Source organism: Saimiri boliviensis, chromosome 11 (assembly GCF_048565385.1).
Source record: "Saimiri boliviensis isolate mSaiBol1 chromosome 11, mSaiBol1.pri, whole genome shotgun sequence".
Lineage (NCBI taxonomy): Eukaryota > Metazoa > Chordata > Mammalia > Primates > Cebidae > Saimiri > Saimiri boliviensis.
In genome coordinates, this window is record NC_133459.1 from 54,408,506 (window position 1) to 54,657,110 (window position 248,605).

At 38.8% G+C, this 248,605-nt stretch overlaps 1 long non-coding RNA gene and 1 pseudogene across 1 annotated transcript; both read right to left on the reverse strand.

Annotated features, from left to right (window-relative positions):
- Window positions 1–50,545: 50,545 nt before the first annotated feature.
- On the reverse strand, window positions 50,546–182,623 carry LOC141580402 (uncharacterized). Its single transcript, XR_012512605.1, has 4 exons — window positions 182,538–182,623; window positions 102,751–102,883; window positions 61,559–61,614; window positions 50,546–52,933 (listed from the first exon to the last, which is right to left on the reverse strand). It is a non-coding gene; the product is annotated as an uncharacterized LOC141580402 (long non-coding RNA).
- A 52,505-nt stretch (window positions 182,624–235,128) lies between these two features.
- LOC141580444 (small ribosomal subunit protein uS2 pseudogene) lies at window positions 235,129–241,987 on the reverse strand (annotated as a pseudogene).
- Window positions 241,988–248,605: the final 6,618 nt, after the last annotated feature.

Genomic DNA, 248,605 nt, shown 5'->3' on the forward strand with positions numbered 1-248,605 from the left:
CCCCTCTCCAAGAGCAGGCAAGTTTAGAAACAGGTTCTGGAAGCTGACATGTCTGGGTATAAGTCCCAGGTCTCTTCCTCCTGAACAATGCTCTTTTAAATATGGCTCCCAATCACCTTAGTGATTTGACAAAAAACACATTCAAGTCCCAATTGAAACTTACTAGATCAGAATCTCTGTCTGCAGAACCCTAGATACCGTTTATCAAGCACTCTAACCTATGGTTGTGCACAGTAAAACAGCTGAAGGACCTTAAGTAATTTATTTCTCTGAGCTGCAGTTTCCTCATCCATATAATGAGCATGACAATAGTGCCTGCCTCTTAAGGTTGTGGGGAGTATTAAATGAGGCAACTTTTGGTGGGACTTAGGGCAGTGCCTGGAAATTACCAGATACCCAATAAATAATAACTGTAATCAAGAAACTAAAATATAAGTTTGATTATGGTTAGTATTGCAACAGTGTAAAAGCAACAACAAAAAATGTAATGAAACATACATCTGAGGTGAAAGAATTTAGTTCTGAAATAAAAGGGGGTTGAACAGGTGTCACAGAAGGTTCCAATCTTTGTTCATGTTCCTCTTGCCCATGACAATATCCCTCTCTACTTTTGTACCGTGGATAACTTCTAATCTGGCACCAAACCCTGATACTTCCTTCTAGCAACATCTTCGCCCAGGCTGAGCAAGGTGCAACCTTCCTGAGCTTCTAAAGCACCTGCCATTGCATCACTCTGTGCTGTGGAGTCAGGATGGTACTTCTCTGCCACCTGGATAGGCTCTGCGCATGTCTCTCTATCTAGATCAGGCGTCCCCAAACTTTTTACACAGGGGGCCAGTTCACTGTCCCTCAGACCGTTGGAGGGCCACCACATACGGTGCTCCTCTCACTGACCACCAGTGAAAGAGGTGCCCCTTCCTGAAGTGCGGCGGGGGGCTAGATAAATGGCTTCAGGGGGACACATGCGGCCTGCGGGCCGTAGTTTGGGGACCCCGATCTAGATTGTACATATCTCTCAAGAAGGACCTGTCTCATTCTTTCATCTGATAAGCCGGATATTATTTAGGTGTTTTTTCTTTGTTTCTTTTTTAAAACAACAAAGACATTACTCTGTTTTTATTCATCAGAGAAAGCCCTGCTGCTGTTTGTCTGTGTGAACAATTTATTGAGGCTTGGAATCCCCAGAGCCCATCATACTGTTTGATACAAGCCTGGGCACTCCTTAAATATCTGTTGACCTGAACTGGGTTCAAACTTCATCACAGGCCTGTTGGTTACTTAGGTATCTAAAATGAAGAGATGGGTAATAGGACATTCCATAGAGGTTATAGCAATAAATGAGAAATGGGAGTGTATGTGGACAAAGTAGTGAAGAAAGATGATATCTTATATATTACATGTCCTCTCAGGCTACAGGAAATGTAAAAGGGGGAACTACAAGATAAGGGTGGGCAGAAATAATAATGAAGTTGGATGCTGTAGACCATGATCATCTATTGATGAGTTGGACTAAGAGGTGGTGCGAACAGAACCATGCTTTGAGAAAAATCTAGAAAATGGAGTTGGAGTATAAGTAGGGAGATGAGTTGTAGACAAATGACTCAAGCAGAAATAAGAAACTCCTGTTAAAGTTTGTCAACAGCCATCATATCTGGTACAAATGAACTTGCCCTAACTCAAAGTCTGTTGCAAGAGCAATAAATGAAGACTGAGAATGTTTCTTGGCGTCTCATTGATTCCATTCCATTCCATTAAGTTTTACAATTGTCACTGTTTATTTTCTTCTAAAATCAGACCATACAGGATGGATGAGACCATTGGAGTTCTCTCATTATGTTAAATAATTGTTTGCCATGCAATCTTGAGGCTACATCTGATAAGTTGGATATCACTTAGGTGTTTTTCTTTGTTTCTTTTTTTAAAACAGCAAAGACATTACTTTGTTTTTATTCATCAGAGAAAGCCCTGCTGCTATTTTTCTGTGTGAACAATTTATTGAGGCTTGGAATTCAGCACTCAGGGAACTGTTTAAATTATCTTGGGGCATCATATCCTCCCCTGGCATCTTGCCAAAGGAAAGAATTCAAGAAATATTTGTTAAAAGAGTAAGTGAATAATTCATTGCAGTAGTATCTTCTTGGAATTTGGCTTCACACTCCTCTTTTTCACAGTTTCAGTCCTACATGTTGGGATATATCATCCAGACCCTCTGGATTCTGATCCCCTACTGACCTTGAACCTGTCTCTTTTAGCTTTCTGTGCTGAGGCAGAAAAAAGCTGGACCACACCCAGCTAGGACTACACATGCAGGTAGTACACAGCAATTGGGAATGGGTGTTTGGGCTGGCAGCATTGATCTGTGTGGTTGGCAGGAGGAGGCACCATTCACATGTCAAAAGAATATATACCATATGAATCTGCTTTATAAAATGCAGAACAATAATCTTTATAGGGATCTCTCTGTAAGATGGTCCCACACACAGAGAATACTACTATTAAATTATTAGTGTATATCCACCCAATCTTTGTTCATTGCTTTATAAACATATACACTCACCTACTACATACCACATGCTACATACCCACACACCACAAAAATTTTAAATGCCTGGGATCATACTCTATATATTGTTTGTGACCTGCTTGTTTCACCTACAATAAATCATAAACAGGTTCTCATATTAAATAAAAACTGTAAATGATTTTATTGGCCACATCATGTTCTATCATATAGGATGGACCATATTTAACCAATTCTCTACTATTAAACATTTAATTGATTCAACTATTTTTTCATAGTAAGTAGCACTGAAATAATGCATATTCTTACAGTTAAATCTCTGCATCACTGTTCATTTCAATAGGATAAATTGCTGTCAACAGAATGGCTTTTTGAAGGGTATGACACTATAGACTACCATCAGCAATATGAGAGTGACAATGTCCCTAGGAGTCTTTCCAGATAATAATGTTCTATTTAATTTGTGTCAATTTAATAAGTAAAAAATGGCATCAGCCTGTTTCAATGTACTCTCCTTTTATTTCTAATTAGGTTGAAACTTTTCATATATGTATTTCTATTTCTTTTTTAATAGATAGCATGTGCATTTGTTCTGCCTATTTGTATATTTATCTTGCCTTTCTCCTGGGTAGAGTGTTTTTCAGAAATAATTTATGAAATGTATATGTATGTTTCCTGAAGTTATTGTGCAATAGATTCTTTTCCCTGCTTTGCATTTGACTGTGTTTCCATGCCAGGCAAACCATGTAACTATCACTAGTCTTATTCTTGTGCTGCTGTGTACCACGCCTTTTACGGTGATTCCTGAGATATTCCATATGCCTGGGGGGCACTACACCAAGCTTCTTTTTAATGCTGTAGGTTAGGGACTGGCAGACTCCAACAGGTCGGCCAAATCTTGCTTGCCACCTATTTTGGTATGGCTTGCAAGCTAAGAAAATATTTTAAATGGTTGGAAAAAAATCAAAAGAAGAACATTTTATGACACACAAAAATTGCATGAAATTCAAATTTCAGTCTCCATAAATAAAGTTGTATTGCAATGTAGCCATGCTCATTGTATCATCTAAGGCTGCTTTTATGCTAAAATGGCAAAGATGAATTGTTGCAACAGAGACCACATGGTCAGCAAAGCCCAAAGTATTTACTATCTGGCCCTTTACAGAAAAAGTTTGCTGATCCCTGCTATAGATTTATAGCTTAAAAAGAGATAACAAATGTCACACTTTATCTCTAATGTCTCTTCTCACCTTTAGTGCTCGTCTGTTAGGGCTCTTAGTGGGATTTTGCCAGAATCTCTTTCACTTACTACTATAATGCTGGGCATCTTTATCAGGAAGGAGGGATTTCAGCCATACCTTCTTACCACCAACTCTAAAAATTCCTTGAGGTATCTAAAATATGAATGGCATCTTTCTTTATTTTGGCTTTTATGCATTTTTTACCTATTTTAAATTCCTTTGACCATTTAAATGGCAGTTTTCACAGAGGGGAAACAGATCTTTACTCAACTTACCTTCTTACCCCAACTCATAGCTATTTATGGTGCAACTTAGAGGGGTTTTAAACCAGACTTTACACCTTCAAGGATTGGCATGGATCTCCTCTCATTCCATGGTACTATCTGCTAATGTATTTGGACATTGAAAACAATTTAGGTGGCAATGATTAAGTTTTAATGTAAGAGAAATATAGTTAATTTCTGATTATTTCTCCAAGTTTATCTTTCTAATATTTTTGCAAGGGAGACAGAACAGCATTTTTGAATCATTAACTACTAACATTATTACTTCATTGTTAAAGCCAATATTTAAACAGGATAACAAATAACACATTATATCTCTAATAGATGTCTTTTCATCTTTAGCTCTAATATAGAGTCAAGAAAGAAATAATGTGTCCTTAGTCCATGATACTGACTTCCTCCCTGTTTAGTAAGGTGCAGGTCCTATAGATGTGATCATTGGTACGAGCAGACCAGGTGAAGGAGCAAGCCAGATTGTTACATGTACCGCCAGTTGGTGAGGAAGACTGAAATGAAACATCAGTAAGAAAGAAGATTGAGTAAACATTATCTAGGGCCAGGCGCAGTGGCTCACAACTGTAATCCCTGCACTTTGGGAGGCCGAGGCAGGCAGATCACCAGGTCAGCAGTTCGAGACCAGCCTGGTCAGCATGGTGAAAACTCATCTCTACTAAACATACAAAAAACTGGCTGAGTGTGGTGGTGCGTGCCTGTAATCCCAGCTACTCAGCAGGTTGAGGCAGGTGAATTGCTTGAACTCAAGAGGTGGAGGTTGCAGTGAACCAAGACTGCACCATTGCACTCCAGCCTGGGTGATGGGGTGAGACTCTGTCTCAAACAAACAGAACAACAACAAAAAAGCAAGGTAATCTGCTACAAGTTGTTTTCTGTTTATTCTATTGTTCCAAGCATAATTCCCTCTATTCCATCTGAAAACATTATCTACAAGAGTTTATCTCAAAGAAAGTACTACATGAGCCTGAACAGAATACACTGATAAATCGCTTGGGTCACTGTTGAGTAACAAAACATGGTAACTAAACTTCCTTCTAAGGATAGTGTTTTGCTAAGGGCTATTGTTTCACTAAAGGAACTATATGAATGAATAGCGGTGATCCTTTTCCTCAACCCTCTCCTTGAAGCTTTAAAAGATGTTTTTAAAATATGTATTTATATAAGTTTAAGATGGGCACCAACTTTTCAGCCTTCAAGTCATCCACATATCGTTCCAGTCCAGGGAAAGGAAATCCCCATGTAACTTTAAGAAATATCCATATTGGGATTATAACAAATTGGGGAAAGAAGCTTGATGTGCCTATCTGTGTATTATTTCCCTACTGCGCCCCATAGGAAAATGGTACAAAATATTTAAAAAGTAATATTAGTCCCAGGAGATAATTAAAAGTGTTACACGAGAAAAGTCATGACATGGTCCCATGGGAAATGGATTTTTATTTTCATCCCTTTTGCAAAACCAGTATCTTTAATAGCAAAGAGCTCAGTGGTAGGAAGGAAGAGTAACTGAGACAGATATACATTCAGAAAGACAGACAAAAAATGAATTCCTGGTATTAATATGTAAATCATGCGGTGAGCATTTTGCAAAGCATGCTGAAGTGTAATTAGAGACTATGCTTGGCTGGGCCTGGTGGCTCATGTGTGTAATTGCAGCAGTTTGAGAGACCAAGGAAGGCGGATTGCTTGAAATCATGAGTGCAAGACCAGCCTGGGCAATATGGTGAAATCCTGTCTCTACAAAAAATACAAAAATAGCCAGATATGGTGGCATATACCTGCAGTTCCAGCTACTCAGTAGGCTGAGGCATGAGAATCACTTGAACTTGGGAGACAGAGGTTGCAGTGAGCTAAGATTGTGCCACTGCACTGTAGCCTGTGGGATGGAGCCAGATTTTGTCCAGGAGGAGGAGGGGGAAGAAGGAGGAGGAGGAGGAGGAGGGGGAGGGATGAAGGAGAAGAGCAGGAGGAGGAGGGGGGAGGAAGAATAGGGAGGAGAGGAGGAAGAAAAGGAAGAAGAGGAAGAGAAAGAGGAAGAAGAGGAAGAGAAAGGAAGTAAAGATTATCCTTAAATTCAATCAAGTACTGATATAGGAAGTAAAAACTGCCATATGTATGTATGTATAGTAGATAGACATAAATATGAATATAATTATTCTACATGTATAGATAGGCATAAATATGAATATAATTACTGAATATACAATTAATGAATATGAATATAATCAATATATTTCATTAATTATGTGTGTATATACACACACACACACATATTAAGTAAAGACCAGAAACTGATTTGGAATTTTATTGAAAAGAGATCAATCTGGAGAAAAGGAGTTAAAGAGATACATTTAGATATAATTGAATGCATATTTTTAAAGATTTCATTCAAATTTGTTCAGTTACTTTTAAGAAATACTTTCAATATCCTTATTAAGTCTCAAGTTAAAAAATTCAATAGGAAACCACTTAAATGCCAATGAAAAGGTATTAGTTAAATAAAATTTGGTACATTGAGTCTATATTCTAAATATTTAAATATTGGATTCTTTTTAATATGCTGTCTTAGTATAATTTCTGGCTCGTTGTGCTACATATTTTATTATGATGTTACTGAGATTTAGCATCATATGTTCCATATAACCACTATGTACTTAGGGGAAAAACATTAATTTTCTTTTATTTCTCTTATGATTTACATCTTGGCTGACCTTAATCTTCTGTATCTTCTACCTACCTCTACCTTTCACCTCTAATTTAGGTTCCAATTTTCCACAGGTTCTAATAAGCTAGCATCTCTGTAAGCATCTTACATTTCCACATAAACCAACGTAACTGCGAAAATCTGTTTTACCTTGATTGTCTGGAACTTATTTTATACCTGAGGAACTTTCTGACTTACTGATATTGGGATAGTTTCTCATGACAGGAACACCGAATTCAGTGAAGATATCAGACTCTGGAATTTACACATCATAGAACACTGAGAAAATTATATTAATTAATATCATTAATAAAATTAGATTAAATATATAATTATATAATAATAATAGTTCACATCTTGAACTATGATTTCCCCATCTCCAAAATACATAGTTCAAAAGACTGTTGTGAGGATTAAATAAGATATTATATTTGTGATATCTACCACAGTGCCTACCTGGTTGCTGATACTCATTGGTAACATTCCCTAAAAAAATTTCCTTCTTTAAATTCTGGAAGTCAGGGTCCTGACATAGTCAAGTTCCTTCTGACTTTTAGTAGCACCTGCTTCCTGAAATCCCACATGGATTCCTGAGAAATCACTCAAATGAAAAAACATAATTTAATATGGAGGAGTAGAGAGGATTAAATTGATTGTCAAGTGTTTCCTCCCTACTAGACTGTAGTCTTCAGAATAAAGTCTATATCTATTCTTTTCTATATCCCTAGCAAGTGCCTCCTGCACACTGGTATTTTCTGAATAAATAAATATCATTTGTATTCTTTTTGATGAAAGTCCAAGGGGTCTTGATGCCTGTTGGGATTAACCATGCACTCATGCCTCTCTAAATGTTGAACATGGAATTACTGACCACTTTCTAAAAGATAAGCCCTAGAGCCAAATCAGTTTTCCAAAATTCACTCAATCCCTTCTCTAGCTAGTTCCATCTTCTTTTCTCTCCCTACTGACTCCGTGTTGTTAAGATCCTAGTACATCTTTTTTTTTTTTTTTTTTTTTTTTTGAGACAGAGTTTCGCTCTTGTTACCCAGGCTGGAGTGCAATGGCGCGATCTCGGCTCACCGCAACCTCCGCCTCCTGGGTTCAAGCAATTCTACTGCCTCAGCCTCCTGAGTAGCTGGGATTACAGGCACGCGCCACCATGCCCAGCTAATGTTTTGTATTTTTAGTAGAGACGGGGTTTCACCATGTTGACCAGGACGATCTCGATCTTGACCTTGTGATCCACCCGCCTTGGCCTCCCAAAGTGCTGGGATTACAGGCGTGAGCCACCGCGCCCAGCCCCATCCTAGTACATCTTTAAGCTGAGTTTATCTTAATGGCATGTCTTATGATCTTCACCATTTTCTACCAGGTAATATGGCATTTCTATCTGTATTTCATCTAAATATTAAATAGAAAGTTATATGAGCTTACTACTGGACACTCATTTAAAGCAGTTTTTAAATAAATAAATTATTAGATTTTGACATTTTTTGATTGAACCTTCTCCAGAAATGTCATTTTCTCAGAAGTCATCAATAGATTAGCTCTGACGTTAGGATTGAATAAGGAGGGGATTTAGGCCACATGTGGGTAGAAGGGAAGAAAAGAGGGTTTTTTCTTTATTTGTTTATTTGAGATGGAGTCTCGCTCTGTTGCCCAGGCTAGAGTGCAGTAGCATGATCTCGGCTCACTGAAACTCTTTGCCTCTTGGGTTCAAGCAATTCTCCTGGCTCAGCCTCCTCAGTAGCTGGGATTACAGGCATATGCCACCATACCTGGCTCACTTTTAGACTTTTAGTAGAGACAGGGTTTTGCCATGTTTATCTGGCTGGTCTCGAATTCCTGTCTATAGGTGATCCACCCACCTCACCCTCCCAAATTGCTGGGATTACACGGGTGGGCCACCACACCCAGCTGAAAAGGGTTTTAAGAAAAATTTCAAAAGCAGAAGAGGTGGATTTGCACAAGATGTAAAAAAATAAAAAGGCTTCTGAGGTAAAATAAAACACTAAGCTAAACAAAATAAATTCTTGCAGGACATTACAAATCCTTTATCATATTATAATGAATTGTGAAATACACAAGTTTTCCTAACATGATTTGGCCATGAAAAACTTTTTTTTTCTTGGAAAATCTAAAGGGATTCATGGAAAGGCTGCTCTGTATATCTATTTCACTCATAATGGCTTTCCTTTGTCTGTTGGGGAAGTCTTGAAAAAATCCGTTAGTTTCTTCCCAAAAAATTTTGTAATATCTCCTTTGACCCTTTGTTCTCTGAATTGATTGAGTGATCTTTGAAACTAATTAAATCTTTTTTTTTAAATTTTTTTTATTGCATTTTAGATTTTGGGGTACATGTGAAGAACATGCAAGATTGTTGCATAGGTCCACATGGCAGTGTGATTTGCTGCCTTCCTCCCCCTCACCTATATCTGGCATTTCTCCCCATGCTAATTAAATCTTAACTAAAGTCACTGATCTCATAGATTTTCCTTCACATGATTTGAATCAAATACCTGTCCCACAGTTGAGGTCTGTTAAACAGGAACAAAAAGATATTATTTTAAAAAACACAATATCCTTTCTTCATAAATGTGCTTCTTAAACTTTATTTAATCTAATTTTCCAAACTTTACCACAATGGGACAAAAAATTTCTAGCATATTACTGGAAGGACCCTAACATATTTTCTTTTTTCCTATTCATTTATCCAACAAGTATTCATTGAGGACCTACTATATGCCAAATACTAGTTAAGATTTTTGAGATATAGCAATGAACAAAGAATACTTTTTATAGAGTCTACACTCTAGCTGGAGGAGGAAAACAGACAATAAAAATAAATCATGTAAACAAATAAATAAGTCAGACAGTAAACGTGCTGTGGGGAAAATAAAAACAAACAAGAGGCAGAGGATAGGGTGAAATTTCAAATAAGGTGGTCTCATTGGGAAGGTGGAATCTGAGCAAAGTCTCTAAGGAATTGAAAGGTACAAATCTGGAGGAGACACATGTTTTTTCTCAACTGGAGAGAGAGACAAAGGCACAATTTTAGTATATTTTGGCAAGTGACTATACAAAGTTCAGGCTGCACTGGGAACGCAGGTCAGAGAAAAACTCTTCAATCTGGGAATTTAGAGAAGAGTTTTTAGAATAGATAATTTTTGCTATGATTTATAAAGGGTAAATACACATCAATATGAGGCTTATTTTCTCTGCTACCTAAATGATGAATTGGCAACTAGATGAACAGCCACTTTTGAAGCCTGGTTTTATGCAGAGCTGTATTAAACGTGACACCTTTCACTCAGCAGTGTGAAAAACCTCTAATCATTTACCACCTTAGAGCTTCCATTTTTTTCTATGTACTAAATGGAATCAAGAAAAATAAAAAATTCAAAAGTGCTTTGAAAGCATAATAAATAGAGGAGTTATAGGAGCCCACTTCTTCTGGATTGACCCATAAAGTTATTAGCAAGCAACATTTTCATTTATGGACCTGATAAGTTTTTGTAGGCTGTCCTTTCTCTGCAATTGAAAGAAGCTGCACCATTGTAGGAAAGGGATAAGGACCCAGAAGTGGAATTTCAGGCAGGTATCGCTGCAAAAGGAGGGTAAGGCGGGGAGGTGAGTCTCATAGTTTTCCATGTAGGTGGCCAGCTGGTTGGCCTCAGCGTGTCACCAGTCACAAGGCTGAAGCTAAATGCTTTGTCAGTGTCTGCCCCTCATGAGAGGACTGCTATGGAAACCACAGTGCCCACAGGCTTTGCTGAAAGGCATTTCAGTTTTGGTGGAAAGGAAGGCTGTACTTTGTCAAACAAAGTAGATCAAACAAAGTAGATCAAACAAAGAGAGATCAGCAGATGCTGATCTCTCTCCTCCAGGTGTGGCATCTATCCAAACCTCGGAGTTCCATTTTGCAGAGCGGAGGCCCGTTTTGTCCTGAAAGCCTAACCTTCAATTTGAAAATGTTCTGAAAGCTTTCCTCAAGATGAAAATATTTGTTCAAATCCTCAGAATGCAATAAGAAAATATCCTTCTAGCAAAAGCAATGACTTAGCATTTCGGGGTTGGCATAAAAGTAGGAAAACACAGCAAAGGGATTCACAGCCTGTCTGGCTATTGGCTGAGTCTTGCTTCTGAGGATTAAATCATCTTATGAACTTGGCTTACCTTCTTTCTTGATGGTTCTTGGATAGTATTCCCAAGACTTCATATTTTTATGTGCCCTAAACTTGGAGAATCTTAGAGAGACACACAATATCATAGGACAGACAATAACTTCTGCAATTCCCTCATTCTGATATGGGAACACTAAGGTCTGGAGAGGTTCTAGGATTTATGTAATAAGCCCCACAGTTAGTTAATGCCAGAGCTGGGGATAAAATCCAGTCTCCTGCCTCTTTCAACTGTTCCTTATCACCTCCAGTGCTCAGAAATTAATTTTCTTCCATTGTGCTTTTTATTCCCAGGTTATATGATAAAGTTTACGTTAATGTTAGCAATGTTCTTGGAGCTGGAGCTAAGTCTTTGAAAAGTATTCTCAAGTGTGTACCCTTTAGGGAAATGCAATCATGAATGAGAAACTAGGTGGTCTGGAAGAGGAATTATAAATGATGACACTTATTCCAAGTTCTCAGCCTCACAGAGCCATAGGAGCCAGCTTGCTTAATTTCTGTTTCCCTGTTTGTAAAATAAGGATTATCTGTGATTATCTGTTTCCATTTAGTGGTTGCTCTGTGAAATATTTGAAATAAATGTAATGGTGAGTGGATGATAGTGGTGAGAGGCGTTTGGGAACTAGGGAAAATAGAAGTGCCTGCCCCTTCTCTGTTTTGGTATTTAGTAGCTGTAACTGTGCAGATTCTTCCTCAGGTTGAAACTCTACTTCCCTTCCTTCCCTGCAGTTAGCCCCAGTTCTGCTTATGCAATATAAGAACATTCGTAACAATTTATTTTAATATATTTACTAACCAGGTCCCTTCACTGTGCAATATTTTGTATACTTAATTCAGTCCTTCAACAAATGTTTGCCTACTAGAACATTGTGTTAAGTGCTGAGGTCGCAAATGATTTCTTGTTTAACTTTCATTCAACAAATAACTGTATTTCATCCACATCTAACATGTCACATTTCCTGTGCTGGGTGCTGAGAATGCAAACTTAAGATAGAAACTTGACCTTGAGAAACATATGTCCAGTGAGAGATACAGGAGGAACAAATAGTATTTAAACCACATTTATGTTTATCATTATCTTATCATGGCTTTTTCCTAGAAAAAGTTATGTAAATGTTATTTGATGTTTCTGCTGAGTATATGAGCATGAAAAGCTGCCATATTTCCAAAATAAAGATAAGGAAGTTGTATAGTAGCCTGGGTGGTTTTGTGTTAATTCTCTTTCTGTAATATCTATAATACTGTAGAACATTCATGGGCCTCATTTCACTTTTGCAGATGCAGGTGAGGAATCACTGCTTTTTATTAAACTGCTGCCAGGACTCAAGCCCAACCTCTAACCCTATCCTCCTACCATCTGCAATTCGATGATATAATCTGCTAGCCTAGACTTCCAAATAACCCCTGGGTGCATTCCCAGTTCCTGGATTGTTAGTTTATCTTCTTTAGAGGATACATTTGAAACATCCTACTAGCTTGTTGGACACAGCGGCCATCACTGTGTTTTACAGATATCATGCTTCACCTGCCAGGCAGGATCCCTTTTATCTTGTCCCTTTGCAGTTAATGAGGTTGCATAGAATTGGATTTTAGGTTGTGATACAGACTCCAGAGATATGTGGACACAGGGAACAATATCATGAATACACTTCAGGGATATCACCTGACAGTTGCCTTTTAAGATTCAAATGTTTTTCTTCCCCATGGAAACATGTAGTTGAGCAATAATAGGAAAGAAGGAATATGAAAGAAGATATGGACCACTACATCTGGTGTTGTGCACTTTATAATTGTGCATTAAGAAACTTCTGATCCTAAAGACTAGATTTTAATGGAAAACAGATACTTCTGAGATTTTTATCTTCCAGGATCATGAGAAAATTCCCTACATAACAAGAGAAAGTGAGGTATTAGAGCGTGAGCAATGGACTGGGGTCAGTAACAGTGAAATGGCTTTAAGGCTTAGCAGGCCAGATTTTTCAAAATCAAGTGGGGATATGCATGAAGGCATTAGTGGCATGAAAACAGGAGAGAGAGCAAGAGCATTCAGGATGAATGTGCAGAAATGTCTCCAAAGCCAGTTTATGCAGTAGAAGAGCCAGAGATCACATAGTCTGCACTATTTTGTTTTAGTGAAGAACCTCACCCACACTGTTTTGCATGTTCTCTGCACAGAAACATTACGGAACCGCTACATCATTATGCTTTTTCATACTATGTGAATGAGACCCTACAATGAAAGCAATTGTTCTACGTGGGGTGAAGTTTAGATATGTCCTCGTGGAACAAGGTTTTACCTCGTGGTTAAACACAAAACCACGGCTCTTAGTCTTAGTTTTGGCTTTCCCAGAAGCAGAGCCTGAGATAAGGATTTGAGTACAAATGGATTATTTTGGTCATGCAGACGACAGTAGAAAAACAATAGAAGAAAAACAGAGGAAGGAAGACAGTCACTAAATGGTGTATTATTGAGTCAGCTACCTCAACATGGAGCTGCAGCTTAGTCCCTTGGTACTAGCCTAGCACACTGGACAATGTGATCTTCTGTGGTTCCAGAAAAAGAAAGAGATACAGAACTGGCAGCCAGGAGTCTGCTGAAGTAAAAGATACAGGTTATGTGTGAGGGGCACTCCCACATCTGCTGAAATTCCTGTCCAGAGGTTTAGAGAACTGCAGTTTGGTGCCCACAGTGGAAAGGAGGGTCTTCTCTTACATCTGACTCATCAGATCCAATGGTGAAACCCAAAGCACCCAGAAGTGCCCCAGACTCCCTTCTGAGATAGTCCTCTTCTACACCCAGTCCGCTTCTACTGTGAAGTTGCAAAGAATGTGATAGTGTTCTCAGTACGCCCTACTAGCCCTTCCCTTAAGGCACACCAACAGCAATCAGCAGCAAACAACAATTATAAACATGTATTAGAGAGGCTAATACATTAGGACTATCAAGAGTTCTGTTAAAGGCTTAGGGAATTTCTCCCCAGAGGCAGGGCTGACTTGATAACCCACAGCGTAGTGAACTGTGGTGTAAAGAGAATGGGCTTTCAAATCAGATGAGTCTGGTAATAATTATGTAAGTGATTCTGGCTCTCTGAGCCTCTATTTCCTCACTTGTCAAGTGAGGATCAGTGTGGTCAGCTATACTGTGGGGTTCTTGGTAGAATTTTGAGAGTCTGCATCTGTGAAGTGCCTATTTATAGAATGCCACAAAGACAAATCAAAAAACACAAACGACTTCAGAGCCTCTTGCAACTCTCCCAGGTGCTGAGCTGCACCCTGTTTGGGTCTTCTTATACAACCTTGCTTATACAAACCACCTTATCCAAACCTTGCTGGTTCAGGATGGTCTGACTTGGGGTCCAGTCCAGACCACTCTGCTCTCATGCAGGGAGCTTCTCTGATAGCCTCTGACAGAGCTCACAGGAAATTGCCTCAAATGCAATATCCTGTAAGGAAAACGGAGAGCAGCTTTGGACCCAGACAGATTTGGCTTTGTTATTTCCTATTCTGCAATGCAACAAATGTTTATTCAGTAGCTAGTGTATCCAAATCACTATATTAGGTGCTGTATGGCCTCAGAAAAATCCAGGAATTCTGCCAGAGGCAGGACATTTAGGGATGAAAAAGGAGCAAACACAAGCCTTGTCTCTTTCTGGAAAATGAGAAAGGCTCTTATTCCCCAATCCCTAGGCTAAACCCAGGTACCATACAGGGGGTCAGAAAAGGTATGACCTTCCGAAAAGGATTGTAGAGAGTTTAATAAAAAAAAAAAAGATGCCTGGAATCATCAGTAAATCACAGCCTACTGTGAAATAAAACAGCAGAAATACTAATTATAAACCCCACTCTATGAGGGGCAAAAGCAGTTGAAATATTGACAAGCCTCTGCAGCATGGGACTATCAACAGCTGGTTGATACTGGCATCTGTTCAACTTCCAGGGAGGTTTCAGGAAACTTGCAAACATGGCAGAAGGCAAAGGGAGAACAGGGATGTCACGTGGCCAGCACAAGAGCAGGAGAGCGAGTAGGGAAGAGCTACATACTTTTAAGTGACCAGAACTCACAATAACTCATTATCATGAAGACATTTCCAAGGGGTTAGTACTAAACCATTCATGAGAAATCTACCCCCATGATCCAATCACTCCCACTAGGCCCGCCGTCAACAATGGGGATTATACTTCAATATGAAATTTGAGTGGGACAACATCTAAACTATATCACCAGCCATAGTCTCTTGCTTCTAGGGTGTCTCTGCTTACTAAGTATCTGGTTTCAGGGTGCCAGTTAAATAGCTCAAGTTCAGCCACTCTCTGATGAAGGGAAATCCACATGTCCTTGCTGATGGCCTTTTGCCATTCAGCTCCCCAACTCTTTCCTATCTGTCTACAAATGCTGACACCCTGCTGACTCACTGTCTAAGCAACCCCAAGAGAAGCAGTCCCTAGCTTAGTGGCAGGGACACAAACTGAGCATCTCTAAAGTTTTTGAACACTTTCCTTTCCCCTGAACTGTAGGGAAAAGCAACACTTTTGTGACGTGAAGGGAAAATTTAGCACCTCCCTAAAAAGTGACAACCCTTCTTTCTCCCAGTCATCTTCTACTATGAAATCGGAAGGAAGGTGAGAGTGTACTTAGTAAGCCCACCTGGGAGGGTGTTTGGTCCCAAATTTGGCACTTTTCTGCCTTAAAATGTTGACATGAAATACTTAAAAGTGCTTTGTTCTCATCTTTATGTCTTGGTAGTAATTTTGCGAAAATTAAGAGAAGTCTCACTCAGTACGTAACATTCTATCGTTACATCAAATTTTGACATGCTCCTAACATGTGTTATTTCACTTGAGTGTCAAAATAACTGTAATATTTTAGGGTGGATTTGAGCCCCATTTTATAGAGGGAGAAACTAAGGTCTAAAGAAGTTAAGTGACTTTCATAAAACATTAATGAAACAATGTGGATTTGAAAATAGAAACTAGGTCTCTGGACTCTCTGCCTCCTGCTTTTTTCAGTCATCTGACTAGATTGCGGCTCCTTGACGGCCAAGACCATATGTTATTTATTTATTTATCCTTATACACCTGACAAAAATGGTATATAGTCTTCATATAATAACTAAATGAAAGAGAAAAGAAAGCAACTTATTTACGGATTTTCAATGGACTCCCAGAACCTCAGAATCAAAATGGACGTTAAAAACCATCGAATCCAATTCTCCACCTGATAGTTGAACTCTATTCACAAGACTGTTTTTCTTCCCAGTGTAGCTCTTTGGCCTTTTAAATCCTGTAATCATAAATTCTGTGCATGCTCTTCTCTCAGCCAAGTACCTTCAGTAAATTAATATAATGATTCCACAGGGACAAGGTCTTGAATCTTTTGTGGTCCAAAATCACCAGCAGGCCTTGCCAGACTCTTTCACACTTGTGTGCTAATTCCTTACTTACACTTTCTCTTACTTAATCCTCACAAAGAACCTATGGGGAAGGCGTTGTGACTATTATCTCTATTTTAAGACGACAACACTAAGGCTTAGATTAAACAACTTTTCCAGCTGGAAAACAATCGTGTCACATTTTGAACTCATGACTGTCTGACTCCAGAGCCTGAGGTTTCACACATGACAGCTCTCAGACATGATCCCTAGTTTGTGGTCTGACCAGGACAGTGTACATTGGCCAACCCCTTCATTCTAGAATACTACACTGAAGTCTGCCTACACCATCTAGGAAAACATTCTTGCCTGTAATGAAAAACAGATTATTGCTTCTCTGTACCGTCCTGAAAATATAGCTTTGTGGCATTTTCCATTTTCATGTGTTTTCTCTCCCAGGCACTCCCATTTCATGAAGCTGTTGGTTTTAAGAAACCCACATACATATGTCTCACTATTACAGTCTGATAAGGAGAGTGAAGCCTGAGTACATCGGGGCAATTGGCATGTCACTGCTGTCAATAAAGGAAAGCTGCTTGCTGTGAAGAGAACTCACGTCATCCTGACTGAAGCTGAAATGGGAGATTTTTCTGTGCCTTTTCCATTCCCCACAATTCTGTGCCCACAGATAAGTCTCCAGAGAAGTGCTATAATATTAGGAGACACTCTGAGATGTGTAGACATTCTGACTCCAGTATCATGGACTCACTAAATCATCCAGACTGACTTCCTCACCACACAGAAGACACAGAGACACAGAGGGAGATGGTCATCCACCCAATGTCATAGAGCAACTTATTGATAAGCATACCTCTTCTCATGCCCAGGTTTGAATTCTTACTATTTTATACTTCCTAAAGTAACAATCTGACAGATAAGTCTGACAAAATAGAGGATAGGTGAGAAGGCTGATTTATTGGACACTTACTTTAAGATACTCATTGTATATTTAATATTTAATTTTCATTGAGCATCAACACTACTTTAAAAGCTGATATTATCTGTCTTTTACAGATGAGGAAATTAAGGCTCAGGAATTTCAAATAATTTTTCCATATGTACATGGCAGGGAAGTGGCAGAACATACATTTAAAAGCAGATCTCTCCCATTCTTTCTGCCTAACCTTCCCCACCCTTCTTCTCTCTCTCCTTCTCTTTCTCTCTCTCTCTTTCCCATGTGTCCCTTTCCAAGTAAATAGAACCACCATCTACACAGTAACATAAACCTGAAACTGGCAGTCTTTCCTTTCTTTCAAAACTCACATTTAATTAAATTCAAGTTCTGTACATTCTAGCTCTTAAAAATTTACCTAGTTCCGGGCCAGGTGCAGTGGCTCACACATGTAATCCTAGCATTTTGGGAGGCTGAGGTGGATGCATTGCCTGAACTCAGGAGTTTGAGACCAGCCTGGGCAACATGGTGAAAGCCCACCTCTATTAAAAATACAAAAAATTAGCTGGATGTGGTGGCATGCACCTATAGTCTCAGCTACTAGGGAGGCTGAGGCAGAAGAATTGCTAGAACTTGGGAGGCAAAGGTTGCAGTGAGGCAAGATTGCACCACTGCACTCCAGCCTGGGGACAGAGCAAGACTCTAGCTCAAAAAAAAAAAAAAAAAAGAAAACAAACAAACAAAAAAACACACCTAGTTCTTTTCCTCCCCTACTTGTACTACCTTCATTTATGACATAATTTGCCGCCTGGATCACCTTAGAAGCTTTCTAATTTACTTTCTTGCCTTCACTCTTCTCATTGGTACTAGAGTGACTACTTTCTCTAATAGTTTCACTTATTTACCTAGAACTCATGGACGGCTTTCCATCACCTTTGGGACAAAGCCCAAAATCAGGGTTCATGAGTATCTTATTCTGTTTTCTTTTACTATAACTAAATACCACAGACTGGGTAATTTATGAAGAATAGAAGTTGATTTAGTCCATGCTTCTGGAAGCTGGGAAGTCCCAGAGCATGGCACTAGCATCTGGTGAGGGCCTTTTGCTATGGTTTAACATGGTGGAAAGCATTCGCAAGGTGAAAGTACAAACTGTGTCAGCTCAGGTCTCTTTTTCTCTTTTTATAAGGCTCCCAGTCTTATTCCAAGGTCCCCAGCCTGATGATGATGTCTAATCCTAATTACTTCCCAAAGACCCCATCTCAAAATGTCATCAACATACAGATTTGAGGATCAGGTTTCCAACATACAAAATTTGGGGGACACATTTAAACCATAGCAATAAGATCCTCTGAGAGCAGGTATCTGTCCTTTCCATTCAGGCTCCACTTTCTCCTTAATTCTCTAGGCTTTTCCCCAGCTTTTCCATGTGCTTAGAGGCATCTTTGCCTGACTAACACTCAGACTTCAGGTCCCAGCCTGAACTTAACTTAACCTGTGGAAATTTGCCTTCAGGGACCTCCTAAATCAGTTGAGCTCTCCCTTTTATACAGTTCCCTGACCCACTTTACTTAATTTTTGTCTCACTCAACAAACTTGGGTTTTTTTTTTTTTTTTTTTTTTTTTTTTTTTTTTTTTTTTGAGACGGAGTTTCGCTCTTGTGACCCAGGCTGGAGTGCAATGGCGCGATCTCGGCTCACTGCAACTTCCGCCTCCTGGGTTCAGGCAATTCTCCTGCCTCAGCCTCCTAAGTAGCTGGGATTACAGGCACGCGCCACCACGCCCAGCTAATTTTTTGTATTTTTAGTAGAGACGGGGTTTCACCGTGTTGACCAGGATGGTCTCGATCTCTTGACCTCGTGATCCACCTGCCTCGGCCTCCCAAAGTGCTGGGAATACAGGCTTGAGCCACCGCGCCCGGCAGCAAACTTGTAACATATCTTCCATAGCTATCTTCCCTAGCAGACTACAGGAGTGGGGTTTGAGTGTCTCATGTACTCTGGTATCCCCAGCACCAAGTCCAATCCCTAGCATGTGTTGGGCATGCAGTTAATACATGGTGAATGAATGAATGAATTAAAGGATGAGCTCTCCAACTGAGAAGATGAGAATTATGTAGAAGCTGAACACTTCTGCTACAAACCGCCTCTAATCTACCTTCTTATAGACTGCTACACTTGGGAAACACAGAATCTGGGTATTAAGTGTGGTTTGTTTTGTGCTATTTAATCCTTTTTTGTCTTCCCAAAATGAATGGTACCTTTGTAAACAAAAGATGATGGAGAGTGTGTTTTTGGATTCATTAACATTGGTAAACATGATGAATTTTATCATTTCATGCAACTTATTGGCCACATTTTATTCCTTTTTGTTGCCAAATATTAAAATGTATGTTGGCTTAACTTCCCCCAAATGGTCCTCCTTCAATGATAAATAACCATCAGGCCAGCACATGTGTCTGAGTGTTGGCAGCAATATTTATATATAAACACAATATGCCTAGATGTAGCAACTTAGACCAGCAGAGTGCTTGAAGGGACTCTGGGAATCATTAAACACAACCCTCTTATTTCACAGATGTGAACACTAGACTGACTTCCAGGTCAAAAGGGTAAACTAAGAACATGCTAGAATCATTCCCTCCACAGTTCAAACTCATAGAAATTCTGGATGAAACATTTTTTTAAAATACATAACCCAACTGCAAAGCAAGGAAGGGAAGTCTACACCAGAAATTTACAGAGAACCATTGTGGTAAATGGAAGCTGAGATTAATTGTTCCTGAGGGGATTAGGCCCAGTGAAAGCTTTAGGAACTAAAGTTTCAATACTACTGATGGTAGGGAATTGGATCCCAAGATTCAGATCACTGTAGGGAGCTGAAGTTAGGACTCCTGCTTAAACCTAGAAGTTGAAATAGTCTTTCCATCTTCAAAAGAGGATCTGATAATCTCTAATGATTAGCACCATGCCATGGCCTAAAGTAAGCCTATACATCTTGGCTAAGAATGGAAATACAGCGTGAAATGGAAATTCTAAAATTATTCCTTAGCAGATACAACTGACTTGTCTTATCAGTGTGGAAAATAAAAAATTTAGAAACTAGCATAGAAATCAATTTAGAGAGAATGAACTCCATAGTGCCTAAAGAGAACCATTAAAGCACCTCATAGGATTGAGACAGGAAACTAGATGCTACTTTAGGAAATGTAGAATTCTACATAGTCTTCGGAAGAATTTGGAAAACAACATCAGGAAGACCATTACTGGCTTTCAGAAGATCTACAAGTGCAGAAATAGCATGCACGTTGCCAGCCGTGAGTTCCATTGCCTGAAGGGCTGGAGTAAGTGACACTCTAAAGCAGGAGGCAGCAAGCTATGGCCAGTGGGTCCACAGTTTGTTATTGTGTGGCTGGCTACTCATGAATTAAAACAACAACAACAACAACAACAACAACAACAACAACAACAAACAAGCTCTTTATAAAGTGAAACAGAAATGAAAAAGGATAATATGTAACAGAGACATTAAATAGCCTGCAAAGGCTAGACTGTTTATCTAGTTCTTTATAGAAAATATTTGCTTGACTCTTGCCAGGAGGATCTTTAGAAGGCATCAGGACAACCATCCCTTTTCTACTGATGCTCTTGCATCTTCCTGCAGCACTATGGCTGGAGAGGTATGACTTCTTTCTCTTTCCTACTTTGCAAATCCTATGTGAGTCCTTCTCATTGTCAAAATCTACCTAAAGCATTCTGGGAAATGTAACTTTTACACTTCACTCTTAGATGTAGTAGAGAATGTAGAAAGGGCAGGGATGATACTGAGGTGACAATCCAGATAAAAATTCCATGACTTAGTGTGAACATGGAAGAAAAATTCTATAGAAGACAATTTATGCAGAAGATGAGCTCATAGAGCAAAAATCCAAAACATAAATACAAGTCAATGCATATCAAAAGGATCACAAATCCTCCAAATAGGAAAATTTATCTTTGAAGAACTAGAGTTAATATAATGACCAGAAAAGAAATATGATAGAGACATGTTTAAAATATTCAAATGATTAAAGAATGCCAACAATAAAACAAAGAGAGTTTGTTTTTAAGTGCGTATTTTTTAAAAACCAAGTAACCACGAAGATACCACCTTATACTCACTTTACTGTCTTTGGGACTTTGCTAGGGAAAAAAAGATGAATCTATTAGTAGTAGATGTAAGAAGTAAGTGTGAGAAAAGTAAAAACTGTCAAACTGGTAAATCTGAAAATGTATCGAATACAAATAATATAAAGACAACAAAAACAATTGTATTTATGTGTTTTAAATAAGCTGGAACTATAAAATTAGACAATAATAGCATGATGCTTCAGGTAGAATGTTAGCAGAGAGATGTTAAAACACGCTAAGGTCCACGCCTCTTTTGAACATAGGTTGTAGACACTAATTAATTTTAATATGTTAAAGTTAAACTCTTAAGGATAACTATTAAAAGAATAGGTTTGTAGAATTTCAAAATATAGTATCAAAAATATGAGGATCAAGGCCAACTTGTTATTCCAATAGAAGGCAAGAAAGGAGAAATTTCAAAGGACCCACGGGCTCAAAGAGGAGTCCTGGGGAAGCTAAAGTCATGCAGCCAGTTCATGAGTGGTCCAGGACTAAGCCCAGGGGACATGACTCCTAGCTCATTGCTGCATTATTTATACGAAGTTGTCTCTCTCCATATGACTTTTACAGAGAAACCATGTGAATTCCATTGCCAAATTTTTGTGCTTCCCTAACAAAAATGAATGGTATAGGAATAGGAAAAAAATGTTCTTTGTATTTAAATATACATGGCTTAAAATTCTAGCTATGCCATCTACTAGCTGTGTTATTGAATAAAGTATTTAGCTGCTCAACTTCAAATTAGTCATTTATTGAATTAAGTAGTAATAGCTATCTTACAGCATTAAGGTAAACATCAAGTCATTCAATATATATTAAATATACATAAAGCACCTGGCTTAATTCCTAATGCTTAGTACAAGTTTAGTAAATCCACATGGAATTAATGGGAGAGGAATTTTCAAAATAGGAAGAAGGATATCCATGATGGAGGGGCAATGTTGAACATCAGCTCCAAAAAATGAGGCAAAACTATTAACAATAAATAAATGACGACGAGGTGAGAAGTGAAGATCAGGATCAGGCTAGGAAGTACAAAATAAACAGTACAAAATGAATTAAGGAAAGGCCTCAGAATTGAATCTGAGGGTGATACAAGAGCTCTAGGGGCTCACCTGTGCAGTACCAGTTATAAGGCATGGAGACAGGTCTGATAGGTTAGCAGAAATTGGCCCTTAGGCCAATGCCTGTTTTTCTGAATATAATTTTCAGGGAACCCAGTTACAGTCATTTGTTTACATATTGTCTGTGGCTACTCTTGCACTACAATGGCAGGGTTTAGTCATTGCAACAGAAATCATGTTTTCAGCAAAGCTTAAAATATTTACTATTTGTCCCTTTCAGAAAAAGTTGGATCACCCCTGGCTTAAAGGCATATGCATTCCCAGATAATCCCTACCATCCTGTGAAAGGTGAAGCCAACTCTATACCTTTAAACCAGACCAGCCCATCATGTTAAGATGGGTCAGTTAAAATAAGCCCAAACTATTTCCAGCCTACTTATTACAAGTGCCTTCCATTCCCTTGCTTTGGTCCTGTCTAGTGGTGACTGATGAAAATACCTCTAGCTTTATCTCAAATTTCTGATCTGTGCTTACCTCTTGAAACTGATAGTTGAACCTAATTCCCTAGTTTAATCTTTGAAATACCTTCAAGATCTGAGTTGTGTTCCCTGTCTCTTCTTGCTCTGTCTGCTTTGCGTCAATGTTCTGCTTCACCTGGATCTAACTCCATGAGGCAAGAAGAGACCAGAATCTCTCTGAGAGCAGGAATTGTGTCTTACTGCTGCTTTTCTCACAGTTCCTGAAATATAATAAAACCCATGAAAAAGTCTGTTCAATAAATCAACCTTCTATGAAGAGAGGAAAATCCAGTCATTCATAGAAAACAAGCTGACCAAAAGAAAGGGGGTAAGAAGGAAGGAACGTATATACCCTGGTTTCCTAAGAGGGAGGGGGCGTTAGGAAACTGGTAGAAGGTGAAAGAAGAGTGGTAGGGAGGAGCCAGATCAAAGAGGGCTATGTACTCATGGTAAAATACTTGGCTTTGATTTTGAAGGCAATTGAATGATTTGCAGTTAGGGATGGGACAAATTTCTTAACTATATCATACTGTTTCAATATGTCATGATGTAAAGGTGAGGGCTAGAAAGTGGCAGGGACAGAGAAGAGGAAATGGGAGAGGAATTTTCAAAATAGGAAGAAGAATATTCATGATGGACAGGCAATGTGACCTCTCAAACTTAAATTTGAGGGTCATGTCTTCCATTTCCCACCCTGCTCAGCTTTGCAGGGCAGGAATTCTAGGCCCCTTTGCCCACTGGCTTCTAGTTCAGTTTGGCAATGGGAGGCATTGGCAGGAGGTTGGAAGGTGGAAGGAGGGAAGATGCTAGGGTGTTTCTTCCCTTATTTGGCCCATAAGGTGTCTTAAATGGTGTATGTCACTCTGTCACCATAGTGCTCTTCTTTCCTGGGTTCTGCTAACATTATCATTTTCCTTGGTTCCCACAGCCCTAGGCATGGAAGCAGTTTTCCCTCGGTTCCTAATCACTAGGTCTCCCCCAGTCCCTGTTTCCCTTTTCAGTTCTTCCATCAAATTTGTCACAATTTCAATGCTAAGTTAACTCCATTAAATTTCCTAGGTAAGTTCTGTGTTTCTGAATGGACTCAGATTGAAGCAGGAATGAAATAAGACAATTTATTTATCTATATTTAAAAAAATTCTCAGCATCCCTAGTAGTTAGCATTGACCTGACACAGAGCAAACACTCAGTAACTACTCATTTAATTAAATTTTGTAACAAAATTAAGTTTTACTTTTCTTTTCAACTCCTAGTAACAAAATGAATCCACATAGCAAGGAGAAAACTGATAATAAGGATAAGAAAGTGATATGAAAGTGTTTTTATGATCCCTAAAAGTGGCAGCATCACTGTCAGACAGGCTCACATGTCAGGGGCCACCATGTAAGCTGGGGCCACCAGAAACAACCTTCCCGTAGACTTGGTCTAGACAAGGTGGCTAGGATACAGGAGCCACTCTAATTTTCTAAGGAAGATCAAACTAAGATAAATTGCTGGAACTATAAAAGCCTTGAGGTTCAGGTCAGAAGATGTGACAGCAATTAACAGCTGCATGAGGCTTACCAGGAGGTCGGGAAGATCTAGGACCAGCAGATATGGGTTCATTCTCTCCAGTGTAGTATTCAGTTCCTAACCTCTAACCAATCCCTAGAATATATGTATGTATGTATATATATATATAGAAATATTTGGCCTTTCCAGGGCTCTATGTTTTGATCACACTTTCCCCAAGAGGCAGCAGGATTATGCATTGAAGTAAGGACAGACCTTGAAATCTGAGAACAAAATGCTACTTTGCTACTTAATGACCTTATAAGCCAAATATTTAACTCTAAATGTAAGCTGCATTTAAAAAATCAATAATATAGAGATAAAAGTGCCTATATCACAAGGGAATTGTGACCTCTAAATGAAGTGATCTAATATACTGGTAAAAAAAAAATAGAGCCATATGGTTAAAGGGGCATGCTATAAAGCCAGTTTTCAGTTGGAGCCTCTGTTCTACCCCTTATTCATCTCTGTAAACAATAGTTTCTTCACCCCAAAAATGAGGATAATAACTATTCAATAGTGTTGATGTAAAGACTAAGATAAATTGTGGTGAATTTGCTCAGCTTACAACTGGTACCTTGTAAGCTCTCGACACCATCAAAATCAATTTACTCTGTTTAGTGCTTGCAATACACGTTTATGAGCATTCTTTAATCCTCACAACACACCCTAAAGTGAGAATAGCTATTCACCCTAGTTAAAAGAAATTTATAGTGAAACTCAACTTGCCTAGGATAACTTAGGTCATCCTTGCTTAGGATTACATAGTTATTACACAGCCAGAACTGATTCTGACTATAAAACCCTTACTCAAAATTAATATGCATATTACCTATGAATTATTGGTTATTAATATAGTGATTGTTGTTATCACTATTGAATTATATATCAGGTGCCTGGTACAGATTAGTTATTTTTATATATTAGTTTTCTAGTTTTTAATATGTAAAGAAACATTTACCACCATCCATAATGTACTCCACAAAGAGTAATTTTCTTGAGTAAATAGTATATAGGGTTGTTTTTCATGCTGATAGACAAACTGGGATTTTATTTTACCTAGAGACAAATTTTTTTTTTCATTTGTAGTGCAGCATCTGATTCAAAGATGGTATATATTTTAGAGAGATTTTGACTAAAAGTAATATAATATCATGTGTATTTTTTTATAGTAAGCCACAGAAATAGTTTAGAAGGAGCAATGAACTTGGAGTTCAGTAACCAGCAGTTTAGCCTGTGACCTCTACATACCCCGAGACCTTTCTGGGCCTCAGTTTTCTCATCCATAAATATACTATTGAGTGATGCGACTTCTGACATGCATTCTTATCCTAAAAAAAAAATGATTGCTATTTTGTCCACAATGTCAATACCTTTTATGATTATGATGCTAATAGAAGAAATTCACTTAACTGGGCACCTAAAAGGCCTTCATTTGATAGCACTAATGTAGGCTCATATCCTCAACTGCTTGGCTTGCAGCAAAGTGTTAGTCTAAAATTACAGCTCCCTCAAATCACATTATTTCTACGTATTAAGCTGAACTCTAACACTTCAAGTTTGAAGTTTTTATGATTTTGGCCAGAGTAGACATCCTGTTTTCCAGGGAGAAAGGGATTTAAAATGCACTTCTCTGCAAATCTACTCTCAGAATCATATTTTGATGAGTTAAGGGCAAATGAATAAAAAACATCTGGATTTTATTTTCCTTGAAAGTCACATGGCTAAAAGTAAGGAAAGGAAAAAAAAGGTGAAGAGGAGAAAGAAGAGAGAAACTATATAATGGAAGAGAGGGATTCCATTGAACTAAAAGACCTGGCATCATTTTCTGGAACAACTTCCAAATAAGGGTTGTGGCACCAAATTCACCATCACTCTGATAGCTAAAGCTACTCTTGTATCCCCAAAGATTAGATTCCAAATGCAGCATGAGGAGGGGAAAAAACAATAGTGTTGGAATCAGACCACAGTTTGGACCATTTGCTGGTAGTGTTACTCTATGCAATTCAGTTATCCCAGGAGCTCCATTTCCACAAATGAGAATAATAATACTTATAACATATGGCTATAATGAGTCTTATTAACAATGTATATAAAGGTTTAATAACGTACTTGGAACATAGTAGGACCTAGTAATCTAGTGTTGCTTCTATAATATATCATTTGGCACCTAATCTACCTACCAGTGGAAAGGAGGATGGACTTCTGGTGGAAACATCTCAGTGTAGCATCTGTGAATGTACTCTATTAGCTTCCTTCCTCTTTTTATTTCTAAGTACTGTGCAAAGTCAACAACCTGTAAAAATGATTGTATGTGTGCTTTAGAACTACTGTGACTGCAAAAAAATATATATATACAAATATGCTACCTCTGCTGACATGGAAAACAAGGAAAGAGGAAAATCTTCATTTTCTCCTCAGTTTGTGGTTAGGGCAAGTTCCAAGCTTGTTTTTTTTGAGCTGTTCTTGGCTACCTCACATTTAGGCTTGCTCCCTATCTCTATTTGATTCCTACAGACGTATCTTTCTAGCTGTTCCCAAGGTTACCTTCCATTATCACTTCTCTCAAAGGCCTTTGGGGTTGGTTGGAAAAGAAATTAATTAATGCTACATCTCCTCCATCTCTCCTCTCAGACCTTGAGCCTAAAAATCCGTCCTTTTTATATTGATACTTAATCCCTGCACCTTCTCCTCACCCCTGCTCCCTCTAGAATAGGAGGAAGGAAAGAAAAACCTCTGCAATTAGTTCTGACAGGTTAAGTGGGATGAAGTTGAAAACTCATATATCCAAAGGATTATAAATCATTCTACTATAAGGACATGTGCACACAAATGTTCATTGCACCACTGTTTACAATAGCAAAGGTCTGGAACCAACCCAAATGCCCATCAATGATAGACTGGACAGGGAAAATGTGGCACATAATACACCATGGAATACTACGCAACCATAAAAAATGATGAGTTCGTGTCCTTTGTAGGGACATGGATGAACCTGGAAACCATCATTCTCAGCAAACTGACACAAGAGCAGAAAATCAAATACCGCATGTTCTCACTCATAGGTGGATATTGAACAGTGAAAACGCATGGACACAGGGAGGGGAGCACTACACACTGGGATATGTTGGGGGCAAATAGGGGAGGGACAGCAGGGGGTGGGGAGTTGGGGAGAGATAGCATGGGGAGAAATGCCAGATAGAGGTGATGGGGAAGAAGGCAGCAAATCACACTGCCATGAGTGTACCTATGCAACGATCTTGCATATTCTTCACATGTACCCCAAAACCTAAAATGCAATAAAATAAATAAATAACACCTGATACAAGAAATCTTAAGAGAAAATTAAAAAAAAAGAAAACATTCTTTAAAATATTCTAAACCTTAGACCAAAATTTTCTTTCAAAGGCTGATCTTGTCAGAGTTCTATGTCCTAAATGTTCACACATACTCTATGACTTGCTTTTCTTGTCTTTAAGCTGTGTTTAATAAATCATGTTTGCCTAAGTGCTAGGTGTCACACTTCTGACACCATTTCTTAGGGAGTTGGTGTGTAGAGACTTTGGATCTGTGACTTCTATGGAATTGCTAAGGATCAAGTGAAAACAACAAATGAGCTGTAAGTAGAAGATATACATATATATATATGTATATATGCACATACATATATACAAACCCTTATGCATTTTTCAACTTAGCCAAGAGAAAAGTTATTATGATTGAAGTTATAATAGAAATATGATGATGATAAAGACAATAAAAAATAATATCACCCACCCATTTCCTGAGCATCTACTCTGTACCAACACTGCAAAAAATGCTTTGCATGCATCAGCTTCCTCAATCCTCTCAGTAATTCTTAAACCATATGTTTTAACTTCATCTTACAATTGAGAAAATAGACTCTCAGAGAGGTGAAGCAACTTTCCCAAGGCCACACTGTCCATTCATGGCCACAACTGGATACCAGGCTTTTCAGACTTTGAAGTGCATACTCTCCACTGATGGAGGGAGGAGCAGTCCTTATTGGCTATCTATGGATGGGCCAGAATATAACTTTATTGGATTAGAAAGGCAGCGATGGAGGTAGGAGGTTCTTGCTGGAGACACCCAGGGCCTGAGCATTGGAAGCCAGGAGAAAATGAAGAATCAGCAGTGGGGAGGATTGCCAGCAATTGGGAAACTGAAGGGTGACCCTGAATGTAGGGCAATTTCAAGATTTATGCAAAATAGCATCTTTATTTAAGGCTGCCAAGTTGGGCCACTACCACATAAAGGTGTCTTTGTAAGCTCAGTTCTAAAACTAAAATGAACCCCAATGGCCAGGATAAATCAATGGCTCAGGGACTCCTGGCCAAGGGAAATCCCAACATCCTAAATTAATCTCCCCTGCTCACTTGTACAGTATCACAGTCAATGAAAAGTAAAAAACTTTTAAATTTTATTATTAATATCATTTATAATATAATACTGTTGTGACTATCATATATTGAGTTCCTCTACTAGGTGATGGGCAGGTCTCTAGACACTTTACATAAATTATTTCTCTCATAATAAATAAAATCAATATCATTATCCCTTCATAGGTTTAGGAGGCTGAAGCACTTAATCCAGATACTTGGTTAAGTAGCAGAATAAGGAAGAGGAGGAAGTCCTGAGGAGTACATTATATGAAACTGTGTATATAAGGAACTAGGTATCTTGTATAACTGAGAACAAATAACAACAACCAAAAAACCCAAGAAAACTTTTACCTTACTTCCTCCCCAAAGAGGAAAACTCCATTTAGTGATGTTAAATAATGAGGATTATACCTAGCTAAGAGTTTTCAGCATAGTAGTAACATTTCTAAGATTATTTTTGATTTTCTGAATCTAAAGCACTTAGACCCTAGTTTAGAGCATCTAAAAATCCAACTTTCTTTCATTATTTTATATCCATAAATGAAGCCAAGCAGGAGACAAGAAATGTAACTTTATTGGTCTCACCATGACTCAAGTGGATTTAAAGCACACTGCCATTGTTTAAACATCAACACCACTGCCCAACTTTGTCTCTCTCTGTATGGACTGGTCATCTTCTGCTCCATTCTTAAAACATACCTTACATTTCACTTTCTTGGGGAAGTCACATCCTCAGGGACAAATCACCCATTTCATTCCACCCCTCCTATACCTACTTATTGTCAATGTAATAACAACACCAAAGGCTCACTTGCCATAGTATCTGGCATGTTATTTGCATTATGTGTCTTCTACAGACTCTTCCCTCCTTGAGGAAAGGACCACCCCCTCCCTCCCTTCTTCCCTCCCTCCCTTCCTTCATTCCTTCCTTCTTTCCTTTCTCTTTCCTTTCTCTCTCTCACTGTACCTCAATGTATGGCTCACCTATCAATGAGTGATGGAATAAATTAATACATTCTTTATTAGTACTCGAACCTGTTTTCCCTATTATTCCAGAGCACTGCTTTACATTAAACAAACCCACATCCATACTTTAAAATTGTAATTTAGCCAAAACAAATAATGTGAAATTATGTTTCTATTCCTTAGGTTAAAAGTCACAACCCAAGGGTCTCCACAAGCATTCTAGTCAAGAACACATACTACAAAGGTGATGAGCCAGCATCATACCAAAGAAATTATACTCCTGAGGCAGCCACTAGAGCAATATTTTAAATTGATTCCAAGGCTTCATTATTTTTAGTAAAGTAAATGCCATAAGTGTTTCTAATTGGTGAAATTGATGGTTGGCTAACTAGCATGATGTCTGTTAGAAATGGCCTTTCACTGGTGAACAGCATTAAAATTGGCTAAACTATGAGAGATTTCCCCCCATTTTTACATTTATACTGTCTCCGCTCTGGCCTAATAGGATGTAATATTTCAGGAAGGCCTATAGTCTAAGAATGGTGCCAAAATGTTTAGCTCTAAATCTTCCTAAGCATTGGCTAAGTGAGATGACTCTGGATGGCTGGTGCTGACTTTTAAGGGTCAAAAACCCCTGCCTCTAGGAAGTTGTTATGTTTACCTCCAGGGAATCTTTTATTCAAAATGGTGTTTACAGCACCTGAAAAGGCAAAGATCTGAAACTTGATCAACTATAGAAAACACATGTATGACTTCTTTGGCGTCAGCTTGCCAATCATATATTTGCTTTTTATTTTTTTAAGGTTTATAGGTATGGAAAAATTTGGTCTGAGATTAGCTTTCAGGATAAACTGGTAGCCAGGTTAGGGGGCAGCAGCTAGTACTCTGCCACCTCAAACTTTAGACCTATTATTTTCTATCAGGAAGATTCCAAGATGTGCGTTTGACCCAACTGGCTTATTAGTTTCTAAAACATGACCTCACCATCTTGTTATAACTAATCAAGACAATTTGCACATATGAAGCAAATTTTCTGTAAGGAAAAATAAATGTTTATCCAAAGTGCATCAAGCAAATTAGTGCCCCCCACTGAAAATTGCCAGATTGTTTTAAACACAATCCAGTTCTGTCAGTTGAGGACGTTTACACTTGCTAATGCAAGGCTCCTTTGCCTTTATGAGCATCAGACTCAAGAGAATAGTGTTGGACTTCTCTCCAAAATTTGGTCCCATATTACATAAGTGGCCTTTTCTTCTCTGTTGTTTTACAAAAGAGCTTGTAAAAGTGTCACATACTAAAGTCCCCTCCCCTCTAAAAAGACTTCTGTGGTTATATAATCACAACTTTCAGTTGCAAAAACTAGAATCCATACTACCTAATTTGAAGGAAAAGTTTTAAAGAAATGATGTTAGATAACGATGTGAAATGTTAAAATGTAACTAGTGGAGATGTCTAGCCACACCATAGATCTGGCCCATAAGACTGTTCTAGTGCAATGCTTCTCAAACTTTAATATGCACACACATCTGCTGGGATATGGTTAATCCAGATTCCAATTCTGTAGGTCTGGCATGTGGCCTGAGCTTGTTCATTTCTAACAAGCCCTCAAGTGATGCTAATGCTACTGATTCGTCAGCTACAGGTTGGGTAGTCAGACTAGCAGATATCCCTACTGCCATCACAGCCACCTGCCAAGGGAACCTGTGGTGCTAAAACTGGACTCCAGATCTTCTGCCTCAGTTTCTCCAGAAGAATAGCATAGTTCTGCATTTTCCCTTTCCAGAAGATTCAATCACCCTATTTGGCTGCCTCCTCCCATTGCCTCTTTTTATTTTCTAGAATTTGTTTAAGAATGTTTGTCTGGCATAACCCAGGTGATACTCTGTCCCTTAGGTCAAGACTGTCTGGCAAATGTAGTTTTTAGATTTCCAGGCAGTATAGGAAGGCACCCTGGAGAGGGGTTGACAAGGATGTTTAGTAGGTCAATTTGCAGTATTTTCTAAAATTATTGATAATATTAACACTAAGAATAATTGTAGGGGGTGGTCGAAATGGCTGACTGGAAGCAGCTGGTATGCACTGATCTCATAGCAAGTAATGGAAAGGGCGAGTATATACAGCACCTCCAACCGAAATATCCAGGTACATGCACTGGAACTAATCAAGGAAACAACCTGACCCACAGAGAAAAGCATGGCAGGACAATGGTTCACCCAGGAGCGACATGGAACCAGAGGAACCGGCCCCGTCCAGACACCTGATGAGGGAATGTGTAATCCTGGGAACCCACACTTCTCCCACAGATCTTTGCAACCCACCCCCAACTGCACATCACCAGATAGGGAACCCTTGGCTTAGGCCCACAGCACAGACCCTCCATCCTGGGCTGAACATACTGAGCAATTGCTGACCTACATTTCTCTGGGGTGGAGCCCACAGGTGACAAGCAAAAGACCCTTGGAAACTACCACTACTGAGGTCCCCTTTTCTGCTGCCTCCAAGTTAGGGGAGGAACATAAACCCTGAGATTGCCCCAAAGTGCAGTGGGCAGCCTAGGAATGCCAAGCTGCAATCTACAGCCAGCACTCAATGTGAAGAGGAGCCTGCACTTTCCAAGCATTGAGAGGAAACACAGCTACAACTGTGAGGAAATACAGAGCCATACCATGAAGCAAGAGTCTACCAACTGACCAATAAGCCTAAATGCCACCTACAGGATCACATCCCAAAGCTTCCGCATTAAAAATACCTCACTAACGTTCCTCGTTACCCCCCATGAAACCAAAGACAAGATGTCAGCTTCAAATAAAGATCCTGCACAAAGCCTTGGCCTTGTGAAAACAACCATAAAAGAAGTCTATTAACTATACTCAATCTACACTGCAGTTAAAGTAACACCTACACACGGAGTTGAGAAGTAACCAATGCAAGAACTCTGATAACCCAAATGGCCAGAGTGTCCTCCACATGATCATACCAATTCTCCAGCAAGAGCTCTTAACCAGGCTGAGTTGGTGGAAATGACAGAAAAAGAATCCAGAATATGTATAGGAACAACGATCATCAAGATTCAGCAGAATAGCAAAACCCAGTCCAAGGAAACTAAAAATCACAATAAAATGATACAATAGCTGCAGGATGAAACAGCTGGTATAAAAAAAAGAACATAACAGATCTGACAGAGCTGAAAAATACAAGAATTTCACCATGCAATCACAAGTATTCACAGCAGAATACACAAAGCAGAGGCAAGTTTCTCAGAACTTAAAGATCGACTCTCTGAACTAGATAATCAGACAAAAATAAAGAGAAAAGAATGAAGAGGAATGAACAAAACCTCTGAAAAGCATGGAATTATGTCAAAAGGCCACATATATGAATCACTGGCATCCTTGAAAGGGAGGGTGAGAAAGCAAACAACTAGGAAAACATATTTCAGGATATTGTTCAATTTCCCCAACCTTGCCAGAGAGACCAATAGTCAAATTAAGGAAATATAAGAACCCCTGCAAGATTCTACACAAGAAGATTATCTGCAAGACACCTAATCATCAGATTTTCCAAGGTCAAAATAAAAGAAAGAATGTTAAAGGCAACTAAAAAGAGAGGACAAGTCACCTGCGAAGGGAACCCCATGCAGCTAACAGCAGCCCTCTTAGCTGAAACTCTACTAGCCAGAAGAGATAGGGTGCCTATATCTAATATTCTTACAGAAAAATACCTTCAAACAAGCATTACATATCCAGCCAAACTAAGCTTTCTAAGTGAAGAAAAAAGATTTTTTTCAGATAAGCAAATGTTGACGGAGGGAGTTTGTTCACCTGCCTTACAAGAGATATTGAAAGGAATACTAAGGGCTGGGTACAGTGGGTCATGCCTGTAATCTCAGCACTTTGGGAGGCCAAGATGGGCAGATCGCTTGATCAGTCTCAGGAGTTTGAGACTAGCCTGGTCAACATGGAGAAGCCCGACTCTACTAAAAGTGCAAAAACTAGCTGAGTGTTGTGGCACATGCCTATAATCCCAGCTACTTTGGAAGCTGAAGCAGGAGAATTGCTTGAACCTGGGAGGCAGAGTTTGCAGTGAGCTGAGATCACAACATTGCACTCTAGCCTGGGCAGCAGAGTGAGATTCTGTCCAAAAAAAAAAAAAAAAAAAAAAAGAAAGAAAGAAAGAAAAAAAAAAGGAGTACTAAATATAGAAAGGAAAGACCACTACCAGCTAATTCAAAAATTCACTTAAATACACAGACCAGTGACACTATAATGCAATCACACAAATAAGCCACCATAATAACCAGCTAATAACGCAATGACAGGATCCATTCCACACACATCAATACCAACCTTGAATGTAACAAGCTAAATGCCTCACTTAAAAGGCACAGAGTGGCAAGCTGGATAAAAGCAAGGACCAAAAGGTATACTGCCTTCAACAGACCTATCTCACATGAAATAACACCCTTAGACTCAAAATAAAGGGATGGAGGAAAATCTACCAAGCAAACAAAAAACAGAAAAAAATCAGGGGTTGTAATCCTAATTTCAAACAAAATGGACTTTAAACCAACAAAGATCAAAAAGACAAAGAAGAACATAATGGTAAAGTATTCAATTCAACAAGAAATATGCTAAATATATATGCACCCAACACAGGAGCACCCAGATTCATAAAACAAGCTCTTAGAGAACTGCAAAGAGACACAGACTCTCACAAAATAACAGTTGGAGACTTCAACACTTTATTGACAGTGTTAGATAATTGAGGCAGAAATTTAGCAAAGATATTCAGGACCTAAGCTCAGCACTGGACCAAATGGATCTTATGGACCTCCACAGAACTCTCTCCCCCAAAACAACAGAATATACATTCTTCTTATTGCCACATGGCACATACTCTAAAATAGAAAATATAGCTGGACATAAAACAATCCTCAGCAAATGCAAAAGAACCAAAATCATACCAAAAACATGGTTGGACCACAACACAATAACAAGGCTAAGAAAATCACACAAAACCATCTGGGTGCGGTGGCTCATGCCTGTAATCCCAGCACTTTGGGAGGCTGAGGTGGGTGGATCATGAGGTCAGGAGATCAAGATCATCCTGGCCAACATGGTGAAACCCCATCTCTACTAAAAATATAAAAATTAGCTGGGTGTGGTGGCACATGCCTGTAATCCCAGCTACTCAGGAGGCTGAGGCAGGAGAATTGCTTGAACCAGGGAGTTGGAGGTTGCAGTGAGCCAAGATCACACCACTGCACTCCAGCCTGGCAACAGAGCGAGACTCAGTCTGAAAACAGAAAATAAAGAAAATTACTCAAAACCATGCAATTACATAGAAATTAAGTAACATTCTCTTGAAAGATTTTTGGGTAAATAATAAAATTAAGGCAGAAATCAAGAAGTTATTTGAAACTAATGAGAACAAATATACAACATACCAGAATCTCTGCAACACAGCTAAGGCAATATTAAGAGGAAGATTCATAGCACTAAATGCCCACATCAAAAAGCTGGAAAGATCTCATATTTAACAACTTAACATCACAACTGAAAGAATTAGAGAAGCCAGGACAAATCAACCCCATATGTAGCAGAAGACAACAAACAACAGTCAGAGATGAACTTGAAGGAAATCAAGACACACACAAAAAAAGCATTTGAAGGATCAATGAATCTAGGAGTTTATTTTTTGGAAAAAAAAAAACAAACAAAAAACCAAAAAACTAAGGCCACTAACTAGATTAATAAGGAAGAAAAGAAAGAAAGATTAAAGTAAACACAATTAGAAATGACAAAAGGGATATTACCACTGACCTCATTGAAATAAAAATAACCATCAGAAACTACTACAAACACCTCTATGTACACAAACCAGAAAGCCTAGAAGTAATGGATAAATTCCTGGACCCTTACAGCATTCCAAGAGTGAACCAGGAAGAAATTAATTTCCTAAACAGACAAATAATGAGCTCTGAAATTGAATCAGTAATAAATAGCCTACCAACCATAAAAAGCCCAGAACCAGACAAATTCATAGCTGAATTTTACCAGATGTACAAAGAGCTGGTACCATTTCTACTGAAACTTTTCCAAAAAAATTGAGGAGGAGGGTTTTCTCCCTAACTCATTCTATGAGGCTAGCATCATACTGACACCAAAATCTGGGAGAAACATAGGAAAAAAAGAAAAGTTTAGGCCAATGTCCTTGGAGAACCTTGATGCAAAAATCCCCAAAGTACTTACAAACTGAATCCAGTGGCACACCAAAATTTCACCACAATCAAGTAGTCTTCATCCCCAGGATGCAAGGTTGTTTTAACATATGCAAATCAATAAATGTGATTTATTACATAAGCAGAACTAAAGACAAAATCCACATGATTACCTCAATAGATACAGAAAAGGCTTTTAATAAAATTCAACATTGCTTCATGTTAGGAAAAAAAAACCTCTTAAAAAACTAGGTACTGAAGGAGCATACCTCAAAATAATAAGAGCCATTTATGACAAACCCACAGCCAGCATCATACTGAATGGGCAAAAGCTGGAAGCATTCCACTTGAAAAGTGGTACAAGACAAGGATGGCCTCTCTCACCACTACTGTTCAACGTAGTATTGGAATTCCTAGCCAGGGAAATCCGGAAAGAGAAAAAAAATAATGGGAATCCAAATAGGAAAAGAGGAAGTGAAAATATCCCTGTTTGCATGCCACATGAATCTATATCTAGAAGACCCCAAAGTCTCAGCCCAAAAGCTGCTTCAGCTGATAAAAAAACTTCAGCAAAGTGTCAAGATAGAAAATCAATGTACAAAAGTTACTAGCATTCCTATATGTAAACAATAGCCACGCTGAGAGCCAAATCAGAAAGGCAATCTCATTCACAATTGCCACAAAAATAGTAAATACCCAGGAATACAGCTAACCAAGGAGGCAAAAGATCTCTACCATAAGAATTACAAAACACTGCTCAAGTACACAAACAAATGGAAGAACATTCCATGCTCATGGATAGGAAGAATCAATATTATTAAAATAGCCGTGCTGCCCAAAGCAATTTACAGATTCAATGCTATTCCTATCAAACTACAAATGATATTCTTCACAGATCTGGAAAAAAAAAACTATTTTAAAATTCATATGTAACCAAAAAACAGCCTGAATGACTATGGTAATCCTAAGCAAAAAGAACAAGGGTGGAGCCATCACCTTACTTAACTGCAAACCATACTACTGGGCTGCAGTAACCAAAACAGCATGGTATTGGTACAAAAACAGACATACAGACCAATGAAACAGAATACAGTGTCCAGAAACAAGTCTACGCCCCTATAACCATCTGATCTTTGACAAAGCTGACCAAAACAAGCAATGAGGAAAGGGTGTGGGGACAACTGGCTAGCCATGTGCAAAAGATTGAAGCTGGACCTCTTCCTTACATCATATACAAAAAATCAACTCAAGATGGATTAAAGACTTAAATATAAAACAAACAACTACAAAAACCCTGTAAAACAACTTAAACAGTACCATCCTGGACATAGGGACAGCACAAAATGAGCAATTATAATGAAAGCAAAAATTGACAAATGAGATCTAATGAAACTTGAGAGCATCTGCACAGCAAACGGAACTAGCAACAGCATAAACAGACAACCTACAGAATGGGAGAAAATATTTATGAAGTATGCATCTGGTAAATGTGTACTATCCAGCATCTACAGGAAACAGACAAATTTTAAAGAGAAAAATAACGCCATTGAAAAGGATATGAACAAACACTTTTCAAAATAAGATATACATGTGGCCAACAAACGTATAAAAAAAACCCTCAATATCATTGATCATTAGAGAGAGGTAAATCAAAATCACAGTGAGATGACATCTCAATCAGTCAGGATGACTATTACTAGAAAGTTAAAAAACAACAGATGTTGGAAAGGTTGCTGAGAAAAAGGAATGCATAGACACTGTTGGTGGGAAGTAAATCAGTTTAACCATTGGGGAAAACAGTATGGTGATTTCTCAAAAAGCTAAAAACAGAACTACCAATGTACCCTGTAGTCTCATTACTGGGAACATACCCAAAAGAATATAAATCATTCTACCATAAAGATACATGCGTGCAAATGTTCATTACATCATTATTTATAATAAGCAAGACATGGAATTAACCTAAGTGTCCATGAATGACAGATAGCACAAAGAAAATGTGGTACATATATACCATGGAATTCTATGCAGCCATAAAAAAGAACAAGATGATGTCTTTGCAGGAACATGGATGGAGATGGAGGCCATTATTCTTAGCAAACTAATGCAGAAACAGAAAACTAAATACCACATGTTCTCACTTAGAAGTGGGAGCTAAATGATTCAAATTCATGAATACAAAGAAAGTAATAACAGACAGTGGGGTCTATTTGAAGGTGAAGGGTAAGAGGAGGGAGAGGAGCGGAAAAAATAACTATTGAGTACTGGGCTTAATACCTGGGTGAAAAAATAATCTATACAATAAATCCCCATGACATGAGTTAACCTATATGACAAACCTTCACATCTACCTTGAACCTAAAATTTTAAAAATAATAATAACTGTAATGGCTAACATCTATTGCAAACTTACTTTATATCAGAAATTATGGTAAATTATTTACTTGCACTCACTATCTTATTTAATCTCCATGAAGTAGGAATTATTATTGTCTATTTACAGGTTAGGAAACTAAGAGACAGCTATTAGCTAATTGCCCAAGATCACAAAGTTAGTCAACGAAAGGGACAGAATTAGAGGTGGTCAGCCACTGAAGCCCACACTCACTACTCCATTCTTCTTCCTTATGTAAGACTGGGAAATCATATTCCCTTTCAGAATTGCGCAATACAGTACACTTCAAAACCCTGGAAAATTTCTGTAGAAAAGAAACTTGTTTTACCTTCCTTAGTGCAGTATTTCCCAAACATATCTGGACATGGAACTTTTTTTGTCAATTAATATTTATCAACATTGGGCAGAAAATGTTCCACAAAACCAACTTTGGAAAATGTAGTCTTAAATAATATCTTGGCTATAGGCAGACCACAGTTTAGGATTCTACGCCAGACAGACCTTGCACTGTCACTTGATACCCTTCAAGGGTATGCCTCAAACTTCGGTGTGAGTCAGAAGCCCCTGGATTTCTGATTCAGTAGGTCTGAAGAATTTTTCTTCCTAACAAGTTCCCCAGGGATGCTGATGGTGTTAATCCAAGGACCACACTTTGAGAACTACTGGCCTGGACATCAGGCAATTCACTGTCCATCTTGGAGCTTAGGTGTCCTTATTTGTAAAATAAGCATGATATTATCTCCTTTGTAGGGTCATCCATTCCTTTATTAGAAAATATTCATGAATGCCTACTATGTGCAACACATGATGCTTGGTGCAAGCATACAGTGAGGAATCAAGTAGAGAAGGCCCTGCCCTTATGGAGCTTACAGCCTGGCTCTGGTAGGGATAGGAGATAATGATGTGTGATATTTGTATCATCAGGCATGGTCCATAGGAGGTGTCCATTAAGCATTACTTCTCTGCTTTTCTTCCTTTTCACTCACCTCCAAATAAATATTGCCAATTCCTACATTCCTACCTGTATCCATAAACATAAGCTCCATGCTTCTCCCCCAACCTAATCGTATTAATCTTTTAAACCACAACTCAGAAACCATCTCTTTACTGATTTGTTCCTTAATTGCCCCATCTTGTGCTTACCTTTTATTATATGAAACTTCTGTAACACTTATAATTTACCTTATATATAGGACTTCAAATGCAATTATTATTTTCCATTTATATATTTACATCTATATGTAGATATAGATATAGCTAGATATATAGATATTCCCAGGAAAATTATAAAAATCCAGAGGGCTTCACATCTTATTCATGTTTCCAAGTATTCCTATGGTACCTGCTATGTGCAAGACACCAAAGTATATATTTTTTGCTTCCTTCACAGTGTGTTGTTCATCATAAATCCTCAGAAAATTGGCCCTGTATACTTTACACATTTAATAAAATTTACTGAGTCCCTATCATTTGATGCAAAGTGACAGAGATTCAGGGACAAATGCAGTCCCTTTTACATGAAATGCTCCCTGGAAGCAGGGAGAATGTTGATTTTACATCTGAATCCTGAATAGGCACACAGTATCTGGCACAGTGAAGGAATTGAGCACATTTTTCAAAAATATATAAATAAAAGGATGCTTTAGAATAGCTCACAGGCAAGTGACTATACTATACAGGGTCAAGAACAATATGATAGAAGTCCATCCAGAGCGCTACCGGATCCTGGAAGAGTGTCTCTTTCTGTGGAGTAGAAATATTCATAGGAAATAGGAAAGACATGTGAACCTGAGGTTGAAAAGTGAGAGAATGTATCCTATTAAAGAACGAAAGAGAAACCCATGAAGGATAAGGTCTTGTAGAATGAGTTTTTACCAATCATGGATACTAAAATAGCGACTGAAAGTTATTGCCAAGAGTGCCAAAATGAGAATATAGGCAGGCAAGTACCAGTTTGGAAAAGCAAGGATTATATGCAAAGAAATGTAGATTTTTATTCTAAGGTAAAGGTGGCACACTTGAAAGCATATGTTATATTTGCCAGGCCATACTTTAAATAATTTTAAAGGACTTGAAAATATTAAAAATAATATTTTTCATAATACAATCACTTTTTTTTTTTTTGCTTGTCTTGAAAAATTGGGAGATCTGACAATACTGGGCCCACATTCATCATGTGTTCACAGCTAGTGCTAAGTAGAATTTGACCCCTTCATTTGTGGTAAGCATCCCTCCGTGTTCCACACATGTTCTTTATTTTGTATCCATAAATTAATTAATTCTTCATTCATGAGATATTCTTGAGTATCTACCATGTGCCGAACACTTTTCTGGGTTTGGGTAAAAAGATACAGTCGTACATCACTTAATGATGGGGATATGTTCTGAGAAATGATTCCTTTATTGATTTTTCTCATGTGAATACTATAGAGTATGATTACATAAACCTAGATGGTATAGCCTCCTACACACCTAGGCTATATATATGGTACGGCCTGTGGTTCCTAGGCTACAAACCTGCATAGCATGTTATTGTACTGAATACTGTAAGTAATTGTAAAACAATATTATGTATTTGTATATCTAAACATATAAAAGGTACAATAAAAATACAATATAAAATTTTAAAAAACTGGTACACCTGTATATGTCACTCACCATGAATGGAGCTTGCAGGACTGGAAGCTGCTCTGGGTGAGTCAGTGAGTGAATGAGTGAATATGAAGGCCTATAGGTCATTATTGTATACTACTATAGATTTTATAAACACTTTGTGCTTAGGCTATTCTTCATTTTTTAAAAAAAGTCTTCCTTCAATAAGTAAATTAACCTGAGCTTACTGTAACTTTAAACTCTTTTCAGCTTTCTGATTCTTTTGTAATAACACTTAGCTGAAAATACAAACATATTGTTCAACTGTAGAAAAATGTATTCTTTCTTTATATACTTTATAAACTTTTAAATTTTTATTTGTTTTTATTTTTATTTTTGTTTAAAAATAAGGCACAAACACACATTAATTTAGGGTCAAGATCATCAATGTCACTGTCTTTCACCTTCATATCTTGTCCCACTAGAAGGTCTTCAGGGGCCATAATCACATGTGCAGCTGTCATAGGAGACAGCATCAACATAGGATGTCATAGGAAACAGCATCCATTCCAGCTGTCACAGCAGACAGCATTTCAACGTCTGTTCACATGTCTTACCTATTTCCTATGAAATTTCCTATGACAGCAATGTCTTCTTCTGGAATACTTCCTAAGGACCTGTCTGAGGCTGTTTCATGGTTGACTTTTTTTTTTTAAGTAGAGAATGTACACTCTAAAATAATGATAATTGTATCATAAATACATAGCCAGTAATACAGTTATTTATGGTCATTACCAAGTATTATGTACTGTACATAATTGCATGTACTATACTTTTATATGACTGGCAGTACAGTAGGTTTGTTCACTCCAGCATCACCACAAACATGTGGGTAATGTGCTGCCCTATGACATTATGAGGACTACAATGTCATAAGATGATAGGAATTTTCCAGCTTTGTTGTAATTTTATGGAACTATCATTGTATATGCAAGCGAAATGTCATTATGCAGTGCATGGCTATATATATGTGTGTCAAGGACTCACAGTTTAGTGAGGAAGATGAGTGTGTAAATAAGTTTACCAGAGTTACCAGAGCTTTGCTGGAACTTTCCACTGCTGTGGGGTGGAAGAATTCAGATGAACCTGGTAATGTTGTTGAAAGGCTTCATAGATTAGGTGAGATACAAGCATATTATTAAAATTTGAACAAATGAACCCCTCCTAAAAGGAAAAATGGGAAAATGAGTTTTCCAAAGAGGGTACAGATGAATAGGCCTGATAAAGAGAAGTAAGTGAAGAAATTCATTTTTGTGCTTCTGATAAAGACATACTCAAAACTGGGAACAAAAAGAGGTTCAGTTGGACTTACAGTTCCACATGGCTGGGGAGGCCTCACAATCGTGGTGAAGGGTGAATGCATGTTTCACAGGGTGGCAGAGAAGAGACAATGAGAAAGAAGCAGAAGTGGAAACCCCTGATAAACCCATCAGATCTCGTGAGGCTTATTCATTATTAGGAGAATAGCACAGGAAAGACTGGCCCGCAGATTCAATTATCTCCTCCAGGTCCCTCCTACAACATGTGGGAGTTCTGGAAGATACAATTCAAGTAGAGAGTTTGGTGGAGACACAGCCAAACCATATCATTCCACGCAGCCCCTCCAAATCTCATGTCATCACATTTCAAAACTAATCATGCCTTCCCAACAGTCCCTCAAAGTCTTAGCTCATTTCAGCATTCAAAACTAATCATGCCTTCCCAACAGTCCCTCAAAGTCTTAGCTCATTTCAAAAGTCCACAGTCCAACGTTTCATCTGAAACAAGGCAACTGTCTTCTGCCTATGAGCCTGTAAAATGAAAAGCAAGCTAGTTACCTCCTAGATATAATGTGGGCACAGGTTTTGGGTAAATACAGTCATTCCAAATGGGAGAAATTGGCCAAAACAAAGAAGTTATAGGTCTCATGCAAGTCCGGAATCCAGCAGGGCAGACATATTTTAAAGCTCCAAAATGATCTCCTTTGACTCCAGGTCTCACACCACATCACCCTGATGCAAGAGGTGGGATCCCATGGCCTTGGGCAACTCCGCCTCTGTAGCTTTGCAGGGTACAGCCTGCCTCTTGGCTGCCTTCACGGGCTGGCATTGAGTGTCTGGCTTTTCCAGGTGCACAGTGCAAGCTGTTGGTGGATCTACCATTCTGGGGTCTGGAGGACAGTGGCCCTCTTCTCTCCAGCAGGGACTCTGTGTGGGAGCTCTGGCCCCACATTTCCCTTCTGCACTGCCCTAGCAGAGGTTCTCCATGAGGGCCAAACCTTTGGAGCAAAGTTTTGCCTGGACAACCAGGCATTTCCATACATTTTCTGAAATCTAAGCAGAGGTTCCCAAACCTCAATTCTTAACTTCTGTGTACCCACAGGCTCAATACCACATGGAAGCTGCCAAGGCTTGGAGTTTCCACCCTCTGAAGCCATAGCCCAAGCTCTATGTTGGCCCCTTTCAGACATAGCTGGAGCAGCTGGGACACAGGGCACCAAGTCCCTTGGCTGCACACGGCACAGGGACCCTTGGCCTGGCCCACAAAACCAATTTTTCCTCTGGGCCTCTAGGCCTGTGATGGGAGGGGCTGCTATGAAGGTCTCTGACATGGCCTGGAGACATTTTCCCCATCATCTTGGGAATTAGCATTAGGCTTTTCGCTACTGGTGCAAAATTCTACAGCCAGCTTGAATTTCTCCTAAAAAAAAAATAAATAAAAAAATGGGTTTTTCTTTTCTACTGCATCACCAGGCTGCAAATTTTCTGAACTTTGATTCTCTGCTCCCCTTTTAAAATGGAAATGTTTTAAAAGCACCCAAGTCATCTTTCAAATGCTTTGCTGCTTAGATATTTTTTCTGCCAGATAACCTAAATCATCTCTCTCAAGTTTAAAGTTCCACAAATCTCTAGGGTAGGGGCAAAATGCCACTAGTCTTGCTAAAACATAACAGGAGTCACCTTTGCTCCAATTCCCAAAAAGTTTCTCATCTCCATCTGAGAACACCTCAGCCTGGACCTTACTGTTCATATCACTATCAGCATTTTTGTCAAAGCCATTCAACGTGCCTCTAGGAAGTTCCAAACTTTCCCACATTTTCCTGTCTTCTTCTGAGTCCTCCGAACTGTTCCAACCTCTGCCTGTTACCCAGTTCCAAAGTCAATTTTGGGTATCTTTTCAGCAGTACCCCACTCTACTGGTACCAATTCACTATGTCAGTCTGTTTTCATGCTGTTGATAAAGACATACCCAAAACTGGGAATAAAAAGAGGTTTAATTGGACTTACAGTTCCATGTGGCTGGGGAGGCCTCAGAAATCATGGTGAAAGGTGAAAGGCACATTTCACAGGGCAGCAGACAAGAGAAAATGAGAAAGAAGCTAAAGCAGAAACCCCTGATAAACCCATCATATCTCCTGAGACTGACTTACTATCAAGAGAATTGCCCGGGAATGACCAGCCCTTATAATTCAAATACCTCCCCCTGGGTGCCTCCCACAACATGTGGGAATTTGGGAGATAAAATTCGAGTTTAGATTTGGGTGAAGACACAGCCAAACCATATTTACAAGACTATATAAATACAGACATTTAGTGCACATCAATGGGGACTCTAAAAGCCTAAAAACTCTAAAATTTTTTGGCCTTAGCAAGATTTGTTTAGAAGTGAAGTAGGTCAAAACATTCTTCAGAATACCTTTTGAATAAATAAATGGATAAAATTGATAAAGCAGATAAACAGTATAATGTTACACAGTAAGTACAAGTAGGGCTGGCAATATTGTCTGGATCTGAGTCTCCACCCAAATCTGTTGGTTCAGTTGTCATCCCCAGTATTGGAGGTGGGGCCTTGTGGGAGATGACTGGATAATGGGGTGGATTCTCATGGTTTAACACCATCCGCCTTAGCGCTGCCACCATGATAGTGAGTTCTCATGAGATCTGGCTGTTTAAAAGTGTGTAGCACCTTCTCCCTCCCTCTCTTCCTTCTGTTCTGGCCATGTGAGATGTCTCTCTCCCCCTTTGCCTTCTGCCATGATTGAAAGCTTCCCGAGGCTTCCCCAGAAGCAGAAACTGCTATGCTTCCTGTACAGCCTGCAGAATTGAGCCAATCAAACCTCTTTTCTTTTTAAATTATCCAGTCTCAGGTATTTCTGTACAGTGGTGTGAGAATGGACTAATACAGCTGAGTCTACCACTGAGTTTTGTCCCTTGCTCAATCCAGGGCCTAGATGCAATCCCTCCTCTGCAGAACTTTTCTTACCGTGGTCAAGCTGCATTGCTGAGCCCTGTTTTCTGTAACTGCCCTTCTCAAATTACTTTTTACAAAAATTCCTGTTTCCAATGATTTTCATTAAAAAGATGGAATTGGGTGGCCCAGGAGTGAAAAGTTCTGGTTTAAAGACAACGTCAAATTGCTCTCAACTTTCTGATAGAAATCAACAAATTAAGGCACCATGCTCTTTGGGACAAGTCACAAATCAGAAAAGAAATTTTGTTAATTCCTTTTTTGGGTCATATTTGGAAACAGGGAATTGGGGGAGTTAGAGGTGAGGTGGGGAGGAGGAATTAATTATACTGGAATGAGTTGCAAATTATGCCTGCACAGTGGCTAGAATTAGGTCCCTTAATTTAAAGGCCTACAGGAAACATAAGCAGGCTGTCTGCCAGAACAAAACGCCTGGATGGAACGGTTTCTCTGCTTCTGCAACTGGCTTTTCTTACTCTTTCATTTTTTCCCATTCAGTGGCATTTGAGTGGATTATAGAGGAAAGTCTTATGCTAAAGGTTTTTGGGAAAAAGTGTTTAAAACAACCAAAAAAAAATTTTTTTTTGAGAAGGGGTATCTCTTTGTCACCTAGGCTGGAGTGCAGTGGTGCAATTTTGGCTCACTGCAACTTCTGCCTCCTGGCTCAAGCGGTTCTTCCACTTCAGCCTCCCCAGTAGCTGGAATTACAGGTGCCTGCCACCATGCCTGACCAATTTTTATATTTGTAGTAGTAATGGAGTTTCATCATTTTGGCCAGGCTGGTCTTAAACTCCTGACCTCAGGTGATCTGTCCACCTCAGCCTCCCAAATTACTGAGATTACAGGAATGAGCCATCATGCCCAGTCTAGAATAGCGACAGAATTTAACTGAGCAGGGAATCAGGAAACCTCCTGGTATCAATTCAAGTCACCTTCTTGGGAATCCTTTTTCTAGCAAGCCAACACCAGCAGAGTCTCATTATTTGTGGATTCCATGCTTGCAAATTCAGCCTCTTTCTAAAGTGTATTTATGACCCCAAAGTCAATACTTGAGGTTTTTTGTAATCATTCAAGAACATGCAGAGGGTGGTGAAAATTTTAAGACACCCAACACACACATCCCTGGGTGAGGGCTAACAAGGCAGTGTTCCGACTTCTTGTTTCAGCCTCATACTGTGAATAAGGGCCCTTCTTGCAGCCTATTTGTGCCACATTTTTACATTTTCATTCTTTCTGTTGGTGATTTCACTGTTTAAAATGTCTTCAACACAGCCCTGAAGTGCTGTCTGTTGTTCCTACATGGAAGAAGTCTCTGTGCCCAACAGAGAAAATGCATGCTAGGTAAGTTTCATTCAAGCATGAGTCAAATGTAGAAAATAATTGCAGCTGGAGAAAATATAATGGAGAAAGAATACTGAAAATGCAGGAGGTGTTTGAGGAAGAATAAACAATTCTTGTCTCTATCTGGGAAACCCTGACTGGCTTAAATACACGTACAGGTGGGATGGAGAAACAAGTCCTCACATTCTGTAAGCAAAGTCACTCAAGGACTGTCATTATCTGCTCCCGAAGCTTTCATAAATCTCTATCTCCTGCTTCCCTCACCTTCTGTCATTCTGAGATAGCCTCTGAGGTCTTGGTTCACCACCTTCGCAACTCCAGCACCAAGGTTTGTTTGATGTACTCCTTTTGATCTTTATGCATACGCTAAGTTCCAGGATTGTATCAAATACTCTCATATACAGTGTTTCATTTCTTCATCCTTTTTTTTCCAGATGAGAAAGTTGAGGCAGGTAGAGCCAGCGTTAAGAATCAATGACTTTGGACTGGAATCCATTGTTCCTTCCACCTACCATGCTGCTTTTGCCTGTGCTTGTCTATCCTTGTTCTAATTGGGTAGAATCTGAAAGGACATATTGGAAAGATGCAGAGATAGGATGTGGTCTGAAGGAAATTGGAAAGAGGTGATTGACGGATGTCAGCACACTATGCTGATCAGAGATACCACATTGAGGTTATAGACCAATGAGAATAGATGAAGAGTTCCCACTGTTGCAGGCAATGCTACATTGCATCACTACACCATATCTCATTTAAACATATCCTCATCGATGATTTGTTAAAATATCATTAATTGACCCCAGTGTGAGTGACTTCACATGTTGCCCTCTTCCTACCATTTAACAGTCTATTTGCTTTGTCAAACTCTTAATTCTGAAAACACAGTGCTCCAGATGAACATTCCATTCTGCTCATGGGAGAGTCTTGAAGTTTTAGGTTGAGACAATTTATTTCAAATGGTTCTTTTGTGTAGATACCTCCACCACTCCCAATTTTCAACTTGTTTTATAGCTGTCTTCTGATTCCACACATCTGCCTCCTGTTTTTATATGAGAACATCTGGCTTTCCAACTGGAATTCCTTCTCTACAAGCCAGTGAACCTAGATTGGACAGGAAATTGAGTTTCTTACCTCTAGTTCTCATGCTTGCCAGCTGCCCCCTATGTTTCCCCGTACAGCCTAGAGAATGTGCAAACACAGACCTTCTCTGGCCTTGTATGTGATCAACAACACTGCTACTTGTTGGTTGAACCTGAAGGCTAGTACTATAGAACTCTCTGCACATGTGTCTTCTACACATCCTGCTCTCTGGTTTCAGTAAACTAATTTATATTTCAGGCACAGTTTTTCTCATCTTGGTGCCTCTCTGTTCGTGCTAGCCCAGTTCATCTGTGACTTGCTAACTTCAAGTCCTCTTGCCCAAGGCTTTCTCACCTTTTAAAAACCCAGCTTGAATGCCACTCCCTCCAAGTAGGTTTCATCATCTTCTCCAGTGGATATTAATCTCTCCTACATATATCACTTTCAGTTGTGTACTTCTTATTAGAATCTTATATTATGTTATCACAATTGATAGAGGTATCTCAACTCCTTTATTTAAGTACTTGACTTCTCTACTCTCTGATGGTAGAAACTATATAGAATTAATTGTTGATTCACCACAAGATAGTGCCTTATATGTATTAGCTAAATATACTCATTCCAAATTAATGTTGTCATAATGTCTATAGTTAAGCATTTATTTTGAAGCAAGTATTTTTCACACATTATTACTATTCCCCATAACAACCCTGCCAGATATTTTTCATCATTCTCTTTGCTTATGTGAGAAAGACAAGACTAAGTCAGGTTAATGTTCCTCAAGGTCACTCAGACAATAGGTCAATAAAGTAAAGGAGCAAGAGCTCAAACTATGCTTCCAACATTTTTTGATCTTGACATTATAGTTTGGTAATACTGAAAAATAAACCGGATAAGTGAGTTTGCATACAATCAAAAATCTTTAAGCTTTAACCCCTCACATCCTTACCATCTGGAATAAAATTATAATGAGAATTATTATAATTTTTACACTTGTAATCCCAGAACTTTGGGAGGCTGAAATGGGAGAATCACTTGAGCTCAGGAGTTTTAGACCAGCCTGGGCAATCTCGTGAGACCCCCATCTCTACAAAAAGTAATAAAAAAAATATAGCCAGGCAAGGTGGTACATGCCTGTCCCAGTTACTTGGTAAGCTGAGGTGTGGTGATCACTTGAACTAGGGAGATTGAGGCTGCCATGAGCTGTGATCATATCACTGCACTCCAGCCTGGCCAACAGAGTGAGACCCTATTTCAAAACAAACAAACAAATAATTGGCATAGAATCTTTGTACAAAAGCCATTCATTTTGAGAAACAGCATAGTATACTACTTGTGAATGTAAATTCTGGAATCAGACTGCCTCGGATTGAAGGCTGGCCATGGCAATTGCTACCTGGGTATCGTTGCAAAATTATTGAACTTCTTTGTATCTAATTTCTTCATTTGTAAAATGGGCAACACTTTCATCCCTGCTTCCAAAGGTTTATTGTGAGAATTAAATGAGCCATATGAATAAGGCACTTAAAAATGTGCTCAAAAAGTTTAGTTTAGTTGTTGTTATTATTACTAGGCCATTTGGCTTGTAGGTAGGATTCCATCTGCGGATTATTTTAACTGTAATTGTTTCATGTGCTATATTTTAAAACAGTGATTTATTGCCAACATTTAACATTTTGCAGATTATACACATACCAAAAAATCCTGATTCTCAGCTTCCTTTTGGAAATCAGAAAGTCTAGCAACTGTAAGAATCTATTGCTGCCTGGCCACAATCCACTTGTACTGAGTAACAGCATTCCCCATTTAAAAAGGGCACATGCTTCCCACTGCATCATCCATGCCCAGATTTCCTGTTGCCTTACATTCAGCCACTTCTCTCATCTGTGTTTTGTGCTTTTGAACTAACGATCCCTGTGTTATGCCTTTCCTTAGAATGTTTTGAACTTTTATCTAATCTACCATATGCTTCAATAAGTTATCAACTTTTCCAGTCCAAACACAATTTTAAGCATCAAACTAGCGGTGCATTTATATTAACTAGCTGATTGGAAAGTGGATATTGAATAGATGTAGTTGACGATGAGGAGAAAGAAAAACCCAACAGCAGATATAGTGCCTTATCACAATAATGCACCACATTCAAAATAAAAATCAAAATGTAGTAACTCAAAGTACTATCGTGTTATACAAATGCTTGCTTATAAGGATGATCGTGTCCCCTGCCACCCACTTTAAGGCCTTAGTGAAATATTACATATCTTTATTAGATATTTTTAAATGTCTCAATTATACTCAGAAGGAATTTCTTACTTGCACATTTCACAAAGCACAATTTGAGAAATTCTGTTCTAATTCTTGTCTCAACCTCTTGTGAGACTGTAAATCCCTGGAGTACAGGGACACTATGGAATTTGCTTGTGTGACCTTTAGGGTGAAGCAAAGTGCCTTGTATTTATTGGACTAGTTTATATTTGAATAAATTTTATTAAGAGAATGTAAAAGTTCCAGCAAAGACAACTTAAAAGGAGTCTATGTGACTGATCACTATTCTTGCTACATTTTATCCAAGTAAACAGGCCAGGTATAAAGAGACTAAAATTTATTTTGCAAATAAATTAGTCCTATTATAATGTATTCTGATAAAAAATACAGAAACTAGATGAGAAAAAAATTTAGATTCTATCCCTGACCATTGTGTTAAGTTTTTATTATTTGCCTACATTTTCAGCTAAATCCTGAATCCTCGCCTGGCTGCAGGAAGTCTTTCTAAAAGAGCTGGGTTTTAATTTTCCTCATGCTCCTTAATGAATGCCATACAAATTTTTTTTTTGACCGTAATCTTTGTGTGCATTATAGATCTACTATTCAAATTATTAATGTTATTTATCTCTCATTGTTTTATTTCAGAGGAAACCGAAATCATAGTACTCTGAGGACTAAACATGATTCAGCAAAACCTGTGAATCTTCCCCAGAATCCCACTGGGCCTGGATCAGTTTCTGTTTTCAATACCAAGCACCCTTCCTAAACACCCAAGGACCATTATGAAAGAGAAGGGCGCATGAGATTGTAAGAGCCAGATTAGGGAGGTGGAATATGGAGGCTGAAGCAACTCCATCTTGAAAGCTGATGCGCCAAGTTGGCTTCTGATCTGCCACTGTTCCAGGAAGGCCTCTAAAATTTCTAGTTTATCTATTGTTTCTCGTGTAAGAGCAAGCATTTACCCTAACTCCTGCCCTTAGGTCAAACAATCTTGATGTTATCATACATACTTCAATTGTCCTACGTATCCTTTCTGAACTGCCCATTCCTTATGGAACATAAGCTCTGGGTCTGAGGCGTAATTGCACAGGGATCTATCAGCATGTCTTGTTGCTGCCCAAGACACAGACATGGCTTCTGTTGATAAGTTCCTATTAAATGTTTCTTTTAGAAAAAAAAAATGTGTATGAAGAGAATTTAGAGCCATCTAGTTCCTCTACTGCTTAAGTGAAAGGCATAAAATATAACTTTTTGCAAATATTTCAATGAAAAATAAAATGTTTTTAAAAAGTGTTAGGCACTTAAGTGAGTCAGTTCCTATTAGGAAAAAAAATGTGTTTGTGTTACTTTGACTTTGAAACCAAAGTCGGCTTCCGCTTTGTTTTTTGATGCCATGAGAGTTGCTTAAACTCTAAATCAATTTTCTTATTGTTAAAATGAGCATTTATATTTAACATCATGTCTTGCCTTGGACCTCACCTCCTATGAGAAGCCTTCCAGAACACCCAAGACTGGATTTAAGGGCTGTCCTATACACTCCCATATAACTTCATCTGCTACCATACTACCTAGAAATTGCCTAAAATGTAACTTCTGTGAAGGTAAAGATGATGACTATTTAATGTGTGATCCCTTGAGCAGATTAAATCCTCAGAAAATATTTATTGACAGAAAAAAAAATGGATAAGCAAAGCTACAACTACATGAGTATACTTCCAAGATGGTTATAAGAACCCAAAACTATTTGTAAAGAGCCAAAAAATTTCAGTTGTCATCAATGTTATACGCAACACTGAATATGGGGTGGCTGAGCTGAGAAATCTGCTTTGGCCATAAATGTGGCCTGTTGCTCCCATCTGTCGCTGTCCTGGCCCCGGCCCCTTTTCCCATTACACCCCCATGGAGCTTTCCTGAAGCTGACCCCATGCAGGCAGGGCTGGAGGGCTGTTTTCCAGCCTCACCAACCTAATTGTTCCTCATTTCCTGCCCATAAATGGTACAAGGTGTGGAGTTGCACTTCCCAGTGTCCCAATTTCAATCATTTGTCTACATTAATCGACACTAATGGCTTTTACAAATGTACGTCTTTAAGCTCCTGTAAGTTACATGTATTTGAGGGGGCCACTGAAAGAAGGCAAACTCATTGTTCCTGTAGCTTCCAGGGAAATGTTCTCCAAATATCCTGAAAGCAGGGGCAGGGCCCAGCATTCCAAAGCTCTGTGCCTTTGCTCGGCAATCTCTCAAGAGATTGGGATGTTATTATTAACAAAGTGTGACTTTTTCCAAATGAAAGAACAAAGCTCTGCGTGTTACCATTTGCATGGAAAAGACAGGCTCAATGACATTTGAATTACATCAGTTTACTTAACATTAAAAATTGTGTGTGTTTAACTTATTTATTTTTAATTTTTTAAAATGTAACAGCATTAGGTAGGATTTTCAAAATAGTTTTGTCCTTGAGCTCAAGACTAGAATACTGCAGTTATTAGCATCTTAGAAGAGTCACTATCAGTCTTTTTTTTGTAGTTATTGCTTTCAGTATAATACAGCTTGTCTTCTCTTTTTTATTTAATGCCATACCATAAATATGTTTTCGGTAATAATTGTAGTCTTAGGAACTAGTATTATTTATTTTGGTACATATAGTCCAATTCCCTTAACCATTCCCTATTTATTAATAATTTAAATATAAGACCAAGATTTTAAAAACACGCTAAAGTAGAAATTAAGCAACAGACTGAAAAAAAGTCTCACAGCAAATACGAGCAATTACTCACCCATCTGGGCACTAGACATTTCACTGGCATCCGTAGCCCTTTAAAAAAAAAACCCAAATGTCATTATTATGAGAACCAGAAATAGCAAGGCAAATACCATGTGTAACAATAAACAGCAAGAAAGAATTCAAGAAAAACACACTTTTGAAAACTACAAGTGCAGTAACAAATGTGAATAATTGAATATTCCATAATTAATAGGCAGTTTCCAAAACAAATAAATAAAAATCAAATGATATATTATTTACTGAAAATAGTATTGTTAGATTAATTACTTGTTGCAACCATAGACTTCATAGCTACATTGTCCCAAGATAGATTCCCCCGCAAAACAGACACTAAGCAGACTCTAAGACAAAGTCTTGTGTGCAGATAGTTCATTCTGGAAATGATTCCCAGAAGCAGGTGTGAGGAGCAGGGCAAATGCAAGACAGAAAGAAAACCAGTATGAGGATATATGATTGAGGTGGTCACTATTGTGGCAGAGTGATACTTGATGCTATGAGACCTTCTAAGGAACCTTCTAGAATGGATCTTAGAACCCTACTCCAAGGGTGGTGAAAGGAGGAAGAACTTATTAATTGGCTCTCAATTCTGCTGGTCAAGGAAATTAATGTATTCACACTTGGATCTTTCCTGGTTTTGTTGGTTAAAATAACACTGTGCTGAGAGGGTTTGAAGTGGTTCATAAAAGTCATCTAATATGGTCCATCCTTGGCCACACTCAGACTGCTTGTGCTTTTCATTAAGCTCACCTCCTCCAAGGAGGTACCTAGCTGCTGTTCTACAAGGGAAGCAAGCTAAATAGTCATAGCCACAGCTGTCCCAAGCCTTCATTAGCATTCATCTCCCTCCTCCAACATCCTTTAGAGATTTCCCTCACTCTAACCAATACTTCAGCTGGCCTAGGCTGCTTTCCTGTTGGATGCCTCAGAATTTCATCCCTAAAGACCTCTGCCCTTGGCTGCTCTTGTGTGCCTGGTTGCTTCAGTTGCCTGTTCACCATTACGACCATGTGCAAGGAAATATCAAGAATTATCCTATTGATTCAATTAAATTCCAGACATACTCAGCCCTACATCTATTTTATGGCATCAACCCTAGCTGCTCTACACATTCAGGGTCCATTATCTCCACCAGTCCAACAACTCTCTCTGCTTTTTTAACCACTGATAACGATGATGAGGAGTGCAGATGACCAGACGGAAACACAGTTTGAAGCTTAGTAGATATCTTAGTGTGTCTCCTGATATAAGTGTCCCCCAGCTTGGGAACTGGGGACTTTAATCCAACAGAATATAAGGAGCCTCAAGAAACTCATCCAGAAGGTCAGAATTCTAGGACCTCTTCTGCAACCAATTATCTTAACCTGCGTTTCCCCAAAGGCAGAATCTGAGACAAAGTCTTGTATGCAGGTAGTTTACATTAAGACGTGCATCTAGGAAGGAGGGGTGAGGAACAGGAGAAGAATAAAGAAGAAAGCCAACAGAAGGAAATATTTTTTATTGGGCCACTGCTATGGGTAGACAGGTGCTTAATACATGCATTTTGAAACTTTCACCCCAGGAGTCAAAGGGAAAAGTATTTGTACCAATGTGCGATTGAATTTTTCCTTTGCACAAAGCAAAGTCACTAATCGTTGCCAAAATCCTCTTTTTTGAAAACCCTGCATTCCCAACATGCAGTGCAGGCTAATTTTATGTTATTGTCCAGGTCAAAGACATTTTCCTGTATCAGATGTCATTTTCTATTTTTTTGCCCCAAATTTCTAAATTATTCTGCCTTGAAGCTCCAGTATTGGATTTCTCCTAAGTTCCAGGACTTCAACAGTCTTCCTCTCTGTTTAGTGTAACTTCCAGTCTTACAGTGGATCACATGGTGTCCCTATTTCCAAAGGGGCTCTGCTTACCCTTCCTCTTACTGCCCCCATTCCTCCTCGCCCCATGTATTATGGATGGATGTCACGCTTCACCATCCCCTTCAACCCATTAGTAGAGCAGAACATTTTGTGATAATAAAAATCTTTGCCAAAAATTCCTGGCTATGATCACATTGAGCCCTGAAAGAACACATTTTATTTTTCAGATAGAGTCAAATAAGTGGTAACTCCAAGTAGGTTTTAACTTCTTCCTTCTAAAGAAGAAGGATTTTTGGCTGAAGTCAGCATGGAAGACAGTCAGAAGACACAATTTCAGCCTGTGCTGCTTACCTGATATGAAACCTTCAGGAAACTGAATCTTAAAAGGAGTAACATCATTTGCCTGTAAGATGAATGTGATAGTCACATTCTGACTATCTGTAAAATGAATGTCAGAGTCACATGGCCTTTTCTATCTGGACAGGCACACACACACAAACACACAGAAAGAGAGAGAGATTGAATCTCTGGTGTTTCCTCCTCTTTTTATAAGGACATCAGACTAGGACCCCAGTCTATGCTTTCATTTAACCTTCATTGACTTCCTAAAGGCCTTATCTCCAAATATATGTTAAGGCTTCAACATATATATTTTGAGGAACACAAATCAGTCTATAACACTTCCTAAACTTACAGTATAAATAATCAAGGTAGAAAAAAGATTTTTCGTTTTCTTCTTTCTCTCTTCTCTCCCTTCCTTCCTTCCTTCCTTCCTTCCTTCCTTCCTTCCTTCCTTTCTCTTTCTCTTTCTTTCTTTTCCTTCTTTCTTCTCCTTCTCTCTTTCTGTCTTTCTTTCTTTCTTTCTTTCTTTTTCTTTTTTTTCCTCAGATTCATTCACAGGAAAGAACTCTCCAATTCATTCTTTAAAAGAGAGCTTCCGATGTATGGCCACACCATACATCACCCTAACTCCACCTCCATCTCCACTTAAATCCTCTTAGAAAGTCACTTGGATGTTGCTTTCCTTTTTCTTTTCTTCTTTTTTTTTTTTTAATTTTTACTTTGAGTTCTGGGATACATGTGCAGAATGTGCAGATTTGTTACATAGGTATACATCTGCCATGGTGGTTTGCTGTACCTATCAACCCATCCCCTAAGTTTTAAGCCCCATATGAATTAGGTATTTGTCCTAATGCTCTCTCTCCCTCACCCCCAATCCCTTGACAGTCCCTGGTATGTATTGTTCCCCTCCCTGTGTCCATGTGTTTTCATTGTTCAACTCCCACTTGACCTAGTAAAACTAAAGAGCTTCTGCACAGCAAAAGAAACTATCATCAGAGTAAATAGGCAACATACAGAATGGGAGAACATTTTTGCAATCTACCCATCTGACAAAGGGCTAATATCCAGAATCTACAAAGAACTTAAACAAATTTACGAGAAAAAAAAATGAAAAATCCTATCAAAGAGTGGGCAAAGGATATGAACAGACAATTCTCAAATGAAGACATTTATGTGGCCAACAAACATATGAAAAAAAGCTCAACATTATTGATCATTACAGAAATGCAAATCAAAACCATAGTGAGATACCATCTCATGCCAGTAAGGATGGCAATTATTAAAAAGTCAAGAAACAGTAGATGCTGGAGAGGATGTGGAGAAATAGGAACGCTTTTACACTGCTGGTGGGAACGTAAATTAGTTCACCCATTATGGAAGACAGTGTGGCAATTCTTTAAGATCTAAAACCAGAAATAACATTTGACCCAGCAATCCCATTACTAGGTATATACTCAGAGGAATATAAATCATTCTAGTATAATGACACATGAATGCATATGTTTATTGTTGCACTATTTACAATAGTAAAGACATGGAACCAACCTAAATGCCCATCAATAATAGACTGGATAAGGAAAATGTGGTACATACGTACCATGGAATACCATGCAGAAACAAAAAAGAATGAGATCATGTCCTTTGCAGGGATGTGGATGAAGCTGGAAGCCACCATCCTCAGCAAACCAACACAGGAACAGAAAACCAAACACTGCATGTTCTCATTCGTAAGTGGGAGTTGAACAATGAAAACACATGGCTGTTGCTTTTCTAGGATTTCCTATTGCAGACCTCCTGCCTTCTTCACTTCTGAGAACAAGTTACAGAGTCGCGCTGTATATGCCTCAGTCCAGGTACATAAGCACGCTCTTTCTTTAAGTTTCTGAATCTGCCTTTATATCTTATTTCAAGCTCTAAGTTTTCCTCTCCCTGGCTCCTCTTTTCTCTCCTTCCCCTTTTTCTCCTCTCTTCACTCTCTCTTTCTAAGGTGTCAGTATACTACAAAAATCCTGAAAATACTGGCCAGGCACAGTGGCTCACACCTGTAACCCCAGCACTTTGGGAGGCCAAAGTGGGAGGATTACCTGAGGTTGGGAGTTTGAGACCAGCCTGCCCAACATGGAGAAACTGCTTTTCTACTAAAAATACAAAATTAGCCAGGCGTGGTGGCACATGCCTGTAATCACAGGTACTTGGCACATGCCTGTAATCCCAGTTACTCAGGAGGCTCAGGCAGGAGAATCACTTGAACCCGGGAGCAGAGGTTGCAATGAGCCGAGATCATGCCATTGCACTCCAGCCTGGGCAACAAAAGTGAAACTCCATCTCAAAACAAAACAAAACAAAACAAAAAATCCTGAAAATCCAAAAAAAAAAAAAAAAAAAAGAAGTGTGTTTATTTGAGCTTTTCAGATTAAAAGCTGGCCTAATGTTTTAAATATGGAGTTACTTCATCTGAAAAAAATATCTGAGGTTAAAGAAAAGTAGATTGAACATACTACTTGAAAACTTAACTAGTATGCTATTTAAAAACCCTCTTATTTTCTGTCTTCTGACTTTTGGACATCCTGAAGGCATCTCCGCCTTCACCTTTCCTCTGTTTTTTTCTTGCTCCCTCCTCCTTTCTCCCCTGTCTCTGTATCTCATCCTTGTTTCAGTGCCTCTCTGTTCCTGTCTCTCGTCTCTCATGGGGTCTTTCATCATCTCTCTTCTCATTTCTCCATCATTATGCCGATTCTCCCCTCCCTAGCCGTGCCTCTCCTTGTGGCCCCCCTCCCTCCCACAGACGCCCTCCATCAGCAGCTGTATCTGGCTTTATAATTTCAGCACAGCATTTTTGGCACAAAGTCTTTTCCAATTTCCTGATGTAAAAACAATGAGGCTTAGAGGACAGTATGGTGAAAAGTCTCCTGTGGATGGAAGAGGTGCCAAATGAGCTGTCTCACTGATGGGGTTCAATAAATTGAGCCTTCTCATCATGGTCTTTAAATGGAGTGGTGTGTGTCTAGGCTGGTCATGTGGACCCAATTCCCAGCCAGATGGGAGACACATTGACTGAAGGCAGCCTGGCTCTTGCAAAGGGCTCTCAACCAAAGTCAGGAGCTCTGCATGAGAAGCACCCTCTGGCATTCATAGAATGCCTGATCTCCAAAGAGTCACTTGACCTCATTGGGCTTTAGTTTCCCCAACTCTAAAACAAGGGAATTGGACTAATAGTGTTGAGGAGCCTCTGGTTTTGCCTTTATGACTCTATGATTTCCCTTCATATACTGCACATACATACATACATACATACGTGTGTACCTGGTGCCAGTTTTTGTGTAGATAAAACACACATGCAAATATATGTGTGCATGCATATGCATATAAAGCACATACATGCATACACACACATTGTCTTAGTCTGCACTGCTATAACAAAATACTTTAGACAGAGTAATTCATAAACATTAGGAATTTGTTGGTCATAGTTCTGGAGGTTAGAAAGCCCAAGATCAAGGTGCCAACAGATTTGCTGTCTGGTGAGGGCTTGCTCTCTGCCTCCGTTTTGCTGTTCCCTCACATGGTGAAAAGAGACAAGGAAGTTTGCTCGAGCCTCTTTTATAAGGACAATGATCTCATTCATGAGGATGAAGCCCTCCTCACTTAATCACTTCCCAAAGGCTCCACTTCTTAATTTGGTCACACTGGGTATTAAGTTCTAACATACGAATTTTGGGGGGAACACAAACATTCAGACTATATCATTCCACCCTGGGCCCCCAATATCCATGTCTTTCTCATATGTGAAATACATTCGTTCCATCCCAAGAGCCCCAAATAATAGCTGGTGTTGTTCCAGCACCAACTCCAAAGTCTTAAATCCAGAGCCTCATCTAAATAACATCTAAATCAAATATAGATGACACTCAAGGTATGATTCATCCTGAAGAAAATTGCTCTCCAGCTGTGAGCCTATGAAATTAAGCATGTTACATGTTTCTAAAATAGAATAGTGGGACAGGCATTGAATAGTCACTCCCCCTTCAAAGGGAGAAATAGGAAAGAAGGAAGAGGTAATAGGTCCCTACCAAATCCAAAACTCAGTAAGACAAACATTAAATCTTAAGGCTCCAAACTAAACTTTTTTAAGAGTCAGGGTCCTATTCTAATGCCCAGGCTGGAGATCAGTAGCATGCTCATAGCTCACTGCAGTCTCTAACTCCTGGGCTCAAGTAATCCTCCCACTTTGGCCTCTCAAAGTGCTGGAATTGCAAGTGTGAGCCACTGTGCCTGGCCGGAATAAAGTTCTTTGATTCAAAGCTCCACCTCTGGATACAATGGAGTGGGAGGTTGGACCTCCAAGGCCCTAGGGGGCTCTATCCCATGGCGTTAACCCATACTGCAACTCTCACAGGTTGGAGTCTCATGCCTGTTGCTCTTCCAGGCTGAAATTGAATGCTGGTGGCTCTATTGGTCTCAGGTCTTGGGTGTGGACCTGCTCCCATGGCCTCACTGGGAATTGCCCTAGTGGGGCCCTCTGCAGTGGTCCTACCAGTGTGGCAGTTTTCTGCCTGGGCCTCAAGGTTCTTGGGGCATCCTTTGAAATATAGGTGGATGTAGCCACACTCAGGTGTTCTGTACCCTGAAATCTAGGTGGATGTAGCCACTGCTCATGCATTCTGCACCATGGTGAAAATGGCTTCATATGGACATTTGTCAAGGTTTACCATTTGTGTCTTTTGAAGAGGCAGCCCGAACTGCACCTAGGCCCACTTGACTGACAGCTGGGGTGGTCAAGGAACACCACTAAAATGTGGAGAGTGGAGCCTTGAAATCATTCTACTCTTAAGGCCTTAGCATTCTGGGCATGTGATAGACGGGAGAATGCTGAAGATCTCCAAAATGCCTTGGGAGTCATCCTTCCATTGTCTTGATTAATTGCACCAGCCTTCCACCCATACACAATAATTTTCTTATCATATGGGCAGTTGGACACATTCTTTGCATTCTCTCCTAAGCATGCTTTTTCATTCTTTACAACATGGCCATGCTAAGAATTTTTCAAACCTTTAAGTTCTGCTTCCCTTTTGACTATAAATTCCTTCTTTAATTCATTTATCTCTTCTCACATTTTACTATAAACAGTAAAGAGAAGACATGCTGTGTCCTCAATATTTTATTTAGATATTCCTTCTGCCAAATATTCTCTTGTATTGCTCAGATGTTCTAACCTGCTGCAAAGCACTGAGACACAAATGCAATTCAGTCAAGTTGTTTGCCATTTTATAACAAGAATTGCCTTTCCACCAGTTTCCAATACCTCGTTCCTCACTTCTATCTCAGACCTCATTGAATGGTCATTACCATCTATATTTCTATGAATGTTCTGATCATAACCACTTAGATAATTTCTAAGAAGGCTGAAGTGTTCTCTGAATGCCTCTTCTTCTGAACCCTTGCCAAAATTGCCCTTAAAAATACATACTTTTTCTAGTATGATCCTTCAAATTCTTCCAGCCTCTACCCATTTTCCATTTACAAAACCACCTCTGAATTTTTAGGTATTTCATACAGAAGTACCATGCTTCTTATAGGAATTTCTTCCTTAGTTCTTTTAGGCTACTAAAACAAAATACCTTAAGCTACATAATTTATAAATATAAATTTATTGCTCACAGCTCTGGAGGCTGGGGAGTCTAAGGTCAAGGTGCCAGCAGATTTGGTGTCTAATGAGGACCTGTTGTTCATATGTGGCACTTTTTATGTGTTCTCACATAGTGGAATGGTTAGGAAGCTAGCTTCAGCCTCTTTTGTAAAGACACTGATACCATTCATGAGGCTGGAGCCCTCACAATTCAATGATTTACAAAGGACTCCATTCTTTAATACTATCACATTGGGTACTCAGTCCCAACATGTAAATTTTGGGAAGGCACCAACATTCAGACCATAGCACATATGTTCTTTGGAAGAAATAGTCTGAAAAATCATCCTAGAACTTATTTCCCACAATATACAATGGGTCATAGGTGAGAGAAGCTTTACTCCTCCCTGCCATCACCCCCAACAACACTAAGAGTGAAGAAAAGGCTTGGAAAACATTACAGTGAAAGCAAAGTTAGGATATAGAATTATTCGACATGGTGTTTTAGGTGTTTTGTTTTATAAGAAAATACTGGTATTTCACTAAAAAAGTCTAAATAGATCATATATTTGAGTCCTAATTCACAAACATTTTAAATTAGATGTTTATTAAAATGCTAATAATCCATTGGGTTTGAAAAGTAAAATGAAATTAGCAAAATACATTAGTGAACAGTGATCGAAGAAATAAGTATATTCTATAAACTATTTTTCTCTTGGATCAAAAATGTACCCACATATGGATTGGCCACCTTGGATGTATAAAAATAGGTTTTCTGGGGCCCCAGGGAAGTAATGACATCATTAATCAATCAATTATTACATGGCTACCACTTACCTGAGTTTCAAAGAAGTCAGATATTGTCCTTCCCCTTCTAGAGATGTACAATAAACCTATAAAAATACACAAACAGTATTGTGATGCTATGACAGAAAAGAAAGGAGGTAGTGTGGTAACAAGTGTGGGTGACTGGAGTGGAGAGGATTTGTGGTATAAACACTAACAATCTGCTTATGGTGAAATGTGCTCCTGAATGCCTTCCTTCTCACCACCCCAAAGACACAGGAAGCATTGCTGTACACAGAGCCTGCTCACCAGTGGGAAGTGGGCACGGGTGATTGAAATTAAGCTAACATATTAAGCATATCACTCTTATCTGTTCTTTACAGAAGGAACAAGTTTTCATTTTTATTTTCCCAACCACCTCTCACAAAAGTATTGCCTTCATTTTATACAGAGGGGAGCTACAAAATCACACTCTGATTCAGATGTGCAAAGAAATACAGATTGCTTTCTCCTTAACTCTCATGAGTTTATTAATGTGTCTTCATTTACTCAGTAGTTACTTAGGGTGGTAGTTATAGGACAAGACTTTAATCCATTCAGCTATACTTATATCCTGTGAAATAATTTAAAGTCCTTTTGGATAACTGCTTGGCTTTTATTATGTAAGATGTACTGAGTCGCTCATATTTTGGCCCTCCTCTCTATCTTCTATAGATTGGTGTTGGAGAGGCAGGACAGAGGCAGCGGAGTAGAAATGCAGGCCCTCAGGTCACTAGTGCCCTCTTCTGTGGAGGGGCCATTGGGAGCTGCTATTTGGGCTGCCCATTGCCATTGTTACGGCAACTCCCCTATTCCTCAGCATTGCCTTGTTTCCTACTGCTCAGGCTGCAACTGGGTAACTCAGGTCTCTCTCTCCCCTTCTCTCTCTCCGGTATTTCTCCCTCATTTCCCCCACCCTCTTGGCTCTATGAGGGTCTGGGATGCTTACTAACTCAGTTTTCTCTCTGACATCTCAAGTGCTGCAGATGCCTCACCTCCAGTCTCTGTCCTATCCCTTTAGGTCACCCCTTGCTAGAGGGTCCTATGGAAACTTACTGCTTCTCAATTCAATGACTTTCCATGTTTCCTTGGAGTCATGTGGGAAATGCGGGACACCTCATCAAAGGATATAGAAGTGGCTTTGAAAAGCCAAATTCTGTTTCTCCTTCTGCCTCTCTACTCATCTGAGTTTGCTTTGCACCTTTTTTCAGAGGTGCAAATATAAAGCCAAGAAGAATGACTCTCCTTCAACATCACTCACCTAAGACCTATCAGCCCTTCCCATGCTGGGCTGAGGCACAGAGGGAGGTCAGGACACACTCCATTTGCCTCTCCTATCTCTGTCTCAGGTCTGCCTCCCAGAGTCTCTGAAGCCAGAAGAGATGGACTTTCAGGGTTCTCACTTCCTACACGTACACCCTTCTCCCTCAAGGCAGAATGCCTCTTGACTTAGCTGCCACAGGTGGAAAGAGTAATCATTTTACAATTATAAAAGAAACTCAATGAGCCAAGTTGTTCAGGTTTGTTTCTTAATATGATGTAGGAACTTAGAAAATCCCTGTGATTGCTGAACCAATATCCCCCTTTTCCTCACTAGAGATCCTCATTTTATTTAGAGTTACAATGTGCCCATTTCAAAGTGTTCCCCTTCTCCCTGACTCACAGGTTGCTAGAGCTGCTCATGTGACCAAGTCCTTGCCAAGGAGATATAAGTGGAAGTGGCTAAGTAGTGTTTTCCTTTTTAGAAAAACACAGATCTCATTGGTGTTCATTTTTTGGTTTACCCCCTTTTGCTTTCCCTTTACTTCTGCCAAGAATATAGGCACAATGCCTAGTGTTGTGGTATACACTTGCAAGCACTAAGTATAGTAACAGAGAAAGTTAAAAGGAATCTACATATCTATCAAGGTCTCACCATAGCAAAATCAGTGGGAAATGTTAGATAGATAGATTAGATAGCTAGATAGATAGATAGATAGATTAGATAGATAGACAGACAGACAGATAGATAGATAGATAGATAGATCAATTGATAGAGAGATAAGCAGATAATTAGACAGATTTATTCCAAGAGACTGGCTTATGCAATTGTGGGGGCTGTCTAGGCAAGTTGAAATCTGTAGGGCAGGCCATCAGGAATGGCAAGCTGGAACTCAGGGGCACAGGATAAAACTGTAGTCCACAGGTAGAATGAGCCTTCTTCAGCAAAGTCTCAGTTCTGCTCTTAAAACCTTTAGATGGCTTAAAATAGTCCCACCCAGCTTATCTAGGATAATTTCCTTCCTTAAGTCAACTGAATTCAATCATGTCTACAAAATACTTTCACAGCAACCTGGATTAGTGTCTGAATAACTGGGGTCTCTTGCCTACCCAGTGTGACACATAAAATTGACCATCACGGGGTCTCAATAGCCTCAAATTGCCACCACGGTAGCTCTGGACTACCTGCCTTTGTCTTTGTTAGGTGAGAAAAACAAACACTATTAAGTCATAGTAGCTAGGGTTCCATTACATACAACCAAATGCAAATCCTAATTAATATATTCTTTTGCTCAGTTTTAAGCCCTGAACATACTATAGATTCAAATAAATATCTAATTTTAGAGTCAAAATGAACAAGAGCTCTGTTCTTTTAGGAAGGTATTGTGCTTCTCCCCAAGCTCTGAAATTCATTGCTTCAAAGAGTAAGAAGGCCCACAGGCAACAGGATTTGTGAAATATGAATCTACAACTGAAAGTGTTTAACAAAAATATCTTTTTTATGTTACATATGTACAAAGTTCGTAATTTGATCAAGACTGGAACCCAGAACTGCCTGAAACTAAAACCTGCCCTCTTTTCTCCTACGCCAAGATAAGAGCAAAACTCTCCACTTGACTGCCTATGGGAAAGAGAACCATCAACAAAAGTAAATTTGTTTAGAGCCCAACATTCATAAAAATTATCAACATAAAAACTTCCGGAAATATTTATTCAATATTAATTTATTCTCACTAGTGCTATTGAAATGGAAAGTTTACCTTTATATCTTAGGCCGGTCTATGTCTGTGTGAGAAACAAGAGAAAGAAAATTAAAGCTGACCACTTCTCAATGTGAGCTGTCGAAAACCACAAAGATGTACTCTGAGTAAGTGGGACAGGACAGGGGCAAGTGGGTCAGCCAGTGCTTCAGTGTCTGTACTTGTTCTTGTCCAGAGAGTGTGTCAAGATGAGGCTATTAATTTGTATGTGTCAACTTGATTTTGAAAACTTTGGTGCTGACAGCATGTACTTTCCTTCCCTTCAAAGACCGCGGACAATAAAGATTCCTTGTGTTTTTCTAGCATCTTAGGAGAGCTTCCCTTTCTTTGCTCATTCAGTGCCACCAACATTTAGGAGGTGGACATGGTCAAACAATGATTTTTATCCTCATTTTATATAAGCAGCAGCAGCTTTAAAGACATGAAATGACTTGTTTGAATTTACATGACAAACAAACGACATCACTTTCCGCAATCCCCGAGGAAGGAATAGAGGAAAAAGCAGCATTTTAAAGTACTTAGAAAAATCTCTTAAAAATTGAGTGAAATTTGGGCCAGAATGTCTTACTTATGACAAGAGAACAAGAAGCATAGAAGAACACGGAGCTCCACCTCTTTTCTAACTGGAGGACTAAGACTCACAAAGTCTGCCCAGAGCAATGCACTATCCAGTATTTCAAATATTGATTTCTTTAATCGGCTGCAGTTTCTACATCAGCACGTGCCGTTTCACCTTGCACTCTTAGCTTGTAGAGATGGCTTCTTTCCTTCTTTCTTGTGGGGTTATTAGAGATGGTTTGAGGAGGCTGAGTTGGCCCACTTGGTTATTATTTTTAAAATGCCATTAAGTTCATTTCTGAATTGTTTTCAGGTCATGTGTATCTTCAGGCTCCATCACTTCTTGGGTCAAGTTGGGAGTGTGGTAAGTACTAACCAAGTCACTAATGAGGTCCCCTGTGGCTGGTCATGAATAGTGGGAAGAAGACTAAAAATTCACCCTTTTCATAGGCTAAAATAAAACCAGATCTACTTCAAACAGTTAAAAACATAAGCATAGCTTACTATGGTATGTCCTTCTGATTATGTCCTAGAAGTAAATAATAATTTCTAAGATTTGCATACCACTTTAAAAATTATAGAGTACTTTTAGAACCACAATTTTAATCAATAAAATAATCTGACCTTCTGTGAGGTCAAGGAAAACTTCTTTGAAGCAGCAACTTTTGAGCTTGGCCCTGAAGCTAAAACCCATTCCCTTTCTGCTATACCAAAATATTAGCAAAAGTCTCTGTTTGGCTGCCTATAGGAGAGGAATCATCAAACACAGGTTTGTTTAGAACACATTTCATAAGAGTAATCATATAAAAACTTACAATAATATTTATTTAAATTAGATTTATTTACTATTTATTTACTTGTTCATCTCCATTGAAATTAAAATCTCAGCCTATATAGCTTTATCAGAATGACAATTATAGGCTAATCTATGGCTGTGTGAAAAGCAAAAGCTGAAACAAATAAGGAAAAAAAAAAAAAGGTGTATGTTTTGAAAGATCAAGAGTATGGTGTCCAGGACGATGAGAGGAGACTCCAAAGGGAGTTTGGTCTGATTTTGAGGATATAGTAGGCACAGCAGATGCTTTGAGAATATACACAGGCATACCTCAGATATACTGTAGATTCAGATCCAGACCACTGCCATAAATACTGCAATAAAATGGGGAAACACATGGATTTTTTGGGTTTCCTAGCGCAGATAAGAGTTATATTTATACTATACTGTGGCCTATTAAGTGTACAAAAGTACCATGTGTAAAACAACAATATACATATCTTCATTTAAAAACATTTTATTTCTGAAAACTATTAGCCATCATCTGAGCCATCAGTGAGTCATATTTTTGCTGATGGAGAGTCTTGCCTTGATGTTGATGGCTTCTGACTAATCAAGGCGGTAGTGAATGAAAGTTGGGGTGGCAACCTCTTAAAATGAGACAATGAAGTTTGCTGCTACAAAAAATTTCTCTATAGCATGTAATGCTGTTTGATAGCATTTTACCCACAGTAGACCTTCTTTCAAAATTGAAGTCAGCCTGCTCAAATCCTTCCACTGCTTTGTTAACTAAGTTTGTGTAATACTCTAAATCATTTGTTGTCATTTCAATAGTGTTCACAGCTTCTTTATCAAGAAGCAACTCCTTGTCTGTTCAAGTTTTGCCATGAGATTACAGTCATTCAGTTACATCTTCATGCCTCACTTCTAATTCTTGTGATCTTTCTATTTCCACCAAGTCTGCAGTTACTTTCTTCATGGAAATCTTGAACCCCTCAAAGTCATCCATGACGGTTGGAGTGAATTGTTTGAAAACTGTTAATTATATTTTGACTTCCTCTCATGAATTGTGAATGTTCTTAATGGCATCTGGAATGACAAATCCTTCCCAGAGGTTTTCAATGGACTTCGCCCAGATCCAACAGAGGAATCACTATCTATATAAGCTATCACCTTATGAAATTTATTTCTTAAATAATAAGACTTGAAAGACAAAATTACTCCTTCATCATTGACTTCAGAGTGGATATTGTGTTAGCTGGCATGAAAACAACTTTAATCTCCTTGCACATTTTTATCAGAGTTCTTGAATGACCATGTGCATTGTCAATCAGTAGTAATATTTTAAAAGGGATCTTTTTACCTGAGCAGTAGGTCTCAAGAGTGGGCTTAAAATACTTATTGATTCATGCTTAAACAGATGTACTGTCATTTAGGCTTTGTTGTTCCTTTATAGGAACAACAAAGAGTAGATCTAGTGTGATTTTGAAGGGCCCTAAAATTTACTGAATGATAAGTGAGCATTGGCTTCAACTTAAAGTCACCAGCTACATTATTCCTTAACAAGAGAGTCAGCCTGCCCTTTGAAGCTTTGAAGCCCAGGATTGACTGCTCCTTTTTAGCTATAACAATCCTATATGGCATCTTCTTCCAATAGAAGGCTGTTTTATCTATGTTGAAAATCTGTTGTTTAATGTAGCCATCTTCATCAATGTTCCTAGCTAAATCTTCTGAATAACTTGCTACAGCTTCTACAGAAGTACTTCCTGCTTCACCTTCTACTTTTGTGTAATGGAAAGTGTTTGTTTCCTTAAATGTCATAGACTAATCTCTACTGGCTTCAAGCTTTCCTTCTGCAGTTTCCTCATTTTTCTCAGACTTCATAGAATTGAAGAAAGAGATTTGCTCTGGATTAGCCTTCAGCTGAAGGGAATGTTACAGCTGATTTGATCTTCATTCCAGACCACTGAAACTTCCTTCATATCAGCAATAAGGCTGTTTCAGTTTCTTATTATTCATGTGTTCACCGAAGTAGCACTTTCAATTTTCTTTCAGCCTGTTTTCTTTGCTTTCACAACTTGATTAACTATTTGGCACAAGAAGCCTAGCTTTCAGCCTTTCTCAGCTTTCAACATGGCTTCCTCATTAAGCTTAATCGTTTCTAGTTTTTGATTTACAGTGAGAGATGTGTGACTCTTCCTTTCACTTGAACACTTAGAGGCCATTGTAGAGTTATTAACTTGTCTAATGTCAATATTTTTATGTCTCAGGGAATATGGGGGCCTGAAGAGAAGGAAGAAAACAGAGGGACCATCGGTTTGCCGAGCAGTCAGAAAATATACGTTTATCAATTAAGTTTGTTTCCTGGCACTCCAAACAATTATAATAATAATATCAGGCTGGGTGCGGTGGCTCACACCTATAATCCCAGCACTTTGAGAGGCCGAGGTGGGTGGATCACGAAGTCAAGAGATCGAGACCATCCTGGTCAACATGGTGGAACCCTGTCTCTATAAAAAATACAAAAATTAGCTGGGCATGGTGGCGTATGCCAGTAGTCTCAGCTACTCAGGAGGCTGAGGCAGGAAAATTGCTTGAATTCAGGAGGTGGAGGTTGCAGTTAGCTGAGATCGCACCATTGCACCCCAGTCTGGGTAACAAGAGTGAAACTCCCTCTCAAAAAAAAATTAGTAATATCAAAGATCACTGATCACAGATTACTGAAACTGATATAGTAATAATAAAAGAGTTTGAAATATTGTAAGAATCACCAAAATGTAACAGAGACATGAAGCAACCACATGTTGTTGGAAAAAATGGCATCAATAGACTTGCTCAATGCAGGGTTGCCACAAACATTCCATTTGTAATATACAGTATCTGTGGAGTGCAATTAAATGAAGTGCAATAAAACCAGGTATGCCTGTGTATGTATACATTCACTTTGTGTGTGTGTGCATGCACACACACACACATGTATATATATATATACACATCAATTCAATTTGGATTCAATTGAATATAAACCAAAGTGGTTGTTGCTATTGTACATTGTAAATGTTTGTTAAAATATGTTTTAAAACTTATCTCCTATTTTAGTGTCATATGATATGCTTCTTTTGCTATTTCCATACTGAGCACAGACCTAAGCACATAGTAAGTAGTTTGATAAGAACTTGATCAACTAAACTGAATTGACCCCTTCAAATTTTGTTTCCTGAGTTCAAAGAGCTTTACTGTTAACACCACTTAGACAATCCAGGAGCTCACCTTCCCACTGCCGAAAGGGAGAAGGTAATATGATGCAGAAAGGTTCCCACTCTGACAAGTCTGTGGGAGGGTTTGGTTTCATGGTCGGAGACCTAGCAATCAATTAGAGAAAGGGAAATAGTTGCCATTGGAAACCCTGAGGTCCTGTAGCTGTCAGAGGGAGTGAAAGGCTGGAAGCTAATCAGGCATAATGAGCTTACAGTACCATAGATCATGTCAGCTAGCATTCTTATTAATTTCCTGCCCAACAGCCATGCACAGAAGACCAATTCATCTGTTGGTCCTTCTGCATCCTAGGATGTTAAATCTCTTGTCAAATCAGGAATGCAGTGATGAACATGCAGGAACTGACATAGAGGCAGGAATATCATTCATCATCCCTTAGATCCAACCCTTGGTGAGCATCTTACACATACTTCCTTCTGACTGGGAAGGACCAGACTCTGAGCATCTGAAACTGTCAAGGACCAGAAAAAACATCTAACTAAGTATGGCAATAAAGTTCACTGGTAGGAGGCATACCCTAAAGTGAGAAAGATTTTGCAATTATGTCCATAATAGAAAGAAGTAATCTACTTGCAATGTCTTTCAAGGACACAGAAAAGGGTCAGTGTGGCACATGTGCCATGTTTGTGCTATCTGATTTAATCCAACTTTTCTTTTTCATATTGGTAAGGTGGGGCCTAAACAGGGCAAGAAATTTTATTCTTTCATATATTTATTAACTCAATAAATACTAAGTAGGTATTTACTATATGCCAGTTCTTGAGTCAGGCTCAAAGAAAGAAAAGATAAATTAAGACACAGTCCCAGCTCTTAAAGAGAAAACAGTCTAGTAGGAAAGATTTACAAATAAGGAGATAATTATTTGAATTAATACCAGTGCTATGCATAGGCCAGGGCAGGAAAACAAAGGAAAGAGATTTTATCCAGCCTAGGGGTTCAAGAAACACTTTTTAAAGGGGATGATACTTGAGTTAATTCCTTTAAAATATATTCAAGGTCATACAGGTAAATAAGCAACAAAACCAAGGCTATATCCTCTGTGTCTTCCTATGTAGTCTAGTGAAACAGGAAATTAAATAGGAAAAGTTAGCATTTACATCCTATTTGTGACATAGCTTCTAAATACAGAAATGATACCATATGTGTCGGAGACAGCACAGTTTGGATATGATGTCTACTTACCTGGTGCGTGACCATAGGCAAGTTCTTCACTCTGATCCCGTGTCCTCAGAAATTAAGAAAATTTACTGAAAATGGTTGTTGTAAAAATTAAGGTACAGTATGTTCAAAGCTTCTGACCCTATGCCTGGAATGTACACATGAACAATGACTCTTAGCTCCCTCCCACATTATTTCACTTTCACCTTTTCAGAAATATTACAGAGTATTCGTTTTGCATCAAGCAATAGTCACAGCTCCAAATCAGAAGGTAACACAGGTTCTTGATCTGTTGTGCTATTATTGAGGAATGTTCAAAGAAGTGAGTGACCTACTGCCTTGTGGATGATTTGGGATGATTCACAGAAAAGATGACTTCTGAACAAGGCAAGAATTTTTCAGGTAACATTGAGGGGTAGGTTGGGATATGCTGGCAGAAGAAATATCTTAAGACAATACATAGAAAAAAGGAAGAAGTCATGTTTGAAGAACAGTGAGATTAAAGTAGCTGCACCATAGATAGCACTTGCAGAAAAGACAGGAACGAGAGAAAGAAAATAGAGTTGGTTTTGAAAGCTGATAAATCAGGTGGAGTGTGCCTATTTCTTTATTGGGAATGAGTCATCAAAAGAAAGTTTCAAGGTGACCTATCCAGCCTCTTTTAAAAATTGTCTACTCTTTTATTACACATTTTCTGGCTTCTGCAGTTGATCTCGCCACCTACCACAGTTTTTCTTCTTCCCAAGTCTAGGGGAAATCTATTGGGTTAGAGTGAGCAGGCATGAGTGCCTCTCATAGAGGATATTCCCAAGGATGAAAATCTGGGGTACACCTTGTCCTTTAAGGGGGAATTGAAGGAGCCAAATGATGGTCAGAAAGATAAAAGTTTAACTGGAGATCATTATTATTCAAAGAAATCAATACATATCGATGTCATGACCATGAGGCAAAACATCTGGGTGCAGTTTAGGGCTTAGGTTTTAAACACAAAGTATATAACCCAGGGGACCTTTATGTGTGTACAGACAGAACAGACATCTGGAGTACAATATGTCACTCAAGGAGGTGACACAACCCTGAGATATCAGGAAGTATTCGCCAATAAAGAGGAAACAGAAACAAGGAAGGGCATCTCGGGCAAACGGATTGCCACATGCAAAGGTGCAAAGGTTCTAGAGAGCAGTTCCTCAGTTTCAAAGTGATTTTGCTTTCACTTGGGTTACCTCAATTGGGGTGACAAGTGCTATGATCCTTATTTCAGAGTGAAAGAAGCAAAGGCTGAATCAAGTTAGGCAACTCACCCAAAGTCCCTCATCTGAGCTGCACTGAGAGGAAACCAAACTTGGACCCACTGATCAGGGATGAAGATGCTCTCCTCTAGGTTCACCACCTCTAACGGAAGAGTTGATTACATCCCTTTATTTCATCTTTGGGGAGAGCAGTCCTAATGAGTGAGAAACCAGGAGAGAAAACAACACCATATCAAGCTAATGATAAAGAATCACTAAGGATATGAGATCAGAGTTGGCAGGCAGCTTCTGAAATGGGGGGAAACATTTATGTTAAATTCAAACATGTTGACAATTTAATCCACCTTGATTCAGCCTCACTATTGCAAGACTCACAGCAGCCTGTGAGTAGCCATGGTAGAATGCAGAAGGGAAAAAGGGCCTAGGTAGTTGCTATCAGCTTATTTTAGTCAAAATCCATTGACTAAAATAAGACTACATACATGAGTCCCTACGGATCTAAGTAAGCAAATGGTGGGGAAGGGAAAGTTTTTCTTTATAGTAGAAAGCCAACTAATACAAGTAGAGAAAATATCATATTTAGAAGATCACCATCTGGCAATTGCAATACTCTCAATGTGTCCTCCAAAATTCATATGCTGAAATAAGTTTCAGCATACAAAACTATATGACTATATGAATACTATATGAGTACTATCACTACACCAATGTGATAGATAGTATTAAAAAGTGTGGCCTTCAGGAGGTGATTAGGCCAGGAGGGCTGTGCTCTTATAGGCTGGGTTAAGTGTCTTAAAGGGCTGATAGCAACTACCTAGGCCCTTTTTCCCTTCTGCATTCTACCATGTGAGGACACAATGGTCATCCTCTCTTGAGGACGTAGCAACAAGGCATCAGGCCCTCACCAGACACTGAATATGCTGGTGCCTTGATCTTAGAATTCCAAGACCTCCAGAGCTGTGAGAAATAAGTGTCTGTTATTTTATCAATTACTTAGTCTGTGTATTTTGCTATAGCAACACAAATAAACTAAGACAGCAGCCATGACAATAATAGATTGAGACAGAATTACTAACGGATACTGAAACTCCTGGATGAAAGTTTCAGGTGTAACACAATGTTTGTATAGTTTTAAGTTATCTCTTGAAAAATCACTTATTAATTACAAAGGTAAAAATATAAACTTTACAGTAGAGAAATCTGGAAGAAATATAAATTAATATCACCAGTAAGGGGACAATTTGACATCTTGTACCTCTTGACATAAAGCACTGAGAAGAACACATCTTTCTGTAACATTTTCCAAAAAAATAGCATAATATATATCTAGTCATGAGGAAACAGATGAAACCAAATTAAGGAACATCCCACTTTAAAAATGTCAATGCCATAAAAGACATAGAAAGACTGAACAAAATTGCCCTAGATTACATTTTTTAAATTATTCTAAAATAATTATTATTATATAAGAACGAGTAGCAGAACCTGTAAATATTTAGGGCAAGCTGAAACTCATGGTCATCTTCCTTAGAGCTGAAAGGTGCCTTGACCCATTCAGAGAGCCATCTGTACCTGTGCCACGTGCTGCTTGAACACCAGCAAATACAATATTTCATTTGATGATCACAACTCTGTGAGGTAGTATTTGTAATTCTTATTTTACAAATGAGAAAACTGAGGTTTAGAAAGGTCCAGGAACATACTATCTGCTTCCAAAGAGCATGTTTTTTCTTTTTTTTTTTTTTTTTTTGTTTCCAGCATACCCAGCTGAAAGGGCCCCTGGGATACATAAGCCAGTGACAGCTGAACTGAGCACACTCAGTAAAAACAAGAGCTGAATTAGTCATGAGCATCTAAGTTATATCCAGAGGCTGAAAAAGCCTAGCAGAAATTACATTTATATTACAAATAACAAAAAAAAATTCTATTGCAATGATTGCTGCTGAAATGATCACACTGCTTTGGTTTTGGCAGGAGTGCCATCAGTTTAATGAGTCATGCCACTTTGTTCATTCTTGTTAGAGGCTCTGAATGACAGCTGTGTATTTCTATGGTTATTAAAACTGAGAAAAACCAATTAATTAGGATAAATTTATTGAATCAGGTAGGAGAGGATAGATTACTCTATGATAGCAGATAACTCCCAGATCTCAGTGCCTGAAAACAGCAGAGATTTCTGTTGGCTTCTGCTGCATGTCTGCTGAATCAGCTGGGGGATCTGCTCTGCAATATTTCTTCACTCAAAGACCCAGGTCAACAAAGCAGCTTCTATCTAGAACATTGCCTTCTTCCTGCAGAGGAAAAAGACAACTCTTGAGGACCATGCACTGGTGATTAAATGTTTCTCTCACAGATCACTGCCCAGATTAAGTCCAGTGATCCAGCTTAGCCCTAGGGGGTCTGGCAGTGTGATCCCATCTGGTTCTTGGAAGGGGAAAGCATTTGAAATATTTAATGAAGACCCCTAATGACTACCAAGTTTATGGAGTTTTGTAGATTCTAGTATCTTCAGCAAATATTTAGCACAAAACAGTTTTGTGCTAGGTATGATACTAAGCACTGAAGATAAGATGTGATTCTCTTGTTTCATGAAACTTAGAAGTCCTCGAGATTAAAATTATACAAAATGATATATTTGGTGGTAGAAAAATCTTAAAAGTCTCAGCTCTAGGCCCCTTCTTCTTTTGGAGTAGGGAACACTAAAGCCCAGATGGAAGAAGCCTGGTTTCTATACCCAGGACTTTATTAAGGCAAGTGAGAGAAAGGAGGTTTAAAGGCATCTCTATGCTTATAAAGCTCTCTTAAAAGTTGCATAAATGGGCTAGGGCGTTCTATTTATACAGAAAAACTAAGGAATGTAGACAAAGAACCCACTTAGAGTATGGATATGACAGAGGTCAGAAAGGCCACGAACCCTAAAAAGGGCCAGGAAAGCTATATCAGCCACCCTGACCTGGCACCAGGCCACACATGATGCTCTCTCTAGACTCTCCTATGTTAATACTTAGCCATGTGAGATGGGAAATTCGTCAGTCTGAAGGAGTGCAGACTTCTCATGAAACAGAAACATGTACATTAAAAAGCACAAACAAAAACTCTTCATTCAAAGTGTACAAAAACAAGACTGACTTATGTATCAACTTACAGGATGCTATCTTTGTCCACAGTAAATATCTTGGGAATAGAGCAGTTGACTGGACATAGCTCATGTGCAGCACAGGTAGGCAAAAGAACTTTGGACTTTATCTGGTTTGCCTTTGAATCTCAGTTTTCTCAGTTACTTGCTAAGCAAGTAACATCTCCTTTCTCTGTTTTTTATCCCTCATCTGTTAAACAGAGATCATAATACCCAACCTCATGGGCTTCCAAGACAAATTATATGGGAAGAAAGCTGCAATGCACCTGCTGCTTGCCAAGTATTATGTCTGGCATTTAACACAAAAGTACTTTTAGTTTCCTCTACTCTTCACTTTGGTAGCTCAGCTGAATTAGTAGCTGTATTTTCATAGACAAAAGATTCTATTTGTTTACGTGTCCTACATTCCATTAGGATAAGCAATGGCAACAAAGAGAAGAAAACTTCAGTAGATTAATACAATTAAAATGTACTTCTTGCACACATAATACTTCTAGGTGGATGTTGTCAGGGTCACTCTCACCCATACTGATGGTAGCATGACACCTTTACTCTGTGGCTTCCAAGGTTACCCAAGGTGTTGACTGTACAGATTCAGTCAGGGTGCTGGGAAAAATTGTAGGATAAGGATATAAACCTTCTTGGAAAGCCAGAGGTTCTTGCAAAAGCCTTGGAATAGGATTTGGCTGAAGGCAGCCAGATTCTCTTATCTGGTGCCTGAAAGCTTAGGTTAGATAACAAGGGGATATAAAGAAACTGATCTAGATAATTTACTTAGGTCTCAGAACCTGGCCTTTAATCATCTGTAAGACTGCTTTCTCCAGGGAGGGCAACCGTGTTAATTATCCACAAGTGTGTTGACTCAAAGCCTCTGTCATTAAATCTATACTGAATAATGTCATTAAATCTATACTGAATAAATGCCCACAGTGCCAGATGGTCAGGGCTGTGGCTGCTGACTGTTTACAGCACCCTCCTCAGCATGTATAAGCTGCCTAGACCTCTAGCCTGCTCTTTCACTGCATATCTGTGTCTGAGTGCCTTTGTCCATCTGTCACTGGGTCAGGGTCTGCAGTTCGGACCCGACAGTCGACATTTCAGCAGACAAGGAGAGAGAATGAGCATAGAGAAGCATTTGGGGAGGGTGATGAGGGCTGAATGTGGAGATGGGATCATTACTCATGCTTCACACTGGCTCACAGAGAACTGAGTTATGTGGTCACACCTCATGTGAAGGAACCTAGGAGATCTCACCTAGCTGTATTTTTGCAAACAAAAATTAAAAGCTTAGTTTAGTTTCCCATGAAGAGGCAGTGTAAACATCTGGCAGAGAATAATGGAATTTTGTGGACAGCTAACAGTCTTGATTATTAATCAAGAGCAAACAGTGCTTCCCTTATAGCTTTTATCACCATCCCTCAAAAACACAAACACATAGAAAAAGCTGAGCTAGAGTAACCCTGGGCAAATCCAGGAGTAACTTTGATAAGACAAGGGTATATAAATAGAAAGAAAGCACTTGACTGCTATTGTAATCATCCTTGTAATCAATATTTGTTTCATTTTATTAGGTATCACATGGTGGGGATACAAAAATGGAAAGAGGAAGGCAATGTATGCTAGAAGGATAAGAAGACAAACATAGGTTAGCTGAGAGATCATGGTTTAACAACAACTGAAACCAGACTTGTCTAACAAATTTCTCATCAACAAACATTGTACAAAAATGCTGAACAAAAGTATTGCCTATGTTGTTTTTCACACCTGTGTATTTACTAGAATGGTTGAGAGGGCTGTACCATATATACAAATTTAAATCTTAGTTGATTTATTACCCTTAAAAAGAGTACTTCTTAGTGAAAGCAATTCTTATAGCTTTGTTTCCAACCAACTAAAAATGATACCACTCTTGTATATTGTCCTCCATATTCTGAGGTCTGAATTGTACTGTTTCCTGATTTGTATTTATGTCCTGAGACAGAGATTTTTGGAAAAAAAATAAACCTACAGTTAAAAGAAAAAATAAAACAATGAAAATAGAAGCTGAGTTTAGCTGAGGATATGAATAAAGAAAAGCAACCACTTTACCTCAAAACAACTCTAAGAAGTAGGTTATCATTCACTTTACAGGTAAATAATTTAGTAACAGATTAGAATGATAGCAAACTCTTTCCTAATGTTAACTAAACACCAAACATTGTCCTAAGTGATTATCTATCTATCTATCTATCTATCTATCTATCTATCTATCTATCTATCTATTCATCTGTCTACCTCTCTCTTTCTAATGTAATCCTTGTAGCAAATAATGAGAGTTGCCCACCCTAAATATGAGGAAGCTGAGGCAGACCAAGGTCATAACATGTTCAAGATCACGGAGTTAATAAGCAATAAAAGTAGGATTTGAAGTCAGACACTCAGGATCCATTTTCCATGCTCTTAAACATCATGCCATACTGACTAAATTATTTAAATTCATGCCCAAGGTCACACTTCGAGGCAGTAGCAGGAATATGATGGAACACTGGTGTGTGTGACTATGAAGCACTCACTTCCTCTTCTGCTCCATACTGTCTCTCAGTAGGTCTGGGACACAGAGTTAAGAGGGGAGAGGATGTTGTAGGTGAGGGGTTCAATGCAAGCAAGTACCGAGAGAAGACAGAAAAAGCCCCCAAAACATACGCTCTTGAATTTTCCAGTCTCCAGTGTCTAAATGCCAGTGGCTAATTTCATAACTTGCGGAAATTCTTCTTTGGTTACACAGGCCACAGCCTCTGGTCCAAGATACATACATACCGTCAACGTGTTTATTCACATGGAGGGAGGCTTCCCTCAAGTTGGCGCCTGAGTTGTCCCAGCAACATGAAAAGACAAGGCAAGCCTTGAGAAGATCCAGAGGCCAAAGAAAGGGTAGTTGGCTGTGAAAGCAGGCAGCCCAGAGCAATCCTGGCACCACTGTAGATTCCAAGAGCATTTGAGCTGAGATGCTGGAGGTGAAGGAACTGAGAACTTCAGGACAGTGCCAGGCACTCTGTTAAAGGCTTTCATGAAGTTATATCATTAATTTCTAACAACAACAACAAAAAAGAAATAATTCCCATTTAGAGATGAGGAAACTGAGGCTTCAAAGACAGGACATGGCTTACCTGGGGTAGAACTAGGATTCAAGCCCAGAAATGCCTAATTCCAGGGCCTATGTTCTGAGTGGCAAGGCCATTTTTCCTAAGGCTTGCAACCACTTGCAAACCACTACACAGCTATCTAATTGACAGCCAGAACCAGTGTCCTGTGCCCCCCGCCTTCCAAGGACCCCAGATTTCCCTGGCTATCAGGTAGCCAGACCATCACCTACATAGAGTTCAGTCATGTATTTCATCAGTACCTCTTAATATTCTGCCCTTCATTGCCCTGGAATGGGTCTTGTTCAAACTTCCCTTCCACAACTCAACAAATAAGCAAACAAAAATAAAAAGCTTAGCTTTCCACGAAAAGGCAGTATAAACATCTGGCAGGCTTCCTGGGTCTTGGCTTCCTCTGGCTGGGTTTAAGTACTCAACTTGAGTGTATTTGGGTTTCAACAGAGGAGGCTTTGCTAGACATTACTCACCCCCCTGCAAAAGCAAAAACTTAGTGATAGAAATGCAAGTGCTCTTGTTTGTTGACCAAAAGCTAAGCAAATCATTTGAGGTTTTGGGTTAAAAAAATCTTTAAAAAATGCAGTTCCCACATATTCAATTGGGATATGTGTAAGTGTATATGTGTGTTTGCTTAAATCTTGTCTGAAATAAGACAGGGTATAAATATAAATATGTGTAAATAATTTAAAATAAATAAATTTGAAAAATAAACGTATTTATTTCAGTTTTATGAATTAAAATGGTCCAAACTTAATCTCAAATGTTGGTCAGGCTTTGACAAAATCCTCCAGTTGGTTAACTGTTTCTATACCATCTGGGTAACTCTGGGAGTGAGTTAAGCTCTCTGAGCTCTAATTCCTCATCTAAAGTATGAGGATAATATTAGGATAACATAAAACTGGCTGTGGCAAGGATAGATTTAGAAAATTCTGTGAAAACCTGATAAACTCCAGAGTCCTTCATATAGACAAAAGTCTGCATTTACTGCTATTTTCCCTGGCAGGCACAGGTCTTATAATGGCACCTTCTCCTCCATGATTTACCAACTCTGTTGCTCTCATGCTGCTCCTTGGCTGCCCAAGGTCCCTAGGAGGCTCTTCTCCACTGGCAGACCCTTCTCCCCAACAAAAACCAAAGCTTTTATAAAAAAATAGATGTCAGATAGATTTGGTTGTGGACAGGAAGGAAAGAAAACTAAGATAGCCAGCTTAAAGAAAGCACAAGTTAAGTAGCCACTCATACACTAACCAGGTTAATCCCTCCCTCCAAGAGAGGACAAAAGAGGAAGTCCTTTCTAAGCAGGAGAGAAGAACACTCATCTTTCCAGAGGGGCATGGTAAGAGGAAGTACACAGTAGGCAGGTATATAACAGGCCTCACAGGTAGCACAAGCAGGAAGGAGGAGGGGTATGAGCAAGACTGAGAGAGGTTCACCAGTGCTGAATTTTCTAAGAGCCATGAATTAAACTCATGCTTAGGACATTGGAAAAGGAGGAATGGCTAATAAGTAATTTGATTTTATTTTTGAATTACATATGTGGGAGGAAAATCATGATGCTTTCAGTGCTGTGGACATATAAAGACCCTGATCCTGATATAGGAGGCACTTGGGTACTGAGTGTCAACAAGAGCCCCTAAGAGAAGATAGAGTCAGGCTGGTCGTGGTGGCTCACACCTGTAATCCCAGCACTTTGGGAGGCTGAGGCAGGTGGATCACAAGGTCAGTATATCGAGACCATCCTGGCCAACATGGTGAAACCCCATTTCTATTAAAAACACAAAAAAGTAGCTGGGCATGGTGGTACGAGCCTACTGTCCCAGCTACTTGGGAGGCTGAGGCAGGAGAATTGCTTGAACTGGGGAGGTGGAGGTTGCAGTGAGCCAAGATCGTGCCACTGCTCTCTAGCCGGGTGACAGATTGAGATTCTGTCTCAAAAAAAAGAAAGAAAAAAGATAGGGTAGATAGGGCCAAGCCCTCACAGCCCTGCCACCCGATGTGCCAACAGCAGAGAAGCACTGAGTGTGGGAAACAGCATACTTAGGAACGTGGGCAAAAAACAGTGGCGGGCAGCTTGACAGAGGGGATTAATACACAAATCACATAGCCAGACAGGGCTAGCAGGTACAGTATGCTCTTCTAGGAACCCTGAGAATCAAGAGCAAGAGGACATAAATGGCTCAGGAGCCTAGGTCTGAAAAGGCTGTAGCTCCAGAAATAACGCAGACAGAAAACTGGACCCAAAATATGGAGGAGAGGATCAGGAAGATATTCTGGACACAGAACTGGCAAGAAACAGGAATGGCAATGGCAAGCTTGGCTGGGATTAAAGATGGCATTTTCCCTATCCCTCCATGAAGCCCTGAGTGGGTAGAGAAACTCTTGTTATCTATGTCTCAGAGCCTCCAGTCAGGGAAACCAGGGCACTATTCTGCAGTATGGGTGTCCTTTGTTAATTGAACTTTGGAAGAGGGAGTGGCAGTTGCACAAAAGGGACGTGGAATAGGAAGGTCAGAACGTGAACACATGCCAGGTTCAAAGCCAGTGATAGAGACTGGAAGAACAGAAGACAGAGCCAGAGAGCCTAGTACTACCGTGATGCTGGGATGAACAGGGAAACAAGGTCAAAGGTAGGGGCAGAATAAGGGAGTTTTAAATGCTTTTTAATGGCACAGCTATTGGATGAGTTAAAAAGCCCAGATCTGTATGAATTCCAAGCAAAAATATAGCCTGGGCAAGTGCAGACCACCTAGATTTGGCTTCTGCCTGACAAAATTGTTGAAATTCTCCAAGGAATAGCCAAGTCGGAGTGTGATGAGGGGCAGAGGTGGGAATAGATAATAGATGAGAATGAAAAGTGTTAATGTCTTAACAGGTAGCACAGGAATTCCCCCTAGGGAGAATTTTCTTTGTTTATTAAAATTCCTTAAAGCAACATGAAATGAAATCATCACTTTGAGATATGCATTGGCATGAGCTAAGGTCATCAAAAGAGAGAAATAACGTACAATACATCCAAAATTAATAGGAGTTTGGGGGTACTCGAAAGAGAGAAGTTTGGAGAGAGGAAGGAGACATGAAGAACAATTAGTGAAATGGCATGAGACTAGGCCACTGTACAACATGAAGAGAAAAGTGAAAGCTCCTCACTGTCCAGCTTACCAAAAGACATTTAGGAACAATGAAGCTTTGTAACAGTGAGGTATTGCTGCATAACTAATGACCTCAAAACTCAAAACAACAATACGCAATTATTTCTTGCTCACGCATCTGTGGGTCAGCTGAAAGTTGGCTGGCCTTGGCTGGGTATGGCTCCAGGCCATGTGTCTGTTCCAGGTCTATGACACAAGGCTCTCATCCTTCTGGAGTGAATGGGCTACATACTGCACACTTTTTCTCTTGGGAATAACAGAATTATAAGAATAGGAGCCCTCCTCAAAAGCACATTTCAAGCCTTTGCCTATGTTCCTTCTGATAACAATCTTTGGTCAAAGCAACTCACATGACCAATGGAGTGAGCAAGTAAACTCCTCTAATGGAGGAGGGTGGGGGCTAAGAAACAATGATCTGATCTACCACAAGCCTTACGCTAAATTTGAAATTATCTGCATTGCTGCAATGTAAATTCCTTCTGACTGCTCTCTCAATCTTTAGTAAACGTACCACAAACACAAATTTTTTGAGCTGCCTTTGTAGAGAAATCAAGGCAGAGGATTGATATGATGCAAAACAGAGACAGTAGATGAAAATAAGTGATCCACAAGAAGGTGAAGTCAGAGGTGGCCATGAGTATCTAAGCCTCCAAAATTCATAAGCATATTAGGAAAAGCAGAGTGATAAGGGTCAGAACCAATCTTCTTTAGACCTCAAGGAGAGCTCATCTGCCAACTATGTTACTTAAGACTCTTGCTAATGGTCATTGGCAAGTGAGGCTAGACTACCTTGCCGTTGTCTGGCAGGAAGCTATGGCAGGGCAGGACAGGCCATAGAATCCTCAGAGTTCATTCTGAAGAGGAAGGAGGAGGAGGTCATCACCCAGGTCCAGAGAGGAGGCGTACTGCCATTGCAGAATTATCAGGTAGACTAACTTGAAGCATAGCCACTATACTCACTTAACTAGGCTACATCAAATTATTACTGAAGTAGAAATAATTGAGTATTGAATTTCTGAGTAAGGGAGACATAGAAATCAAGAATAACCATGTTGAAAACTTCCTCAATATCAGAAAGTACATACACTATTATTCGATTAATCCTCACAAGACCTCCTCTCCCAGAGGTAAGAATTATTATTCCCACTTTATCGATAAGAAAATGAGATCATAGCGGCTGGCCTTTTTCAATGTAAAAGGCAAAGCCAAACATAAAAGGTGGTGGTAATGAAATCACACAGCTGCAGCAAGAAGAGCAGCACAGTACAGAAGAATGGGCAGGTTCCTGCATATGACCCTTGTTGGACAGATTTATGAGGATTCTTGTCATGCTTGTCAATCCTAGATGAGTTTTTATGACTATGGCTCATGTGATGTTCTAGAACCTGAAAGCCTTTATAGTTGCAAAGCAGGTAATTTAATCTCTTTGGTTTGAATGAATAAAGCATACCTAAATTATCCATTAATCTCACCTTTCACCTATGTTTATAGATTCTTCAACCAGTCTATTTCTACATCCAGAAAAGGAGACAAGAGCTGGGGTAGGGTAGGGTAGGGAAGAAACATTTAATAAATGCTATGTTGTGCCATCTATCTATAAATCGGTAAATAAAAATGCTTGATAATAAAGAGTATATAAGCACCTCTATAGCATGACACTACTGCGGGTCAGTAGACTTGGAAGAAAGCTAGAGTCATAAGAAAATGATAGACATTCAGTTTTCTCCCTTGGACAATACTTTGACCACTTATAAATCTTAACTATTTCAGTGGATAAATATTGTGTTCACTTTCAAATGCATATTTGAGCCCCCTTCTTAAAGCCTTCTTGGAGATGGCTACCTTAGGAATGTCTTTCCTTTCTCTCCACTCATGAATATGAGTTCTGTCCCTTTCCTGTACTCCATGAAGCAGAACAAGTAGATCTTAGCTGGTATTTGTGTACAACTGAAAAACTGTGATTTTGAGGTGTTAGGGGGTGAGAGTGGCTGGGCTATGAACTAGTGAATAGTCCCCTCCTTCTTCTGTGATGTAGTTTTTGAAATGACGAAGCCACGTTAAATGGTGAGGCTGTATCAGAATGTCTACTACTCACTCTGCTTTATCGCTATCATTTACTTTACATTCTTTCTTAAAAATTCAGTCTCTCTGCCTACATTTCCCATCTGTTCTTGCATACTTCCATACTCTCTGCTGTATCTACTAGAGCCCCTAGCATGTTAGTCATAATTGTTTTAAATTCTCACTCTGATAAGTCCAACATTCCTGACATATTTGAGTCTTATCCTCATTCATTATTGGTTTGACAAACCTAACATAAAATCACCATAAAAGATAAAATGTGTGAAAGCAAAGAACACATAGGAGAGTCTCAACAAAACCATGTTTAATTGAATAACCTCCCAATCACCTTTACAGCAGACCACAAGATGAGAAGTTTGATTTGTTTGTGTCTTTTTCTATCAAGGAACCTATGTAAATGATCAAGATTATAGAAGATAGCTAAGAAAAGCTATCTTCTCTTAGAGTCTGAATTCCATAGTTCTCTACAGTGTCCTTTGCTTTACCTCTCAATTCATGTTTAAAAGGAAACACTCATACAACTCTGCAGGGCTTTGACACTTTGCAATGGATTTGAGGGCAGGGGAACCCATGGGCCGAGACCCTGTTTTTGAAGTAGGTTGGAGGATGGTGATGGGATTGGGTAATGGAAGCTGTTTATTTACCACCAGCTGCCTCCAGCTGTGACACCCTGCTAGGTTATGGAATAAAGCATAGTAAATAAACACCCCGAGGAGACACACTGAAGCACAGCACACATGGAAATCCATCTCCTCACAAATCCTACAAAAATATATACTCAGTGCTGAGCACATCCAAAATAAACCATCCCAAGTCAATGATTTGGAATGATTTCCACATTTCTGTCCTGGGAGTGATTCGGAGGAATAAACCAGGATGGCTAGGGTCATTGCTCTGAGCAGGTACATTGTCCTTCACCTCTCCTTGCAGGGCTAACTCCTATTCATCTTTCAAGTCTCGGCATAGGCATCACCTTTGTGGAGACATCTTCCCTGACATCTGCTGCCAAGTTGCTTCCCCAGAACTTCCAAAGCCTCTGGGCTTCCCCGTCACAGAACTCATCACATTATATTGAAATTACCACATATAGCATCTGTCTCTCCAACTAGACTGTAAGGTTCATTGGAGTCATGAATTATGTTCTAATTATCTTTATATCCTCAACACTTAGTACAATAACTGCTCGTAGCTGCTCCACCAATGTTTATTGAGCTGAGTTCCTTCTGCTTGCAAACTTCATTATTTGTTGGTTCTTAATTTACACAAAGAAGAAGGAGAAAGGGAAGACGAAGGAGAAGGAGAAGAGGAGAAAGATAAGTGCTGGAAACGACCTTAAGCATTAGCATGAGTCTATGGACCAAAGGCACAAAAATATCACTCCCTTTATCCTGCTTTTTCCTGTTTCTTAGCAAGAATGATTGTACTCGATTTTTCCCTTCTGTTTTTCTTTTCGTCTTCTCTCCCCTTGAATGCCATGATGAAAACATAAGCAATTTGGTGGCACACGGTTAGGAAACCCTAATCTCATCTCACCTGTTTGTTTAACAAATAAGGAAACTGAGTCTCAGGACATCATCATGAGTCCCACTTTTACATTTACTTCTCATTCTCTCTATCCATTTAATCCTTGTTTCTAAGCTCATTCTTACCCTTCACCCATGAAGAGCTCATTCCCACCTCTCACCTTCACCCTTAGCTCCATTCCATCCACAAAAAGGAATGTTGATCTAGATCTTGACATTCTAAATTATTGTGTTGGACACACTCATAAAGCTTTCAGAAAGGTCAAAATGTGAAATGCTTATGATTCTAATACTTCCTGGATTATGTCTTTTCCCTTGCATGGTATTAGTCAGATCTAAAGACAACTGCTCTTCCCATCACACCCTGACTGAAGTGATCAAAGTCAGTTTACAAGAAACATACACTTTCCAATAATGAGAAAATATTAATGAGAGTCATTTTTATTGAACACTGCTAAACTGTCTGCACTCAGCTAGATGTTTTGCATCTAGAATCTCATTTTATTACCACAAAAACTACAAGACAAATATATCCAATTTTATAGATGAGAAAGCTGAGGCTTAAAATTTCATACTTAGTACGTAGATGAGCCAAGGTTCAAACTCAGTTCCCTGCTATTCAAGGAAGTCATTTATGATATGCCATTGGATGGGGTCTAAAAAGAAAAAAACAAAAGAAATCAAAAACCCCCAAAATAAAGACATTTAATTGAAGGAAAGAGTCCTGTTTAGAGGCAGCATCTAATCTTTTCACCTCTTTCTGAAAGCTATCTTCTTCCCCTTCTGTATTCCTCCAGGATGTCTCTAGAAAAAGCTGTTTGCTATTCAGGGTGGTAGGACGCTCCAGACCACAGAAGCATAGAGCAGAAGTCATCATCAGAAAGCAGGAGGTTGGTCAAGGAATAAGATCCAGCAATATAGGCAGGAGTTATGAGAACACTGGGTCTAGCTTATTCTCTAAATGTAGCGTGTGTTCCTCCCACCTCCCAGCAGTCAGGAAAGCCTTCAATGAGCTTCCACAAAGCACTTCAGCAGTTGCCCAGCAGAATCTTAAAGGCACCACTAAACACTTGCCACAGTGCTCTCATCAGGCTTTGAAGGATTGCCCTGTGGGCTCCACAACTGTTACTGAAGCTGCAAGAACTCAGTTACTTCCTGGAAATTGCAGGTTCAGCCACAGTGAAGTAACCATTTTAGCCAAACCAAATAAATTCCCAAACAGTACTCCTACTAACCCCAAACAGCATTCTCACTGACCCAAAACTCTCCCGACTTTCAAGCAGAGAATAGAGACTCAGCAAGACCACTTTATGACTTCTCAGATACTTTCTTTTCAAGTCCAGACTCATGCTCTATTTTTATTCTTTGATTTCACTTTTTCAAAGCAATAAATTAGTGGTTTTAAATAGTGGTTCATTCTAAGACTAGAGGGCAGGGTTCAACAATGATTCAGCAGAGAGGGTTATTCTGACAACTTGGCACAGGAGTATTGTACCAGGTGATTTCTCATTTATTCCTTCATTTGTTGTCACAACACCCCCATTGGGTACAATTTCACTCTCATATTTTAGATGATAGTTTAATTACACCATCCAATGTCACACAGCTGAGAAGATGCTGTGTAGAATTCAATTTTTATTTATTTCACTAATTCACAACACTATTTCAACCTAAAGAAGGAGAACTACACACTAGCGGCCAGTTTCAGGATGCAACAAGATGCCTGTCACGGGTACTGAGATATGAAGCAGCAGAGGATCCATGAGTCAGTGCATTTAAACAAGAAATTTAGGAGTGAGTAATAGGAGAGGGATCTGGACAGGAAGTCAGGGCCAGATCACTGAAAATCATACTAAGGCAAGTTGCGCACTAGGCAGTGAGGAAATATTTGAATGGTTTTAAGTAAGTAAGTCATCATTTTTCAACAAATATTTTATGTAATACCAACTATATGTTAAGTCCTAGGGACAAAACTGTAAACAGAACAGACGTTTCTTGCCATCATAGGTGCCACAGTCCAACAGAAATGTCATTTCCACATAGTGTAAAAACTGCTCTGATGGGGTATGAATGGGGTGCTGGAAGAGTTTTAGGAGAACAAAGAAGGAAAGGATTCCCAAGGGAAGTCATGCCTAACCCAAGACTTGATGGAAGGTGAGTGTGGGAAAGGAGGTAGTGAAGGAGGTTGTTACATGCAGTGGAAAGAGCAGGAGTAAGGCCAGAGATGAAAGTATGGCTCTTAAGAATAATAGGACTTTGGGAGAGGGCTGGTGAGCTTGATGAGAGATGGCTGGAAGGGTAGCAGGGGCTAGATCAAGAAGCCAGGGAGTGCTATCAGTAGTTTTTGTTTTAGAAAATCACCGTGAATGCGGTGACAACTGAATACAAAAAGCCATCAACACAAATTTAAGACTCTCCATCTTTGAAAATATCATGAGTATATGGTTCAATTAATTGATGGAATCTCAGGAAGCAAATTTTGTCATAGCTCCCTATCAGTTAGGATGCTTTCGGCTGCAAGCAATAGAAACTCAGATTGGCTTAAAGAATAAGGACATGCAATCACTGGAGCTCTAGGGACACAGAAGGCATAGCACAATCAGAGGCTCAATAGTATAATCAAGCATTTTGGCTTTTTCCATCCCTGCATTCAGCCATCCGAAACACAAGCCTCTTCCTAAAACTGGTCCCCCTTGAGATTGTAACACGGACACCAATAGCAACTAGGGATAGATGCTTCTTTGTTGTCATCACTGAGAAAGAGAAGGAAAATTATTTCCTTCAGCATGGAATATAAGTCCTTTCCTTTATCTTTATCACAGGTCATTCCTAAATCACTGACTATGGGGGAAATGTTTATTGACTTAGATTTGACTTAGACTGTTTATCGACTTAGATTAATTAAGATCTATCTTTAGAACTAGGAATGGTATCAACCTTTCCTGTGTCTCCTTCCTAACACAATCATGGTTTTCTTCAGGTATCCATATCCTCCAAGATATAAAGGAAGAAGTTGAGGAATGGATGCGAAGTCTGCTATTCTCCACCATTACAAATTGGGCACCTTTGCTTTTGAATGAGTGACCACAGCCCTGGAACCTTATGTGCTTTGCTGATTGAGGAAAGATGAGCCTCAGATCAATCCCCCACCAATTATCCATTCAACAACAACAGAATGCTAACTCGTATGCCCTAATCAAATTAGTTTAATGATTTGGAAGTGATTTTGTGCCTAAACAATCCACATATTGGACATAAGCAACCCTGGATAAAATAAAAGTTTATTAAACTCATCTTCATATTTACATAAATTATTTTTTTAAAGACATCATCTAGGCCAAGACCATTTTTCTTTTTCCCTTCAAAGAATAATGTTGAGGATCAATTTCTCCAGCTTAATATCACCAGCCTTGGCAGCAGCTCATATTTGGAATAAAAATGATGTCATCTGGTTGGCCTTTTCCCATCACAAACAGTAAATCTCTAAATCTGGAGAGATCTTTTATTTGGTTACACATATTGTACAGCATCAAGGGGTTAGAACACATGTGCTGGAGATTATTAAAATCATCTGGAGGAGAATGGCTTATTATTGGAAAGCCCAGAACTTATGACCCTTACATGCCTGGTGTCACCATCAACTTTTTTTTCACTCCTACCTTTTCAAAGAAACACTTGTGGCCTATTGGCCCATGATTCTTTGCATACTAAGGTTTTTCTGGTGCACCATGCCTCTTCTCTGGAAAAAAGATATATCTAGCAGAGTATAGAGAAATGGAAAGAGGATTAGGAATCAGAAAGTCAGTCTCAGCAACATGCCAAAATATGACTTTGGGTAACACATTTAAACTCTTGAAACTCATTTAAACTTCTGTCTCTCATCTATAAAATGAAAATAATAATAACCAGCCTCACAGGATTTTTGAGATGAATAGTTAAAAAAAGTCATTGAATATTTTCTTATCACTTTATTGTTTGCCAAAATCTTTCAATTACATTAGCATTAGATTTATGTAGAGAAAGACACTCAATAGATAATTGTTGCATAACATGTAAATTGGGGGTATTATAGTTTGATGGATTCTAAGTCATTAAGGTGTATCACATCTCTGAACTTAGTTTTCTTTATAATGTGTATTCAATTTTGTCTCTTTTTAGAGTTGTTGTAAGAGATAAAGAAAATAACGCACATGAAGTATCAGTTTCTGGCACGTTGGTGTGCTTGAGAAAGAGGTTTCCTTTTCTATGATCACTTCTTTCAGGTTCATTGTTCTCATCCAACAGAATTGGTAATATTTAAAACATTCTACCATTTGAGGGAGATAGCTGTGGGTCAAAGAGAACAGGGAGGCCAAACTTTGGTCCTAACTTTCCAACTTCTCAGTTGTGTGAACTTTGACAATTTTGGGGAGTCTGTTTCCCTATTTGAAAGAGAAGGAGCTTGTTTAGATTTGAATCTCTCAAATTTTTGAAGGTTGTAGAGCAAACAAACACATAACAACAACAAAAAACAGTACCGACTGGCAGTCTAACATAACATGGTCAATTTTTTTGATCTGAGAAATATGTTTTTAAAAAATGACTGCCACTTACCGTTACAATCATTTCAAATAAAAGGACAAGGAAATTCAAAAAGAAAAAAAATTATGGAATATAAGACATCACTTTAATGAATATATTAACCTATGGGGGAAAATGCTGAATTGTCTTATTGTCCTTATTTTTTTTTTTTTTAATTTTTCCACAGACCTGGGAAAACTTGTTGTGAACCAACCTGGGTCTTCAGGGCAATACTTGGGAACCACTGGGATGCATGACCTAGAAGGGCTCTTCTAGCACTACATCTTGTGACTGTATCATAATTCCGCCATGGTGATAAGCTGGGATACTTAAACAACAGTGTTTAGATTAAATCAGTAAACCTATGAGCTGATTCAGCTAAGAAATGAATTCATGAAGTCATTTTGCTGAACTGAATGACTGGATCTAGATAGGAAATTCAATTTAGTCAAAACAATCTATATTGTTATATGTGGATTGACACATATGAATTGTTCCCTTAGGTCTTCAACATACTTCCTTGCCCCTAATGTTAATTGTGTTGACTCAGGCTTTGTTTCCTACCAATTATAAATTGATAATTATCACACTTGCACGTATCTACATAAAAATGGAAGATACATGTGAGTGAGTCAAACATATCCAAAGCATTCCTAATTTCAGCACTACGTGCTCACCCTGAGGTCAGCTTCTTTGATACCTTCCACTCTCTAATCTCAAGCCAAAATGCATCTCTGCACTCTACTGTGGTATTCTCAAAGTTCCTGTATGCATGCCTCGTATTTTATCACCAAGATTCTAAATAGAGACTCTCTGACTAGTAGTTATCACTCATTTCGATCAAACTTGATCATCTGAGGTTGACCAAATTAGAAACAGGCAAGCAAAATAGATGTAGGAGAAGCTATTAAGACAGGTCAGGAAGATATTAGTTTTGCTGGTTGCGGTGGCTCACACCTATAATCCCAAGACTTTGGGAGGCTGAGGAGGGCAAATCATTTAAGGTCAGGAGTTTGAGAACAGCCTGGCCAACATAGTGAAATTCCATCTCTACTAAAAATAAAAAAATTAGCCAGGCATGGTGGCAGGTGCCTATAATCTCAGCTACTTGGCAGGCTGAGACAGGAGAATCACTTGAACCTGGGAGGCGCAGGTTGACGTGAGCTGAGATCGCGCCACTGCACTCCACCCTGGGTGACAGAGTGAGACTCCATCTCAAATATAAATAAATAAACAAACAAAAATAGGTCAAGGGTTGTGGGTTGTGGCTGTGCTTGACTTCACCACAGAAAGAGAGAAAATCAAACAGAACCAACTCCAAGCTACTGAGGACAATCATAGATGTTCATATCTTTGGTTTTAAGTCATCAAGAAAAGTTTAAACTATATACAATGACCTTCTCAAGGAAGTAGATAATTCATTGAGATCGGTTCTTGGGGCTGGGAGTAAACCTCAGCTATCAGGAAATTCACCTCAAGTTAGTGATTACGAATTCTCCTATGATCTCAGGGAAATGAAGCAGTAATAGCAATAGAAACAACCACAATAATGGCTGGCTACTGCATTGTGCTCTGCCTCTTAGGAAGCACTTTTTACTTCCATTTTCTCATTTAATATTCACATCAGCCCCATGAGGAACAAATAATATTTTTTATTATCCACTGATTTCTCCAAGTGAGGAAATCAAAACCCAGCTTGGTTAAGTATCTTGCCGAGACAGCAGAGCTAGTCAGTGGCAAAGAATGCAAACCCTAGTCTTCTAACTTGAATCCCATTGCTTTTCCTACCTTCTGATCTTTTCTCATCCTTATAAACAGCCACAAGACTAAGAAGTTCAAAAAAAAAAAATCCTCCTGCTGGTTCTCAGGCCTATTATAAATGCCACTTGCCCTGGGTAGGAAAATAAAGCCCATGCTCTTTGCCGGCCCATGTGTTAAGTCATTGGCGCCCAGAAATAACCTCCTGGAGACTATGGGCCTTATATTTACTGCAAAGCAGTGAGTAAATAACTAGTTGGTGTTTGAGTGTTTTGTGGTCACTTAATCTGTTGTGTTGCTTCCCAAGGCTCTGAAAGTTTCCTTTTTCAGTTAATTCTTATTTACGTTTCTGAGGTCTGTGTTGTTTGGGGTTTGGTTCATTGGATGTTTTTCTTGGAATGTGTTGCCATTGGCTTCAGGATGTTCCTGCTCTGCTATTTCATGGAATTTTCCCCGAGTGTGGATTGCTATGTATTTCTTTGGGGCAGTGAGCCAAGGCAGTGCTGGTATGTAATCTGTTCCTCCAGCCAGAAGACTTCTTGTCACCCATCCACATGGTGCTTGGTTGTATTTCTCCACTGATAATTCCCCTCCATCTGTTAATGTGCAGGAACCTTGGCCTTCAGCCATCTTGTGTGTTGTGCATTATTGGCCCGGGATAAGATGAGCCCAGTTGCTTCTGACAGAGATTGTGTCAACTGATTCTACCAGTTTGTTCTATCAGCCCAGGGTTGGGGAAGAAGAAACATGCCAAGTGTCATAGAAAGGGTGGAGAAGGCTCATAGAATTAATGCTATAGACAAAGCAAGAGTGCGTGATTGAAAGCATCCAGCCCTTCACACAGCCCTGTGCCCCAGTAGGAGAAGAGCCAGGAATGCCAGGTGCATTGAAAACACCACATACTCCCATGGCTCTCAGCAAGCCTTTCTTCCTTTGTCCTTGACAAGCCCATACAAAGTATGTGCCAGATAAAAATAAGAATTTGTTCCATATCAGAAAATTTTGTTCTTTGGATATTTTCTTTGTGGGTAAAAAGAAAATATTAGAAAGGTCAAATAGTATTTTTTCATTAAGGTATGCTTCCCAAGGCTTTCAGCCTAATTAAGATGCAAAGCACACATTGAGGCAGAAAGTTGCCCTTGATAAATTCTTTCTTTGGCTATTTTGTTTATCATACTTCATGTCATTGTTTTGTGTGTTGTATATCTTACTCTTTCCATAAGGAATTTGGGATAGCTTACAAAAATGTGTCAATAAAAAATAAAATATCGCTAAATCACTGTAAGCTATTTGGGATAGCTTACAAAAATGTGTCAATAAAAAATAAAATATCTTTAAATCACTGGAATGGATATTATAGATATGAATAAGATTAGGATTTAGTATTTCGTAACAGATATCCTTGTAAAACTGTTAATAGTGATTCACCAAATTAACTAAAAAATTCTATTGTTCATCATTTGAAATGTGCTGCGGTTCTCTAATCTATAGGTAGTCAAACTGGGTGCATTTAAGAATCTGCACAGTTTGATTTTTAATTTGGAGGTGAAAGAAGCTAACTCCAATCCCCACACTGACTTCACATGCACTGGCACACATCTGAAGGCCAACAGTTTTCATATTTGCAAAGAGACAAAAGGAGAGCTAATACTTACAAGGTACCTAATACATATTAGGCATTGTACCAATAATTTGACATTTAATAACTCACTAATACTTTCAACCACTCTATGAGATAATAATTACCTCTACTGGACAGATAACATAGGCAAACCTGAGTAACTTGCTCAAGTTTACTTAACTAGTAGGGACAAAACTGAGATCAACATAGGTATATTTGACCTCAAAGCCAATGTCCTTCTCATTTTATTATACTGTGCCTGAGAGACAGGTAAGAGGATATGGAATATGCTTCCCCCAGTTGGTGAGTGTCGAAACTCAAATGTGGTTTATTCTGAGCTTGCCCTCAAGCTGTAGGTTGACCAGGAAGTAACTATAAGTTAAAAGCAGATCATGATGTTTAGAAGATCAACAGAAAAGAATATCTGGTTATGACACTAGGCACTACTGTTCAAATGTCCTCCAATCATTCCAGAGTGAACATACATATCTAAGTTCCTCAAATTAGAATACATTTATAAAAATAAAAGAAGAAGAAGCTATAGTCCTATATGGAGTGAGCAGTCATATTAATTAGAGAAAGAATGGCTATGGTGTTTTTTATATCTTCCAGTCAGAGCAAATCAATAACATTAGAAATCTTTGTGGTCTCCAAAATTATTGCCTCTCTGACCCCCTCTCAAGTATCATTCTCTTTATTTTTCCCTATTTTCTCTTCATAGCAAACTCCTACTTACTCCACAATTTCTCATATGTCATGTCTGCAATGACTTACTCTGTCTCTCACATGATCTTAAGGAGCTCTATTTTCTGTGCAGTTACTAAAGTTACGTACATCCACATCGTACAATTTCATTACTATAATTTTGTATGCTTCTCCCAGTTAGTATTAGATAGTAAACAAATATTATATATATATATATATATATATATATATATATATATTTCATCTTCTAATTTCTAGTTAGCACATTTAAGTTTTAAAACAATCTTTGGAAGTAGAAACTTCTACTATTCTCATTTTAGCGATGAGGAAAATGGGATATAAAGGTATAGAGTAACTTGCTCAGTTATAAAGCAAGTGTATAGCAGACTTGTACCCAAGAAGGATGGTTCCAGAACCCTTACTATAGAAATATCCTCATCAGACATGTCTGAAGGCCAGTCTCCAATTTCTTACTCTTCTTCCAGAGAAGGTTCTTCCAATCCTTTTCTCCCTGCATCCCTACCTCTTCTCTCATCACAACTTGATTTCTTCCTGCTACAAAGTAAGTTGACTCCCACCTAATTATGGAGATTAATATGGAGTTAGCTGGAGCCCTATCCTGGCTCCAGGGTTCAAGTGCTCCTCTTACAACCTTCAGGCTACTCAGTATACCAAGGGCCCTCCAGATATGAGGGCCCACCCATCATGGGAGGGACTGGAGGATTAAAAATAAAAATTATAACATTAATAAGCCATCTGCTTCAGGTTGAGTTCAAAAGAAACTATACTCTAAATTGAAGATTAGCATATAGGACTTTACTGGGGAGCTCTTACATACTTAATTGGGACGATACTTGTGAAAAGAGAAGAGAAAGATGCAGGGTGGGCATAGTGAGAAGCTCAGCTGTGATATATAGTCCCAACAAAGGCCTCAGCTGACCCCATGGGGAGTTCTGGTGTTGATATGGTCTTTCAGAATTATACCAATTTGTAATACAGTGCCCAGGCCATAGATCAGTCATGGGAGGCAGGCTGACCCTCAAGAGGAGGTGTGAAAAGAGGACTGAAACTGAGAGCTATCTTCAGCATCCCTTCCTGCAGCTGGGGAAGTTAAGTCCTCCATTCCTGAAAGACAGAGGGGTTCCATGTGGCCACAACAAGGCAATTAAGGCTTAGCAAGGTAACATAAATTGGCAGAAGTTGCATAGACAGTAGTAACTGAGTTGGTACTGGAACTCAAGCCTGGCTTACTGCAAAGCCCATGTTCCTTCTCCACATCAAGTTATCTCCCTCTGGCACATTATAAATTGTATGACAGCATGCATGTGGTAATCTTTTGAAGACCAGAAATACACATTCATAGAATTGATCTCTTTCCAGAATTGCACTCTTCCATCATCCCCCAAACAAGCAATTCCCTCTGAGCCCACACACCCTCTTGCTCTGATTTTCCACATGTTTACTTGGATGTAGTTACCAATTACATACTAGGCAGATGTCATCTGGAAAAGAAGCCATAGTCATTGTCAAAGAAAAGTGAGAACGGCTCTCAAATTGAACTTAATGTCTAATCTGGTCTACAGTTGAGGCTATTTTGCCTTTAAAAAAATATTAGCAATCTTTCCCAGAATGTGGTTCATGAATCCTTTGTGTAAAACTATAAGTACCTTAGCAGGAATCAAGGCAGTGACAATGAACTTTATTAGTAGTTATTGTATTATTTAATACATGTACTCAGAGTTAAGAAACAGAAATAAAAACAAGTCAATTTTACTTAAAAATGTCCTTAATGGAGCATTAAAAATAATAATTTTATTACTTGAAAGAGCAACTGACAAACCATGATTATTCATACTTGGGTATATGTCGCAAGTTTTCTCAAAAATGAATAAAAGAGCCTGCCCCTTGAAGGAAAACAACTCATGGCATTCTCTGCCAGTGATTAGGTTCATGATTTCAAGAAAAAAATTAAAATTTTGGAAAACTTGTATCTGCCTTCAGGAGCTTAGCATCATGCTAATACTTATAGACTTTTCTGATGACATAGATTTCTGGTGATATTAAGAAACGTAATTTTTTGATATTGTATAAAGAAATGAATCAACATTTTGGAGATCTATATAACTCAGTGAACTGATATTTTCCATATAGCCAGTGCATAATGTTAAATTAGGTGTAGGCAAAAACAATCCATTCAAATGAAAAGATACACTAATGTATTTCAATGTAGTAGAATACAAAAAGCTCATTGATATGGCTTGATATTTCACATTGCAAGTAATCTTTAAGTAATTACCACTTGCCAAGTTTTGGTGCAATATCAAATAATACCCATGATTATCTGAAAAGGTTTTTAAAATATTAATTTTGTATGTAACTATATATTTGGGTGAGGCTGTATTTTTAATAGACTTCAGACAATATATTGTACAGATTCTAACTGCAAAAGTAGATGTGAGAATCTGCTACCTTCTATTAAGTCAGACATTAAAGAAATTTGCAAAAATATAAAACAATGCTATCCTGTTCACTGTTTTTAAAGAAAATATAGTTATCTGTCATAACAAATATTATTTTGTAAGCATGTAATGATTATTGTTTTAAAATAAACTAACATTTAAAAATAATGCTTTTCAGTTTTAATTTCCAATATAAAAAGATATTACCTACATAAGCAAAAGTGCTTTTAATTCTGATATTACTAGATAGAATGTACATAAACAAAAACACTTTGGGTTCCTCAATAATTTTCAAGAGTGTAATGGGTTCTTGAGACAAAAAAAAAAAAAAAAAAAAAATTAGAAGCCACTAGTCCAAGACCACCCAGTCAACACCAACTAGAGGTAGGATTTTTTTTTTCCAAGTGAATTATTTAAAATACTGAATGGATAAGTAGAATAAATATTTTTAAGTAACATAAGGAAAATGGGAAAAAGAATGAAGTATTTGAGTAAGTATACAGGAAGAGTCCAACAGAGTATTGACTGAGCTTCACTGCATGAAGATGATGAATCTTAAATATGAAAATATAAAGTCTAGAAGATGCCTTAAGGACGACAGAATATGACTTACTCAGTATGTACCAGTGACAGGCACATGGTACCAGCCTATGAGTCTCACAATGGCTAGAAGAGCCAGATATTGTCATTCCCTTTTCACAAGGAAAGCACTGAGGAAAGTCCTGTGACAAAGAGTGCATGTGGCATAGCTGGGAGCTGATCCCTGATAGATCTGATTCCATGTTGTTCCTGTCTGTTCCCCCACACTGTGCTACTTCCCATCTGGTCCCCAACCCCTCCTCACTCCTTACTTTAAAAAAAAGGAAATGAAATTTACAGAGGAAAAATAACGTGTGGAAGCCACAGAAGGAATTAGTGGCAGAGTCAGACCCTGAAAGCACCTTTTGGGGCTCCCTGGACAGTGCTTTTTCCATTGCCCCATGTAGTGTCAGGCCACATCCCCTTGGAGTAGAAGAGATCTTTCAGGGGGGATTACATGGTCCCTGAACCTGAAAACTGGAGGTCCCAAGACACATTTAAGGAGGATTATATTCTGGGAAAGGAAGTTTGAACATCCATACAGTGAGGTGGATGACTCTTCCACAGCAGCTGAAAGAAAAAATGCAAGAAAAAGGCCAAAGTAAAGTTTTTAATCATAATGAACCATTCTTGCTCTTTCTCTGACTATAATTTCATTAAACAAACTTTTATGAAGCACCTTCCATAGGCTGGATATCGTGTTAGCTGGAACATCACGCTGGCTGTTGAAGTTTCAGGGAGAAATCACAGGTATTTCTGATACTAGAGAGTCTCATAGTCTTGTGGGGGACACTGAAGAAAGCAGAGTTCCAATGTGGAATATGCCATCGAAGCTCAGACAGGAAAAGCACAAGGCGGTAAGGAAATCTAGAAGATAAATCTAAGCCATTCTGGACTTGATAACATGGCATCTGAGCCCAGTCTCAAAGGACTCAGAATTAACTAGTAGAGGAAGGAGAGAAGGCAGAAGGAACAGTATGTGTCACACACCCAGGGTGTGACTTCCCGAAGAACTGAAAAATATTCCAGTATAATCATCAGAGGCAGAATGCAAGTTATAGCTTATAATGCCTTGTGAGCTGGCAACAGCCCCCACCTTTGGATTCCATATTTGGTCTTACTGAAATATTTTAAGTTCGGGTTTTAAATATTTTTCAGAACCCCATGAATTTATCATTGCTACCTTCTTGTACCTCTAAAAGTCTGAAGAGTCCTGGCTGGGGATCAGTGGGCCAGGAACTACAATTTTCTGAGTTTGCCCAAGGGAGCTATCACCACTCATATTGCTGCAGGTCATCTCACCGAGTGCCTGGCCCACAGTGGGTGCCCTGTAACTGTTTAATGAAGCAGTGAATGGTGTTTCTTCTCTACTTCTGTTTTTTTTTTTTTTTTTTTTTTTTTTTTTTTTTTTTTTTTTTTTTTTTTTTTCCTATTCTCTTTCTTCCAGCTGCTGTAGAAGAATAATCAGCACCCTATTCTAGGCATGCTCAAATTTTCCTTCCTTCAGACAGATTTATCTCTCTTTTTGTCTCAGTGTCCTCAGTTCTCAGGCCTGGGGATGGGACATAATTCACCTGCAAATTTGCTTCCACTTGTTGGGGAGGGGTCTCAGTTGTTGGTACATCACATGTTTTTACATCTCTACCCAACTTATCAACAATTCCTTGAGGACAAGGAATCTCTGAATTTTTCATCTCTGAATTTCTACCATAGACCAAAGAAGAGTTTATTTAACGAGGAAGAAAGAAAGGAAGGAAAAGAAATAAAGTTTTAGCTATAATAAAATCCTCCTGCTTTTTCTCTGCTGTAACTGCTACCCAGATGCTCTGCTAAAACTGCAGTGACATCTTTTCTTTCCCACATGGACAAGTTTGTCATGACTTTAGTGTTTATATTTCCCAACCCACTCTGATTCAGAGGAAAAAATAAAGAGGATTCCATAGGAAAGTGCAAAGCCCAAGCAGCAGAATACCGAGTGTGGGGAAGATGCTGAGTGTGGGAGTCAGCTTCTAGCCGCAACCAAATGCTGGATCCTTCTCTCCAGCTCTTCCTTGACTTCTTTTCCTCCCCACTGCAGCCAAGACACATCCTGAGCTGTGACAGCTGATAGAAACCGGGCAGAGGAACCCATGGAAAAGTCTGCAGAGACAGGATGAGTCTTAAGCCAGGTCTTTCCAAAACCCAAAATTAAGGTGACTGTGAGGGACTTCCAGCTGCCGCTAAGATGATAAAGTTACCACCATTTCCTCCAGTGTCTGGTTAAGTCTTCTCTGAAATCTTGCTTCATCAATCAACTCCTCTTTGAGCTCTAACCTTTCCTTTTCTTCTGTGGCATATAAATCTAATTAAATCTCTTTCAGCCAAAAGGAATATTTTTTAAAAATACTATCACCAACAACAAAAAATCAAAAATTAAAACCTCTGAATTTCCATTTATCTTTTATCAAATTTCTTTTCTTTCTTTCTCATCCAATTTTCTTTAAGGAGTTGTTTACAGTCTCTGGCTCTATTTCCTTATTCCTCATTGACTTTTCCATTCACTCTGCCTCTTCCTCTCTCCAAATCATCAATTCCAATTTGCACATTTCTGTCTTTAGCTCACTTGACATCTTGGCAACATTTGATGCTCTTGGCCATTTCCTCCTTTCCATTGTGCTACTTGGACTTTTCAGAAATGTTCTCTGCTAATTATTTCTCTCTCTGGCCAGTCTTTCTCAGAGCTTCTCACTGCTTTCCTTTCTCTCCCTTGAAATATTGATGTTTCTTATATTTATTTTTTCTTGGTCCAGTTTATTTCTTCTCTCTCCTCATTTAAGAAACATTTTTGAGTACTTTATACATGCCAAACATTGTTCTAGGTAACCGAGGATTAGCATATAAATTCACAGTCCTATGGACATTCTAGTGTAGAGGGACGCACAGGATTTCCCACTTAACCACTGTTACTAGAAAATTTAATCTTTATCCATCATTTCACCTGCCATCAATGTGCTCCTAACTTTATAATCTAGGTTTCAATTCCGAATTTAAGCCTATGTTCCAGACTCATACTGCCACCCACCCACCTTGTACATTATTTTCTTATTTAGAAATTGGATCAATTTTGTTTATTTAAATTAAATTAATTTCTTTCAGAAAGTCTATTTCATTTCCTATCTCTGTTAATGGCATCATCACCCAAACAACCATTTAAACCCTAAACTTTGGAGACATTTAAGAGTCTGCTGTTTACCCCCATCTTCATCCAAATCAATTTCCAAGTCATAGGGATATCACCTCCTAAATATTTCTTGCTTCTATACCTTCCCTTTGCAATGACTTTCTGAAAACCCTACTCAAGTTGCCATTGTTGCTTCCTTCACTTTTTAATAAGCACCTATTAGCCCTATATCAATTTATCCCTATACAGAATGAACTTTACAACAGAAAATATTGATAATGTTGCTGACCTGCTTAAAACCCTTTGTTTCTTGCTGCTCAAGTAAAGGCAAAACTATTACCAGCTAGTAATGTCTTCCATGTTCTAGAAGGCCGTGATCAAGGCCTTCCTAACATTTAGTCATATTTCTCCAACCCTTTCCTACAGAACCATATAACCCAATGCTACAATCAAACTGTGATTTTTAGAGTTATTCAAATGGAGGCATCTCATGCTTTTGTCTCAGTAATGTTTCAAACACTCTTCACTCTTCCTGAAACACGATACCTTTTCTTTCTTCTTTTAGACTGTTTTGTTGTTCATTATTCAACTCTTTGGCTAAAGTCTCTTCTTACTTCATCAAGCATAATCAATTTATTTCTTATAACATTTGCATATGTTTATTTTGTAGCAACAGTCATATTTTTAGAAACTATTTGCTTTGATTTTTAAGCTCATAAAAGTTATAAATTATATAGTTTTCCTGTTTTATTCTCTGCTCTGCAAATAGCACATATCATATCATTGATGCTAGAAAAATGTGTTTATATCATAAACCCTGAAAACCAAGCTCTTCCTTATGGATTCATTTTAATTTGCTAGGATTTTAATTCCACAGTGTCATTTTTATTTTGTCATCTGGAGGGCAATATTCTTCGAGTGCATATCATCAATGGATACAAAATGTTTTCACCAAAATTGAACCTGTCACTGGTGAATGCCCAGCCTGATAATGGCAGAGGTCATTGCTAAGCTCCTAATGTGGTGTTATTTCTTGGGGGTTGGTTGGCCATCTAGCAGCAGGTTGATTATCTTGAACCCACATCATCATAACGGGGACACTATTTGTTCTGATACGCAGAATGTATATTCTAGGTGAAGATTTTCCTTCCCTGCCTGCATACGTTTAACAGCTCTACTCTTTGTAGTATTATACAATGCCTTATGTATTGCTCTAATGTCCTACATAATTTTGCTTCCAACTAATGAAAATATTTTATAACAAAGAAAGCAAGATAGTGGGTTCCCACTCACAATATTCACTAGTCTTATCATATGCCCCATTGCTTAGATATAGCTGGCTTGACAGAATGATTGAATGGCCTAACAGGGGCTCACTTTTGGCACCAGGTAGAAGACAATATTCTATAGAAAATATTTTACTTGCCAAATCACCACCCTGGGCTCAGAAAGCTTGGGTTCCTACTGCCCCAAAGAAGAAATACTTCTACCAGAGAAAAAAAGCTCTATTTCTGTTGAAGGCAAAGCTGAGACTACTACCTTTCCCCTATGTGTTCAGGCTTCTTTTACTGCTGAACCAACAGACAGAGAAGAGTGTCATTGTTCCAGCAGGAGTATTCAATCCCAGTTACCAGAAGTAAATGAGGGTGCTACTACATTACAATGGTGGATAGGGCTGTCTGGAGTTCAGGGGATCCTTTGGGGCACTTCTTGCTCTCCCTTGGAGTTCTATTCAATGGAAAACTATACATCATTCAAAATAGGATATTCAAGGACTTAGATATTATAGGAATAATGATTTGGATTATTTCCATAAATAAAAAATGGCATCCAGCCGAAGGACTGGCAGTGGGTAAGGGAAATATGAAGGTGTAGTGGAAGAAAGTATCTATGGTTACTACCTCGGCCTCATGAACAGTTATAAGGAAGCTAAGGTCATACCTCATGTTTGTTTTTCAATTTTTTCTTATCCACTCCTCATTTCTACCCAGTATTTTGTATTAAGAACCTCAGTGATAGCATTTTAGGTTTTAGGTAGGAATAAAACCCACTTAAAATTGAGACCTTCATTTGATGTTATGGGATCTGGAGATATTTTTGTGTCATCTCTGTTGAGGAAATTCATCTTTTACCTGAGAAAAACAAGAGGGAATACTGAAGGGCAAAAGTGGTGGACAATGTCAAATTTTTTCCAAGTAGACCTTCATATTCCTCTTCACCACCCTCTCTATATGCTAGGTCCTGGCCTTTATAACTACATCAATGGGTTTCTATGTTCAATGGTCTCTTTGGATTCAGTCAAACAGAGGCAGGAGATTGGAAGACAGAAGGAGTGTAAAGCTGGGCATTTATCCTCTTGGCTCTCTTCCTTGAAAATCACCTCAGACAGGCTGTGTCCCTAATTTGAATGACACAGGTCCTTTCGGGTGCCTTCTACTAAGACTGTTCTCTCTGGGTTCTGGTAACCACCTCATCTCCTTAACCCTCCTAGCCTATGCCTGTAACCACTTCCTGTTTTGCAAGCCACAGGGTACTTCATCATCCTTTGTTCCCCTCATCCATGGCTACATCATTGTGAATAGTCCTTTTATAAAACTATCTTCAAGTCATCCAGTTTGAGTGATGTCTGTTTCTAGGTGGGATGCTGACTGATAGAGCTGGCATGCCTTACATCTTGAAAGGATGGGTTTGATTGCCTGCATGTCTTAAAATGACTTCTGTTACAGATTTATACTTTTCTGGAGGTCCCAGATTTCTGGATGAAATGCCTCTTGGGGAGACTTAAGAAACAGTCTTTTTTTTTTTTTTGATGGAACTGTTAATAGGGTTTTCCACCACCCCCTACACCCAAAGCAAGATATATGCCAGGCCAAATTAAATGGAGGTTTGGCTTCATTTAAATTTGCTCTGATGGTGAATTCTGTAGCTGTAGGCCTTGGACTAGGGTGGCTGTTGCGGAACTAAGGACCAACAGTGGCTATTCTTGGCTGGCTCAAAGGTCACAGGCAAACAGCTGGCCACGAGATAACAAAAAGAAGACAGTGTTCTCTCAAGCTTCTAAGGACATTTGCAATACAATAATTTTTTTCCATATAGTAACAAAAAGAACTTAATCATCTGTGAACTAGACTGAGAAATGGGTATTAACATGAAAGAAAAATATGTCAAGAAACAAACCCTTTTTCTCAACTCCTCCACAAACTTTTTGTTGCTTTCTCCATTCTATAACAATGTCCTTGTGAACTCTACTGTTTAACTTAGAAATTTAAAGACATTCTTTGCCTCTTCCTGTACTCACCTCAAGTTGAGGGACCCTGGCATACTGCAACAATCCAGACAGACAGACTTGAGTTCGAATCGTAACTCCAATACTTCAGAGGGTTGTGACCTTGGACAACATATGTTCCATTTCTTACTCTCAATTTCTTCATCTGTAAAATGGAAATAATGACACCTAATAACTCTTGATTGGAGACAATGTAAGACAAACTAATGTACTGAAGAGGCATGACTTATAGAACAATTAAAACACAACTTTATTTCCCATCATCCTTTTAAAATGTTTTAAGTGGATGGGATCTTTTCACTCTCCTTGATGAAAGAAAAGTGCATATCCCACAACTTTTAATTTTTTCAGTTTTGTCTTAGGTATTAGATGGTCCCACAGACAAATAGGATCTAATTAAACAAGAGCTTCTTTACAGCAAAATAAACAATCATTAGAGGAAACTGGCAACCAACAAATGGGAAAAAAATTTTTGAAATCTACCCATCTGACAAAGGGCAAATATCCAGAGTCTACAAAGAATTAAAACAGATGTACAAGAAACAAACCCATTCAAAAGTGGGCAAAGAATATGAACAGACACTTTTAAAAAGAAGACATTTATGTGGCCAAGAAACATATGAAAAAAAAAAAAAGCTCGTCATTACTGGTCATTAGAGAAATGCAAATCAAAACTACATTGAGGTACCAACCCATACCAGTTAGAATGGTGATCATTAAATCTGGAGACAGCAGATGCTAGAGAGGATGTGGAGAAATAGGAACACTTTTACACTGCTGGTGGGAGTGTAAATTAGTTCAACCATTATGGAAGACAGTGTGGTAATTCCTCAAGAATCTAGAAATAGAAATTCCATTTGACCCAGCAATCACATTACTGGGTATACCCAAAGGATTATTAATTATTCTATTTTAAAGACACATGCACATGTATGCTTATTGCAGCACTGTTTATGATAGCAAAGACCTGGAACCAACCCAAATGTCCATCAATGATAGACTGAATAAAGAAAATGTGGCACATATACACCATGGAATACTATGCAGCCATAAAAAACAATGAGTTTGTGCCCTTTGTAGGGACATGGATGAATCTGAAAACCATCATTCTCAGAAAACTGACACAAGAATAGAAAATCAAACACCATATGTTTTCACTCATAGGCGGGTGATGAACAATGAGAACACTTGGGCACAGGGAAGGGAATGAGACTATGCTAGGTGGAGGGGTGGAGGGGAGGGGAGGGGAGGGACAGCAGGGGGCAGGGAAGATGAGGAGGGATAACACTGGGAGAACTGCCTGATGTAGATGACAGGGCCAGGAAGGGGGGATGGAGACAGCAAACCACCATGGCATGTATGTACCTATGCAACAATCCTGCAGGATGCAGGATGTGCACATGTACCCCAGAGGCCAAAGTACAATTAAAAAAAAAAAAGTAAATTCTTATTCTATGTAACCTATGTTACATTATTAACATTATGTTAATTCTTACGTACCTCCAAAATACATAAAGCACTTATATGAAACAATAAGGCCAAATATCTACAAAATATAATTTACATGAAGACTTAAATTAATGAAGGGATACACCACATTCACAGAAAGAAAGATTTTTATAAATATGTTAATTCTCTCCATATTGATCTATACATTTATACATTTCCAATTAAAGTTCCATTATAGTGTTCTGAGAAAACTGATTCCCTAATTGTAAACTGTATATGGAAGAGCAAAGGTCAAATAATAACTAAGATGCTTTCAAAGTGGGAGAGTAACCTCTATTACTTATCAAAACTCATTATAAAGTTTATTAAGACAGTGTGGTATTGATGCAGACACAGATGAACCAACCATACATAGGATTACAATAGAGAATTCTAACAAAGACCTCCCCATATAGGAAAAATTGCTATCTTATAGAGAAGCACCACAGATTACTTGAGAAATGAGGATTTATTTATTAAATGGTTCTAGGCCAATTGAATATCCAAAAATGAAATATATATATATACCTTCAATTATATTGAATTTGAAGACTTTTATTCATAAAGAAACCATAAAGACAGTGAAAAAAAAAGCCAAAAACTGGAGGGAGGTATTTGTAACATTTTTAAGTGAAAAAGGATTAGTGTACATAATGTAAACTGTTATAAATCAATACAAAAAGTCACATTACTCAAAAAAAATAGAAAAAATATGAATTGTCATTTTACAAAAAATTACACACATATGGAAATTAAATATTTGAAAAGATGTTCAACTTAGTAGTCTGGGAAATGATAATGGGGATATGATTTTTTTATTCACCATATTAACAAAAAAATCATTAAGCCTGACATCTGTTGTTGAGGATGTGAAGGAAATGTAAGTAAGTACAATAATTAGTTGGCATTGTTTTATAAAGTTAAATATTTACATACTCTATGTCCCAGAATTTCCATTCCTAAAGATTTTTCTCCAGAGAAAGAATACAAATATGTATCGAGATACATACAAAAGAATTTTACAGCAACATTGCTTGTAATAGCAAAATAAATAAATAAGTAAAATTCCATTATGGCAACTTGAGAAAACTGACTCCATGATTCTAAAATGTATATGAAAGAACAAACGTGAAATAATAACTAAGATGCTTTCAAAGTGGGAGGATAATGGAATACTATGCAACCATTAAAAGAAACAAGATCATGTCTTTTGCAGGGACATGGGTGAATTTGGAAGCCATTATCCTAAGCAAACTAACACAGGAACATAAAATCAAACACTGAATGTTCTCACTCATAAGTGGGAGCCAAATGACGAGAACGCATGGACACATGGGGAAATCAACACACACTGGGGCCTTTCAGAGGCTGGGGAGGGAGAACAGAAGAAAAATAGCTAATGGATGCTGGGCTTAATACCTAAGTGATGGGATGATCTGTGCAGCAAACCACCCTGACACACATTTACCTATGTAATGAACATGCACAACTTGCACGTGTACCCCTGAACTTAAAATAAAAGTTGAAGAAAAAAGAAAAGCAGGAGAGTGGGAGTATACTCTCTATTAGTTATCAAGACTAACATGATATTTATAACACAATATTAATATCTAGGAAAGTGACATTTGAATCATGGTATAGTTACACATTTAAATAATATAGAACCATGAAAAATAATTAACTGTAGCTTTATATTACTGCATAGATGAATCTTAGTTGTAAAGCTAGTTTCCAGTTATTATATTCAGTATTATAACAAAACTAATTTTGAAATATGTAGTTTGAAGAATAAATACACAAGTGACAAAACTATGGAAAAAAGAATGATAAATATAAAAATCAAAAGGAGGCCAGGCACGGTGGCTCAAGCCTGTAATCCCAGCACTTTGTGAGGCCGAGGCGGGTGGATCACGAGGTCAAGAGATCGAGACCATCCTGGTCAACATGGTGAAACCCCATCTCTACTAAAAATACAAAAAAAAAAAAAAAAAAAAAAAAAAAAAAAATTAGCTGGGCATGGCGGTGCGTGCCTGTAATCCCAGCTACTCAGGAGTCTGAGGCAGAAGAATTGCCTGAACCCAGGAGGCGGAGGTTGTGGTGAGCCGAGATCGCGCCATTGCACTCCAGCCTGGGTAACAAGAGTGAAACTCCGTCTCAAAAAAAAAAAAAAAAAAAAAAATCAAAGGGGAGGTTGCCTGTGAGAAGAAGGCATGAGAATAAGGAGAAGTGAAAAACATAGAGGTAGCTAGAATATTAATAAACATTCTACTTTTTACATTTGGTAATTAGTTCCCAAGTATTCCATTTATTATTTTGCTTCATAGCTAGGTTACACATATTCTACTGAGGCTCTTTTTATTTTTATTTTTCAATCTTCTTTCCTCCCTGTGGTTATGCCTGAATAATTTCTATTGACCTGCCTTCAAATTCACTCACTCTTTCTTCTTTTCACCCTGTTTTGCTAGGGAGACCATAGAGTGAGTTATTTATTTCAGTTCTTAAATCTTTCAGTTCTAACATTTCAATTAGATTCTTTTCTATAATTTTCTATTTCTCTGCTGAAAACTTTCAACTTTTTATTTATTTCAATAGTATTCACAATTACCTTCTAGAGAATGGTTGTAGTAACTGCTTTAAGGTCTAGGTATGATAATTCCAACATCTAGGTTATCTCAGGGTTATCTATTGATTTTGTTTTCCCTTAAGAGGAAGGCATATTTTCTTGGTCCTTTGTATATAAAGCAATTTTTGATTACAACCTGAACATTTTGAATATCTTATTGAAAGGCCCTATGTTTTCTAACATGTTGATTTGTTGTTGTTACATTAGCAATTAATCAAATCAGGTTCCTATCACACATTTTATCTCACTTGCTGTGGATTAGTTCCAACATAAGTCAGATTTCAGACTTTATTTTACTTTATTTAGGTGTGTTCCATACACATGCATTTCAAGGGTAAGTTAGGGACAGTGTTAGTTCATGCACAGACTTAGAATATCCTTCCAAAAACTCTTCCTCCAAGATTACCTCATGTTTTGGTTCCCATGGGAACTAGAGAACTCCCTTTCTGAGTTCTCTGGCTAGAATCTCAGGATTCCTTTCAATATTTTATCTCCCATGTTGATAAAATATTATGTAATAATGGACCAGGTTTGGTGGCTCACACCTGTAATCCCACGACTTTAGGAGGCTGAGGCAGGTGGATTACCTGAGCTCAGGAGTTTGAGACCAGCCAGAGAAACATGGCAAACTCTGTTTCTACTAAAAATACACGCATTAGTAGGGCATGGTAGTGCTGCCTATAGTCCTAGCTACTCGGGAGAATGAAGTGGGAGGATTGCTTGAGCCTGGGAGGCAGAGGTTGAAGTGAGCTGAGCTCGTGCCACTGCTGTCTCAAAAAAAAAAAAAGAAAAAAAGAAAAGAAAAGAAAAGAAAAAAGAAATAAAGAAAAGAAAAAGAAAAAAAGAAAATTCATAGAAATGTATCTACCAGTGAGGCAAAGTACTATGAGAAAAGGGGATAGGCTGGGCATGGTCGCTCACAGCTTTCATCCCAGAACTTTGGGAGGCTGAGGCAGATGGATCACCTGAGGTCAGGAGTTCAAGATCAGCCTGGCCAACATGGGGAAACCCTGTTTCTACAGAAATACAAAAATTAGCCAGGCATGATGTTGGGCACCTGCAATCTCAGCTACTCGGGAGGCTGAGGCAGGAGAATCACCTGAACCTGGGAGGTGCAGTTTGCTGTGGGCAGAGATGATGTCATTGCACTCCTGCCTGGGTGACAAAGTGAGGCTCTGTCAAGAAAGAAAAGAAAAGAAAAGAGAAAAGAAGAGGAAGGAAGGAAGGAAATAAAGAAAGAAGAAAAGAAAGAGGATGGAGAAACAGTGATTTCCCCTACATTCTTCAGGCTGCAGAGGTCTTTTTCCCAGTTAATTAGGCCAGAGAAATAGGCTATCTCCTTGGGACTTAGATGCCCACACCACAGTCCTCTAAGTGCCATGCAGCTTCCCAAAGGGGTCTGACTCTGAGGAAATGCCAGGAAAAAAAATGAAGGAAAAACAAACAAACAAATGAACAACAGGGATTTCTTCTCATACTCTCTAGCTCATGGAAGTTCTCTATGCCCAGTCCTCTGTCTAGAAAGCAGGAGATCCCTTTCAGAGATTTTCCAAACTTAGCACATTTTAATTATTTCACATTTATTTAGAGTGACTTAAATCTGCCCTACTCCCTGGCTAATAAACCTCATGCAAGTGTGTGTGTGTGTTGTGTCACAATCGTGTCATCCCATACAGAAGGTAGTCAAGATGTATTTGCTGACAGATTGCATAGTATCTGGCTCTTAGTTGCTATACAAAGTGATCTGGGCCCTACCCATAACCATTTGTCTTTTACTTTAGTGCACACTAACCTGACCTCCAATTGCAAGCTTGTGAATTTCTCTGCCTGAGGTCTTTCTCAGGCAACTGAAGCATGCCTTGTCTGCCTCTGTAGCAGGTTAGTGCCAAAAAGTTAACATCTGCTGAAAAAAAGACCTCAACCAATGACTAAAGGAACTGGTTTATAAATATCCCAGCCCATTTCCCCTCAGGTAAGTTAATTCTGTGCACTAGGTCTCAGAATTTTTCCAGCAGGGCTTAGCTCCAGTTGTCTACAGTGATAGTGAGTCTGAAAATGCACAATTTGTTGGCTATTTCCCTTCTCTGACTCACTTCACCATTTTTATTTTGGTGGTTTCTTGATCCTCTTAAATAAACTACTTTTACCTAAATCCTTGTTTCAGGGGTCTACTTCTGGGGTGATCCAAACTAAGGCGTCTACATATTGCACATATCCATTAATGGGAGTTTTATTAAGATGTTTTCTTGTAGCTGGTAGATGGAGCACTGGACTTCAAGTCAGGAGGTCCTAGTTTATCCGTTTGTCAGCTACGTAACCTTGAACAAGCTCCTCAATTTTCCAAGGCATAGGTTTCTTCATTTGAATTATAGAGTTAATAAAATCTACCTCATAATGTTCTTGTGAGGATTAAATAAAATAATGCAATATATGAGAAAATACCTATTCTGGAGGCTGGCACATAGTGCATCCGTGTATGTTGGTTCAGTATATGCATAAAGAATTCTTTCTTGTGCTGTGAACGATCATGCCTATTTTATTTTTTTTCTGTTGAGGAGTGGGGGTTGAATTCACATGTCCTGTCAACATCAGGCATTGCTAACGGTGGGGAAATGTTGGAAAGACTGTATTGTTTCATCTTGAGGATCATGTTTCTAATTAGCAAGAGCCTGTTTTATTTCAACATTAATGGGCAATAGCTCAGCAGATGCTCCCTCTATTCCTGAGTCCCAGTGTGCTCCAGAGGAAATGTACAACAAACACTTTAGACTGAGTACATTGTTTTTTAAATTTATATGGAGTTCTCTTTTATTTGAAAATTATTTCATGAAGTTTTCATTACTTCACAGACTTTTAGGTCCATAAAGAGACCTTAGTGATCAGTAGGAATCAGACCCTGTTGTTTTGTTAGGAAATCAGAGGCTCTATTGCCTCCCCTCCCCAAAATCATTTCAAAAACAGTGACAACTATTTTCAACTATTTAAAAGATTAATAAATGACAGATCGATAAGTCTTACTAAACTGACTTCAGAAATTAATGAAAGTGGGGCATTTTAAATTCCGCTTAAATGGGAAGAGAGCTGTCCTACATCCAAGGAGATGGCTGATATGAAAAGTCTGCCATCACTAGATGTATGTGAGAGGACACTGACTCTATGCGGGGTGTTCTTGAAGGGATTCCTGCTCTGTCGGAGGGAAACTTAACTGGGCAGTAGAGTCCCTTGCTATAATTCTGATTTTCTTACGGCAAATACCTTGCAAAGTACAGAGTGCATAATACATGCACAGCAAAAACATGATGATTATTACCAAACATTCTGTGTCCCTAAAGTTGCCATAGAGATAATTAATTCTCTTGTTACTTCTATGGGTTTCTTCTTTCTTCATATTGACACTCCATTCATTTTATTTCTCTCTGCCTGCAGTAGCCCAGGGGATGTCAGAGCCCTGTTTCCAAGAATGCTGGAAACCCCTATGTTTGACACAAGTGGGGCTTCTAGGGGTTCAGGCTTGGCAATGGGGAAGAATATGGCTGTAGAAGCCATGGAAGGGTACCGCTTGGATCTTTCTTCAAGAAGGAACCCACCACAGATGCAAGGAGTACAGTGAGCTGACAGCTTCCAGATACTAGCTCTTTGAGGATTCATCTCGGCTTTCTTGCTGAGGTCTCAGAAGTCCCAGAGAACCCCTTGCTAATTACTGAGCACGGAAAAAGTACCAAGGCCTGGTCATTTCAGCATGAATTGGGACTCCTCTTTCAGGTTACCTTTGCTCTGTGGCTGGCTGTTGCACCAGTGACTTGATCAGATCTGCATTGTGATTTGAAGCTACTTCAACCCAACCTTGCCTCTTTCCTCTGTCTTTCCAAGGTATTGGATCTAAATCGTGGTCTAAAGGTGTTCCCTGCCCTATCCGGCTTCTTTCCCTGTTACCTTTCATAGATAGTACCCTCAGCAAAGCCCTGTAGTACCCCTAACTCCATCTCAACTTCTGCTGTCAGAAGGACCAACTGACTCCATGGCTGACCTGGTAGCTATGGAGCTCATAATAAAGGGAAAAAAGACCATGTCTCAAAAGTAGGAGAATTTGAATCATCAGCAAGACATAGAAAACAAGAAAGAGAATTGAACAACAGGATGTACAAGGAAAAGTCAGAAGGCAGCAGCATGGGGTTTGGAGGCAGGTTCCTTGAAGAAAATATTCTAGAATAGGAAGTCATTTCCATAAAGACTCCTGGCCACACACTAGGGTCAATGCTCCTCAGACAGAAGCCACTTAATAATGTTTTATCTGATGGGGACCAGGAAAAGGGAGATAAACTGCCTATGCTGTATCCATTGACACTGGCTGTTGCACAGCACGATACAGCAGCATCCCCAACAGCCTTTACACATGTGGAAGTGCCAGCTTTTATAAGGCAGATAATAATAATATCTAATATTTTATTAGGACCTGGTATGCATCAGGTCCTATTCACTACTGTAAGTTCATTTTTCATTTAAGTTTCTGAGGGTCAGAAATCTGAGAGTAGCTTGCTGGATTGGGATTTTTTTTGAGGTTGTAGATGAGCTGTCAGTCAGGGCTATAGTCATTTTAAAGCTTACCTCGGATGGAGGAACCAAACCCAGGTCACATGTAGTTATTGGCAGGCCTCAGTTCCTCACCATGTGGGCTTCTCCACAGGGCTGCCTGACATAGCAGCTGGCTTCCCACAAAGTGAGTAACTCAAGATAGAGACAATACTCAAGGCAGAAGCCACAATGTTTCCTAACTTCTCTCATCTCAGAAGTGGGATTCCCTCATTTGTGGCATATCCTGTTGTCGGAGACAAGCCCTGTTACAGTATGGGAGAGCCCTACACCAAGGTGTGAATACCAGGAGGCCAGGATCTTTGGGACCATCTTGGAGGCTGGCTACCACAACCTCTAAAGGTACAATATGAAGTAGACATTTTACCAAGGAGGAAAGTGAGACAGAGAAACTTCAGTACTAGTGGAAAGTCAAGGTTTGAACTGAGAGTCTATGTTCCTAACCACTGTGCATACTGTCTCTCCAAACAGAAGAATAGAAGATAGGGAAGAAAGAAGATGAATGCGGTTAAACTTGATCATTGTGGGTAGTTAAGCAAGGAATGGTGTAAGCAATGATAATTTGTATAGAAATGTACACCTTAACAGAACAATTCCTCATTATCAAGGATAATCTTTACATCAAACTTAGAAAGAAGGAATTATTTCCCTGTTTTCCAGATATAAAAACTCAGAAAAACTAACTGCTCCCCCATAGTTACACAATTAGTACACAGTGAAGTTAAATTCAGATCTTCATTTCTAAGTACTGGACTCTATGCTATATGTCAGCTGTTCTTTCTACTAAAAAACCAAGGACAAATTGATGTTTCTGATTCTCTAGGAATAGAAAATAAGGTAACAAAGTTGGGAGGAGCACCGAGAAATCTGTCAGTTCTACGTGAATTAGAGAAAGCCTGCACTGAAGCATGGAATTGGTTGGAATTTTTTCAGTGTTTCTTGAATATAATATACATACAGAAAAGCATACATATCACAAGCATTGTTGAACTTTTATAAATGAACAAGCCAAATGAAGAAATAGAAATTACCATTCACTCCAAAATCTCTTTCATTCCCACTTTTTGTCACTATCTGCCACTCAGTAATCACTATGCTGACTTCTAAAACCATAGATTAGTTTTGCCTGTTTTTGAAATTTATATAAATGGAATCCTACAAAAAGTATATGATTCCATTTATATAAATAGCTTCTTTCACTTAATTTCACTTGTCCATAAAATTCATCCATACTGTTGTGTACACTTGCTTTCTTTTCATTCTCAATGTTGTATAGTATTCCACTGTGTGAGTACAATTCATTTAGTGGCTATACAAAGTGTTAGCAAACTACGATCCATGGGCCAAATTTGGTCCACCTCATATTTCTGTGCAGCCTGAAAACTAAGAAAGTTTTCTACATTTTTCAATGCTTTAAAAAATCAAAAGAATAACATTTCATGGCACATAATAGTCATATGAAATTTAAATATCAGTGTCTATAAATAACTTTATGGACCATATCATGCTCACTCATTTTCATATTATCTGTGAACTTTCACATTATAATGGTAAAGTGAAGCAGTTACAACAGAGACCATATGTAGTACTATTGCTTTGCACTGTTGCTCCGGGCACCAGAAATATTAACGATGCACTTATAACTCAGTTTTGCCTCTTGGACTGCAAATTTACCATCTGGCTCTTTATAGAAAATGTTTGCTGATACCTGCCTTATGTTACTGATGGGCATTAGGACAGTTTCTAGGTGTATACTATTATGAATAGTGCTGCTTTGCATATTCTAGTTTATGTTTTTGGTTAACATATGTAAGCAGTTATTTTGGGTGCATATCTAGGAGTGGTATTGCTAAGTATTAGTATGTGTTCAGCTTAGTACTGCGAAAGTGGGTTGTGCCAATTCTACACTCTAACCAGCAATGTATGAGAACTTTGTTTGCTCCATATTCTCACCAGTGATACGTAGTTTATGTCTATTTTATTTAATCATCTAGTGAATGTGCAGTGGTAAAGTGGTAATACAAGAATGGTTTTGTAATAATTACAGCAACTTTTTTTCTAGACTCTGCTAACAGTTTCACTCACATTACTGCCTTATAGATTAGTCCATTTTATAGACATAAAAATAGTGAGCAGAGTGAAGGAATTTTTAGTCACACAGCTATTAAGTAGCAGGACAAATATTTGATTGACTTTATAGCCTATGTCTCTTCTATTATACCAAGCTGCCTCTCCGTATAACAATTTAAAGAAATATTACACCCTTGGAGAATATCAGCAACAGCAGTATGTTCAGCATCCAAATATTTATTAGAAGAAGGAGAGTGATGGGTAATGAAAAGTAGGTACAGGGTGAGCATACCCTCATTTCTGCTACTTCTGCTGCAGTGGCTCACTGTGCCTTCTGCCTCCCCCCTCAGTCCTCTGGCCGAATTTGTTTATTACATGTTCTGACAGTTGAGACCTATGGTGAAAAATGATAACAGATTTGTATTCTCAAGATCATCTCCAGATGCTGACTAGAAGCACCTCTGGATTCATGAAACATTTGTCTTTAGTATTTCTTGATGATTCACGACTGAAAAAAAAGTTCTAGGAGCACTTCAGCATAAATCATAGAGAATTCCTTTCTTTGGCAATATGGAATGTGTTTCTCTATTTCTTTAAGAAGAATAATGTGTGTATTAAAAATTTGGTTGGAATGGGGATTAAGCCAAGATGAGATGATCATGCAAATCATTATTGCTGGTTTCTCGTAGCCAAATAATCTGTTCCCTCAAACCTGGAATTTGTCATCTGTAGGTGAATGACTGCTGAAAGGCCATATCTGAGTCGCTTGCATGATTCCTCTCCTTCCAACTGCTACTTCTCCCAACCAGTTTTAAAATAGATTTTTTAGTCTAAATTGCAAAACTCTCATATCAGTTTTAACTTACTTTCCTGCTTCCTCACAAACAAATATTCAAATTGACCTAGAATTGTCCTGCTAATCTGTTTATGCTGTTGCCTTGAATAAATACTTCCATAAACTCATTATTGCCTATATCACTGCTGTACAATCATTTTTGATTCTATACTACTATCTATTAAAATTATATCTATGAATTTACATAAAAATTATAATGTATATATGAGGTATTTACTTATGAATGGTTATTTTTATAGAAAAATATGAAAATGTACAGTTTTAAAGGATGAGGGAACATATATCAGGGAACAGCAAACTTTTTCTTAAAAAAAAAAAAAGAAATGGTAAAGATTTTAGGCTTTTGTGGATGATAAGGCTTTATCACATAAGGCTCCTCAACTCTGCCATTATAGTGCAAAAGCAGCCACAGACACTTTGCAAACAAATAGGTATGACTGTGTTCTAATAAAACTATATTTAAAAATGAGCAAATTTAGTCTGCAGTCCATATTTTGTGGATACCTGATGTATATCTTTAGCTACTTCAGATGTGAACCAAGGTCAAATTGGACCCAAGAACTCAAATACTCCTGACTACTCCTGACTTTCTTCTTCATCCCTGCTGTGCATGTTTACCTTGTTCTCTCTGTAGCTGCAGCCTGGCTTCCTCTGCTCCATAGGCTACCACACAGTAAAAGCTGGCCAGCAGCAGATGTCGACTTTGATATTACAATCCAGGCACACACCAAGAGCCTTATTTCACTCTCTTGGTTCTAGAAGGAATTTCCCAGAAAAAAACTTGTTCACTCAACTTAGTGTGCCCTTACCATTTCATTAACATTATATCACATGGAGATTTTTACCACAACCACTCAAGTGGAGAGAAAGGAGGCAATTTCTCCAGAAGGCATGACAGGCAAACAACTTTCTCAGTATCTTCTACCATAAGGAGCAGCACAAAGAAAGAAGTAATTAATTATCACAATAGAAGCAATCATTTTCACAAAGAAAAGTAACTGTAGCTATAAAAAGAAAATGATAAATAAATTGTCTTATATTGCTAAGTACTTATTGTGCATAGAACTATGCAATAAATGGTAGGACTGTGTTCTATGCTGTAGTTTTTGAAAGACAATGAGTGGTTTTCAAATCACTTTTAGCATCCATAGAAAGAATGTGTTATGTTATGCTGTGGTAACAACTCTAAAATCTCAGTGGCTTCAGAAAGCAAAGATGAATTTCTTGTTCACACTACATGTCCATTACGAGTTGGCCAAGAGTTCTTCTTCCCTTTCTCCATCAGGAATACATGTAAACTGAACATCCCCCAACTGTCTCCCATAGCAGGAAGAAAAAAAAGGGGTGAATCAGGCAATAGTCTTTAAAAGTTTCTTCTTAAAAATGACATGTATTGTGTCCACTTATATTTAATTTGCCTAATCACTTAACTTTAAAAAGGTTAAATGAGCAATTAAGCTATGTCCTTGGATTGTATTATTGGTACCAATTACATGCTGTTATCCTACAAGAGGACTGTGTACCTTCGCCATACATTGTTATGTGACTGTGAAACAAGTACATGTTCCCATTTCATCAATATTAGGCTTGGCCATATGGCTTGCTTTGGCCGATTACATGTAATCAGAAGTGATATGTGTTACATTTGAGCAGAAAATGTAAAGCCACCATATGGTTCTGTTATTGTTCTTTTTCCTGATACAAAAATAATATGTCCCAAATAAGGGTTGTTCAGGCAGCCTCTGTTCTAGAATGAAGGTGATACATAAAGTGAAGCAATGTCTACCTACAATCAACATGCAAAATACATGAGAAATGAACTTTTGTTCTTATAAACCACTGAGAGTTTGGAGTCTTTTGTCATCGCAGTGTAACCCAGAAGAAGATGACTACTACAGAGAAGAACAAGAGATACCAATAAATAGCTCTACTGGCTAACGCTGCCAGCTTTTATAACGACAAATTTTTTACCCACTCGCCTCTGTGTACACATTATACACACATAGCCCTCTTCAAGGAGTCACCCAAAAGTCTGTCCAATTACTACATCAAGATATTGGCAGGATTGTAAATAGTTGTCTTTTCTCCCTTGTCTTTGTGTGGTATTCCCTCTGTGCCTATCTGTGTCCTAATCTTCTCTTCTTATGAGGACAACAGTCAAGATGAACTAGGGACCACCTATATGATACTATTTCACTTTAATTTCCCTTTTATTTAAAGGCCCTATATCCAAATACAGTCGCATTCTGACATACTGGGGATTAGGACTTCAACATATGATTTTTGGAGGGGGCACAATTCAGATCAAATACTGGGCTATATGGAGCAATCTTTTCATCAAGGTATTTGTGCAAAGTAATCTTTTTATCAGGTCCAGATGTGGCTTCTCTTGGTCTGAAGACCTTTGTACTAAAGAAACAAATCATCTGTTCCCTACACACCCAATATACAAGAGAACAGAAAAGCCACAATAAATAACTTCATTCAGAAGTGGAAACTGTAGGAGACATATAGCTGACATTGTTCCATAGTAAATCAGAAATCCTAACAGGCAGAAATCTTGAAGGTCTACTACTTAGGAGTAGAAAAGATGCCTAGGTAAAGCCTGACTCCACACTCAGGGAGTATCACCTTTCTACTTTTATCTCCATTATCCTTGGCTCTGGCCTCTGGAGATTGTACCTTTTTCATTACGGGCATACCACAGGGATGTTGCAGATTCAGTTCCAGACCAGCAAAGATATCAACAAAGTAGATGTCACAATAAAGCAAGTCACACAAAGGTTTTTGTTTATCAACGCATATAAAAGTTACGTTTATACTACACAGTAGTCTATCTAGTATACAATAACACTATGTCAAAAAAAGTACATGTGATAATTTTGAAAATTTTGCTGCTGAAAATTGTTAATCATCACTTGAGCCTTCAGCAAGTCCTAATCTTTTTGCTCATGGAAGGTTATGCCCACGTTGATGGCTGTTGGCTGATCAGGGTGTGGTTGCAGAAGGTTGGGATGGCTGTGGTAATTTCTTAAACTAGGACAATGAAGTTTGCTGCATTGCTTTACTTCCTTTCATGAAAGATTTGTCTGTAGCATGGAATGCTATTTGATAGCAAATTTTAAAATTTTTATTTATTTTCAATTGACATAAAATTTGTACATATTTATGGGGTACACAGTGATATTTTGATACATACAATATATAGTGGTCAGAACAGGGTAAATAGCACACCAATCAACTCAAACGTTTATCATTTCTCTGTATTGGGAACCCTCAATATTCTCTCTTCTTGCTATTTGAAAAATTAATGTGCCATTAACTATAGTAATCCTACAGTGCTATAGAACAACGAAATGCATTCCTCCTATCTAGCTGTAATTTGTTTCCTTTAACAAATCTGTTTCATCCCTTTTTCCTACCCTTCACAGCCTATAGTAATTTCTATTCTCTTTACTTCTATGCGGTTTTTATCTTCCCCACATGAAGGGGAACATGCAATGTTCAACTTTCTCCTTCTGGCTTATTTCACTTTACATAATGTCCTTCAGGTTCATCTATTTGCCACAAATGACAGAATTTCATTCCTTTTATGGCTAAATAGTATTCCATGCTGAATATACACCACATTTTCCTTATCCATTCATCTGTTATTGGACACTTGAGTTGATTCCATATCCTTACTATTGAGAATAGCACTGCAATAAACATGGGGGTGTAGAGTGTAGATTTCTCTGTGATATACTAGTTTCCTTTTTTTTTAGATATCTACCTGTTGGAATTGCTAGATCACATGGAAGTTCTATCTGTAGGTTTTTGAGGAACCTTTATGCTCTTCTCCATAGTGGCTGTATTCTTCTGCATTCCTACTAACAGCATGTAAGAGTGCCCTATTCTTCACAACCTCAACAGCAGCTTCCCAACCCCCATATATCCAAAGAATTACCTCATAAAGGAGAGCTCAGGCTGACATCTGGCAGGTATCCTTCCAGCACAGAGATAACAGAAGAAGAAATTGGCAGCAACCTTTACTGTTCTGCAGCCACTGAAGGTGATCCCAAGACAAACAGGTTCTGGAGTAGACCTCCAGCAGTCCTACAGCATAGGGGCCTGACTGTTAGAAGGAAAACTAAAAACCAGAAAGAAATAACTTCATCATCAATAAAAAGGACTTCCACTCAAGATGCCATCTGAAAGTCACCAACTACAAAGACCACAGGTAGCTAAATCCACAAAGATAGAAAGAAAGCAGCACAAAAAGGATGAAAACACCCAAAACTAGAACATTTCTCCTCCTCCAAGGGATCACAACTCCTCACCAAAAAGGGAACAAAGCTGGATGGAGAATGAGTCTGATGCATTGACAGAAACAGGCTTCAGAAGGTGGGTAATAACAAATTTCTTTGAGCTAAAAGAACATGTTCTAACCCAAGCAAAGAAACTAAGAACGTAGAAAAAAGGTTTGATGAAATGTTAACGAGAATAAACAGCTTAGAGAAGAATATAAATGAATTGATGGAGCTGAAAAGCATAGCAAGAGAACCTTGAGAAGCATACACAAGTTTCAATAGCTGAATCAACAAGGCAAGAGAAAGGATATCAGAGATTGAAGATCAACTCAATGAAATAAAATGCGAAGGTACGATTAGAAAAAAATGAACAAAGCCTCCAAGGAATATGGGATTATGTGAAAAGACCTAATCTACGTTTGATAGGTGTACCTGAATATGACGAAGAGAATGAATCCAAGCTGGAAAACACTCTTCAGGATATTATCCAGGAGAACTTCCCCAACCTAGCAAGGCAGGCCAATATTCAAGTCCAGGAAATACAGAGAACACCACAAAGATATTCTTCAAGAAGAGCAACCCCAAGGCACATAATCGTCAGAGTAAACAAGGTTGAAATGAAGGAAAAAATGCTAAGGGTAGCCAGAGAGAAAGGTCAGATTACCCACAAAGGGAAGCCCATCAGACTCACAGCAGATCTCTCAGCAAAAACCCTACAAGCCATAAGAGAGTGGGGGCCAATTCAACATCCTTAAAGAAAAGAACTTTCAACCTAGAATTTCATATCCAGCCAAACTAAGCTTCATCAGGGAAGGAGAAATAAAATCCTTTATGAACAAGCAATTGCTCAGAGATTTCATCACCACCAGGCCTGCCTTACAAGAGCTTCTGAAAGAAGCACTAAACGTAGAAAAGAACAACCAGTACCAGCCACTCCAAAAATATATCAAATGGAAAAGAGCATAGACACAATGAAGAAACTGTATCAACTAACGGGCAAAACAACCAGCTAGCATCAAATGGCAGGATCAAATTCATACACAACAATATTAACCTTAAATGTAAATGGGCTAAATGCCCCAATCAAAAGACACAGACTGTCAAATTGGATTAAAAAGTCAAGACCCATTGGTGTGCTGTATCCAGGAAACCCATCTCACATGCAAGAACACACATAGGCTCAAAACAAAGGGATGGAGGAAGATTTATCAAGCAAATGGAGAGTTAAAAGAAGCAGGAGTTGCAATCCTAGTCTCTGATAAGATAGACTTTAAACCAACAAAGATCAAAAGAGACAAAGAAGGGCATTACATAGTAGTAAAAAGATCAATGCAGCAAGAAGAGCTAATGATCCTAAATATATATGCACCCAATACAGGAGTACCCAGATAGATAAAGCAAGTTCTTAACAACCTACAAAGAGACTTAGACTCCCATACAGTAATGGTGGGAGACTTTAACCAACCACTGTCAACATTAGACAGATCAATGAGACAGAAAATAACAAGGATATCCAGGACTTGAACTCAGATCTGGACCAAGCAAACCTAACAGACAATTACAGAACTCTTCACCCAAATCCACAGAATATACATTCTTCTCAGTGCCACATCACACCTACTCTAAAAGTGACCACACAATTGGAAGTAAATCACTCCTCTGCAAATGCAAAAGAATGGAAATCACAACAGTGTCTCAAACAACAGTACAATCAAATTAGAACTCAGGATTCAGAAGCTAGCTCAGAACCACACAGCTTCATGGAAACTGAACAACTGGCTCCTGAATGTTGACTGGATGAACAATGAAATGAAGGCAGAAATAAAGATGTTATTTGAAACCAACAAGAACAAAGACACAACGTACCAGAATCTCTATGACACATTTAAAGCAGCATCTAGGAGGAACATTTACAACAATAAATGCCCACTTGAGAAGCAAGGAAAGTTCTAAAATCGTTATCCTATCATCAAAATTAGAGGAGCAAGATCAAAAAAACTCAAAAGCTAGCAGAAGACAAGAAATAACTAAGATCAGAGCAGAACTGAAGGAGATAGAGACACAAAAAATCCTTGAAAAAAATCAAAAAAATTCAGGAGCTAGTTTTTTGAAAAGACCAACAAAATAGACCACTAGCCAGATTAATAAACAAGAAAAGAGAGAAGAATCAAATAGATGCAATAAAAAAATGACAAAGGGGATATCACCACTGATTCCACAGAAATACAAACTACCATCAGAGTTTACTACAAACAGCTCTATGCACATAAACCAGTAAACCTGGAAGAAATGGATAAATTCCTGGACACTTGCACCCTCCCAAGCCTAAACCAGGAAGAAGTTGAAACCCTGAATAGACCAATAACAAGGGCTGAAGTTGAGGCAGCAATTAATAGCCTACCAACCAAAAAAAGTCCAGGTCCAGTGGGTTCACAGCTGAATTCTAACAGACATACAAAGAGGAGCTGATACCACTCCTTCTGATACAATTTAAAACAATCCAAAAAGTGGGAATCCTACTCAAATCATTTTATGAGACCATCATCATCCTGATACCAAAACCTGGCAGAGACTCAACAAGAAAAGAAAATGTCAGGCCAATATCCAGGATGAACATAGATGTAAAAATCTTCAAAAAAATACTGGCAAACTGAATCCAGCAGCACATCAACAAGCTTATCCATCATGATCAAATAGTCTTCATCCAGGGGATGCAAGGCTGGATCAACATACGCAAGTCTATAAATGTAATTCATCACATAAACAGAACCAAAGACAAAAACCACATGATTATCTCAATAGATGCAGAGAAGGCCTTCAACAAAATTCAACATCCATTTATGCTAAAAGCTATCAATAAACTAGGTATGGACAGAATGTATCTCAAAATAATAAAAGCTATTTATGACAAACCCATAGCCAGTATCATACTAAATGGGCAAAAACTGGAAGCATTCCCTTTGAAATTTGGCACTAGACAAGGATGCCCTCTCTCACCACTCCTATTCAATATAGTATTGGAAGTTCTAGCCAGAGCAATCAGGCAAGAAAAGAAATAAAAGTTATTCAACTAGGAAAGGAGGAAGTCAAATTGTCTCTTTTTTCAGATGACATGATTGTATATTTAGAAGACCCCATCTTCTCAGCCCAAAATCTCCTTAAATTGATAAGCAACTTCAGCAAAGTCTCAAGATACAAAACCAACGTGCAGAACTCACAAGCATTCCTATACACCAATAACAGACAAACAGAAAGCCAAATCAAGAGCAAACTCCCATTCACAATTGCTACAAAGAGAATAAAATACCTAGGAATACAACTAACAAAGGATGTAAAGGACCTCTTCAAGGAGAACTACAAACCACTGCTCAAGGAAATAAGAGAGGACACAAACAGATGGAAAAACATTCCATGTTCATGGTTAGAAAAAATCAACATTGTGAAAATGGCCATACTGCCCAAAGTAATTTATAGATTCAATGCTATCCCCATCAAGTTACCAATGACCTTCACAGAACTGGAAAAACCCACCTTAAACTTCATATGGAACCAAAAGGGAGCCAGCATAGCCAAAACAATCCTAAGCAAAAAGAGCAAAGCTGGAGGCATCACACTACCTGTCTTCAAACTATACTACAAGCCTACAGTAATCAAAACAGCATGGTACTGGTACCAAAACAGAGATACAGACCAATGGAACAGAACAGAGTCCTCAGAAACAATGCCACACATCTACAACCATCTGATCTTTGACAAACCTCACAAAAACAAACAATGGGGAAAGGATTCCCTGTTTAATAAATGGTGTTTGGAAAACTGGCTAGCCATGTGCAGATACCAGAAACTGGACCCCTTCCTGACACTTTACACTAAAGTTAACTCCAGATGGATTAAAGATTTAAACATAAGAACTAACACCATAAAAACCCTAGAAGAAAACCGAGGCAAAACCATTCAGGACATAGGCATAGGCAAGGACTTCATGACTAAAACACCAAAAGCATTGATAATAAAAGCCAAAATAGACAAATCGGATCTAATTTAACTCCAGAGCTTCTGTACAACAAAAGAAACAATCATTAGAGTGAACAGGCAACCCACAGAATGGGAAAAAATTTTTGAAATCTACCCATCTGACAAACAGCTGATATCCAGAATCTACAGAGAACTAAAATGGATTTACAAAAAAAAAAAAAAAAAAAAAAAAAAAAAAAAAAAAAAAAAAAAAAAAAAACCCATTCAAAAGTGGGCAAAGGACATGAACAGACACTTTTCAAAAGAAGATATATATGAACCCAACAAACATATGAAAAAATGCTTATCATTATTGGTCATTAGAGAAGTGCAAATAAAAACCACATTGAGATACTATCTCATGCCAGTTAGAATGGTGATCGCTAAAAAATCTGGAGACAACAGATGCTGTTGTGGAGAAATAGGAACACTTTTACACTGTTGGTGGGAGTGTAAATTAGTTCAACCATTGCGGAAGACAGTGTGATGATTCCCTAAGGACCTAGAAATAGAAATTTCATGTGACCTAGCAATCCTGTTACTGGGTATATATCCAAAGGATTATAAATCATGCTATTATAAAGACACATTGACACATATGTTCATTGCGGCACTGTTTATAATAGCAAAGACCTGGAACCAACCCAAATGCCCATTGATGATAGACTAGACAAGGAAAATGTGGCACATATACACCATGGAATACTATGCAGCCATAGAAAACGATGAATTTATGTCCTTTGTAGGGACATGAATGAATCTGCAAACCATCATTCTCAGCAAACTGACACAAGAACAGAAAATCAACACTGCATGTTCTCACTCATAGGTGGGTGTTGAACAATGAGAACATACGGACATAGGGAGGGGAGCATCACACACTGTGGTTTGTTGGTGGGGAACAGAGCAGGGTAGGGAGTTGGGGATGGATAACATGGGGAGAAATGCCAGTTACAGGTGACGGGGGGATGGAGGCAGTAAACCACCTTGCCATGTATGTACCTATGCAGCAATCCTGCATGTTCTGCACATGTATCCCAGAACCTAAAGTACAATTATATATATATATATATATATATATATATATATATATATATGAACAAGGTGCCAAGAAATTAGGGATTACGGTAAATGACCAAGCATAAGAATAATTGGTGTTTCTGAGGAAGAAGAGATATATAAAGCTTGGAAAACTTATTTGAGGGAATAATTGAGGAAAATTTCCTTGGTCTTACTAGAGATCTAGACATCCAAATATAAGGAGCCCAAAGAACACCTGGGAAATTCATCACAAAGAGATCATCACCTAGGCACATATTCATCAGGCTATCTAAAGTCAAGACGAAGGAAAGACTCTTAAGAGCTGAGAGGTAAAAGCATCAGGTAACCTATAACAGAACACCTATCAGAGTAAGAGCAAATTTCCCAACAGAAACCCTGTAAGATAGAAGGGATTGAGGTACTATTTTTACCCTCTTTAACAAAACAATTATCAGCCAAATATTTTGTGTCCAGTAAAACTAAGCTTCATAAATGAAGGAGAGATAAAGTCTTTTTCGGACAAGGAAATGCTGAGAGAATTTGCCACTACCAAGGAAGCACTACAAGTAATGCTAAAGAAATTTGCATCTAAATATGAAACAAAACTTCAAAATATACCAAAATAGAACCTCCTGAAAGCATAAATCTCACAGGGCCTATTAAACTATAACACACACACACACACACACACACACACACACACACACACACACACGCACACATCCCAAGGTGTTTAGGCAATGAATGTTCAGGCAATGAATTTACATATCCTAAATCAGGCGTCCCCAAACTATGGCCTGTGGGCTGCATGCGGCCCCCTGAGACCATTTATCCGGCCCCCCCACCACACTTCAGGAAAGGGCACCTCTTTCATTGGTGGTCAGTGAGAGGAGCACAGTATGTGGTGGCTCTCCAACCATCTGAGGTTCAGTGAACTGGCCCCCTGTGTAAAAAGTTTGGGTACGCCTGCCCTAAATGCTCCACTTAAAAGATACGGAATGGCAGAATAGATAAAAATCCACCAACCAAGTGTCTGCTGTCTTCAAGAGACTTACCTGACACGTAAGGACTCACATAAACTTCAGGTAAAAGGATAGAAAAAGATATTCCATGCAAATGTAAACCAAAAGCAAGCAGGAGTAGCTACTCTTACGTAAGACAAAACAGACTTTAAAGCACCAGTAGATAAAAAAAAAGACAGAGGAACGTTATATAATAATAAAAGGATTAGTTCAACAGAATAAAAATTATAATACATACACAACTAACACTGGAGCTCCCAAATTTATAAAAAATTACTTCTAGATCTCACAAATAAGATAGATTGCAACACAATAATAGTGGGGGACTTCAATGCTCTACTGACAGCACTAGATAGGTCATCAGGAGAGAAAGGCAACAGAGAAACAACGAACTTAAACTCTATCATAGAATAAATGGACTTAATAGACATTTATAGAACATCCTACCCAACAACTGCAGCATGTACAGTCTTTTCATCAACACATGGAACATTTTCCAAGATAGAACATATGATAGGCCACAAAAATAGTCTGAATAAGCTTTAAAAAATCAAAACTATATCAAGTACTGTCTCAAACCACAGTGGGATAAATATGGAAATTAACACCAGAAAGAACTCTCAAAACTGTACAAATACATGGAAATTTTAAAACTTGCTCCTGAATGATCTTTGGGTCAACAATAAAATTAAGATGGAGATTTAAAAATTCTTTAAACTGAAGTATAATAGTGATACAACCTATCAAAACCTCTGGGATTCAGCAAAAGCGGTGCTAAGAGGAAAGTTTATAGAATTTAATGCTTACATCAAAACGTCTGAAAGAGCACAAATAGAAAATCTAAGCTCATGGAAATAGAGAAACAAGAACAAACCAAACCCAAACCCAGCAGAAGAAAATAAATAAGATCAGAGCAGAACTAAATGAAATTGAAACAAAAAATACAAAAGATAAACGAAACAAAAAGCTGTTTCTTTGAAACGATAAAATTGATAGATAATTAGTGACATTAACGAAGAAAATAAGAGAGGAGATCCAAATAAGCTGAATTAAAAGGAAATGGCGGATATTATAACCAATAACACAGAAATACAAAAGATCATTCAAGGCTATTATGAACACCTTTCCGCACACAAACTAGAAAATCTAGAGGAGACAGATAAATTCCTGGAAATATACAACCTTCTTTGATTAAACCAGGAAGAAATAGAAAGGACATAACAACAACTATAACAACAACAAAAGCTACAGACCAATATCCCTGCTGAACATAGATGCAAAAATCCTCAACAAAAATACTAGCTAACTAAATTCAATAGCATATCAAAAAGGTAATACACCGTGATCAAATGAGTTTCATACCCAGGACGCAGGGTTGGTTTAACACATGCAAGTCAATAAATGTGATAACATCATATAAACAGAATTAAAAACAAAATCACATGATTATCTCAATAGAGACAGATAAAGCATTTGAACGAATTCAGCATCCCTCTGATGATTAAAACCCTCACCAAAACTGGCATAGAAGGGACATACCTTAACATAATAAAAGACATCTATGACAAACCCACAGCCAACATTATACTGAAGGGGTAAAAGTTGAAAGTATTTTTACTGAGAACTGGAATAAGACAAGGTTGCCCACTTTCACCACATCTATTCAGCACAGTACTGGAAGTCCTAGCCAGAGCAATCACACAAGAGAAAGATATAAAGGGCATCCAAATCAGTAAAGAGGAAGTCAATTGCTGCTGTTCACCAATAATATGATTGTATACCCAGAAAACCCCAAGGACTCATCCAAAAAGCTTCTAGATCTGATAAATGAATTCAGTAAAGTTTCAAGATACAAAATCAATGTACACAAATCAGTAGCACTACTATACGCCAACAGTGACCAAGCATCAAATTGAGAACTCAACCCCTTTTACAACTGCTTCAAAAAAAGAAAAAAAAAAATTAGAAATATACTTAAACAGACCAGCTGTGGTGGCTAATGCCTGTAATCCCAGCACTTTGGGAGGCTGAAGTGAGTGGATCACTTGAGGTCAGAAGTTTGAGACCAGACTGGCCAACATGGTGAAACCATGTCTCTACTAAAAATACAAAAATTAACCAGACGTGGTGGTACACGCCTGGAATCCCAGCTACCTGGGAGGCTGAGGCAGGAGAATCACTTGAACCTGGGAGGCAGAGGTTGCAGTGAGCTGAGATCATGCCACTGAACTCCAGTCTGGGTGACAGAGTGAGACTCTGTCTCAAAAAAAAAAAAAAAAAAAAAAAAAAAAAAAAAGGGAAAAAAGAAAAGAAATAAATACACCTAACCAAGGAGGTGAAATATGTCTACAAGGAAAACTACAAAACACTGCTTGAAAAAATCATAAATGACACAAACAAATGAAGACACATCCTATTGTCATTGATAGGTAGGTAGAATAAATATTGTAAAAATGACTATACTGCCAAAACCAATGGGCAAATTTAATGCAATTGTCATCAAAACACCATCATCATTCTTTATAGAACTAGAAGTAACAATCTTAAAATTCATCTGGAACCAAAAAAAAAAAAAAAAAAAAAGCTTGTATAGCCAAAGCCAGACTAAGCAAAAAGAACAAATCTGGAAGCATCACATTACCCAACTTCAAACTACACTACAAGGCTATAGTTAGCAAAACAGCATGATAGTGACATAAAAACAATCATGTAGACCAATGGAACAGAATAGCAAAATCAAAAATAAAGCCAAATACTCACAGCCAACTGATCTTTGACAAAGCAAACAAATACATAAAATGGGGAAAAGGACATCTTATTCAACAAATTCAAGTGCTGGGATAATTGGCAAATTACATGTAGAAGAATGAAACTCAATCCTCATCTCTCATGTTATACAAAAATCAACTCAAGATGGATCAATGACTTAAATATAAGATCTGAAACCATAAAAATTCTACAAGATAACGTTGAAAAAACTTTTCTAGACATTGGCCTAGGCAAAAAGTATATGACCAAGAACCCAAAAGCAAATGTAACAAAAACAAAGATAAATAGATAAAAATTAAATGTAAAAGTTTCTGCAGAGCAAAAAAAATATTCAGCAGAGTTAACAGGCAACCCACAGAGTGGGAGAATATCTTTGCAAATTATGCATCCAATAAATGACTAAATATCCAGAATTTATAAGAAACTCAAACAAATCAGCAAGAAAACAATAAATAATCGCATCAGAACGTGGGCTAAGGACATGAATAGATAATTCTCAAAAGAAGAAACACAAATGACCAACAAAAATATGAAAAAGTCTTAACATCACTAATCAGGGAAATCACGTTAAAACCACAATGGGATACCAGCTTACTCCTGCAAGAATGGCTATAATTAAAAAATCAAAAAATAATAGATATTGGCATGGATGTGGTGAAAAGGGAACACATTTACACTGCTGGTGGGAATGTAAACTGGTACAACCCGTATGGAAAACAGCATGAAGATTCCTTAAAAAACAAAAAGTAGGATACTACCATTTGATTTAGCAATTCCACTACTGGGGATCTACCTAGAGCAAAAGAAGTCATTATATGAAGAAGACACTTGCACATGCATGTTTATAGCAGCACAATTGGTAATTGCAAAAAATATGGAACCAGCAGAAATGCCCACTAATCAACGAGCGGATAAAGAATATGTAGTACACATACACACACACACACACACACACACACACACACACACACACTCACACACACAGACACATGAGACATACTACTGCTCAGCCACAAAAATGAAATAATGGCTTTGCAGAAATGTGGAGTTGGAGACTATTATTCTAAGTGAAGTAATTTAGGAATAGAAAACCAAACATTTTATGTTCTCACTTATAAGTGGGAGCAAAGCTATGAGGATGCAAAGGCTAAGAATGATATAATGGACTCTGGAGACTTGGCAGGGAGTAAGGGATAAAAGACTACACATTGGGTACAGTGTACACTGCTTGGGTGATGGGTGCACAAAAATCTCAGAAATCACCACTAAAGAACTTGTTCATGTAATCAAACACCACCTGTTCCCCATAAACTATTGAAATAAAAAATATATCTTCTAATAAACCAATAAAATAAAAAATAAATAACATGTATAATAATTAAAGATCATTGATCACAGATCACCTAATGAACAAGTTGGAAATATTGTGAGAATTACCAAAACGTGACACAGAGACACAAAGTGAGCCCACACTGTCAGAACAATAATGCTGACAGACTTGCTCAATGCAGAGTTGCCACAAATCAACTTGTAAAAAATGTTGTATCTGTTAAGTGTAATAAAGTGAAGTGCAATAAAACAAGGTGTGCCTGCATATGTACATACATTATAAATCACTGAAGTCAATATTATCTTTTTGCATCAGTCATATATATTTTAAAGATATTAAAAGAAAAAATAGATTTTATATTGACCTATATATTTACCAAGGCTATTTATCCCCTTCTAAGGATCTGAGCTTCCATGCAGTTCTATTTCCTTTCAACCTAAAGAACTTCCATTATCTTTTCTGGTTGTGCAGTTCTTGTGGCTGAAATTCTTTGTTTTTCTTTATCTGAAAATGTCTCTATTTAACCTTCAGGCTTAAAATATATTTCCTTCAGATATAAAATTCTGAGTTGACACTGTTTCCCCTTACCATTAGGAGATGTTTTCCACTGTCTTTAGGCCTCTTTTGATTGAACAAAAGGGCCAGAGCCATTCAAACCTCTGTTCTTTTTTATGTAGTGTGTTATTTTTCCTCTAGCTGTTTTGAAGATTATATCTTTGGATTATCTTTGGTTTTCAGAGGTTTGACTATAACAAGCCTAATTATGGTTATCATCAAATTTATACTATTTGTGATCTACTGAGTTTCTTTTTTTCTTTTCTTTCTTTCTTTTTTTTTTTTTTTTTTTTTTTTTTTTTTTTTTTTTTTTGCCACCCTGAGATGGAGTTTCGCTCTTGTAGCCCAGGCTAAAGTGCAATGGTGCGATCTCAGCTCACTGCAACCTCCACCTTCTGGGCTTAAGTGATTCTCCTGCCTCACCCTCCCAAGTAGCTAGGATTACAGGCATGCACCACCATGCCTGGCTAATTTTTGTATTTTTAGTAGAGATTGGGTTTCACCATGTTGGTCATGCTGGTCTCGAACTCCTGACCTCAAGTGTTCCACCCACCTTGGCCTCCCAAAGTGCTGGGATTACAGGCATGAGCCACTGTGCACGGCAAAACTTCTTGAATTTATTGTCTTCATACACTATGAGAAGTTTTTAGTCATTATTTTTTTAAATTCTTCTGTCTGATTTTCTCTCTCTTTTCCTTTTGAAACATCAATTATCCATCCATTAGACCTTTAAACATTTTGCACAGGAAGTTTCTCCCTTTTTCTGAGTAAATTGTTATTATCTTCAAAGTTACCATTTACTCTTTCATGTTCATTCTATAATTTTTATCTTCAGATTGTGTTTATTTCTAAAATTTCCTTTTATGTTTTCCATTTTATATTTCTTTGCTAGGAAGTCCTATCTTTATATTCATTATAATCATAGGTAACTTTATCTCACTCCACCATTATTTTTTTTTAACAGTACTTGTCTCATAGTTTGAAGATCTGGATTATCTCAGGGTTTGGCATCTCCTAATTATCTTTTCCTTTAAAGACAGACCTACATATTCTTAATATGTTTCCCTTAAAGATAGATCTACATGTTCTTAATATGTTGAGTAATTTTAGATTGTATTCTTGGCATTGTAAATGTTCTATTGTAGAGATTCTGAATTTTGTAAGTTGCTCCTATGAGTGTTTGTGGGGGTTTTTAATTTTGTTTTTGGTAGTTTTTTCCTTAAGCAGACTGAAAGTTATAGATTATCACACCTGTGATGGATGGAGACTCATATTTAAGGTCAGTTTAAAAAATTTTCACGTAACTCAATAAAATTTTCTGAAAAGACAAAACATTTTCCCTTCCATATAAAACACCAGTAACAAACACAACTGAATAATTATAAACACAGTGCTTCTAAATTCTCAAATGAAATTTACAAGACCTGAATATTTTTCTCCACTTAAATTTCATTTGGTTTTTGTTGTGATTGTTTTATAAATTCTGACTTTTTTTTTATAGATTAAAGGGTACACAAGTGGATGTGTTACATAGGTAAATTGCATGATAGTGAAGCTTGGGGTCTCAATGATCCAATCACCTAGGACGTAGGCATAGTTCCCAACATGTGGTTCTTTAGCTCATGCTCCCCACCACATTACCTGACTTCAAACTACACTGTAAGGTTACAGTAATAAATACAGCATGGTACTGGTACATGTACAAAAACAGATCAATAGAACAGAACTGTGAACCCAGAAATAAACTGGTACATGTACAACCAGCTGATCTTTGACAAAATAAACAAAAATAAGCAATGCAGAATGCACTTTCTATTCAATAAATGGTGCTGTGAAAATTGTTTAGTCATATGCAGAATAATGAAACTAGACCCCTACCTCTCACCATATATGAAAATTAACTCAGTATGGATTAAAGATTTAAATGTAAGACCTGCAACTATAAAAATCAGAGAAGAAAACCTAGTAAATACCCTTCCTGATGTTGGCTTTGGCAATACATTTATGGCTAAGTCACCAAAAGCAATTGCAACAAAAACAAAAATTGACAAATAGGACCTAATTAATCAAAAGAGTATCTGCACAACAAAAGAAATGATCAACAGAATAAACAGACAACCTACAGAATGGGAGGATATATTTGCTTACCATGGCTCTGAAGTCTAATATCCAGAATCTACAGGGAACTTAAACAAATCAACAAAGAAAAAACAAACAATTCAATTGAAAAATGGTGCAAAGGACATGAACAGACACTTCAAAAGATCAAGTATTTGACCCTTTGTTGCAAGCTGCTTTCAATTTCCTCACAAATTCATGGTTCAGAGGTTATTTGGAAATTTCAACTGAGTTTAAACATTGAATTAGGGACTCTCATCCTTTGATTCTTTCCTCCTCACTCTCTGGTGGCTGTGGTTGCCCCAGGTTTCCTTTATCTGCTTTATTTGGCCAAAAAATTGTCAGGGTTTTTAATCAAAATTACAGTTACACGGCACTGTCTACACTATGATTGTGGGTGCCTTTAAAATAAAGCTACAAAAAGCAGGAAACTTGCTCCATTTGGCTTCCTTATCTCATATTTCAACTTTCCTGCACAACTTCTGCTTTTTCTCAGTCTCCAGAGTTTTCAGGTAATTAATGCTTTGTATCTTTTTCCAAGTTCTGTTATTTGCAGTAGCTCACTACTCCATACTGGAGGTGAAATTTTAATTTCACTTTTTAAAATTTATCAATAAGTTCAATTTTTATAACTTCAAGCTTTTATGAAGTCATTAACTGAGATGAATAAGGTGCCAGGCTGGAGTGCAGTGGCGTGACCTCGGCTCACTGCAACTTCTGCCTCCTGGGTTCAAGCAATTCTCCTGCCCCAGCTTCCCAAGTAGCTGGGACTACAGGCGTGCGCCACCATGCCCAGCTAGTTTTTTTTGTATTTTTAGTAGAGATGGGGTTTCACCACATTGGCCAGGATGGTCTCTATCTCTTGACCTTGTGATCTGCCCACCTCGACCTCCCAAAGTGCTGGGATATAAAGATGTTTTACTAAACACATGAAGTTTGAAATTAAAGTTTATGATTACCAAGTTGCTATCTTATTTCAGCCTCAGCATCCAATTTCATTTTTTATTTTGTTTTGGTTACACAGTACTGAGAAAGCTTGATTTATATGAGTGTATAGTTGTAAAACAGAGTTAAAAAAAAAAAACAATTTATATGAGCATATCTGTCAATAAAACAGAAACTTTATTTTGAGGTTTGCCTAAAGAAAAGCCAAAGTGGCAACATGATCTTCTAATCCAAGAAACATTCCGTGAGAAGCTGACATCCATTGTCAAATGTATTTGAGAGAATTTGCCTAGTATACTTCACTAGAGAACCATAACAAAGTCTAGATCTTGAGGAGAAATCTTTTGAAACCAATTCAACTCATGTTTCCCAAAATTATTTATCATGTAATTCTTTTTTTTTATTTTTTATATTTTCTTATTTATTTATTTTTTATTTTTTTAATTTTTTTTAATTGCATTTTAGGTTTTGGGGTACATGTGATGAACATGCAAGATTGTTGCATAGGTACACACATGGCAGTGGTTTGCTGCCTTCGGTCCCCTCACCCGTATCTGTCATTTCTCCCCATGCTATCTCTTCCCACCTGCCCACTGCCCCGCCCCTCCCCCATTTCCCCCCAACGGACCCCAGTGTGTAGTGCTCCCCTCCCTGTGTCCATGTGTTCTCATTGTTCAACACCCGCCTATGAGTGAGAATATATGGTGTTTGATTTTCTGCTCTTGTGTCAGTTTGCTGAGAATGATGGTTTCCAGGTTCATCCATGTCCCTACAAAGGACGTGAACTCATCGTTTTTGATGGCTGCGTAATATTCCATGGTGTATATGTACCACATTTTCCCTATCCAGTCTATCATCGTAGGGCATTTGGGTTGGTTCCGGGTCTTTGCTATTGTAAACAGTGCTGCAATGAACATTCGTGTGCACGTGTCCTTGTAGTAGAATGATTTATAATCCTTTGGATATATACCCAGTAATGGGATTGCTGGGTCAAATGGGATTTCTATTTTTAGGTCCTTGAGGAATCGCCACACTGTCTTCCACAATGGTTGAATTAATTTACATGTAATTCTTATTTCAAAAAATACCTGGTAACAAATCACAGGATCAGTGTCTTAAAATTTGGAAAACAAAAAATTTATAATCCCAAAGGAAAGGAGAAAAAGAATAAGCACTCAATATAGTGCCTACTATATAGTAGGTACCTAATGGATGCTAACATACATTATTTTACTTACTCCTTACAATAACCATATGTGGAAGATTTTGTTTTCCTGTTCAGATGAGAAAACTGGGGCACAATAAGCTATCCTTTTAAACATCCAATATGCTATCTCATATCCCAAGGGACAGGTAGTATCCTTGCTCAGCCAAGCACTATTGCTTCAGTCCCACCCAAGTGTCAAAGTGAACTCAGTGGGGATAGAGCTGAACAGGGTCCAAGAGTCCAGGAAACCTCAGGGTAGTTGTCAGGGAGGCACCAGTATTGTTTTGGAGAATAGCCAAGGCAGTGGCCAGAAAAATGATGCTAAGAAACATCAATAAAAGAGCTGAGAAAATAAATAGGGGAATTTAGCAGAAATATGAATATATGGGGAGGTCAGGAATAATAATTACTTAAGAAGGCCAAAGTTAAAGGAGCAGCAATCCAAAACCAAGGTCATTTGACAAGGGGATTAGGATCTTGTTTAGCAAATGATTTAACTATTAAAAAGGATTGTTTAAGGAAATATACAGGTTAGTAAGAGATAATAAATTTTCAAATGAGCTTTAGAGAAAAAACGCTAATAGATGTCAGAGGAGGGGACAAAGGATACACACTAGTGCAGTCATGGAGGTTTCCTTGAAAAAATGGGTTATGAGTCAATATTAAAGTCAAGACAGAATTCATATGGCCTGGATCAGTTAAAAAAAATTTATATAATTGTCAAGAATTTTACTTCTAACTGTTATGTGGCAATGTGTATCCTTACCAATATAAAATGTCCAGGAAAATAATTTGTAAATTTCAAATTTTATTGAGGGCCTACTATGTGAAAATTATATTTTAAAAAAATAATTGGTGCTTCTGTATTTTAAAACATAATAATTCATTTTATTTTCTTATTTCAAGTAATTTTAACAAATAGTTCTTTTTTTATTATTCAGTTCCTTAGACTTTATGTTGTATGGTGGAAAAGAAATCAGCCAACTTCCTGGCTTTAGCACTACTTTCCACTCTAAAGTTATCTATGTAAGACAAGTGACAAAATTATCTCACTATAATTTTTTAAGTGAAAAACTTGATTTTTCCAAAGCATTTTGGCTTCTAGTAAAATGTTTTCCAGCCTAGACTTCTATAACTCATTATACTTTCAATCATCAATTATGTGCTAAAAATTTTTTAAAGTTCCTCAAAGGCAAAGCCATGTCCTATATATATTTATTTCACTTTAAAGTAAAAATAATTTTCCATTATAAAAATGCTTGCATTTTAAAAAATAGAGAAAATATCACATAGTTGTAATACCCAGAGATAACTTCTGTTAAGAGTTTGCTGTATTACTTTACAGTCTTTTGCTGCCACATGTATTTTCTAGATAATTGTGATCAGATCATATGTACAAAATATGATATGTAGAGTTAAAATATTATGTCTACATTTTCTGATTATAATATAATTACAGAATAATATTTAGAAATTTGTAATTTTAGAAGCATATAAAGAGAAAATATAAATGATGTAAAATTCATCTGTCCAGAGAAAAAATACATATTTTGGCTTATTTCTTTAGAATATTTTTTCCAAAGCTAATTAAATTTATAATATTTTGTAATGATTTTAAAGCATAATTAACACAAGTGACATTTTACAGAGAGATCTGGGTTGTGATGATTTAGAAAAAGGCTTAGTGACTAATGATATCTAGGACAAGCTGGTTTCTCAGTACTTTCCTATTTATTTATTTATTTATTAAGACAGAGTCTCACTGTGTCTCCCATACTGGAGTTCATTGGTGCAGTCTTGGCTCACTGCAACCTCCACCTCCTCGGTTCAAGTGATTCTCCTGCCTCAGCCTCCTGAGTAGCTGGGATTACAGGTGCCTGCCACCATGCCCAGCTAATTTTTGTATTTTTAGTAGAGACCAGATTTTGCCATGTTGGCCAGGCTGGTCTCAAACTCCTGGCCTCAAGCAATTTGCTTGCCTCAGCCTTTCCATGTGGTGGGATTATAGGCATGAGCCACCAGCTAGTATTTTCCAATTAAAAAAAAAAAAAAAAAAAAAAAAAAGACGAGAAAATTACAAAATGTTTCTGACAATAAATTAAGATATATAAGCGATATGGAACAGGATGAAGCCATTTAGTTGGTATTCTCCTGGTTTATATGGAGAAGGGAAACACGTCTCTTCTTCAGAAATTTTGTCATCTGAAACTACCTAACAAGCAACTATTGATCTGTAAACAGCAAATGCAGAGTTGCGCATCACCAGTGGCTTTTGTGCTCAATGTTTGTAGAAAATTCTACTGATTGTTTTCAATGAGTGAAGGTGAAGTGTGTAACATGAAAAATACAACTGTAATATTAGGTAATTACAACAACAATAATAACGACAATATGGTAATAATACCTACCACTTCAGAATGCTTACTATTTGCCAGGGACTGTTAACCACTTCATTTGTATCTATCACTTGTATTCATTCACATGAATAAATTTAATATATGTAAGCTACCTGCTAGTTGCTGGGAATGAAATAATGAGAAAAGAAACCAGTTTCAGAAGGATCTAAGTTTGCTGTCATGAACTTTAGAGATTAGTGAGGAAGACAGACTTGATCAACAATCATGCTAACAACCAAATAATTACAAGCTTTTCGAACACTCTGAAAGAAAGAGTCACTGTTTTGAGAGTATCTATAGCTCATAAACCTTCTGGAGACCAGAAATGTATGGAAAGTTACCCGAGGAATAAACTTTGACAAAGTTTGCATATTGACAGGCAGCTAATTCAGCAAAGGAAGAGGAGACTATTATCGGGAAACAAACACAGTAGTGTAAAATCAGGCTATAGACATAGGTAGATTCTAGATAAGGTAGGGGGTTTTTAAGCTCTGCAAAGATTTCTGCCTTTATCACAGAAACAATGGAAATTCACTGGGAAGCTTTCAAATATGGAATTAATATGTACATATCTTCATGTTTGATGATAACACTGGCTACATTGTGATGATGAAACTGAAGAAGGCCAGAGTGAATACAGAAAAGATGGAATGAGTAATAGAAGATATAATGAGCAGGTGCACGGGTTCAGGGAAATTCTGGAAGTAAATCTGACCGTTGTTGGGCTCTGTTTGGAATGGATACTAGGGGTGTGACAGGCAGGTGAAGCAGCAGCAGGAAGGGGGTGGCATTCAAAACAGAAGTGGAGGAATTGGCCTTCAATAGGCGTTAGAACAGATCCTCCAACTTCCCTTTGAGACATCTTTCCCTTTTGGATATTCAGCTCCTGGTTTAGGCCATGATTAGTGTAGGCCAATCAGCATAGCCTATCCCCAGACCACAGTAATTGGTCAGGAATGAAGGTGTAAGCCAATGAGATGCAAGAAGACATTCACAAGTGCTTTGGAGAAAATGAAGATTCCCTGAAAGCTCTCCCATTCCCTGCACAACATGGCTTGAAAATATGGACCTGGGAACTGCAGTCCGCAGTCATTACAGTGGGGGCACTCAGAGATGTCAGAGGCACTGCTGGCAGTGTCACCCAGGAAAGCAGAGGCAAGACAGAATGAAAGAAAACCAAAAGCAAAACAGAAAACAAATGGAATAAACTGTTATCTTAGTGACATTATTTAAGCCTTCAAAGATTTGTTGATGCCAGCCCTGCTTCTGGACTTTTTGGTTACATTAATCAGTAATTCCTCTTTTTGTTTAACCAAAATCAGAAGTCGCTTTGAGTTGAGTTTGAGTTTTCTGTGATTTCCCTGCAATGTCCTGAGAGAGATACAGGTTATCTCCATCAATTGACTTTCTCTAGCAGCACTCAGCTGCTCTGATGCAGACGAAGAGAAAGCAGATAGAGGGATTAACCTAGGGTTCAAATTTTGCCAAGTGGCTGTGATACAAGAGGAAAGGAAAGGAGTGTTGACAGGAGAGTTACGGAGATAATGGACTTAAGGAGTCTCATTCACGGGGAGTGAAGTTAAAAAAATTAAGAGCACTGACAGATTGGAACAATGAAGAATCAATTCATAGCATGTTCCAAAGAGGTTAAAAAACTGTTTGGACTAATAGCAAATTAACATACAGAAAAACTGGAAAGGCACAAAGTGATGGAGAGAAAGCAGGATGCTTGAACTAGTTATTTTAAATTTGAGGATATTTTGAATGATAACAAAGTAAAGTTGGAGTGATAGAGGGGATATCTGAAATGGAGTAAAGGAGAAAGGAGTATAGCAAATGAGAGGGCAGGGTATTGACTCCATCCCCATAAAGATTGGAAGATCACCTGGGATGAAGGAAGGAACTGGGATGGCTAGAGGGACTCATTTAGTATCCTAATGGGACACAGGCCTAATGGGAACAGAATTTTTGTAAGATGGTGAAGAAATAATGGGACATAAGGGACTCAACAAACCCACTCTAGTCCTGAGGTTCATGGAAGAAAATGGGAAGACATAAAAATATCCTGCTTGTGAGGGCTGCCTGGGAAGTAAAATCCAGTGGGGAAAAGCCAAGTCTCAGGTAAGGGAAGGAGCGAGTTGAACATTCTGAGAATGGACCAGGAGTAGAGAGGAATTTGCTGATTCCAGAGTGGCAATTCTGCAGGATAGAAAGGATGAATTTAAAAGGTTTCAGAGAAATAGAGAGACAGATTGAAGATGAGAGCTTTGCCTAGCCTTATGGTGAGGGTGGTACAGTTAAAGGCTATGGGGCAGCAGACAACCACCAAAGTAAGTTATATTTTGGGTGTAACAGTTAGAAACAGGGATAAGATTCAGGAGGCCAAGATGGGAGGATCACTTGAGGCCAGGAGTTCGCGATCAGCCTGGACAACGTGGCAAAACCCCATGTCTACTAAAAATACAAAAATTAACTGGGTGTGGTGGCACATGCCTGTAATCCCAGCTACTTGGGAGGCTGAGGCAGGAGAATCACTTAAGCCCCAGGGCAGAGGTTGTAGTGAACCAAGATCATGCCACTGCACTACAGCCTGGGGGACAGAGCGAGACTGTCTCAAATAAATAAATAATAAGTAAATAAATTTAATTAAAAAAAAGGGATGTGCACCCTAGTGGGGAGATGTGTTTGACAGAGTGGGTGCTGGGCCTCATGCAAGAGGGCATGACTCACATGAGCCAAGATAGTGAAAATCCCAGCAGCTTCAGTGACTGAACACCTTGGCCTGGCTTTGTTGCCATAGGAGGACTGGGATTCAGCTGTACCCAATTCCTAAAGCCTGGGGTAGAGTGAGTTCAGGAACCACACGCACAGAGGGAGCTTCTAGGATCCAATCCGTGCTAAGCACTACCAATACTAGCACAGAAGGGCCACTCAGGAAATGTTGGTCGTTGCTGCTGGTGTTGCTGTTTGTGTTGTTGACGTTACTATCTTTGAACCACAATCCCTTACCTGGAATTGGGTCTTGCCTATCTGTGTAAAAAGGGATTGGACTTGCTAATTTCTAAGGTCCTTCTCGGCTGGGAATGTCTATGATCCTACAGCCATAATATGTAAACATTCAGTAATGGAACTCATTTCCTAAGTAGCCACTTCCCCCACCTTGAAAAAACCTTCAGCCTAAAGGTTCAAATGTGTTTGGTCATTTCTTCATTCTTGCTCCTGGTTCTATAGTGACAAAACCCTATGTGTATTCAAAGGTTAAATACTATGTCTACTCAACCAAATATGCTATTACATATATATTATATAGCTCACATAAAACAGGATAGAGTTCCTTGGCAATTAAAAATATGGCATTTGTGGCATATAGGGAGGCTTTTTTTTTTAGGCTCTGCATGAAATGAGGCATCTGTTATATTGCCAAGTTGATCATTCTATATTCCCTGCTCTTCATATTAAGTTCCCTATTTTAAGAGGCTCTAGAGTCCTCCACATGACTCCAGATCCCTGCTTTTAATATTTAAACTTAGGGAGCTTTGTCTTTCAAAATTAGAAAAAAAAAATGTTTTAAGTGTTTGTCTTTTAAAATCTGACTACATTTCCCTTTATTTGCTTTCAGTTTTGATTAAATATGTTTATCTTTTTTTTCCAATGCTAAGATGGCTGTGGTTCCATGAAAGAAAGAATATACTTATTATAATTAATATTCTAATTTTAACTCTTATGATTCCTTCTTTATTGCAAAAAAAAATGCCTTTACCCCCTTTTTATTCAATCTTCATGCACACACACACACATATGCATACAGTTACTAAGATGTTGGTATTACTTCCATGATGCATGAGGACACAGAGGCTCTGAGAACTGAAGCAACACATCTGAGGTGACACAGACTATTGTGTTTCAGTATGACATCCCACAATCCCTGTGCTTCTCTGCCATGATCAGTGAGTTAGGCACCCCACAAGGTTGTGAATATCATGAGGATATAGGCGGGTATCTTATTTCCCCAAACTTAATACACATAATAACTTCTCAAAAAATATCTGCCAAGGAATGAGAGAAAGTTCTGCTTTTTATCAAGAATTGTTACAAATAATATTTCTTTAGATCAACATCAGTTATTTAACACTGCTATATAATCCTCTTGGTAGAAATGAAGAAATGAAAGAGCAAGAAACTAAGCAACGATTTCAAAATCTCACAGGAGGAAAGAGGTAATGAAAGGATATGAACAGGTCTATAGAATGATCAACTTGGCAATATAACAAGTCTTGTGGAACTTACTCCCGAGTTCTTCACAGTAAGCCACATTGAATTTTTCTAGCATAGTTGTACTTTAGATATGAACAAATACTCTGCCTACATTGCAGGCATGAGCCCAGAAATTCTCCTTACACAGATGAGGTGACACAGTGGTCCTGAGAGGGCTAAGGGAGCTGTAGGAACCCAAGGTAAGGACAAAGAGGCCACAGTGAGCTTGGACTTAGCAACTAAGTGGTCAAGACAGTACATTGCTACAGTGCTGTCTGAATGTTGCTCCCAAGAGCCAGAATGAACAAGTTGCACCTCAGTGATCAACATCCCAGAGGCAAGACAAAACCAACCACAAACCACACAGACCAGTGAGTAATCCTTTCCTGGGTTACCCTGGGCATGCTCTCATCTTTGCCTGGAGCACCAAAAGAGGAGAAGGGGAGTATAAGTTCTGGAAAACTAAACATTAAAAAAAAAAAAAAAAGACCAAATCACTCAAAAGAACTAAAACAAAGATAACTTTCACCATCTAGACACATTCCTCCTCCCACTCCTGTCTGTGAAGCAGAAGAGTGAGTTTCAAGAGCAATATTAGAGTCATTATAGAAAATAAAGAAGCTACATTTTCCTCTTTTCTCTAATTTTTATTTTAAGTTCAGGTGCAGGTTTGTGTAGGTTTGTTACATAAATAAACTTGGGACATGGGGGTTTGTTGTACTGATTATCTCATCACCAAGGTATTAAGCCTAGTATCCATCAGTTATTTTTTCTGATTCCCTTCCTGATCCAACTCTTTATCTTCAGGTAGGCCCCAGTGTGTGTTGTTCCCCTTTGTGTGTCTATGTCTTCTCATCATTTAGCTCCCACTTATAAGTGAGAACATGTGGTATTTGGTTTTCTGTTCTTGCGTTAGTTTGCTAAGGATAACGGTCTCCAACTCCATTTATGTCCCTGCAAAGGACATGACCTCATTCTTTTTTATGGCTGCATAGTATGCCATGGCATACGTATACCACATTTTCTTTATCTACACTACCAGCAATGAGCATTTAGGTTGATTCCATGTCTTTATTATTGTGAATAGTGTTGCAATGAACATACTCATACATGTGTCTTTATGACAGAATGATTTATATTCCTTTGGGTATGTACCCAGTAATAGGATTGCTGTTTGTTTTTAGGTCTTTGAGGAATCACCACACTGCTTTTGTCCGTGGTTGAACTCATTTATACTCCTACCAACAATGTTTACATGTTCCTTTTTCTCTATAACCTTGCCAGCACCTGTCATTTTTGACTTTTTAGTAATAGCCATTCTGACTGGTGTGAGATGGTATCTCACTGTGGTTTTGATTTGCATTTGTCTAATGACTGGTGATGTTGAGCTTTTATTCATATGCTTATGGGCCACATGTGTGTCTCCTTTTGAAAAGTATCTGTTAATGTCCTTTGCTCACTTCTTAATATAGTCATTCGTTTTTCTCTTATTAAGTTCCTTATAGATGCCAGATATTAGACCTTTGTCAGAGGCAGTTTGCAAACATTTTCTCACATTATGTAGGTTGTCTTTTAATTCAATTGATAAGTTCTTTTGCTATGCTGAAGCTCTTTAGCTTAATTAGATCACTTTTGTCATTTTTGCTTTTGTTGTGATTACTTTTGGTGTCTTTGTCATGAGACGTTTGCCCATGCCTATGTTCAGAATGATATTGGCTAGGCTGTCTTTCAGGATTTTTATAGTTTTTGATTTTACATTTAAGTCTTTAATCCATCTTAATTTTTGTATATCACGTGAGAAATGGGTTCAGTTTCAATCATCTACATATGGCTAGCCAGTTATTGCAGCGCCATTTATTGAAAAGGGAGTACTTTTCCCATTGCTTGTGTTTGTTGACTTCGTCAAAGATCAGATAGTTGTAAGTACACACCCTTTTTCCTAGGCTCTCTGTTCTGTTCCATTGGTTTATGTGTTTTGTACCAGTACCATGCTGTTTTGATTACTGTTGACCTGTAGCATATTTTGAAGTTGGGTAGCATGATGCCTCCAGCTTTCCTTTTGCTTAGAATTGCCTTGGCTGTTTGGGCTTTTTGCTGTTGTTGTTCCATATACATTTTAAAAGAGTTTTTTCTAGTTCTGTGAAGAATGTTATTTGTAGTTTGATAGAAATAGTATTGAATCTGTAAATTACTTTATGCAGTATTGCCATTTTTAACAATATTGATTCTGGGGTGTTCTTCCATTTGTTTGTGTAATCTCTGATTTCTTTGTGTTCTGTAGCTTTCCTTATAGAGATCTATCACCTCCCTGTTAGCTGTATTCCTAGGTATTTTATATTTCTGTGGCAGTTGTAAATGGAATTGTTTGTGATTTTGCTCTGAGTTTGACTCTTGTTGGTGTATAGGAATATTAGTGATTTTTGTATATTGATTTTGTATCCTGAGACTTTGCTGTAGTTTTTTATCAGGTGAAGGAGATTTTGGGCAGAGACTTTAGGATTTCCTAAATATGGCATCATGTCATCTGCAAACAGGGACAGTTTGGCTTCCTCTTTTCATATTTCAATGCCCTTTATTTCTTTCTTTTGCCCAGTTGTTCTGGTCAGGACTTCCAATACTATGTTGAATAGAAGTGGTGAGAGTGTCTTGTGCCAGTTTTCAAGGAGAATGCTTTCAGCTTTTCCTCGTTCAGTAAATGTTGGTTATGAGTTTGTCATAGATGGTTCTTTTGAAGTATTGAAGGTGTGTTTCTTCAATACTGATTTATTGAACTTTTAACATGAAGAGGTGCTGAATTTTATCAAAGCCTTTTCTACATCTGTTGTAATAATCATGTGATTTTTGTCTTTAGTTCTATGTGATGAATCACATTGATTGATTTGCATATGTTGAACCAACCTTGCATCCCAGGGATAAAGCCTACTTGATGGTGGTGAATAACCTTTTTAATGTACTGCTGGATTCAGTTTCCAAGTATTTTGTTGAGGATTATTGCATCGATGTTCATCAAGGATATTTGCCTAAAGTTTTCTTTTTTTGTTGTGCCTCGGTCAGTGTTAATATCAGGATGATGCTGGCCTCATGCAATGAGTTAGAAAGGATGAAACTACATTTTCTTACCACAATTGAGTCATTAAATATAGAGTTCAGACTTCTTGCATATTTACAGATGACATTTTCTAAAGCTCCTTTAGAATTTATTGGTTAATCCCTACTCTGAGAGGATAAAAAGAGAAAATAATTTCTGCAGAAGGTCTATAGATTTGTCTATTACAGATTATTGCATATTCATTCAAAGAATATTTTTGACTGTCTGCTCTAACTTAGACATTGGGCATAGAACAATGAGAAAAAAAAAAACAAAAAGTTTGTGAATTTACTGTGTACATTAAAGGCAAGAAGTTTGGTAACTGGTCCAAGGTCAAATAGTTAAACTGTAGAGCCAGAATTAAACTTGGCTAAATCTGACTCCAAAGCCCATAGTTTTTCTGTCTCACCATACTAGTTAAATATGAACTATAAAATCATAGAATTTTGGGTGTAGAGGTGTACTACTCTATTTTTAAGGCCAGATGTGCAACTTGTTTTATTTAATAAATCTCTAACCTCCCTTAAAGAAGTTTGCAGCCCTATGTCTGTGTATTTGTGTCAGCTAGCTAGTGATGAAGCTGACATTGTTTCAAGAAAACCAAACTGAGCCATAAGAAATTAAATACCACATTGGCATTTCTAAAGTATTGTCCCTGGACCAGCAGCATCAGCCTTACCTGGGGACTTGTTAGAAATAAGAATTATCAGACCACACCCCAAACCTACTGAATCAGAAACTCTGGGTATGCAACCCAGGAATCTGTGTTCTAATGAGCTTTCCAGATAATGAAGTTGCACACTACAGTTTGAGAGCCACTGTCCTACAGGCAATGGGGTTCCACTGTGCAAGTTCTCCTGAACCTCGATGTCCCTCAGGATCCTCCTCAACACAGAGATCCAAGAAGTCACGAACAGCATTTCTGAATCAGTGTTTATAAAGAGACCTATTTGCCAGTTATGGGTAGTTTAACCAACAATTTCACTGACAAAAAAATTAGTTGTAGAGAGCAAGAGTCGCATATACAAGCTCGCAGAGCAAATCAGTGGATAAAATTAAGTAGAATCCAGTTGGGTCCTTCCAAACACCACAGTGGTTGGCTAAACCAGTTTCCCGGTGAGCAGAAACAGAAAAACAGGAGAAGGGAAGGAGTTAATAACTTTCATAGCCAAGATGTGGGTTCTGGTTGAGAAACCAGTGCACAACCAGCGGTTGAGAGGGAATCTGACACCTAGGTTGGGACTAGAATAGGCTCATGTGGAGCAAGGGAGGCAAAAGAAATCTGAGCTGAAAATGGAAGGGCATTTCTCCCTCTTACTCTGTTTGGGAGGCCTCCAGCTTCCCCAGATCGTGCTCTGTTTTGCCATGTGGATGAATTACCTCGCTTTGTGCCTGCTTCCTGGACCCTCCTCTACCCACAGCTGCTGGATCTGATCTTCATCCATCTTCACCCATGCCAAGGGCCCCGGGGAGCTCTGGGGAGGCGCTAGTCCACAGTAGTAATGAGAAGCAGGACTTCCAGGAGCTCTGCTGCTGATGAGAGTCGGGGAACACGGTCACCTAATCGTGAAATTACCAGGTGTGGCTGAGCAGGTAAAGAATGTTTTGCTTGGCTGAGGATTGAGGATGAGGGAACCTCACGATTTTGAATCCACCAACTTTTTCAAAGGAGCAGTTATTGCCATACTGGTTTGTTTTTGTTTTGCCAAATCAATCCAGAATATTCATTCAGTGTATGTATAACAGTGCATTGTCTGAATTGGCAGAAATACATGGAGTCTTTTCACCTTTGAGTCAGATGCTAGTATTTCATCACAGTTGAAATTTCCATTATATAACCAGCCTGGTAAGACACTTAATATCTTCAAGTCTCAATTGTTTCATATGTAAAATTAAGATAATAATTAAGGTAATTCCTGCTCTATCTATATCATAGGATGAAGTCAAGTTAGATAATGGATATGAAAGTGACTTGCAATCTGTAAAATACCACACAGATGAAAACTATATGTTACTACAATCACTGAAAATTTCCTTGACCATGTTATATAGCCCAATTTAGTAACATATGTTATGGCTACATCTTAGAGCTTATAATTAAAGGGAAAAATTCTACCCCTAACATCCTAAACTCTAATATATAAATCTCTGCCTCTAACTTTCTATTAGTCCAATTTTCCCTTCCTTATGCCTACCACACATTATTATTATTTTTTGAGACAGAGTTTCCCTCTTGTCACCCAAGCTGGAGTGCAATTATGCAATCTTGGCTCACTGCAACCTCTGCCTCCTGGGTTCAAGCAATTCTCCTGCCTCAGCATCCCAGGTAGCTGGGACTATAGGTGCCCACCACCATGCCCAGATAATTTTTGTGTTTTTAGTAGAGATGGGGTTTCACCATGTTGGCCAAGCTGGTCTCAAACTCCTGACCTCAAGTAATCCTCCTGCCTCGGCTTCCCAAAGTGCTGGGATTACAGGCGTGAGCCATCATACCTGGCCACATATAATGTTTTAATCTCATTAGGATCCTCTAGTCTTTGACCTTTACTTTCTTTTTTCACTATCAGTTTCCTCCTGCCTAAACTTTCTTCTCTATCCACTGGAACTACACAGTCTATCACTTTAGTCATTTTATTGCTAATGCCATTTTTCTCCCACTCTTTTGTCCTCCTACTATATTGTCACTCAGATTCTCAGTCCTTTGTTAATGTGATCATCTACCACCTTCTCTTCTCCTCCCCCTAGTTGCTGAGCATGGTTGGAAGGATTGACAAAATTAAATGAATTTGTGCCACTCCAAATTTATGAACTTTAAATTCAGGTGGGCCTTACCACCAGAGCAAATATTTCAGATTGTACTCTGGTCAAACAACCTTCATAATTACTGCTCCCCCTTCTCTTGTCAGATAAACTGGTTGACTCTTCAGACAGAAAACTGAGACGATCAGGTAAGCACTTGAAAACTCTCCTTCCAGAATTGATAAAGGTCCATACTGCCCAAAACAAACTACATACTCAATGCTATTCCTATCAAATTACCAACATCATTTTTCACAGAATTAGAAAAAACTAAAATTAATATAGCATCAAAAAAATAGCTCAAATAGCCCAAGCAATCCTAGGTGAAAAAACAAACAAACAAACTGGAGCCATTGCATTAGCCAACTTCTAACTACACTTGAAGGCTACAGTAATATAAACAGTATGGTACCGGTGTAAAAATAGACACAGAGACCAGTGGAGTAGAATAGGGAGCCCAAAAATAAAAGCACACACCTACAACCAACTGATCTTTAACAAAGTTAGCAAAAATAAACAACAGGGAAAGGACTCCATACTCAATGAGTGGTTCTGGAAAAACTGACTATCCATATGCAAAGAATGAAATAGGACACCTACCTCTTACCATATATAAAAATTAACTCAAGATGAATTAAAGACTTAAATGTGTGACCTCAGGCTATAAAAATCTTCAAAGAAAAACCTGGGAAATACTCTTGTGGACATTGGCCTAGGCAAAGAATTTATGAGTAACTTCTCAAAGCAAATGCAACAAAAACAAAAATTGACAAATGGGAATCTAATTAAAGAGCCTCTGCACCGCAAAAGAAACTATCAGCAGAATAAACAGATAACCTAGAGAATGGAAGAGAAAATAATCCCAAACTATGCATCTGACAAAGGGCTAATATCCAGAATCTATAGAGAAGTTAAATAAGGCCAGGAGCAGTGGCTCATGCCTGTAATTCCAGCACTTTGGGAGGAAAAGGCAGGAAGATCACAAGGTCAGGAGTTTGAGATCAGCCTGACCAACATGGTGAAACCCTGTCTCTACTAAAAATACAAAAATTTGCTGGGCATGGTGGTGGGCGCCTGTAATCCCAGCTACTCAGGAAACTGAGGCAGGAAAATTTCTTGAATCCAGGAGGTGGAGGTTGCAGTAAGCCGAGATCACACCACTGCACTCCAGCGTGGGCCAGGCGAAAGAGTGAGACTCTGTCTCACACACACAAAAAGTTAAATCAACAAGAGAAAAACTACCCCATTAAAAAGTGAGCAAAGGGCTGGGAGCAGTGGCTCATCCCTGTAATCCCAGCACCTTGGGAGGCTGACACGGGTGGATCATGAGGTCAGGAGATTGAGGCCATCTTGGCCAACATGGTGAAACTGTGTCTACTAAAATATAAAAAATTAGCCGGGCCTGGTGGCGCACGCCTGTAGTCCTGGCTACTTGAGAGGCGGAGGCAGGGGAATCGTTTGAACCCAGGAGGCACAAGTAGCAGTGAGCCGAGATTAGGCCATTGTACTCCAGCCTCACGATAGAGTGAGAGACTCCATCTAAAAAAAGAGTGAGCAAAGAACATGAATAGACACTTCTCAAAAGAAAACCTACGAGTAGTCAACAATTAGGTTAAAAAAAATTGCTCAACATAGCTGATCATCAGAGAGAGGTCAATCATAAGCACGATGAAATACCATCTCACACCAGTCAAAATGGCTATTATTAAAAAAGTCAAAAAATAGCAGATTTTGGCAAAGTTGTGGAGCAAAGGGAATGTTTATACACTGTTAGTGGGAATGCAAATTTGTTCAGCCCCTGTGGAAAGCAGTTTGGAGATTTTTCAAAGAACGAAAAATGAACTACCATTCGACCCAGCAATCCCAATATTTGGTATATACTCAAAAGAAAATAAATCATTCTACCAAAAAGACATCTGCACTTGTATGTTCATTGCAGCACTATTCATAATAGCAAAGACATGGAATCAACTTTGGTGGCCATCAATGGTGGACTGGATATAGAAAATGTGGTACAAATAAACCACAGAATACTATGCAGCCAGAAAAGAAAATGAAATCTTGGCCTTTGCAACTACATGATTGCAGCTGGAGGCCATTATCCTAAGTGAATTAACACAGAAACAGAAAACCAAATACCATGTTTTCACTCACAAATGAAAGCTAAACACTGGGTATTTAAACACACAGACACACAGACAGGAACAAATAGACACTAGGAGCTACAAAAGAGGGACAAGAGCTGAAAAACTATCGAATATTGTGTTGACTATTTGGGTGACACGATCAACAGAAGCTCAAATTTCAGCATCAGGTAATATGTCCTTGGATTCTGTGCTAGACTAATAGACACGCTTCTCCTATTCAAGGCAAGTCTTTCCATCTCTTCTCCCAGTCAATTTTCACCTGATTCCTCCGGAGAGTCTTTCTTCCTGGACATTTAATTTCTAAAAGGTTGAAGGAAAGAAAGGAAGTCCGCCCTCATATCTTTTGCTAGCACCTGTGCCCATTTCTTTTTCTTCATATCAAATCCTCCCCAAGGAATAATTTATAATCACTGCCTTCACTTCCCCAGTTCCCACTCAGTCTCTAATCCATGAAAATCTCACACCTTCTACTGAATGAAAATTCAATTTCTACTGAAAAACGAGTCTTAGAAAAATTACCAAATCTATCTTAGTTTAATTTATGGATTATTTGCTAACTCAGCTGACCACTGTCACATCTCACAAATACTTAGGATTTGTCTCCTTCTTATAATTCTCTATCATTGACTTTTGAGATGTGAGTGCTCTCTGAGGCCCTTGACCGACTGTGACATTTCCTTCTTGAACTTTTAAAAAAATATATACTAGATTCTTCATCTCTTCCCCTGAAATGATGAGTTTTTCAAAACTAATTTGTCTTTGATTTTTTTTTTTTAGCTATTAATACTTTCTTGGTGATTTCATCTCTTCCAGGGGTTTTATGATGACAATTCTTTCACTGATGATAATTGTCAATTATGATACTCCAACATTAAGTGTGCAATCAACTAACTACTGGACATTTCCACCCTATCAATGTTTCCAAAAAGGAATTCAATGTCTTTACCCCAAATCCTGCTTTCCTCCTATGCTCTTTAACTTGGTGAATAGCATCACTAGATACCTAACACACTAGAGATAATTTAGACCTATCTTTCACTCTGACATTGAATTAGCTCTCAAGCCCTGTCCACATCTATCTTCTCTACTTCTGCTTAAATTCATGCTTTCACTCTTTCTCCTATGGATTTCTGTCATCATTTTCTATTTTATTTTCCTGCCTCTAATACTAGGTCTTTTAAAACATTTATCAGGTCAGAGTAATCATTCTAAAACAAAATATGTATTTCTATTATTTATTAAGAACTTATTATATGTCAGGTGTCATGTTAATTCTTTGCATTCATTGTTTCATTTGAGCCACACAACAACCCTATGGGGAAAATATTAATATTCACATTTTCAGGTGAAAAAAGCAAGTCTTAGAAAAATTATGTTATTTGTCTAATGCCACAAAACTACAAAATGGACAAATCAGTAATTAGTCTAAAGCCTGTTTGCTTTAAATCCATCCATTAATATGGGTTCTCTACGGCTCAAAGGATAAATCCCAAATCCAGAGTATGCCAACTTCCCAAACACACCTCACATTCCAGTTTCTCCCTGCCTCTACATGAAACTCTTACCCTTCTCACACCTGAAGAATTGCCTGTTCCTTCTCCTTTACCCCCAGTGAACTCTGTAGAGACCTCCATGAGAGCACTGGTATAATTTCATCATATTTGTTCATTTATTTTCCACCTGGGTGTGAGCTTCTTGAGATCATCAATTTGTCTCCAGGACCTGACACTGTATTTTGGCATACAGTACAGAAGTTGGCAAACTACAGCCTATAGCTGAAATCTGATTTGCCAGCTGTTTTTGTAAATAAAGTTTTATTGGAACAATACCACTTCTGGTCATCTACATATTATCTATGACTGCTTTTGTAGTAATCTTCCCTCATATACTTGTTATGAGGACTAAGCGAAATAATACATTTAAAGTGTGTAGCACAAGATCAGGCATGCTGTCTCATACCTATAATTCCAGTACTTTGAAAGACTGAGGCAGGAGAATCACTTAAGCCCAGGATTTTGAGACCAACATGGGCAAACATAAGGAGTCTCCAGCCCTAGAGTAGAATTTTTTTTAAGGCTTGGTGGTGCACATCTGTGGTCCTAGCTACTCAGGAAGCTAAGGTGGGAGGCTTGCTTGAACCCAGGAATTTAAAGCTGTAGTGATCCATCATGAGCCACTACTCTCCAGCCTGGGTGACAGAGCAAGACCCTGTCTCAAAAAATAATAACAATCACAAATAAAAATGACATTGTTAGGACAGACTCTGATACACAGATAATACTTGTTACAGACTGAATATTAGCTGCTGCCCCACCACATAAACTCATATGTTGAAGTCAGCATATCTGTATTTGGAAGTGGAGTCTTAAAGGAACTAATTAAGGTTAAATGAGGTAATAGGAAAAGAGGAAGTCAAATTGTCTCTGCAGATGACATGATTGTATGTTTATAAGGCCCCATCATCTCAGCCCAAAATCTCCTTAAATTGATAAGCAACTTCAGCAAAGTCTCAGGATACAAAATCAATGTGCAGAAATCACAAGCCTTCCTATACACCAATAACAGACAGAGAGCCAAATCAAGAGCAAACGCCCATTCACAATTGCTACAAAGAGAATAAAATACCTAGGAATACAACTAACAAAGGATGTAAGGGACCTCTTCAAGGAGAACTACAAGCCACTGCTCAAGGAAATAAGAGAGGACACAAACAGATGGAAAAACATTCCATGCTCATGGTTAGAAAGAATCAATGTCGTAAAAATGGCTATACTGCCCAAAGTAATTTATAGATTCAATGCTGTCTCCATCAAACTACCATTGACCTTCTTCATAGAACTGGAAAAAACCACCTTAAACTTCATATGGAACCAAAAGAGAGCCTTCATAGCCAAGATGATCCTCAGCAAAAAGAACAAAGCTGGAGGCATCACACTACCTGACTTCAAACTATACTACAAGGCTATTATAATCAATACAGCATGTACTGGTATCAAAACAGAGATATAGATCAATAGAACAGAACGGAGGCCTTGGAAGCAATGCCACACATCTATAACCATCTGATCTTTGACATACCTGACAAAAACAAGCAATGGGAAAAGGATTCCCTGTTTAATAAATGGTGTTGGGAAAACTGGATAGCCATGTGCAGAGAGCAGAAACTGGACCCCTTCCTGATGCCTTACACTAAAATTAACTCCAGATGGATTAAAGATTTAAACATAAGACCTAACACCATAAAAACCCTAGAAGAAAACCTAGGCAAAACCATTCAGGACATAGGCATAGGCAAGGACTTCATGACTAAAACACCAAAAGCATTGGCAACAAAAGCCAAAATAGACAAATGAAATCTAATTAAACTTAAGAGCTCCTGCACACCAAAAGAAAACAATCATTAGAGGATCCAGCAACCAACAGAATGGGAAAAAATTTTTGCAATCTACCCATCTGACAAAGGGCTTATATCCAGAATCTACAAAGAACTAAAACAAATTTACAAGAAACCAAACAAACCCATTCAAAAGTGGGTAAAGGATATGAACAGACATTTTTCAAAAGAAGACACATATGAGGCCAAAACAAACACGAAAAAATGCTCATCATCACTGGTCACTAGAGAAATGCACATCAAAACTACATTGAGATACCATCTCACACCAGTTAGAATGGTGATCATTAAAAAATCTGGAGACAACAGATGCTGGAGAGGATGTGGAGAAATAGGAACACTTTTATACTGTTGGTGGGAGTGTAAATTAGTTCAATCATTGTGGAAGACAGTGTGGCAAGTCCTCAAGGACCTAGAAATAGAAATTCCATTTGATCCAGCAATCACATTACTGTGTATATACCCAAATAATTATAAATCATCCTGTTATAAAGATACAGGCACACATATGTTCATTTTGGCACTGTTTACAATAGCAAAAACCTGGAACCAACCCAAATACCCATCAATGATAGGCTGGACAAAGAAAATGTGGCACATATACACCATGGAATACTATGCTGCCATAAAAAATGATGAGTTCGTGTCCTTTGTAGGGACATGGATGAATCTGGAAACCATCATTCTCAGCAAACTGACACAAGAACAGAATATCAAATACCACATGTTCTTACTCATAGACGGGTATTGAACAATGAGAACACATGGGTACAGGGAGGGAAACATCACACACTAGGGTATGTTGTGGGTGTGGTGTTAGAAAGGGATGGCAGGGGGGTGGGGAGGTTGAGGAGGGATAACACTGGGAGAAATGCCTGATGTTGCTGACAGGGGGATGGAGACAGCAAACCTCCATGGCATGTGTGTACCTATGCAACAATCCTGCATGATCTGCAATGTACCCCAGAACTTAAAGAACAATTTTTAAAAAATGAGGTAATAGTGATAAGACCTCGACCTGATCAGATGAATCTTCTTTTAAGCAAAAGCTCTTTCAGTGTATTCTCTTTCTCTCTCTCTCTCTCCCGTACCTCTCCTACCCTGAAAGGGCACCTTAAGAAGAGGTCATGCAAGGACGCAATGAGAAGACATCCATCTGCAACCCAAGGGAAGAGCCCTCATCAGAAACCAACCCTGCTGGCACCTTGACCTCAGACTTCTAGTCTCCATAACTCTGAAAAAATTAAATTCTGTTATTTAAGCCATTCAATCTATAATATTTTGTTATGGAAACCTAAGAAGACGAATACAAAACTCAACAAACATTATTTTTTAGATTATTATTGCTAACATTATCATCATCATAGGGTGTTTATTATCATTATTATTATTGACATAGTACAGTCTCTGACATTTTAGGCAGTTAGTACCTTTTATTATTATTAAAACTGATATTAAATTTAAAAAATATCTGGACTACTTAAACCAATAAACATTTTCTAAGTTTTGGGAAGTCGTCTGTATAGTTGAGAAAAATATGACCTTGTTTTAACCACAGCTCCCTGAGGTGAACAGAATAAATGGTATTTTTCCTGTTTTTCAGGAAAAAAGAATGAAAATAGAGGATAATGGAAGTAAAGGCATGTGCCTATGATCAACTATCTAGGTCTGGCTGAAGCCAGGATTTGAACTGTATCACTTAACTCTTAGACGAAAACAGAGGCCTCAACTATGTCATCATTACTGAATCTTTAACACAGAAGCAGATGTCAGAAGATGTGGACTTCAAATTCTGTCCGTTTCTAATCATGTGACTTTGACTTAGATATTTAACCTATTCATGCTTTGATTTCTCAGACCATCAACTGAGGTGGCAGTGGTCAAGGTCCTAGCAGGAAATTGATGGTGCACACAGATGGGATGAGTGAAGGCGGGTTAATGAATGGACTACTGCAAAGGTGTGGACAGGGTTGGGGAAAACCAATACAACATGGTGAACTATGTGAAGCACGGGGCAGTGAGCAACAGCAGGGAGCTATCCCCATTCCTAGGCCTCAAGGGATGAGAGATGTTCCTGAAGAGTAGAGCCTCCTAGAAGAAGCTGTGACCTTTGGAAGAGGTGTGCAAACAACCCAGAGTCTAACATTAACGGTTTCAAAGAAATAAATACCTGGACCTCACTTTCCTATTTTTCTCTAATTACCTGCTTGTGTTTCCCATTAATATTAACCAAACGAATGAGGAGCCAGAAGACATGGGAGCCCACTGTGTGCTAGAGATCAATCCCCTGGGGCACGAAGCAAGGTAGAGAAGAGTGAGAGTAGATCCAGAGGGCAAAAGAAAATATCCAACAAGAATGAGAATTACTCTGCCTTCTCCCGCAGAGTTATTGTGAATGTGCATTGGCGTTTGCCAAGTACTTAGGAAACATAAAGCATTGAGAGTGTTTCAGAAATGACAAAAGACTGTTCTTGTTAATTTTACCATTCTATCCATCTACAAGATAGAAATTTCCACTCTCTATTTTGCCAGAGAAGAAAAGCATAATTAATCTCAGAAAGGTTACCTTTTACCCAACTGATTGCTGTTCAAGTGCTTATCTCTACGGCTATAAAATCTTTGCCTATTTCCCTATTTCAGGCCCATTTTCCTATTTCTCTTTACATGTGAACCCATCAGTTGCAGCTCTAAGGAAACCTTTATTTCCAGAATATTTGGACTTTCTATACATCCCTTTATACCTGGCAGCACAATAGTATGTGCAGGCAGGTTTTACCAGGTGTTTTTGATGAGCTTTGATTCTTAAACTTATCCCTGCAGACCTCCCAGAGACAGGTGCTGAATTTGTTTTCCAAGCCCTCCCTGTGGCTGGCGCTAACTGGTCTATTTGGATACAGGGTGTGGAGGCTTCCCTAGCTGTATCACACCCACCTAGATAAGGAAGACAGGATGCCACACGACCTTCTAACATTTGTCAAAGAACAGACCAGTAGGGGAATCAAGACATCACGGGTGTGCCTAGTTAATCAGGCACCACAGACTAAACAAGCCTCCACATTTCCTTCCTCTGGGTTTTAATGAAAGTTCTTTCTAACCAAGAATGAAAACAGTCATTTGTTCATTCAGCATTCACTGAGCACCTGGCAGGCCTTGTGCTGGACACAAGAGATGAAGAGATACATGAAATACAATTCTTCTCCTCAAGGCAGGCAAGACAAACACATAAATAGACAATAAAACTACAAGGTGGTGAGTATGCTAACAACTTTGAACAGAGCTCTAAGAAAAAGCAAGGTCCTTTGCCTGGTACTTGGAGAAGCCTCACTAAGGAGCTAACACTGAAGCTGGGTTTTAAAGGAGAAGTAGGAAGTTATCCAAAAACGATAATAATTATAATAATAATTCTAGAAACTTACTGACTACATTTCATGAACTAAAATGTAGGCCTTTATCATTAACTCTCACTTCAATTATATTTTAGAAACAATTAAGCTGGTGCTCAGAGAAGAAACAGCATGTCCAGATTCACAAAGGTAGTAAATGGAAGAGCTCAGTCTCATGCCAGGTTTCCCTGGCTCTAAAAACTCTTTTATTTCAATACTGCTATTCTAAATGAAGATAAGAGAGGCAGAATAATACCTTCAGGGAAAAGTGAGGTTTTGAGACTAGCTGAAACATGCATTCCTGGGAGAAAGGCCTGGGAACAGAGACTGGAAGACGGCAGTGAAAGGCCTCACGTGTCACTCCATTTAGTTTTTTGTTTTTTGTTTTTGTAATTACTGGGAAGCCATAATCGTATTTCTGATTTATAAATATCATTCTAACAGAAGTGAAGAGAAAAATTGGAGGCATATGGAAGACAGGAAGACCAATCAAAAAGCTGTTGTCTTCTTCCAGGCCAGAAACATTTGAGACCTGCACGAAGAATACATTCAGTGAGCACAGAGATTGCAAAATCAGTAGGAGCTGAAGCAGTTCTGGAAAGGGTCCTCCCATAAAACATGACTGTGAGTTTCTAGGAAAGCTCTTTCAGATCATCTGCATTTTGTAGATGGAAAACTGAGGCCCAGAGAGGAGAAAAGGAAGGGCACAGAGAGTGTCAGCTCCAGCGCTCAATCCATCTCGACCCAGATGGGATCTGATACCCTTACCTGTCTTTCTGGCAGCCTCTCACAGGTGCTGTAATGCAGGCCCACACCACCACATTGCTGAAGGTTCCCTCCTGTGAGATACAGCCATTTCTCTTTGCCAGCAAGTCATTCTGGAATATCTCCCAGTACATGGACAAGATCCAGCCATTTAGGAAGGCTGATGGGAGGAAGCCCCTAACAATTAACAAATGTTCAGGGAAAACCCCCAGTGATTCCCCAAATGATCTGAAGCAAAGCAAACCTTCCGGAGCTCATGCTTCACTGAGCAGGCAGATTGTCTGAGCAGGACCAGGTGATGAGGAAAAGCAGGATGGTATAACTTGCAACTCCTAAGACAGACTTTGAAGCAGAAGTCCAAGTGTAGTCATTATAGAAATATCACTTACCTTCCTTTGTGTGCCAGCAGCCCATGAGGGGAAAGAAGGAACACTGTGCAGAGGTGCTCTCTAACTGGAGATCTGTGGCTTGTTTTTTGTTGTTTTTTGAGATAGAGTCTCACTCCATCGCCCAGGCTGGAGTTTAATGGCACAATCTTGGGTCCCTGCAACCTCTGCCTCACAGATTCAAGCAAGTCTCCTGTCTCAGCTTCCTGAGTAGCTGGGATTACAAGTTCCTGCCACCATGCCCAGCTAATTTTTGTATTTTTAGTAGAGACGGGGTTTCGCCACGTTGGCCAAGCTCGTTTCAAACTCCTGACTTCAGGTGATCCGCCCGCCTTGGCCTCCCAGAGTGCTGGGATTATAAGCGTGAGGCATCGTGCCCGGCCACCTGTGGCTTGTTAAAGATCTTACTCTGTATTAACAAAGACCACACAATTCCAACAGCCTGCACAGACTCATATTGACCTCCTTTGGCCACCTGTCCAGCATCCCAGGAGGCTCTGTTGGCTAGCTTGCATTTCCTCCTAGCTAACCCATTAACTCTCTGATCCTCAGCAGACAGAGGCCTGATATCATCCTTACCTCCCAGTTAGCTCCTCTCCTCTGATGGGGGAAGTCAGCAGCAGGGAGATCACAGTTTATGGGCCAATGCTAGGGCACCCTTTCCCAACTAGCCGGAGCCTTGATCCTGAAAATGTCTTCAGTCTGCTGGTAAGTGCAGCCTGGGGGTGATGCTATACCCATGTTCCCTAGCTTGTACGGTTACCTGACTGCCAACAGCCAGCATCCCATGGGCCTTGTCCTTCTCACAGGAGGGAGAGTGAGTCTCACCAGGTGGCCAAGTGAGTGGCAAAGAACAGAGAAAAAATGTGAAGCTACAATAAAAAGGGCCCAGACAACTTTGAAGACAGACAGGAAACAGGGCATCCGGAGGACTTTCAGACGCAAAGCCTAAGCACGTGCAGCAGATTAAAAGTATCGTCAGTGCCAGCTTATTCAGGTGAGGCAGTTTCTTCTCAAGAGGCTAAGAAAGGAAGACAGCTACCTTTCTTGTGTTCTCCCACACAGCTTGCCACCAAGAACCTTCTGGGGGAGCTGGCCTATTAAAAATGCTCTAGCCTGTTCTACCTCCCTGCCTTTGGTCATTTTCTTTTCCTGCCTGGCAGCCTCTCTGACCTTTCTCTTAACTCTTATTCACAGTTAACGTTCCAGCTCATTTCACACCTTTCCTATAAAGCTTTCTGCCTTAGTTTGAGTTACCCAGAAAACAAAAGCCTGAGTCAGAGACCTGGATGCTGGTCATTTACTGGAGAGCAATCTGAAGAAGCAGAAGTGAGAGTGTGATGAGTGGAATGGGAAAGGAAAAACCAATATAAGGTACATTGTCAAGTTCCCCATTGCTGGGACCTCCTGAGAAACGTAAGGCATGCCTTCCACAATTGTCCGTAATAATTATTGGATAGGAAACTGGAGTATTTCTTCATAGGCTTCTTCACTTTTTATTCCCCCTCCCTTGTTTCTGGATGAGGGTTGCCCCCACAGTACTGTCTTAGTTTATTTAGGTTGTCCTAGAAGCAGAGCCTGAGACAGGGATTTAAGTGAAAGTCATTTAAGGAGTGATGCAAGGAAGCACCTGTAGGAGAGTGGGAACTTGATAGTGTGAGGGAAGGAAGCCAATCAAGGGTGTGGGAGCAGAGAAGTTACCACTATAGGCAGCTGGAGCTGAATCCTGCTGGGGAGCTGCCAGTGTAGAAACATGCCTCAGATTTATCCCTCAGAGAGATTGGCTGGAGGGTCTTTATCCACCACTTTCATAAGTCATCACTTGAGGTTCACGCCATGGGTTGGGGTAGGAGTTTAATTTCCTGGCACTGCCTTCATTCCCGTCATAGACAGAGTGGGGTCTTGTTGTCAGAGAGAGGGTGCAGGCAAAGATTTATAGTTACTCACCCGATGAAAGTAAAGTATGTAGTCTTTACTCTCTACAAACTAGAGGACGTGGGTGTGACATCTCCCCCAGGCTGTGACCTCCAGCAGACTGAAGATGCTCCCAGTTCTAGAAGACCCCGAGGCAAGAAGCTGAAAGACAGGTACTGTGGCAGAGGGAAGTGATTCTGAGCTGTCTACCACAACTGTAGTTGAAGTTAGAGGTGGATCAGGAGCAAATGGAGCACAATGGTGTGTCTAACGCCATCGCTGACTATGCCAAGCCACAATCGTTGTTTCTATCCTTCCTCTGAGCACTTCTTTCCTTAGTAATTCTTAGACATGCTTAGGTTGTCCTATGGGCAGCCAAAAGGCCTGCATTCCATCTAGCTTGGCAAGGGACTCCATTCTGCATGATCGATTGTGTAAGCTGAGCATTTGAAAGTAGATTGCAAACTTTTGGGGTCAATGTCTGTGACTTAGCCTTTTTAGCACTTAGCACAAAGCTTTGTACCTAACTAGGACTGTCTACTTTTGCAAGAAAATTGAAGCATTCATACATGATCTCCCTCCCTTCCCTATCTATAAAGTTATCTTCATATTTAGAGAAGTTACATATATATGAAATTATCTTCATATATATGATATAAGTTATATATATACATATATATATATACATATATATATATATATATATATATATATATATATGTGAAGTTAGCTTCACATCTTACATCTGTTACTCCCATCTCGGAAATAACAAGAAAAAGGTTTTTCCTTTCCCTGATGAAGGTAAACCCATCTATCTGCTCATGTTTTTGATGCCATTGATTTCACTCTTCTTCTGGGAATCCTCACTCCTTATTTCTTCTCACAAACTGTCTGTGTAGCAGGTCCTTGGACCAGGTGGTGGTCCTGAAATCTGGAGCATCCTACTCCATTTCTTCTTTGCTTGAAGCCTCAGAGTAGCTGAAGAAACCCTTGGGATAAAACGTAGGATCTGTGGAGAGCAATCAGCTGCGGCTCAACCAGGGCAGCCAAAAGGCCTGCATTCCATCTAGCTTGGCAAGGGAATCCATTCTGCATGATCAATTGTGGAATATTAGCCTGGGAAGGGGGGCACCTGCTTTCTCCTTCCCTTCAGTCCTGACAGGGTGAGGACAAACAGTCAGAGCTTGCGGGGTTGGAATGAAGCGTGGAAATGCCCTAGTCATGCCCAACACACGTACTGCCCTCAGCTTCTCTCTCTAATTCCAAGGTCTGCCATTTCCTAATACCCAGCTTAGCTTTCAGAAAATAAACTGCTCCTTGTCAAAATCATTTGGATTTTTTGTACAATATAAAATGTTCCTGTTGACCTCCATAGAATAGAAAATTAAATGGCTCAAATATGTGGGACATGGATTTGAGAAGTACAATAGTCTTTTTGCTACGTTTTCTGCCTCCTGAAATCCTTTTGGGAACAAAGCTGCAATAAATAACCCTACATAACTTAAAAACAATTCACGCATGGTACTTTTCTTGCCCCATTTTATCTTTTCCCTCTCTCTGATTCCTAGTTTTCTTCTTGCCACAGGCTTTCATGTTAATGAGTTTGAAATATGTCCCTTAATATTCATGCTTACTTGTAAAATATGTAGTGTTGGCTTGGGTGTGTATATGTCTTTAACATATATAAATCATATGGTACTTTACATTTCATTCTGTGTCTTGTGCTACACAACACTAGAGATATGGGAGGTGAAATGGGGTGTTATTTGCTTTGTTTAATCTTTTTTTTTTTTTTTCATTTGAAACATCACACACATGAAAGAGTGCATGAACTTTAAAAACCTCCTATATGGCCTGATATTATCTCCCACTCCACACTAGAGGAATTCTTTAAGCTAAAGTTAATGTTAATCACGTTCTTTTTTGCTGTTTTGTCCATTTAGTCTTCCTGGTTTGGACCTTTATGTAGTGAATCATACAGAATGCACCCCTCTACGACTTGCCTTTTTGGTTTAACTTTTTTTTTTTTAAGATTTATCTGTGTTGCTAGTATAGCTGTGGTTTATTCATCTTTATTGCTGTAGAATATGTTGCTATATCCTACTTTATTTATCTGTCTACCACAGGTAGACATTTGGATTTGCTGTTGTTGTGGTTTTAGCTATTCTGAATATGCTGTTATAGACATATTGACCCTGTTTTTGTGTGCAGCCAGACAGAAATTTATCAGTGAAACATATCTAGAATTGGCTTTGCTGAGTCATGAGGTAGCACCACTCTTCTGTTCTAAGCAATGCCTAACTACTTTCTAAGGTAAGCATACTCACTCACACTCTCTCCCATGGAGTTCGATAATTTCCTTCTTCACATCCTTGGAGGTAGTGACGCTGTCAAACTTTTTATTGTTGTCAATCTAGTGGTCATGGAAAGGTATTCAATGTGTATCTCCTCAATGGCCAATAACCTTGAACATCTTCATAACTTTATGAAACACGTATGTTTTCTCTTATGAAAAATTCCTGTTTGTATTTTTTGCTTATTTGCCCTTTAAGTTGTTTATCTGTTTCTTAAGAACTTTTAGGGGTGTGTGTGTGTGTGTGTGTATGTGTGTGTGTGTGTATTCTGGATACTAATCCTTTGGCATGTATGTATTACAAATATCTTCTAGTTTTGGATTTTAATTTTAGCCCTGTTTATGATATCTTTAGTATATAGAAATCTCTAATTTCAATGTGGTAGGATTGATCAATTGTGTGTGTGCTGTGTTATGTATTAAAAATTCTTAGTCAGGCGTGGTGGCACATGCCTGTAATCCCAGCTACTCAGGAGGCTGAGTCAGGAGAATTGCTTGAACCTGGGAGGCAGAGGTTGCAGTGAGCCAAAATTGCACCACTGCACACCAGCCTGGGCAACAGAGAGAGATTCTGTCTCAAAAAAAAAAAACAAAAACAAAACAGGGGAGAGATCCAAGATGGCTGATCACTAGCTCTCGGGATTGTAGCTCCCAGTGAAAGTGCAAAGAACGAGAGGATGCCACACCTTCACATGAATTCTTGTTGATCAGGCACCAGGAGATTCCCAGTGGAGGAGCCCCATGGGTCACCAGCGCAACTCTTGTGACCAGCAAAGCGGTTTTGCCGGCGCCTCAGAGTGGCAGTTCTTGGTGCAGAGTCAGAAAAGCACCATCAATCTTAACGCCGCTGATTTAGTCAGCACAGTGGGTTGCTCAGATTTCGGCGCTGAGAATCAATAAGTTGGATGTCCACTCAGAAACCCAATTACAAAGACGGTAATTATAAAGACCACAGATGGATAAATCTACAATGAAGGGAAGAAAAGAGCCAAAAAAGGCTGAGAATACCCAAGATCAGAATGCCTCTCCCTCTACAGGGGATCACAGTTCCTCACCAGCAATGGAACAAGGCTTGATGGAGAACGAGTGTGTTCCAATTACAGAAGCAGGCTTCAAAATGTGAATAATAAGAAATTTCTGTGAATTAAAAGAACTTGTTCTAACCCAGTCCAAAGAAACTAAGAACTTTGAAGAAAGGTTTGATGAAATGTTAACAAGAATACACAATTTAGAGAGGAAAATAAGTGAATTGATGGAGCTGAAAAACACCATACGAGAACTACGTGAAGTATGCACAAGTTTTAACAGCCGAATTGATCAAGCAGAAGAAAGGATATCAGAGGTCAAAGACCAACTCAATGAAATAAAACAAGAAGACAAGATTAGAGAAAAAAGGATAAAAAGGAATGAGCAAAGTCTCCAAGAAATATGGGACTATGTGAAAAGACCTAATCTACGCTTGATAGGTGTACCTGAATGTGACGAAGAGAATGAATCCAAGCTGGAAAATACGCTTCAGGATATTATTCAGGTAAATTTTCCCAACTTAGTAAGGCAGAATAATATTCAACTCCAGGTAATACAGAGAACACCACAAAGATATTCCTCAAGAAGAGCAACTCCAAGGCACATGATCATCAGATTCACCAGGGTTGAAATGAAGGAGAAAATACTAAGGGCAGCCAGAGAGAAAGGTCAGGTTACCCACAAAGGGAAGCCTATCAGACTTACAGCAGATCTCTCAGCAGAAACCCTACAAGCCAGAAGAGAGTGGGGGCCAATATTCAACATCCTTAAAGAAAAGAACTTTCAACCAAGAATTTCACATCCAGCCAAACTAAGCTTCATAAGCGAAGGAAAAATAAAGTTTTTTGTGAACAAGCAAGCACTCAGAGATTTCATCACCACCAGGCCTGCTTTACAAGAGCTTCTGAAAGAACCACTACACATAGAAAGGAACAAACAGTATCAGCCTTTCTAAAAAATACCAAAAAGTAAAGAGCATCAATATAATGAAGAATTTACATCAACTAATGGGCAAAATAGCCAGCTAATATTAAATGGCAGTATTAAACTCACATATATCATTATTAATTCTAAATTTAAATTGACTAAATCCCCCAATCCAAAGACAGACAGGCAATTTGGATAAAAAACTAAAACTCATCAGTATGCTGCATCCAGACCCATCTCACATTCAAGGACACACAAAGACTCAAAACAAGGGATGGAGAAAGATTTACCAACCAAACAGAGAGCTAAAATAAATAACTAAAAAGCAGAAGTTACAATTTTTGCCTCTGATAATAGTCGTTAAAGCAACAAAGATCAAAAGAAGCAAAGAAGGACATTATATAATGATAAAAGGATCAGTGCAACAACAAGAAGAGCTAAAGATCCTAAATATATACACACCCAATACAGGAATACCCAGACATACAAGACTAATAAAGAGACTTAGACTCCCACACAATAATAGTGGGAGACTTCAACATTAATATTAGACAGATCAATGACACCGAAAATTAACAATGATATCCAGGACTTGAACTCAGATCTGGAACAAGTAAAGGTAATTAACATTTATAGAACTCTCCACTTTAAATACATAAAATATGCACTCTTATCAGTACCACATCATATCAACTTAGAAGTTTAAACGAAATGTTGGCTGGCTCCTTGTTTGTTATTCTCTTCCCTCATTTTCTTTCATGTCTCCATTATTAAGGACAATTATAGGCATACCCATATTTAGACTGCATTCTAGCCTGGGCAATAAAGCAATACCCTCATTCTCTCTCCCTCTTCCTCTTTCTCTTTCTTCCTCTTCTTTATTCTTTTTCTTATTATTCTTTTTTTCTTTCTCAAAAACAAAAACAAACAAACAAACAAAAAAAGCAAAAAAATTCTTTTTTTTCCTTGTGGTCCTTCAGATTTTTCTATGTAAATCGAATGCTAAAGTGGTACGTCATCTTGGCCTTATTCATGATATTTGCCTTCTCTGAAACTTGATTAGTAAAATATTTTCATCCCGAGGGTTTTGTGGGGGTTCCATGTAATAAGTGTCTATGAAAGAGCCTAACCAAGCACATCACACATAATTAGCACTCAGCATATGTTGATTCATCCATTGGAGCATAGTTCTAGTTCTGTATTTCGAGACTGTTAGATTTTTGCAAGTAACTTCATTTTTTTTTTCTTTTTTTTTTAGACAGAGTTTCGCTCTTGTTACCCAGGCTGGAGTGCAATGGCGCGATCTTGGCTCACCACAACCTCCGCCTCCTGGATTCAGGCAATTCTCCTGCCTCAGCCTCCTGAATAGCTGGGATTACAGGCACGTGCCACCATGCCCAGCTATTTTTTTGTGTTTTTAATAGAGATGGGGTTTCACCATGTTGACCAGGATGGTCTCGATCTCTTGACCTCGTGATCCACCCGCCTCGGCCTCCCAAAGTGCTGGGATTACAGGCATGAGCCACCGCACCCGGCCTGTAACTTCATTTTTAAACAGCAGATATTTAGTCCGTGTTGTTTATATGCTGGACATTTTATAAATTTTTTGTTCTTCACAAACGCTGAAGGTAAATAATATTATCATTACCATTGTACAGGTGAGGTAATTTGCACTCAGAAAGAATAAGGAATTTACCTTGGGTAACACAGACACTAAATGGCAGTACTATTATTATATTTTCTGTCTGCCTTTCTACCTAGACTGTGAAATATGTTATGGGAGCACCTATGTTCAGAGAATGGCAAGACTCCTATAGTGCTGGAAAATAAACTATATCTGTAGGGGTGTGGTATGAATTTGAGGATGTGGTAAAGGAGGAAAAGATAAAAGTGGTCTACTTACTGCTTTTCACTTTGCAGAGCATATAATATGATTTCCCATGCATCCTCCATTCATTCCCTCAGACCTGACTCAAAGTCTCCTAAAACCACCCATTCCCCTAAGTGTCTACCTTGAGCCCACTGCCTTTCTGATTTGCATTCTAAAGACAGTTGCCCATAATTTAACTAACCACATAGTTCCTCTCCAAGGAATTCCACATCCAGTGGAACATTGCTCCAGTCAGAAGGTAACTGGACTCCAGTCACTATCTTCCTGTCAGAACCCTGAGTCACCCAGGACATATGTGACAACAGGGTTTAAAGCTTTGTTTGCCTTCCCAGACAGATGTTGAAACAGAATCTCCCACCACCAGACTGTTCAGACAACCAAGCAACTCAGTGACCACTTACCAATGCTAACAGTCTTTTAGCATTCAGTTTCCCACCAGATAAATTATAGCATAGTGTATAGTGAGTTCATTTAAATCACTGAACGTTAGTTGTGGAGAACCTTAGTAATTACCTAGACACCATTCTGGCAGGAAGAGAACAAAATGCAAAGAATGAATGCACGGAAGTAAATTCCTTCACTTTAAATGTACATCATGGGTTGAAGGATCTCATTATTACTGAATTTCCTTCATCTATAAAAGTAAGATTTAAAATATTTACCATTCCTACATCACAGAATTGTTGTGAGAATCGAATCAAGTAATATCCATGCCTCTGTGATGATCTGCTTTAATCCAAGTATAAAGTTGTAGATGTAAGAGAAGAGCAAATACAAATGTGTTGGATTAGTCCAGAATTCTAAAAAATTCAATATTAAGTAAATCCCATAAGATGCATAACTAAATATTAGAGGTTTGGATGTTGCTATTGTTTGAATATGATTTGTCCCCACCAATACTCATGTTGAAACTTGGTCTCCAGTGTGGCTGTATTGAGAGGCAATACCTTTAGGAGGTGATTAGTTCATTAAGAGGGATTAGTGCCTTCCTTGTGGGAGTGAGTTTTCATCTCTCATCGGTTATCATCAGAAGCTGACCAGATGCCTGCCCCTGGATCTTGTTCCTCCCAGCCTCCAGAAATATGAGCTACATAAGCTTCTTTCCTTTATAAATTACCAAATTTCAGGTGTTCTGTTAAAACAACAGGCAATTGACTTAGACAGGTATGTGTTTTTTTGTGTTGGATAGATGTATGAAGCAAGTATACAGGGCGTGTGACTGATTCCACAAAAAAAGGAATGTCTTAAGTTGTGTCTATACAGAACATAAATGCCACTATTCTAAAATATTCCAAGATGTCATCAACAATAATTTCTTGAAATCAAGCTTTTAATATAATCGAGAAACAATGAGTTCAAGGCTATACTTTATATAAATTATTATAACAAAATTTGTTTTAATTGTCTTTTGCTGCTTAACTTACAACACCATAACGATAGCACCTAATTGTGTAGGTTGACTTGAAGGTTCCTCTGACACTGTGCCAAGGTTTGCTTGTATAGCTACACTCAGCTTAAGATCTGCCTGGGCTGGCAGTCGGCCTCATTCATAAGTCTGGAAGCTGCTGTTGGCTATCAGTTGGGGTACCTCGTTTCTTCTCCATGTGGCCTCTCCTCTTCTAGCAGACTGGACTGGCTTTCCTTAAGTCCCTCCTCAGGGCAGCAATCCAAGAGGACAAAGGAAGAAGCAGCAAAGCCTTGTGAGGCTTAGTTTCAGAAGTCACATAATGTTACTTCTGCCAATTCTATTTATAAAAGTAAGTCACTAGGATGCCCAGATTTGATAACATTTTTTTTTCTGAGGCAGAGTCTAGCTCTGTTGCTCAGGCTGGAGGGTAGTGGTACAATCTCAGCTCACTGCAACTTCTGCCTCCTGTTTCACTGATTCTCCTGCCTTAGCCTCCTGAATAGCAAGGATTACAGGTGCCTGCCACCACACCTGGCTAATTTTTATATTTTTTTATAGAGATGGAGTTTCACCATGTTGGCCAGGCTGGTCTTGAAATCCTGACCTCAAGTAATTCATCTGCTTGGACCTCCCAAAATGCTGGGATTACAGGTATGAGCCACCACGTCTGGCCTCAATAACATATATTTTTTTAAACAAAGGTCCATCTCTGGATGGGAGGACCAGCAATATTACATCGAAAAGGGAACATGCATGCATGCTGGGAGGAGAGGAATTCGTGATCATTAAACAATCTATAGATTCTGTCTTCTTGCCACAAATTATTCATATTCCTCCCTCATGTAAAGTACACTCACTTCCAAACTAAGACCTCCAAAAGTCTCATCCCAATTGTTTCGGTTACCTATTGCTGCATAACAAATAATCCCAAAATTGAGCTGCTGATGTTAAAATTTAACAACAATAAGCACGTATTATTTCTTACAGTTCTGTTGGTCAAAAATTCAGGAGGGGAGTGCTTTTCTCTTAGGGTGTCCCACGAACTTTCAGTCAAAATGTCATCCCTCATGACACTGACCTCCCCGTAAGACCGATTGAGTATTCCCATAATATGGAAGTGGGCTTTCCAAGGTGACTGATAGGAGAGAGAGCAAAGAAAAATCTAAAGTGTCATGTGTAGCCTTTTGAAAGACAGGCATAGTTTCTTCTGTAATACCTCATTAACTACCAAGACCAGCCCTATTCAGTATGGGAGGACACTATAAAACACCACAGGGGGCCATTTTGGAGGTTTGTTACCACATAGATTATGGCCTCAAGTTCAAAGACCAGAATTTTATGAACTCGTTCAGGTCTGTAGGTAAATGAAGTTTTCTAAGTGTGGGATTCAAGCACAGCAAACCTTGAACAGCAGCAACTTCAGAGCCCTGTAAATTAACAAGACAAGATATCTTCCCCAGGCACACCCAACATACAACATTGAGTTAGGGAAAAATGATCTACAAAAGACACTCCCGTTCATAGTGGAATAATGGGAGACACATAGAAGTCACTAACTCATAGCAATCTTGAAATCCAGATGTCACACTTGTCAGGCTTCCTGCATTGAGAGCAGAAAATGTTCCTCAATTGGGAACAGGTTCTTTACCCCTGGAGCGGGCTCATTCTTCTCGGATCTTCACCTTTCTCTCTGAGCTCTTTGTCCAGCTTTCTAAAAGGTCCTTCTTTTTCTGAAGGAAATGGCTCATGCTTGTATCTGAGTAGCTTTCTCTAGGAGCCTGTGTGTTCTGCTTCTCACAAGCCTCTTTTCATGTGAGCTGTCCATCCCTTTCAGTTCAAGGTACCAAAATTCAGGTTACCAATGCTATTAGCAATGAAATTCTCTTAAAATCTTTGTGGGTCTCCCCTTTCATCTTAACAACACTCACTCCATGTGCCCAAAAGCCAAATCCACAATTCTTTTTTTTTTTTTTTTTTTTTTTTTTTGAGACAGACCTCTATTCACGTTAGGAAAGCTAGGCTTCTTGTGAAACAGTGCCACTGAGATGATTAGAAGTTTCTTTTTTCTAGCTAAAAGGACTAGGCACCTTAAATCTTAAGAGATCTTAACAAAAGGTATTATACACCTTTGGTTTGATCTGATCTTTGCCCTGAAGCCATTTTTTTACTTTGATAATCTTTTGCCAGCTGGAGAGACATAAAATATAAAACAGCTTTATTTTCCAACCCAGCAAGTCCTTGTTCTCTTATATTTTCTCTTAATTTTGCTTGCAAATACGACAGTTCTCTAATTAGCTAATCTCTTTTCTCATACTGTATTATATGGAGTTAAAGTTAAGAATTTCGTATTTTTATCCAACTGCTTGCATCTTTCTTTAGACAGATCCTACAAGCTCAATCGGTACAGTTTTCATCTTCCAAATCACTATCCTTCTGCCAGTCTACACCAAGGTTGTCCCCCAGCTTCTTTCTGTCTTCAGTCACAGTTTCCTTTCTGCTCTTCTAACCTCTCTTCTCTCTTCTCTTTCTGGCCCCATCCATCATCTAGTTCCAAAGCCAGTATCATAGCTGAGGGTTTTTTTAAATACCATTATCATACTTCTAGTTACCAATTCATTTCAGTTTTCTACTGCTGTATAACAAGTCAACCAAGAGTTAGTAGCTTAAAATAGCAGTAATTCATGATTTCTCACAATTTTATGTTTTGGCTAGGTGGTTCTTCTGGTGGCTTTAGAGGGGCTCATTCATCCAGATGCATTCAGCAGGATTGCTGGGTGAGCTAGAAGGTCTAGGGTGGCCTTACTTACCTATACAGCATTTGGTGCTGGCTGTCAGCTAAACATAAGTCAGTTTTTATCAAATAGGAAAAATTATGCCTCCGTGGGACATTTGGCTGTGTATACACACATTTTTTATGACCATCACTGGGTCAGGTTATTTGTATCTAGTGGGTAGAGGCCAGAGATGGTAATATACAAGCTACAATGGCCAGGACAGTCCCCCACAAAAATAAGTTATCTGGCCCAAAATAGCAATAGTGCTAAGGTTGGGAAATGTTGTGATAAATGATTTTATATGTATTATCTTCTTTTTTTTTTTTTTTTTTTTTTTTTTTTTTTTTTTTTGAGATGGAGTTTCGCTCATGTTACCCAGGCTGTAGTGCAATGGTGCGATCTCGGCTCAGTGCAACCTCCGCCTCCTGGGTTCAGGCAATTCTCCTGCCTCAGCCTCCTGAGTAGCTGAGATTACAGGCATGCACCACCATGCCCAGCTAATTTTTTGTATTTTTAGTAGTTCACAATTACCATATTAGACAAGTTAGATTCTTAAATATCTTGAACAAGATCATACAACTAGTAAAAGGCAGAGTTGGGACTTAAACATTCTGAGCTTTTAACCAGCATATACTATATAGTGTCCTTTCCACCTGGATTATTAATCTTCATAGAAGATTGATTTTTTTAAATAACAAAACCACACCCAGGCAATATTCTTAACTCCCCACCATTTATTTCTTCTTTGATCTTTTCCTTTCTAGCTTAATTTGTTTTCCTAGAACAGAGCCTGAGGTAAGTAGTAAGTGCTAATGCTTTATTTAGGAGGTATGTTTCTATGGCTGCAAAACTGAGCAAAAAGGCAAGTGAGGTAGAGAAGTAAGAAAAGCAATGCAAGGTGCTGCATTTCATCAGGGGCATCTGTCCACCTATATGAGATATTTCCAAGTGGGCTGTTCAGGGAGGAAGATGCTCCTTGGTTCAGTCTATTGCATGGAGAAAGGGAAATGTAGCTGCCAGCTCCTTCGCATCTCCTAACTTCCATTGCTAAAAGTTTACCTTCCAGAGATTTAACTCCCCCAAAATCCTAAATTGCATCACTCAGCTCCTGTAGCAGCTGCTCAGGAAGCCAGATCTCATGCCTGCAGCTTGATCTTTGTCTGAATCTAGGGGTGTTGTGAGCCACTGTTGATTTCAGGAGTGGTGTTGGTTGGCCCAGGAAGTTTAACTCTTCAGTTATCACACAGTCAGACAGTGCAGCAGCTGGGGTAGAACAGGCAATCTGGGATTCAAAAGGCAGGTAAAACCAAGAGACTCTGAGGTGAGACATAAGATGTGTCTGATCCATTCTTCAGCATGCCTCACTCTTACCATGCACAGTCTGAAAGGAAACCTTTCTGGCTTGGAAGAACTGGGGTGTCAGCTGAGATGCATTAAGCGTAAAGAAGCAGAATACCTAAATTAAACTGGCTCAGATAATGAGGAAAGAAGGGAAGTAATTGGCTTACATGCCTAAAAATCCAGATCAGCAGGTTTCAGATTTGACAGCTCCGCTGTCCTGAAGTTCTTTTGACTCAGTCTTTCTCCACAGACCAACTTTCAGTTCAGGCTACCACTAAAATGGCTGCAGAAACTCTAGGTTGTTCATGCACACATGACCACATTCCCATATCCAGAGGAAGACATAAACTGTCTCTTCATTTGTTTTTTTCTTATGAATGAAGAAACTTTTCCTAAAGGGCCCCTCAGCCAATATCCCCTTGCAGTTCTCATTGCCCAAGCTGGGTGATACATTCATTCCTTAACAATTCTCACTACAGGGATTCTAAATACTTTGATTGGCTGGGGCCTGGGTTCCTGAACCAATCTTTGTGAAGAAGGATGAATCACTGTGACTGCTTAACCCAACTGGTCCCACCTCAAGCTGCACTGCAAGCACAAAATGCAAGGGGGTGGGGAGGTGGACTTGGTGTTAAACAGAAAACTACACTGTCAACAAGACTCTGACTTCAAAAGCATCTAGAGAAACAAAGACAAAGCTGCCATCATCATTTGTTAGTAGACAGTTGTCATGGAGTGGGGATTGACTCATTTCAGGCAAAGTAGGTTTCAGCCAGACTCTGTAGTTCTCCATGACTCTCACAGTTTCTTCCACTAGGACTCTCTATTACCCATCCCTGCCTTTAATAGCACATCTTATCCCTAAGCTTATTCCAAAAGCCTTTCTTGCTGTTTCACAGCCAGAAAACACAGGCTGCAGGAAATATAAAGGCTTTGGAATTAGCAGCAATTTTAGAAATCTAGATCAGGGTTTTTCAAACTGCCTGGCTCTGGAGAGCTCTCTCAGTTGTGAAAACTTGAAAAGCTGAAAAGAAGAGCTAAGTACTTGAGCTTCTAGGCCTTCTAAACCCCCCCAACCCAAGCAGCTCTGAATTTATTTATTTTGCATAGTTTTACAGCTTTATTCCAGATTAACTTTTCTTTAGGGGGTTAAAAATCAAACTCCCTTATTATAAAAGTGAGAAAACTGAAGCTCAGAGAGAGGGGTGGAAGTGTGTATTGAAAGTCATGGTGCTTATCTATACCTCCTCCTCAGGACACCTATGCTGACATTTGAAACATTTCACCCTGTGCCTCATGAGCCCTCTCTTCTCCAGAATCGGGAGCCCCAGCTTCTTCAAATCTCATTCCATTGAAGAGATTCCAAGCCATCTCACCAATTCGTTGCTCAACTCCTTGCTAAAATCACACTCCAAGTGTAATGCCAAGAAATGATCATGATGAGTCAGATGCCTCTGAGCAGCAGAGAGAAGAACAGGACCGCCCCACGTCCCATCAGAATGTTGCACTCCTAATAATATAGCCAAGGATCACATTAGTTAGTTGGCAGGCACAGAACACCATTGCCTCATACTGTCCATTAAAACTCTTAAGACTTTTTTACAAGCTGCTACAAAGACTTTTCTCCTAATCCTGTTCCTATCCTCTTGTTTACTTGGACTCAATTGCAGTGCTTAACATGTATTTCATTTATTCTAAATTTCCACAATTCTAACTGCCCACCATGTGCATTGCTGGGCATTCCATGAGCATATGGAGAATTCTAGGACAAGAGTAGCAGATTCAGCTACCTAAAGGAACCAGGCAGACAGGGACAGAAGTAATGTAAATAAGTGAAGATGGCCAGGTATAGTTCAGATTTGTGAGCTACAAAGTTTGGTTAAAGGAGAACTCAGCCCCATCTAAAGAAACATCTTTATTCAGCCTCAGCTAACCCTTGCCATGCCAGAATCAAGTCCAGAGTTTACAGATCTTATGATTTAAAAAAAAATCTGAAAATGTGGATGTTGATTGGAAATATCCAGTCTTTTAAATGTTGGCCACTAACTCTCAAAGTTCTAATATACTCTATTGGCCAAACAAAACACATCTGCAGGCTGAGTTCAGGCCATGAACTTCAAATTTACAAACTTTGCCCTATGAGGATGAGGGAGTTGGGCAGCACTCGTTAATGAGACAAAAATATGAAAATGCTCATGTTATCATGGATTTAATAGTACAACATTTATTTTTAATATTGCCCTATTAATCATAGGCTTGAGCTTTTTTAAGCTGGAAAGAATCTCTGGGATTCTATTGTTTAATCCTCTTGTTTTATAAAAAAGGAATCTATGATTCACAGAGAAGAAATGACTTGGATATTAATTAAATGACTCAAAATGAATTCATGAAATGGATTTAAAAAATCAGGTTTTCAGAAATTGAGCTAACTGATACATTAGCTCCTCAAACCTTAGTCCATGGTTTTACAGTCTAAGCATTATTGACATCTCTGATTGGATAATTTTTTGTTGTGTGTGTGGGTGGGATGGAGGAGGGAGAGTTGTTTTGTGCATTGTAGGATGTTTAGGCCTATCCTTGGGCTCTACCCACTACAAGTCAATAGCACACTCCTGCAAGTCATCAGTGGGAAATGAAGGCAAGAATGTTTTTAGATATTGCTAAGTGTCCCTGAGGGACAAAATTACCACTATGTCCGCTCCCAATCCCCTTGTCTTATAAATGAGGGAACTCAGAAAACTCAAGAGCTTTCCCTAAAGTCGCATGAGGAGTTGTTGGCATTGCTGGTACCAAGACCTGGACTGCATCTTAATTCCTCCTAGAGTGCTGTCTTAACCAAAGCCTGCAAATATGAATCACAATTTGATCAGTAAACTTTGTAAAACTTCATATTTTAAGTTAAGGGGCAGCGTTGCATAATGGTGAAAAGCATGGTTTCTGTGACTTAGCAATCTGCGCTTGGTTCTCAGCTCTTCTACTTACTAGCTTTGTGACATTGACCAAATTAACCTCTCTGAGTGTTTGTTTACCACCTCACTTGAAAAATGAGTGGTAAAATATATATAGTGTTTGCCACAAAATAGAGATTCATTAAATGGAAGTTGTTGTTATTATTATTATTAGTAGTAGTAGTATGAACTGGACCTGGAGTCAGTAAACTGTAGCCCACAAACCAAATTTGGCCTGCCAGCTTCTGAATAGCCTTTGAGCTAAGAAGAAGTTTTACATTTTTAAATCATTGAAAAAATTTAAAAGAACAATGCCATTTTGTGGTACATGACAATCATGTGAAATTCAAAGGTCAGAGCTCATAACCAAAGTCTCATTGGAATGCAGCCACGTATTCATATGCATGTAGTCCATGTCTGCTTTCATGTAACAACAGCAGAGTCAAGTTGTTGTAACAGACATCAAATGGTGAGCAGACTAAAATATTTACTTCCTAGCCCTTTACAGAAAGATTATCAGTCTCTTAACTAAACCTTGAATCTCCAAGTACAAAAGACAGGGAGTCATAATTTGTGCAGAGCCCTCTGGTGTGCAGGAGGTAACATAGCAAAAGAATTCATTTTTCTTTTCTGATGCCCTTAGCATCTATAACCATTGTATTTTACTCTGCTCACTTGAGACATTTCTTAGCATCCGTGTACATCCAATATTGTCAGAAAACATAGGTTCCCAAGTTCTCCAGGAAACATGAAAAAAATTTTTATGGATGTCCTCTCCTGAATAAGTCTCATTGTAGAATTGCTACTTGGAAGTGTTTTTTCAAAATCTGGAATATTTATCAAAAAGAGAGGAAATGGCTTTCTCAGTGTTAAGCCAACCACATATTTTAAGTGTTGTATGATTTGGACAGGACAATAAAAAGGGATATCCGGTAAAAAGGAAGAATAGATAAGAACTATCTGCCAAGACTAAAATTTAAGAGATGTTGTCATGTCACCTCCTTTTTTTAATATCTTGAATATCTTGGTTACAATTTAATCTTACTATAGCCTGAGGGTTTAAATACCAATACCTGTTTATAGCCCTAGCCCCGCCACTAAGTAGATTTGTGGCCTCCGGAATTCCTTTACAATTCAATACAATACATATATTGATTGTCTAATATATGCCAGGTGCTGCGATGGGCATTGGAAGTACAAAGATAAATTAAACATGGTTTTGCCCTGAAGTATTTCACTGAGGATCTGGTTAAGTCACTGAACTCCTTTGAGTGCCACCTTCTCATCTGTAAGAGTAGGGCACTGAAATAAATATATCATCTGCTCAAGAAACTTTTATTGAGCACCCCTGTCTTGCCATACACTCTATGAGATAATAAGGAATGAAAATAGGACTGTACCACTGTACCAATTCAGTTATAAAGTGTGCCTAATCTCTGCCCTTCGAAGTAGCTCACAGATAATACAACATAATAAATGCAAAATGAATGTGAGAAGCAAGTGAAAGGAAGCCACTAATTTTCCTTAAATAAGGAAGGACAGACTCCACAAAATAAGTAACATTAGGGTAAGTCTTCAATGATGTGTTCATTTATGAGGTGGCCTGTTGGGAGCTCCCATCACTAAAAGGGATAAAGGCAAACCAAAACAAATTTAGAAATTGGGAAAGAAGACTGTGACCAACAAAATCAGCCCCTCGCCCAATAGACCTGGAAATTCAAGATGAAATCAAGTGGAGATGGGCAAGATACAGTGTCATTTTAAGTTAAGTACCAGAGAGAATCTGATTCAAAGGAAAGAGGAAAGTCATGTTATTCAGGCTTCAGGGGATTTGCTGTCCTTGGTTCTGCAAGTAAACTAGAACTACTCGTTCTAAAGATGATGGAAGTCAGGCACAAGTTTCCACAAGAGAAAAAACAGATGAGTACTAGGAATGCGGCAGGCCAACAGCCAACTGCTCAGTTTTCAGGATTTCACTCTGGACCAGCAGGACAGAAAGAGGCAATTAGGATCAGGATCAAACGCAGCAGTACCACATGCTCACAAGTGTCTAGAAGAAGCTATACACACGTGAAATTACAGATTATTCCGAGTCCTCTTGTACACATAGCAAGAGAACTTTGTGCAGCTTGTCACTCCTGAGGAATCATCATCTTGCAAGCCTGGCTATCACAGCAGGAAGCTCAGGCACTGAAGGGGCAGATAGCATTGGTCACAAAGAGAAAGAAGGAGGAGAGGACTTTGTAAATGGAAGCACAATGTGCACAAGAGCACAGTGGTGCACTTCCACTCTCAAACACTCTACATCTCTTTCTTGCCCTCCAAGTTGCCATATGCAAATATTTCTGCAATGCCAAGGAGACAGCCCCATCATGACTCTCCATTTAGTGAGTCTTGAATAATTTGGCAAGAAAAGTAGGATGTCTATACATTGCTTTATGCTGTTCTGATTAAACTTAATTAAATCCCAAACTCTCAATCCCATTGCACAAGGAACAAAATAGAGCCAGACCTGCTTTCCTCTGAAAAAAAGAAAAAAAAAAACCCTTGACATTTAGACTTTTGAGGACTCTTCAAAAATTTTGGAAGCCTCTGCCTGACTCAGTGACCACAGCTTTTTCCCAATTTCCCATTACAACACCATTCTTCTCACTCCTTCATTTCCAAGAGTCCTCTATAAAGGTCTGTTCTACTGTGGCCAGTATGGAGCACACCTAGTCACAGCTAGTTAGTGACCCCTGATGTCAGGTTCACTCCACCACTTCTCAGGGTACCCAGGTTTTACTAAGTTCCCTGGTGTGCTGCACCAAAGCCTTCCTCCCTGCCCTCCACACACATCGCCTCCAATCCACTCCTAGGCCACACTGCAGTCAAGGGAAATTCAATCCATATGTTTCCTTTTCTTTCTAGAGATCACATCCAGCATTGTTTAAAGAGGGAGGCGACAGCCAAGAAGAGCTACGCGAGGCCCCTCTTGGCCTTCCAGTTCTTCGTTAGGGAGCGAGGAAAGGAGGATTTTGCCAAGAGCTAACCTGAAACATTCCTTTGGGTTCAGTTCAATTGCCTGCAAGTCTCGTTTCCACACAAACATGTCCCCAGGACTGAGGATGCAAGGCACTGGTCGGCATCTCTTGGATGAGAACATGGCAAACACCACCACCGTGCAGCTCTGTGATGTATATGAAGAGAATTCATTTGCAGGGGATCATTGTACATTATTACCCTCCAAAACTGACATATGCCTCTCTGAGAATACAAACTCCATAATTATGAGCACTCGTTTTCAGAAAACCAATGACTTTAGAATTTAAAAAAAACCAGAGATGTCTATCAGATGTCTCAATCACATCGTTTAAAAATAAGAAAGTTTAGGCTAAGAGAGAGCAAGGGATTTGTCTAAGATCAACGGGCTAATCAGAGTTTCATGTAGAACCAAGACTTGTGATTCCAAATTCAGCTGCTTTGACCTCTGTTCCTTATACCCTGAACTTACACAATTCTCAGTGCCTGACATAGATACATTTTCACACTTCAACCTTTCTGACTTATTCTTATTCCAATCCTTTTAAAAGTTTTCTTTATTCATCGTATCTGCTTTTCTTGCATTTTAAAAATAAACATAGTGGCAGTTGAAGATCCAAGATTCTGTCACTAAAATACAACTAGAAAATCTTAAGCATATCACATAGAATCTGAGAAATCATTAATAAGAATTATAGTAAAAATTCAATGTATGACATCAGCATAAGAATTTATTCATTATTTTTAAAAAGCAAGTTCCTTGTGTCCATCTTTAAAATATGTTTACTTAACACACATTTATTTGGCACCTTCTTAAGGTCTTCCAAGTGTTCGTGTGGAGTGCTAAAGATTTTACAAAAACCAACAACAGTCCTTATCTTCTGCCTTTACAAAGGTTCTTTCTGGTGGCCCCTTTCAGCCTTAAACCTCAGATGTCAAGGGAGGCCACTGCTGAGAGAGGCAGATAACAAGGATCCAAGAAGGATAAAGAAGGAGGATGCTGGAGGTTTTGAAAGTACGTAGACGACAGAAGTGAGGGAAAAAGGTAGAAGACAGAATGCAAGGAGCCCTACAGATAATACTGGGTATGGAACATGATGTCATAAAAGACCATGTCTGACCATGGACTTCAGAGTCAAGCCATGGAAGTCCAGATCCCAAATTCCCCACCACTAGTTACAGAAGTTAACTTTCAGCCATTCATCATTCTAAGCTCCTATCCCTTAATCTATAAAAGGAGGATAAGCACATGTTTCCCAGGATAAAATAAGATCACAGCAAATTTAAAGAGACTGACACAAATTCACCAAGAATCGTGAAATTCCCTCCTTTGTCTGTAAGACAAAACCTAGAAAGACAGACTGTTGCTCTGACCTTCTCTAGTCTATTTTGAGACGAGATGACCTTTGCCTCTTGAGAAGCGAGTTTTGGAGATTGGAACCACAAAAGAAGCAAATCCCATGGGCACAAGCTCCATTTGACTTTTACAAAAGGATATATCCCCTCCCTTCTCATCCAGTGAACCTAGTCTTATTCTTCCTATCCATACCTTACCTTGGGCAAAAGTGAAACAAACCCAGTTATCAAAATGTTAATGGGGTGAGGGTTGGGGAGGGAGTGGGGGAACATCATTCTCCTAGGGTTTTGGTCTATTTGCACAGCTGCAGTCAATTAGTTAAAATTGTAATTGTTTTATACTTTTGCTCAATGGTTAATCCTGGAGAAAGAATGGATGGTTGGTTTTCCTTTTTCATCTTGTTTTGTTTTTATTTCTTGTCATAATATTTAGATAGTATTTGTGTAAGGGAAGGCAATCGTAATGAAATGGATAATCAAACAGAGGGCTCTAAGGCACATTTACAAAAGCCATCACCTCAGAAATGCTTCATTTACCCAGACGGTGGGCAGCAGAGGGCATGGGAAAATCTGTTTCTAGGATAGGGAAATAATTTATGTCAATCACCTAGAGCGTCCCTCTTCCAAAACACTTTATATGTAAGACATAGCATAATAAATTGCCCCAAAAAGCAAACAGTCAGGATGCACCGCACACCTCGCAGGTGCTGGACCTACCTTAAGGACTAGAGGTGCCAAGATGAGTGAGACATGGGCCTTACAGCCAAGATGAGGATGAGGAGAGCAAGGCATTTTCCTCCAGAGCAAAATTTTAAGGGGTGTCAGCAAGATAAGTAAGATTGTAATACAATATTTTTAAAGAATCAAAATTAATGCATAAAAACCCCAGAGTGGACAAAATATCAAAACTTTAGTTTGCTTCTTCCTTTGATTATTAGTTAAATATGCATTTAGACTATGAAAAACTTTAAGAAAGCCACCAAAAGAGTGAAAAATGATGTCAACCTAATTGTAAAAGCAGGCTTACACTGAATGTAGAAGAAAAAATAAGTAGCAAAAGTTATATGAAACAAAACAATTACATAAATAACAATGTTTTAAATCTTTCCTTTTTAAATAGAAAACACTTTATTAATGTTTTTAATTTTTAAAAATAGACATTTAGGGATAATAGGTTTGCTTTAAAGAATGAGACTGATATTACCTTTTAAAATAGAATCCTTTGATTTGAAATTTAGGAATATGATTGAGAGTCAAAAAGTATTCATTTCCTTTGATCCAAAAATCATACTTTAGGAAACCTTACATAGGTATAACCAAAACATAAAAAAAGCATCATTTTTCACTTGAAAAAAAAATTAAAGCATCCCCAATAGCCCATTATCCAATAATTAAAATAACGTTGACAAAAACAAAGCAATGTTAAAAATAACTACTTAATAAAGTGAAAAAAGTAAGAAGCATAAATACAAATGTACAGTAACAACTACATAAAGATTGCATTGAAAAAGCTAAAAGTAAATACGCAAAAGTTATAATAATTTTATTTTGATGGTAGAAATCTGGCTTTCCTTCTTTTTTTCATTATTTCCTTTTTTCCTTTTTGGTTTTAGGAATCATATTATCTACTGTATTTTAGATTGCATATTGTATTGAACTATTATATTCTATTACTCAGGGTCCAGGCACCAAATGAACAGGTGGCATACTCAAATAATTCAAAAAGTATTTAATTACCAGACTGGTTTCAGAGCTGTGGCAGGGTTAAGGGAAGCAACAAGAGATGACGAAATACCTGGGTTCTAGCAACAGTTAGAAGATATTGAGCACTTAACTAATCTAACTACTTCCTATCTTTTAATTCAGTAAGTATTCTCAGAAGTTTTATGAAGTAGACATAAATATTATTCCCACTTTACAGATATGGCAACTGAGACAAAGATTAAGCAAATGCCTCTAAGTTGTACAGCCAGCAAGTAAAGAACTTGGGATTCACCTCCACCACCATCATCACCATGAACATGTATATAATAATTATATTAATAATGACAAACTACAGATCGACCCAGTTCTAGAGCATGGGCTTTTACACTTAATGTCCTCCAAGAAGGCTTCATGGTGGAGATGATGAAATTAGAATTGAGCCTAGAGGAATGGGTAGTAACACAAAAACCCTGGGAAGGCCATTCAAGGGCAAGGAAACAGTAAAAAGCAAAGGCCCACAGAAAAACCACAGAAGTAGTTTGAATGACCTTCTCAGAAATGTCCTTCAGAAAGATGATCTGGAACTTAAGTTGCAGGTGGAATGGAGGGAATCATGCTTGGAACAATGGAATAAACAGAAAACAAGTTGGAATAAATTAGCTTATTTTTTTTATTTTTATTTTTTTAGATGGCGTCTCACCCTGTCACCCCAGGCTGGAGTGCCATGGCCCGATCTCAGCTCACTGCAACCTCTGCCTCCTGAGTTCAAGTTCAAGCAGTTCTCCTGCCTCAGCCTCCTTACAGGCACACATCTCCATGCCCGGCTAATTTTTGTATTTTTAGTAGAGACGGGATTTCACCGTGTTGGCCAGGCTGATTTCTAATTCCTGACCTCATGATCCACCCACCTCAGCCTCCCAAAGTGCTGGGATTACAGGTGTGAGCCACTGTGCCTGGTCAATGACCTTACGTTCTGTAGGGTCTTTGGTGGATGTTCTGTTTGCTTCAGAGGGTCCCCTATCCTGGATTAACTCCAAAGGTGAGCGAATAATGGTGGTGTAGGGGGGTAGGCAGGGAGACACCTCTTCAGATTTGATGCTGTTTTGTCACAAGCCTGATCAGTGATCTTGGCAATCAAGATGCAAAAATGATTGACAGCAACAGCACTGTCCTATACATGGGAGGCTGTGTTGGCGTACGCAAAGGAAGTGTTGCACCAGGGAGCAGGAAGGAGCAACATGGGAGGGTCCCTCAAGCCCAGGCGGGAATTCAGCCCAGAGGCCTGGTGCAGCTTCACGGGAGAGCACAGCGGGACTCCAGCATAGGGCAAGTCTGGGAAATCTCTCTCCAGTTTCCTGTTTCCCAGCTGTATTTTATTAGCCAAGCCCACCTGCCCCAGCCCTGCCCTTTTCTAATACACAGAAAGTCACAGCAGCACCTCTGATTAGTTTCTGCTACATTAAACTGGCTGGAAAATGTGAAAATTCCCTTTATCTCAGGACAGCAAGATGAATGAGTACAGGGAAATTATTTTTAAATCTCCTCAAAATAAAAACGATGTCAGAGGTGGTCAGGAGAATGAAAGAAAAATAAATAAATAAATATCCCAGGCAGGGAAAGGCATGAGAAGAAAATACTGTATGTGTTTTTATTTGGCTTGGTTTCTTTCAAATAAAAATGGTGTTTGGCAAATATTCTGAGTGAGAATTTCTTTTCTGGCAGTCAGTTGGCTGTGTGGAGGCTCCCTTTGCAGATCGCAAGAGCACTTCAAACCCGGCACAGGATGTGAAGTGTGGTTACCTGTGGTAAGTTTCACTGTCAGCCTGGGCCAGGCATGTGGTTTGAATTTCTCCCCAACTTTTCTTGACTGGCCCATCTATCTTCTTTGACAGGTAGCCCTGAGACTGTGCTCTAGTTCAGCCAAGTCATTTCACTGTGGGCTTGCCTCAGTTTCCTTGTATATAAAATGGAGCTACAATGGTTTGCTCAGCAGCCTTCACCAGAGTGAAGGAAGCAGACCTCCCCTAGAGGGTGGGAGGTCAGAGAATGCAGGGATGGATGACTTACAGGGGCATGGGCAGGAGGTGGGGCGTTTTCAGATGGCTATTAGGTTAGGGAAACGCTGTCCTATATGTGGGAGGCCGTGTTGGTGTGGGCAAAGGAAGTCTTGCACCACAGGACATTCACAGCCTGCTGGCAAGGTGGCTCACACCTGTAATCCTAGCACTTTGAGAGGCCAAGGCAGGCAGATCACTTGAGGTCGGGAGTTCGAGAACAGCATGGCCAATATGGTGAACCCCTGTCTCTACTAAAAATACAAAAATTAGCCGGGCATGCTGGCAGGCACCTGCAGTCCCAGCTACTTGGGAGGGTAAGGCAGAGAATTGCTTGAACCAGGGAGGCGGAGGTTGCAATGAGCCAAGATCATGCCACTGCACTTCAGCCTGGGTGACAGAACGAGACTCCGTTTCAAAAAAAAAAAAAAAAAAAAAATGTAAAATTCCCAATCTTTCAGAACATTTGAGAGAATTAAATGAGATAATTTATATGGAAGTACCCAAAACCATGTCTTAGATTTTGTCGATGATGCTTACACCACTGTCACTGACCTGATCAACAACAAAGGTTGTACATGTAAATCTCATTCCTCTCCAGCCAAAGGAAAAGAAAATTCAAACAGACATCCCTGATTCTTCCTTATACACCTGAGAAATGTATATGAAATGATCAGTATTTGCTCACCTACAGGGTTGTTAACTGAAGCTAACAAAAAAGGGAATTGATTTGTAAGGCTGGCTGGTTTTATGCTTTGCATTTTAAAATTTTATTCCTTCAAGTTTAAAAGTTAAGGTCATTTTGAAAATTCCTGCTCTCTCCATTTGTCTCTGTACGTCCATCCCTCAGCAGCTTGCACAGGGTGTAGCACAAAGAGGTGTTCAACAAATATAACTAAACAAATATGTGTCAGTAGAGCACGTATACGGGTCTCCTATTTTCCAGGCACTATATTAGGTCAGGGTATGCAAAGATAATTAAAGCAAGATTTCTCTTCTCAAAGTCACAGACATAAATGTAAAGAAAAATACATGCATACATTTACATGTAGTGTGATAAATGTGTCCAAATGAATATATATAGTCTCTCTTTTGCTCCCCCTTGACAAAATTCAGAAGTTCACAGAATACAGCCAAACCAAAATATTTTTAAATTTATAAGCATTTGTAGCCTTGAAATCTCCAAAGCAGAGACTTGAGGGTATAAAAATCAGACTAAAGCACAGTGAGTGGAATTCCTTGAAGTTACCCATAAATATTCGTCAAACCTTTCTCCAGTCCTATACCTAGTCATAAATCCCATTTCATTTCAAGAACTTTTACATTTGATCAACGATACAGAGTGATGTTTAAACCAGGCCATTTGGAATATTCAATTTTCATACATAGTTTTAAGATTTTAATTTCCACTCGGCACGCCAGCTCAGATTTTCCCTGTCCTGAAATAAATCAGGATTTTCAAGACATGAAAGCAGGCTCCAAGTACAGAAGGGCTTTCTGAACGTTCAGCCTGGTTGCACTGCTCAGTCAAGTCATACTTACAAACAACTTACCTCTCACCTCATCTCAGCCCCAGGGGATGGCTGGAAAACTGGCAGCAAATGTAGTAAGAAAAAATGCCCAGCACTCAAGATCAATCTGTCAAAAAGAGGCAAGAGCCATTCATCAAAGGGGAGAGGGACAAACCCAGAGATGTTGTGAAACATTTACCCAGCCAGTCTGAAACTAATTGGCCTCTCCACTTAATCTCCTCTTTTCCGTGTCTTGCCAGTGGCCACAGAGCTATGAAGGCATAGCTAGCTCCTAGCAATACAATGGATGATGTATATAGGATATTGCTAATATATCATAGAATCAGAGCGTGTTAGAACTGAAAGCGTCTTTAGAATTCATTTAGCAAACTGCCTGGCATAGAGAGGAAGCACTGGGGGAGCAGAAAGAGCCCTGGACTTGGGGTCAGACCAGAACAGTTTTCTAGACTCTACTCTGTTATTTTCAAACTGCGTGACCTTAGAGATGTCACTTTAACCTGTCTGAAAATTGTATTCCTCATCTATCAAAAGAGAAACAAGTTTTATTTATTCATAGGGATTCCATTGAAGTATGATAATATAAGAAAATGCACCTTGAAAATTCCACTGAACGTATACATGGGTGAGAAAATATTATTATTGTAAAGAACCCAATAAATGCTGCCTGGATCCAATGAATAGTAGTGTAGATACTCTCTTACCTGAACTTTCACCTAACTGATCTGATTGAATATACACTAGCTTCCATTCATTTTGTAAAAAATTTAAAGTTATGTGTACAGAACAGAGGTGTCCAATGCTGCTGGGCTAGTCTCTAGCATGCTAGAATCTTATCTCCTACCAGTCCAGTGAGATGCTGAGCAAAAGTCAGTTGTATTTGTCCCCATAATCCTTCATTGTATTTTTTAATGTAGTAAGATTGAATGAAATACGTAAGCTAATAAAATGTGAGTTTTTACACTTGATCTTAGCCAAAGGCCAAGAAGTGACAAAATGTGAGTTTTTATAAAGAGATTTGCATTTATAGAATAAAGTTCATGCCACTCTCTCAACACAAATACTTAATGCAACTGTATCAAGACCACTAATTACAGTCAACTTGGTAAAAGACACTTGTTAAATTAATCATTAAAAAGACCATTGTAAAAGATTGAAGGAAAATTACAAAAATCTAAGAGGCCTAAACATTCAAATTTCCTCGAAGTGTCATTATAGTTTGCTTCACTTTAAAGAAACTTAAAATTGTAGAGGTTATGGGTACAATCACTCAAGACAGTTGACTGATACCCAGCCTTCAGAAAAGGAAACCCTGCAATATATAACAACATGGATAAACCCTGAGGATATTAAGCTAAGTGAAATAAGCCAGTCACAGAAGGACAAAGTCTGCATAATTTCACTTATATGAAGTATCTAAAATAGACTCATAGATCAGAGAGTGGAGTGGTGGTTGCCAGGGGTTGGGGGAAGCAGGAAATTGGGAGTTGCTAATCAATGAGCATAAAGTCCAAATATGCAAGATGAAGAAGTTTAGAGACCTGCTGTAAAACATTATCTCTATACAGCAATATACAGCGATACTGTATTGTACATTTAAAATTGTGTTAAGAGGGTAAATCTCATGTTACGGGTTCTTAACCACAATAAAATAAAATTTAACAAATTAAAGGAAAAAAGAATTAAAAAGAGAGAGAGAGTCAACTGGTCATTCCAATCAGTAGATCTACAGGCAAAGCGAAAGCCTTAGCCATACGTTGAAAGATTATTATATCAATTGCACATTAATATGATTCCCCTCCTAACTGAAGCTAATAAACAAAAGCTAATATTGTTATATCAGTTATACATTTACATGATTCCCCTCCTAACTAAAATTAAGCAGTGGTCAGTCCTGACTTGCAGGTAACTATTTGTTGACATTTATATACCCAGTTATCTGCTGATCTATAGAAGCCCTGAATATAAATCATATTTAATACCAGTCCCTTACCACTGAGGAACTCACAATGTAGTTAGACACTAATGAAATGTAAAATGCTTTATAGTTCAATTAACATTAAAGTTAGCTTACAACGCTCCTCCAAGTACAATAGTACCAAAGAGAAGACTAGATTTTTCAAAATAATTGTGAAACTGTTGTTTCTATTTTCTACCACGTTACTTCACCAGTTATCTCCTTATATTTCCTTATTATCAATTCACCTTCTTACCATAGAGAAGGTTCTCAGTTGGTATAAAAGATATGAAAGAAGGGCTTTGAAGGTAAGATTAAATAAGAGAGAAAAATCCAGGAGACAGAAAGAAATTGAATAAAAACCTGGGAGGTAGATAGGAGGGGAAAAAAGACCTGGATGCATTTGCTCTCATAAACATTTTTTTTTTCTCACATCTTGATTCTTTTTTTAAACTTTTATTTTAGATTCAGGATTACATGTGCAAGTTTATTATATAAGTAAATTGCATGTTATAGGGGTTTGTTATACAAATTATTTCATCACCCAGGTGTTAAATATGGTACCCGATATGTAGCTTTTCAATCCTCACCCTACTCTCACCCTCTACCCTCAAGTAGGCCCCGAAGTTTGTTGTTCCCATCTCTGCGTCTGTGTGTACTCTATGTTTGGCTCTCACTTGTAAGTGAGAACATGCAGTATTTGGTTTTCTGTTCCTGCATTAGTTTGCTTAGGATAATGGTCTCCAGCTCCATCCATGTCCCTGCAAAGGACATGATCTTTTTCTTTTTTATAGCAGTGTAGTATTCCATGGTATATATGTACCAAATTTTCTTTATCCAGTCTACTGTTGATGAGCATTTGATTCCATGTTTTTGCTTTTGTGAATAGTGCTGTAATGAACATATGCATGCATATGACTTTATGGCAGAAGATTTACATTGCTTTGGGTATATGCCCAATAATGGGACTGCTGGGTCAAATGGTAGTTCTATTTTAAGTTCTTTGATAAATTTCCAAATAGTTTTCTACAATGGCTGAACTAACTTATAGTCCCACCAACTTTGTTATAAGTATTTCCTTTTCTCCACAACCTCACCAGCATCTGTTATTTTTTAATCTTTTAACATTAGCCATTCTGATTGGTGTGTAATGGTGTTTCGTCATGGTTTTGATTTGGATTTCTTTAATTATTAGTGATGTTGAAATTTTTTTCATGTGTATTGGCTGTGTGTATATCTTCTTTTGAAAAGTGTCTATTCATGTTCTTTGCCCACTTTTTAATAGGATTGTTTGTTTTTTGCTTGTTATTTTAAGTTTTTTTTTTATAGATTCTAGATATTAGACCTTTGTCAGATGCATAGTTTGCAAATATTTTCTCCTATTCTGTAGGTTGTCTCTTTACTCTGTTGATGGCTTCTTTTGCTGTACAGAAGCTCATTAATTTAATTAAGTCCCAACTGTCAATTTTTCTTTGTGTTGCAATTGCTTTTTGCATCTTTGTCATAAGCCAGGGCTTATGTCCATAATAGTATTTCTTAGGATTTCTTCTAGGGTTTTTATACTTTTAGGTTTTACATGTAAGTGTTTAATCCATCTTGAGTTGGTTTTTGTATATGGTGAAAGGAAGAGGTCCAATTTCAATCTTCTGCATATGGCTAGGCAGTTATCTCAGCATCATTTGTTGAACAGGAAGTCTTTTCTCATTGCTTGTTTTTGCAAATGTTGTCAAAGATTAGATATAGGTGTGTAGCTTTATTTCTCGGCTCTCTATTCTTTGGTATTGGTCTTTGTGTCTGTTTTTGTACCAGTACCATGATGTTTTGATAACTGTAACTTTGTAATATGGTTTCAAATCAAGTAATGTGATGCCTTCAGTTTTGTTCTTTTTGTTTAAGATTATTTTCACTATTCAGGTTCTTTTTTGATTCCATATGAATTTGAGAATAGTTTTTTTTTTTCCTAATTCTGTGAAAAACGTCACTGGTAGTTTGCTAGAAATAGTATTGAATCTATAAATTGCTTTGGCAGTATGGACATTTTAACAATTTTGATTTTTACTGTATAAGCATGGAATATTTTTCCATTTGTTTGTGTCATCTCTGATTTCTTCAAGCAGCATTTTACAATCTTGTTATAGAGATCTTTCACCTTCCTAGCTAGCTGTATTCCTAGGTATTTTGTGTGTGTGACTGCTGTGAATGGGACTTCATTCTTGATTTGGGTCTCAGCTTGGATGTTGGTGTATAGAAATGCTACTGATTTTTGTACATTGATTTTGTATCCTGGGTGACATTTGTTAAAGTTGCTGTCATAAACAACTTCAAAAAAGGTTTTCAGGCACTATGCACCTTAACCTCTCTGTCAATGTGCCAAATCTAATCAACAGGATTGTTTAGCTCACACAGTGGGGATTTTTTTTTTTTTACTGGAACCAGTTGACATTATCTATCTATCTATCTATCTATCTATCTATCTATCTATCTGTCTATAGATAGTATCACCATTTATATAACAGACTTTATGTATAGACCAGCAGTTTCTCCTAAAATTTCAGAAAGTCTAGCAATACCAGCATTCCCACATGGCAACAATGAGCAGATACTTTCCTATATAGCAGCTCTTCTGTAGAGATTAGACAGGATCTCTCCCATATGTTAGGCTCAGCTCACTTCCTGGTTGCTGGTGGACCTGACTCAGTTACATCCCTGTGAGCGCATGTGGGCAGGTAAGGTTTGATCCTTTATTGACTATTTTCCTTGCAGTATTGTGATGCTGGGTCCCTGCGCTGAAGTGACTGCTGAAAAATAGGAAATGATCCAGGTGGCAGGTGAAACTCAACAAAGAAAGGGCCATGGGAAGGACAAAGAAATATATGCAACCCAGACGTCTTTCAAAAATATCATGGGAATCAGTGAAAGATTGTGTTAAGGGAAAGGAAAGGCAAGAGATTAAAGTACTTTCAGAACACCAAGAGAAAGGTGATGGGATAATTAGGGAGAAAAGCAGACAGGGATGGGGAAGGAGGAAGAAGAGAGGGAAGAAGACAGGATGGGAGGAAGAAAATATTTAAGTAGCTGTTCTGCCAAGCATTTTTATATGAGCAGGTTTTAGGGGAATATTGCAAGATAAATTTTGGACATAATGAGTTTTGAAGTTAGTGGACCTTCAAGAGATGGTGTTTAAAGGGCAACAGACAAAAAACAGGAGGATCATCTCTTCAACAATTCTTAATAATAAATGTAATAATCATTAAAACATCTAATCTATATTGAACATGTACTTCAAGCCAGTTGCCATGCTAAACATTTCCCATGTATGAACAATCTTATGTAATCTTCCCAACAATTGTAAGAGGTAACAACAACAACATCAATAATAAAGAAAAGTCAATACAAAGTACAGAGTTACTATGCCAGACATTGCTTTGAAAGTTCTACACTACTCACTTATTTAATTTTCACAACATCTTTATAAAATAGGTATTTTTTTTATTGTCTGTGTTTCACAGATGAAAACGTTAAAATCGAGAGGAATCAGTGACTTTCCCAATATCACTTAGTTAGTAAGTAATAACATTGGACTTCTCACTCAGGTCTTATTGAATTGTAGTTTAACCATTGAGCCATTACAGTCTACTAATAACTGTAAATGTGTAACTTCCACACATTTAATTCATGTTGACTATGCTGAATAAATTGTTGTACTCAATTAAAAGGCAAGCTGCTATTTTTATCTTTTTATATTCATATCCATGATCTACCTCTTTCCGTAGCAAATTTGAGGAGTCTGAAAAATCACCAAGTGAAATGCAGCATCTGATGACAAGGGACTTCTTACTAGAAGAACCACTCGCAGCACAAATCTGTCAAGTGAGACAGGTTCAAGTTGAAGATATCAAGAAACATCCTCTGCTTCCGCTCCGGACTCCAAGTTGTTGTCCTTTCCTTTCTCTGGTGAAACAAATGGTGAGAAAATGTCCAGTTTGCTCTGCTGCTAAATTGAGCCTTTCTCTGGGAAGAGGAAGAAATATTGAAGCCGGCAATGGGTTTTAAATAGAGTATGCACACCCTTTCCTGCAGACATTTGAAATTGCATATAAAAACATGTAAACAAATCAAAACTATAAATGAGGCAACACCTTATTCTTAAAACGGATAAACTCTAAGCCAAGGTGAAGCTCTCAAAAACAACTCTCTCTCTCATATGTGTGTGTGTGTGTGTGTGTGTGTGCACGCATGTGTGTGTGCATACACACAACTCTCTCTCTCACGTATATATGAGTACACATAATATATATATAATATATTATATATAAGTATACATTATATATAGAGAGAGCTCTCTATATATGAGAGTTTTGTATATATATGTACATATATATAGCTCTATATATGTGTATTTACATATAACAATTATATATATTATAAATATGTGTACATATATATAAACTCACAATTGTTCACAAAGCATTTTATTTTTCATCTCCTTAATTTCATTTAATTCTTGTATAATAGCCTACAAAAGACGCTGGGAAAGAATTATTAATTATCTCCCTTTTACAGATGAAAAGCCTGAAGTTTAGAGGTTAAAGTAACTTTTTGAAACTCATATAACTTTAGTTGTTAGTGGTAGACTTAGGTCTAAATATCCATTTTCCTAACTCTCATTTTAAGGAAAATGGGAATATGATAAAAATAGTAAGAGCTAACATTTAGAGTAGTTACTGTGTGTGTGTCAGACAATATGCTTTGTGCATAATGTGCATTGGCACATTGAATTCTAAATTGTGTATGATAGAAGCAGTGTAACTGTTCCCATTTTACTGATGAGGAAGCTGAAGCTGGAGATAGTGACTAGACCAAGATCATACAGACACTTATTGGAGGAATTGGGGTCAAACTCAGGCATTTGGTGTCAAATCTAGCTTTTAACCAAACATCTATTTAAATTCTGCCGTGGCTAGCTGTTGACTATATATATGTTCCTGGCCAAATTATTGCAATTTTGGAACTTCTGTTAGGTTTCATATATACAACCTAGTTTGGCATCCTGCTTAGTAGGCCACCGATAATTGTTAGTTTCCCTTCTTTCAACCACAATGCATTGTCAGTAGTAATTTTTATGACAGAAGTAATCATGTTAGTTAATCTAACATCCTAAAATGGCAACACTGTGTTGACAGTTGGAAAAAAAACCCAGGGATTACATCTTAAGCTCAGCTTCAAGTCTTATTTTACCGCTGTTCTCAAAGTTTGCTCCCTAGATTCTTAAGATAGAATTAAAATTTTCTGTTAAGAAGGAACAAAAACTACACATGTCCATAAAATTAATTATCTTGCCAACAAAAGCCCATTTGTGATGGAATTCCTAAATGGCCTAAGCATATTAAATCTGAGTTACTTAATAATATCATGGTTTAAATAAGTAAACTCTTGTTAATCAAAGATTGGTCCAGAAAATTATCCTCCAAACAATGCAGGCTTTAGAACTTTGAAAATGAGTCACTTGAATTTGAAACTATGCCATATCTGAAAGTCAGAGCTCTAGTAAAGTGGTTCTTCAACCCTTTCAGGTAAAAGTGCTTCTTTTTAAAAACAAAATATTATTTGTATCTACCCCCGTCACAAGAAGAAAAAATAATATTATTAGACTATGTTGATTTTTAAATTGCAGTTACCAAAAACAGCTGTGTATTCATTTATTTGTATTCCATAAATTTGTATTTTACTAATCCAAAAACTACCTTTATATACTTGTTTTAAAAAATAATAGTATTTCAAGAAACTACATTTTTTTTCAGTATACAAATTCTCATGCCTATAGGTATTTATGAATCCCTTCCAAAAAAAAAATCTCTAACATCCCACAATGATCCACAGGAGAGAAACCACTATTCAAAAATATTAGAACTAAAAGGGACATTCAAAGTTATATAAACCACCTTAGTACCTATTGAACATGTCCCAGCTTCAATTTGAATCCTAGGCACATGTTGTCTGTTTGAACAGACTTAAACACCTGAGGGTAGGGGGTAGCTGGACTTGGCATGGCCGAAGAGACAGGGGTGTGGTAAGTAACTTATGAGATATTAGGAAACACTTTAGAAGGAGCTTATATTTGCTCAAATCTCTCCTGTCCCAAATCGGTGAGAGTCTGATCAGGAAAATGCAAACTACAATTGTTACTTCAAGCAAGTGTTAGGAGAGAGGATTTAATACAGGCATTTGTTTCCAAAAGCATTTGAAAGCAAAGGAAGCCAAAAGGGGTTTGTAAATAATCCCAGAAATTAGTAACTTCTGGAAGCTGCTACCACCCATAGGGCTGGAGGCACAGAAGGATGAAGGTGGTGTTTGCAGAGCCTAGGAACGCTAACTGCCAACTCTGCTGCTGCGGGTTCTGACTGCAGCTACTCCTTCTGCTGCTATAATCACAACTGCCCGGTTTATTGATATCACTAAAGTCATGACCTCTGACCATCGCTAGCAACCACCACCAGATTTACTGCGGCTAGATCTTCTGAAGGTGGCTGGAGTACATAGCCACTCAGTTCTGCCAGTGGCAACAGCAAAAGCATAAAGAGAAAAGCAATGACCTTCCTCTCTACCTCTCTTTTTACCCTAGTTCTAGCTCTGCTTTGCAATCTGCTGTGATTACCTCCCACCAGCTAAATAGAAAGGGAAGCCCACCGTCAAGGGAGTTTGGGAAGTGTAGTTTGCAGAAGTCTAGTCCCCTGTGATACAGAACAGAGCATGGAAAACTTGGAAGAGAGCTGACAGCAAAAGGCAAATGATCAGCGCAGTCCAGCCCTGTAGTTACTCAGATTCTTTCTCACCCTTTTAGCCACATTGATAACAGAATCATGGCCCTGCATAATGTGATGTACTTCTTCCTCACACAAAAACCTTCATCATTTTCAAAAACTGAAAAGCATAAAGCCCCATCAGCCAACATATCCACAATTCACAGTTCTACATGGATATTCTATGACCTATAAAACAAAATTAAAAAGGCAACTACCACCAACACTGCTCATATAAAATATTAAGAGTAAGGGAAATAAAAAATAATAATTTGTATACACACACACACACACACATATATGTAAAATCAAGAAAGAACATGGATATAGTTGCTTTTTTTTTTCTATAATGGATCACTTATTCCATAGTTAATATACATCTACATTCCCTTGCCCTTGGCCAGTGTGCCAGCGAAGAGACCCAAAGCTCACCTATTGTTACTTCCTATCACGTTAGCCTTCCTAAATCTTGGTGCTGCTTGGAGGCAGCAGTACCATCCAGAACTAGCTCTGGAAAATGAGAATACTATGATGGGCAGCATCCTCAATTTAAATCAATTTAGACTTGGATAAGAGCTCTCCATTTTTGACATTCAGTGAATATATGACTTTATAAAATGTTGGCAATTTCAGTAAGTTTATTTGCTTTTAGAATATGGATATATTTTTACCATTTACCAATATGTTTGGTTTCCATCTACTACCTTGTTAGTTTTCTATTTGTCCTACCTGGTTTTCTGGTTTAAGTTTTCTACTTTTTCTGATTTTGTTTAGAAGAATGAGACAGGATCTGTGTTACATTTTATCTTTTCTAGTGGTTTATTAACAATTACATTTAGTTTTATTTATTTTGTAGTTTCGTTAGAATTTACAGTCTGCCTCTTTTACTTAACACAGACTACCACCAAATAATATTCATCAAATAACATATAATGTAAGAAACTTAAAAGAGTAAATTATCATTTCTGCCCCTTTTTGTGGTACTCATCATGTATTTCACCTCTGCATATGTTATTAATGACAAAATGTAGTTATTATTTTTATTTAAAGAATTAATTTGCCCTTAAAGATACTCTTTTAAAATGAGAAATAAGTGTTTTATATTTACTCGTATATTTACCATTTCCAATGATGTTTCATTTTGTAGATCCCAGTTTCCATTTGGTATCATTTACTTTCATACTGAAGAACTTCCTCTCCCATTTTTTATAACACAGATCTGTGGATGACACATTCTGTCACCTTTTGCTTGTTTGAAAATGTCTTTGTTTTGCCTTCATTTGTGCATATTGTTTACCTTTTCCATTGGAGTTGTGAGCATTTTAATCGTAGTTAATGTAAACAGATGGTCTGATCATTCAAAATTTCTGCCACATCTGAGCCCGATTCTAATGCATGATTTCTCTCTTCAGACAGAATTTTTGCATTTTCACGTCTTCTAATTTTTTGTTGATAGCCTGAGAGGATGTATCAATTAGAAGGAAATGAAGTAAAGAGGCCTTTTGTGTGAGGTTTAATGTTGATCTGGCTAGGATTTACATTGTGTTTGCCAGTTGCCATAGCTGTCCACATCAGAGGCTAAAATTTTCTCTGGGTGTCCTTGTTTTAGTCTTCTCTGTTATTTTTTTATTTCCCTGGAGACTCTTCCTTAAATAGGGTCTGAGGCTTATGGTTCTTTCGGCTGTAATGCCCTGTATTATACAGTAGCCCAGTTGATGTTATGGAATGTGGTACAGGTTCCAGCACCAAGCTTCTCCTCCAGGGCTGCTTCTTTCTTTGAGCTGTGATTCTTTGTAACCTCCTGTCTCTCCAGTATTCAAGGTAGTGGCTTGCTGTTACCTCAATTTTAAGAAGAGTTGTGGATTTCCAATTTTTTAAGCTTTTTTCTTATTATAAGAATGGGAGTGATAACCATAAATCAGAAATCTCATTGTCTTCCATTTTCAAAGAATATTTTTCCTGGATATAAAATTTAGTCTGACAATTTTATTTTTTTACTTTTTGCACATTAAAGCCGTTGTTCTATTGTCTTCTGTTTTGCATTGGTATGATGAGAATTCAGCAACCATTGTTTCCTTTTTAAATTTTGCACATAATGTATCTTTTGATCTTGCTACTTTTAAGGTTTTCTCCTCATTGCTGATTTTCAATAATTCATCTCGGATCTACCTTGATGTTTTCTTTGTGTTTATTCTGTTGAGATCCTTGGAAAATGGCACTGATTTCTTAAATAATTTTCCTTCCCTCCTTTTTCTAGGTCTCTAACTGCATAGATTTTACACTATTTATTATTTCCTCAAGATAATTGAGGCTCTGTTTATTTTTCATCTTATGCTTCTTTTATCCACAGATCTTCAGTTGGTCAGTTGCAAGTTTGATAATCTGTTGTTCTGTTGGTAAGTCCATTTGATGACCATAGTATTTCAGATACTACGTTTTTCATCTCTAGAATTTCCATTTGGTTATTTCTTGACACACTATGTTCATATTATTCTTTAGATACTCAGAAATATTTATAGAGCAATTTTAGAGTTCTTGTCATCCAATTACATCATCTCTGTAACTTCTGGATTCATTTCTGCTGACTGATTATTATTCCAGTTATAGGTGACATTTTCTGTTTCTCTGCATATCTAGTACTTTTTTATTGGATACTGGACATTGTAAGTTTACATTATTAAATATCTAGATTTTGCTGTCTTCCTTTAAATAATGTGACAGCCTGTTTTGTTCAACAGTTAAGTTGCCTGTGAATCAGCTTTGCTTTCACATATTGTTTTTAAACCTTGTTAGGGTAAGTCTAGGGTTAGACTATCCTTTACCCCACTACCATGGCATGAATCCTCTTGAATCTCTACAGAATGACCTAGAGGTTCAGCGAGGTTTCTGTATTCTGGTTGGTCAGAACTCCCAACCTTTTGCTGGCTCTAGGAATTATTTGGCTTGCACTTCCTTATTAGGAATTCTTTGCCAGATACTTGTTCTTCATTTGACCTCAGAGAGTCCCATTCTATACATTCACCAGAGAGTATTCAGCTAAAGGCTCACAGGGACTCCTATGAATATTTCTGGATCTCTTTGTGGGCTTACCTTCCTTTTCTCTGATACTCTGTTCTGCAGTTCAAGTTACTTAGGCCTTCCCAAACTCCTCTCTCTGTTTTCTCAACTCAGTGAAACTATTAAGCTTTGCCTGGGTTCTCCCTCCCTGTGCTACATTCCAGAAAGTGTCCCCAGACTTGAGCTGATCATAGGGCTCACCTCATTTGTTTGCTTTCTCTTATGGACCATGATCCTGCAGGTGTATCATATATACGTATTACCAATTTTTTCTAGTTGTTTATGGCTAGTGAGCAAGACCATTACCAGCTACCAATTATAGACACTTTTAGAATTTTACTATACAAAAAAAGGTATATAGGAGATCCCACATATGTAGTTATTCATTAATTTGGCAAACACCTATTAAATACCCAACTAGTTCCTGGCACTATGCCTCAAGACAAAGCAAAATGGTAGACTGGGAAAAGTCTAACATTTGGAGTCAAGCGATCTGGGTTTCAGTCTTGGTTCTCTGCTCACTTTGTAACAAGTCAACCTCTCCGAATTTCAGCTTCCTTACCATTAGACATGAGTAATAACATGCCTACTTTGCAGGATCATTGTTAGGATTAAATATATTGTCTGTAAAAACAACTAGCCAATTCCTGGCACATAGCCTGAGCCTGATTGATTGCAATTATTACTTTTATCAAATAATGCTATGGAAAAAATTGAAGGGACAATAAATCAGCAGATTGGGGTAAAAAAAAATGCCTCCATTGGAGGCTAGTAATAACCTTATGTCTGGTAGTAAAGGATGAAACTGGGAGAAATCCAAGAGAAAGAAAGAACAATGAAAACTGAGAGCTTAAAGAAATAAACCTTTCTCTCCTGATTAAGTAAGGGAAACTCTAACAGTATGAAATCTGAGAATTTCAGAATAAGTAATACAGTCACACTCAGGCACTGAAAGGCAGGCCAGCAGCTACTGATAGAGAAACTGGATTCCTTAAAAACAAAAGATGAAGCACCAGAACGACAGGCTTGATCTTTGTCAGGAGAATCACTGTGCACAGATAAAGACTGATGGAAATATGCTTCCCAGTGTCCTCTCCAAAAATCAGGTGGAGAATTCCAGCTAAATCTGAGATTTCATGACGTGCAGAAAGAAGACTTTGCCAGCTTTATGGAACAAACATGAAAATAAAAGTGTTTCAAGCTAATTAAACTTAGTAGCAAAAAATTGGTTAAGTATATTTTCTGTTTTTCAGAAATACGCAAGAGAGCTGCAAGAAAAGAAGATGGAGGTTGAAGGAGAAAGGTAAAAGATAACACATAATCCATGCTGCTTATTAACTGGGGGTGGGAGGGTTGAAATAAAATGAAAGAATGAATGATGTAGGTACAAATCTTTAAATTAAGCCATTTTCCAACTCTCTTCAAAATTCAGATTTTGTTCTTTCTGCTCTAACATCATTTATCAAAGCAACTTTACATTAATGTCTTAGAGTAAATGAATGTTGTGTTAATTTGCTGTGTTCAAATTTACTCCCCTTGTAGAATGCCAGCCTTAAATTCAGTCGATGACAACTTATTTTTCTTTATACCAATCAGCAAATACAATACCATATACATCATGGTGTAAAATGCATACCACATATTATAGAGACCCATAGTAGGTGCTCAATAAATATTTTAAGCATAAAAGTTGGAACGAATTAATGAATGGAAAGAAAATCAACTTTTCTGACAAAATTAACCAAAAACACACACACACACACACACACACAAAAAACCATAAGAGTTTCTTTTTCAAATGAAGCTGACCACTCTCCAATGATAACTCCAATGCTTATTAAAGCTGGAGCACACTTTTGTAGAAAGCTTTTAGACAAACCATCTCCCTCTCCCTCCTGCTGCCCAATTTAGCCATAGAAAATTCAAATAGTCACGGTTATTTTGAGAAGAATTCTCAGTGGCACTAACAACAGGAAATAAAACAGGGTGATTTGTGGGATGAGAATTTAGTGAAATTTGGGACATTTTATATAATATTATTATTTTGGTTGGTTTCTACTTTATTAAATTTAAATTCTTTAAAACTCAAGGCAATACAAACGAATGCAGACAGAAATAAGTCTTGTTAAACAACGTTCTGTAAGAGAAGCTGTTTGTGTGATTTGGTCTGCTACCTTTTTTAGAACAAACAAATATAATTTACTCATCAGTGACATTCTTGGTAATAATTCTTAAAATGGACCTTTTCGGAGTGGCCAAACCACACTATGGAATAAAACTACTTATTGTTTCTATATGGCTAATTTAAAAACAATTACACATAACTGTCCTACAAGTGATAGTGTCAATTGAATTTGTTTAAGAAATTAACAAGCCTAAGCAACATGGCATAACTCCATCTCTATAAAAAATACAAAAAAAATTAGCTGGGTGTGGTGGCATGCTCCTGTAGTCCAAGCTACTTGAGAGGCTGAGGTAGGAGAACTGATTGAGCCCAGGAGGTGGAGGCTGTAATGAACTGTGATCACCCCACTGCACTCCAGGCTGGGCAACAGAGTGAGACCTTGTCTCAGGATAGGGGAGGGGAGGGGAGGGCAGGGCAGGGGAGGGAGAAGGAGAGAAGGGGAGGGCAGGGCAGAGAAGAGAAGTGAAGGGAAGGGGAGGGGAGAGGAAGGGAGGGAAAGAAACAGATTTAGAGCAAAAAAAGAAGTATATTATCTAGCCTGTTCTGACTCCCTTTATATACATCATCCATGTTCTATGATGCTTCATCACACCAGGAAGTCCTTTTTGATATCAAAGGCTTAATTACTCTTTGAGCAGACTTTCAATTTCTATGGCCATCTATAATTGCTCAAAGTTTATTTTCCAAATCTGTAACAATTGTACTTTAGGAGATCAGGTGCCATACAGAGGCAGTTTCTAATACTTATTAGCTTAATAACATGTAATGAGTGGATAGAAAGTCACTTTGTCTATTTCCCCCGTCAGGCAGTATCACTAATATGTTCTAATATGTGTGATAAATTCTTTAAAATCCTTTTAATCTGAATAGTAACCTCTTAGCCAAATCTCAGCTTTAAACATTTGCATTTTCCCAGTTAGATAAAAATGAGCTTTTTAAAAGTTAGATTTACATTTAGTAAAATGTATAATATTAAGTATATGATGGCTTTGACAAATGTGTACATCTGTGTAATCAACACTTCTGACAAAATATAGAGCATTCCTATGCCCAGAAAATTTTCTCATGCCCCTTACCAGGCAATCTTACATATCAGAGATAGTCATTCCAAAATTTGTTTTCAATCATAAATTAGTTTTGCTTATTTGGGACCTCGCATTGACTCATATGGAATGTACTATTTTTTACCCAGTTTTTTGGGACTTAGCATAGTGTTTGAGAGATCTACTCATGAAATTCATGTATCTGAGCAGCATTAAAATGTTTGAATATATTTGTTTCTTCATTTGCCTTTTCCTGAGCAAAAAGGTTGTTTCCAGTTTGGGGCTGCTCCGGATATTCTTGTGTGTGTATTTGTATGACCAATTTTCTTCTGTTTCTCTTGGAAATATACCTAAGAATAGGCTTATAGGATCATAAGGTAAGTGTATGTTAGCTTTGTTAGATACTGCCAAACTTTTCCACAGAGGTTTAGTGAATGCTATAACATGCTGCCCAGATTCCCTCTTCCAGGGCTCAAGTACCCATTCCCTCATCTGCTAGAAATGGCAGCCAACAGTTCTTAACTAAATCCCTTTCTGAGATTCACCCTCAGGTAAAGAGAGTCACCTTACCAAGATAACACTCAGGATCAGGACAAGAGTGAGGGAAGATAGTTGCCTAGAATCCAAAATTTAAAGAGGCACAAGCTGAACGCGGTGGTTCACGCTTGTAATCTCAGCACTGTGGGAGGCCAAAGCAAGTGGGTCACTTGAGGCCGGGAGTTCAATACCAGCCTGGTCAACATGGTGAAACCCCGTCTCTACTAAAAATACAAAAATTAGCCAGGCATGGTGGTAGGTGCCTGTAAGGAGGCTGAGACGGCAGAATTGCTTGAACCTGGGAGGCAGACGTTGCAGTGAGTTGAGATTGCACTACTGCACTCCAGCCTGGGTGACAGAGGAAGACTGTCAAATAACTAAATACAATAAAGAGACGCTTGCTTTGAGGTTCAGGCAAGTGCAGTCTCTCTCTTTTTTTTTTTTTCTGCTGCCAACATATTTGTACACAATTTCAAAAATCTCTCTTCTCTACCACCCTTAAGAGCTAAGCCTATTATCGGATGAAAGGTTGCAACTTTCAACTTTTGCCATCAATAATGACTTTTTCTATCTGTAGAACATTATGCAATGCATAAAGCAATTTTATCTGTATATTCCTTTTTATCCTTGTATGCAGCTTAGCAGATAAAAAGAGACTTTACAGATAATGAGATTGGTTCAAGACATTAAGTGACATTGCCAATAAAAAAGCCAGAATTTAAGTTCAAGTCCTAACATATCTCAAGTACCAGCCTTATTCATTACTGCCTTCCCAATATCCTATGAGGTCTTTCCTGGCACTATGGTTATTTTTTTTTTAAGAGTTGAGTAAATGGAAAATGCATGGGCCATGATGGTATAAACTTTCCCTCTGCAAAAATACAAGCCAAGGAAGGCTCATACTGGCTCTGCATTAGCAAAATATCTCTGGAAGCTGGAAATTCTCTAACATGTGAAAATTACTTTTCTCATTATATGTGGTTCTGTTTCCTTACTTGGTACTAAACTATTAATCAGTAGATCTAGGATTGACTCCCATAGTTTAAATAATGGACTATGTCATTTTGGGGAATTCATATCACCTCTCTGAGTTTCATTTTCCCCATCTGTAAAACTAGATCCTAGAATTTGTGATTTCAGGGATTGCATGTGTGTATGAAAAAACAACCATGCTATTTTTCAATGTCTATTTGTCATTTTTATGAAAGAACAGAATAAAGGATAATTCTTTAAATTATATTCAGCTGATGAAAGCAATGAACATGCCATCATGACAAAACCCGAGCTGTGAACCAACCTTTGGGAACCACAGTCCTGGGTGATCACTAAGGTTTTTAATTCAAAGTTATGAGCCCTTTTGAAGGCAACCCAAGAGTGGTCGTATAAAAGCATGATCCCTTTAGGTAGCAGTTCATAATGGTTCTGATTTTCTGGGGAAATTTCATTAAGTGGCTTGCCACTGGGAGCTAGACACCAAAGAAGAGGCCTGGTCTAAGGAAAGCCAGTGATTAAAGATGTTGGATTGCCAGATTGCTTTGTATGAGAAACATTCACATCCAGCAGAGTGCTTGAAGTTTTGAGAGCCCCACAACCAGCATGCTATCCCACAGCATCACAAGCCCAGCAAGGTCAGCTTGGTCTGTAGCAGGTAATTACCCTTGCACTTGATGGTTGAAGCAGGAAGCCGGCCTTTCAGTCATAGCAGTCAGCTTTAAACCTGAAAAGTCCCCTCTGAAAAGAAAAAAATAACTAAAGAGAGCAAAATAATTCATCTTTACCCTTGCATTTGTTCCTTTTCCAACTTACTATTAAAAAGTGTAGAGTATAAACTGTTGCAATAATAAGTAAGGCTTATGCTAGGTTTCACAGTGGGTAAATAATATTCTTATATGATTTTTTCATTTAATCCTCATAGCAATCTATTAAAATGTACTCTACCTTCCCATCTCATACATGGAGATGCTGAGGCACAGATCAGGGAAACGAACTGTACAAAACCACATAGTCAGAAACTGGTGGCATCAGATTGTTTGCAAGGGTTAAAATCATGCTAGATTAAAACCTGTATTATGAGTAGCACCAAATCTACATCCACAAATCTGCTAGATCCCAGGGCCTAGCATATAAAAATAACTATTTTTTGAGTGAGTGAATGAACTGACTAAAGAACTAAAGTAGCAAATGTATTCTTTGTATGCATCTTTGGCTAGTCATTATGAATTTCCTGAGAGCTTCTGGAATTGCAAAAAAGGAGATGACAACTTTCCTTTTTTATTTATTTAATATGTTATTTGCTAACAACTGCCACATAAAAGGCAAGGTGTTAAATGCTAAGGCGAGCTTACAAGGATATATATAGACCTTACACATCTATATCTGGAAAACACAGTCATTATGAATACAGAAATCACAGTTTCCCTATACTCTTCCCACTTCTTCCTCTCACCTCATCTACTGCCTGCTTCCCACATCAATAAGGTTGGAAAATGCAAGCATTTGCCTATAGAAACAATGCTAAGATTTCCTGTTACTCGTCCCAGATTTCCATAACAGTAAGATAAACAAAGGGGCGCCAGTTTTTCCATCATGACTGTGTTACTGGTAAATTACCTATGTCTTACAAATCAAATGCTTTATGATACTGGCTTCCAGTAAAATTGGAGAATTTCATTTTCATTTATAGTCATCTTCAGTTAGTAAGAGTTCCTCACACAAAATCTTAAATTAATAGTTTTCAATCCTGAGCACACTCACCAAGGGAGTCTTAAAAACGTATAATGCAATTTCCTGACCTCATTCAAGATCCACTAAAACTGAATATCTTGGTTTCATTTTCAAATTGCTTTTCCAAAAAGAGAAAGTAAAGAACAAGTATACAGTTTTGCTATGTAGGGAGCAGAGAAATGGAGGAGTAGCTACTGGGGGATGTGGGTAAAATGAAGATTCTTTTTGAAGATGAAATATGTAACATCGTGCTTATATCCTGATGGAGGAGATATGGTAGAGAGAAAGGAGGAAATATATTAATAATTCAGGAGAGAATGCAATTGCTACAGGCAAATCTTTGAAAAGGTATAAGGAGATGGATCTGTGCACAAAGAGAGAGGTGGGCCTTTGAAAACACTGTAGATGTCCATCTAAATTAAAGGGAAAAAAGCAGAGTGTGATAGGTTGGGAGATATTACGGTGAGAATGTGCAGGAAGTTTTACTTTCTCCACGAAATGGAAAGCAAGTTCATGAAGGAAACGGTGGGGAGGGAGAAGAGAGAATTTGAGAAGGAAAGTGGAGATATAAAATTGTTACCCAGAAAAGTAGCACAGTGATTAAACCAGGAAAAAGGGGAGCATGTAAATACTACATCAACAAAACAAAGACCTGCCCTTATGAGATTTACATTCCAATGACAGAGAAAACAAATGAACAGGATAAAAACAAGGACAAGGACACTCTCTATAGAGTGGCTAAGGAAGACCTCCTGATTATATGACACTTGGAGATCTAAGTGAAATCCTGGAGTAAGATTGGAGAAGTGATTATTCCAAGCAAAGAGAACCCCAAGTGCCAAGTCTGTAAGGGAACATGCTTCATATATTCAAGTAGCAGCAAGTAACTGAGTGTGTCTGGAATGGAATGAGCAAGGCAAAGAATGGGAGGACACCAAGGCAGAGAAGAGACCAATGTGCTGACTGAGATGGGCAAAGGAAGGACTTTGAGTTTATTTTACATGTTTATGGAAGCCACTGGAGGAACTTGAACAGAAAATTAATCATCTGACTTCCTCTTTACAGAATCCCTCTGCTGGTCTACTAAGCATTTAAGGTGGCAAGTATGGAAACAGAAAGACCAGTTACAAATGGCTTCAATAGTTGAGGGGAGAAATGATGGTGGCTTGACAGTGGTAGTAGCAGAGTGCTGGGAAGTGGTCAGATTCAGAACATGTTTTGAAAATAGAACATAACAGGATGTGTTCATGGATGGATGCAAAGTGTGAAAGAGTGAAAGATGACTTCAAGTATTTTACCTAAGCAACGGAGCAACTGGCAATGCCATTTACCGAGATGGAGAGCATTAGAAGTTTATTCTATAAACTCATCTCCTATGAGTTTATAGAATAAAGCTAATTAAAGAGAAAAATAGGCAAAGGTGTTAGGTGTGCTCTCAATGAAGAGACCACCTAAACAGGCTTTGTGTGAGGAACAGGTCTGTTTATTCACCTGGGTGCCAGTGGGCTGAGTCCAAAAAGAGAGTTAGCAGAGGGAGGTGGGATAGGAGTTGGTTTTGTGGGTTTGAGGTAGGCAGTGGAAAGTTATAGAAGTTACAGTCCAGGGCATTTTTTGCAAGCTGGGAGGGTGTCACCGAGTTGTGGGGAGATGTCACAAGATCCAGTGTCCCAAGGTTGGCTTATCAGCTGAGACAGAAACAATTGAGGCAGGAACGGTGGCAAAATGTTGCAAAGTCAGTTAATCAGGCACTGCAGGAGCTAGTCATTCTTCTTCTTTTGTGGTTTTCCTGTTACCTCCAACTTTCTGGCTCTGGGAGGCCATCTGGAGGTATACATGTGGGTCACAGGGCTCGTCATGGCTTGACTATGGTGAGGTCCATGGTGCAGTCCGTTCAAAGAACTTTGCATTCCTGTCTCTTTATATTAATAATATAACGGTAAAGAAGTGAAAGCTAGAAAAGGGGGGGCAGTGAAATTACGGGGGTGGTACAGAGGGGTGATGGGCAACATTTCTCAGGGCTTCTTCAAGTGATTGGGGGTGGCATGGAAACTAAAAATGGGAGAGATTTTAGACTGCCGAGAGATTTTGGGGCAAGGGGCGATATTATGGGGTTGTTAGGAGGAGCATTTGCCGTATTGACTGACTGGTTATAGCTTGGATATGATTTTGCACAAATCGAGATACTAGCCAGAAAAGACAAGGTTCGAATAAGAGAAGGAGAAGGATAGATATTTGGGGCCTGCTAATGGAAGGAGCCATGATACCAGTTAGAGAGCGGCTCACTAGGTCCAGAATAATCATTTGCCTGATTAGCGTGCTTCTGGGCCCTATCTTTTTTAAGACTTTTGATGGTGTCATATACGAGGCCGGAGTGGTTTAGATAAAAGCAGCATTCCTCATTTAGGAATAGGTAGAGTCCTCCTTTCTCAGCAGTTAATAGTTTGAGGCCTCTGTGGTTTTGGAGGACAACTGCCACCAAGGAATTAACTTGGGCTTGAAGGGCAGATAGTGTTTGAGTTATGCCTGAAATCCTGGCAGAAAAATCATTAGAGAGATCGTGGAATGCGGTGATGGAAGTAGGAAGGCCTGCTATACCCAAACTGATTGCAGCACTGGAGACTCCTAATCCTACAAGCAAGGAGATTAATGGCATGACTCCTTTTTGTTGTGTAGGAGTTGTAAGGGGGACAGAGAGGTGTTTATTTCCTTTGGCAAACTGGATTTTGGGAGTAAGGAAAATTAAGGTACAGGTGCCTGTCCAGTGGTAGAAAGGCAGAGGTAGGTGGAAGAGCCACAAAGGAAAAAAGTTCTTGGCTGAGGCAGAACTGGAAGTGTAAACTGAAGAGATAAGAAAGTGTTCTGGGGGGCCTGGGGTCTTGTACCCAGATACCAAGAGAACCAGCAAGGGCCGTGACTGTTAAAAGTTGTAGGGGGGTTTGATAGGGTAACTGTGTGGAAGGAGAGGTCTTGTTTTCATGGTGTATGAGAAAGCGTTTGGTATGTATGAGTAACCATTCGCTTTCATTAACAAGGTTAGGTGTGAGCAGGCATGAGTTGGGGTCAAGAGCAGAGTCTGATGAACAAGGAGAGGGCAGCAAAGGATGGGGTGAGAAACGGGGTAAACACCTACCTAGGCAAAACTTGCTACTGACATTCAAGAGTGCTAGTGATGAGGGAGGGCCTTTCCGTAATGGAAGCTGATATGTCCCTCTTTCTTGGTTAACGTAGGTGACAGGGCCTTGGAGGTGAAGTGTAAAGGAGCACAAAGAGAGTGGCAGGTTTCCTAGAATTCCATTAGGTGATGGCCTGGAAATGCATAAGGGAGCAGCAATAGGGATAGTTGCTTGTGTGGTTAGTGGTCCAAACACGGGGGAGGAGTTGACATAAGGGGAAAGATTACATAGGTAGATGCAAAGAAGAGCAGCAGCCTGTTTGTATGAGACCTCTGCTAGGGTGTTTTTGTTGAATCTTTCTAGGATGTAGAAGAGTTCTTCTGGGGGGTACAGGTGGGGGTTGTTGAAGGAAGTCCAGAGGTGTAAAGAGACAAGAGAGTTTACTCAGTCCACTGGTAGCGTGGGGACAGCTGTGTAGGAGGAAGAAGAGAGGGATATGCATCACCAAAAATCACTGGCTAAGGAAGGGTTTGAAAGAGGAGAGAATGGGCGAGGTTGACAGTATGTTGGAGGTAATTAGGGAAGAGTAGAGGGTAGCAGGGGAATGGGAGCGAGGTTAAGCGTGAGCATAAAAGAAAAGAAGACGACATTATTGGGGTGGAAAAATTGGAGAGTTCCCTGCCACAGAAGGTCATTTATCCACTCTAAGAGAGATTAAGGGTGGCAGCTTGAGGGTAAAACCATGAAATGTCAGCTGTAATTGCTTGGAGGAAAAGTGAACACTGGCAATGTAAACAAGAGCAGGGCATGTAAAATAATAAGGACAGAAACCTTCCGAGGTGTGATTTAAGTAGTAGAGGCGACTACGTTCAATAGTGGTCTTAGGAAAAAGATGTCTAATGAAAGTAAAAGGTTTGTTAGGTTTATATAGGGTTATTCTTCCACTTCGGGGATACGGGTGACTTTAAGAGAAGTGGGGGAGAGTCTTGCAACTTCCAGGAGGAGGTGGAGGAATTAGACTGATTGTCTGATGGACACAGCTTTATCCTGGAATGATGAACCCACTGGGGAGGGTCTTGTAGACGGACAGCAGTTGGGGTGCTATAGAAGACCAGGAGGATTCCTGTTCACCAAGGTTGCAGAAACCGAGGCGTTAAGCTTTTAACTTGGACTGACCTTCTGGTGAGGCTGTCTTCATATGCCTGGGTATCTGGAGTGGGTAAGAGGAAATTAGCAGCTCAGCAGATTTCATGTCTGACCTGTTGGAGGACTGGAAGATAGTCACCAAGAAGCCTGGTATCTGGAATAAGGGTAGGCCCAAGCAGAAAGGTGCAGCCATTTAGGAGTTCCAAGGGGCTATACCCTGTGGGTTCTTTAAAAGTGGCTCAAATCCTGAGAAAAGCAAGGGGTAGAACTGTTCAGCTTCTTTTTTTAGTTAGAGGCTGAGTTTGGTGAGATGTTTTTCAAAGGTCATTGGCTCTTTTCCTGGGACTGAGGATGGTATGGGGCATGGAGATTCCACTGGATGCCAAGGGCCTGGGAGACTTCTTGGGTAATTTGCTTAATGAAGGCTGGTCCATTGTCAGATTGTATAGAAGTCGAAAGACTAAATTGGGGGATTATATCGGTTAGGAGAGAAGAGATAACTGCAGTAGCTTTTTCAGACCCGGTAGGGAAGGCTTCAACCCATCCAGTAAAGGTGTCAATCCAGAATAGAAGGTATTTAAATTTGCAGACAAGTGGCATATGAGTAAAATCTATGCCAGTCTTATGTGGGGGTAAATCCCCTGGCTTGATGTGTAGGAAAAGGAGGGGGTTTCAGGAAGCCTTGAGAAGAGTGGTGTAAAGGGATGGTGGAAAAGGTGTCTTTCAGGTCAGAAACAGAATGGTGAGTTGTGGAAGGAGGTATGGAAGACAGGAGGGTATAGGAGTTTAGTACAACTGGGTAGATGGGAAGTACAATCTGATTGATGAGGCAGAGGTCTTAGACTAGTTTGTAAGATTTGTCTGGTCTGGGGACAGGTAGGATAGGGGAATTGGAAGGAGAGTTTGTAGGAATTAAAAGGTCATGTTGTAATAGATGGGTGTAACAGACTTAAGCCTTTAAAAGCCTGTTGTGGAATGGGGTACTGGCATTGGGCGGGGTAAGGGTGGTTCAGTTTTAATGGGATGATAAGAGGTGTGTGGTTGGTTGCCAGGGATGGGGCTGATGTGTTCCATACTTTTGGGTTGAGGTAAGGAGATATGGGGTGGGGGATTGTGAGGGAGATTTTGAATTGAGTAGAAGGGTGGCAATGAGGTGTGGCTGTAGTCCAGGAATAGTTAAGGAGGCAGACAATTTTGGGCTAGGATCTTATGGCCTAACAGGGGAACTGGACAAGTGGGGATGATTAGGAAAGAATGTGGAAAGGAGTGGTGGCCTAATTGACACCAGACTTGGGGAGTTTTGAGAGGCCTGGAAGTCTTGCTGTCAATTCCCACAACAGTTATGGAGGTTAAGGAGACAGGTCCTTGAAAAGAAGGCAGCATAGAGTGGGTGGCCCCTATGCTGCTTAAGAAGAGGATGGACTTATCCTCTACCATAAGAGTTACCCAAAGCTCAACATCCGTGATGGTCCAGGGGGCCTCCATGATGTTCCGGCATCCGTCTTCAACCAGCAAGCCGAGGAGATCTGGAAAGGATCTGATCTGGGAGCCTGGGGTTGGAGTTCCAGGAGCTCTGGAAGCAGTGACGTGAGTTGGACAGTCTGACATTCAGTGGGGGCCCTACGTAGACTGGGACAGGGCTTAGGAGAAATCCCGGGCTGCGGGCATTCCTTGGCTCAGTGGTCAGGTTTTCAACACTTGAAGCAAGGTCAGGGAGAAGCGGCTGGACACTGTAGTCTGGGTGCTTTGAAGTCTTTGTGAGCTGGTGGTGTGGCTGGGGTTTGTTACATTGCAGAGGCAAGCATCTGTAGTTTTGAGATGCACTGCCGCCAGACAGCTTCTTCCCTATTCTCGAACACCTTGAAGGCAAAGTTGATTCATTCTTGTTGCAGGGTTTGAGGGCTAGATTCTAATTTCAGTAGCTTTTTTGTAATGTCAGGGGCTGACTGAGTGATAAAATATATATTTAACATTTTTTGGGGGTGAGTACAAGTAAGGATGACATTTAAGTTACTCCAGGTGAGATTATAAAACTGGGTTAAGTACTGAAATTTTTGTATATATTTGGTGGGGTCTGATGGAAAAGACAGAGCCTAGATGCTGACTTATTTGGGAGAAGTTAGAGAAAAAGGAACGTGTACCCAGACTACTTTTTCAGCTCCAGCCACTTCGTGAAGGGGAAATTGTTGGACAGAGGTTGGGGAGGTAGCCTGGGGACTAAACTGTAAGCCAGACTGGGTATGAGGTGGGGAGGTGATAGGAGGGTTATAAAGAGTTGGATTGTGAGCAGAGGAAGAGGAGGGAGGCTCTGGGGGGAGGGAGGTTAGGGCCTGGATTAGGGTCTGGTTTGGACAGGAAGGGAGGAGAAAGGTTGGAAGGGTTGATGAACAAGGAGGATTCTAAGTTACTGGCAGAGGCAGGAGGGGCAGATGGAAGGGAGAGAAGGAAAGTTTGGGATGGGTTGCATTGAGAGCAGAGATTAGAGAAGGATTAGAGTGTAAAAACAATGCCTTGGACATATGGCACTTCAGACCAATTTGCCCATTCATTGACAAAAATCATCTAGATCCTGCAGAATAGAAAAATTGAAAGTGGTGTTTTCTGGCTGCTGGGAACCATTGTCTAATGGAAGTGGTAAGGCCTGCTATACCTGTCCTGATTGCAGCAGTGGGGACGCCTAATCCTACAAGCACAGGGATTAATGGAATGACTCTTCTTTGTCATGTAGGAGTTATGCAGGGTACAGGGAGCTGTTCATTTCCTTTGGCAAACTGGATTTTGGGAGTAAGGAAAATTAAGGTACAGGTACCTGTCCACTCTAATTGTCTAATGGTTCCCAATGGAACCAGCCAGCCTGTATTACAGAAAAAATGAGACATTTAGGTTTCAGATTGGGTGAAGTTGAAGAGGTTTTAGGGTTTCTGGACTCAGGCTGGAAGCAAAGGCAGAGGAATGGAGGGAAGAATATTGCCCACGGGGAAGGAGATGAGTATTAGGGAGAGGAGTAGAGATGAGGAAAATGGGAGGAAAGCAGCTACCAGGGTTTTCAGGAGGCATTCCCGACTGAGTCCTGGGCTGTACTGTGTGTGAATGGTCAAGGCAGGCATCCCCGCTATTGACCAGTCACCAAGGGAAGACTGTCTTCCCAAGTCTGTGGCCAACATTAGCGTTTTTGAGTGTATGGATAGAGTGTCTCCTTTGTCTCTACTTAGAAGGAGAAGGATTTAAAGGAAGAAAGAGAAAGGGAGAGACTTGTCTCCTTTTTCTCTACTTAAAAGGAGAAGGAAAGGGGATGGGAAAAGACTCGTCTCCTCTGTCTCTACTTAGAAGGAAAAGTATTTAAAGGAAACAAGAGAAAGAGAGGGAGAGATTGCTTACTCGATCTGAAGGTGGCAAGAGGGTTGTCGGGCTGGTCTTATGCACTGAGGTCGCAGGCGGGTCTCTTCACAGAGGAAGAGTGGGGACAGGGGGCTGGTCTCCCAAAGGAGTACCCCTGTCCTGGGTTTCGGCAGCAAACGTTAGGTGTGATCTGAATGAAGAGATGACCTAAACAGGCTTTATGTGAGCAACAAGGCTATTTATTCACGTAGGTGTGGGTGGGCTGATCCAAAAAGAGAGTCAGTCAGTGAAGGGTTGTGGGAAAAGAATTGGTTTTATAGGTTTGAGGTAGGCAGTGGAAAGTTGCAGAAGTTACCATTCAGGGCAGTTTTTGCAAGCTGGGGGGGGTGTCACGGGTTGGGGGGGGGATGTCACAAGGTCCAAGATCCAGTGTCACAAGTTTTATGGGTTGAATTGTGGCACCCCAAATTTCATATGTTGAAGCCCTAACCCTCCAGTTCAGAATATGATTTTTTTGGAGATAGAGCCTTTAAAAAAGTGATTAAGTTAAAGTGAGACCACTAGGGTGGACCCTAATCCAATCTGACTGTTGTCCTTACAAGAAAAGGAAATGTGAGCAAATAAAGAGATACCAGGGGACACACGCACAAAGAAAAGACCATGTAAGTCCCCGCAGGAAGGTAGTCGTCGTCAAGCTAAGGAAAATGGCCTCAGAAGAAACCAGACCTTCTGAAAACTTGATTTTGGACTTCTGGCCTCTGTGACTGTGAGAAAATAAACTTCTTCTGTTTAAGCCATCCAGTCTGGGTTGGGGTTGTGGGGATGGTTATGGCAACCCCAGCAAATGAATACACTATTCTGTGCACTCTAGATGCACTACCTCCTTTAATCTTCACAACTACTCAATAATGTTGATATTATTGTTGTCATTTTTTATATAAGGACATGAAGGACCCAAAGATACTAGTCGAATTGATGTTGAGTATATCACAGTTTACAGTAGACTCAGATTTCAAACCCAGAATCTGATGACATGAGGACAGAGTTCATTCAGTTCCTTATATGACATTACAATGATATTATAGTTTTTAAAATTTGTTGTTGTTGTTGTTGTGGTGGTTTTGGTCCGAGTCTTGCTCTGTCACCCAGGTTGGAGTGCAGTAGCTTTATCTCAACTCACTGCAACCTCTGCCTCCCAGGTTCAAGCAATTCTCGAGCCTCTGCCTCCTGAGTATCTGAGATTACAGGCACCTGCCACCACGCCCAGCTAATTTTTGTAATTTTAGTAAAGATGGGGTTTTACCATGTTGACCAGGCTGGTCTTGAACTTCTGATCTCAAGAGATCTGCCTGCCTTGGCCTCCCAAAGTGCTGAGATTACAGGCGTGAGCCACTGCACCCGGCTTAAGTTCTTTAAAATTAATAAGCAAGATCAAAATATATCAACAGAGATAAATGACCAAAATATAATGTTGAATGCAAAAGATATCTAGCAAAAGAATACTTCCAATGTGATATTATTTATAATAATTTTTAAAGCACACATAACAGAAGTTACACCTTTGAAAAAGGAGGAGAATATTGTGCTTAACTGTTTCTTTCCTTTTTCTCTCTCTTTTTTAAGAGAAAGCTGAAACAAATATGGCATGATGTTAATGTCTGTTGAATTTTTTTCATATATGATAGATGTCTGCTAGATTATTTTCTATATATAGAAAACTATGTATGAAAGGGTCATAGTTTAAAAAATATTTTCTTTTTAAAAAGCAAAAATTATTGCTTTAAACATCTTTCTTGTGATTTACACAGTAAATTGCATGTCCATTAAAGGGCAGTTAATTCTTTCTGTGTTGAATGCAAACACTGAAGAAAACTTTTATTGTGTGTTTGTGTTTGTTTTTCAAATGACATATTAAATGGACATTTTAAAAACATATGTTCGGTGTCTTACAAGAGTCTGGACTCCTTTACAAGTCAGGTTGCTGAGTCGATCATACAGAAAAAGACTAAAGGAAGTGATTAGAAACAGATGTAATGCTTTAAAAGCCTCCGCTGTAAAAAACAGAAAAGAGTCAGAAACGGAGCCGGGCATAGTTGAAGTTATGTTGTATGTCCACAGGCATCCCCTACCCTTACTAAAGCCCATCGAAAATATATAGAGAAGAGAGTGTTCTCCATATGGACAAGACAGAACATTGATTCAGGAGCTGGTTGCACTGAGAAACAATTAAGAACCCGACCAGAATCAGTAGTTGGAATCTTATATTGCCTTGTTAGAAGGAAAAAAGCATAAATGTACAATTTCTATACTGGAAACCCTACAGAAGCTGAAATACAGTAGCAAATAAAATGAAGAGCCTTTAGAAACCAGAAGTCATTATAGAATTAACTAAACAGACTAATTTCTGTCCTTTTATGGAAAGCTGGTAAAAATACCTACAGGCCAATTTGCTGTTTTTCAAAGAAAGCATCAAACATTGCTCAGTGTTGTTGGGAGACAATTCTCCATGGTTCTCCCACTTCTGCACATCTTCTGAGCAAAGGCACTGACATCTTTTGTTTAGGGTTATGTTTTCAAGGATACTTATGTGATAAACAATCTCAGAAGACAGAGATAGTGTCTTCCTGTGAAGTAGACAGCAAGATTTTGGCTTCCCAATAAAAAGATAAAGATTTCCTAAGGTCAGGATTCCTCATGAGTGAAACAATCCCTCTATGCGGGCTACTCAGTGTTGCCCCGCATAGAGGGATTGAAAGACAAGGGTTACCAATGAGAATGAGAAGGTCATGCTGTTTGCTGTTTGGTGGGTAATAAAGTCCTTTGTCTCTGGTCCCAGAGTCTTGTGACTTTTGTCAGCATCCATGAAACTGACAGAGTAACCTGTATTACTTTGCAAGCAGGGAAAAATTTCAGATCCTTTACAATTCTTAAGTGTTACAACTAAGGTTAATGGTTGAATACGTTAAGATCAAATTTAACAAATGTAAATCAATCACAATATACCAGGCATTGTGCTTAAGTTCAAATTTAACAAATATGTATCAATCACTTACTATGTGCCAGGCACTGTGCTAAGTAAGTATTTGACATCTATTGTCTTATTTAAGCTTCACATTGGTTCTATGAGAAACTGAGGCATAACTAATAACATAAACTACTAAAAGACCCATAGTTAGTGAGTGACATTTTCATGCTTCCCAGCCCAGGTAGTCTGACCAGAGCATCTATTCTGACTTTCTATTTCTGCAGCAATATTTTCAATTGCTATTGCTGTCCCTGTTAAAAATAAGAAAATAAATTCCAAACTATAAGTGTTAAAATGTATTCAGGTGAAATTATGATGTTAACTCTATTATGAAATCAAAGGCAATATTTATTATTAAGTAAAGAAGTCGCTTTCAAATATTTTGCATTAAAATCTTGATTCTTACTATAATCGTTTAGTATATTCTATTCATTTTATAATTCTTTTTCTAAAAGCAATGAAAGCACAATGTTTCAGATAAGATCAAGGAAAAGATGCTAAAATGAGTAGACAAAAGTTTGAGGAGAAAAAAGATTTGCATAATTTCCAATTATCTTTTACAAGAAATTTATCAACTGCAAAGAAAAAATGGTAACGTTATAGCAGAGAAACCCAGCAGACACCAACTTAACCCGGTGATTAAAATACATTACCAGCAAAACAATTAGAAAAGAAGCAATAAAGAGAATATTCTGTATTTGAAGAAAAAATACATTACCAGCAGTAACACAAATCAATGGCATAAACTTCTAGATATAGAAGGGACACAACTTTTTTTTTTTTTTTTGGTATCGCTAAAATCATGTATAACCTCATTCCTATCATGAGAAAATACTAGACATACCCAAATTGAGAGGCATTCTATAGAATACCAAATCAGTATTTATTAAAACTGTCAAGGTCATGACAGCCAAGGAAAGCAGAACTGCCATAGACTGGAGGAAACAAAAGGAGAAATAACAGCTAGATGCAATCTGAGATCTTAGGTAAGATCCTGGAGCACACAGGGAAAAACGTTTGTGTTAAAATGGGTGAAGTCAGAAAAAGGTCTGTAGTTGAGTTAATCATATTGTACCAAATGTTACTTTTCATCACTTGATAATTGTACTATGGCTATTTAAGATATCAACATTAGGTGGAAAAGGTGTATGACAGAATTCTTTGTAATATTTTTTCAACTTGTCTGTTAGTCTAAAATTAGTTCAAAATAAAATGTTTCAAAAAATAAAATGATGCTGCTTCTATAAAACAATACTTTATGAAACGTAGTATAGTGGTTAAGAGCATGTTTTCTATATTCAAACCCTAGCTTTGTTACTTATAAACTGTGTAATTTGGGGCAAGTTACACTAATCACTCTGGGCTCCAATTTATCTCAGAAGGTAGTATCATAATACCTACACTGTCTTTGTTATGAAGATTAAATAAGGAAATCCTTGCTAAATACAGAGGTCAACACAGACTACACTCTTAATATATTTTCTCTTTTATTGTGGATATCCAGTAGTTCATTTATGTCAGGCAGTCGCTGGGTTTCATCTGCCAAAAGATGGCCTCATCGAAGACACCAATCACCTCTTGAGAATGAAAAGCAAGAGAATACAAGGAGAAAACATATGGCTTCATTAGGATGTGCTCTGAACCAGGGGTTGTCAGCTCAAATACACACAAGGACCAAGCCTATGACACTAGCTAGTGGAGTCGACCTGGGCAGGAATGTGGTGAGCTGGAGAGCCAGTGCCCTGTCCAAGGGGAACAGCTGTGCTCCTGCTGTCTCCATGATAAACTGTGGCCCAGTATTGCCAGTTCTGCCAATTCTGTAAGAATCTTGGCTTGTTGTAAGAAAACACCCAACTTCCAAATGTTGGTAAATAGTTCAAAAATGTATAACATCCTGTTTATAAGACTACAAAGGCCAAACCCCACAAGTAAGTGAGCCAGATGCAGCTGGTGGGTTACACTTTGATGGCCAACTTTTAGCAGGTACAGCTGGTACAGTAGGGAGTGGGTAGGGATTCTGTACCCAAAATACCTGGGTACAAATTCACTCTGTGGTTAATTAGTGTTACCTACACACACGTGGTTACACATGCACACACACACACACACATACAAGTCACCTCATCATATAAATTTGGGAAACAAAATTAAGCAAAATTAAACATAATTTTCTAAACTGCAAATTTGAGAACCTTTTATATACTCAGGTGCATTGTGAATCCTGATTAGAGACTATGTATGCCTTTTATTTTCTTCCAATGTCATCAGCCACCTGGGTATTTTCTGAGGAACTACTCATGGGACAAGTATGCTGTGAAAACATGTAGGGTACCCCTGGACTAGATGGTTTCTAATGCTCCTCCCAGCCCTGACCCTCCTTGTTCCTGAGCTCAACAACAAAAGGATCTTTCTTTTTCCACACCGTGCTTGGTGCATGGTATACCATTGGTAAATGCTTATGGAACTAATTGCCTCTTGCAAAGGAATCTGGGGCTCACAATAATGTGGGTTGTACTTCAGCTTAGGAGGAAAAAAAAAAAGAAATCAAGCCAGATACCACACTGGACTAAAACAAGCTCCCGGACTTTGCCAGTTGGTTTTGATTGTTTACAAAAGAAAAGCAAAACAAAGAAAGAGGTGGAATTTATTTCAATAAACAGCATCTTTCAAAGAGAAAGAACTCAGTCTTCTCTAAGAGAGGTGGCCTCACTGCTGTTACAATCAGAAAATGTTTGCAAACAACCACTTGGTTAAAGAAAACAACATGTTTAAACAGCAGAACTGTGGGTTTTCTTGGAGCATTTGGGGTGTGTGTGTGTGTGTGTACGCGTGTGTGTGTGTGTGAAGCAGGGTGGGAGGGATACGCGTGCATAGTCAACTTTACCTCTAAGAGTATTTGGTGTCTCAAGATAGGAGGAAAGTAACAGGTTTGTAAATGCAGTGCATTGAGGCTCTAAGGGATTGTATGCCCTATCTTGGCAAATATTCCTCAATCATCGGATAACACAAACAAGTCCCTGAGAGATTGAGTGGATTTCTTCAGGAACAGATTCCACCCGTTTCCTGTCTCCCCTACTCCTTTCTGCCTAGTGTTCTTTCCCCAATACTCTGCCTCTCAAACCATAGGGATAGTTTAAAAACTAGTTTATGAAGCCACAACTCTAAATACACAATACCAGCAACAGTGAAACAAACATGGGAAATAGCAGAAGAAATGGGAAGTGAAACAGAAGAGTTAAGTATTGGTCAAGGCGAGGAGTTAAAATCTAAAGCAAGACGATTGCATGCACACCTAAATCAAAAGGAAATTCGATCACATTGCCAGGAGATGTTATAAACTATGACAATAATGATAGCTCTGTCTAACAATGAGCATTCACTGAGCGTTCTCTTTGTGCCAAGCACTCTCCGGAATGCTTGTTCTCTCATTCAATCTCACAGTTACTGCTTCTGCAAGAAAGGTGGTACTGTCATGATGTTAACGGAGAATAGAAGTGAGGGTCAGGAGGCCCAGATAAGTAATTGCCCAGGGTTATACAGTGTAGATGTGGGTATGCTGGAATTTGGAATCAGATCTATCTGATTCCAAAGCCCTGAATAGTTCCATCACACCAAGGGCAGGAATGTTGGGAAGCCACTTACGGATTATGGTACATGTCAGTGTTTGCATATCTAAAGATGATGCTCACTTTATGTCTGCTATGTCCCCAGTGTGTGTCAGTCGCCATGGTCAGTCTGAGGATGAAGCAATGAGACCCTGCCTGGTCATTCAAGGTGGGATCAAGGGAGGGTGAGGGAGACAGGGTAAGTATTACAGTCTGTGTCATAAGAGAGCATATGGGGGTCTAGCACACCTAATACAAGGATCCTGAAAGGGTACTTGGAACTGATGGCATTGAAGATGATCCTTAAAAGAGGAACAGCATTCTTAAAGGAAAAGCAGGAAGAAAATTCTCTTTTAGACACAAAGAACTGGAGAATCAAAGACCCATGGCAGCAGGGGGTTGGGAGGTCAGAGAACAAGCACCCACTGGCACAGGGCTGGAGTATGAGATGTATCTCAAGAGGTGGAGGGAGACGGTTTTGAAAAACTGGAGGGATAGGGGTAGATTAAATTTAAGGCATGGGACCACAGAAATGACCTAATTGAAACAGGAATTAACCTGTGAGCAACATGAATTAAACAGGAATCTTCTTTAAGACTCAGACAGGCCCGTGTTAGAATTCCAGCTCTGCCAACCGCTAACTGTGTTGCCCTGGATAAGCTTCCCACCTTGCTGAGCCTCCTCTTCCTTATTTGTAAAATGGAATAATACTACTATCTAGCTCGTAAGATTGCTGTGAAGGTTAAAGAAATATCGACTGCAAAGCGCCTTTGCTAGTGCCTCACACATGTGAGTTATTATTCAGTGGTGGGTCCTGATTTCCATAATGTTTGGTTTGCCAGTGGTTTGGGGTAATCAATGCTGAGGTCGTTTTCCCTTCAAAGTTTGCACCGTGGCTGTGATTCGCAGTTTGTGGAAGGCAGGCTCAATTTCTGATTCTGCCCCCCACCGTCATTGGCAGGTCCTGCATAGAATGACTTCAGGCCAAATACAGTCTCTCTCAGGGATTTAGAGTCCTCTTTCAACACAGCGGGTGGCATAGAGTTGACGATCAGCAAATAGTGGTGTCCTTCTCTTCCTTTCTAAGTCTGGTATTGCCTGCGTGTCTAGAAACTCACTTAACTTCCCTGGGCCTCAGTTTTCTTGTTGAGAAAATGGGAATAATAATCTTCACTGGTTACTTTGTAGAATTATTCTGAAGCTCAAAGAGCAGTTGGGATAAGGCAGAGCAATGCTTTGTAAGCTGAATCACTTTACAGACAAACGGGATCATTATTATAAACCAAGCCAAGTTCAAACGGTTCCGCTGAAATTTTGAGTCCCTGAGGCTAAAAGGAGATAGTATTTGGAGTGGCCTTCTGAGCTTCAAGGAAGAATAACAATAAACTTTCATCTCCTGGACTAATAATAGTGAAAAACAGTTCACCTTTATGGGCCTATTCATTGCTACCCCATGAAAACAGAGCTAACTGCTGTAAAACAGGGCCAATTAAATCTACACAATTCTGTTTCCTGTCTCCCATCCGTTTCACCTATTCTCCTCCTCGCCCAAATAATAGCCTTTCTCCCCTCCCTTCTCTTCATGGTGAAGTCCTACATCTGTGAAGATTATAAAACACACGACAGCCATTGGGGGGAAAAAGTCACCCTGGTACACACACACACACACACACACACACACACACACACCCCACATCAGCACATCCCCCTCCCCCCAGCAGTGTCCTTAAGAAAAAAATAATTGGAAACAGCTGCATTGATGGACCCACTGAGCAGCTCTGGCAACATGGTCAAGGGCAATTCTTTTTTCTTTTTTTTTTAATTTGAGGCAGAGTCTTGCTCTGTCACCAGGCTGGAGTGCACTGCAATCTCGGTTCACTGCAACCTCCGCTTCCTAAGGTCAAGCGATTCCTCTGCCTTACCTCCCAAGTATCTGGGACTATAAGCATGCACCACCACACCCAGCTAATTTTTGTATTTTTAGTAGAGACAGGGTTTCACCATGTTGGCCAGGATGGTCTCGATCTCTTGACTTCATGATTCACCCACCTCAGCCTCCCACTTGACTCCTTTTCATGTGCTCTGCACACCAAGACACACAGGCTTAGCCTGAAATAAGCCCTGAGTGGACATTCAGAACTTAAATACCCTTTAATTCAAGCAAATATCATGGCATTTGTTCCACGAGTATGCAAGAGTTACTGACCAGAGGACTTCCTTGGGTTCCTTTTCCTGTTATAAGAAGTTGAAAATGTCACGTCACAGATCACCCATAGATGTTTAATGCCCTGATTTGGAAATACTGCATTTCTGTTTTTATTTTTAGTTTTACAACTTTGAGAACAGTGGAAAAGAGAAAGATCGAGGTTATAGTGGAATAAACACAGGACATAAAGTGAAACTATCAGAATTCAAATGCTTACTATGTTTCTTATAAGTTGTGTCACCTTGTATGAGTCACTTCTCATCTGTAATATGGGGAAACAATGCCCACTTCTCAAGTGTTGGGGAGCTCAATAGAAATATCCCAGAATTAAAAAGCCTTGCTGTACATTTCTACTGTTGAGTAAATATGAGTTGTGATCACTCAACAGGGCAACGAATTAGGATCAGGAGCCATAGGGCCTGAATCCTGGCTCTGCTCCTAACTAGTTGAGTGGACTTCACAAATCATCACACCGCTTGGAGGTTCATTTTTCTCACACCATTTGAGAAATATTTGCAAGACTTCTATCATGTGGCAGGTTCTGTGTATAATTCCATGAACTGTTAGTCAATAAAGGATAAATATGACATTTTTGACTACTGGTTAATGATATGAATTGTATAATTTCATTATTTCAGTGTTGTATCTTCCCTTATGATCTCCATCTCTAGCTTCTGTTGTTCTCTGTGATCTTAACCTTCTATTCTAATTTATATTTTTCTAAATTCTGGATATTAAATATTTTTAATTTCGACTTTACTATTTTAGTAGAGCCATATCGAGTAAGCTGCTATGAATACTTTGTAGGATGGAATCCAATACTGAAATTAACAAATAGCAGAGAAAAACATTCCCAGATCGAAATTTATTAATTTTGCCTAAGTAAATCCGATTGTCATTCTCCGATTACCCAACTCCAAACCTATCTTCATGTGAGGTTTCAAATAAAGATGCTCACTTTTACAAAATTAAAGAATAGTTAAGAACCAAGAAAAAAAGAAAGACACCTCTGAGAAGGTTACTATAATTCATACTTACTATAAAGGATAATAGCAGCAGTTTTCCTGACAACTAGTTTTGAAAATGGGAGGGAAGGGTTGAAATCAAAGAGTGTTTTCTTTGACACTATGAGGGTTGATGGCAAGGAAAGGAGTGGTGAGAGCAAGGCACAGCTGGCCGAAGTGGAGGGACCTAGCTTTGTGAGGGTCTCACAGCTGCTATGACACCTAAATCCTCACACATGCCTGTAAAGGAGATGGCACCATCCCCTCTTCACAACCTGCCCCAGGTCACAAGCCATGAATTCAGACTCAAATCTTTTTGACTAAATGTGTGCCATCTTTCCACTCCACCATGCTGATTTCTTCTGTACTCCTTCCTAATTTTGCTGAGTGTCAATACTCCCCCAGGTGACAGCCTCTGCCCGAGTCCCAGGATACTGCCAGAATGTTGGTGAGCCCAGTGGGGGAGCAGTACAGCCAACCCATTCCCTCTCCTCCCTTCCCCATGTGAGTCCTGGTCCATAGCTGTTCTACAGTGGCCACAGCAAGGACAAAGCAGACTTAATAAAAAATCAGCCTGAGTCTCCGGGTATACTCTACCCAGGGTGAGGAGAAAGTTTCTGGTTGTATTTAGGAGAAATTGCCTTCCTTTTTAGAGGCTTGCATTATGTGAGACAACTCAGGTTGGCATAATGGAAGGAGTACAGAATTTGTCATAACGGTAACAGTTGAAACTCAGGCTCTATAGCAGCACTGTACAGTAGAACTTTCTACAGTAATGGACATGGTCTCCAGCTGCACTTTTCAATAGGATAGCAATAGGCATGGGTGACAGCAGACTCTTGAAATGTAACTAGTGCAACTGAGCAACTGAGTTTTTAATTTTGTTTAGCGTTAACTAATCTAAATTTGCTTAGCCCCATGTGACTAGTGGCTACTGTGTTGGGTGGCATAGCTCTATTGCTTTCTAGCTGTGTGACCTTGAACAAGTCCCTTTATTTCTCAGAGCCTGAGATCACTCATCTGTAAAATGTGATCCTGTCACCTTGCAACTTCATTGGATTGATAAAGAGAGGGAAGAACCATGCAAGTGTTTAGCACAAAACTTTGCATTTAATAAGGACTCAGGAGACCTTAGTTGAATCTGAAAATTTGAATCTCCTTATAGTCCAAGAGAAATGCATGTTAAAAGTTTATGCGTGGATTTTTCCACAGAATTGATTCCTTATGGCTTATGGCTTTATTCATCTAAACTTCACTTGCCTGCCAAAAATGACCTCAGAGAAAACAGGGATAAAAAAAAGTCACACTAGTTGGAGGATGGTGGGTACCATCCCTACCCTCACCACCCTACTTCCCCTGGAGCTCTGAGATGTTGTTTTCTCCCATGATGGAAGTAGCTGAAAGCAGGGCAAAGTGTTTCACATATGATGCAGCCACAGCTCTTTGAGAGTTTTGCCAGAAGTTTTCTTCCTTCTCCTCCACTTTTAAACACATTGTTTTCAAAAAAAATTGTCCATCTGGTTCTGATTCATTTAAACTTAACTCATCAGAGTTAAGTTGCCATAGAGTTATGTTGCAATAGCAGACTGACTTGTAAAAAGTTCAAATTCATATATCTCCCAGACTCTTTCCTTAGAAATAGGGAAATGTTTAGCCAACAAATGGACAAAGCCTACTCAAGATGGAAGAGAGAGTACAAGACAGCAGTCTCACCTCTGCTACAGACTCTCTTTAAACCGTGAACATGTCCCAGATTTCTGGGGTCTAGGCCTCCCCCATTGTAGGAAATGAAGGTTTTGACTGACAACTCACTTCAATACAATACTGATAGTTAATATTAATATATTGACGGTATTAGTTCCTTCTCATGCTGCTAATAAAGACATACCCGAGACTGGGTAATTTATAAAGGAAAGAGATTTAATTGACTCTCAGTTCAGCATGGCTGGAAAGGCCTCGGGAAACTTATAATCATGGCAGAAGAGGAAGAAAACACATCCTTCTTCACACGGCAGCAGCAAGGAGAAGTGCTGAGCGAAAGAGGGGAAAGTCTCTTATAAAACCATCAGATATCATGAGAATTCATTCACTATCATGAGAATAGCAGCACGGGGGTAACCACCCCCATGATTCAGTTACCTCCCAGCAGGTCTTTCCCACAATATGTGAGGATTATGGGAACCATGATTCAAAATGAGATTTGAGTGGGGACACAGCCAAACTATAGCATTGATTATCAATAGTCCTTAAATATGAAAAAAAGCCTAGCATTTTTACAAAAGACACTGTTATTACTAAGAACTCACACAAAATTGAACAGTTTGATAGAGGAGGTCGAGATGTTTTGTAATCATCAAAAGAAAAAAGGGAATATGATTGCTAGAAGTTCATGTGAATTCAAGAAAATCAAACAATCCCAGATTAGTTTTGTCCTTTTGTTGATAGATCACTAAATTACTATATCAGACCTGATATTTTAATAGTTCTACATTGAACTAGTAAACTCTAGTTCAATACATTGCACTAGTAAACTCTAGTTCAATACATTGCACTAGTAAACTCTAGTTCAATATAGAGCTATTAAAAGATAGCTGTTAAAAGATAGGTAAAAGAGAGCAATGAGGATGAGACAGTAGTATGGGTTTAAAAGGCAAGTCCAGGGCTTAGATTTAGGGTGCTCCCTCTACATTACACTATGTCATCCAGCAATGGCTATAAGATCTCCGATGACTGGTGTTCAGTCTGAGACTGAAATGCTCTGTCGTGGATTATTGTATTGAGTAGGAATTGAGTTGGATGACCAAATGGTCCCTCTTGAATAGAGAATTAATGCTTATAGTTGCATCAAATAAATTGCAGGATTCTTTAAATAACCGCTTCAGCCAGAGTTTTTGTGATTCTACTCACCTCAAGTTCTAAAGAGTTATCTACAAAACTCATTGACTAACCACATGGCCACTGTTGGATGATTTCATCGGAGTTCTTGTTTTCAATGATTTCCCAAAGTTGAGAGTAACAACTCCCAAATTTTTATTTCCAAACTACATTTTCTTCTGACCTACTGCCTCATATACACAACTGTCATTTTTGCATCTCCACTGGATGTGCTATATCCATCTCAAGCTGTGTCCAAAATGGAGATTAACATTTTTCCCCACACATTTTTCCCTCCAATGTTCTCCACCTCCATAAAGAGCAATACCGTCTACCCAGTGGATCAAGAGACACTGTATCAAGAGACACCAAGTTCAGCCATTGTAAGTCCCTCAGCTTTTTATCGAACTCTCCCGGAACCCTGAGGGCTAGAAAATGTTGTCTTCTCATTTCTCTTACTAATTGAGCCTGCCAATAGTTAAAATTTTATCTTCCATGGGTTTTGGGTTGTTGATTCGAGTTCCTTCTAGAGCCAGGCGCAGTGACTCACACCTATAATCCCAGCACTTTAGGAGGCCGAGGTGAGAGGACCACTTGAACCCATGGCCCACGCCTGTGGTCCCAGCCACTCAGGAGGCCAAGGGGAGAGGATCATTTAAGCCTGGGAAGTCAAGGCTGCAGTAGGATGAGATCATGCCACTACACTCCAGTCTGGGTGACGGATTGAGACGCTCTCAGAAAAAATAAAAAACAAAAATAAAAGGCTCCTTTCAGAATGGCCGTTTTTTCATTAGACTGTGAGGTCTGGGAAAGGCAGGGACCATGTTTGTTCTATATTCCTAACACTAAATAGGTATGACAAAGTGAAAATTAGAGATTCTGTTCTCTAATTCCTTCCTGCCATTTCTACCTTTACTCTAGCATTATCACACATGCTATAATTATCTACATCTATCCTTCTTCATTAGACCGGGAAGCTTTGTCTTACTGATTTACCTTTGCTGTCTTAATACTAAGTTCCTAGCCTGACACTTAGGAAGTGTTTTTAAAAACATGGATGAATGAATAAAGAAATAATAGAATGAATTAGTGAATGAAAAATTTAAAAATGAAGCGATGAGGCACTCCATACATCAGGCAGCCCTGGCAGGCCCTGATTACGCTGCATCCAGGAGATGCCTAATCACATATACTTTCCTCCATGATACCACTCAGGCAGGAGGCAGGAAGACAGATGAGGAAGAGCTTAATGTTCAGTGGAAATTTCTTACCAGCAATCAACATCCACTCTTTTTAAATTATCTTTCTCTTCTCTCTCTTTCTCTCTCTCTTTCTCTGTCTCTGTTTCTCTCTCCTCTCTTCTCTCCTCTCTCTCTCTTTTTCTCTTGCTTTCTTTTTTTTTAAGTCAGTTGTGGTACCTTTTCCTCCTTCCACCTTACCCATTATTATGCTAATGACTTCAAACAGCCTGCATTGCTATTCAGGGCACTGTAAAAATGTGTTTTTCTCATCAGTCCCTATGAAATAGTTTCCACTGTCTGTTTCCCTTGCAGATAGCAATCAAAGTCTAGGCACAACAATAAAGAAAAAAAAAATCCCAACTCTTGTCCAACGTAGAATCTAAAACTTGTCCTTGGAGAGTGACCCCAGGGGAATTTAATCACAAACGTTCTTGACTTGGCCCAGCTTCTTGCTGTTGAATACAGAGTATCTAGAATGATCTGTTTCTGGGGGCTAATTTCCCTATTATTCCCCCTTAGCTCTCTCAGAAGGCCAAAGTAAGAGGGCTTTGAAGACAATTGCTCCTTAAGACCTCCAGTAGAGTCTCCAGGGTCTAACACTAGTTTTTAAATTCCACGGTCCACATCCTGTGGCTATAGCCTCCTAAGCTCTAATCACCCTGTTGCCTGGACTTGTTGTTCCCTCAGATTGGTTGACTTTGCATCACCAGGGCAATACCTGGTCCCATCTCTTAACTAGTTATGTGATCTTGGACAATTGTTTCACCTCCTGTCCTTAGTGTTCCCATTATAAAACAGGAGTACTAACTTGCGTCTCACAGGATAGTATATATAATAGAGCAGACACTAGATGGGAATTGGTCTTGAACTGGTTGGAGGACCACAGATTCCACCTCCTACTTGTCAGTATCTTCCTTCTCTAAGCTCTTGTAGTACTAGTACCATGCGAACATAGAATTCACAATTGCCTTTAGAGATTGTCAGTGGAAAAGTCCTATTTCAAATGTTCAAATGCTTAGTATACACACACACACACACAAATACATACACAAAACATACCATACTACACACATATCTATACACTGCACCACACACATACCATACTACACACATACACAACATACCACACACATACCACATGCACAATGCACATATACACACACGCAAAGCTGGGCATTTGGGCATTTGCCGTTTCAAATTCCAAGGATGGCTTGTCCCTAATGCCCTTTCTTCTCTCGGGATTTGGCCTTCATAGGTAGGAAAACAGTTCTGGTGCTCAGTCCAAAGGGGCTATGAGGAAATACTGTGTGAAACACAAAGAAAAGGAATGTGCTGTTCTAAAGGCTTTTTTCTTTGGTGAGCTTAGACCCTGTTTTCCATGTTCAATTGATGATAGTCATGAGTACTGTATGCAGAGCATTTATCGTGTCTGGGCACCATGCTGGTGCATTACTTGTAGGAAAAATTTAACCCTTAAAACATACCTGTATGTATGCACTATTAAGCAATCAGATTGCAGAGAAAACAGTCATCCCAGGCATTTTCTGTTGCCTGAGGTCCATTTGATGACTGGGGCTCCTTGTGCCACCTTTGCTCACTAGCAACTAAAAGAGCAATTGCACCTCAAGCTAGGAGTGACCAATGATTAACTGGCAGAGGAGCATTCTGAGTGTCATTCTTGCTGTGTTTCATTCATAAATGGTCCAAAGAAAGTAGCTGGTGGGCATCCAGAGATTAGGCCATGAATCTCTTTGCCATGTCATCACACTGCAAATATGGCTAATGTCTATGGTGCTAATGATTGACATCTCCCAGAAGCCTATAGTCATTTCAGAACCCATGTGATGCTTGGTGCTCTTTACTCCATACTAGTGCCAATTGCTTAGTTTTGTTACTCAAAATGCAAAGCAATTTCTGTAAAGAACAAGCCAGCTGTTCTCTGCCAGCCTATAATTGGCCATTGGGTCTACAGAAAGTTGTTGACTTTTGCTGGCAAAAGGGTGGCACAAACAATCCACCTATTTTCTGGGACTGGGATGCTTGTGTCTCCCCTGGTGTCACATGACACCGGGGGAGACACAAGCATCCCAGTCGCAGAGATTTACAGAGGTACTAGGTTCCAGTAAGCCAGGCAACTGGAATTTCAGTGATACCACTTAGAAAGAGGGCTGTCTCCTTTGGGATGAGTTGGCTGTATAGATAAAATTAAAAATAACTCTTACTGCTCTAAATAACATATGCGGAGCATGTGTATTCATAACATACATGTCCTAAGATGGCATAAAACTTTGAGAGAATTGGCTCTTGATAGGATCTGCATTTTCTGCTCCTTGTTCCATCTGAATATGCTGGATCAGACACCCCACAACCAACCTCCTCCCTTTAATTCATGTAGTTGGCAGTTTGCAAAATGCTTTTGTGTTCATTATTTCATTAGTCATTCACAATGATCCTGAAGCACTGTCATTTGTGTTTTACAGATGTGAAAATTATATGCCAACAACTGATTTGGTAAGAACGTATCAAATATCCCACAGCCCACAGTAGCAGAGGTAGATCTTGTTCAGTGTTCATGTCACTGCATTGTGCTGCCTCCAGCCAGTCCAAATTTATCTGCAACTTTGTATCAGCAGACTTTCTGGGGGATGCCCTGAGGCTCTCCATTCCGAGTGACTGCAAGAAGAACTTGGGCAAGTTACTTTCTAGGAGCCTCAGGCTTTTTAGTTGCTAAATAGAGGTAGTAATAGTACTTGCCTCTGCCTATTGTGAGGATTAAATAAGATGCTGTGCATAAAGGTGTCTTGCCTGGTCCCTGGCAATGAACCGAGGCTCCATATTTTTAATCTACTATTATATAAGAAAGTAATTTGTAGCAAAGTATGTAAGATTTTATCTTTTTAATATTTCTTGATTAGACAGTTTACAGTGTAATCAGGAAAAACAGTAAAGATGAAAAGCAGGTCTGACTCACAGCAAACAGAGCCTGCCCTTAGGTGCCCTGGTCTCTAGTGCAGCAGCTGTTGATGGTATTTCTAGGTATAGTCTAGGCCACAAATCTTTCCATATGCTGATCCCTACTGCTCTTTGATTCCAATTTATTTTTAAGTCTCAGATAAATGCCACTTTCTCCAGGTAGCCTTCCCTGATACCCTACCTAAGTGAGGGGTTCCACTGTTATCCGTCCCTGCAGCATCTTTTTTTTTTCTTATCTAATAATTCTCACCATACTTGCAATAACTTTTTCAATTGCTATTGTCTTTGCTTAGGTATAAGCTTCATGAGGGCAGGAACCATATTCAGCTAGAATAGTTCCTAGCATACATTAGGTACTTAACACATGTGTAGAATGAAAGAGCAAATTGTTCCCTCTCATAGGAAAGTCTGGACAAGTCCAGAGAATGTCAGCCCATCAACTAGAAGGAAACTTACCTGAGATAGCCAGAGGGTAAGTACAAAATATATTCAAGTAAAAGATCAGCAGCTGGTCAAATTACAGCAGCCATTTTTCAGGTCTAAACTGGGGTTAGAAGCCAGGAACAGAACTGAAGGCAAAGGAGCAGGAACTAAAGCCTTTTTTCCCCAGCATGATGGGTCACGCAAAACTGCCCTGTAGGGACCAAGGGAATGGCATCTCAGCAATAGGGCCAGGTAAACAAAGTTCACAGCTCTCTTTGGGGCTTTTTAGTTAAAACAGATGGCTCTGTATCTTGACAAATGCTTTCCTTCTTGTATGCCCAGACATTTTATATAGTAAGTGAAACAGAGCTATAGACAGATTCGGTGGTGAAATATCACAGTAGGAGCTGTGTTTAAGGAAGATTATTCACTTAGAATACAGAGAAAAACCACAAGAATTGGGACGACCAACCATGATATAAGCAGACAAGAGACAAGTCACGAGAACATGAATTAATATTGTGAAAGCTGAGCAGAATGAACAGAATTGAAATAAAGTACACTCTGTTGAGCTTAGTAACTATATATTTATAGACTATAAGATAGTGTCCTTTTTTGATTTGCTATCTGTTCACTAAGTGCTTTTGTAACTTTTACCCTGTTTTTTAAGCCTTATGAGGGGGCTGTGCGTTAAAGAGAGAAGAAAATAAGCTTAAGGGGGTATATGCCCCAGTCACAAGCTCTGAGCGGCTGGGCTGGGATGAGAGTGCAGTTCTCTTTGCCACCGGCTCCGAGCCCTAGACAATGTCAGGCTGTCATACAACTTGGAGTTTAGGTTACAGGAATGGGCTCACCTCACTCCCACCAGGATCAAGGTGTCTTTGATCTTGTTTATTTATTCATTTAATGAACATTTATAGCCACATATTTCCCAGAAGAGAGATCCAAGGATTCCCATCAGTTCTGGGAGCCTGACAATACCGTCAGCAGCTGCTGTGCTGGAGACCAGGGAGCCTCAGGGCAGGTTCTGCTTGCTGTGAGTCAGACCTGCTTTTCATCTTTACTGTTTTTCCTGATTACAATGTAAAATGTCCAAACAAGAAATATTAAAAAGATAAAATCCTATATACTTTGCTATAGCTTACTTTCTTATATAATAATAGATTAAAAATATGGAGCCTCGGTTAATTGCCAGGGACCAGGCAAGACACCTGTGTATAACAGCATCTTATTTAGTCCTCCCAATAGTCAGAGGCAAGTGCTATCACTACCTCTATTTAGCAGCTAAAAATCCTGAGGTTCCTAGAAAGTAACTTGCCCAAGTTCACAGCACTAGGAAGAAGCAGAGGCAGAATTCTAGCCAGGCCCTGTGATCCCATAGTCCACACACCTAACCACACTTTGTATCAGGGCTATCTTCCCAAAGGAGACATATTTAATCATATCTGTTTCTCGAAGAAAAAGCTGTTACCTTCTTCTATTCTCCAAAATGTTTCTAGAGTTTGTTAACCAGAGCAAAAGGACCAATCTGCGATGTACTAAAAAAATAACATTCTTCAAACAAGCTTAAATAAGTTCTCTCTTACCTACTTTCTGAGCCAGAAGTCCTCAGCAATTATACAGAGATAGCTGTGTCCCTCTATCTGTGGTAGACAAATACTTGACCAAAGTTAGAAGGCTTGACTCTTAGGGTAGGCCTTGATGATACTGCTAACTTACTGAGTGATTGTTGAGCACAATACCCTCTCTCCTGGCTTCCCAGTTTACAATCAAAAGTTTGCATGGTCTCTGAGGGCCCTTCCAGCTCTACCTGCTATAACATGGTGCCTCGCATCATGTCCTAAAATGCAGGTGGGCTTATTTTATAAAATCTTTTGTTAAAAATAAAATTTAGGGTGGGCATGGTGGCTCATGCCTGTAGTCCCAGCACTTTGGGAGGCTGAGGTGGAAGGATCACAAGGTCAGGAGTTCGAGACCAGCCTGGTCAACATGGTGAAATCCCATCTCTACTAAAGATACAAAAAATTAGCCAGGCATGGTGGCAAGCACTTGTAATTCCAGCTACTTGGGAGGTTGAGGCAGGAGAATTGCTTCAACCCAGGAAGCAGATGTTATAGTGAGCCGAGATTGCACCATTGCACTCCAGCCTGGGCAACAGGGCAAGACTCCATCTCAAAAAAAAAGAAAAAAAAAATTTAAACATTCTCAGTAATATTGAGAATGGAGGAATGCTTACGGAAAGAAGATAGAGGGTGTATTCATTTCCTATAGTTTCTGTAACAAATTATCACAGACTTAGTGATTTAAAACAACAGAAATTTATTCTCTCCATTTTGGAGGCCAGAGTTTGAAATCAAGGTGTTGGTAGGGCTGTGCTGCCTCCAGGTGCTCATAACAGGAACCCTTCCTTACCTCTTTCAGCCTCTAATAGCTACTGGCATTCCTGGCCTGTGTCTGAATCCTTCCAATTTAGTTCTAGTGTCCGCCATCACATTGCCTTCTCCTCTTGTTCTATGCTAAAACTCCCTCTGCTGCTGTCTTAGAAGACATCAGTGATCGTATTTAGGGCCCACCCAGGAAACCCATGACATCCCCATCTCCAGATCCTTTGTTTAATCAAATTGGCAATGACTGTTTTCCAAGTAAGGAAACATTTACAGATTCCAGGAATTAGGGCCTGTTATATTTGGGAGCTGTTATTTGGCCTATTAAAGAGGGGCATTGAAAACCCTACTTTACCCTGCTTCGTGACGCTATTCAAAGTGATCTCTGAAGGACATCATCATATATAAGAACGAAACATAAGTAGATACAATTATACTGTGGGCATTTGGTGGGGAAAGTGAGAAAGCAGAAATAAAGAGTCTAGAGAAGCTGATTGATGTGGGATTATTACATAATAGACGTAACACTTGCTACCTGAAACAACACACAACTGAATCATGCTGACTGGCTGAGAGCCTGCATTCCTGTAAACCAGGACGAGACCACCAAAGAGTCCTAGACTGGCCAACCGATGAGCGATTTTCTGACGTTAACCATTTGTTGTAAAATCAAACAACTTTTTGGTGCCAGAACTCTCCGTCTCAGAAACATTCAATTCCATGTAAAACATTTAATTATTTTATTTAAGGAAAAAATGAACCACAATTTTTATTCCATGAGTACTATGCATATGCTTCTTAGACTGGTGTGGGATTTCCCATGTTCTCTCGTTTGGAAAATTTACCAACTTCAGGAATGTTCTTAAAGATCAAGGCCCAAACAATAGTTTTGCAAACTTAAAGATTTTTACCTTGTTGGAAACTCCCTAGGAAATTTGGAGTCAAGACGACATTCTGCCGCTTGCCAGCTAGGTGCCTTCAGTTAAGTCATGCCTTGCTCAACCACTGAGACTTTGGTCCCTCCCAGCCAGTTAATCTCTCCCCTGATTTAGAATAATCTTTGTTAAAAGTCTTATCTCCATTTCTAAACTACGAGCTCTTAGATGGCAGAGCAAATGTCTTGAAGAAAATAACGACTGATTTATTGAGCCATGTGTTCCCTCCAGCACTCAGCCACGTCCCGATAAATCATGGAAATTATTTCTGTTTTACAGATAAGGAAACCGAATGTGTAGAGAAGTTAGCTGACTGTTTCAGAGCTGTCAGTCAGGATTCAAATAATCTGTAAATCCAAAATTCATACTCTCTTCCCCAAATCATTCCTCCTTCCTCATCTCTGGCACCTAGTACAGTATCTAGAACGTAGGAGACCCTGGGGGAAACGGTTGATGGATGAGAATAATTTAAAAAATGGAAAATGAAACAGAGACATGTTTACACTAAGCATGAACTTTAACACCTCCAGAATGCTAGAAATCATGAGTTGTGTGAGAGAGGGCAAGCAAAGGCAGATAGAGAGAGCAGTGGCATACATAATAAAGCCTTATGAACGAACAACTCTCCTCCATGCTCAAAGCAATTTTTGTAGATCATGTTGTATTTGATTCTCATAAGCTACCTGGGACATATGAAGTATAAGGAAGTGGATTCTCACTTTTAGTAATTGAAATGACAACTGAGATGTTAAGTGGCTACAGTTCCTAAGAGGTAGGGCCAGGATTCAAAGCCAGGTCATAAGAATCCTTGTCCAGAGCTTTTTCAACTAGGCAACACTGCTCTCTCTCCCCATAGACTTAGCCCCTTATTTACAGCCTGCTCAAGGGCTCTGAGGCCAGGCTCCTACCACACACATATGCATGTGCATGCACACACATACACACACATACATGTAGACTTTACTATATTTACAATGCCTTAGGAATGAAGAAAAAAGGGTGGGAGGCCTGGGGAATGGATATGGAATCTGTAAAGAACACAGGAGCCAGACTTAATGACATTGTCCTCACAGCTTTCCCAGATGTTCTTGAAAAATTTTTCCCCAATGGCCTTTATAAACAAACTATGTATGTACATATATTTGGGGGTGTGACTGATGCTTATACCATAAGAAAAGTTACAGATCGCCCAACATAGGCAAGATATTCTTGAAAAGCTTAAAAGCCAGTCCTGGGCAAACACCTAGCCCCCTATCCCACTGCAAGACATTGAGCCAATTTACCTCATTCCATGTGTTAAAGGGAACCACAGAATGACTTTAAGGATGAAGGTAGCCATCAGTACAATGTGTCTAGCACAGAACCAAGCAAATTATCAGTATTCAACATATTCAATTAACTAATTCTTATAGAAAGTGAATATATCTACATATTCATTCTTTGAAAATGTAACAACTTGGTTGCATCAGTTGAATAACTCTGGTAAGTCCCAGTTATGAGTAAATTAGATGTATCTTGTAAGTTCCATTATACTATAACCTCCATGAGGACAGAAATATTTTCTTACTTAACAATTTATTCCCAAAGTAAGATACAATATCTGATATACAGTAAATAGTCTATGAATAGTAGAGAATGCTCAAAGTAAACAATGCATTGGACTGAGTAAACATATCAATATAGGCAACTACAACTTTTACTCAGATATATGTAAAAAAGGCTTCAAAAGAAGCTCTTTGAATATATACTCTAATTTACAATTCACCTTCTGCTCCAACTGCAGAACACTTAAAAATCATAATACTTTTTTCTAACTCCAAAAAATCAAACTTACAGTTGTATGTTCAAATTTATAATTTCTAAATCATCATGTACTAGATCATATATGTTGTGGAAATTTGTTGTTTTACCTATTCTTCCCCTTTTTCCACATCCAAATGTGTCAGCCAAATTTTCTTTTGGGAATCCCCTTCCCCAATCTTGGTCTATGTCATTCAGGGGGATTGATCCTTCCCTCCAAGCTTCAGGGGTGAGTGTGAGACCCATATCCAACCAATAAGAGTACAAAAGCATTCTGGCCACCTGATTGGTCCAGGCATGAGCACATGACAAGCAATACCAGGATTAGAGCTTCATTGCTGGAACAGCAGATCTGTCTTCCAGCTGAAATTGTCACACTGGTAAGATAATATGGCTGAAAGTCAGCGGCCACCTTGCTGCCATGAGAATTTGCTTGAGAATGAAACTAGGCAGAGAAAACCCACCACAACAGAGAGAGGAAGTTTCCTGAAGCTATCTGAATGCAGCATTGGCTATAAAGTGTGCTAATAAATTCCCTCTTTTGTTTTCTTAAGCCGGTTTCAATGCATTTCTTTCTTAAACAGCCAAAAGAGTCATGTCTAGTAAAAATATTACATCAAATGCACCAACAGTTTTAAGAAAAAAAATGGCCAGGCCAGGTGACTCACACCTGTAATCCCAACACTTTGGGATGCCAAGGTGGGCAGGATCGCCTGAGGTTGGGAGTTCGAGACTAGCCTGGCCAACATGTAAAAATACAAAAATTAGCTGGGTTTGGTGGCACAGGTGCCTGTAATCTCAGCTACTTGGGAGGCTAAGGCAGGAGAATCACTTGAACCTGGGAGGCAAAAGTTGCAGTGAGCCATGATTGCACCATTGCACTCCAGCCTGGGCGACAAGAGTGAGACTCTATCTCAAACAAACAAATGAATGAGAAAAATATAAAATTGGGACAATTCTATCATTAATTTATTTTGCTATGTAGCACACTGTCATTCACTTTTCAAGAACAACTAATACTCATTGAGCAGAGTCAATGCTTATGCACCTATTATGTGCTGGGCACTGAGTGGGATTCTATCATGGACCACTGTTCTGGGCTAGCAATTGAATTTGAGGGTTGACACACTGAAAAGATGCCAGGGCGTGAAGATGAATGGGTTTACTTTTAAAGTGCCATTAAATTGGCTCTCCTTAGGTCTGTCATAAAGCATGCAAGTGACTCTGAATGCTTTTATTAAAAAGTGAATTAAAGGTAAGCAGTGAATTTCTCTTAATTTCCTGTCCTTGTGCCAAGAGAGTATGGATGTAAGGGGCAGGATTTGTTAAGTACCAGTTGAGGATCCATGTTGATTGGGAGAGCTATACCATGGGACCTGACCAGCTGAAACTGGAGGCTGAAGCTGTGAGAAAGAGTTCCACATCCCTGGTTGGGGGGAACACTTAATATTGTCAGGAAAAGGATACCGGTTGAAGGGATAATTTTAAAAAGCAAGACATCATTTAAGTTGATGAGGTGTAAGAATATCAAACAAATGCTCAGATTTTATTAAACACAAGAGACTGAAGACAAAGAAGAAAATTTTGATATTACATTCCATTTTGGGGTCTTATTCTATTATTATCTGTCTTTGAAACAAGCCCATGCCACTAGGCTCTCTTTTAAGTGCTATATTATCACAAGTAATCATGCCAATTAGGGATTGAACAAAAGCTCTGATACTGGCTATTTTATAATACCCAGTGAATTGCAAACTCTCTGAGCATCATTGTCCTCATCTTAAAATCAGAATATCAACATCCCTCTGGGACGGTGTAAGAGCTGTGCATGGTTTATGGAAGTGCATGTTAATTAAGTCTTGTGCATAATAGAGACACATCAAATGTTGGTTTTCTTTCTCTCCCTTCCTTGCTTCACATTATTCAGCAAATATATTGGAACAATCTAGTGGGACAAGATGGTAAAATGGGAGACACATGATTGGCATCAAACAGCTGAATTTATATATTTTATCTGTTTACCATCCATAAGTCACTGGCAGGCAGTTTTCCCTTATTAAAATTTAGGTTTTTTTCAAACACCACATGTTCTCACTCATAAGTGGGTGTTGAACAATGAGAACACACGGACACAGGGAAGGGAACATCACACACTGGGGCCTGTTAGGGGGTGGGGTCTAGGGAAGGCATAGCAAGGTGTGGGGGGAGAGGGGAGGGATAGCATTAGGATAAATACCTAATGTAGATGACGGGCACGTGTATACCTATGCAACAAACCTGCACGTTCGGCACATGTACCCCAGAACTTAAAGTATAATAATAATAAATAAAACATTTAGGCTTTTTAATCTCTAAAATGAGAATAATCACCATTACTTCGTTCACTTCAAGGCAGTGTTAAAAAATCAAATGATTCAATAAACTAAAAAAGACTTTGGAAAGGACTATGTGTCATATGTCACACATACATATACATATGCACACATATGTATGTATATGGTTTTACATAGAGCAAGTTGTACATGATATAAAAGACATATTCAAAAAATTTATAAACATTAAGAGTAGATTGGAAAGTGATGTCAGCAAGAAGGCCAACTAGAATCTCCTAGCACTCTTCCCTCCCCACAAAAAACAAAAAACCCCACAAGGAATAAGCAACTATATTTTGACCAAAATAACTAAAAGACAGCTCCATAGAACAGTAAAGAAGTGGCAGAAATCCCGTGGAGCATAGAAACCCAAGATGGCCACAAAGAGAAAGGCAGGAAACATCTTGCCTCCAGTGTCCCCATCACCCCAGCTGGAATCAGCTCAGAACCAGGAGGGATTCCCTCTTGCAAAGAAAAAGTAAATAAGATCCCAGCACCTGCCATAACCATCATGAATACCTGAGTCTTCACTGCTAGAGACTCCTGTTGTCCTCAGAGCCTTTGAATCTAGCTTAGGAAGCTCCTCAGAGTCCAAATTGAGCTACCTCCAGAGAAGAAGCCAGTACTGTTTGCCCAGCTCTGTGACCCATGCTGCTACTGCACTGCACCACCTTAAAACTGAGTCGCTGCCAGAGTGCATCCTAGCTCAGGGATAAGTAGCTATTGCACTCCTCCATCCCTGAGGTTTTGCTGCCACTGCAATATGCCCACCTGGTAACACGTCACTCCTGAGACAAACTGCTGATATGCCCTACCCACTAGGTCCAAGCTACCACAAAGATACTCCATTGTCTTCATTCCAGAGTCAATGTGCCCTGTTGGTTTGGGGTCCTGAATTGCAGCTGGGTCCTGCTCCTTCGAGCCCAAGCCACTGAAGCACCCATTTTCCCCCAGAGCCATGCCAGTGCTATTCCCTGCTCACCAGGGACAGACCACAGCCATATCCGAATCCCCTGGACCTGAGCTACTGGGGTGTGCCTCAGAGCAGCAGATCCTGGCTTAGTGGGAGAACAGAATTAACTTGGACCTTGAAAAGTGAACCTCTGCCTCAACTCTCAGTTGCTACAGTTGTTTCACTAAGCCAAGGAACTTGACCCCACAGCTGCTCCAAGCACCAGTCCCCTGAATCCCAGTGTTGTTGCAGCTGCCTCAGGGTTGTGTCAGACCCAACATCAAGAGATATCCCCTCAGCTAACTTCCCACTGAGAGAAAGACAAGAATAAAAGAGTTGCTAAAGCCCTGGCCTTTATAACCTACATGGCCACTGTCACTGCCACAAATTCCTGCAGCATAGAACTCTGAGGCACTTGCAATCATTGTTGACATTGAACACAAAAGAAGCTGAATGGAGACTACATCACTGTACTCACAAGGAACCAGAGCCACTGCATCCTGCCTACCAAGCAAACTCAGGCCCATCTACAGGTGAAAGTCATCCCCTACAAAAACTACTCTTTAAAGTTGGGAGGAGGTGATTCACCATCAGAGTTGAGACATCATGCAGGAAAACAGGAAACAAAAAAGCAAGAAAACATGAAACCACCAAAGTAACACAATAATTCTTCAGTAACTGACCCTAAAGAAATGAAAATTTATGAAATGTATGAAAAGGAATTCAATATAATGGCCTTAAGGAAACTAAACAAAATATACAAGAACACAAATAAATAATTCAATGAAACTGGGAAAAGAATCCCAACCATATTCTTTATAGTAGTATGGAAAAATAATTCCAAAATTTGTATAGAAACATAAAAAACTCCAAATAGTCAAAACAGTACTAAGAAAGAAAAATAAAACTGGGAGCATCACAATTCCTGATTTTAAATTAAATCACAAAGGTATAATAATCAAAACAGTATGTTACTAGCATAAAAACAGACATGTAGACCAGTGGAACTAAATAAAGAACCCAGAAGTAAATCTTAACATATACAGTCAACTGAATTTTTGTAAGAAATTGACTACTATTTTCCATCAACCTTATTTCTGTGTTGCTTCAGTCAGTGAAAAAAAAATTTTTTAAACCACTCAGTGGTTTTTCCTACCTATTTAGTAGCCTGAGCAATGGGAGCTGCAGACCAGTCTTCCATGGCAGGCTAAGCACTTCAGTCTTCAGTAGGGAACTGCTAAATAGGCACAGAGGGTACCTGTATTGCTCACCTCCAGACCAGTCTGCAACCTCAGGCTGAATAGCAGTACATTCAAGAGCTCAAGAAGTCTGTTCAATTGGAAATTCCTGCTTGGTTACAGCTTTTGCAGCAGCAGCCTGCTCTCCCTTTTCATGCTCTTCAGGATTTCCACAGAAGTAGAGATCAGGCATAACCCTCACAGGTATTCACAGGAGATGGTGCCACACACGCAAAGCCCTTCTCAGGCCAGCATGCATCACATCACACCCACTAAGTGAGTTCCCTTGATGTTGCATGGGATGGCAATGTCCACATAGTGTAGAGGTAGATCTGTTACACAATGCAGTAGTAGGCAGGTTACTGCAAGATGCCTCTATAAGAGGGTAGTGGTCAAGCACCCTCTCAGTAGCTATCAGAACCCATGGCTTCCAAAAGGCTGTCTGAATCTGATTAGTGACATTTTCAGGAATGAAGCAGCAAGTAATAGGAGTAGCTTCAATGGCAGCAGCGAACTTTAGCAAAGCCCGTTGGCTAGTATTCCTGGAGGATATGACACTGACATCAGCAGAGTTTTCAGTGGCAACCATGACACAAGCTGCCAGCAGAAGCTTCTCCCAGGTCCTCTTCATATGTATGATGTAGATGCCATCACTTTTTCTCTCATAGATGTACTGTTCCATTTTGAAGTCAAGATTGTTGCCAGCTAAGTGGGTTCCTGCAGCAAAAAACTTGAGAACATCCTCCTCTTTCATTTGTGGGACATAAAGGGCTTTGGATATTGTGAAAGTTTCCCTTTAACTTATGACAGAAATCCATGACAGCACCATTTGGACCCCTCTATGGGAAGCATGGCTACAGTCAACTAATTTCTGACAAAGCACCAAGAGGACACAATGGGGAAAGAATAATCTCTGGTGCTGAGGAAACTATTTCCACGTGCAAAAGAATGAAATTGAATGCTTATTTTATACTATGCACAAAAACCAAATCAAAGTGGATAAAAGATCTACATGTAAGGTTCAAAATTATGAAAGCTCCTAAAAGAGAATATGGGGGGAAAAGCTCCTGGACATTGGTCTTGGCAATGACTTCTTAAATATTACACCAAAAGCTCAGGCAACAAATTCAAAAATAAATAAATGGCACTACATCATTCCAAAAACCTTCTGCACAGTAAAGGAAACAATCAACAAAAGGAAATAGCAGCTGACAGATAGGAAAAATACTAGCAAATTATATATCTAATAAAGGGTTAATGTCCAAAATTTATAAAGAGTTCATACAACTCAATAGCAGTAAAACAAATAAGCTGATTTTAAAATAAGCAAAAGACTTGAAGAGACATTTCTCAAAAGAAGATCAAAAAAATTCCCAAAAGGAATACAAAAAGGTGCTCAACATCATTAATCAGGGAAATGCAAATCAAAACTATCATGTAATACTACCTCACGTTTGTTTGCATGGCTATTAGAAAGTCAAAAGATAAATGTTGATGAGGGTATGGAGAAAAGTGAACTCTTGTGCACTGTTGGTGAAAATGAATACCGGCACAATTATGAAAAACAGTGTGGAGGTTTCTAAATAAATTAAAAATAAAACTACCATATAGTCCAGCAAAGTTTTATCGGGTAAATACCCCCCAAAAATAAAATCACTATCTTGTTTTGTTTGTTTGTTTGTTTGTTTGTTTGCTTGCTTGCTTGAGGCGGAGTTTCGCTCTTGTTACCCAGGCTGAAGTGCAATGGCGCGATCTTGGCTCACCGCAACCTCTGCCACCTGGATTCAGGCAATTCTCCTGCTTCAGCCTCCTGAGTAGCTGGGATTACAGGCACGCGCCACCATGCCCAGCTAATTTTTTGTATTTTTAGTAGAGATGGGGTTTCACCATGTTGACCAGGATGGTCTCGATCTCTTGACCTCGTGATCCACCCGCCTCGGCCTCCCAAAGTGCTAGGATTACAAGCTTGAGCCACCGCACCCAGCCTAAAATCACTATCTTATAAAGATATCTGCCCTCCTGTGTTCATTGCAGCATTGTGGACAACAGCCAAGATATGGAAACAACCTAAGTGTCTATTGATGAATGAATGGTAAAGAAATGGTGGCATATATACGTGAATATTATTAAGCCCTAAAAAAGAGCAAGCTCTTGCCATGTTCTACAACAGAGCTTGGAGGACATTATACTAAGTAAAATAAGCTAGACACCAAGAGAAAAATGTTCCATGATCTCACTTATATATGGAATTTAAAATAAATTTTAAATATGCAGATACAGAGAACAAAACAGTGGTTACTTGCAACAGGGGAGAGGAGAAATGGGGAGATGTAGGTCAGAAGATACAAAGTAGCAGATACGCAGAATAAGCAGGTCAGAAATGTAATATATAACATGAGGGGTATAAATAATAAAATTGTACTGTATTTGCAATTCATGCTAAATGAATAGATTTTAACTGCTCCTGCCACATGCAAAAACAAACAACAACAACAAAAAAACTGGGTAACTGTGCGATGATGGATATGTTAATTTGCTTCAATATAGTAACCTTCTTACCATCTATACGTATTCCATAACACGATCATGTTATACACCTTAAATATACAGAATAAAATTCATTTTTTAAAAATTAAATGCAATAAAGCAGATCAGTCTACATTATTGCCAAGGGAGTTTGGCAATGGATGCTTGGATGTGACATCAAAAGCATCAGCAGCAAAAGAAAAAGCAGATAGATGAGATTTCATCAAAATTTAAAACTTTTGTGTTTCAATGGACATTAGAAAGAAAATCTAAAGAATGAGAGAAAATATTTGTGAAGAATTTATCTGATGCAGGCTCAGTATCCAGAATATCTATATTTAACAAACTCTCACAACAGAAAGACAAACAACCCAATTTAAAAGAAGGGCAAAGGACTTAAACAGACACCTCACCAGTGAAGATACACAAATGGCCAACAAGCACATGAAAAAATGCTCAACATTGTCAGTCATTTGAGAGAAGCAAATCAAAATTACAATGAAGTACTACCACACACCCACTAGGATAACTATAATTATATTTTTTTAAAGCAGAAAAGAACAAGTATTGGCCAAGACACAGATAAATTGGGACTCTTGTACATTGCTGTTAGGAGTGTAAAAAAGTTCAGCCACCACAGAAAATAATCTGGCAATTCCTCAATAAGTTAAACACAAAATTGCCATATGACCTTACAATTCCACTTTTAGAACTATACTCAAAAGAATTGAAAAGAGGTATGCAATTAAGTTCATGTGCACATAATTGTTCATAGCATCACTATTTACAACAACTAAAAGATAGAAGCATTTCAAATGTCCACCAACAGGTGAAAGGATAAACACATTCATATTATATTCTGTTAGCCCTCCGTATCCTGGGTTTTGCATCTATGGATTCAACCAGCTGTGAATCAAAAGTATTCTAAAACATTGTGTCTATACTGAACATGTAAAAACCTTTTTTCTTGTCATTGTTTTCTAAATGGTATAGTGTAGCAATTACTTACATAGTATTTTCATTGTAGTAAATATTATAAGTAATCTAAAGATAATTTGAAGTATATGAGAGGATGTGCATATGTTACATGCAAATACTACTCTATTTTGTATCATTGGTATCCTCAGGGGTCCTGGAATCAATCCCCCATTGATACCAAAAATGGCTTTACATGCAAATAGATTGTTATTCAGCCATGAAAGAAACCAGATACAAAAGGTTTCATCTCATATGATTTTATTTTTATGTGATATCCAGAATACCTAAATCCATAAAGAATGAAGATTGGTGGTTGTCAGGGACTGGAGGGAGAGGGAATGGGAAGAAACTACTTAATGGGTAAAGAGTTTTACTTGGGAATGATGGAATGTTTTGAAACTGTATAAAGGTGATAATTACACAATATTATGGATGCTAACTGCCCTAAGTTGTTCACTGTAAGATGGGTAATTTTGTTATGTGAATTTTATCTGAATAAATTATTTTAAACATAGATTGATGACCTCAATGATGTTCAAGGAAGGTCTAGAAAAGAATTATTTTAAGAAAAATATAGTAGTCATTCCATAAATTTTTAATAGGCCAAGAAGTATATCAGTAAATCAATTAATAATGCTATCTTGAAAAAACATTCTATTGTAAGAAAGACAGAGAAGACTCTGAGTAAATTTTCTTGCAACATAACAGAATTTTTGCCAATGGTATCACTGTTTTGTATAAAACCATTACCAAGTGAAGCAAAAAATTTAAACTATCCACAAATTTGCCAAGATAGCATGTAATACTGTGACATAATGACAAGTTTTTCCAAAGTATGTTATTTATTTTATTTTTTGATGATTTCTCTCCCTATTTCTACTGAAGAATGTTTTTTCTTCAAATTAAAACTAGCTAAATGCTATTTAAAGAACATTAAGTGAAACATTTGTCTAAGCTCTGAAGCTCAGTCAGCTAAAAAAAGTAAGTTGAAAAAACTTATAATTAGTGTTGTTATTGCTAAATTACAAGGAATACCATTCTAAGTTTGCTTATAATTTTGGTATTTGTTTATGTTGACAGTATCTTTTGTTTTTTATTGTTTTAAAGTTTCAAAGATTATTTGTCCATAAATATTGCATCGTGGAAAAGAATGCTATTTGACAATTAATCAATGTTGGCCCATGTGTATATAAGTCAAGATCTAACCTGACAGGATGTAACAATAACTATTCTCAATGTCTAAAACAGAAAATTTAAATACAAGAAATTGGTTACACAGGTGTTAAAAGAGTGAGAGGTTGTACAAGAGACCACGAGGCACTCCAGAGATTAGCAACTGTAGGGAGTTACTACCACCACTAGACTTAAAAAAGAAAGACAAGTACCTAAGCATCCAGGCCACCTGGCTGAACCTAGAATTACCATGAGTTAAGGGCCTGAGATACTACCCGAGATACAGAGAGAAGAAAAACCCTGGCTTCTCCCTTCTTCCTATTGCCAGTCTCTCAGCAGCACATTGCACCAAGCAAACCCAGACAGAAGCTGGCTGGTTGATGTAGGAGCCTAAGGTAAGAGACCTCAGGGACCAGCCTTGCTACAATATAAAAGCAAGCAGGGAAATGTAAGGCTGAATCTCAGGGCAAAAAGATCAAGAACCAACAGAGAGGGCAAAACTAATTACCCTGTGATAAGTACAATATTATATGAACTAGAGACATAAAATAATGCACAGTTAGTGTCTGTCCTCAAGGATCTTACCATCTCCTTTGAGAAATAGGCCATCTGATGAATAGCTCATTAGTATATAGTTCACTCCTAAATATTCTCATAAATAATAAATAGTATTCTATAAATCACTTTCCCATACATGATTTCTATTATGGAGATGAAGACAAAGCTTGGTGAGATGCCATAAACCTAAAATTAACATAATTCTTGATTCCTTCCTTTCCATCAAATCTCCTCATTCAAACCATCTTGTGGTCCTATTTTTCTAATTATTCCTCAAGTCCATTCACTTCTTTCCACTGAACATTCTTTACCTTGAGGTTAACTAGTCTCTCGCCTAGACTACTACCATTGACTGCAGATAATTTCCATGTTCGCCTCTATCATTCTTCAATTTTCTTACACAGTAGCAGTGATCTCTTGAAAAATACAAATATCACTCTGCAACTTCTTTACACAAACGCTTTCAAATTCTTCCTGTCGCTTTTGAGTTAAAGACCAAAATATGTAACCTAAATCATGCTGCAAAGGCTGGCCTCCCCTCAGCTTTTCAACACCATCTCATGCCTTTGTTCTCTAAGCTCCAGAAACACTAATCTTACGTGTCAGTTTCTCCAAATGACAAGATCCCTCTAACCCCAGTGATTTCGCATGTACAGGTTCTTCCGCCTGTAACATAATCCCCATCTCTTCTGGCCCCTACACCACAGTCCAAGTTAACTCCTATTCATCCTTCAAGATCTCATCTCAAACATCTTTCCTCAGGGAAAGCTTTCCTGACTCTCTCTTCCTCTTAATGAAGGCAGACCATTTGTTACAAAATCCAATAGCCACTAATTCTTTATTTCACAGCATTTGTCACATTTCATAAGTATACATTTGTCTAATTATTGGATTGTCTCTATCTCCAGTATAAGCCTTAAGAAGCAGGTGCTATGTCTCCTTTCTCACTATTATATCCCCATCACCTTGCATGATGCTTGCCATCTAGGAGAGTCTCAAAAAGAAAGTAAGGGAAAGAAGGAATGGAGAGAGTTCAGGATAAAGGAAAGGAAAAAATTGCCCAGGGTTCTGCACTTTAAGTGACAGATAGAATTAAAAATCTGGAGCCCTGACTCTACCACACGCTGCATCTCATAAAGCAAAGGAAAAGCATTAATTTCATACCAAATCCTAAATAATTCAAAGTTTCTACTCTAAAATCTGGCATTATTATTTCTGCATCAGCCATCTTGATGGCCCAGTCAACACCCCAGTTTGTCAGTTGCTTGACCACTTCTCCTCCAATGACCTCCTTTTGCATTCCCATGGTCACAGTCTGAGCCTTGGGATCCCTGGTAAATGCACCACCTCCTAAATTTCATACTCAAGCGCCTCGCTTTCTGATGCTCACTTCCAACCCTTCCTGCTTACTTTCTCTAGCAACTTCACACAATTGTTTATTTCTAAGCCATTGACCCACCCTGTCAAGTTTTCCTGGGCCTACCATTTTAATAATTCCTTTACCAAGGTCTCAACTTCTTTGCCCCTCTTTCACATGACAAAGTTCCAACTCTGGCTGAATTTAACTGTTTCCTCTGTGCCCACTTCTAGAGGAAAATTACACAATTAGAGTCTACTTCATCTTAACACTGTAATCACAAATCTTGAGTCCCAGCTGGGCACTCAGCACTGATGAATATTACAACCAATTACTTAGGTGGTTTACTTTCTACATTTTGAAGACATCTGTTTTATATTCTTGCTCTTCTCAAGCACTCTACCTCCTGCCACAGTCCTAACATTCATTTGATGTCCTTGCCTGACTTCAGTGAGAAAAGGAAGCCACCTAAGGGTAGCTCCGCATTTCCCCACTGTTAATCTATAACCCTTCCTTCTTCTGGATGTTTCTTCTCCTCCCTCCCTACTGTTACAAACCCTCCTCCTTCCATGGACCAGCTGCTCAGCCATGCTGTTTCATTCTCATTTCTCATGAATGCTAGTCCTTTGATTATCCTCTTTCTATTCTGCAATGCCAATCTCTTCCTCTCTGTTGAATCCTTTCCATCAACATATTCTCAAATATTGTTCACCTTAAAAGCTATTTTATTCCACATCCTCCTCCAGCTACTGTCATGTTCTCTTTTCTTTATGGCAGATCAACATGGAAAAACCCCATTTTTACTAAAAATACAAAATTAGCCAGGAGTGGTGGCACATGCCTGTAATCCCAGCTACTTGGGAGGCTGAGGCAGGAGAATCACTTGAACCTGGGAGGAGGAGGTTGCAGTAAGCCGAGATCATGCCTTTGCACTCTAGCCTGGGCAAGAGCAAAACTCCATCTAAAAAAAAAAAAAGTTATAAAGAAAAAGTAAAATATACAAGAGTATATTCCCCTTTTCACTCTTCAGTACACTGTAACTGGCCTCCATCTCTAGTACCTCGATGGAATTTCCCTTAACAAATTTATCAGTGGTCTTCCCTCCTGCCAAATCCAGTGGGCCTTGTGCTGCATTTTACTCCCAGTAGAATTTGACCTCTTTAGCTCTTCCTCAAAAGACTGTTTTCTGTAGGGCTTCCATGACAACAGTCCTGATTTTCCTCTCATTTTCTGAGCTGCTGCTTTTAATTATGCTTTGTATTGCCTTACTTTTTTGCTTAATCTCTAAATGTTGTACTTCCTCAGATTAAGTCTTAGTCCTTTGTCTCTTTTCTATCTACACAGCTTCTAAGTGATCTCATCCAGCCCCATTATTCTAATACCATCGACGACTGATGACTCCCAAATTTATTTGTCTAACATGTCCTCTCCCCTGAGCTCTATAACTGCATATCCAATTGCCTACCTGACATCCTCTCTTAAACATCTGATAAGCATCAGAAATTTGATAATTACCCTTGAATGTTCCAAGATCCGGTGTACCTCAGAGCCTTTTTAAAAATTTCTCCTGCTCAGAATGCTTATCCTACTCTATTTTCATGGCTTGCCCTTCATCATTCATGTGTGAGCTTTAGGTCACCTCTTCAGAAAGTTTCTATCTTGTCCAAAGTAGTTCTTTCTCTACTACTGCAGCTTCCTGAGCATTTTCTTTCTGGCACCTGTCAGTATTTGATTTGATTGTGAATTTTGTTAATTAAGAATTGGCTGAATGAATAAATAAGTGAATAAATATTTTTTCCAGAAATTACAAGGCTATTTTCTGCCCCCCACACATAAATTCTCTGCATGTATGGTAAGGTATCTAATGTTTGCCCTGCCCAGTCTTTCCTACACAAACTAAATGCCTTATTAGCAATAATAATGACAGCAATAGTAAAGACCAAAAAACAAATGCTACTACATCCTCCCTGTTCTAACAAGGACCTGTGGTAACAGGACTTCCCACATATACCCAAATCTGCGCATACTCAAGTCCAGTAGCTGGCCCTGCAGCATCCGTGTATACATGCCATGAATACTCTCCACCCACGTTTGGTTGAAAAAAAAAAAAAAAAAAAAAAAAAAACCTGATATAAGTGGCCCTGTGCAGTTCAAATCCATGTTGTTCAAGGGCCAACTGTATTTATTTAGAATTCTGAAGTCTTTTTGTCAGCCTAGACCATAGGAAGAATTGAGTCATCACATCTTCATATTCAGGTTGGCAGCAAACATATTGTTGGTGATATGGCTTTTGAAATCCTGAAGATGGCAACAAGAAAATCTAAAACTCAACAAGGCTCGGTAGCTCATGTCTGTAATCCCGGCACTTTGGGAGGCCAAGGCAGGCGAATCACAGGGTCAGGAGTTTGAGACCAGCCTGACCAACATGCTGAAACCCCGTGTCTACTAAAACTACAAAAATTAGCCGCGCGTGGTGGTGGGTGCCTGTAATCCCATCTACTCAGGAGGCTGAGAATGAGAATTACTTGAACCCAGGTGGCAGAGGTTGCAGTGAGCCAAGGTCACACTACTGCACTCCAGCCTGGGCAACAGAGTGAGACTCTGTCTCAAAAAAAAAAGAAGAAGAAGAAGAAGAAAAAAGAAAGAAAATCTAAAACTCTGCCCTATAGTATTATAATGCCTCACCCTAACAACAAGCAGCCTTTTTCCTATGTTTCCACTACGGGATTTCAGAAGTCCTCCATACTTAAGACCTTAGTTGGTCTTCTTATTGTACCAGTAACACCAGAAATTTTTCAAATATTGCTATTGCAACAAAGGGAAATTCACTCATGCAAAAGCTGCCTAGTTTTTAGGGCTATGTATAAAAGGAGTTCTAGTTCTGAGTAAGGAGGAAATGTGTGTGCCATGTGTGGCTGGATGTTCTTCACACTACCCCTGCCATCAGGACTGCCTGTCTTCTGCTGGCAAGGGGTTTTCCCCTAACACATTATGAAAAAACTTAGAAGCCTTAAGCCATGCTTACTCAGATATTGGAAAAATATCCTAGCTTTGCACTCAAGAAGAGCAGGATGGCACAGAGTCTAGTACTTCCAGTGATTTCATCTTCTATAGCTACGCTGTCCAATATGGCAACAACCAGCTACAGGTGGCTATTTAAATGTAAATGAACTAAGATTACATAAAATTAAATACTTAGTTTCTGAGTTGCACTGACCACATTTGAAGTAATCAGCAGTCTAGGTTTCATATTGGACAGCACAAATAGAATATTTCTATTATCTAGAAAATATGATCAGATAGCAATGATCCAGAGAAAATCACTCTCTTTCTTCAAGCCTCAGTTTCCTCAGCGGTCAAATGAGATCATAACGAGATTTTATATGTAATATACAGTTCTTGGCACAGAGTAAGCCCTCAATATGTTTTCTTCCTTCCATTCATCAAGAAGTATGTGCCACTTGTGGGCAGGGATCACATCTAATTATTTTTGTACCCCCAATCCCTTCCTAGTACAATACCTGCTCATAAGAGGTACACAACAAATATATATTGAACTATATTATGTATTATTTTCAATCAATCTCTAACTTAATTTATTCTCAATTCCTGAGCCAGTGTTGAGAGTTATATTATGTTTTATATTTTTATTACTGATTATGTTATGTTTTATATTTTATATAAAATAGATATGAGCATCCATATATCATATATAAAAATATATGTATAATTTTGCGTATATATAATTTAGTACAGGTACAAAGCCCAATATTTATTGAGCGAGGGAAGGAAGTATGGAAGAAAGAAAAGAAAGAAGGAAGGAAAGACAGAAGGAAGGTTAGCGGTTAACATTTATCCAGCACAGCATGAAGTGCTTTGTTTACATTATTTCACTTATTCCTCACAAAAATTTTGTAAAATGGCATTATAACCACCATTATACTGGTGAAGAAATGGAGACTCAGAAATTCAGAGCAAAACTTCAAGCCTATATTTTTCTAAATTCAAAGTTCATGCTCTTAGCTATTATAATATCACAACCTCCCAGTGATGAAGGAATAATAGATATTCTTTGTCTACTTCAGTAGATTCTTGTGGTAATAAAATGAGATCATATATGTGATCACTTGATGTAAACTCTGAATCTCTATGCAAGGTAATGCTTACTATTTCATACTTACTACTGTTTAGCACACTAACTCTGGAGCCAGAGTACCTGAATTCGAATGCAGGTAAATTACTTAATCTCTCAATGTCTAATCTCAAAACTGGAATAATAATAAGACTATTGTGAAGATTATATAAACTAATACATATAAAGTGTTTAGAATAATTTCTGGCACATCTTTAGCTCCATACAGGTGTTACTCATTAATGTCCCTGTATTACTATTGCTGTTGCATGGTAAAGAAGCAAAAATAGAAATATCTTAGAACTGAAAATATCTTGCATAGAGATGAAGAGTCTAGTTTCTCCAACTTTTTTCCCCCAAAGTTAAAATAAGCAAGAGTGTTCTCCATCATTTTATCTACCATTTAATCAGAACTCTTATAGAGACCAATTCATCTGGAAACCTTCAGCATCTTGAAAACAGAGCTCTAATCAATCCCCAGTGGAGAGTCTCAAATGCAGCCATCAGATGTATGAGTCACTGGTGCAGCTCAGCCAGTGAGGTGGAGACTTTCTAGGGGGAGAAATCCTACATTTTCCACAGCCCAGAGAATGGAAATTGAAGGTTGGTGACTGAGCCATTAACCCCTGGGCAAGCACCAATCGTGTTTTAGAAGTTGCTAGGCATATGTACTGGCAACAGTTGGGCAAAATTTTCCCCTCTACAGTCTCCTTGAGGCCCCCAAAACACGCTGTCAGTACTGAAAAAGAGAATGAGAAGGAGAGTCCATTGTTCACTCTAATGGTGTTTATTATTTACTATTTTCTATCATGCAAGAGTGATTCATTGCACCTGGATTTCAGAGCTCTTCTGAGAAATTTAAGACTTTACTCAGGCATTGAGGCTGGGTGAGGTGGTGCAGAAAGGGTGGAATGAGAGAAACTTGGGTCAATTTATTATCAAAAGTTTGTTTGATGGCAAAATATAGAGTCTCCAGGGATGTTGAATCTAATTCCTGAGAAGTCACGGCCGTCAAACATCAAATACTCACACACTTAGAATAAGACATCTCCAGTGGACTTTTCTTTCTTTTTCTCCTTTATTTGAATAGGCATCGAGGCATAGAGGACAACTCCCCAGTAGAGTACTGAGAAACTGGCATAAGAATTTACCAGCAGTCCTGCTTCAGGCAAGTCATAGGAAATAAGAAGTGTGGGTTACTAGAATTGTGCCTCACAAAGTAAGAGGTACTTAAAATCAGAATGCTGGTAGATGCTGATGGAACAGTTCTATGTCTGATACAGTTCACTAAATAGGACTGGCAGTTGGTTAAATAGGAATGACAAGGATAGAAAATTGCTTTAAAGGAACTTCAAGATTTTACTTAGCATTTGAGAAGATGGTGGTGATATTTATTGACAGACAACTCAAAAGTAAGAATGTTGGAGAAGACAGACGGGAAGGGGAAGGAAGGAGAAAAAAAAAAAAAAAAAAAAAACTAACTAGCAACCAACCAAAAATCACAGTTTACATTGAGTAGTGCTATGTGCCAAGCACTGAAGTAGACACTTTGTATGGACCCTTTTATTTAATCTTCACCTACACCTGTAAGGTAGCTGTAATTATCACCATTTTACAAATAAGAAAATTGAAATTTAGAAAGCTAAGTAACCAATGTAAGATATTATGGTTATTAAGTATTAAGATCAAATTCGAACCCCAGTCTTTACTGTGTTAAAGCTGGTGATCTTTCTACCATATCCTTATTGAGTGCCAAGGATATTATTACAGTGAATCCTCATTTAGGATTCTATAATTTAGAATTATAATTTAGATATTATTATCTATAATTTAGATATTATTATCCCCATTTTACAAATGAAGAAACTGAGGTTCAAAGACAGTCAATGATTTGTCAGTAGAACTAAATGGAGAGACCTCAGGCTTTAAAGGCGGATAAATCCAAGATTCAAATTTCAGTTTTATTATGTATCAAGTATGTGACTTGGGTAATTCAACTATTTACTGTAACGCAGGAGCTTTATGAGGTTGCTCCAAGGATCCAAAAAGGCAAGACATGCTAAATTCTCAATAAATGGGCCAGGCGTGGTAGGTCACACCTGTAATCTCAGCACTTTGGGAAGCTGAGGCAGGTGGATCATTTGAGCCCAGGAGTTCAAGACCAGCCTGGGAAATGTGGTGAAACCCTGTCTCTACAGAAAATACAAAAAATTAGCTGTGCATGGTGGCATGTGCCTGTGGTACCAGCTACTTGGTAGGCTAAGGTGGGAGAATCACTTGAGCCTGGAAGGTCAAGGCTGCAGTGATCTGTGTTCACACCTCTGCACTCCAACCTGAGTGACAAAGTGAGATTCTATTTTAACAAACAAACAAAAATACTTCTCAATTAATGATAGCTATTATTTTTATCATCAGTCAACTCACATTTCTTATTT